This window comes from Schistocerca americana, chromosome 8 (assembly GCF_021461395.2).
Source record: "Schistocerca americana isolate TAMUIC-IGC-003095 chromosome 8, iqSchAmer2.1, whole genome shotgun sequence".
Lineage (NCBI taxonomy): Eukaryota > Metazoa > Arthropoda > Insecta > Orthoptera > Acrididae > Schistocerca > Schistocerca americana.
Window position 1 is genome coordinate 43,096,793 of NC_060126.1, and position 262,674 is coordinate 43,359,466.

The 262,674-nt window shown below is 40.4% G+C and overlaps 2 protein-coding genes across 4 annotated transcripts; both read right to left on the reverse strand.

Annotated features, from left to right (window-relative positions):
• Positions 1 to 38,351: 38,351 nt before the first annotated feature.
• Positions 38,352 to 102,550, reverse strand: LOC124545306 (TRAF-type zinc finger domain-containing protein 1-like). 3 transcript variants are annotated; one of them, XM_047124203.1, is made up of 10 exons: positions 102,186 to 102,550; positions 101,908 to 102,100; positions 89,685 to 89,877; positions 67,987 to 68,214; positions 57,528 to 57,712; positions 45,601 to 45,747; positions 45,274 to 45,514; positions 45,071 to 45,143; positions 44,516 to 44,573; positions 38,352 to 38,931 (listed from the first exon to the last, which is right to left on the reverse strand). In XM_047124203.1, the coding sequence occupies exons 1-10, from the start codon at positions 102,218 to 102,220 to the stop codon at positions 38,887 to 38,889; spliced, it is 1,398 nt and encodes a 465-aa protein (XP_046980159.1). In that variant the 5' UTR covers positions 102,221 to 102,550; the 3' UTR covers positions 38,352 to 38,886. The 3 variants fall into 3 exon arrangements, with proteins under 3 accessions (XP_046980159.1, XP_046980160.1, XP_046980162.1); XM_047124204.1 differs by having other exon boundaries at positions 44,496 to 44,573; positions 102,186 to 102,549; XM_047124206.1 differs by lacking the exons at positions 101,908 to 102,100; positions 102,186 to 102,550 and adding an exon at positions 101,698 to 101,717 and having other exon boundaries at positions 44,494 to 44,573.
• Positions 102,551 to 120,187: 17,637 nt separating this feature from the next.
• LOC124545108 (ribosomal protein 63, mitochondrial) lies at positions 120,188 to 151,705 on the reverse strand. Its single transcript, XM_047123923.1, has 3 exons — positions 151,570 to 151,705; positions 136,871 to 136,982; positions 120,188 to 120,456 (listed from the first exon to the last, which is right to left on the reverse strand). The coding sequence occupies exons 1-3, from the start codon at positions 151,626 to 151,628 to the stop codon at positions 120,310 to 120,312; spliced, it is 318 nt and encodes a 105-aa protein (XP_046979879.1). The 5' UTR covers positions 151,629 to 151,705; the 3' UTR covers positions 120,188 to 120,309.
• Positions 151,706 to 262,674: the final 110,969 nt, after the last annotated feature.

Sequence of the window (262,674 nt, forward strand, 5' to 3'; positions counted from 1 at the left end):
CCGAGTATTAACTGTTTGAAAGCTTCTTATTCTTGGGAAGAAGCTAATACTGTTAACAAGAAATGACAGTAAGGAATATATATATTGAGAGGCCAATGTCAAAATACCCAGAGTCCTGAACAGGGGTCGACAAGCGCTTCGTGAACTTACATCACTTATTGCCCAAAATGGCCATTTCTGAGCCAAAAATATCCTTTTAGAGTGGGAAGAGTTACCCCAAAATATAATACCATGGGACATAAGCAAATGAAAATAAGCAAAGTAGACCAATTTTCATGTTGAACGATCACTCACTTCAGATACCATTTGAATAGTAAAAAGGCAGCATTAAGTCTTTGAACAAGATCCTGAATGTGGGATTTCCACAACGGTTTACTATCTATCTGAACACCTAGAAATTTGAACTGTTCAGTTTCGCTAATCATATGCCCATTCTGTGAAATTAAAACGTCATGTTTTGTTGAATGGTGTGTTAGAAGCTATAAAAACTGAGTCTTACTGTGATTTAGCATTAGTTTATTTTCTACAAGCCGTGAACTTAGGTCATGCACTGCACTACTCGAAACCGAGCCAATGTTGCACACAACATCCCGTACCATCAAGCTAGTGCCATCAGCAAACAGAAATATTTTAGAGTTACCCCTAATACAAGAGGGCATATCATTTATATAAATAAGGAACAGGAGTGGCCCCAACACTGATCCCTGGGGCAGCCCCCACTTGACTGTACCCCACTCAGACCCCACATCACAGCCATTCTCAACATTGTGAATAATGATCTTTTGCTGTTTGTTGCTAAAGTAAAACGTGAACCAATTGTGAGCTACTCCCCATATTCCGTAATGGTCTAACTTCTGGAGCAATATTTTGTGATCAACACAACCAAATGCCTTAGTTAATTAAAAAAATGTGCCTAGCATTCGAAACCTTTTGTTTAACTCCTTCCACTACCCATTAGAGGAAAGAGAATATAGCATTTTCAGTTGTTAAATGACTTCTAAAGCCGAACTGTACATTTGATGGTAAATCTTGTGATATAAAATGATCAATTATCCTTACATACACTCCCCTTTCAATAACTTCAGCAAACATTGATGGCATAGAAATAGGTCTAAAATTGTCTACATTATCTCTTCCTCCCTTTTTATAAAGCGGCTTTAATACTGAGTACTTTAACTGTTCAGGAAACTTACCATTCCTAAAAGGAAAAATTACAAATATGGCTAAATACAGGGCTAACATATGCAGCACAGTACTTTAATATTCTGCTAGGCACTCCATCATAACCATGAGAGTCTTTAGTCCTTATGACCTTGTGCTGCTGTCCAGACACTTCCTTCACAACTGACCATATGGTTTTAATTTTATTCTGTGAATTAGCTATTCTATTTGCATATCATGTACTCTTTGCCTTCCTTATAATATTTTTAAGCGCCTTACAATACTGCTTGTAATGGGCTGCTGTAGCTTGATTGTGACTACTTCTAACATTTTGATATAATTCCCACTTTGTTCTACATGATATCCTTATCCCACTATTCAGCCACCTGGGCTGCCTATTACTGCTAGTACCCCATTTAGAACATTCTAATGGAAAGCAACTCTCAAAGAGCATGAGAAATGTGTTGAGGAAACCATTATATTTATCATATATGTTATCAGCACTATATACATCCTGCCACTCTTGTTCCTTGACAAGATTTAAAAAAAACTGTTGCTGTTGTATTAACTTTCCTACAAAGTTTGTGTTGTGACAGTGCCACGGCATTTAACAGTGCCGCCATGTCAGTACGCGCAAACGGCGATAGAGGCGCTCCGCAACTCGGCTGAGCGCGGGAGCGCCACCTAGCGACGAACGGCGCCAGCCGCATGTCACGGCACGGCAGTCGAATGACCGATACGGAATTGGTAGCATGTAACCAGCTATTGTTTCTACGTTTGTATATCCACACAATTTATTAATGATTAAAGGTTATAACACTTTTTGGCGACGAGGATGGGATATTTTTGTTCCTGCATTGTGGATTTGTGTGTTCGTGTTGGGGCAGACATGGAACAGCTTATGCAAGCGCTCATGGAACAGCAAACACAGCTGACAGCTGCTATTCAGGCGTTGTTGACGTCGCTTACTCATCGTCTGTCTTCCTCTTCTCCGCCTCCGTTCCCCCCTTACGACGAGGTCGCTGAAGACTGGGAGGATTATAAGAAGCGTTTGCGGCAACACTTCTTGGCTTTCGGCGTTGTCGACACTCCTATGTGTAAGTCGTTATTTCTATCTTGGATTTCCCCACGGATCTATCAGCTGCTATCTCAGTTAGCCCCGCTGCGGGAACCTGCCTCTCTGTCCTTCCAAGAAATGTGTAACTTATTGTCTATTACTGAAAAAACACCCACGTCGTTGCCGCCCGCGTGGCGTTCTACCGGTGTCGTAAACAGCCCCATCAATCTTACCGGGCTTGGGCGGCGGAACTACACGGTCTGAGTAGGAAATGTCAGTTTGTCACGGACACTCATCATGAGTCTTATGCTGATTCAATGGTTAGGGATGCTATTCTACGGCTTGCTCCTGATAAAGAAGTTCGGCAACATGCCTTACAACTGCCAAACCCGTCGTCGGAAGTTCTAAGCATCGCTCAATCTTTTGAAGTGTCTCACGCTGCTGGTGCGCAAATAGACGCGTGGTGTGATGTAGGCGCTATACAGAGCACTTTCGACATGGACAATTTGCTTGTTTCCCAGGGGACCGACGATGTGGCGGCGGTTCACTCGCGTCAACAACGTCGCGTTGGGCTGCCACGCTCGCAGCGAAAACAGCAACCACAGAAGCAGGTTCGTTCCGCACTTCCTTCTTGTCCACGTTGTTTCATACAGCATGACAGGGCCGCGTGTCCAAAACGTTGGGCCACGTGTAATTCATATAGGAAAAAAGGCCATATTGCTTCTGTGTGTCAGCCCCCTAAATTTCCTGTCGACGAGGACGAGGCATCGGACATGGATGTTAATTGTGTGCTTTCTCAAACGAATAAGTTGTTTGTTACTGTTCGTGTTCTGGATAAAGACATTCGAATGCAAGTGGACACTGGCTCTGTAGTAACTCTCATTAATTCTCACATGTATTTGGAGTTGGGCTCCCCTCCCTTGTCTCCAGTTACGCGAAATCTGAGAACTTATAATAAACAGAAAATTCCTATCGTTGGCCAGTTTGATGCTTCCACTGCCTACAAGTCTGTTGTTAGGCCCCTCACGTTTTATGTGGTGGATCATGCGGGCACTGAAAACCTGTTTGGTTATGATGCTTACCAGTTGTTCGGCTTCTCCATTGATGATGATGTGCACCTCATATCTGAGGATATTCCATATCATCAGCTGGATGGATTGTGTTCTGAATTCTCGTCCGTGTTCTCTGCTGGTCTGGGTCGTGCCAAGGATTTTGAAGCCCACATTACCCTTAAACCTACAGCTCGCCCTAAGTTTTTTTCGGGCACGCCCTATTCCGGTGGCGTTGCGTGCACCTGTCAAGGCTGAGATAGACAGGTTAACAGCTTCAGGGATTCTCCTTCCTGTTACCTCCAGTGAATGGGCGTCGCCAATCGTGGTGGTTTCTAAACCAAATGGGAGTCTGCGATTGTGTGGTGATTTTAAAGCCACTGTCAATGCTCAGAGCCTCATTGACACTTATCCTCTTCCCCATCCTGAGGAGTTATTTACCAAGCTCGCTGGGGGCCAGTTCTTTTCCAAACTTGACTTATCAGAGGCGTACCATCAGTTGCCGTTGGAAGACGCCTTCCAAGGAATTTCTCGTCATCAACACTCCTTGTGGGTTGTATCAGTACCAGCGGTTACCGTTTGGCGTTGCTAGCGCGCCAGCCATTTTTCGCCGGTTTTTGGAACAACTCACGGCTTCCGTTCCTGGCTGCATAAACTATCTGGATGACATTGTTGTCACAGGGGCCTCCACTGAGGAGCACCTTCGCAATTTGCGTTCACTGTTTCGGGTTCTGCATTCGGCTGGGTTGAAGTGCAATCTGGACAAGTCACAGTTCTTCCAACCCTCCATCGTGTACCTTGGTTTCCACTTGTCCCGTGAGGGTATACGTCCTCTATGTCAGCATGTTGCGGCCATTACTGCTCTACCCCGGCCATCTATGGTAAAACAACTTCAGGCGTTTCTAGGCAAGATTGCTTATTATCACAAATTCATTCCATCCGCGGCGGCGGTAGCTCATCCTCTGCATCAGCTGTTACGCAAAAACGTTCCTTTCTGTTGGTCCGACGAGTGTGAGCAGGCTTTTGTCCACCTGAAGGGTCATTTGCAGTGGGCGCCTTGTCTTGCCACATTGCGTCCGGGTCAGCACTTGGTTCTGGCGACTGACGCGTCACAGTATGCCCTAGGGGCTGTTCTCGCCCATCGGTATAAGGATGGGTCGGAACGACCCATCACCTATGCTTCCAAGACCCTCAACGATGCGCAACGGCGTTACTCTCAAATCGAAAAGGAGGCGCTCGCTCTCATTTATGCTCTAAAAACGTTCAGTGTTTTTTTGTATGGTTCTAAGTTTCACCTCATCACCGACCACAAGCCGCTGGTCTCTCTGTTCAGCCCATCGGCGTTGCTTCCGGATAAGGCAGCTCACTGCCTGCAACGTTGGGCCTTATACTTGTCTCGTTTTCACTATGAGGTTCACTATCGCCCCATGGCCCAGCATGCCAACGCTGACGCGTTGTCGCGTTTGCGGATGGGCCCCGACCCGGTTTTCGATCGAGATGAACTACTCTGTTTCCACATTGATGAGGCAGAATGTCGTGCGGTCGAGGGTTTTCCGCTTACAGGTTTGCAGGTCGCATCGGCTACTGCGCGGGACCCGGTCCTGCCAACGGGGTTGGCCGGACAGGACCAAGGGCCGGGCATCGGATCCCCTTCGCAACTACCATGCCTTGCACCTTTGTCTGTCTGTTCGTGATGGTGTTGTTCTTCTGGCCACGGATGGCGCATCTCCACGGGTCATGGTGCCAGCCTCTCTTCGCAAAGATGTTCTCAAACTGTTGCACGAGGGCCATTGGGGGATTTCTCGGACTAAGTCCCTGGCCCGCAGGCATGTTTATTGGCCCGGTATTGATTCGGACATCGCCCACGTGGTCGCTGCGTGTTGTCAGTGTGCTCAACAACTGGCTGCACACCGTATAATGCCCTCTCCGTGGCCTGACCCGGCGCAGCCATGGGAATGGGTGCACGCTGACTTTGCTGGCCCCTTCCTCGGCACTTATTGGCTGCTGTTGATTGATGCCTTCACGAAGTTTCTGTTTGTTGTTCGATGTCTGTCGCCCACCACTGCGGCGACGACGCTGGCTTTGTCCAAAATCTTTGCGCTAGAAGGTCTTCCATCCACGATCGTCACGGACAATGGCCCTCAGTTCTCTTCGCAGGCCTTCCGTGATTTTTGTACTGGACACGGGATTCATCATGTTACAGCACCGCCCTTCCATCTGCAATCGAATGGGGAGGTCGAGCACCTTGTCTGCACTTTCAAAAGCCAGATGAAAAAATTCCTTAGTGATTTTTCCACAGATGACGCTCTGTTGCATTTCCTGAGTTCTTATCACTTCACGCCTCTGGGTGATCACAGCCCTGCAGAACTCTTGCATGGCCGCCAACCGCGCACTTTACTGCACCTGCTTCACCCTGTCAGGCCTTGTACTGTGTCCCCTCGTGCGGGAAAATACTCGGTGGGCGCCGACGTGTGGGCACGAGGGTATGGATCTCGCCCTAAATGGATTCCAGGGGTGGTGAAGGCTCTTTGCGGTCGTTGGCTTTGTGAAATACGTACGGACGACGGCACGGTTGTTCGCCATTACGACCAGATGCGCCCACGAGTGGTGGCCACGCCGGTGCCACTGCCCCTTCCTTTGCCTCCACCAGAGATTACTGCATAATAGGCTTAAAACAAAGTGTAGGGCTACAGGTAGAGAGATGCTGAATGAAACATGTTTGTCTGTCAAAAAAACAATGCATTATATGAAGGCTACCCACAAAGTACATTATGTTTTGAAATTAAAAATAAATAAAGTATTGGAATTTTTTTTATTATATACAGATGAAATCCACACTTAAATACTACTTTTCTACATAGTTGCCATTGAAATTAAGGCACTTATCATAGCGATGGACGAGCTTGGAAATTCCTTCGTCGTAAAATTCGGCCGCCTGCGCCTTCAACCACGTGGTTAATCGGTAACCCGGTAGAAATACGATTTTTGTGGATTTCCTGGAAGTAGGCACTACAATAAACTCTCAAAGGTATTGCCAAACTCTGCACAACCTCAGAAGAGCAATACAAAACAAGCGCAGGGGAAAGTCTGGCTCAAAGATCTTGCTGATTCACGACAACGCCCGGGCCCACACGGCAAATGCCACTCGTGAAGTTCTTGAATCTTTTAAGTGGGAGTTGTTTCCTCATCTGACCTGGCACCAAGCGACTTCCACTTATTCCCAGCAATGAAGAAGTGGTTGGCTATGCAGTGTTTTGATGATGACGCACAGCTTCAAGAAGAGGTAACCACGTGGTTGAAGGCGCAGGCGGCCGAATTTTACGATGAAGGAATTTCCAAGCTCGTCCATCGCTACGATAAGTGCCTTAATTTAAATGGCAACTATGTAGGAAAGTAGCATTGAAGTGTGGCTTCCATCTGTATATAATAAAAAAAATTCCAATACTTTATTTATTTTTAATTCCAAAATGTAATGTACTTTGTGGATAGCCCTCATACGTTCAGTGAGTACCATAGCAGAATATTGTCAAATAACATTTCACAAAATCCAAAGAAATTCTGGTCATAAGTGAAGGTTCTATACTGAACTGTGTCTTAGTTAGCCCATTTCTAAATGTAATCTATCATAGATCCCTTGAACAAAAAACTGTGTCCAGTTCTTGGAAACAGCTCTAATGTTAGAATTGTAATGCATTACAAAGAATACAGTAAAATATTGAAGCAAGTAATCCAGAAATCTAAGCAGCTTCATTATGATAAAAAGATAATTACATCAGGCAACAAAATAAAAACTGTGTAGGATATAGTGAAGACAGAGACAGGTGGGGCCAAAAAGGAAGAGGAACAGACAGATCTAAACATAAATGTGACTTTCATAACAAGTACGTGTAGTGTTGCAAACCTCTTAAACAAGCACTTCATTTCTGTTACTGACAGCTTGGTGTTATCAGGATCGGTGAACAGTGCACTGGAGTATCTGAGACCAGTCCTTAAAAATAACTTCAGTAAAATGGAAATGACACTCATGTCTCCCAAAGAAGTAGCATCCATCATAAAACGTATGTATTCCAGTAGGTATGATAACATATCAACGAAGTTAATCAAAGAGTGCTCATGCGAGTTGTGTTCTATCTTAAGTTATTTGTGTAATCAATCTCTTATCAGTAGAACATTTACAGACTGGTTAAAATATGCTGAAGTTAAGCCTCTTTACAAGAAAAGGGAAAAAACAGATACCATCAAACTATTGATGAATTTCACTTTTGTCAGCTTTCTCAAAAATATTTGAAAAGGTTGAGTTCAAAGCATCTCCTTGGGCATCTGACTGCAAACAATATATTGTCCAAGTCACAGTTTGATTTCTTAAGGGTTCTGATACAGAGAAAGCTATTTACACTTACATTAAGAATGTCCTTAATTCATTAGGTAATAAATTAGAGGATACTGGCATTTCCTGTGACCTGTCAAAAGCCTTTGACTGTGTGAACCACAGCATTTTCTTAAGTAAATTAGAATATTATGGTGTCACTGGCAAAGCTGCGAAATTGTTTGAGTCATATCTGTCTAACAGGAAACAAAGGGTGTCATTGCGAAATACCTGTCCAGTAAGCAGTCAGTCTTCATCTGACTGGGAATTAATCACATGTGGTGTTCCTCAAGGTTCCATCTTGCTTTTTGCTTTTTCTTGTGTACATTCTGTTACATTGCCAGACGCTAAGTTTATTTTGTTTGCAGATGTTACAAACATTGCATAAGTAGCAAGTCAAGTACAGATTTAGAAATAGCTGCTAATCAAATTTTCACTGGCATTAATAAGTAGTTTAAAGCTAATTCACTGTCATTAAACTTTGAGAAGGCACAGTATATGCAGTTCACAACCTGTAAGAAATTTCCTTCCAGCATGTCTATAACATATGAAGACATGCAGATCGAAGAGGTTGACACTGTTAAATTTTGGGGATTACAACTCGATAATAAATTCAGTTGAGAAGGGCATACCACAGAATTGCTTAAGCGCCTAAACGAGTCTGTATCTGCAGTGAGAATGATGTCAGATGTAGGAGACACAAATATAAAAAAACTTGCATACTTAGCTTGCTTTCATTCTATTATGTCATATGGGATCCTATTCTGGGGCAACTCATCAAACCGGGCAAAAGTTTTTATCATGCAAAAGCATGTAACATGAATCATTTGTGGTACAAATTCAAGATTATCATGTAGAAACCTGTTCAAGGGACTTTGTATTCTAACTAATACTTCTCAGTATATTTATTCCTTAATGAAATTTGTTGCAAGTAATACATCTCTATTTCCAACCAATAGCTCAATACATAGTATCAATACTAGTAATAAGAACAATCTACATAAAAACCTAAAATCACTTACCTTGGTCCAGAAAGGGGTCCAATATTCAGGAACACACATTTTCAACAAATTGCCAGTAACCATTAAAAACTTGGTTTCAGATGAAGCACAGTTTAAACAGAGTTTGAAAGCCTTTTTTGATAAGCAACTCCTTCTGCTCCATAGATGAATATCTCAACAGAGATTGTTAAGCCAGCTTCAGTAAAAATGTCTGTTAGTTTTAAGTTTTGACAGCACTTGGTCACAACAATCAAGATTAGGTATTTTGTGTATGATAAATCTATTAATAGTGCATAGCAATGTTACACTCTGACAGCGTGTTAATTCTGCAAATATTCGCTGTTCCAGTTTATCGCATTTTATTCACCTATTTTGACAATCTCCTGACAAATGATCAGGGTAGTAAGTATTATATTCAAATGTTTTATGTTTTTATGGAACACTTTCTGACATGTTCCACACCGACAAGAATCATCTCAGTTTTTGGGTCTATGGAACGAAAACTGAATCTAATCTAATCTAACAGGCACAGGTCACACTGTTCTACAAGAACAGTAGTAGAAGTGATCCACAAAGCTAACGTCCAATATCCTTAACACTGATTTGTTGTAGAATCTTAGAACATATTCTGAGCCTGAACATAATGAGGTATCTTGAACAGAATAGCCTTGTCAATACCAAGCAGCATGGATTTTGAAAACATCAGTCATGTGAAACCCAACTCACACTTTTCTCACATGACATAGTGAAAGCTTTGAATCAAGGTAACCAGGTAGATGTAGTGTTTCCTGATTTCTGAAAAGCATTTGACTCAGTACCACACACATGCTTATAGTCAAATGTACAATCATATGGGGTAGCAAGTGAAATTTGAGACTGGATTGAGGACTTTTTGATAGGGAGGACACAGCATGCTATCTTGGATGGAGAGTCATTGTCAGATGTAGAAGTAACTTCAGGTGTGCCTGAGGGAAGTGTGTTTGGACCTTTGTTGTTCATGTTGTCTATTAATGACCTTGCAGACAATATTAATAATAAAATCAGGCTTTTTGCAGATGATGCAGTTATCTATAATGAAGTACTCTCCGAGAGAAGCTGCATAAGTATTCAGTCAGATCTTGATAACATTTCAACATGGTACAGAGATTGGTAACTTGCTCTAAATGTTCAGAAATGAAAAATTTTGCATTTTGAAAAACGAAAAAATGTAATATCCTATGACTATAAAGTCAATGAGTCACTGTTGGAATCAGCCAGCTCATACAGATACCTGGTGTAACACTTTGTAGGGATATGAAACAGAATGACCACATTGGTTAAGTCGTGGGTAAAGCAGGTGTTATACTTCAGCAAAAGAGATTGCTTACAAATCACTTGTGCAACCAATCCTAGAATGTTGCTTGAGTGTGTGGAACCCATACCAGGTAGGACTAACAGGGATATTGAACTTACACACAGAAGGGCAGCACGAATGGTCACAGGTGTGCTTAATCCATGGGAGATTGTCACAGAGAAACTGAAGGAATTGGACTGGCAGACTCTTGAAGACAGACGTAAACTATACCAAGAAAGTCTACTAACAAAGTTTCAAGAACAGGTGTTAAATGATTACTCTAGGCATACACTATAAACACCTACATATCGCTCACACGGGGGTTGTGAGGAGAAGATTAGAATCATTACTGCAGGCACAAAGGCATTCAAATGATCATTCTTCCCATGCTCCATACGTGAATGGAACAGGACGAAACCCTAAAAGCTGGTATAATGGGACATAGCCACTGCCATGCATCTCATGGTGGTTTGCAGAGTGTAGATGTAGAGGTCCAGGCAGGTTGGAAATCTCTGTCTTAAATAATGTAAAATTTATTCTTGTTAAAGGTACTTATTATCAGATACTTTTGGGATTAAAAATATGCAACAAAATGGACTAATTTTAAGACAATAATTATTTTTGTAAAAACTGGATATCAAAATAAGTAACTGTCTACATTTTTCTATGTCAGAAGGCTCTAACTTAAAAATTCGGGCCACAAATCAAAAAGTGTTGAAGAACTTTTACACAGGGAAAAATGGTCACAGGCACAACATGGTTGAAGAACTAGAAATTTTCAAGCATGGAACAATGGTACTAATCCACTACTCACAGATTTTTGATTCCTTTATTCTTTACTATATTTCCCTGCCTCGTTTGCGCAAAACATCTTTTTCATCAACTCTCTTATAGATGTGTACTACTAAATTTTCCTTCATGCAAATGCTTTTGGACTATGCAGGTATATGTGTAAATATTATATAATACTCTGTATTTTATATAATGGGCATTTCAGTAATGCCTAATAGATGGCTCTTAGTTGTACTTCATCTACATGAATAGTTTCTATTTTCAAAAATGCGTTAAGCTCTCATTCTTTAATTTTTTTTATAATTTATGTTGTTTAAATCAATTATTTCCATTACAACATCTCGTATACGCATATGTCACTGTCTGCACCTGGTAGGTGGTGCAACTTGTGTTTTGTTTCCCTTGCAGCTTTGCACACCACTGAGCCACTCAGTCCGATGTTATTCCTTGTAGGATGTAGGTATGAAAGGCTGGAACATTTTTAATTTTTGGCTTGAGCATATTTGCTTTTCACTTTGAATACATCCTTAGAGGTATTGAAACCTAGGTAAAAGTACTAAATAATTATCTGTAACTGGTTGGCAATGCTATTTTTACAATGAAACTTTTGTAAAGAGCTGAAACAGAACTTTCTGTATAATTTTTCTCACGTCTTCTACACTACTAACATTTTGCCTGATGGCCATGCCATAATCATTTTGGATTTTATCTATGACAGATTCTGTGAATCTGTTCTTACCATCTAATCCTCTGCCATCATCAAATTTCTGTCTGTTGTATGCAGTTTCCAGTTGCCACAGTCTCATACTCATTTCCATTTGTACATGACCTTGAGTGAGTCAAGTTTAGTGATAGTTACATTTTTACCATAAGGCTTCTCTTCCTCAACTGCTTTTAAAAATTTTGAATTCCTGTTTCTTAAATAATTGGTGAATCTTACCTTCTTCAGCTGTTCATATTCTTGGAAAATGGTGATGCCCACACAGTGTTTTGCTTAAATGAACCAGAACTAATGTAATAATATAATGTGTATCACTGGTACGGGGATATTCTGCATATTAAGATTAGTGAAACAAACATATATTGAAATTTTCAAGATTTGAACTAGTACAGATCCCTTTAAAGATTGAACTGGACTGTTGATCATGAGGCTGCACAATTTCGATTTGCAGTTATGAGAAGCAGGGATGCATGTATATGTAATTGATAATCAAGAAGTTTGTCTAGACATGGGGTCATGTAAAGCATAGTAAGCATTTTTCCCCAATATAGTGACAACAAAGTTCACTAGGAACTATGTACATTTGAAATCAGAATGGGAAAAATATATCTAAAAAGAAAGATGATGAAACTTACCAAACAAAAGCGCTGGCAGGTCGATAGACACACAAACAAACACAAACATACACACAAAATTCTAGCTTTCGCAACCTATGGTTGCCTCGTCAGGAAAGAGGGAAGGAGAAGGAAAGACAAAAGGATATGGGTTTTAAGGGAGAGGGTAAGGAGTCATTCCAATCCCGGGAGCGGAAAGACTTACCTTAGGGGGAAAAAAGGACAGGTATACACTCGCACACACACACATATCCATCCACACATACACAGACACAAGCAGTGCTTGTGTCTGTGTATGTGTGGATGGATATGTGTGTGTGTGCGAATGTATACCTGTCCTTTTTTCCCCCTAAGGTAAGTCTTTCCGCTCCCGGGATTGGAATGACTCCTTACCCTCTCCCTTAAAACCCATATCCTTTTGTCTTTCCTTCTCCTTCCCTCTTTCCTGACGAGGCAACCATAGGTTGCGAAAGCTAGAATTTTGTGTGTATGTTTGTGTTTGTTTGTGTGTCTATCGACCTGCCAGCGCTTTTGTTTGGTAAGTTTCATCATCTTTCTTTTTAGATATATTTTTCCCACGTGGAATGTTTCCCTCTATTATATTGAAATCAGAATGGGTATGATTAGCCTGTGTACTGTGTGTTGTTTGAAAATACTGTTCACAGGGTATGTGACATGTGTATGATGAAAATTAATGCTACAGTGATTAAAATATTTTCACAACAATAATACTGCCCATAGTGTGAAAGGAATTAACATAGTTACAAACAGAGATAATGTGGAGTCCACTACAGGTATGGCAAGGAAGTATTTGTATTAAACTTTTGAATTTTAATGAGTGCAATTAGAAAATTTTACACCTTTTGAAGTAATTAAATGTATATTAAGTTCATGATCATTGTATGTTCCAGGACAGTCCCATGAAAACAAATTTAATTAAAAAGGAGGACTATTCTAAACTTGAAAAGAAAGGGAAAAGACAGAGACAGTGAGTGAATAACCAACGTGTAAATCACGGAGTATAATCGCTTATGCTACTGTCACCATAGTTGATCATAGGCTATGCCAATAATTGTAGAAGTATTTTAATGATCAAACTGCATGCTATTCACCACTATTTTCATGTCTTCTAAAGGTGACCATCACTATTAATGAGTTCCTCAGTCAACAAATTTCATCATATGCGTAATAAAATTTTCTGGGTATGTATCCCAAGGCATGTTTGTACATAATTTAAAAAAAGGCCTAAGAGCCTCAGTTCTTAATATACTGTAAACTTGTGTTGAGGCCCCAGAGATGTAAATTGGACTTAATTTCATAAATATGTTTAGAATTAAAAGATTTTGCAAGGTAATAGTACCCATAAAATATTTTGTAAATGTGGTAGACTGTTATTATGCCAATTAGGCAAAGTAACTTTAATGTTTTGATGTTAAAATAACTATTCTTTACTCCATTTTAAAGTTTTTGAGGCAACTAAACCATAATTGCTATTATTGTATCACACTGAAAAATACAGATGAGAGGAGAACAGAAATAAGCTCAGGGGACTGGACCCTCCCGGATTGGTAAACTTTAATATGTAGGTATAGTGGAGGGTGCATTTTGGACTGGATTGTAAACATGTGAGTATAGTGGAAAAACAAGTTTGACCCCCTCTCCCACCCCAGAATTTTTGAGTTGCTGATGTATGCTGGAGACAGTCACAGTGGGAAGCAAGGACAAAAGGAGACAGTGTAAATGAGAGAGGAGACAGTGTCAGTGGAATAGACTGTAAATAAGTGAGAGATAAAGGTACAGTGGGAGAGATGTGTTTGTAAACAGTGAGAGTGAGAAGGAGATGCTGAGTATGAAAGCTTAACTATAAAACAAGACTGGTAAAAAAATTAAGAATATAAAAAGCCTAGACTGCTACTCACTAGAAAGCGGAGATGTTGAGTCATAGACAGGCACAACAAAAAGACCAGTAAACACGTAAGCTTTCAGCCAGAAGGCCTTCTTCTGAAATAGACAACATACATACACACATTCATGCAAACACAGCTCACACGTGACCATCTCTGGGTGCTGAGGCCAGACTGCGAGAAACTGCGCTTGATGGGAGAAGCCGTCTGGATGATGGGGTTAATGAGGAGGCTGGGGTGATGAGGGGGTGGGAGAGCAGGGTAATGATGGGGATGGTAAAGTGCTGTTTGTGGCAGAGGAGCGTACAGGCAGGAGGTAGAGAGGGTGTGCAACTATGTGCAGTTGGGTGGCTAGACAGAGTGGGGAACCAAAAAGGAGAGAAGTAAAACGATTGTAGGTGCTCTTGTGGATAAGAGGCTGTGGAATGGGAACAGGGGAGGGGATAGGTGGGTAAAGGACAGTAAAGAGAGGCTGAAGAAAGGACAGTTACAGGAACATAGGGTATACTGAAGTGAGAGTTCCCACCTGTGAAATTCAGAAAAGATGGTGTTGGTAGGAAGGATCCAGATGGCACAAGCTGTGAAGCAGTCATTCAAATGAAGAATGCTGTGTTGAGCAGCATGCTCAGCAACTGGGAGGTCCAGCTATGTCTTGGCCACAGTTTCTCGGTGACTTTTCATGCAGACAGACAGCTTGTTGGTTGTCGTACCCGCATAGAATGTAGCACAGTGGTTGCAGCATAGCTTGTATATCACATGACTAGTTTCACAGGTAGCCCTGCCTTTGATGGAATAGGTAATGCTTGTGGCCAGACTGGAGTAGGTGGTAGTGGGAGGATGTATAGGACAGGCCTTGCATCTAGGTCTATTACAGGGATATGACTCACGAGGCAAGTGGTTGGTAGCAAGTGTTGTGTAGGGATGGACAAGGATATTGTGTAGGTTTGATGGGCAGTGGAATACCACTGCGGGATGGGTGGGAGATTAGTGGATAGGAGATTCCTCATTTCAGGGCACAGTGAGAGGTAGTAGAAATCCTGATGGTGAATGTAATTTAGTTGCACCAATCCTGGGTGGTACTGGGCCACAAGGAGAATGCTCCTCTGTGGCCAGATGGTGGGACTTTGGGATGTGGTGTGTGACTGGTGAGATAACGCAAAAGGGATCTGTTTCTATACTAGGTTGGGAGGGTAATTATGGTCTGTGGACATCTCAGTGAGAGATCCTTGGTGTATTTTGAGAGGGACTGCTCATTACTACAGAGGCAATGACCATGAGCTGCTAGGCTGTATGGGAGGGACTTCTTGATATGGAATGGGTGGCAGCTATCGAAGTAGAGATATTGCTGGTTGTTAGCAGGTTTTATATGTATCGTGGAAATGATGTAGCCATCTTTGAGGTGGAAGTCAACATTGAGGACGGCGGCTTGTTCGTTTTAGGAGGACCAGGTGAAGCAAAGGGGGAGAAGGTGATGAGGTTCTGGAGGTATGTGGATAGGGTGTCTGTGCCATTTCACTGGCGCGTAGCGTGTCCGGCAGTATCAATAGTGACTTGTATTTCTGTGTCCGTCTGGTTCAGCTTGCACAGGTGCTGAGGCGGCTGCTACCCTCTGGAGTGTTTTTCACGGGGGGCCACGCGTGCTTGGCTCGGCAGTTGGATTCGCACCGAGCTGGTGGTATTTTGCCTTCCGCCCCGGCACGGAGGTGTGGTCTCGTTGTTGGCGGGCCTCGTTGATGTGGGCGTTGGGCAGTGTGGCATGTTGATGATGTGGTGTAGTGGACAACTGATGGATCCCTGCACACGATCGTTCGAGGTTCTACGCCTCTGAAAAGGGTGCCACAATATCGCTTGGGTTTCCGCACCCAGGAGTTGAAGGACTGCAGGGCAGGCTTTCTGTGTGTTCGCTCAGTCCGGTCTAAGTGGCGGGGTTCATTTCACCTTACTTCAGCTGTTGTTTATATTTTCTGTGTGATTCCATTTTAGCCAGAGTCTGGGTGTCAAGTTTTGTGCTGGTGTGTACCCGGTCGTCGCCCCTGTTTTCCCACGCGGGGGGCCGCCGTATCTGTTGGTGGGAATTATTTGGCAGTGTGTGTTTTGCGTGGACCTGGTGTGCTCACGCGCCCTGATTCTGAGTTGAAATTACCGTGGTCAGGCTGGCTTGGTTGCTGAAGTGTGTGTTATTGGTTTTATGGCTTGCTGGGAACTGCGCGTGCGCCTGTTCCGTTTGTGATGTGGCAGCAGTCTGATATTTTTATGTGTGCTTGTTAAGTTACTAGCAATTGCTTTTAGCCTTGTGCTTACTTATTTTTATTTAAATTTCTGGGATTGTCATTTGTATGTTACTTTACCTTTATTTATTTGTAGTGTCAATTAAGCCTAAGACAATGTCCAAGGTGCTAGCAATTGCTTTTAGCCTCTTGTATACTTAATCCTATTTAAATTCTTGGGAATTGGCATTTGCCTGTTCTGTTACTCTTGTCATTTGTCTTTTATTTTACCTTTATTTATTTGTAGTGTCAATTAAGCTTAAGACTATGTCCAAGGTGCTAGCAATTGATTTTAGCCTCATGTGTATTTAGTCATATTTAAATTCTTGGGCATTGACATTTGCTTGTTCTTTTACTCTTATTTATTTGTTGTGTCAGTTAGCCCTAAGATGATGTCGGATCTTGGTATCTGTCAACCTTATTTTGGCTACTAGCGCTCAGGTGCAATATTGCTGGGCCTATCCTGGATTTGTCATTACCTGAGAGCCTTTTATACTGTATTTTCAGTAGTAGGTTTGGCAAGTGCACTTGTGTATGGTATTTATTGTGTCCCCCCCCCCCCTTCCCCCTCTTCCTCTTTCATGTAAACTGATTTTGGCAAGATTGCTAGGTGGCCTGTGTTATTACCTATGTAAGTTTGCCCGCTGGTGTAGTCGTAACATGTTTTGACCGGCAAGCGGCCCATGTTGGCGAGACTTTGAATGTGTTTTGTGCTGTTGATGTTGGGCTTTGCCGTACATATATTTAGTCATGTACGTGTTGTTGTGTTAAGGATTTTAGGACATTTTTAATTGAGATACCTGTTGGAAATTTTATCACTCTTTTAAAGAAGGTATAGGAAGGAGTAACTTCAACTGAAAATTTAATTGTAAATTATACATTTGTGCTTCATATTTAAATATTTAACTGTATTAGGTGAAAGTATGTAGTTTAATGCACAATGAGTATTTGTTAATGTATCAAATTGTAAACAGTTTTGAAGTTTCTCTGTTTACCTGGGGTATATAACATTTTTATTAGCTCATGTTGTAAGCAGCTTTATTTGTTTGTGTCACTATAATTTGGTAAGCCACAGTGTAATTTATTACAATTAATTAATTGTTTTGGGGAAATAAACCTTGAATTGTATGTCCCCTTTTCATTAACCGAATCTCATCCAAATGGTCCGCTCAATGGTAGCAGAGCTACCATCCTTCCTCGGGAGGGTTTTTGCACGCAAGTAGTTTTAATCATAAGTATTTTGGCCTTGTTTGGTATTGTACTCATTTGTTCTTGTACTGTGTTTTCAGTTCAGACTGCTGTCATGGGTGCGGGACCAGTTCCTGGACTAGGTTATCTGTGACGTGATCAGCTCCGTAGTGAGCTGCACATTTGCGGCCAAGCTTTATATGGCACTGTTCCCGAGTTGGTGTCACGATTGCGCGCAGCGCTCGGATTACCGGTCAACATTGTCGTGGACAATTTTCCGGCATTGGGTGAGTCCTTGGCAAGTGTAGCACATAATCTTCAGCAATTAGAGCCGGTTCTGGATTTTTTTACAGGAGAGACACCCACTCAGAAACAGGTAGCTCATATTCAGGCACACCTTTTGCATTATAGGCAGTTTCTTATAGATCTTCTCTTGTTGGGTCTATCTGGTGAGGGTAAGAAGCAAATTGAAGACCTATTGACGTCGTTGCAGTCATTGCTGATGCACTTGTTATCAGTATCTTTGATCGAGAATCAGTCTGGGGAAAGTAGTCAAGAAGCAGTGGATGTGTCGAGTTGTGCTTCCTTGGTCAGAGATCAGACAGCTTCCTTCGATAGTAGTTTTGCCCATTTACCACATCCGCTAGCCTTGTTAGTTCAGAGGATTCAATGTTTAGATGTTGATTCATTGCAGCAGCTTAAATATCTGCTTTGGCTGCTGGTTGAGTTGCAAGATCATGCTGATGCTTTACAGATTTCACATTCCTTGATCCTAGCGGTGCTTTACCCGTTAACTAAGGGTTGTTTAACTTCTGTCTTGGATGAGTATCTGCAAAATGGGGGATCATTAGTGGCATTGAGGAGACGTATTTGCACTGAGTTTCTCTCGGCATGCATGCACAACCAGTTATTGTCTGATTATTTCTGGAAGGTGCGGGCCGCGGAAGAAACCTTAGCTCAATATTTTGAAAGAGTTAACGTAACTAGGCTAGCCTTGGATGTTGATATTCTGGAACAGGAGGGAGTTGCTATGAAGGTATGAGGCACAAGGATAGGGTATCCTTTGTGTGGGCTGTGCGTCCAACTTCATACAAGCAGTTTAAAGCCCTGATTTCTACGGCACAAGAGTTAGCTTTTGCAGAATCACAACGGGATCAGAATAACCTTATCTCCCATATTACTTCCTTGCGCACTCCACAGAGCTTGTCTGAGCGTCATGTTGAGAAGCCCAGGGAGTGGCATTGTTATTGTTGTGCTTCTTCTGAACATTTGGTAGCTCAGTGCCCGGTACAATGGAAACCTCGTGTTTCTAAATGATGCCAGGTTATAGGGAGGAAAAGGAAGCATATTAGGAACTGGCCCTTTAATTATAGAGCGATTTCCTACCCTAAAAGGTGCTCAGTACCGTATTTATGCCTTGCTATTGGGCAAGAGCCTCAGTGTGCTCTCTTGGATTCCGGGTGTGCTCTGTTGGTCATTGATAGACGTTGGTATCATGAATTTAGACGTTTGTGTGGTTTTACTTTGCCCAAAATTAATGAAGGTAGATGCCGGCTTGCGGATGGGCAATGGTTACCTATCTTTGGTTCGGTGAAGGCAAAGATCTCTATACAAGGTTTTTCATGGCCGACCCCTTTCTTGATTGCTGAAAAATTAAGCACCCCGGTTATTTTGGGTTGTGATTTCATTCAACGTATGCGTTTGGTCTTGGATTTCTCTGGGAACACCTTTTATTTTAAATTCAGTCCTAGCACTTCTATCGTCCTGTGTTCCTGTAATCGTGAGAATCCAACCAAAACCCTTTGTGTTATACAAGACGAGGCGGGTGTTGATCTGGATCATCTTGAGCAGGTGTCTGCTAGCCAACTTAAGCACTTAATTGAGAAGTTTCCTGAGGTAATTACTCAACGCTTGGGTATGACTGCCCTAATTCAGTATGAAATACAGTTAACTGATGATGTCCCCGTCCGTCGGGCACCTTACCGCCTTTCTCCACCAAAAATGGGCATTCTTCGGCAAAAGATTGAAAAGATGTTACAACAGGGAGTCATTCGCCCTTCTACTTCACCTTATGCTGCCCCGATGTTTTCAGTACTGAAAGATGGCCAAAAGGACTTTAGGCCGGTGGTAGATTATGGCGAACTTAATAAAAAGGTAATTTTGGAGTCCGTTCCTTTACCCGATTTACATAAGTGTTTTTGGTTCAAGGGGGCTACCGTTTTCTCGGTACTGGATCTTAACCAAGCATATTACCAAATTCCTCTCGCTGAATCATCGAAGCGAGTAACAGCATTTTGTACGGACTGGAACCTATTTCAATTCAACCGGGTGCCTTTTGGTCTCACGACCAGTGCAGCTGTGCTTTCACGCTTGCTCGATAATGTACTACACGACTTAAAGTTTAAATGTGTGTACAATTATTTAGAAGATGTTGTTGTCTTTAGTAAATCCTTTCCTGAACACCTTCACCATCTTGAACAAGTCTTTCAAAGGCTTAAATACGCTGGGTTAATGGTCAGCCCTGTCAAGATGACCCTATGTAGAGATAGGATTTTGTTTTTAGGGCATATTGTTTCAGCCAAAGGTGTCGGCATTGATCAGGAGTGAACCAGAGCCATTAGGGAATTTCCTCCACCCCGCGATCAACGCAGAATAGCTCGCTTTGTTGGCATGGTTAATTTTTTTCGTAAGCATGTCCCTAACTTTGCTCAGTTGGCTGCTCCTCTTAATTATTTAAGAAAAAAGAACGTGCCATTCGTTTGGGGGGAACAGCAGCAACAAGCCTTTTTGGCTCTTAAGAGTGCTATTAGCAATCCCCCTGTGTTAGCGATCACAGATTTCAATCTCCCCTTTGTGGTTCAGACTGTTGCATCTCATGCGGGCATAGCGGCTGTCTTGTTGCAGGAGAAAAACAGTGAGAGGTGTCCTGTAGCCTATGCCTCTCATTGTCTTACTGATACTGAAAGTAAATACTCTGTGTATGAATGTGAAGCTCTGGCTGTTTTGTTTACCATTGAGAAATTTGCCTTTTTCCTTGAACATCGAGAATTCATTTTGGAAACTGATAACCAGGCTTTGAGCTGGATCTTGGCTCGTCCCCGTAAAACAGGTCATATTGCTAGATGGGCAATTAGGTTGTCAGCATTTCGATGTAGGGTTCATCACATCAAAGGTGTCAATAACAAGGTGGCTGGCGCAGTGAGTCGTATGTTTACTGAAGAGCCCAAGGTTGAAGTACATGAGTTGGCCGTTAACACCATACTGAGCGAAGTGCCAGATCTATTTTGTGATTTACCTCAAGAACAGAAACAGGATTCTAAGTGGAGTGATAATTATACTCGTCTCCAGAGTGGAGAAGGGGTGTCTGGCTTTTCCTTGCGTCAGCGAGTCCTCTGTAAACAATGTGCTCCCGGAGCGGATTGGAAAATGTGTCTTCCTAATAGACTCATTTTGAGTGTCTTGCACTATTTTCATAACTCTGCCCTGGGTGGTCAACTTGGTTTTTTAAAAACCTTAGCGAAGGTCCACGAGAAATTTTTCTGGGAGGGCATGTATCGCGATGTTCGTTCTTACGTCAACAGTTGTTATGATTGTAAAAAGGCTAAACCCGACTCCAGGGCTCGGAAAGGCCTCCTGAAGTCTACACGCGAGCAGTATCCTTTGGATTGTGTATACATTGATTATGTTGGACCTTTGCCGCGTACTAAGAGAGGAAACAAGTACATCTTTGTGGTCGTTGATGCCTTCTCTCGCTTTCTCTGGTTGAGGCCTACCACTGGAGTTATTGCCTCTGTCACCGTTTAGGAGCTAACCCAGATTTTCGCCTGGTTTGGACCCCCGAAGAGTTTGGTTTCTGATAATGTGCCGGCCTTTTTGTCTCGCCACTTTAAGGGATTTTGATCTAATCAAGTTATTAGGCATATTACCGCTACCCCTTATTATCCACGTCCTTCATTTGCAGAAAGAGTTAACTGCAATTTAAAGGCGGCTCTTTGTATTTATCACGCTCGGCGCCCCTTCTAAGTGGGATACCACCATAGGTTGGCTCAATCAGGTGTTCAATTCCACCAGGCACGAATCCACTGACTCTTGTCCCAATAATTTGATGTTTGCATATCAGGTCAATTCGCCACTCTCTAATCTCTGGACCATCAATGATATTCTTCCGGAGCAATTTACTCCTGCAATTACCTGGGAAAATTGGGAGAGAGTGAGGAGAAACGTCTTCGCAGCCTACCAGAAAGAGGCCGACAGGTATAATAAGGGAAGACGGCCATTTAATGCTAAGATTCGTGATTTAGTTTTTGTCTGTACGATTTCTGAGACTGGTGGACACTGTTTGGGATGGAAATTTACACCGCAGTTTCGGGGGCCCTGTCGCATTGTTAAAATCTTGGGACCTGTTACCTTTGAGGTAAGAGATCTCTCTTCCGGACATATTTCCAGGGTGCACCTCAGCCAGCTTAAATGCCCGTCTTATACTCAGTAGTGTACACCCCCCTCCCCCCCCCCCCCCCCCCCCCACCCCGCCCCGACTTTGGCATTTGGGGGAGGGAGATGGTGCCATTTCTCTCGCGCATTGCGTATCCGGCACTGTCAATAGCGACTTGTGTTTCTGTTTCCATCTGGTTCGGCCTACGCAGGTGCTGAGGTGTCTGCTGCCCTCTGGAGCATTAATCGCAGGGGGCAGCGCGCGCTTGGCTCGGCAGTTGGATTCGCACCGAGCTGGTGGTATTTTGCCTTCCACCCTGGCACGGAGGTGTGGTCTCATTGTTGGCGGGCCTCGTTGATGTGGGCGTTGGGCAGTGTGGCATGTTGATGATGTGGTGTAGTGGACAACTGATGGATCCCTGCACAAGATCGTTCGAGGTTCTCCGCCTTTGAAAAGGGTGCCACAATATCGCTTGGGTTTCCGCACCCAGGAGTTGAAGGACTGCAGGGCAGGCTTTCTGTGTGTTTGCTCTGTCCGGTCTAAGTGGCGGGGTTCATTTCACCTTACTTCAGCTGTTGTTTATATTTTCTGTGTGATTCCATTTTAGCCAGAGTCTGGGTGTCAAGTTTTGTCCTGGTGTGTACCCGGTCGTCGCCACTGTTTTCCCACGCGGGGGGCCGCCGTATCTGTTGGTGGGAATTATTTGGCAGTGTGTGTTTTGCGTGGACCCGGTGTGCTCATGCGCCCTGATTCTGAGTTGAAATTACCGTGGTCAGGCTGGCTCGGTTGCTGAAGTGTGTGTTATTGGTTTTATGGCTTGCTGGGAACTGCGCGTGCGCCTGTTCCGTTTGTGATGTGGCAGCAGTCTGATATTTTTATGTGTGCTTGTTAAGTTACTAGCAATTGCTTTTAGCCTTGTGCTTACTTATTTTTATTTAAATTTCTGGGATTGTCATTTGTCTGTTCCTTTACCTTTATTTATTTGTAGTGCCAGTTAAGCCTAAGACGATGTCCAAGGTGCTAGCAATTGCTTTTAGCCTCTTGTATACTTAATCCTATTTAAATTCTTGGGAATTGGCATTTGCCTGTTCTGTTACTCTTGTCATTTGTCTTTTATTTTACCTTTATTTATTTGTAGTGTCAATTAAGCTTAAGACTATGTCCAAGGTGCTAGCAATTGATTTTAGCCTCATGTGTATTTAATAATATTTAAATTCTTGGGCATTGACATTTGCTTGTTCTTTTACTCTCATTTATTTGTTGTGTCAGTTAGCCCTAAGATGATGTCGGATCTTGGTATCTGTCAACCTTATTTTGGCTACTAGCGCTCAGGTGCAATATTGCTGGGCCTATCCTGGATTTGTCATTACCTGAGAGCCTTTTATACTGTATTTTCAGTAGTAGGTTTGGCAAGTGCACTTGTGTATGGTATTTATTGTGTTCCCCCCCCCCCCCCCTGTCCCCCCTCTCCCTCTTTCGTGTAAACTGATTTTGGCAAGATTGCTAGGTGGCCTGTGTTATTACCTATGTAAGTTTGCCCGCTGGTGTAGTCGTAACATGTTTTGTCCGGCAAGCGGCCCATGTTGGCGAGACTTTGAATGTGTTTTGTGCTGTTGATGTTGGGCTTTGCCGTACATATATTTAGTCATGTACGTGTTGTTGTGTTAAGGATTTTAGGACATTTTTAATTGAGATACCTGTTGGAAATTTTATCACTCTTTTAAAGAAGGTATAGGAAGGAGTAACTTCAACTGAAAATTTAATTGTAAATTATACATTTGTGCTTCACATTTAAATATTTAACTGTATTAGGTGAAAGTATGTAGTTTAATGCACAATGAGTATTTGTTAATGTATCAAATTGTAAACAGTTTTGAAGTTTCTCTGTTTACCTGGGGTATATAACATTTTTATTAGCTCATGTCGTAAGAAGCTTGATTTGTTTGTGTCACTGTAATTTGTAAGCCACAGTGTAATTTATTACAATTAATTAATTGTTTTGGGGAAATAAACCTTGAATTGTACGTCCCCTTTTCATTACTCGAATCCCATCCAAATCGTCTGCTCAGTATCCTCACCCTCAATCCAGATCACAAAGGTGTCATCAATGAATCTGAACCAGATTCTGGGTATTTAGGAAGGATTCCTCTAGATGGCCGATGAATAGTTTGGCATAGGATGGTGCTATGAGGGTGCCTATTCCTGTACCTTGGATTTGTTTCTAGGTGATGCCTTCAAGGAAGAAGTAATTGTGGATGAGGTGACCAGGAAGGAGCTTGTAGGTTTGAAATCCATCAGGCGTTAGCAAAGGTAGCGTTCAATAGCGGCTTGGCCATGGGCATTAGGAATGTTTGTGTAAAGGGAGATGGCATCAATAGTGACAAGCAGGGCACAATGTGTTAAGGTAACAGGAACTGTAGATTGTCGTGGAGGAAATGGATGGTATCTTTTACATAGGAGCATAGGTTGCGGGTAACAGGCTGAAAGTGTTGGTGTTCGAGAGTAGAGATTCTCTCAGTGGGAGGACAGTAACTGACACAGTAACTGGGCCTTAATACTGTGTTCCAACTGCAAGAATCCCATTCAGGGACATGCATATTGGTACTCCAAAATGGAGGAGTAGCACACAATATGATTTAAATTAACAATTGGAAAAAAATACAGGTCATTATGATAAACTCTGTAATGTTGTTCCAAGTTATTTTTATTGGTGTGAAAGCTATGTTTAATGCACCTAACAATAGCATTCTACAATTACATTGTGTAGTAATTGCAAGTGATTCTTTCAAGTGAAATCAGTGTTCAAGCTTGTCTCAGTGGCTAAAAAACACAAGATATAGGAAACATCACCCACACGAAATTTTTATTGAGAGAATATGGCTTATGATGGGACCAACAGAAAATAACATGAATGGCACAAAAACAGAAAATCTGCAAGGTTAGGATAAGGTTTTACTGTAATTATGCTGTTAGCCTGTTTATGATTGTGTCATTGACCAGGTAGTAAAAGTACGATGTAGAAACTAATAGGAGAAAATGATAAGCCATTAACAGTGTCCTTAAAATTTCTAAATCAATTATACGAGGAAAATATTTTGCCCTACTGACATAAGAATCTGCACCTCACTGCTACAGATAAATGGTGCCATCAGATGTCACACCCGTCGGTTCAGCAGACTACAAGATAACACTACAGAGGTCACCAAACCCATGGCAAAATATGACTGTCAGGCAGGCTTTTTGATGACCTGAATCTAAGCAATCCTGAGGGGAATGCTATTCAGAGAATTATCTATGATCGTTGAAGCACAATGTCATGCTACATATGTAGATGTTAATCACCTGACAACAAACATGAACTCCTATGGTATGCTATGACCCTAAGTCATGTCAATCAGAGACATGTAGAACATTGTTGTTGTTCTTAACATCTTCCGTATTGTGTATTTGTGGTAGAATGAACATTTTATATCACACTTACCACACCACTTGTGAGTCATGAATACTGTTGTGATTGCTCACATAAACTACTGAAGTCTTGATAAGTTTTAAAATAGTAACTCTGTACTCTATGTCGCTGCTTGCTGTGAGTGGTGTGGAGATAGACTAATTACCATGAAGAGTAGACTATAAACATAAATGATATACTAGTCAGCCCATTAACTCTTGTCAAGGTTTGTTATTTGCACAAGGAACAGACTTTGGAATTGTGATTTGTGTCGCACATCCACAAGAAGTTTTGGCTTGAACTGTCAACACTCAATAATTTGTATGCTCATCTCTTGTGTGTCGAATGTTGTACTGTTACTTTCTGTGTGATGAACAGTGTTGTAATGATGAACAGTGATGTAAATTGTGCATTGCACTTTGTATTTTGTGTGACTCTCATGAACTTTTCAGATATAATTGGTAAAAGACTGGCCCTGCCTTGCGACCATTGTAGAAAATGTTCTGGTTGCCAACATTCATTATTATCTGAAGTTTTTAAGCATGCATCAATGTTGCATTATATTGGTTGCAACAAATGCCTATCTTTTGTTTAATCATGCACTCAAGTAACATTTTTTATCACTTGCCCTCAGACATGCCACAATTATTTTTAAAAATTATCGTCAGTATATACTGATAATTTTCTCGATACTGTAATTTTCTCATACTGCCTTTGACTCTTTTTGTAATTACTTATTGTCACAACTGTTTGCTGAGGAGCGGGTATTGTAAGCATTTGCAAGATTAATATCCATTAACAGAATTTTAATTTATTCTGTGTTGATTCTTGTGTATTTATAGGCTTGTACTTCTATACGAACACATAACAATATCAGAGAAGGAAAGCTGCTACTCACCATATAGCGGAGACGCTGAGTCACGATAGGCACAATAAAAAGATTCACACAATCAAAGCTTTCGGCCATTAAGCCCTTTGTCAGCAGTAGACACACATACACACATGCACACACACACACACACTCACAGAAATGCAACTTGCACACAAATCTGCAGTCTCAGAGTGGTGAGACCAGACTGCGAGCAGCAGCACCAGTGCATGATGGGACTGGCGACTAGGTGGGGGTAAGGAGGAGGCTGGGGCAGGGAGGGGGAGGGATAGTATGGTGGGAGTGGCGGACACTCAAGTGTTGCAGTTTAAATGGAGGGCAGGAGAGAAGGGGCAGAGGGGGTAAGTAGCAGAAAGGAGAGAAATAAAAGAAATTAAAAGACTGGGTGTGGTGGTGAAATGACGGCTGTGTAGTGCTGGAATGGGAACAGGGAGGGGACTGGATGGGTGAGGACAGTGACTAATGAAGGTTGAGGCCAGGAGGGTTACGAGAACGTAGGATGTATTGCAGGGATAGTTCCCACCTGTGCAATTCAGAAAAGCTGGTGTTGGTGGGAAGGATCCATATGGCACAGGCTGTGAAGCAGTCATTAAAATGAGGGATATCATGTTTGTGTCATATGGATCCTTCCCACCAACACCAGCTTTTCTGAATTGCGCAGGTGGGAACTTTCCCTGCAATACATCCTACGTTCCTGTAACCCTCCTGGCCTCAACCTCCGTTAGTCACTGTCCTCACCCATCCAGTCCCCTCTCTGTTACCATTACAGCACTACACAGCTACCATTTCACTGCCACACCCAGTCTTTTAATTTCTTTTATTTCTCTCCTTTCCGCTACTTACCCCCTCCCCCCTCTGCACCTTCTCTCCTGCCTTCCATTTAAACTGCAACACTTGACTGTTCGCCACTCCCGCCATACTATCCATCCCCATCCTCGCCCCAGCCTCCTCCTACCCCCACCTAGTCGCCACTTTCATCATGCACTGGTGCTGCTGTTCGCAGTCTGGTCTCAGCTCTCTGAGACTGCAGATTTGTGTGCAAGTTGCGTTTATCTATGTGTGTGTGTGTGTGTGTGTGTGTGTGTGTGTGGGTGTGTGCGCGCGTGTGCGTGTATGTGTGTCTACTGCTGACAAAGGCTTTAATGGCCGAAAGCTTTGATTGTGTGAATCTTTCTATTGTACCTATTGTGACTCAGCATCTTCGCTATATGGTGAGTAGCAACTTTCCTTCTCTGGTATTGTTACATTCCATCCTGGATTTTCCATTGTTTGATATATGAACACACAGTAATGCAAGTTTGTTAAGAATAATTTTTACGTACATTTTGTTTTGTTTTGGAAATGTGTTTTTCTAACTGTCATTTTATTGCCTTTCTATACAATGTATATTCCTGTATGATTTTTATTTTTCATAATTTTGCTCATATTTCCTGTAAAATTAGAACTTTTTGTGACATTATGTATTATGTAGTAGGCTATGGTTCAGACTGAATGATAGGATGAACCTATAAAGTAAGAGGTATAAACTGAGGTCATTTATTGTAAACAACACTGAGTATTTGTAAAAATTAACAACAAACTATCTCCATGAATGTCTGGTATTGTAATTACTGTTGTTCCTTTCTTATTATGAGTTGAAATAAAGTCTCCATTACACCAGTATATTTCATTGAGTGTGAGATGGTCTCCAATGGAGAGAGCTTGAGGAATATTAGGATGTACTGCTTGGCACTATGTTGAATTCTTGACTACAGCACTTCTCTAGTTAGCCAACAGAAACAAAAATAAGCCAAACCAGTTGAAAATGTCTTTCATGAGCTTCTGCTACCAATGAATCTTAGCACAATTTTGTATGGATTCATTTCAATTTACAACAGAGGTGTGATGTAACATGGCCATTTTTCTTTGAAAAGGGCCTCTAACGTATTTGTCCAAAGTTTGAATGTTTTCGTGTTTGTACCCCCTGTGCCAATTTCTCTACCTGAACTTAGATCAAGAATTTATTCCACCACTGAACAGATTACACCTGCAATGCAACAGCAAGTTTGGGAAGAAACTGACTTCTGATGGGGTGTGTGCAGGATAACCAATGGAAGCCACAAACAACATCTTTAGTATAAGATAAAAAAAACTTGATGTGTTTGCCTACAAAATAACACTAAGCCTAGCTCTATATTTTTTTTAAACTTCAGACTTTTTGCAGATGATGCAGTTATCTACAACGAAATACAGTCTGAACAAAGCTATACAAATATTCAATCAGATCTTGATAAGATTTCAAAGTGGTGCACTCATTGCCAGCTTGCTTTAAATGTTCGAAAATGTTAAATTATGCACTTTGCAGAATGAAAACAACATAGGATCCTATGAATATAAAATCAATGAGTCATTGTTGGAATTGGCCAACTCATACAAATACCTGGGTGTAGCACTCTGTAGGGATATCATATAAAATGATCACGTATGTTCAGTCATTGATAAGGCAGGTGGTAGACTGTGGTTTATTGGCAGAATACTGGGGAAGAGCAACAGTCTACAAAGCAGATTGCTTACAAATCATTTGTGTGACTCGTTCCAGAATATTGCTCAAGTGTGTTGTGGGACCCATACCAAATAGAATTTGAGGGGATATTGAATGTATATGGAGGAGGACAGTGTGAATGGTCACAGGTTTGTTTGATCCATGGGAGAGCATCACTGAGAGGTTGAATGAACTGAACTGGCAGACTCTTGAAGATAGACAGAAACTATAAAATTTCAAGATCTGGCCTTAAATGATGAATCAGGGGATATGTTAAAACACCCTACATATCACTCCCATAGGGATCATCACAGAGCCATTTAAACAACCTTTTTCTCACACTCCAAATGTGAATAGAGTGGGAAGTGCCAATAATCAGATCAATGGGACGTGCCCTCTGCCATGCACTGCACAGTGGTTCACAGAGTATAGATACAGATGTAGAATCTATGTACTTTATCTAATAACGTAACCACATCTCTTACTTTTGTGTTAAGATCTTTTTAATTCCCAATGTTAGTAATTATATCATTTCCTTCTATTGTAAATTCTAATTATGGAATCCTTTGATTTTACTCACTAACCTAGGTTCTACTATAAGCGTTGCACCTAACTTTTGCGTAGTTACTGATGTTCCACTTTCATCCTTGTACACTGACAAAAGACTTTTGTAGAAACTGAGAATGTAATTAAGGCAGTTGCAAAGAGTGAAAATCACATTGTGCATGTGCTCTTTTTATGTATGTGCAGATTAGGTGCTGCAACACATCAAGGAAGGCCTGATGACAAATGCATGTCTCCTCCTGCTGTGGAGGCCTGCTTGTGACAATGTGACAGATTTCCCCACGCTGTACATCTTTCTGTGGTTTTGAATAATTATTTGTTACCATCTGACGACATTAGTGTTATAACAGATCTATCAGCTTAAATCACAGCAAAAACATTTGTGAGTACAAGGATTGCACACTTTGGTGTCCTCTTCATTTTACGACTGATCAAGGACACCAGTTTCAGTTCGTGGCTCAACTGTGCCATTTCTCAAGATATCACACAGCCAGCTTCCATCCTGCTAATACTGGTACGGGTAGACCATTGGCACAGAACATTGAAAGTATCCCTAATATGTCACCAAGAAAAATGGACATACACACTTCCCTTAGGCTTTTGAGTGGCACATCAAACCCAAAATTAGAGCATCCATGGCAAAAATGGTTTATGAGATTCTATTTAGTACCAGCATCACTGCCAGATACAGAGGAGCTTCCACAGTTGGTACAACAGTTAAGGCAACACTGCAACAATGTACACTGCCTGCCGCCTTCTTGCCATGGTGACCATCAGATGTTTGTACATAAAGATTTTAAGAGCTGCTTACATGTGATGCAGGGAATGAAGTCAATCAGATTGTCTCAACAGCCATGGTACACTAGCCCTTTTGCAGCGTTCAGCAAATGTATCCATGTCATACACATATTGTGCAATGGCACACTGTAGAAAGTATCAACTGAACGTGTCAAACTGGCGTCGATTTTACCCGCAATGCAATCTTAGTTCCAACACTACGTATTTATTTGCGATTTGGACCTTGCTCTTTGTATTCTTCACTGAGCAGATACAAAGTGCAAGAGTTCACTGATCTTAAACACTTCTGCGCTCAGTAAAGTTGACAGACTCTCACAAATGCTCTTTAGTTATCCATTAGTTAGCAACTCTACTAAAGGAGTACGTCAACAACTTGAAGATAAACACATTATTTAATCTTCTCTGACATACAGTGACTGACTTGTGCTGATTGTAAAATTTAAATGATCAAACAAATGCTGATACGAAAAGCATCGACGTAGTCAACATTATTGTCTGTAGGACATTTGGAGTTGTCGATACTCTTTGAAGCAATATACGGTGCAGAGGTGTCTCTGCTACACTTCAAGACGCACGCAAAAGACAAGCCGCAGAATGTACATCAAGAATGTGACACTGCAGATCTTACCATTGCCAGTAGCCATTTCTAGCAGGGAGTGAGCAGATGTTTCAGACCAGTTCAAAAATTCTTAACTGCTTATTTAAATGCATGAAAGCTCTCGACAGCATGTGACAAAGTTAAGACCTATAGTGGGTAGCTTTTCATTGATATATTGATTTTCTGTGGGTCACACATGGAACTGAGTGTTCGCAAAGTACGTTGGGCAAGCCAACCAGTGTCACAAGTTTGTTGAAGAGCCCGTATTTCTCATGGGCCTTCTGTACTTGTGATGACATGAGGCTCACCTTGGCACTGCGTGAAGCCTAAGAGGAATACCTCAGGCAGACAGACTGAACAGCAACAGAGAGTAATCTAAATTAACACTGATTTCAAATACAGGAATAACTTTAATCATTGAGAAAATGATATCCAATTTCCCATTAATGTGAAATTCTTCAAGCTTGTTCGTATATTACAAAATGGGTGTTTCCAAGCAGTCCACTAACTTTAACCAAAATTATTACTTATAAAAGCACGGAAAACCTCATATGCTCTGATACGGCCATCACACAAAATTTCCAGTTCAACAGACTTCTTGGACTGAATAAAGTGCCGATAATGTCTGACTCATTAATTGTACTATCGGCTCTCGGTACCCTATCACTTCAGAGGAACAATAATTACTTTATTCATAGTGTTCACTGAAAAAGAGAACCTTTAGTGATCTGGAACGAGTCGAGGTACACATTAACATAAGACAAGCACATTAGAAAAACTTTTTCTGTGTACTGTAAGAACAATAAACTATCACCACACTGCTTAATGCTATTCACACATATCCCAGCTAAATCCCAACAGTTAATAAAAATGTATGTATGAATATGTGTATGTTCCACACCACCTCCTAAACCAAAGGGCCGATTTTATCCAAACTTGGTACACATATCCCTTATTCTCAGGCACAATCACTGCGGGGGCAACAGCCACCCAACTACCATAGTTCAAGAGATATGACGTCATAAACAATTAAATGTGTGAAAAACTGCTGCATTGTGCTTGATGTTTAAATTTATTACTTCTTTGCTCCTAATTCTATTCGAAACATATTTCACACACATTATTTACATATACTGCTGAATGTACCTAAACAAATATATCATTGTACAACACATAGTTAAAGAGAAATCAGTACATAAACACCGAGATGCACAAAAAATGTCGCATCATGCATCAACTTTAATATATTTACTCTTTACTGCAAAGTCACTCCTACAGTCGAGTCAAGTTAATGAAATCCGACACCTTTCAACTGTGAATCACAAACCACTGTAGGTGAAAGCAATTGCTGTCTATAGAGCTATGAAATGGTAGCTGTCTATAGAGCTATGAAGTGGCGTTACCACAGATACTTTTACAAAGTCGTGCGGTAGCTACTGAACGTGTAACTAGAAATATTGTTTATAACCAAATTAGAGTTCAATAAACATTACTGAGAACATGTATTCTACATATTATGTTTCTCAATTTAGATACTGTACTTAAAGACAACTGCACATTACCCTAAGCATATTTTCTTGCAGAAGTACGTCATAATTTCAAAGGTGTTTTTTGAATACATGGAAATGAATTATTATTATTATTTCCTTTTACGGCCTCATTGGACCACTTTAGTCAATCATTTCCTGGTCCTCTTCTTCGTTCTTTCTTAACTGCCCGTATTTTTTATATTAGACTACAAACACAGTTCACTTTTTGTTTTAGTTTCTAATAGAAAATTGGTAAAATGAATATCTGGGCAATGCCGAGTTTTGTCAGCTAGCAATAAAATAAAATGGCATGAAGACAATTGCAAGCAAGAGCAAACAATTTTGTCCAGCTAGACCTCTACACAGAAGTATCTTTTGGCATCCTGTCAGAATTGCTTGCATAATTGTTAGATTTATCCCCTCTGTACCTTGCACGATAATTTTATGAGCAAATGGAGCACGGTTACACAAAGACATGAACATTAGTATTCCATCACTTCTGATATTTCAACATTTAACTGTACAGCTACCGTCAATGCTAGCTGGTGACCAAACTGAAATTACTTGACACAGTAGATCATTGTGTCAGTGGTATTAATTAAGCTATCAGGCATCATCCAACTGGAAACTAATTTCATGCAGAGTCCCACAAGTTACCATTTTAGGGCTCTTACTTTTTCTTGTGTATATAAATGACCTTTCATCTGTAACATTACCAGATGCCAAGTTTGTTTTGTTTACATATGATACAAATATTCCAATAAATAGCAAATCAACTAGTCTTAAAAAGATCGGTTAACAAAATTTTAAAAGACATTAATAAATAGTTCCTAGCCAATTCCTTGTCACTAAACTTTTAGAACTAGTAAGGAGTTTCACAGCAGGAAATGCGTACAATGTGACAAGCAGACAGAAGTTTATAGTGTTACATTCTTGGCATTTCAGTTTGATGATAAATTCAATTGGCAGGAGCAAACCAGAGTACTACTGAGACAACTAATCAAATAGCTATTAACAACGTGAATGTTGTCAGACGTAGGTGACATAAGAAAGCTAGCACATGGTGCTTACTTCATTCCATAACATCATATGGGATAACTTTCCAAGTCAAGCAAAGATTTCCAAGTCAAGCAAAGATTTCCAAGTCCAAAAACGGGTAATAGGAATTATTTGTGGTGTGAACTCAAGAACCTCCTACAGAGGGCTGTTTAGTGAATTATGGATACCAATTACTGCTTCTTAATATATTTATTCCCTAATGAAATTATTCATTACAACATTGACATCTGCACACTTAATGACTGACTGTTCACTGCCAGGCCAGGCACACAGCTCTGCTGTGGCCAGCATTGGCCAGACTGCAGTCAATGTGTAAGCAAAATAAATTTAACTAAAATTTTACCAATAGACGGAGCTGTAAGTGACTTAATGTAAATGAGATAGGCTACAAATGACTGATGAATTGAAATACGACAGCTATGGTTTGAGTTGAACATTATGCCATCCGTACTGTTCGATGTGAATGACTGCACGTTTGGCAGTCAACAATGACACTGCTAGTTAGCTAAGCCCACTAACTGCAGCAATGTCGTATCACACAGGATGGGAAAAATCTGTCTTTAATTCTCCAGAGACCAAAAACCACAAATGACAATGGTTTTTAATTGGGGCCAAAAACTGCATAAAATGCAAAATGCAATCAATTTCTAATTGTCTCACGGTTGGCGCAAGCCATGTTCAATATGCCGTTCCCAGTTTTCTGCCACAAATTGAAACTGAGAAACAGCAAGTTCCACAGCTTATTGTTATCTCTCGGAGGTTATGTTCAAAATGCGTTGTGCAATGTGTGCTTCAATTCAGCTATGTTTGTTAACTTGAGCACTGAACACACCATCTTTTTGATAACCACACATCCAGAAGACACAAGGATTAAGATCAGGTGATCTGGACGGGTAGGCCATTGGAAAACAATGGCTGATAATTATAGCATTCCAAAATGCCTCTGCACTGGCTGTGCAATATGTGGAGGAGTGCCATGTTGCATAAAAAGGATTATACTCACACACCCACACTGTTGAAGGATCAAAATGACATGGTCCACAAAACGTTCTCATAGCATTTACCAGTGACGGTACAAGGAACATCTCCTCAAAAAAGTACAGCCCTACAATGAAAGATGCCATCATTCCGCACCACACAATCACCTTTGTAGAATGCAGCAGCACCAGTGGATGTGCGTTACCCATATAGTCTGCAATCCTATGTACTGACATGTCCTTGAAGTTGAAATGGGCTTTGTCTGTCCACAGAATGCTGCATGGTCATTCACAATCCACTTCCATGCAAGCAAGAAATTTCAGAGAGAACATTTGTCCTGCTGGCAGGCCATCAGGAAGCAACTCCTGAACATGGGTGACTTTGTATGGATAGCAGAGCAGGATGTTTAATATGATTTTACGCATTATGCTTGCAGGCGTGTCCAACATTCGGAAATTCCCTGTGCACTGCATGTTCGCACACCACCACTCAACCTCTCCTGCAATTCTATGGCCACATCATTGATAGATGTCAGACCAACTGATTTCCTACCTATAATGATGCAGGAACCAAATTTCTGTGATAAGGAGGTACTTTCTGCCAAGTGCCTCCTTGAAGTGTGGATGAGCAGGTAAAAGGCAGGTCATACTCTTGCTGTTAGAGTGGGAAACAGCTCCTAAAGGTGGATGAACAAAAGACCAACAGCAAAGAATATTGAGGGCAAGGGGAAACCACCAAATTAAAGATCCAAATGGTATCACTAGTCCCACTGGACTGTGTTCTCAAATATGGTTGTTCTTAAGAAATTCCAGAATAGGCCCACAATTGCAACTTTGAATGGACTTTTGCCCAGGATAACTGTGCACTGAATTAAACTAAAATAAAAGTGGAAAAGGGTAACATCTCTATTGAGGACTGCTTCATGGAATTTGAAAACAATGAAAAAGAAAGGATAATTAGACAAAGGAAGAGAGAAATGGAAAGAGATAATACCAGTCAAGGATAATTTTGATCTGGAGGATAATTTACAAAGGAACAGAAAGGAAGGAAAGCATAGTTGGAATTCTATACAAGAAACATATAGGCAATAACGAAACGTTGCTTATTCCAGTTAGCGACAGGGACAGGTTAGGGAAATTAAACAGTAACCCTGCAGATACAGTGATTATTCAAATTTACATGCCAACATCAAATGCAAACAAATAGGAAGTGGACAAACGATATGAGCAGATTAAGACAGTCTGTGAAGAAAATGGGAAAGGACATATAAAAAAAAACAGTCATTATTGGCAACTGGAATAATACATTGGGAAAGGAAAGAAGAAACAACATGGCAGGGGACAATGAACTGGGAAAGACTAATGAAAGGCGAAAAAAACTGATAACCGTCTGTGAATGATTTAATCTCTAGATTGCAAATACTTAGTTTAAGCATCACAAACAGATTACCTATGTGGACAGCTTCAGATGGTATTGCTAGCTGTCAAATACATTTTGTTATAATCAACGAGAAATTCAAAAACAGTATTAAGATGGAGAAAATGTTCCAAGAGCAGATGCCGATACAGTCCATAATTTACTCATAGCACATATAAGGACAAGATTAAAGCAAAAGACAAAAGATAAATAGTGAGATGCTGGGAAATTAAAGTATTACAACTTTCAAGAAGCGTACAGTCACTACATCAAAAATATTTTGGACAACATACGGCAAAGGTCAGAAATCACTGAAAAGTGGAATACCATTATAAATACAATATTTAAAGGATTTGAGATAGAAATTGTAGAAGTGAAAAGAAAAAGGAATAAGAAAGAGTGGATCACATGAAGTATATTGGATAAAATGCACGAGTGCAGGAAGTGGAAAAATGACAATTCAGAAGAAGGCAGAAGACAGTACTGAAAACTTAATGAACTATGAAGATTAGCCGATTAACTTGAGATAAGTTAGAATAATTGGAAAAGAAAAAAAAATTGGAAGAAATGTGTAGAACAAAGAAATCTTTAACAAAAAAGGAAGCAAGAAACATAACCAAACAAGGAATGTTAAATAAACATGGGAAGAAGACGGTATTTGTAAAAGAGGAGAAGGAAGTTTGGATGAATCATATGTAACAATTATATGGTGCACAGGTGAATAACACCAGACTGGTTTTGGAAGATGAAGGGCAGCAGAATGAAGATATTGAAATGGGAATTGGAGAAATTAATTCTGGCACTCTTGGGAAAGAAGGCATTTGGCTGTAACACAATACCATTTGAGGCACTGAAACCTGAGGTCCAAATTTAACAGTCAGATTGACAGGAGTAGTGAACAGAATTTTACCCCAAGATCTGTTTAACACCATTCTAGTACCTTAACCTAAAAAGTGAAATGCAAAAGAATGTAAAGACTATAGTATAACAATAGTTTTATCATTCATGTTACAAAGGTTCTGATGAGAGTAGTACTAAGGAGAACTGCAAAAGATAACTGAAAAAGAGCAGTTCAGATACAGAAAGTGTAAATGAAGAAAAGATGCAACATGTTCTCTGAGGAAAAGTGGAGACTGGAATGATACAAATCAACAAGGAACTGCATCATCAGCTGGAAGCAGGCATCTAAGAGTCAAATGGAGTACTCTGCTGAGAAATTTAAAAGATGTTGGTATAGACTTGAAGGTGGGTTAATTAAGGTGATTTACACAAAACAGGAACTGACAGAGAATGACATAAAGAAACAGGAGAAACGAGGATTGAAAGGGGTATCAGACACGACGCTGTCACCGAGGCTGTTCTGTATATAAGGAGAAGAACAGATAGGTAAAGCCATATATGATGGAAGAGGATAAAGAATACAAAATACACTTATGAAGAGCTGTGGTGGTGGAATCAGAAGGCGAGCTACAGCAGATGAAGAGTATTGCAAGGAGTGAGGAGTATGGAACCAAGAGAAATACAGGAAACACAGAAGTGATGATGATAAGCAAGGACGTGCTAGTTAACATACTCTTAAGAAGGTAGGACAATCCGTTTTGAATCCACAAAATTTAATGACATGGAATTGAAGCTGTACAGAAGAAATGAGGAGGAGGATATCCATGGAAATATAGCATTTGAAAATATAAAGCAGTTACTGACAGAGGAATTCCAATGGAGTTGATGAAAACAATTTGCTAAATGTTGTGTGTTATTTAGCAGTGAATCATGGCCTGCTGAAAAGATAGAATAAAAATTATTATAAAATTTTGAAATGTGGCTATGGAGAAGAATGCTTAAGATGAAGTGGACTGAAACTGAAGAATAGAGGGAGAAAATAGGAGAAGACATAAGATTATTGGAAGCTATCACAAAGAGGAGGAAATCTTAGCTGGGATATAACCTGCATAGGAATTATTTGTAACAAGGAATTATAGAGGGAAACATGGAAGGAATGAGAGGAATAGGTAAGAAGAGAACGGGCATGATTGACAAGATCTGAGATGGACAAACAAACAAACAGATGAAGGAAGATGCTCAGCAGAGGACACAGTGGAGAGCAATTGAAACCTTTCGTAAGGCATACACTATAGAAGAAAAATTAACTATTCCAAACATGTTAAGTGTATGAAAACTGTTACTGATGATGAATAAGGAACAACATACCATTTATTCCTTTACAACAAATACAAAAATATACTCACAAGATGTTTATGTTCAAGGCCATGAGACAACCTAAATTCATATTAAAACTGGAGATTCTGTACTTGGTAGTTCTTTACATTTTGTAACTTAAAATTGTTTTCTGCATATTTTCTTTTTCCAAATAACAAACTAATTAACATTTTCACATCCATTGTTACAAGCACTACAAAGTGCACAGGCCAGTAAGTTATATTCAAATCATGTACATGGAAATAGCTCTGTTTGAAATTAATCTTCAACTGTCCTATGTTCCACAATTGTTGTTAACTCACTTTCACTATTATTTCAAGAAATGTTGTTGTTGTTGTATATATCTTTATTTTCCCACATTTTGAAAGACAAGGATCAGGAACAACAATGTCATGTACAATTTTTGATGGGATACAATAACTTCCACTTTATTGGCATTTGAACAGCAGTTATTCTAAACTGGTAGTAATGTCTGTCACACAACTACCACACAGTTCTTTATTATAATGAAAACCACTTTCTGTAAGATAAAACACACACAATGTCCAGAGGCAGTCAAGTTTACAAATTGACAGAGGGACTTGAATATGAAAACGTTTCACAATTCACATTAATCAACAACTTTGGCAGAATTATTAAAAATACAGGCAAGTACAAAATGGAATAATCAAATATGAACTGCTTTACACTTCAAACTACAAACTGTTCTCTGTCCCAAGAAGACAAATATCAATGACTCACTACACAGGTTCTTAAATGCAGCCAAATACGCTTGTGTATATGATGCAACGAAAGGCTTGTATATAATGTCCCCTTTCTCTGTCATGGTTAACAACACTTTACCATCACATATCATAATATTATTTCCAATTCACACCCACAACACCCTGATTTCTCTATATAATGGAAGAGAATCTTTCCATGTGTGTATGCTCTTGTTTATAACCACTCACTTTCTTGACACACTGTTCCGAGGAACACATGTTACCGTGGTGGAAGAGGTGCACGGTATTTCTTTGTTGACTTCACCTGTGAAAATTAAACATTTCACATTTTAAAAATGAAGCAAAATCCTGAAGAGTCTCTTACATCATTGTAATTACATAAACTAAATGATCCTGGAATATGTACAACAACGGTAGTTTATATTTACACAGGATGTTCTTTAGCTATCTTTAAATGTGTTAATACCAGCACATTTATGAAGAATTATGCAGCATCGTTAGCAAAGATGAAAATTCAATTTAAAGTTAAATTTATGTTCTCAACAAGTATCATGCCAACTAAAGTGATAACATTTTAATGTCATCTTCGAGCACGTAACAGGCCTCATAACACTGTTACAAGCAGAGAGAGGAGAGGGGGAGGAAAAAAGAACAACTTTTAATGAGGAGATAACAGGGAAGGTAAGTGTAAAGGAATAAATGATACAGAGAAGGAATGGATGTATGAGAAAGAGAGATGTCTCAGCAGACATTACAGTATGTTAAACTCAAATGTCCAGAAAGAGTAATCTGCCCAGCACTGAAACATTGCAACAATGGGTAATTAGTAAGAAGATGAAATAAACTACCAGACATAAAAAAAACTATTTTAGCTCTTAATATGTCTTCTCCCTGGGATATAATTGTCACTACACCATTTATTATTTTTCTATGTTTTGAAGGTATAATACCGATGCAAAAAGCCTGACCCTTCAGTACCAGGTGATCCAAAGTGTACCAAAATTCAAGCACACATTCTGTATACTTTATTGTATTTCATTAAGTTATGGGCCTACAAATAACACCACCAGTCCAAATTTACTAGTGTGGAAGGTGCTTTATCTTACCTTGCTAAATGTCTTTAACAGCTGTCAATTAGTAACTAACCCAATGTTTCTTTTTTAAATCCCACAATGCTCTTACTATGCAATCCAAAAGCAAGTGAAATCTTCAACATGTGAAACCACTTTTGCAGGTTGTCACTGGAAACAGGGTCTAACAATTAGTCTAACCCCAAGGTATGGCTTCTGGTATTTCACACAAAGGAAACTTTTTATACATTAGAATTAAATCCTTGTCCTAAACAGTCATTAACCTCTGCGTATTGACTATCTGGCCTCGACTGGGGCATGTGCACATTACTGTATACTCAAACACAGTAACACTCTTACACTCAAGTTGCCAGCTGCTGCACTACAATGGCCATAAAAGTGAAGTTATGGCTCTTCAGGCACTTTCTATTGAGCCTCAGTTTTGACGTCATACATGTGTACCCATGTTTTGTCACCTGTTATAATCTTCTTTATAAGTTCTGGATCATTGTAGAATTAATTGAGTAGTTCCTGAGCGATGTCTACGTGACGTCATTTTTGGTTGAAAGTCAATAATTTTGGAACAAATTTTGCAGCTAAACATGTCATGCCCAAAACACCCAAAAAAATTGCTTGGGACAAGCCAAAGGATACGCCGACATCATCAGCAACCTCTCTAAATGGTGAGTCAGCAATGTCCTCGAACCATTTTCTTTATTTCTTCCACATTGTCATCAGTAATTGATGTTCTAGGGCATCCAGGGCAGTCACTGCCTTCAACATTGTCTTGACCGTCTATGAAACGTTTGTACCACTTGTATACTCTTGTCTCACTCCCAGTAGATTTGCCAAAAAGCTACAGTCAATATTTTAAATGTGATGATGCACTTACTCCATTCTTCAAGCAACTTTGATGCAAATTGTTTGATCCATCTTTTTTGAAAGTAAAAATTCGCTGAGGACTTGAAAACATGTATAACCTTTTTGATTGTTAACTAAGTATTCAACACAGCTGAAAACACAAACATATATCATATACATGCATGCCAAGATAAACAAATTTTGAAAATAGGATTTATAAAGCCTCCAAAATTAAAACAATTGCATTTTTTTTATCACACCTCGTATAGTATATTTAATTGTATCCATGTTATTAATACTTAATGTTTCATTACTGTGATGTATGTTTGGTAATTTTCCCAATAATGTAATGAAAATTATGAATGCAAAAGTATCTACATGCAGTTCATAAAATAAGGAAAAGGCAACCACTCACCTACAGCAGAGCGATGTATGGTGCACAGAAACACACATCAGAAAACATCATTCACACTAACTTTCGAGCACTAGCTCTTTTTCTACGCAAAGTACTTAGACACACACACACACACACACACACACACACACACACACACACACACACACACACACACACACACACTCCTGAGTCCACAAGTGTGTGCACTTGTTCCATTATTGTTCTACATGCAGCTCACATGAATTTACTAAGGCACTAAATCCATGCAAAAGGAGACAATGATAAATAAAGCAAGATCATGCTATTAAGGAACGATGATCAGAGTTCAATGTTCTGTTAAGACTGAGGTCATTAGCGATGGGATTTTGCTATATTCAGAAAACTATACATGCACTAACAACAGTGAGTGAGTGAGTGAGTGAGTGTGTCCCACATGTGAAGTCTGTTCCCATGATTCTGCAAGTGCTATCCACACTAAACTGCAAATACTTATACAACTTTCCCAGCAAGTGAACTGGTTCAAATGGCTCTGAGCACTACGGGACTTAACTTCTGAGGTCATCAGTCCCCTAGAACTTAGAACTACTTAAACCTAACTAACCTAAGGACATCACACACATCCATGCCTGAGGCAGGATTCGAACCTGTGACCACAGCAGTCACGTGGTTCCAGACTGTAGCGCCTAGAACCGCTCGGCCACCTGGCCGGCCAGCAAGTGAATTTCCAAACTTGTTAACTTTTACATATCACCAGAACATAACAGTGTTAACTTTTAACGCTCCACAAAAATAAAAATCCCTGACCAACTGAAATAAGCACCTAACCATATCTAAGAAAGAACCCCTTCATATCCATGTACACACTACTGCAAAGCACTGTCATCTATGGTCTGTCTTTAACATTCTTATCCCACGTCCCCTCCCTCTATCAAATTTGTTATTCCTAGATGACCAATGTTGTGTCCTATCAACCTACCAAGTGTTAAGGTCAAGTTGTGTCATAAATTTCTTTTCTTCATTCGATTCAGTATCTCTTCATTAGAGATCATCGTAGTTTCACAAATTTTCTGTACCCTCCCTCTTAAGAAACCTTCTATTCTCCTCTTGTCTGTACCAATTCACTTCCATATACGGCTGCACTCCGGACAAATAATTTCAGAAAAAAACTTACATGTAAGTAAGTTTAAATTCAGTGCTAACGTATTTCTCATTTTCTTGCTATTGCAAGCCTACATTTTATATCCTCTTTACTTCATAAATATTAGATATTTCTCTGACCAAATAGCAAGATTCATGTAACACTTTTGTGTCTCCTTTCCAATTTCGTCAGCATCACTTGATTTTTATTCCATTCCACTCCATTAATCCCCCCCCCCCCCTGCTCTCTTGCACACCCTGTGGTTGTAAACAGCATCACTGTACAATCCAAACTCTTGCACCACCTCTAATATCATCCGTCAGCAACAGGGTGTCAAATTCTTATCTCCCTTTATGTGGTTCAGAAAAGTATGCCCTTGCCTTCTTGTTACCTGTAACCTGAATGACCCAGACAATTGCTGGAGCTTAAGATGTGATCTAAATGATAAACATGCAGCAACTTTACACTTTTTCATACATAGTTCATTACTAGAAATAAAAATAGACAAAGGTGGTGGACAAAATCCTAAAGCTGCATAGCAATACAATGTGGATCATAAGTGATTTTAGTCTGATGCTCCCCACTCACCCATCCAACAAGTCACATTTGTAGATTTACAGTAGTAATATGCAGATTTCTTCTATGTACACACTTATGACAGAGTCCCAATGGAAAACATGAAAAGAAGTGTTATGACTCTTGGAAAATAATGTGCACCCTTGTCATAATACAGTTGTAAATCAAATATACAAAGGATTTTATTTAAAAATATTATTTATTGAAAAATAAAAGGCAAATAAATTATTATTTTTCTACATAGTTCCCTCCATTATAAATATGTTTTCCCCCAGTGAGGAGGAAGTTTCTTTTCTTTTTTCATCCCAGCATTGAAGAATGCAGCTGGTTGCACCAGGAACCAATTGAGCATGAATCTGCCCACACCCTCAACTTCAAATTGTTGTCCTCCCTACAACAACTTAAAGTGACCCAAATAAACGTACACTGGAAAGTGATGGGTACGGGCTGTAGGGAAGATGGTCCAGTGTATTACTTCTTATTTCGAGATTATTAGAGATGCAGCATAGGACCTGGCATTGTCGTGGGGGAGGTTGACCCCTTGAACAAATTGTCCTTGTATTTTAGTGTAACATGCGGCCCACACCTGGCCCAAAACCTTGCAGTTGTAAGTGGCACTGATTGTGCATCACTCATGCAAAAAATCAATGAGAAAAATGCCTTATCGGTCGAAGAAAACAGTTGAAAGAACCATGCCAGCTGACAGACGAGTCTCCACTTTTGTTACGGCTATCTTCCTTTCCTTCGCCATTCCGTACTGGCTCGTCTGGACTCAGGATTGTAGTGATGGACTGACGTTTCATTGCAGGTGACGATGCTGTAAGCCTCTGACATTTTGAGAAATGTCTCAACTTTTGATCTGTGCTCAAAAGGCAAGGGATGCACCTGTTACAAACTTTAGGTCATTTGTGATGATCACTTGACAGCTCCTGTAACTTATTCCAATCTGTTCTACAACTTCGGGTACACTCAACTATAAATCTTCTTTGAGAATGTCTCAAACTGCGCGAATATTTTCATCCATAATGCTGGTCCGAGGACAGTGACTGTGTTCCTGATTCACTTGTTCTTATTCTCGTCCTTCCTTGAATTCTTTATGCCACAAACACAGAAGTCCTCGACAATATTTTGTCCCCCAACTGTGCGGCCAATCTACAAAAAAATTACCATTGCTCGAAGTCCTTCACAAGCAAGAAATTGTATAATTAAGCGTTGTGCAACAGAGGAGTGCACATGTTGCTCTGACATCTATTCCTTATCACCCCCTCCAAGCATACTAGCAGCATGGGAGCAGTTATACCAACCGAAGACGCTCAGGAACAAAAACCCAACTTACATCCGATTTAACCTTGACAAGGTATGTGAAATGTTTTCCTCAGAGCTCTTTTTACCATATTGTCGAAATCATTTTTGAAGATTTATGCCCTTTATAATGTAGAATGTTTCTGCAAAGTTTTGACTACCTTGTATTATATGACTCTTACAACGTGCTTCAATTTGCCTTTGATATCATGAATTTTCTCATTAAATCGTATTTTTACAAAATGTGGCACGAAAAGGCCTCTCTGACTAAATGGCCTTGTGTTTGATGAAATGTAATCTATCAACTTTATTTACATAAATATTCAGTTCTTAATAAAACTGTGCATAAGGAACAAAATACTATTGGTCTGATAACAAATGCTGTGTCCATTAAGAACATAATCAAGAAAAAACAAGCCATAAAATGAAGAGAGTGATTTTCCAGGAATTCATCTGTATGCCTGAAATTCACAGAACCATGCAATTCAGATCTTTAACTACGTTAGTATGTTATATACACACACATGCCAGAACGTTTCCCTGCCTTCTGCTTAGGAACTGCTCCCGTTGAGCCATTTCGACGTGTGTATCCATTTGTATAACTGTAAACAAACATAACCATATTAATGACTGCCAATGTTACTGCAGAAATTTAAAAATCAAATTGGAAAATACAGGATGGAATAATGACAACGATATGGAAAGGATAGATTGCTGCTCACCATATAGCGGAGAAGTTGAGTTGCACATAGGCACAACAAAAAGACTGTTAAACAAGTAAACTTTTGGCCAAAAAAGCCTTCTTCCAAATTAGAAAATGTATGCGCACACAGGTGTGCTTGCACGCACACGTACACGTGCACACAAGGCTACTGTCTCTGGCTGTTGAGGCCAGAGGCCTCAGCATCCACAGATAGTGCTGCTGTACGCGTGTGTGTGTGTGTGTGTGTGTGTGTGTGTGTGTGTGTGTGTGTGTCAGTACTTTTGTTGTACCTAGCTGGGACTCAACATCTCCTCTATATAGTGAGTATCAATCTATCCTGTCCATAATATTGTCAGAAATTTAAAAATTACAAATAAGGGTTAGGAAGAGCCTTACTTTGTGCGAGTATTCAAAAGGCTTGATGACAAGTCATTTCCTGACCTCTCACTTACAGAAGCCATAGAGTACGCTGAAATTATAAGAAGAAACGAGAGAAAATAAGTCACCTTGTCAAATAACTTGTCATATGGCAGTACATTAAGTTAAGAAACAGGTGGAGATGCACTCTCCAGCAATCTTGAAAGAAAAAACATACTTACGTTCTGAAGATATATTATTCATTGGTCTTCGAAGAGCTGCTCGCACTTCCATGAGGTACGGGTTTCTATCATCCAATTCTCCACTTGAAGTTGGTGAAGTTTGTCGTCTTGGTGGGAAAAGTCTGTGCTCACTGGACTGATTCAAGAACTTTTTCGTACCTATATTTGAAGATGATGTTCCTGGTCTGAGATGATTTACAAACATAGTGTCACCGGACAAGAAGGATGATTCACAGATGTCCTACAGAAAAAAATACCTTGTTACAGGCATGAAGTTTGCAGGAGAAAAAGACTTTCCATTATGTAACTAAAGTGAAACACACAAACCTGATGCTGAAGAAGTGCATGCGGTGGGAAAAGAGCTCCACAAAACTCACAAGGAAGCCCATCATCCTGAGGTTCTGGCATCTTTCTATTTTTAGGTACTGATGTCGCCTGAGACAAATACGTTGTCAGCTGTGGCTCGCAACCAGTCTGTAAAATAGGTGATATCATACAAATTTATGTAAGTAATTCTGCTTAGAAGGGCAACAATTTTAGTAACTCAATGTGAGATCCTATGTTTGTCTACAACAACTCATCACAGTAAGTTAGCTATTTATCATTCTAAGTACAATCATTAAGGATGATATATACCTTTTGTATATCAATTTTCAACACCAACAATTTTTGAATCAAAGTCAGATGTTCCTTCCAGTTATACTAGGCTTCAATGCCTATACAATGGCCGTCTCATTTTCTATCTGCGTGATCCCTATAATATATTATCATTATAAAAGCTTTTCAAAGCAATGTGTTCACTGGTAATTTTGTATACTCCATCAACAACTCTATGCTGTTGAAGTAACATTCGGTAGTTTCTGTTGATAGTAAAAATGTCTGTTGCTCTGCATATAACTGGAGTTAGAGGTTTCCTTAGGCATTGTATTTCCTGGACTGTTTCAAGGTCTTTTAGTCTACAGCATCGTCACATACTTATGCAACTGTGACACATATACGTATTTCAGATAATCTGTAGATGAATCTAAATGACATTATCAACATCATCGGGAATTTCTTATTCTGTCCCTCCTCATTGCTCTACTGTGCTTCTGTGAAATTTCATTTCATGCACTTATATCATATTTAAACAATTTTTTCCCCTTCAGTGTCCACATTTCTGAAGCACAGGGCTAATAGGATCAACATATTATTCCTTTGGTCTTCTGTGTTACATCTTTATTCCACAACAAGTTCCTGACACTTCTAAGGAATTCTTGCTGCTGCCACTTGGCTCCCTCTCACACTGACTTATCATTTCTTCCATTTGTTCCCACTACACTTTGACATATCTGAAGCTGTCAACTGTATGAGCATGAGACCTGGAGTCACCCTCTTCCTAATCACTACCATGAGGTGCTTTACCCTCACTTAATGTTTGTACCATATAATTCAACCACTCTGCCCATGAACCTAACTGCTGTTGCAACTTCACCTTCCTTATTATTCAGATCATTAGGCCATCAGCAAAGGCCATTAACACTCATTATCCTCGGTAACTCACTCTGACACCTTGTGGATAACATTACCAATAACAACCACAAAAGGTAAGGATGACAGTACACTTACCTTCAAGTCTAGCTGACATTATAAAATAAAAAGAAATCGAAGGTAACTGTGGTTAGGACACACAACAGCTGGTGATCAGTACCCACACTGTCTAGCTGTAAAAAACATCTCCTCACAAACAGACAACAGAAAGTATCTTCTTTGGTTCAGAGTAACTTTGTACATCCAGCCTCTCTTCAGATAATTTATTGCAATAAGAAAATGTCTGAAATCCTAAAGCACTTGCTCAACAATGCTAGACTTTTCTTAAGTAGAGTTCCTAACTGTACATCAACAATCTTACTGCCTCATTTCATGGTTGCAGTTGTCAAAAATGCAGTTGTGTTTTGTTATGGAAGACAAACTTGTATCCATAGTGACATAAATTGAAGCTGCAAGAGATTGTCTGGGCTAGATTCAGTATCATGGGTGGGCATAAACTTACAATTAGGTCCTTCTATTGACTACCAGACTGATTCCCAGATGTAACAAAAAAGAAGAGCTAACAAGTACATGCATTTGAATCCATATTCTCATAACTGGAAAACATTTTAATCGCCCAAATATTAACACGAACAATTACAGTTTTGTGAATTGTGTGGGTAACACGACACCCTGTGAGACACTATTAAATGCCTTCTCTGAAAATTACCTCAGACAGTTCGGAAGCACTCTCACATTGGAAAATGTTAAAACTTACACTAACAAAAAGGCTCTTAGAGGATTCCAGTATGAAGGTTGTGTCAGTGAACATGAGGCAGTTGTAGCAACAGTGATTGCCACAAGTACACAGTTAAAATAAGTAGGAAGATTTACATATCTTTAGTAACCAAGATGGAGAGGCAGTTGTGTTATATCTCAAATAGGAACTCCTAACATTTATCCCTGGGCAGGAAGATACAGAGGAACCGTGGCTCAAGTTCAGAATAATAATTGACCATGCACTGGATAGATCTGTACCTAGTAGAACAGTTCATGACTAGAGGGATACTCCATGGTACACAGTAATTGCTACAAAACTTCTAAAGATATAGTTACTACTGCATAATAGGTGTAAAACGAAGCAAAGGGCTAAAGATGTCGAATGAAACGTGTTTGGTTATCAGATGAGCAATGTGCGAAGCCTTCAGTAACTATAATAGCAGGAAACGATGAATGCTGTAACAAATGATCCCTTTCAATGGATGGTACAGAAGCTGTGCCCCAGTTAAATTCTCATTCCTCTGTAAAGATGAATGACATAGATGTTCGTGTATGTGGAGTTCAGAAACAACTGAAGTCAACAGAATTAAAAAGCACTCAAAGGTCCGACAGTATCACTGTCAGATTCCATATGGCATTGACAGCTGAGTCACCTGCCATTTTAACCACAACATACTGTAGATTCTGCACACAAAGAACTCTGAAGTGGTTTGAAGAATGCACAGGTCACAATTGTCTGTATAAAGGGAAGCAGGAGCCATCCACAAAATACTGTCCAATCTTGTCGACATCCATCCATTGTAGACTCCAGGACATAAAGCCATGTAACAAGACAATCAGGTGGCCTGTAGTACTTCTTGACTTTCAAAAAGCATAGGCACAGTAATGCACAACATTTACTCATAAAAGTATTATTGTATGAGGTATGACACAAAATTAGTAAATGGACTGAGAATTTCCTGTTAGGGAGGATACAGCCTGTATCTTGGATGGAGAGGGAGAGGGGGAGGGGGAGGGGGAGGGGGAGGGAGGGAGGGAGGGAGGGAGGGAGAGGGAGAGGGAGAGAGAGGGAGAGAGAGAGAAGCAGAAGCAACTTCACACATGTTCCAGAGAAGTCTGTTGGGACACTTGGCTGTTCTTACTGTGTACTAACTACCTGGCAGAAAACGTCAATAGTAACCTAAGAGTTTCTGCAGATGATGCAGTTCTCTACAATGATGTACTGACCATAACAAAATCTGCACAAGTATTGTCAGGTCATGACGATATTATGACGCTGTGCAAAGCCTGGCAAGCTGCTTTAAATAAAGGGATATGTAAAAGTTTGCAATTCAGAAAAATAGTATCCTATAACTGCAGTTATCAATGAGTCCTAACTGGAATCGGTAAATTCATACATATTCCTGGACGTAACAATTTCTAGTGATATAGAATGAAATGACCACTTCGACAAATCAGGGGCAGTCTTCAGCTCATGAGCAGGATATGGGCAAAATATAATCAGTCCACATAGGAGACAGGCAAAATGTAATCACCCCACATAGGAGACAACTTAGAAAACACTTGTGTCTCCCATCTTAAAATATTGTTCAAGAGTGCGAGACCCACACCAACTGGTACTAGTGGGGGATTTTGAGGAATTCAAAGAAAGCTACCAAGAATAGCTAAAATTTTGTTTGATGGTTGTCAGAGAGTCACATAAATATTGAAAAACCTGAATGGCAGACACTCAGAGACAGGCAGAAATTATCCTGTGAAAATCTATTTAAAAAGCTTTGTGAACAGTATTAAATGAACAATCTACAAGTATTCTCCACCCACAACGTACTACTCCCATAGCGGCCACAGAGAAGAGATCATACTAATTACAGCACACACAGAGGCAATTAAGAAATCGTTCTTCCTGTGCTCCACAAACTATTGGTACGAGAAGACACCCTAATATTGGTATGACACTAAGTACCCTCTGGTATGCACTTCACAGTGGTTTGCTGAGTATGTATTAAAATGTAGATATGACCTGTGAAGTCAAATCTCAATTATCAGAGTTTTCTGTCTGCCCAGATACAGACATTTTCTCATTTACAGAGAACTGTGATACGAGTGATACACTTATGTACTAATTATTAATGTGGAACAGACATCTGATAATAATTTACACAGACAATGTGGCAAATATCAACACAATGTCAGCATAAGTAAATCCCTGATTCTGTCTGTGTACAAAACATGTAATGACATATTATTCTGGGATATTTTACATCGTCGTTCAATTGTATTGTACAAGAAGCCACCTTGCTCACACAAATTATGACGATGTATACCGCCTTTTGGCAGCTTACACTAATCAACGTATATTCTTTTGATCTGAAGATGGCTTGTATGTGTGTCTAAACTAGTTATCAAATAAAATAAATTGCATCTTGACTTATCAAAGATTTCTCTGAATACCCATCTTCAATTACGTCAATTTCAGAGTTTGTTTTACATTTATTATGGACTGAATATTCCAAAATAATTGCAATGTAGGAAAGTAGCCATAAAATTAGTCAAATCAAAGCATAGTCTACTGCAAGATTGCTTGAATCACACAAAAGAGGAATAGCCCAACTTGCTGTAATATCACTCCTAATATGGACATCATTTTTTTTCTATACTCTTTTCTACGCATAATGTACATATGAAATATACAAATTCTTATCCAATTTTTCACAAAGACTGTTATTCAGTGTATAATTTATAGACTACTAATAACAGTATAAATACATTGTAAACAAACATTAAATTTAAAGAAATATTCAAAATTTACATTTTCTTACATCCATGTGCATATCAAAATTTGGCTCTGCAAACAGTTCTTTTACAAATGACCTATCTTATCTTAAAGCTCTCATCCTTTCCCCACTAAAGAACATCTTATCTTTTCTGAAAACGAGTAATTAAAAAGTTAGATTGTTGGTTTCCAGAATGTTTGAATGTAATTTTTCAAAAATTCATCATCACTGTCTTATAACCTTAATTTCTCTGTTGCCAAGATGTCTAAAGTTACTACAGTACTGTATTAGTCAACATAAGATATTAATTAGAAAATCTGAATTTCAAGAACCCAGGGACAAAAGTGCATACTGAATATTCTGATACATAAAAATAGTACCTATTATTTATGACATTTGAAAAATATTTTCAATCTACACCACATGGATGGTTCAGTCAGTAGCTCCCTCCATATCACACCTACCAACACCATCCACTTCAACAGCTACCACTCATTACACACTGAGGAGTCGTTTCCAGATAGCTTAGCCAGCCATTGATATCGTATGTGCAGGGACGAGCTGCCTCTCTACTAATTTGTCGAGAGTCACGTCGAAGTCTTCACAGATGAAAATTACCCTACCATCTTGCACAAAAACAGATCTCCCATACCTTGTTTCCCTAGTCATTTACCCCACCACTCCCCATTTACCCACTGGCTAGCAACAAGGATGTGTCTTATGACTCAATAGCACCCAGGACTTGAGCAACTGAATCATGTTCTCTGCCTGGGTTTTGACTACTCCACTTCCCACCAAATCTACATAATATCTGTACCTGTCCCTAGTCCACCCCTGCTCCCTGCCTCTGCACCACAGTTCAAATCTCTATAGAAGACCTAGTTTCAAGAGCTGTCCCATAAATCCTTCCACTACCATCTACTCCATTTCTGTCACAGCCATTTCCTATTCCATCAAAGGCAGGGTCACGATGTCCAACTCTGATCAATCACAGTGGTATTCTACATGAACATGCTATCTGTCTGCAAGAATGGGTACAGATGAACTGTGGATGAGAGACAGCAAGACCTCTCACTTGCTGAGTACCGTATTTACTCGAATCTAAGCCGCACTCGAATCTAAGCTGCACCTGAAAAATGAGACTCGAAATCAAGGAAAAAATTTTTTCCCGAATCTAAGCCGCACCTGAAATTTGAGACTCGAAATTCAAGGGGAGAGAAAAGTTTTAGGCTGCACCTTCAAATCGAAACAAAGTTGGTCCATTGTAATATGAAACACAATTTAGGTCGAATGAAAGACGATACAGCTACAATAGTTCGGTTCGAGTAGTAAGCTTAGCAGTTAAGCTTTACCAGGTAGCCATTGCTATGCGTCAGGTGCTCCGTCCGTATTTATATGGGTACCCTTCCTTTTTCACGTGCTTCGTCTGGTTTGAATCGATTGCTTATTTTGCTTTGATCTGATAAGTGCCGTTTTCTTTGTTATAGGTGTTTACGTCACTATAAGCTGAAAATGCATTACTGTACTGCGACATGCATTGTTTGTCGCATTCTGATAGTGCGTGTTTACGGCCTGTCGCCGCCTGCGGCATGGCTTGCTTTTGTGCGCGCTACCGCCGCTTACGATTAAAAAAAAGAGAGGAATTGTCTCATTAGCGAAACAATGGCAAGCGACTGCTACTTGTTGTTACTTACACTGCTGCTTTCTTTGATAATGATCAACAAGAACCAAATAATAGACTGCGTATGATAGAACGTGTTCTGAACGAGAGTTAGGCGAAAATTTTTCTCCGTTTGAAAATCTTTGCGGCCGCTTCTTTAGTACATCAAATTCTGCACAGAAATTAGTCATTTTAGATATAAAAATCTAGTCAGTTGCCGTGCTTCATTTCTGACTGTATCACTATTAGGCATAAAAATAATACGAATATAAACAGGAAACGATACGTATTTTCTTCCGCGTTTGCTGTTGTCTCACTCTAGTTTTGTAGTTTATTAGGCAGACAGGATTTAAATGTGATAGCAACAAACACGAAAGAATACATGGCAAAATGTTTATATTCGTATTATTCTTATGGTGAAGAGAATACTGCATGTGATTCGCATTTCATCAGGTTCCTATTAGCAACAGTCTTGCCAGTCGAATTTTCGTAGTACATTGAAATTCTGCTACTTTTGAAGATGAACAATACGGAATTTGTATTTACTTCGTTGGATAATGTATGAAAATGCAGTGGTCGAAACTCGGGGCGGGGAAAAAAAAGCTCGCCTTCCACCTTTTTTTTTTATTTATTTACTGACGCAGAGGTTTTGGCGCCAGTATTTATCTCGTTGCCTACAAAGCATGCCTGTGTAGCGCTACATATATTCGGCGGCAGAAGTTAGTTGTGGCGGCACCTACCAACATTTTTCAGAACTTCCGCTTGCTTTGCACTCGATTCTAAGCCGCAGGCGGTTTTTTGGATTACAAAAACCGGAAAAAAAGTGCGGCTTAGATTCGAGTAAATACGGTATGCTGTGGACAAACAGTGCGTTCAACTTCAATGGGTGCTTCACAGTGCATGCCATCTGGATCCTCCCACCAATAACATGTTTTCTGAACTGTGAACATGGGAACTCTCTCTGCTACATATCGTCCCTTCCCGTGATAATCCCACCCCCCACCCGCCCATCTCCCCTCCATCCTCCAACTGCCTGTATCACCTTTCCCACTTCCACTCAAGTCCCACACATGCCTTCTATTTCTCCAAGACACCCGCACAGTGCTTTCCCTTCTCAGCCAGACAGATTTACTGCACACATTTTGTGCTGGCGTGGGCTGCTCAACCAATCCCACTAGCATGTATCTGGTCAGTGCAGGACAATAACGTATGCTACGGATTGCTTGCAAGACTGCCTGCGTGTCTGCTGTTCTAGCCCACTCTGCTAACCCCAGGTGGGCATATATGCTGGAAAAATTTACATCAAAGATTAGCGGAATGTACTTAGTGAGTCTGTGTCCAGCATTCTGAAACTAAATTTAAGTTTCCTTTCAGTGATCTATGAAGAGCCAGGATGGCATATAGCTACATGTGTATAGTCACCACTGAGCTAAAGTCATCTACAGTCACTTGTATAAGTTCATGACATAAAAGCTCATAATTGAGGATAAGATAATAGATGTGTATAAAAGTGAAAATCTGTTTTGGTGGTATTGTGTAAAGATATTTAACTTCAGTCAAAGCACCAAGTCATGATCGAATGCATACCATGAGAACAAGGAGACTGCTTTACAAAGAAACTCGTGCAGTAATGTGAGGAAACAAAATGTAAGTCACATGCAAAACCCTAATTAGAAACTTTTAATTGATATGCACTGGTCGTCTAACACTCTTAGTAACAGGCTTGCCAGCCACAAGCACATAATACACCTTATGCACAGCAGCAAGGAGCCAGATATCAAATCTGCAACACAACGAGTGCTGTGAGGCTCAACTATGATGATACACATGTAGTTAAACATATTATAAGTAGACCAAGTATATTTAATGGGTGTAGCTTTGACTTCACAATCATTGTACCACAGGTTCTAATGGAATTCACTCATTAACACTTACTGCCTGGAAATATTACAAAACTATAGTCTCAGTAAACATTTGTTGGTTAAATGCAGGTAACATCGATACATGTGTAACCAACGTAACAAAAACCTGAAGGAGTCCTTTTATACATGAAATGTGTCATGGAGTAGTACAACAGAGCTCAAAATGTACAATACATTCATTGCCTAAATTTAACAAGTGATCACTATAGTTTCCATATCTGAGAAAAAATTCTTGCTATAACATTATGAACTAGTCTTTTGCTTTCAATTCCGCCATTCTTTCACTTCTCACCATTTGGCTCAGGTATTTCTAGTTTTTCGATCAAGAGATGCATCCCTGACTGGTAAAGTACTGTCTAAGAAATAGAAAGAAACAGAATTCCCAATAGATCCCCATATCCTGTACTGCACACAACTGTATACGGTAGCTTTCTCATCCAGTCATCTACTTCCCAGGTATTTTTTGGGTGATGTCTACATCTATGTACATCTTTCTCTTCAAAGTACTATGTGGGCACAAAGTTTTACGTGGGTTGGCTGGTACATACATCACCATTAATGGCAGTGTAACGTGTCACAGGTAAATTTATCACTGATGTTGTTGTTGTGGTCTTAACTTCAGAGACTGGTTTGATGCAGCTCTCCATGCTACTCTATCCCGTGCAAGCGTCTGCATCTCCAAGGAACTACGGCAACCTACATCCTTCTGAATGTGCTTAGTGTATTCATCTCTTGGTCTCCCTCTACGATTTTTACCCTCCATGACGCCCTCCAATACTAAACTGGTGATCCTTTGATGCCTCAGAACATGTCCTACCAACTGATCGCTTCTTCTAGTCAAGTTGTGCCACAAATTCCTCTTCTCCCCAATTCTGTTCAGTACTTCCTCATTAGTTATGTGATCTACCCATCTAATCCTCAGCATTCTTCTGCAACACTAAATTTCGAAACCTTCTATTCTCTTCTTGTCTAAACTATTTATTGCCCATGTTTCACTTCCATACATAGCTACACTGCTACACTCCATACAAATACTTTCAGAAAAGGCTTCCGGACATTTCAATCTATGCTCGATGTTAAGAAATTTCTCTTCTTCAGAAACGCTACCCTTGTCATTGCAGTCTACATTTCATATCCTCTCTACTTCGACCATCAGTTATTTTGCTCCCCAAATAGCAAAACTCCTTTACTACTTTAAGTGTCTCATTTCCTAATCTAATTCCCTTAGCATCACTCGACTTAACTTGACTACATTCCATTATCTTCGTTTTGCTTTTGTTGATGTTCATCTTATATCCTCCTTTCAAGACACTGTCCATCCCGTTCAACTGCTCTTCCAAGTCCTTTGCTGTCTCTGACAGAATTACAATGTCATCAGTGAACCTCAAAGTTTTCATTTCTTCTCCATGGATTTTAATTCCAACTCCAAATTTTTATTTTGTTTCCTTTATAGCTTGCTCAATATACATATTGAATAACATCGGGGATAGGCTACAACCCTGTCTCATTCCCTTCCCAACCATTGCTTCTCTTTCATGCCCCCTCTACTCTTATAATTGCCATCTGGTTTCTGTACAAATTGTAAATAGCCTTTTGCTCCCTGTATTTTACCCCTGCCACCTTTAGAATTTGAAAGAGAGTATTCCAGTCAACATTGTCAAAAGCTTTCTCTAAGTCTACAAATACTAGAAACATAGGTTTGCCTTTCCTTCATCTATCTTCTAAGGTAAGTCATATGGTCAGTATTGCCTCACGTGTTCCAACATTTCTACAGAATCCAAACTGATGTTCCCCCGAGGTCGGCTTCTACCAGTTTTTCCATTCGTCTGTACAAAATTTGTGTTAGTATTTTGCAGCCGTGACTTATTAATCTCATAGTTCGCTAATTTTCACACCTGTCAACACCTGCTTTCTTTGGGATTGGAATTATTATATTCTTCTTGAAGTCTGAGGGTACTTCACATGTCTCGTACATCTTGCTCACCACATGGTAGAGTTTTGTCAGAGCTGGCTCTCCCAAGACTACCAGTAGTTCTAATGGAGTATTGTCTACTCCCGGGGCCTTGTTTCAACTTAGGTCTTTCAGTGCTCTGTCAAATTCTTCATGCAGCACCGTGTCTCTCATTTCATCTTCATCGACATCCTCTTCCATTTCCATAATATTGCCCTCAGTATAGACACTCTATATACTCCTTCCACCTTTCTGTTTCACTTCTTTGCTTAGAACTGGTTTTCCATCTGAGCTCTTGATATTCATACATGTCATTCTCTCTTCTCCAAACACCTCTTTAATTTTCATGTAGGCAGTATCTATCTTAGCCCTAGTGATATATGCCTCTTCATCCTTACATTTGTCCTGTAGCCATCCCTGCTTAGCTTTTTTGCACTTCCTGCCTATCTGATTTTTGAGACATTTGTATTCCATTTTGCCTGCTTCATTTATTGAATTTTTATATTTTCTCCTTTCATCAATTAAATTCAGTGTCTCTTCTGTTACCCCAAGGATTTCTACTAGCCCTCATCTTTTTACCTACTTGATCCTCTACTGCCTTCACTATTTCATCTCTCAACACTACCCATTCTTCTTCTTCTGTATTTCTTTCCCCCGTTCTTGTCAGTTGTTCCCTAATGCTCTCTCTGAAACACTCTACAACCTCTGGTTCTTTCAGTTTATCCAGATCCCATCTTAAATTCCCACCTTTTTGCAGTTTCTTCAGTTTTAATCTACAGTTCATAACCAACAGGTTGTGGTCAGAGTCCACATCTGACCCTGGAAATGTCTTACAAAATCTGGCTCCGGATTATCATTACTGACACATTATCACTGAACTGATTAGCCAAAAATCCCAAATGGCTGATATAGTGCTTTATCAGAAAGGATGCTTCTAAAACCTGAAAAGTAGCAATGCATGGCAGTTCCATTTCTTCTGCAACTATCAGAATACAGCACATTATATACTGCGGGCACAATGTTGTGGCAGTCGGTTACGAGTGTAAACAAACTAGAACTTGAGCCACCTGAGAGGAGAGGATCAGTGCAGGGAAACAAACCCACCTACTCATTGCAGGACTGACAGCCTACACATGTAGTTTACACTTCTACAAAAGCTGAACTGATGAGGGGTCATGGGTATCATCAGCCCCTTCTGTTGTGAAAACTGTACTGAAACCCCATGAAGGACCAGGATTAGTCTCTTCATTCATTTCAAAATAAGAAAGAAAACAATGAGTTATGCATAAGCCTATTCAAGGTGTTCATTCGTACATCTACCACACAACTGCTTCCTTACGTGGACAGTGTCATATAAGTGGTACTTTAGGTCTGACCTCTAGCAGTATCTTATACCGCCCTAGCTCAGAACTTGCCCCCCCCCCCCGCCCCTCCCCTCCCCCCCCCCCCCCAAACTCCCACTGGAAAGTGTTACCTTAAAGTGTCTGTACAATACAGAGATATTTGCAAACAAATCAATCATGGCTAATTTCACATCTCTGAGTAAATGTTTTATCGTGTCTATTACTGGCGATATTTTAATCTTTTTGGGCAGAAAAGATCAAGACAATTTCACAAACATTCTAAGCACAGGACTCAAAAATACAAAAATTACAAACCTCATGGAGAACTAACTGATTGGCAGGGACCATGGCATGGCAAAATTCACATGGCAGTGCCACTAATTCAGTCTCATCTCTTTCATATGGTGGTGTGTGCTGACGTTGTAATGAAGACGTCGTCTCCTGTTCCTGTTCAGACAGCCGCAGTGCCAGAAGACGATCAATATCAACTTCTTCCTGCCCTAGAAAGGAAAGCATGTGGTTACTACTTTACATGCATTATATAAAAAAAATCTTAGTTCCAATATACAATAATTGGGGCAATTAGTGCAAACAGTCTCCACGTTAATATCAGTAGTCAAGAAAACCTCTCCACCCCCCCCCCCCCCCCAATCTTTCCCCATTTTTGATGAAGTAGCTTTATCTACATCAAAGTAATATCAGTTTACATTGAAACATTGAAGATGCATTTTTACTTCTTGATGCAGTTGAAACGGCACAATCATATATGTTATTAAGACCTCCTTCTGCCTGAGCAGTTAATCCTGAGACTGCTGTGGATGTATTAACACTGCAGAGTACCTTGCCCCATGTGTTAAGGGTGTGTTTAAAACTTCTAGTGTCACAGATGTATTTGCTTGCACCATCGCACCCAATGCCATGAGCTTCAGATGTATTTAGATGCTCTACATCTCAGTTGCATGTTGACTGCAGATGTGTTGACACGCAGCTGAACTTCTACCTGTTCTTTCTTTGGACGCTGAAAGTTGTTGGAGAATTTGCACATGTTTTCCAGTGCAGATGTTGCTGGTTCAAAGTCCAGTGTATGTTCCTGTTGTTATGCCACAGAATTTCTGTGTACATGCCTAATTTTTTTTAAGGTTCTACCCACCAAGCTCAGAGTTGAGGTGGCTAGTCTCGGCCAATATGCCAATCAGAATATCAACACGGCACACCGCCAATATAGTGGATGCACCAGGCAAGCATCGCCACACAACCTCCAAATGAGGTTGCAAACAGTGCTCCACTGCAATGGTCAAATGCTGCAGAAAAACCTGAGCTCAGCGACACAGAGTAATTACTGAACCATTGTGGTGAGCTTGAACCTCCAATGCAGGCTTGGCTCTTCAAATAATGAGGCTTTTAGAGCTCAAATACACGTGCAGTCGTGCCGTTGTTCTGTCCTCGCCACTAGAACCAGAGAGAATGACGGTATATCGAGTTTCAGCGAAACTACAAAAAGCTAATGGTGGTCCACCTGCTACACACTTGCCAACTTAAACATCGAGACACAGCTAATCTGACAAACCACAGCCATGCATTAGCCTTCCTCCACTAAGGGTCAATCATGGATATCTACAAGCTGTCATCTCTACACCGTCCAGGTGTGGCACTTCTGAGCAGCTCCCTAGCCAATTCGTGAACATCTGCAGCAGTCTCAGTTGATTTGTGGTGAATGACCAGGGCCTAGTCTTCATGACAATCAACATCCTGCACCACAGTCAGTCATCTCGACCTAGACGCAAGATGGGCAGTCTACGACAGGACGTGTCAACACTTCCTTGTGGCTCACGCATGTACCAGCCCACCTTCCGACATACTGATATACTTTAGAAAATACTGCTGTGTCACTAATGCCTCTGTGTGTACTCTGGCCCACTCTCCCACACTCCGTGCTCAGCCTCCTGCACACAAAGGGACCCCATCTCCCCAGGTCGCAACACATTATACGAAAGTGGTATCCTATAGTTAGTCCTATTATTCCCCAGTTCTTTTTATAGGTGGAGTACTTTTCATTTTAACAAAGAGGATGACTCATTACCATGGCTGTTCAAAGGCAGAAAAACTGGGAATTTCAATTGATTATAGACCCTGTGGGAGTACCTTGGACATCCATTTGTCAGTTACATTATGTCTAGAGACTATTTTTGGTTAACTTTCAGACTAGTTCAGTAAAGTGGCACTTTCATCAATGCTGACACCGACAATTTCAAAATTAGGAACACTATTAGTGAAGCTGGACAATGTTCTACAGCCATCCCCAGATCTACGATATTTCCAAACCGGGGCAAAAACTTGAAAGTGATGCCCCATCCACCCACCAACGCAGCCTCATGTGGGAAGGGGGTGTTTGGTTTGTGGGATTGAAGGAACCAGACTACTAGGGCCATCAGTCCCATTTTCCATGAACTTGAAACCCCCACAAGGAATAAAAACAAACAATGGAGATGACAAGAGACAACACAGGACAAGCAAGGCACTGATAGAGACCAGAGAAAAGGAATTAAAATCACACAGAGTGTGACTGACTGGCTGGCTGGCCATAGAAAAAAGGGAAAAGCCAACCACCAAGAAACGCACTAAAAACCCCAGTCTAAAATTGTAGACCAAAGGCCAGAAAAAAAAAAAAAGGACAAACACGTAGATCAAGCGATAAAAACCCCCTGCATGAATAAAATTCAAAACTAAATCTGCCATCGCAGCGTCATCTGATAAAAGTGCAGGAAGAGTATCAGGCAGCGCAAACGTCTGCCTGAGCAGAGTTAAGAGCGGGCAGTCCAACAAAATGTGGACCACAGTCAAAAAGCTGACCCGCAGCGACATAAAGGTGGGTCGTCACGGCGCAATAAATAGCAGTGCGTTATCCAGGTATGGCCAATGTGCAGCCGGCAGAGGACAACAGAGTCCTTGCGAGAGACCAGCAAGTAGGAGCACCACTTACCGGTAGCCTCCTTGATGGTCCGAAGCTTGTTGGATGAAGGAAAGGTGCACCATTCTTCACCCCAGCTGCGAAGTACCGTACCTTCTGCCGCAAAACTGACCTGAGGTCACTCTCAGAAAGGCCAATCTCCAAGGCTGGTGCACCGACAGTCTGTTTGGCCAGCGTGGCAACACGTTCATTTCCCAGGATGCCTACATGACCCAGGGTCCACAGAAAGACCACAGAGCGGCCGCAATGGGCCCAAGTATGGAAGGACTCCTGAATAGCCATCACCAGACGAGAGCGAGAGAAACCCTGATCGATAACTCGTAAACTGCTCAGGGAGTCACTACAGCTAACGAAGGACTCACCTGAGCAGGAGCAGATATACTCTAGAGCGCGAGAAATGGCTACCAGCTTGGCAGTGAAAACACTGCAGCCAGCCAGCAATTAATGTTGTTCATAATGATCCCCTAGAGTAAGAGCAAAACCGACACGACCAGCAACCATTGAACCGTCAGTATAGATGACGTCAGAGCCTTGAAATTCAGCAAGGATTGAAAGAAAGCGACGGCGTAGGGCCCCAGGAGGGACTGAGGCCTTTGGGCCCTGTGCTAAATCGAGCCAAGGCATGGGCGGGGCACACAACACGGGGGTATATGCATAGGGGCCCGGAAAAGAGTTGAAGATGGAAAACCTCAAGCCTAGAGAGAAGAGGTCTGATGTGCACCGTGATCATACACCCTGACCGGAGCCGCCATTCCGGAAGGTGGATGACCGACTGAGGGAACAGGAGACGATAATTGGGATGCCTGGGCCAGCTACAAATGTGTGTATCATAAGCGGCCAGTAATCATTGGTGCTACATCTGCAATGGAGGGCCACCTGCCTCCACAAGTATGCTGTTGACAGGACTTGTCCGGAAAACTCCAGTGGCGAGTCAGATCCCGCTGTGAAGGATGGGGTCCAGCAAAGGCAATGCGGAAGGGGATGCTGAACCATAAGCCAGGCTCCCATAATCTAGACGGGACGGTATTAATGCCTGGTACAACCGTAGAAGGGTAGACCGATCGCCATCCCAGCTGGTGTGACTCAAGCAACAAAGAGCGTTAAGATGCCTCCAGCACGTTTGCTTAAGCTGCTTAACGTGATGCAGCCCAGTCAACCGGGTATCGAAAACCAACACCAAAAACTGATGCGTCTCCACCACAGCAAGAGGTTCACCGTCAAGATAAAGACGTGGCTCAGGGTGAACAGTGCGTCGCCAGCAGAAATGCATAACGCAGGTCTTGGCAGCTGAAAATTGGAAGCCCTGCACTATTGCCCAAGACTGTGCCTTTCGGATAGCGCCCTGCAGCTGCTGTCAGCAGCTGCAACGCCGGTGGCACTATAGTATAGGCAGAAGTCTTCAGCATACAAGGAAGATGAGACAGATGTTCCCACCACCGCTGCTAGCCCATTAGTTGTAATCAAAAAGAGGCAGACACTTAAGGCAGATCCTTGCGGTACCCCATTCTCCTGAAATCGTGGGAACTATGGGAGGCCGCAACTCGCACACGGAAGGAACGAAGTGACAGAAAATTTTGTATGAAAATCGGGGGCAGACCCCGAAGACCCCAAACATGAAGCGTAGAGAGGATGTGATGTCACCATGTCGTATTGTATGCCTTCCGCATGTCGAAAAAGATGGTGACCAGATGCAGTTGGATGGCAGTCTCCAGGCACACCAGATTATTGGCGGCAGAGCAGCCCTTACGGAACCCACCCTGAGACAGAGCCAGAAGGCCCCGAGACTCAAGTAGCCAACTCAACCTACGGCTCACGATGCGTTCGAGCAACTTGCACAGAATGTTGATGAGGCTAATGGGGCAGTGGCTGTCCACCTGCAGTGGGATCTTGTCAGGTTTCAACACAGGGATTACGATGCTTTCCCGCCATTGCAACGGGAACTCACCCTCAACCCTGATATGGTTGAAAAGGTCTAGGAGGTGTCGCTGGCTGTCCACCGAGAGTTGTTTGAGCATCTGACAGTAGATGCTATCTGGCCCGGGAACCGTACCAGGGCAAGCGGTTAGGGCACTTTGGAATTCCCAGTCACTGAACAGAGCATTGTACGATTCAGGATGGCGCGTGTGAAAGGAAAGGCTCTGACGTTCCAGCCGCTCTTTCAGGGAGCAGAAGGCCAGTCGGTAATTCGCAGAAGCGGAACTCTGAGCAAAACGCTCCACTAAGCGGTTTGCAATTGTGTTGAAGTCAGTACAGACTGCTCCATTCAGTGAAAGTGCAGGTACACTGACAGGGGTCTGATAGCCAAAGAGTCGCCTAATCTTGGCCCAAACCTGCGATGGAGAGGTATGGAGGCCAATGGTGGAGACATACCTCTCCCAGCAGTCCTGCTTGCATTGGCGAATGAGTTGGTGAGCTCGCGCACAGAGCTGTTCAAAGATGATGAGGTGTTACAATGAGGGATGCCGCTTGTGACGCTGGAGTGCCTGCCTACGATCTTTAATCGCCTCAGCAATCTCGGGCGACCACCAAGGCACAATCCTCCGCCAAGGGGACCCGAAAGAACAGGGAATGGCAGATTGTGTGGCAGTAACGATGCTGGCGGTGGTCGAGTGAACAACCACTTCAATGGAGTCATTGGGAAGAGGTTCAATAGTGGTAATGGTGGTGAACAAGTCCCCGTCAGCCTTATTCATGGCCCATCTGCAGGGGCACCCAGAAGAGTGACACAGTGGCAGTGACAGAAAGATCAGAAAGCAGTCACCACCGCACAAATCGTTATGCACACTCCAGTGGACAGATGGTAATAGGCTAGGGCTGCAGATAGAAAGGTCGATGGCGGAGTACGTGCCATACGCCACAGTGAAATGTGAGAATGCACCATTATTTAAAAGAGAAAGGTCGAGCTGTTACAATACTTCAATACTAGCTCAATGATGCTGCCTCGGCCTGCTGCCACTGATCCACCCTACACAGGGTTATGGGCACTGAAGTCGCCCAGTAACAGAAAAGGTGGCTGCAATTGGGCTATCAGTGCAGCCAGGACATGCTGCGGGGCATCACCATCCGGTGGAAGATAGACAGTGCAGACGGTAACAGCCCAAGGCGTCCACACCTTAACAGCGACAGCCTCTAAAAGTGTTTGTAGAGGGACAGACTCGCTCTAAAGGGAGTAAAGGACGTAGATGCAGACGCCACCAGATACCCTCTCATAAGCTGCCCAGTTCCTATAATAACCCCGATAGCCATAGAGGGCGGGGGTTTGCATCACCGGAAACCTTCATTGCGTGTCATATACCCTGATGCCACCCATTCTGACCAAGGGCCCTCTCCACGGGCGCCACCCTGCCTCAGCAAGGGCCACCTGACAGGATGGCCACTGCCGCGAGTCCCGATGCCCCAAGGAGATAGGCATCTACTCCTTGGCATACATGGGGAGTTAACGGCACAGGCATCAGCAGAGCGATCCCTGTGCTGTCACGGGGCTACAACCAACAGGGTACATGGCGGGCCCCACCACAATGGACTGGTTACCGTGCTGGATATCAGGTGCAAGGAAGCCCATGGTTGTCGTCTCTGCAAAAAGCAACACTGCAAGGTGGAAATCGCACCCAGGAATGAATCTTGGCCAAGAGATGGAGAACGACGGGACGGCAATGTGACAACGAGAAAGATGGCTAAAGCTCTCAATGCACGATGGTCACAATGCACCATGTAAGGTGCCCTTCCCCAATTGGCTCGCTCTTCAGAAGAATTTGGAAATATGGAGGTCAAACCCAAGAAGGGACCATCACATATAGGCCGAAACATTTGAGACTCCATTCAGTTGCCTCTTACGACAGGCAGGAGTACCGCGGACCTATTCTAACCCCCAAACCCGCAGGGGAGGGGAGGGGGGGGGGGGGGGTAGACTGATATTTCGAAACTGTGTTCATTACATAGCAAACATATTTCTGAAGAGTTTAATGTATGCAACATATATGTTCAAGGAAATGTAAGACACATTATTCGATCTTAAGTGTGCCGAAGTGCAGTGCCATGCCACGCCATGCCATGCCTCTTCACACAGCATTCTTCTGTTGCATGTCACTGTATTTCCCTCTGTGGAATTCAAACTTGTGTCTTTTGTAGTGGAAGCCATCAAAACTATATTCACGACATCCTTGTCATCCTACCCCCTTTAAAAAATAACTCACAATTAATACTGGGTGGTATTATTTATGACTGGGAGATTATCTCTTGTGACCAGGAGAATCAGCATTCCTCAGAAAATTTGCACTCTTTATTGTCTATTAGCTAATAATTTTCTCTTTTGTGTGACATAAAATTAAATACAGGAAACATAAAAACAGTAAAGAGAAGAGGCAAGCAAGACAGTACACATTTCTTCAGTCCTTGTGTCCCAGCATTTTTTTCTCTTTAATCTTGCTACAGCTTTACATGGCGTGCTTTCCTTTCTGCAAAAGAATCTATTATCTCATTAAACTTCATCAAACGTTTTGCTACTTGAAAACCCAAAATGTTGTTGTCTAATACTGAAAAAGCTTTTAATACGAATAGTACCAAAAACTGGTGTGGTTCCTTGATTTGACTGCATCTATTTCATCACTGTCTACTAGTTAACTGAAACAGACCTTCTTAATATTGCAGCAGTTTTAACACGTGCCAAATAAGCGAGACTGTTTTGGCACAAATTGTCATTTTTATGCACCTTATTTACATAAATAACACAACAGAACATAATTCATGATTTACCAATATCAAATGCCTATTAGGCCTAACACAAGCAAAAAGTTTTACATTAGGAAATAGTTCCAAATTTCATTCATACGCTCCAGTTGCTCAAGCATGAGATCTGAAAGTAATACTACCAATTTTTTATATAAAATTGAGATCATCATGTTCATCTGTATAATTTGAGTGATGTCCCAGTTTCTTCTCCTGCCCCATTCTAACAAACAATCTTGTCACCACTCATTCTGTAATGGTTCCTGCCACTGTCAAAACTTATCGGTTGGTTAACTTCAGTAACTCCAACATATTCTCTGGTTAGGTGTCACTGTACGCATTCGTACAACACATTTTCTATGTTACTCCGAAGTAGAACTTAATGCACCTGCTAACCAGGGACTGCATAACTAGTAGTGCAGTGATCTGGCAAAAATTTTCTGTCAAGAGTTCATTGTCTTGGATACACTGAGAAGAAATATGTAATCTTTCTTACCTATTATTCCTGTTTGTCTTTTATTTCCACTATCATAGTCTAAATCTATGAATTTCGCTAATTATAGTAACAACACTGATCATTTGCACACCCAATCAACCACATAAACAAACACCGATTGGCATTCATCCATTCGAGTTTATTTTCTCAGCTCAACCCTTTTGTCCGGGGGAACGTTTTTTTTTAATTTCTAGATGCGACGAGGACTCCCATGGCAGAGACATCACATACACAATGCACACATTCAAAAATCAACTTATGATTCTTAGACTGTGTTAAAAAATGTTCAAAAACCAACTGGGATGCATTTCAAAATCATATGAATAATTGATAGACCAACGCATGCTGGATGCTACGTGCTTTGTGAAACGAGGTTTTTTCCTTCAAGAATATGAATTTGGAGCCCCCTGAAACTACCACCCGGGGCAGGTATCCCACCCCCACCCCCCTCTTCTCCCCCGTGATCTGGGCCTGTTTACAGCATATTTCAAATATACAAAAAAAACTCTGCACTAACAAATTATTATTGTACTGCAGAGTGCAAGTATCCTTCAGACATTTTATTCAAACCAAACAAAGGTGCAGCAACAGAAATGTGTTCCACCATCTAAAGAAAGCGGTGATAGTAACAAAATTGTTTAACCTCAAACCCAATACGAAACACAGTTGTTTCATTAATTATTTTAATTTAATGACTATTGGAATTTTGGTGAAATATTTTATCTATTACACAAGAAATTACATTTCTGCCTTGCAACTTTACTAATCCCAATCCAAAGCCTAGATAAAAAAATTAAGATGGAAAATAACTACAATGAATCTACACATATTCAATGTGTGTGTGTGTGTGTGTGTGTGTGTGTGTGTGTGTGTGAGTGAGAGAGAGAGAGAGAGAGAGAGAGAGAGAGAGTACTCTATGATCATGTGCACTAAATTCTTGATATCTCACGTTCCTTCAGATAATAGTTACCATATCGTAAATATTTTAATGGAAGTAATGTGCAACACACTAGACAGTGAAATCCCTTTATAGGTTTTACAATCCCTTCATTACTGCCTAATCAGTATAATTATTCTGTATTTGTGATACATAGCTAGACATGAGGTTCTTTTGACGTCCACATAGAATTGCTTCAGCCGAATCACATTTCTGTTACTGACACAAAGCCAGTTTAATCTAAACTACCTAATATTTGTAATTTTCAGCTCACTATCAACAAAATATTATGGATATGTTCTCTAATATAGAGAAGTTTATGATGATCCAGTCATGAGACTAAATTACTTTCCAAAAGGTCTATTACCACTATTCCATCATCAGATTCATTGTTTATATATGTAACCAATAATTACCTATAATTATTGAATTGTAACATTATCACGTGAAATGAAGCAGAGGAAACTATGGATAAGAAATTGGTGTCCACTTAGAGATGAACATAAAATTTTTATCAACGTTGGTCAATTTCTTGCCATTCGTTGGTTTGCCAGCATCACTGTTTCACCAGTCAGACGTTCACTCATTAACAAAGACAATGAACACATTACCAAAATTGCTGTGTGTGCAATGGAAGTTACTGCAGTACCAGACAAATGTACGTGGAGACAACCCTAAGATCTAATAGCAGAATTATACTGCCCACCGTCTCAACTGCGAGAATATTTGACAGTATCACAAGAAGTATTCAGTAATCCTATTCCTTAACCCTCAGTAGAGAAAAGACTGCAGAAAAGTGAACATTCCCTTCCCTGCATAAAAAAAGAAGCAACATAAAGGCATTGTCTCTTAATATACAAGATTTCAAACTTAGGAAAATGCTAAATTTTGATATTAATTTTGCTTTCCATGAAGATTACTTGTTATTATCCCTCATTATGTTGTGTATACTATCTAGGAAAACACTGACGAAATTGCAGTAATCAGTGTAGAGAATTAAATTAAAAGCCAACAATAGCCTGAATTAAAATTTTTTTGTGTACATTGTGTTCCACAGCTCTGACTTTAGAAATGACGTTATATAACACTGTAGGCTGTTGTTTAAACTGCAGTTTATAATGTTATATAATGCCATTCCCCAAATAAAATAAGTATATGTATAAAGCAACAACCACAGAGGCATAAAACAGAAATGTACCAGAAACACCCTTCATAGTAATTATAAAGCAAATTACATGTATACTACGAACAATGGATAATCGAGGATGGAATGTAACCATATTACGAAAAGGAAAGTCGCCACTCACCATACAGTGGAGATGCTGAGTTGCAGATAGGCACACCAAAAAGACTGTTCCAAATAAAGCTTTTGGCCTGTAAGGCCTTTGTCAAAAATAGACCACACACACACACACACACACACACACACACACACACACACACACAAACGCATCTCACGTAGGTGTGTGTGTGTGTGTGTGTGTGTGTGTGTGGGCGCGCGCGCATTTTTTGACGAAGGCCTTACAAGACGAAAGCTTAATTTGGAACAGTCTTTTTGTTGTGCCTATCTGCAACTCAGCATCTCCGCTATATGGTGAGTGGTAACTTTCCTTTTCATTACATGTATACCATCAGACAAAAATTTTACCTTTCTGAATGCTTTGTTTGTGCACTGCTTTGGGGGCACTCAAAGCTGTTGATGAATTAAGTTGTGGCATGTCATTGGTGCGTTTACTTGGTGACAGCCTATTGGAAGTGGCTGTTGGCCTCACAACATCCTGACTGGCATTTGAAACTTTACGCTGTCGCCCCAAGTCGTTGAGAACACTAGTAGGAACACTGCGAGAATGTAACCAAGATGGTGCTGGACCAGGTTCTGAAGCAAAGAGATTTTGTTCAAATTGTTACTGAATAATACTAAAGTATTGTTTAAAAATAAAGTTCACTTGAGAAAATTATAATTACACGCAGATTGGCTGGGCAGTACTTTCCTTCAGAAGACAAAATTCCATAAATGTACATGTAAACAGTATTGGAATCTCACTTCCTGTTCCAACATTCATTCTCTCTGTAGTTGTGCAATGCTGAAGTATAAGAGTTAAATACAGTGGCATAAAAATTAAAGCAACAGACCACTATTTCTCAGTCCTGTATCTAGTTGATATAATCATACAAACTGTCAACATTTGTCCATACGATCGTGTTCTGCACGTAAGGCAGCATTCCAGTCAACGGACAATCATGCCAACAATAAAGTCAGGGTAGCTATCAAATGGGGTAGCATTTGCTGGGTACTCCCACATCCACAATCGCTGTGTACACAGTCACAGATGATTCAGTACAGCACAGAGAAGATGCCTACAAGACTCTTTGTGCTGGAGGGCCATAGGAAGAATGGAAACAGGACTGACTCAGACTGATGTGGCCCAATGGATTAATTTGAATCATTCCGTTGTTTCTCAGATGTGACGACAGTTCATAGAGACCAAAACTGTATCCAGAAGACAAGGGCATGGTCAATCACTTGTGACATCAGAAATAGACCAGGGAATGGCCAATCACTTGTGACATCAGAAACAGAGTACCATTTTCAGCTGTAAGTGCACGATGGTACTGCATTAGTACTGCACGGCAACTGGCATCTGACCTTGCAGCACCCACTGGGTGTGTTGTATTGAGGCAAATAGGATACAGAAGGCTTCAGCAGAGTGGTCTTTATTGTTGGAGACCCGCATTATGCGTAACTCTGATACATCTTCACAAAAGGGAGCATCTACAATGGAGTCGTCAACAAGCCACCTGGATGTTCACACAATGAGTCAATGTTCTTTCCACAGATGAGACCCAATTTGGTCTGAAGAGTAATTCTTGGATTCCCATCTGTAGGGAGCACAGAGCATGATTTCAAAACCCAAAAATTGTGGAAAGAGACTGATATCTACGAGGATCCATTATGGTGAGGGCAGGGATTATGAAGATCACTTGAACATCTCTTCCAAAAATTGTATGGGTGGATCGGCATGTATTGTGTTGAGATCTTGTGACATTACGTGTTGTTGTTGCGAGGTGCCGTGTGACCTGACTTCGTATTGATGGACGAAAATGCTCGACATCACAGAGCACACGTGGTTGAGGTTTTCTTGGAAATGGAAGATACTGCACACAGAGTGTGGTCTGCTCGCTCTCTCGATTTGAATCCCACAGATCATGTCTGAGATGCATTATGGAGACAATCTGTCACATCAGCATCCACCAACCACTCTCTAAGCCTGTTGGAAGAATGGCCATTATTGCCTCAAAATGAGATTGATGACATCATTTACAGCATGTCCTACTGCTGTCAGGCCTGTACTGCTGCCAGAGGTGGTCACACCCCATACTGAGCACAATAACCAGTTATCGAAACGTGTGTGCAAATCCATTATATTGGAAAAAATGAACATTTTTATCACTGTTATGCATGTTGCAGTTGTTTACATTCTGTATTCTTTCCATTGTTTGTACTTAACTATTACCCTTTTATACTGTTTTGTGGCAAAATAAGACACAATTTTGCAAAATTTCCATCTGTTGCTTTAATTTGGACACCAGTGTATAAGTTTCAGTCATTTTTACAATGCCACGATTGATTTTATTTTATTAATATAAAATATACTACATTATACCATATTTATGGGAATCTAATGCGCCGTCAAATGTAATGTGCATGTTTTGGAAAGGTTTTTGATGTGCAGGAACGTGTACATTGCATATTTTCGTATTACGAGAGTATAAATTCGAATTTCACTAAACACCGCATATTACTTTCTGAAGCATTAAAATTGAGATAGTGATGTACATGATCTCACCAGCCGATGACAGTGCATATGCAGGGCATAGGACACATGATGTAGTCAGCCAATAGCACATCAATATGAAGTAGCACAAACACACAAACAAGAAAAGTTAAACCATTAACTTAATGTACACAGTGTTACTGCAAGAAAAAAAGAAGCTTTCACACAAAATATTGTGTCTCTAAGATTAATAAGCCACAAGAAAAGTTAATATTTCACATACAATGTTGAACTTTTTTGCACATGTTACAGTTTAAGATACATCACACAAACGTGCCAGTAAAATTTTTAACAACGACATTAATCTTTAATCTTCTTGGCTCAAAATTCTTCTAAATGGTCTCTCAAAGAATTTATTTTTAAATGAGAGTCAAACGCTCTGTTAAGAAATTCATCGTACATTCTCGCACAGAGTTCATCTTGCGTAAAAGGAAATTCACTTTGTAAGCGTAGGCTTCCGCGGCCGTTGTCTTCTTCAATAAAATTCTTCAGGGTATCAGACCGCATCGTCGTAATTTGAAATGCGCAAATGTTTCGGCCAGCTTTGCAGCTAGCCTTCATCAGGGCCTTACGTTAACTGCTAAATGAACACACTTGGTTCCTTAAATAGCTGCACGAGAAAACCGTGTCATTACTTGATTGGCTGTAAAAGGAGGAGGAGGAGGGGTGAAAGGTATGCTTTATTGGTGTTTCCTTTATTATCTGTCATTGGCTGAAATAGCTGTTTTCTATTGGTCTTTATATTAATCCACCCCATTGGAGGAGACGGACGAATAGCGAACAGGTGATGGCGAGCACACAAAGCAATGGCACGCCGCAGCCGGCTTCTGGACAGCATGGAAACAGTGTGACGTCACAGCCATCACCTGTTCGCTATTCGTCCGTCTCCTCCAATGGGGTGGATTAATATAAAGACCAATAGAAAACAGCTATTTCAGCCAATGACAGATAATAAAGGAAACACCAATAAAGCATACCTTTCACCCCTCCTCCTCCTCCTTTTACAGCCAATCAAGTAACGACACGGTTTTCTCGTGCAGCTATTTAAGGAACCAAGTGTGTTCATTTAGCAGTTAACGTAAGGCCCTGATGAAGGCTAGCTGCAACGCTGGCCGAAACGTTGGCGCATTTCAAATTATGACGATGCGGTCTGATACCCTGAAGAATTTTATTGAAGGAAATTCACTTTGTAAGTAAAGCTTTTCGAACAACCACTCGCAATATTTTCCGGCTACATATCAGAAATAGGTTCATTTCAGCCGTTGACAGAGAGCACCAGATAATGGCGTCGCCGCGCTTGCGCAGCTACAATCACGCTGCAAGCCCGTATGTTCATATGTGTAAAACATTAAAAGATCTAACATTATGCCATAAAAAGAACAAGACTTTACATGATACTCCAAGAACAATGGAATTTCGTGAACCATACTAAAATGCATAATTCGACTTAAGTGCACATTCGTACACTATGTGATCAAAAGCATCCTGACACCTGGCTGAAAATAACTTACAAGTTCATGGTGCCCTCCATCGGTAATGATGGAATTCTATATGGTGTTGATCCAACCTTAGCCTTGATAACAGCTTCCACTCTCGCAGGCATATGTTCAATCATGTGCTGGAAGGTTTCTTGGGGAATGGCAGCCCATTTTTCTCTGAGTGCTGCATTGAGGAAAGGTATCGACGTTGGTCAGTGAGGCCTGGCACGATGTCGGCGTACCAAAACATCCCAATGGTGTTCTATAGGATTGAAGTCAGGAGTCTGTGCAGGCCAGTCCACTACAGGGATGTTATTGTCGTGTAACCACTCCGCCACAGGCCGTGCATTATGAACAGCTGCTTGATCATGTTGAAAGATGCAATCACCATCCCCGAATTGCTCAAAAGTGGGAAGCAAGAAGGTGCCACCCAAAACAAGAAGGGGTGCAACCCCCCACCATGAAAAACACGACCACACAATAACACCACCGCCTCCAAATTTTACTGTTGGCACTACATACGCTGGCAGATCACCACATTTTGTACTGTGATTTGTCACTGCACACAACGTTTTTCCACTGTTCAATTGTCCAATGTTTACGCTCCTTACACGAAGCAAGGCATCGTTTGTCATTTGCCGGCATGGTATGTGGCTTATGAGCAGCCGCTCAAGCATGAAATCCAGCTTTCTCACCTCCCGCATAAGTGTCATAGTACCTGCAGTGGATCCTGATGCAGTTTGGATTTCCTGTGTGACGGTCTGGATAGATGTCTGCCTATTACACATTATGACTGTCTTCAACTGACAGCAGTCTCTGTCAGTCAACAGACGAGGTCGCCCGGTACGCTTTTGTGCTACGTGTCCCCCTTCATGTTTCCACTTCACTATCACATCGGAAACAGTGGACCTAGAGATGTTTAGGAGTGTGGAAATCTCGCGTATAGACATATGACACAAGTGACACCCAATCACCTGACCACGTTCGAAGTCCGTGAGTTCCGCGGAGCGCCCCATTTTGCTCTCTCATGTTGTCTAACGACTACTGATGTAGCTGATATGCAGTAGCTGGCAACACAATGCACCTAATATGAAAAACGTATGTTTTTGGGGGTGTCAGGATACTTCTGATCACGTAGTTTATGCCCAGATTCGAATGTAAACTTTCGTGGAGTACCAGTTTATCTAATGTTTGGTTCTTTATTATGGCATAATGCTGTATGTGCTAGAGCATGAAAACATGCACTTGAAATGCAGCGACCAGTTGAAACTAGCCAGTAGTGTGGAATAAACACTTTGTTTCAAATAAATTTACTACCTCTGCGGAAAAGATTAATAAAAGCCACATATCTTTAGCAAACTGACAAAAATAACTTAATTGTTCTGCAAGACGATTAATGCTCGACTGTTAGAAAGGTCGAAATAAAATAAAATCTGAAACTAGCAACGTATTTTAGCCTTCCGTAATTATGTGAATGTATTTTATTTCACTTGATAGTACCCGGTCACAAAAACACGATTTGTTTCCATTTGGCACAAGAGCAAGAAATGAAGAGGAAACAGCAAAATAACTAACTGTAAACACGGGTCACCTCCCCACTACAACTCAGACTGCTCTGTGCATCAGCTCCAGATCTACGATATTTCCGAACTGGGGCAGTACTAGACGGTGGCGTGATGGTGGAATCGAACTGGTATTGACCGTATAGGCATGGTTGAACTATAAACAACATGAGCTGTGTACTTCCTTCTTGGTGGAATGATGAACTGATCAACTGTCAAACCCCCTCCATCTAATAGGTGCTGCTCATACATGGTTGTTTAAATCTTTGGGCGGGTTTAGTGACTTCTCTGAACACTCAAAGGGACTGTGTCTGTCATATAATATCCACAGTCAACATCTATCTTCTGGTGTCTGGGAAGCGGGATGATGCAAAACGTTTTTTTATGTGTGTGTATACCAGCTCTGAACTCGATAATCTCCTGCTCAATTTATGTCTTCCTTACTTTAATTCACAGATACCATTCCTGTATTTTCCTGCTAGAGTTTAATAAACGTTTTGCTACCAGTAAGAAATACCAGTGAATGATTCAAGTTTGTACTCAAATCTAATGCGCCATCAAATCTTATGCACACCCCAATTTTGAGTACTTCGTATGGTAAAAAAAAAAAGTGTTCACTAGATTTGCGTAAATACGGTAATACAACATACAATAACAAGAGTGATACAATACTTGGTGATGCAATCAGCATCATCTTTGTCAATGACTGTCTGCCAATGTTCAAACAGAAATTGTAACGTCTCCTTCGAATTGAAGAAATCTATTAAGACAGTTGGTAAGAGAAGCTTCATCATGAAACACTTTTTCCTGGAAGTTTTGTGTGTGTGTGTGTGTGTGTGTGTGTGTGTGTGTGTGTGTGTGTGTGTCTGAGACATTCAGCCATTACACCCATGGCAATCCTGACCATACTCGGGAGTGGTTTTTTGTGGAGAGAGAACACGAGTTTAATGAGAGTTTCCTTTTCAATAGCAACAGCGAGTCATCTCAGCTGTTAAATAGAGGTGGCAGCTCTTATTGTTTCATTATTCGGTAGTTGGTTGGTTGGTTTTGGGGAAGGAGACCAGACAGCGTGGTCATCGGTCTCATCGGATTAGGGAAGGATTGGGAAGGAAGTCGGCCGTGCCCTTTCAGAGGAACCATCCCGGCATTTGCCTGGAGTGATTTAGGGAAATCACGGAAAACCTAAATCAGGATGGCCGGACTTATTCGGTAGCATTTTGTAATTAAGGATTTTTGTCTGGTTCCACTGAAAGCGTGGCAAATTATTTTTTGAATGTGTGCACCATCCTCTACAAGTGTTGTTTGATTTTCAAGCCATTCCTTCATCTTCTTCAGTTTTACATACAGATAATCTCTCTTGTCGCCTCTAACAATGTTACTGAGGAATGGTTTGTGCCTTTCACAAGCCACGTAGTAATGGCCCGGCAAAGGACAAACATAGTTATTTGTACATTTTTTCAATGGTCCTTCTGCAAATGGTGCATAATGGCTGTGTGATTGCATTCCATAATTTGTGTCAATTCCTGTGTCATTTGGCAATGACTATTATGGATCAACTTATTCAGGCAATTTTCATCATAAAGAGAAGGCTTCCACTATGTTCCCTTCCATGCACATAGTAAATACTTCTTGTGGTTTCTGCACCAGTAGATTCTCAATTAAATTCACAGAGCAAATTGTGTCTTAAGTGTTCATTTTTGTCTACTTGACGTTCCATACCGATTAGCCTTGAAAATGATCAAAACGAGCTGTTATCAACATAAAAGTGGCTGTTCACAACAACAAAACACTAAACCGAAGAAACACAGCCGAATAACGATAAATGGAAGCTTCACAATGCAGTGGTGCTAACCTGATGATAAATGACACGGACTTATGCACTGACACAATACTTTTTTTTTAATTTCTTTTAAAAGACAACATAGCAGTCAACTTTCTTCAACTGAGAGTTCCAGCCTGATACGGTTATTTAATTGAGATATATACAACTGCACAGAAAAAGACGTATATTAGAGAGTAGAACAGGAAGAGATCTTACTGGTACTGATTCATGTGTGTACTCTCAGCCACAAATCACAAGATATGACAAACATAAAAGATGGTGGTGATGATGATGATGGATGTTGATGTTGACAGTGTGTGTCATTATTTCAGAGAAAAAACTGTCCTTAAAGGTGACCATGAATCAAATAGATGATGGTTTTTGTTTCGGTTTGAATGACAGATTGGCCATCAATAGCCACAGTATGTGTATATTAATGACTGGGATGAAAATACTAAGAGAAAAACAAGTTTTGCAAAAATGTTTTCATCAGTTCCTTATCACAGGCTAATGTAACACACCAAAGTCTTGATCCTGCAGAACTATTGGAATACCCAGTTTCTGAACACAGTTTTATCTGCCATTACCTACCTTACTTTAACTTTGCTGCTGGTATCACCAAATTTCATTCCTGCAGAAGAGAATGAGTTGATCACAGGTAGCCTGTTTGAAGATGGCCTCATATCCCTGTAACACATCTAGATGCAATAGCTGTCCCATACATCCTCCCACCACCACCTAATCCAGTCTTGTCACAAATATTACCTATCCCTCCCACCACCACCACCTACAAGAGTCCTGTCACAATCAACCAACAAGCTGTCTGCTTGCATGAATGGCCAACTGTGGCCAAGAAACATGTGGATCACCCTGTTGCTGAGCTCGCCGCCAACATGATGTCCTTCATTTCAATGACTGCTTCACACCCTGTGTCATCTGGATCCCTCTTGCTACCACCAGCTCTTCTGAATTGCGCAGGAGTGAACTCTTCCAGCAATAAATTCTACATTCGAGTAACCATCCTGGTCTCAATCCTCATTAATCATTGTCTTTACCCTATCTCATCCCTTCCCTATTTGCACTCCAGCACCACACAGCCCTCTATATCACCAATGCCGCCAGTCATCCACCCTGACTGCACCTAGCTGCCCTATTCTCCACCTCGTCCCTGCACTCTCCTTGCAGCACTTGCTGCTCGCAGTCTGGCTCCAGCTGATAGAGACTGTGGTCATGTTTCTGTGAGTGTGTGTATACTGTCTAATTCTGACAAAGGCCTTATCCGCTGAAAGCTACTTATGTGACAGTCGTTTTGTTGTGCCTTTCTGCAACTCAGTGTGTCCGCTGTATGGTGAACAGCAACTATCGTTTTAATTACATTGTTACAAGTATCCAAATAAGATGATATCACCTATGCGATACTATCAGCAGAAGAACAGTGGTCGTCAACAGATGGATATGTCCAGTTTTTGCACAATTAAGAAGGGCTTAATGAAATCAGTCCCTTTGTCTAAAGAGGAAGAGAGAAACAAAAACATTGGGAAATTGGGATGGTGGGGCATACCTTCCTGCTTGTCACTATTCACTGCAAAACTAATGGCAAGTTTTCGTAAGTGCCAAAGCTTTACATCAGGAAAGGGAAGCAAAACTTTAAATTGTAAAAGGAAAGGGTAGGTTACATCAAGCTATGCAAGGATACATCAAGAATGCTAAAGTCACGCAGTCACTTTGGAGCATCACCTTGTTGGTGAGGGTTCCCAGCTCACCTGATGGCCCTGTTCTCACTAATATTTTAAAGCATTATTAGAATACCCCTGACCCCTGTCAAGGCACAATGCGTCACCAAAAAGGCAGGGTAAAAACAACACAACTGTTGAAAATAAAATCCCATAAGGATCAGTGAGAGTATACAGAGCACTGGATATGAACAAAAACACACTGTAGAGCTGGTTTACAAAACTCAGACCGTGAGGGCCTACACAAATATGGGGCAATGAGAGACGACGACCTTACTCAAAAATTGCCCCAAAGTGTCAGTCCTCAGTTCAAATACCAACTTTAGAGTGGTGCTTTTCCTTTCCTTGAACTACAATATTGTAGCACCTGTATTGTCGTAGCACCTGTATTATTCAAAATGGAAGTTTGCGTCTAGCCATGAGTCTTACTTGGATAGCCAATGGTAAAGTGACCACTCATAAGTGAGAAATATGGGTTCGATCCCCAATCCAGCACAAATTTTCATTGTCGTCATTCCATTATACAACCGACAGTTGACCATATTCACAACTGTGAATACATTTAATGTATTTCCTTTAACTTTGTTCACTATCACTCACCGTAGGTGTTGCGTTACACAGGCAACCTCTAAGAATCTACATGTCACTTAAAGATTGTAGCACTTCACTTCACCTGCTGAGGACTGATGAAAAAGATGAATTTCCACTGTCTTCTTGACTGCTGCGACTGCCTCCGAGTGCTTTGTTCTTTCCATATGGCTGATGAGGACCATTTTCCATATGCTGCTTAAGAGTGAAATACTTGCTGAACAGTGCGCAGTACACCTAGAACTTTAACGTAATGTCGGCCTCTATATGCTCAAAATTTCAGTCATTTAGCCATTTAGCACTGAATTTCACTTGCCTGGTTTCACCATGATCTACAACCTGAACAGTGCAAGAGCTGTCACAATACTGAGGATGGAAAGTTGTTTGTTGACAACATTCCCACAGCAAGCAAAAGCTGCTGTGCCTTTGAAGGTGAGTCCAAACATGGGCAAATGGACAGATAGTGATCATGTCAAACACTCCAAGTGTTGCAGAAAGCCTTGCGAGGTACAAGGGCTGTGGTTCAAGTTACAACCCCCTTCCACATTAGCTAGCCACACACGAGTGGATTTTCCCAATGGGCTGCGCATATTTCTGGCTGATTCTTGGGAATCTGCAGTCCCAGCCTGAGCTTTGTGGTAGCCCAACCTTGAGACTGTCCACGCAGTTTTTGCGACTGGTTATCTGGCCTGACAGCCAACTAAACACATGTGCAGACCTTGCAACAGGCCACAGCCAGTCAGGAAGTATGCTGAGCTGCTCTCTATGAACACATTGGTTTCTGTCATTCTCACTGCACTGCACTCGTGCCAAGTACCCCGCAAACTTTTTCACACAATTTTAAAGATACTATTTGGTGAAAAACATTTTTTTTCCCATTAATTATAGCTTTATATGTTAACTTCATGATGAAGTGCCTATCATTCCATTAATGGTGCAGCGTGAAGTTCAAATTTGTTGTAAAAAAATGTAGGGGTTGCTATGAATTTGCATTTGGTGCATATTAGACCATGTACTGCTGCTCATGAAATTTGGGGGAGGGGACCAAACAGCAAGGTCATTGGTCCCATGGGATTAGGGAAGGAAGTTTGCCGTAGCCTTTCAAAGGAACCATCCCGACATTTGCCTGAAGCGATTTAGGAAAATCGCAGAAAACCTAAATCAGGATGGCAAGATTGGGTTTAAACCGTCATCCTCCCAGATGCGAGTTCAGTGTCCTAACAACTGAGTCACTTTGCTCAGTAAAATGGGTTGCAATATAGTGCGTTCATTTCTGCAAGTGTGTGAACTAGAGTGGAGTATCCGCAACATCCCTTAGGATCATAAATAGTTTGAGGTATCGAAACAAGATTTTGGCACATGATAGCATGGAAAGAGGAGAATATTTGTTATATGACCAACATGCAGAACTTTCTTATGTACTCTGATATTTGAGTAACTGTAGACTTTTGCAATGGAATAGATGTAATTTCTTAAGTCTTTGGATAGCTGATGAAACAAGAATTAGTGTGGCTTTGCTACAAGATAAGAGAAGAATATACACATTTGTTCCAATATCAAAAATGTGAAACTTCCTGCAGATTAAAACTGTGTGTCGAACCGACACTCCTGCAGGAGAGCTTCTGTAAAATTTGGAAAGTAGGAGACGAGGTACTCAGTTTCTCATATAATAAGGCACTGTTTCAGGATTCTGTCACAATTGGAACAGCATTAGAATGTAAGTGATGTGAAATTATGCAAACTCAATTTTGTTTTGCCAGAAGAAGCAAATTTTAACATGGCAATGAGAGAAATGTAGGTGATACTCTAAATTTGCCACTGATGAACGAGTGCTTGTCAGGTGACAGCAAGTTTTAGTTGCTACAAGTATAATGATGGTGCTGGACCAATGACCACTTTGACAGACCACTTTGACAAACTTATACTATCATATCATGAAATTGACACAAACATTACACAAGTGAGTAAAGGTCGGACATAACAGATTGTTCGTTTGCTTTGTTTTAGGGTGCAAAAATAACTAGAGTCATACATGCCCATGTCAAAACTGTACACGAGGATAAAGAGGAGTTAAAGATGACTACACGTTAATCCCAACTGACGAAGACAAGATAGCTAAAAAAGGGGGACATGGAGAAAGGTCAATAAAATACGCCACAGAGAAACTGAGGTCCAGAACTAAAAATTAAATGGCCTTCGCCATATTACTACAATGGATAAAAAGTACAATGAGGTCGACAGCCCACGCATCATTCACTAAAACGGCCCATAACTCAGATGGCAAACACAAATGAAAATGTAAGTGGTTAAAAAAAGGATATTCAGTCAGGAAATAGCAGACCGTCAAAGGTTGAGCACAATGAGTACAAGGTGATAGGGGAGCACCACTTAACAAATGGTGATGGGTAAAAAGACAGTGCCCAATGCGCAACCTAGCTAAAATAATCCTCTCACAGCGAGAGGGCCAAGAGAAGGTCATCTAAACTGCTGGGAGGGACTTCATTTCCCGGAGCTTGTTCCCATGAAGGGAGGACCAGTGGTGATGCCAAAGTGACACTACCGGTTGACAGATGGCAACACAAATATCATCAGAGGCATTGGAAGAACTAGGGGACCGAGGTATGAGGACTGCAGCCTTGGCAGGAGTGTTAGCAGCCTCGTTTCCAGTCAGACCGACATGACCAGGAACCCACATAAACATGACAGTGGCTCCATAAAGAGTGAGCAAGTGACAGCTTCCCTGGACCCACTGCACTAAGGGATGGGCGGTGCACAGCACACAGAGGCTCTGAAGGGCACAGAGAGTCAGAGCAGATGACACAACTGAAAAGCCTGTGTCGCTGGATATACTGTGTGGCCTGATACAGGACGAAGAGCTCTGCTGTAAATACTGAGCAGTGTTCCGGAAGCCAAAACCAAAAAACATCGGTGCCAATAACGAAGGCACACCCGACACCACGGTCAGCGCGAGAGCCACCACTGTACACAAAGATATTATCGCGAAGTTCCGTTCTAAGCTCGCAAAACTTAAGGCGATAGAGTGAGGCTGGAGTAGTGTCCTAAGGAAGCGAATAAAGGCTAAGATGAACGTGGGCCGCTGCACGAAGCCATGGTGGTGAAGGGTTTACACCCACCGGAAACATTGCAGGTAGTGTGAAGTTAAACTGAAAGAGCAAGAGCCAAAAGCGAACTCCAGGAGGTAACAGAAGAGGGACATGCCACATACTGGCAATCAAAGGAGGCAGCATAGGATGGGTGGCCATGCATGGCAGACAAACAGCATGCATACCTGCTGAGGAGAAAGTCATGGTGGTAGGACAGTGGGAGTTTGGCAGCGTCTTCATACAGACTCTCAACCGGGCTAGTGTAAAAGGTGCCAGTGGCAAAATAGATGCCACGATGGTGAATAGTACTGAGACGGTGTAAGAGTGATGGATGTACAAATGTATTAATGACACATTGTCCTTACAACCACAGAATGTTCCATTCCTTGCACTTCCTCTTTACCACGCCACGTCCAGGTCCCTTGGTGGACTGAGGCATGCCGCAATGCAATTTGCGCACAGACATGCTCTCAGCATTTTTAACCATCATCCTACCAAGGCAAACTGCATTCATTATAAACAGTTGTGTGCACAGTGTCATCACATTCTTCTGGATAGCAAAAAAGCTAGCTGGATTTGATTCACTAGTTCTTTTAATAGTTCCACTCCCTCTTCCATCCTGGGGGCCAACCTCCGATGGTTCTCTGGGACCAAAATCCATTCCCCAATTTCCGGCCGATAGTAGCAGACGATGTCATCATGGACACTATTGCTATCTCCAACACTGGGCCACCATTTTGTGGAGATTTTGAGCTCCTCCCACCATCACCTTGCCTTCCACCAGTGGAAACGAGCTGAGGCAGCTTGGGCGATACCCTTTTCTTCTAAGAATCGTGAGTGCTACAATGCCACCTTTACTATGAGGGAGCTAGATCGTGCTGTCACTTCATCCCGATCCTCTGCCTCAGGACTAGACAATTTCCTGACCCTCTGCCCCAGGACTAGACAATTTTCACATTCAGATGTTGCAGCACCTTTCTCTTGTGGGCAAGCACTTTCTGCTTCATACGTACAACCGCATCTGGGCAGAGGGCACATTTCGCAGACGCCGGCATGCCGCTGTTGTACCCATAACTAAGCCTGGTAAGGACAAACATCTTCCTTCTAGATACAGCCCCATTTCTCTCGCCAGCTGTGTTTGCAACGTGATGGAACATATGATTCATGCCCACCTGGTATGGTGGCTAGAGTCTCGCAATTTACTAACCACTGAACAGTGTGGATTTTGAGTGAGCCATTCTGTAGTTTACCATCTCGTCACTTTGTCCACCCACGTCATTAATGGTTTTCTGCAGAACTCCGAGGCAGTGGCCATGTTTTTTTTTTATTTGGAGAAAGCCTACAACACCTGCTGGAGGACTGATATCCTCCGTACTCTCTACATGTGCAACGGCTTGAAGGTGGGTAGTCAAGGAGATGGGTTGACTATGAATGTCATCCCGTGTGAGCAGCATGACTCCTCCATGAGACGGAATGACGTCCTTAGGGGGAAGGTCAAAATGGTTAGGGAAGAAATGCAAGAGCTCAAAGCAGTCGAGAAGATGCAATTTTGTTTCCTGGAAGCGGAGAACAAGAAATCCAAGGACAAGCAGATGCTGCAATTCTAAGAGAAGCTCTAAATAGGAGAGTCAGGACAAGGAAAAAATGAAGGGACATCACCTCGGCAGCTGCCGAGGGCCAACCTTCAAAGACTCACTGCTACAGGGCACAGAGGCAGGAGAATCCTGCTCCATGAGGTCTACAGAAGTGTTGGCATTGTCCTTCTGTTGGCCTGCGGAGTCTAGGGCAGAAAACTGGTTGGTGGTGCACACCAGCAACACGGAGGTCAGCCAGGCGAGGGTATCACGTGGCAACACCATTTGCCCTCGTTTGACACCTTGGAGCTTTTGCAGTTGGCACAGGAAGACTCAGATGCTGGTTGGCTTGAGGTACGTAGGAAATCTTCACAGGAGTATTCCTTCTGTCCTTACTGGCCTGCTGGTTGTGTACCTGGTGACTTCACCCCCCTGAGGCGAAAGTTTGATGGCATGTTGCACAGGTGAAGGAGGAGACGGGGACGCTACCATGACGGTGGGCAACTTCACAACAGCAGTGCTAAATTTGAGGTCACATGTCTGCATGGCCATGTCCTTGACGGAGCGAGATGTAGCTAAAACAGTACTGTAGGTACCAGATCGTAGAACGCAGGGTTTCTGACTAGTCAACAACTTGCGAACGACCGGGTAAAGCACTTTCTCCTTAACCCGGATCTCCTGGACATCCTGCTCATTGAGATAAACAGGACAACTGCGGCAGGAGGCATCATGGTCGCCATTGCAGTTGATGCAGCGGGGAGAAGGAGGCGGAGAATCACCCTTGTGAGCATCCCTACCACAGGTTACACACTTGGCTGGGTGTCAACAGGACTATCGAGTGTGGTTGTAATGACGACACTGGTAGCAGCGCTTTTCAGGTTCAAAATATACAGTCTGACTATGATAACTTTATAACTTGCTTTGATCTTTGACAGAGGAACCTCTCTATCAAAACTGAAAAAAGAGTGTGTGTGGACACTAAGGAGGCATCTACGTTTCTCATCACCAGATGGACTGCTATGACAACCTGATCAGAGGTACGATTCGATTTCTGCCTCGGTCAGACAATCGAGCAGCCTTGTGTAAATAACACCAGCAGAAGAATTCAGTGTTCAATGGGCCTCGACATGAACAGGATAGCCATGGAGGAGCAAAGCTGCAAGCAGTTGTGCCTGATAATCTGCAGTAATCTTTAAAAGGAAGTGCCATTCCATAAACAAGAGCAGAAGTTGACAAGGCCAGCAACTGCATCAACACCTTTCTGAGTAATAAATGTATTTACCATAGCGAAGGACTGACCGCATTCAGTACATGAAACCATAAGGAACCTTGGTGTAGCTGGAAGGGTCTTTGAATTGTTAGCCTCACTCCATTTAAGTTTCATAGCCGGTGACTGTGAAGATGATTGGCTCATTGCTAGAAAATCCCCCGCGTCTCCGATGGTGCGCTCCTTCCAACTGGGAGCCTCCTCCACAAGGGGGCGCACCCACCTTAGGTGATTATTCACATCTCAGGTCACACCTCTCAAACACCTGACAGAGGGACCGGTCAGTAATTTCGGAAGGTAGCAGCTGAGGCAATCACCTCTCCCTGAGCCTGGCCTATACCAGGGGATACATGCGAACCCTACCTATTGACCCGGGGCTGGGAATTACGTGTTACCCAGTCACGCGTTACATGTCAGATACGTGGGCCAGCCTTCAGGAGCGCACAGGGAAGAAGAGGAGGAGGAGGAGGAGGAGGAGGAGGAAGAAGAAGAAGAAGAAGAAGAAGAAGAGGAGGAGGAGGAGGAATGAGAGGAGAAGGTGGGGGAAAAAAAAGGGGAACGAAAAACATTTGAGAGTATTCTGATATTGACTACCAAAAATGCATAATACATTTCCAAAAACAGCCCAGACATATTCCTCAAGGGAGGCGAAAAAGATCAGCAAGAGGACAGACATGCAGTACGGAAAGGAAAAGAAGCTGCAAAGGCTGGAGCCCCGTGGTAGCCAAGTACGAATACTCCGAAGAGCAGCAAGCCTCCTGGGGGGACATAACAGATTGTAAGTAACATCAACAGCTTTAGCAACAAACTGTTACAAGATGCAGAAAGCAAGCCATATTGTATGTGTGTTTCATTACAAACCAATGATGATATTTTATTCCAATAAAACAAAATGCATTTGGTGTGACTATGGGCTCCCGTCGGGTATGACAAAAATACACGTTGCAAAAAGAAATGTGATTTTGGTGACAAAAAATACGTATTACCTTGCAGCTGCAAAGAGGGATTTAAAACACCTTTGACGATTTCAGAAATGAGCTTAGGAAGGTGTAGGCCTCATGAAATAAGTGTAAAAAGGGGGTATGAGTTGTATAAAGGTCAAATTCTTCTACAATAAGTTCCTTTTGCAGTGCACATCTTTCTGAAGAGTTTGGTATATAAAACATATATGTTTGAGGAAATGTAAGATATGTTATTTGATCTTAAGTGTGACAAAGTGCAGTGCCGTGCATCTTCACACAGCATTCTTCTATCGCACATCACTGTAATCTGCTCTGTCGAATTCAAAAGTGTATATTTTGTAATGGAAGCCATCAATCCTATATTCAGGACAGTGGAAATTAAAATGTTCCTTGAGGCCTCTCCTACTCCCAGTTGGCTGGTTTGACATCCTAATCCTAACAACCTCAAAATAAAGGAGAAGAAGAAACTGGGTGGGATTATTTGTGGCCAGGAGAACAAGAACTCTTCAAAAAATTTGCACTCTTTAATGTCTATTAGCTAATAGTTTTCTATTTTATGTGACATAAAATCAAATACAGGAAACATAAAACTAGTAACAACAAGAGACAAGCAATACAGTACACATTTCTTCAGTCCTTAGGTCCCAGCATTTTTTCCTTTCTAATCTTGCTAAAACTTTACATGGCATGCTTTCCTTTCTGTGAAAGGATCTATTACCACTCGAAAAGTTCGTCAAATATTTTGCTACATGAAAAATCAAAATGTTGTCATATGATACTGAGAAAGATATTAATACAGATAGTACCCAAAACTGGTGTGGTTTATTAATAGTACCCAAAACTGGTGTGGTTTATTAATTTGATTATGTCTGTTTTGTCACTGTCTGCTAGATAAAACAAAAAATAGGCCTTTCCAATACTGCAGCAATCATAACACATGCCAAATAAGTGAGACTGTTTAGGCACAGATGGTCATTTTTATCTGCCACATTTACACAAATAACACGACAGCATCTAATTCACGAAGTACCAATATCAAAAGCCTATTACACCTATTACAAGTAAAAAGTTTTATTTTAGGACATAGTTTCATATTTCAGATACATGCTCCACTTTTGCAAGCATGAGATCGAAAAGTAGTAGTAGTAGTAGTAGTAGTAGTAGTAGTATGAAATATTTGTATAAATCTGGAATCGTCATATTCTTCCATATAATTTGTGTGATGTCCCTGTTTCTTCTCCTTTCTCATTCTAACAACCAATCTTGTCATAACTAATTCTCTAACTATTCCTGCCATTGTCAAAACTTATTTTCCAGTTAATTTCACTAACCCTGCCAGAATCAATGGTTCAGTTATCCTGCATTTATTCTCCATTTAGGCATTACTATGAGTTCGTACAACTCGTTTTCCACGCTGTTCCGAGAATAGAACTTAAGTGGCTGCTAACCTGGGACTGTAGAACTGGGCCTTAGTAGTGTAGCATTCTGGCAAAAATTTTCTGTTATTCCTGGTAGTCTGAATTTATGGATTTCATTTGCACACCCAATCAACCACATAAACTAACAGTGATTGGCATTCACCGTTTGAGTTTATTCGGCTCAGCTCATAAAGCCCTGTACCGATTCGTCTGCAGGAAGCTTTTTATTTCTTGATGCGACGATGGGGATTCCCCAGGCAGAGACATCATGTACACCTTGCAGACGTGCAAAAATTAACCTATGGTTAGTTCAGAATGCATTCAAAAATTTTCAAAAATCAACAGGGATGTGTTTCAAGATCATATGAATAATTGATAGATGTAAGTGTGCTGGATGCTGGGCACTTTGTGAAACAAGATTTTTTTCTTCAAGAATAGGAACTGGGTGCCCACTGAAATTGCCGCCTGAGGCAGACAACTGAGTTTGTTGCCCCCGCCTCCCCAGTTCCAGGCTTAGTGAACATCACTGATGAGCAATTGGCTGAGAGTCGTAACTTCCTGATACTTCTGCACATCTGTCGACCTGCCTTTGCAGCTGCTCTGGACTCTAGTAAATACTTTTCCTATGCATAAGAGAAGTCAAAGAGTCACATGTCAGAGCCAACTAAAATGATTGGGTTAACAGAAAAAGGTGCTGCCACCTTGGCACCTTTGCCACTTTGGCAAATTAACCACCTATAATTGTAAGTAAGGGATGTATTTTACTTGTGTAGCACATAGACTACTGTCAAAAAACTATTGCATCAAAAGAAAATCTTTTCGATATTGGTGGTGGTGGTGGTGGTGGTGGTGGTGGTGGTGGTGGTGGGGTGGGTGGAGGAAGGGGGGTGGGTGGGGGGGGATCTGGCTTGACAAAGGCAACTAGGTCATCAACTCTCAAGACACCTATGTAGATAGTTTCCAAGTGTAACTGTACACCTATGTAGATAGTTTCCAAGTGTAACTGTTTGTGGCCTGCAAAAAGGCAGCTGTGGAACATTGTAGCTGAGGGCAGATGAAAACTTTAAATAAGGGTCATTCCATGCCTAGTGGTCTTGATGTTCCCACATGACCATATGGATTTTGATAAAATTTTCTATGAATATTCACACATGCTCCAAATACACATTGATAAAGTTTCACTGCCACAAATACAATACTCCCAGAGATATAGTCATTTGTTTGACTCCATAATGCAGCTATCAATGGTGCACCCATGATTTTCAGCAACTTGCAACTTTGCGATATTTTCGTGTGTGTGTGTGTGTGTGTGTGTGTGTGTGTGTGTGTGTGTGTGTGCGCGCGCGCGCGTGTGGAGGGGAGGGGGGAAACTGATGCTTGAAAATGTGAAGTTTAGCTTTTATACCTATGGAAGTGATTGTGAGACAAATCTGAAACTTCACACATAACTTATCACCACAAAGTCCTAGAATGTGAAATTTCATTATCTTTCTCCTCTTAGGAAACAAAATTTCATTCTCCTACTGCTTTCCAATAGTTTACAAACTGAGGGCAAAGATGGCGATTTATTTTAAATGCTTAAAATGGTTATTTCTGGTCTACTTTTACAAAAAAACTGTGTTTGGTTTCAAAATGCAAGCATATAAGGCCCTCAGAAATGATGACACTATGGAGGAGCATCAAAAATGGGTCTATATTCTGCTGGTGCTTGAATCCGACATATTTTTATTATGTATTATGCATTTGGTACTCTCTGGGAAGACAATATCAGAAGTCTTGATAACTTGGAAGTGAGATATAGTCCAACTAACTTAAAAAGGGTGGGGGAGGTGGGGGGGGGGGGGCAGGGGGGAGGGGAGGAAGGGTGTATTTTTGCCACGACTCACTGTGAAATATTTCAGTCTGTGTTTCTGCTACAACTAAGGAATCAAACTGATTATAAACTTCACAATTTAAATGTCCATAATCAAGATATTTGAGATCATGGCAGTGAAATTGTTGCATAACAGCTGCAGCATACATCGTATAAACAGCCTTCAGGTTTTACACAACCATCGCAGTATGAAAATTTTGGACAAGTTCAAACCAGTCTTCATGACATATTTTGGAATGGATTCATGTTTTGGACAATTATTAGTAGGTCTTTTTATTGTGTAATGCCATTGATGTGCTAGATTAATTCCCATTTAAGATACAGCATATGACCTATAGCTGTGTAACAGCAGCCACAGGTAGATTTCTGTACCAAAGGTTCCCAAATCTGATCAGTGCTTCTTTACTCACGATCCCAAGCCTGATGATACATTTCTATATGTGTCAGAGGCCGAAGCTAGAAACACTCTCTTTTAGGACTCTTAAACTTATATTTATCTCACGCTACTTGAACATTTTTACAGGTTTAATTAATTTGCTGTAGCATGTCACAAGGAAAACCATACTGCTGGCCAGACACAAAAAAAGAGAGACCTATTCTTTTCCTTATTCTATTTCATATTTTTATAAATGCATTTTGAAGAGCTGAATGCTGTACAGATGTCTAAAAAAATAAAAAGACTAATTATTTGCAGTTTTTATGACTACAATTCATTTCCTGGCCATCAGGACTTCTGACATTACTTTCCACAGAGGAAACTAAAAAATATTGTGGAACATAATAAAAGCTGTCGGATTTAATTTGAGTACCAGCAGAATATGGACCCCATTTTCAATGCACTCCCACAGTGGCATCATTTTTTAGGGCCTTATATGCTTGCATTTCAAAACCACATACAGTTTCTTTTAGGTAGTTTAGAAGATAGTCTTTTCAATGAAAAGAGTTTATATGAGTTTACAGAAGACTCTTGTTTGTAAAAGTAATCCAAAAATAACAATGTTTGGTGTTCTTAGAAAAATTGCCATCTTTGCCCTCAATCTGTAAACTACTGAACAGTGGTAGGAGAATGAAATTTTATTTGTATTGGTAACCTGTTGCGTATAAAGTTTCATGTTTAGTTTGCACTTATTTTTGGAGATACAGAAAGCTAAACTTCACATTTCTTTTGAGTGTCTATTTTTTTGGTCAATACTGCTTGAAATTATCCACTGAAAATCGCTCATGAAATTATTATTTTTTGATCAAGAGAGTTTGAGAGTCGTATGAGATGACCTAGTTCTGTTTCTTTCACAAAAATACTACTGGAGATATTACGTCTCAAAGTCATCGAAAATTCACAGATGCACTGCTGATAGCTGTGCTATGGAGTCAGAACAATGGATATATCTCTGAAGTACTGAACTGGTGATCGTGAAACTTAACAGAACATTTTGAAACCAATATTTGGATGTTGGTGTTCTATTTATACAAAGCATCAAATCTTAACTTTCTGAGAGCCCCACCTACCTTTGTGACCCACAGTGCTGCCTGCAGCCCCCTGTGGATCCCTCCTATAGGGGCCGATTACAGTAAACAAAGAGGCATTTAATAATAACAATTTGTAGAAGATAGGTTTGGATGTAGAACCACAGTTCTGCTGTTGACTATGACCACGTTGGGGGCAGCTCATGTGCAAATCAATTGCAACTTTGCCAACAACTGCGCTGTCATAAGCATTATTTTGTTCTTTTATTATGGCGCTCATTACAACACAGCCTGAGTAAAAAGGACTCGAAGTCATGCAAAGAAAGGCTTCTCACTGGCAGTAACAAAACACTTAAGGTGAAAAACTGATGTAGCCCTCTGACAGTCATGCTCTTTCATTGTTTCATACACGAATTCAAATTCCAAATCAAAGTTTCCGATGCTAATTTTAGCAGCCTCTTCATGTTCCAGCCATAGCTGTTTCTGTACAGCTTTTTAATTTTCAACTACAGTTTTTATTGTGATAAAAACAGTACAGAAACCATCTTCAGATATCACTCAAACAATGGCAAAAATACACATACGGTGGTGGTGATAGTAACTTATGTACTACAGAACAGCCCCCCAACCCAAACATTTAAGAAGAAATACAACAGAATTCTTACCATCTTCCAGTTTCAAGAATCCATGATTTGTGTCTCTGTGCAGTTGCTGATACTTTAGCATTACATACTCTCCACAGTCTTCGCATTTTTCTGTTCGGCTACCACAGTAATTCTCATGTTCCGCAAGGTCTCCAGCTTTTGTCTCTATATGACAATAGCTGCAGCAAATCTCACGCCTTGAGCATGAAGAATTCTGAAACGACATAATGATTTGAAATTAGATAACTACAACACGAGAAAACAAACAAGACATTATAAATAGGTAGCAGGAAGAATTTGAAGAACGAGCAACAAAATAGTAGTTCAACAGAACTGAATTCTTTCTAATAAAGCTTCTAGGCTGTTCTGGTAAATCCTCTCTCTGGCCCAATACTATCAATGACATAAATGTATTAATCACTGATCCAAGACTAAAATCTTCATGTCTTCAATTATGCTTAAACTATAAGGTCGATTCATAAACACTGCACACTTTTTCCTTTACATATATAATGAATGATTATACAATATCTATTTTGATCACTCAATATATAGCCTTTCTGCCTTTCGGCTGACAGTTAAGGTACCAGAGACCCAACTAGAATACATTTCAAGCACACATACTGCCAAGCGGCACATTATTTATGAAATAAATGATTGTCAAATTTCCTGATAGTTTATCTTAAGCATCAGTAGGATTGATTGATTTTCTCAACCTACTTGACAAGTTTAAACCATGGTATCCAAATAAAACAGATAATAATTTACTTATAGCACTAGTTTTTACTGTTCCACATACAAATTAAGCAATATGTTTTCCATACACCACACTAACTATGATTGAAAACGGCACCTTCATGTAATTTCTCTATTGCTAATAATTATTATCTACAACAATCAAATGTGGTTTCAATTTTTAAAAAGATTTTATTTGGAAACTGCTTATACTAACTGCAGAATCTGAAAATTAGGTTTGGTATGGTAGTGTACCATGGGTAGGCTTGTCCGAGACCCAACTACCCCACCTGAGAGCTTATGACGTGGGAATTCTTGCCCTGGTAAAGCGTGTTGATAGTGAGGGGACTCGGGCAATTCCTGTACACTAGGGTGCTCATCAGCTACTTGCATACCCACATCGTCTTATATGTAGTTGGGATATGTAAACAATAATGTCAACCTGGGAGACCCAGCAGCTTATTAATGCAAAATTAGGGAAAAAGTTTAGAATTATTCTTCAGTGAGAATTCTTGTGTAGACGTCGAAAATTATTAGTATTTGCTGAGAGCAATACCATGTTAGCCCTTATAAATTCATCTACATATACAATATAATGGAAGGAAACATTCCACGTGGGAAAAATTATATATAAAAACAAAGATGAGGTGACTTACCGAACAAAAGCGCTGGCAGGTCGATAGACACACAAACAAACACAAACATACACACAAAATTCAAGCTTTCGCAACAAACTGTTGCCTCATCAGGAAAGAGGGAAGGAGAGGGAAAGACGAAAGGAAGTGGGTTTTAAGGGAGAGGGTAAGGAGTCATTCCAATCCCGGGAGCGGAAAGACTTACCTTAGGGGGAAAAAAGGACAGGTATACACTCGCACACACGCACATATCCATCCACACATACAGACACAAGCAGCTGCTTGTGTCTGTATGTGTGGATGGATATGTGCGTGTGTGCGAGTGTATACCTGTCCTTTTTTCCCCCTAAGGTAAGTCTTTCCGCTCCCGGGATTGGAATGACTCCTTACCCTCTCCCTTAAAACCCACTTCCTTTCGTCTTCCCCTCTCCTTCCCTCTTTCCTGATGAGGCAACAGTTTGTTGCAAAAGCTTGAATTTTGTGTGTATGTTTGTGTTTGTTTGTGTGTCTATCGACCTGCCAGCGCTTTTGTTCGGTAAGTCACCTCATCTTTGTTTTCATCTACATATACATTTACACTGAAGCACCAAAGAAACAGGTATAGACATGCGTATTCAAATACACACATACGCAAACAGGCAGAATAAGGCACAGCAGTTGGCAACACCTATATAAGACACCAAAAGTCTGATACAGCTGTTAAGATTGGTTACTGCTGCTACAATGGTAGGTTATCAAGATTTAAGTGAGTTTGAATGTGGTACTACAGTCGGCACACAAGCTATGGGACACAGCATCTCCGAGGTAGCGACAAAGTAGATATATTTCCGGTACGACCATTTCACGAGTGTACCGTGAATATCTAGAATCCGGTAAAACATCAAATCTTTGACATCGCTGCAACCGGAAAAAGATCCTGCAAGAACGGGACCAACAATGACTGAAGAGAATTGTTCAATGTGACAGAAGTGCAACCCTTCTGCTAGCTGCTGCAGATTTCAATGCTGGACCATCAGCAAGTGTCAGTGCGCAAACCATTCAATGAAACAACATCAATATGGGCTTTCAGAGCCAAAAGCCCACTTGTGTACCTTTGACGACTGCACGGCACAAAGCTTTATGCCTTGCCTGGGCCCGGCAACACCAACAAAGGACTGTTGATGACTTGAAACATGTTGCCTGGTTGTTTTAAATTGTATTGAGCAGGTGGAGGGGTACGGTTATGCAGAGAACCTCATGAATCCATGATCCCTGCTTGTCAGCATGGGACTGTTCAAGTTGGTGGAGGTTTTATAATGGCGTGGGATGTGTGCAGTTGGAGTGATATGGGACCCCTAATACATCTAGATACGACTCTTACAGGTGACACGTACATAAGTATCATGTCTGATGATCTGCGTTCATTCATGTCCACTGTGCATTCCGACGAATTTGGGTAATTTCAGCAGGGCAATGCCTCACCTCACACATCCAGAACTGCTAGAGAGTGGCTCCAGAAACACTTCTCTGAGTTTAAGCACTTCTGCTGGCCACCAAACTCCCCAGACATGAACATTATTCAGAATGTCTGGGATGCCTTGCCATGTGCTGTGCTCCACCAGCTCGTACTCTTAAGGATTTATGGACAGCACTGCATGATTCATGGCGTCAGTTCCCTCTAGCACTACTTCAGACATTAGTTGAGTCCATGCCACGTTGTACTGTGGTACTTCTGCATGCTCGCAGGGGTCCTACACGATATTAGGCAGGTGTACCAGTTTCTTTGGCTCTTCAGTGTATATTATACTTCCACTTCCCTCTTCTGTTCATGAATGATGTGCAGCATAAATGACTGTCTTAAGTCTCATACGAGGTCTAATTTTGGAGAAATTAGATCTCTCCAATTTCCTCATTACAGCCATTTGCAAAATGTATACTGAAGGAGGTGAAGTGTTGCCTGGCTCTTCTTATAACATCTCCATGACATGTAACATCACGTACCATCTGGCCGTCTGATGAGTATTTCCACAACATTCCCACATTTAATAAATGAACTCTTGAAGAAACATGCCATTCTCCACATCTTCTCTCTTTCTCCTATTAATCATACCTGATAAGACTCCAACTGACAAGTTACGTCCAGCAGTATGTCAAAGGAGAGTAATACATTCTCTTTTATAAATGAATCACATTTTCTTATGATTGTTCCAATGACTTTCAATTTGGGATCTGCAGTCCTACTTTTCGTTTTATATGGCTGCTTTACTTTAGGTCACTCCAGATGCATACATCTATAAATTTAATAGTTGTTACAGTGATCTGTTATCAATATTATATCAGAGGGGTAATTAGTACTTACAACTACTTATGCACGGTACTTTACTTTTATGCATACTGAGAGTCTATTTCCAATCCCTCTGCCAAGTGTTGATTCTCTGCAGGTTGTCCTGCATTTTGCTGCTGGTTTTTAACTTCAATTCTTCCCAGTATACATTAGCATCATCTGCAAACACCTCACAGAGCTTCTACCACTATCCATCAGATAATTTGTATGTATTTCTAATGTTAACAGCCCTGTATCACTCCCTCGAGGTACTCAAGAAGTTAATTTTGCAACTGAAGATCTCACCCCATTAACAATGACATTTTGAGTACTATCTGGCAGAAAGTCCTGAATCTAGCCACAAAGCTCGATCAATATTCCATAAGCTCGTATTTATCACAAAGAAATAGTGTAGAACTGTACTACATGCCTCCTGAAAGGGGAGCCATTATCAGTAGCCCTCTGGGTCTCTCTGAGAACAGAGATGTAGATGTAGTAAGTTGAGTTTTACAAGATCTGTGTGTCTGGAATCCACACTGTCTTCTTTAGATAAGATTTTTCTTCTGCATTAAAGAAACTGTACAGGCCATAACAGACCTAAACTGGAACCAAACTTATGTAGGTAAAATGTTGCCAGTTCAATTAAGCAGCATAATTTCAGCACCTTAGAAAATGATTGTCATACTAACTGGGATGAGGGGTTACATTGTGAGGGATGGTTGGGTAAAGAAGGTTGATAACTCAGAGGGATGCAGCAGGTGTCCAGGATTTTAATTAAGGAGAGCAGGGCAGCAAGTATATGGGCTAAGAATGTGACACATGTACCATGACAACAGTGAGTTTGTGTACTGCACGATGACAACGACGTGGACACTGGACTGAGGGGGGGTGACAGAACAGAGGAAGAGGAGACTGTGGGGAGGAGGGTGTGGGTGCAAGATGAGTGAAGTTAAGGGTCCTGGGGTAGTAGTGTAGGAATGAAAAATGTGTTGCAAGGATACTGTATTTACTCGAATCCAAGCCGCACTTTTTTTCTGGTTTATGTAATCCAAAAAACCGCCTGCGGCTTAGAATCGAGTGCAAAGTAAGCGGAAGTTCTGAAAAATGTTGGTAGGTGCCGCCACAACTAACTTCTGCTGTCGAATATATGTAGTGCTACACAGGCATGCTTTGCAGGCACAAAGATAAATACTGGCGCCAAAACCTCTACGTCAAAAAATAAAAAAATAAAAAATAAAATAAAATACATAAAAATAAAAAAGTGGAAGATGAGCATTTTTTCTCTGCCCCGAGTTTCGATCACTGCATTTTCATACATTATCCAACAAAGTAAATACAAATTAAGTATAGTTCATCTTCGAATTTAGCAGCATTTCAATGTACTATGAAAATCCGACTGGCGAGACTGTTTGGGATGTTTGTCAATATGAACAACTCTATGTTCTGAATTTTTTCTTACCTGTGAGAAGAGATGGTTGCTAATAGGAACTTTCATGAATTGTGAATCACATGCAATATTCTCTTCACCATAGGAATAAAGCGAATATAAACATTTTGCCATGTATTCTTTTGTGTTTGCTGCTATCTCATTTAACCTGTCTGCCCTCTAACTACGAAACTAGAGTGATACAACAGCAAACGCGGAAGAATATACATATCATGTCATGTTTATATTCGTATTATTCTTGTGCCTAATAGTGATACAGTCAGAAATGTAACACGGCAATTGACTAGATTTTTGAATCTAAGATGACTAATTTCTGTGCAGAATGTAATGTGCTAAAGAGGCGTCTGCAAAGATTTTCAAACGAAGAAAATTTTTCGCTAAACTCTCGTTCAGAACATCTTCTATCATACGCATTCTATTATTTGGTTCTTGTTGATCATTATCAAAGAAAGCAGCAGTGTAAGTAACAACAAATAGCAGTCTCTTGCCATTGTTTCGCTAATGAGACAATTCCACTCTCTTTTTTTCCTTTAATTGTAAGCGGCGGTAGCGTGCACAAAAGCAAGCCATGCTGCGAGCGGCGATAGGCCGTAAACACAGAATGCAACAAATAATGCATGACACAGTATAGTAATACATTTTTAGCTTAGAGTGACGTAAACACCTATAACAAAGAGAACGGCACTTATCATATCAAAGAAAAATAAGCAATCAATTCAAACCAGACGAAGCACGTGAAAAAGGAAGGGTACCTGTATAAATACAGACGGAGTGCCTGACGCATAGCAATGACTACCTGGTATAGCTTAACCTCTAAGCTTACGACTCGAACTGAACTACTGTAGCTGTATCGTCATTCATTCGACCTAAATTGTGCCTCATATTACAATGGACCAACATTGTTTCGATTTGGAGGTGTGGCCTAAAACTTTTTTCTCCCCTTGAATTTCGAGTCTCAAATTTCAGGTGCGACTTAGATTCGGGAAAATTTTTTTTCCTTTATTTCGAGTCTCATTTTTCAGGTGCGGCTTAGATTCGAGTGAATACGGTAACTCACATCTATATACTTCAGGAAATCAGCTACTAGGGGCAAACACGTACGGTAGATGGCATGGGTTGTGCAGCAGCCATTGAAATAGAGCATGACATGCTCAGCAGCACATTGTGACACTGCGAGATCAACTCTGATCAAGGCTACAGTTTGGCGGTGCCCATGAACTGGATGGACCATTGGCTGGTAGTCATGCCCACATAAAATGTCCTGCAGAAATTGCAGCAGAGTGAGTACATGACATTGCTTTCACAGGTGGCCCTGCCTCTTGTGGGACAGGGTAAGCCTGTGACAGGACCAGTAGGATATGCTGGGAGGGTAAATTAAGCAGGTGTCGCACAAGGAGTATTTCACAGGGATATGTCCCGTGTGAAAAGGGGTTGAAAGTGGGCATGGCATAGGGGTGGGACTAGGATAGTGCTCAGACTAGGTGGGCAGCAGAACACAACTTAGACCAGTGGGAAGAATTGTGGGTTTATGGTTCCTCATTTCCAGTCACGTGTATCAATAGTTATTGGCCTGGTGAAGGATATGGTTCAGCTGTTTCAGTCTGGGATGATACTGAGGGATGACAGGGTGCTCCTTTGAGATGGCCCATAAACACATTGGCATAGGAGGTTGCCATGGGGTGCCCATAGCTGTGCTGCATATTAGTTTGTACAGGGTGTCAATTATTAAGGTTCCAGTTTCATAACACTATAGAGAGAGGACCACTGCTCAGAATGACATCAAATTTGAAAAACATATTGTTGATGCAGGGGAGGTGCCATTCAATGTACAAGATGGCACAAGTGCAGCAGTCAACAATTGTGGCAATGTTAGTTAGGTAAGCCCATCCTCCATGCAACAAGGCTGTATTACGCTGTATGGGAAAAATCGGTTTTTAATTGTCCGAGGCCAAAAACCACATACGAAGCAAAATGGCATCAGTTTTTAACTGTCATGAGATTGGCACAATACAAGTTCAATATGCTGCCCCGTTTTCTGCCACAAGTTGAAATCACGACACAGCATGTTCCACAACAGAAAGGAGTATCTCGGGATCACATTCAGAATGCATTGTGCAATGTGTGCCTTCAATTCAGCTATGTTCGTAACTAGTGCACCGAACACATCTTTCACATAACCACACAGCCAGAAGTCACACAGATTAAGAACAGGTGATCTGGATGGCCAGGCTGTAGGGAAATGGCAGTTGATAATTATAGCATTTCAGAAATGCCTCTGCAGAATCTGCTTCACTGGCTGTGCAGTGTGTGGAGGAGTGTCACCATGCATAAAAATGATCCTACCTGCACATCCACACTGTTGAAGGGTTGAAATAACATTTGTGCACAAAAGAGTGATCACATTTACCAGTGACGGTACAGGTAACAGGACCCAGAAGATTCATCTCGTCGAAAAACTGCTGTCCAATGATAAATGATGCCGTCATCTTGCACCGCATAGTCACCTTAGCAGAGTGAAGTGGCACTAGCTGATGTGTGTGTGAATTATCAGTTGCCCATATTCTGCAATTCTGCATACTGACATGTCTTTGGAGATGGCTTCGTATGTCTTCAAAATGTTCCATGGTTATTACTGCCTACGTCCATGTGAGCAAGGAATTCCAGAGTTAATGCTTGTCTTCCTGGCAGGTCAGCATGAAGTAACTATCAAAAATGGATGATTTTGTATGCACGGCAGTGCCGGATGTTTCATAAGATTTTATGTACAGCGCTCACACACATGTTCAAACGTTCAGGAAATTCATCATGCACTGCATGTTGCACACCACCGCTTGATCCCTCCTGCAATGCTGTGGCAACATTTTCGACAAACGTCGTATTAACTGCTTTCCTCCCTGTCACATTTGAAAATACATGTTCTTTAAATGTGCAATCATTTTCTTCAGATTCTATGCACACATCAGTCCAAATCTGTCTTCATACCCTTGAGTGTTCGGAACATTTGCAGGGCTACTAGCATTCTTGTACAAGAGCTTCACCAGCAGTGAGAGATTCTTCACAGAGACAGTCACATTGGGTGTATCCGACACAAACTGAGGGTAAGCCGTGTGCCATGTGCCTATCAGTGTGCATATTTTGATGCTTACAGCACTACCAATTACTCAAATTTGTATTAATTTCTTTTTGTTCACTATCTTTCCCATCTGTGTCAATAATATGTTGTTCAAATTTGACATCATTCTGAGTAGTGCTTTTCTTTCTACAGCATTTTGAAACTGGAACTTTAACTATGGGCACCCTGTATACCTCCCCCTCAAAGTAAAAGCAGTTATATGTGAGCATGTAACAAGTTGGTGGGTTTGGAGCAGTGAAGACAGCGGAACACGGGCATGGGATATATAGATGTTATAGGCAAGTAGCATCAACAGTGGTGAGCAGGGATCCAAGGGGTGATGAGATGAGAGTCACTGAAGGTAATGGTTCATATCTTCGTTTCAGATACTAGGATGCAGCTTTGAAGGTGTTAGCTGACAGAAGTTTATAACAACAAATTTCAAAAGTAAAACATTTACAGTTGAATTCACCTGGCAGGAAAAATATATGCAAAAAGCTAATTTAGCAATGTCCTTTTGATTTAAATATAGAACCAAGACCAATAGTTGTCCACAGAATGCAGCAAAACAATGCCACACCTACTGATTAACTCAAAATAGTTTTTGACAATGAAATAATGGATCACATTTGTAAGGAAATTTTCAAGTGTTCTACAATCAAAGCCTATACAAATTTTGAACTGTTACTAGGCAAATTACATAGCATACTTATTTGGGATTGTACTGTTTTATGGATACATTAAACTGCCACTTCAAACACTTTATTGGAAACTGAAAAAGGTACTAACAACTGTGCTGTCTCTACAGCTGTAATAAGGAAATTGATTTGAAACTATACACAGATTTCTACATCTCAATGATGATTCAGAAATTGATTCACCAGGTAAGTGTGTGAAATAGGCTACTAACATTAAGATCAAGGAATATTTTGAACCCGTGGGTTCCACTTTCTTTTCGGCCAGGACCATTGGACTAAACTGGGAGTGGTGGGGGTATTTGATGACAGTTCATTAGACAAAAACCTATAGATCTGGTTTTAAATTTTGGTTTATTGCAAAGCCTTACAGTTATCTAGTAGAGTTCTCACTCTATACAGGAAACAATGATACGTATATCAGCAAAATGTTGGGCACTTCAGTTACTGAAAAGCTTTCCACAAGTTTTATTTAAGCTGGAAGCTGCACTTATCCAGACGAATATTTCATTTCTCTGTCTCTGTCGCCTTTGCACAAGAAATGGTTCACTTGGAAACCTTGCCAAAAGTCCACGTGGTTCCCTTCATGCAGTACACACTTTGGGCAAAGAAATTACTCTTCTGGGATGGAATGATGATAGTCTGGTGACGAGTGGTATAAACATATCAGAAGATGCTAACCCACACCCTATAGTGGCAAACATAGAATGCGGATCAGAATTTATGCATTCCTCAACCAACTACCGTTCATCTCTACAACCATGGTATGTGAGCAGCAGATCTCTTCATCAGCATCAAATCCTATACAGAATTTGAGTCAGATCAAATAAGTGGTGGTGGCCCTACTGCAGATTCTGCCAAAGTGATGCGATGGTCAACATGTGATTATTATACTGGAACTTTTCACCTGGTATTTCCTACTTAGGTTTGATATGAGGAACAACACTGAGATTATCAACAGCTCTGAAGATAGGAACACCAAGTGCTATAACCCTGAGAAGACTGAACTCGGTACCTCTGAATATCCGTTATACTGGAGTATTCCACCTTGTTAAAATACAATGCACTAAGTGTCATCATGCATCTTTTGAAATGCTGCAAAGTGTAATGTAGGGTTACATCTTGATAAATGTTTTGTGAATCATCTCACTACAAATTTGACATAAACTAAGAAAATATCATTTTAAAACAAAGAACTATTTATAAATCATACATGGTTTCCCAATTTCTACAGTGTTTGTATTGTATAAGAAATAGTCGTATATGGACTACATACAGGTTCTTCCATGTTCACTACTGTAGCCTATTATACACTGATGTGACAAGAGGCATGAGATAGTGATGTGCACATATACAAACGGCAATAGAATTCTGAACACAGAATGGTAGATGGAGGTAGATGCATGGGACATTCCATTTTGGAAATCATTTACGGAAGTCAATATTCCGAGATCCACAGTGACAAAGGTGTGCCAAAAATGGCAAATTTCAGGCATTACTATGTATAATACAGTGGCTGACAGCCTTCACTTAATGACCGAGAGCAGCGGCAGTTACATTGTGTTGTCAGTGCTAATAAACAAGCAACACTGGGTGAAATAAATACAGAAATCAATGTGGGACATACGACAAACACATCTGTTAGGACAGTGCAGTGAAATTTTGCATTAATGAGCCATGACAGCAGATGACAGTCACGAATGCCTCTACTTGTATGCAGCACCTCTCCTCAGCCTGTGACCATTTCGGGTTGGACCCTAGATGACCTGCTCAGCTGAGTTCCGATTTCAGTTGGTAAGAGTGGAGGGTAGGGTTTGGGCATGGCACATGCCAAATAAAGCCATGGACCCAACTTGTCAATAAGGCACTGTGCAAGGTGGTGGTGGCTCCATAATCGTGTGGATTGTATTTTCATTGAATGGAGTGGGTCCTCTGGTTCAACTGAACCAATCATTGGCTGCAAATAGGTATGTTCGGCTTCTTGGAGACCTTGCGCAGTCATTCAAAACTTCATGTTTCCGAACAACAATGGAAGTTTTATGGATGACAATGAGCACGTCACCGGGCCACAACTTTCACAATTAGATTGAAGAATATTCTGGACAATTTAAGCAAATGATTTAGCCGCCCAAATCGCTCAACACAAATTCTATCATAAATTTATCGGAAATAACTGAGAGATCAGTTTGTGCACAAAACCCTGTACCAGCAACAGTTTTGGATGGTTGTATACGCAGCATGGCTCAATATTTCTGCAGGGGACTTAGAATGACTTACTGAGTCCACATCGTGTTGAGTTGCTGCACTATGCCGGGCAAAAGGAAGTCCAACGCAATATTAGGAGGTACCCCATGACTACTGTCATCTCAATTTACATTAGAATTCATTAGACACAACGGTAAAGGGGCCAAACAAAATACAATTTTCAAAAAAAGGCCTGACGGTGCACTGATGCACCAAAACTGGTAACCATATAATAAATAACATCGTAAGGACGGCAGTATTTACTCCATTTTATTACATAAAGAATTTGTCAGGAACCTGCATTCCACCAGGCAGGGAGAAATATTAACTCCATAAAACAAATTTGAAGAGCACACCACAACACAACTTGTCATTATTAGTCATGAAGGGAAAACGCAATAATTCAGACAATGGTTTATCAATTCACCAGAATCAGCCTACAAACATGCAAAAATTTACACTAGATATGGAACTTTTGACACTCAATGGAAGCAAAAAGGTTCAGCCACCTCATTTCAGGAGTATAATTTCCACAGGCATAAAGGTGAAAATCAGTAGTTACCATTATCTTTTCATAATTTTTGATTAGTCACACGAATCTCTCACCAACACAAAAAAATAAGAGAATCATTTGCTGAAATAACAAATCTGTGGAAGCATGAATACGTGTCTACCAAAACTTGAGGATGACAAAGCAATTTGATGTTCGATGGTTACTAGTCTACGTTAGCAGAATTTAACAAAAATATCATCAGTGACGTGAACTAGACAACACAAGGTAGGCCTACTACTAAATATAACTTAACATTCAACAAGCCACCATCAACTACCGCAAAAATAAGTTACGTACACACATATACGAACCGCTACTATAATGTAACAACTGTTTTCAGAAACTGGTGGAATTCATTCATGCACAAATGCGACAGAAGACTTAGTAAATTACGTATAAAGCGCAGAGTCCACTGATGAACAGTCAACACTTCCGCAAACCTATCCCATTTCTAACCCGGAAATAAAACGGTTTAAAAATAGGACACAAAATTCCAGAAATACTTGTAATAAACAACACACCTTATGTTCTTGCAAATATCTTTGTTCCAACTGAAGACCACAGTCCGGACATTCGACTATGGAATGAAAATTCGCATTGTGAGCCGCATATTCACTATGTGGAACTGGCTCATCACACTTCTGGCAAAGAGCAAGCTTTCGCTGACAGTGAATTATATGCATCATGAAATTTCCCCCTGGGATTTCTCTTTTGCTAAAACAAAAACATGGTTATTACTTCAACATTCAATTCGTCTGTTAGCGCGCCGTATGACAGCTATGCTAATAACCTAACTTACCAATTAGAACAATACTTCACTTCATTTTCATTCATCGTCGCTCAATAATTTAAGCAATTAAGCTATTTATATTTGCTAAAAACCCTCTATTACACGATACCTTACATTCACACTTCTCTGCACCGATACAAACTACGCTCGTTAGTGCGGGGGAGCCCTGTCACAGTCTTTACAATTTTCAAAGCACTCCGCTTGCCGTTCTTAAATATATTCGCTCAGGATGCAGTACTAATAGGAGTTGACCGATTCAAACAATGGTAGATCTTGTAGTATCGGCACAAATTAAAATAAACCGTACTGCTGAAAATAGCTATGCCTGTATAAGACCTTTAATTGTTTACTGAAATTCTATTTAACGTTCTCGACAAAAACGGGAACGACAGTGGCATATTCGTCAGTTGTTCTACACGCGGTCTAATTACTTAGACGACAAAGTACACTGCTCTCATTTAGATATTTTTAGACCATGTCGCTCGCACGGAATTTGCTGTCCTCGACACCGTCCCGAATCTACTTAGCTTGTAAAAATAGACAAATCATTCATGTCGAAGATTTTAACCCGTTTTGCTTAGTAAAAAGGTTTATCCCCTGCACAATAGTCAGGTTTTGTTGTTGCTTCCACTTTACATGATTTTGATTGATGGCCTTCTCGCCAGTGGGCTATATTTACATGGTACACTCATTTTATTCTAAAAAAAAATGTAGATGGAAAAAATCAGCATTCCTGCATTTATGCGCTGTCGTAGCCATACTATATTCGGACGAAATCAATACGGGCATTTTCAAGAGAGCTCGTTATATTAACATTGCGTATCGACAACACCACAGAATCATAATCTGTTGAACGTGTTTTCAATTACACATCAAATAGATGGCTAAAAAGTTTGCTCGCACGGAATTTGCTGTCCTCGACACCGTCCCGAATCTACTTAGCTTGTAAAAATAGACAAATCATTCATGTCGAAGATTTTAACCCGTTTTGCTTGGTAAAAAGGTTTATCCCCTGCACAATAGTCAGGTTTTGTTGTTGCTTCCACTTTACATGATTTTGATTGATGGCCTTCTCGCCAGTGGGCTATATTTACATGGTACACTCATTTTATTCTAAAAAAAAATGTAGATGGAAAAAATCAGCATTCCTGCATTTATACGCTGTCGTAGCCATACTATATTCGGACGAAATCAATACGGGCATTTTCAAGAGAGCTCGTTATATTAACATTGCGTATCGACAACACCACAGAATCATAATCTGTTGAACGTGGTTTCAATTACACATCAAATAGATGGCTAAAAAGTTTGTATGCTAGAAGCCAATAGAAAGGGGGAAAAAAATATTTCAAATAATGCCTTTTACTCCTAGGCGCGGACTACATTGTAGGAAATCGCTTGCTCCAGATTTTAACAACCTGGGCCTTATGAAAAATGCTAGTGAAGCACTCTTTCTGATTTTAAAAATATGTTAGAGTGAACTTCAGTCTGCCGAATATTCTGTTACCTGTATTTTAATAAAAGCGAAACTGGTGCATATTTCTTCTATAGACTTATAGCACTCTCCAGACATTTACTTGCATAATAATTCAATGCCGATAAAAAAAGTGATCGACTTCCTGTAGTTAGTCTGTGCTACCTATAGATCCAAAGTCCACGTTGGATTTGTTATTGGCAGCAGGTGTGGTAATAGCCTGCGAATGGGAGCCTGGAGAGTATTCCCTACAATTAGCCAGGAGCAAGCCTATGTGCGTGGGCAAGAAACAAAGTATCATGTGTTAAACAGCTAGTAATTTTATACAACTGCCATTTTTGAGGTTCTTAGTTTTCATTATACTTTATGCTCTGAACATTATCTGATAAATTTGGAAATGTATCTGTCTCTCATCATTTAGTCAATTAGGACCCTCTGCGACTCCATCAACTAAAGTACGTCTGTTTCTTCTGCCCTGCACTATCTCCCAAAGACTTTCTAGACTGGAATCAATTACTTTTGTGGCATCTTCAATCTATCAATTAATATAGACTACATAAAAATACAAATCCTATTGGATCTACAGTTAAAAAACTCCTAGTTTGTTACAGTTGTGAGCTCTCCCAAAGACAATTCTTATTAGATCAGAGTGGTGGGACTAAAACTGTTTTAATCTAAACATTCTTATACATGGTAATTATTTAAAAAATGCAATGTGAGAAAGTAACCATAACAGAAATGAAAGTGAAAACAAAGGTTAGAAACATGCTCTGTAAAACATGTCAGACTAGCTGCTTACTGCTTAAAACACATGAATTCTTGTGAGCACTGAATGTCTTGCACACCTGTATTTTGAGTGTGAGGTGTAGACAGATGTGGTGCAAATCAGTAAACGTGTTTACAATTTTAACATATATAATTTTCCAAACTTGTCAGTTTTTGAAAAATGCAGTTATCTTAAAACTAAGAGTATTAAAAATTAGAAAGAATTAAAGAAAATTAGTAGTTTTGTGTAACACTGTTGCTTGTCAGAGGGCCTGTACTTGTAGGGAGGCCTGTAGGAAACATTCCAGCTGGGAAAGGCACATATTTTCTGGCTGACCATGTCTCCTGTCAACAACAAGGTTTGTGAGTTCACAGGTAGCATCAAGAACCACATGTTCCTATCATGTCTTTCTTGTATATTAAAACATAATTTGACTCATTCCATGTCACTGAAGGTTGGCCTTTCTCGATAGGATCCATAGAACATGACGAATGAATGTATTAATGAACAGAAAGTTGCATAAGGCAAGACATAAAGAGAGAGAGAGAGAAAAAAGACTTGACTTTCCAAAAGTCAGCAGAAAGAAACACCATTCCCCTCTCTCTCTCTCACTTGCAGTGTGTGAGTATGCATTCACAGTTATAGTGTTATGTGAAATATTTGTAATGGTAAGTGGACACAATGAGTTTGTTTTGTGTAAGTTACAACAATGTCAAAATTACTGGTGTTTGTTGAAATTATAGATCATAAATAAATTTCATGATGCATTTTTTTTGTCAAATTCTTTTCAGATGAGATATTTTTGTGCACTGCTATTTTTGGGCAGCAACACTAAAGCAATGTGCTAAACATGGATATAAACAAATAATAGTAATTATTATTATATATTAAAACATTTCATTGTTATTATTATTATTATTATTATTATTGAAGTGTTAGGTGTTAAAGTTTTAGGCATTAAAGTGTTAGCACATTAAATGGGGGTAGACATCAGGTTGTATGAGGAGGAAGAGGCAGTAACCTGTAACTCTCTGAACCAAACCATGGATCCTTATGTTGCCAACACACACCCAACACCTCATAACAGCCATTATCACTTACTTGTTGATGCAAACTGCGACTGTGGTTTAAAGTGAAGCTTTGTTTGAGCATGATACATAACAAGCCACCTTTTTAAATTCTAGATACAATTTATTTTTCGTACCATCAACTAGTTTTTCAGTCAATGTAGGCTCACCATCAGATGCACATTAACAGAAACATTATCAGGACAATGGGCAGGTACATGCTGTGTGACGTGCTGGCAAAAATAACAGAAATTTTGTGTTTTATAAACTTTCAGTTGTTGGCAACTAAATTTTAAGTATTTCAGCCAGCTTCACGACCACATCTAGCAGCACATGGTCCATTCCTGTAACATCTCCATCTAAAGATGAATCCATTGTGGCTCAAAAACTTGTTAATGGTAGAGAAAGTAAATTGTATATATATATTAAAAAAAAAAAAAAAAAAAAAAAAAAAAAAAAAAAAAAAAAAAAGGACTGGTTGCACATTACACCCAAATCAATCACCAACTCGCCATCATATTTATCCCAATGGCACACAAAATATAATCAAGTCCACAGGCAAACTGTAATTGTAAATTAAAAAAAAAAGTTGGTATTTTGCATAACCAAATTACAATACTTACCAAAGAAGAAATTCCTGTGTTGGTCCATTTCTGAACCGAGTCAGATTTCCTCAGAGAAAAAACCACAAATATTAGTCCTGTAATAGACCAAGTACCACTAACATCCTTTTATGCTGGATATTAAGCAGAGTGTAATGTCTTCATCTTCTTTGTGGAAGTGCAAGGTGTACTGCATACAAATGCATTATTCTTGTACAAAAAACTACATTGAATCAAAATGAATGACAAAACATATTACACTCTACGTTCTCTCTACCTTCCCCTGGATTGTGCACTGTATGCCACCAGCCACTGCATGCCACCATGATAAGTAGACCTTCAAAAACTTTGTACTGAAACAGTTGAGCAGCTGTGAACTGTATGAGTTTGGATCATCAATATTAGTGATAGCAAAATTTTGGTTCCCATCAGAAATAGCAGCAACTGCACAATTTCTCTTTACCAGTCACTTAGTTTATTTACATATATCCAGTTTTAATACAGTCAAGACTTCAAAATCTTCCTTTGCTCAAGTTCCAGAGAACCTCAATTTTCTATTTCCTTTCAGGTATGGGTAATAATATCTGCATAGTATTAGTATCAGAAATTTGGCTGAAACTGGAAGTGAATAGCAGTGGAATCCCTAATTCAGAATGTAATCTGCATTGCAAGGATGGGCTACACACAGTGGTAGCAACACATTTATTGCTGTACTCTACTGTATCTAGGAAGGTTAGACCACTGGTCATACAGCATTACTATTATTTATTTATTTATTATTATAGTCAGACTATTACAGATACTGAATGCAAAATAATTTTGGTGAAATTAAGCATCAAAATTAAGTCAAACATTGAACTGGATGCTTTCATAATCCACCTGTGTCAGGAGCTGTAGACACACAGTGCTTCACAGACAGTGTGGACAATGTGCTAAGTCTTCTTATCATACGATTGTAATAGTGGGATGTTTCAACTTGCTACAGAATGGTAGAGTCATACAATTAAAACTGTTGGCAGAGACAGGGATTCACATGAGATTCATCTACCCAAATGCTCTGCAAATGGCCGTGAAGTGCACGGCACACTGAACTTAGCATGGTACCACATGTTAGGGTTTTTTCTTGCTCCAGTTATTTATGGGGCATGGTAAAAACGATTGCTTAAATGCCTTGGTGTATGCCGTAATTATTATAATCTTGTCTTCACAGTCCCAATTGGAGCAATATATATATGCGGGAATGAAAAGTATCTCTAGAATCTTCATTTAATATTAGTTCTTGAAATTTTCCAAGTGTAACTGATATCTGTCTTCCATGATGTTTTCCTGTGAGTCAAGCAAGGTGATCATTCAGGCTGCCATTCCTTTTATATATTCAATATCCTTCCATTGCTCATATTTGGTGTAGGTTCTACACACTTGAGCAACATCCTAGTATGGGTCCTAGGACCTTTTTGTGTGCAGTCTCCTCTACAGGTTTGTTGCATTCTCCCTGCATCGTGCCAATGAACCTGTCGCCAGCCTTACCTATGACTGAACCTATGCATTTCATATCCCTATAAATTGTCACACCTAGGTATTTTTATCAACTGACTGATTCCAGTTGTCATTGACACTGTAATCATTGGATATTACCTTCCTTTGTTTTGTGGAGTACACACATTACATTTCTGATGACTGAAAAAAAGTTGCCAGTGTTAGCACCCCTTTGAAATGTTATCGATATCTGACTAGATATTTGTGCAGTTTTTTTTACAGCCAGTACTTCATTATAGACAACTGCATCCTCTTAGAAAGTTTGAGTTTGCTGTTAATGTTGTCTGCCAGGTCATTGATATACGCTATGAACACTAACGGTCACAACCCACTTACCTGGGACATACTTGAAGTTCCTTCTACTTCTGTGTTTGACTCTCCACCAAAGACAACATGCTGTGCCCTCCGCACCAAGAAATTCTTGATCACATCAGAATTTGTTTGATACCCCAAATAACTATACTTTTGTTACTATTCATTTGTATGGTACTGAGTTAAATACTTTTCAGAAGTCAAGAAAAACTGTGCCTACAACAGATGGATATCAAGTTGCGACGGTAGTTTTGTGAATTACTTCTGTTACTGTTTTTGTAGACAAGTGTGACCTGTGCTTTCTTCCAAACACTGGGTGCAGTTTTTTTATTCAAGGTACTAATTGCATTTTATGGTTAAAATAGGAGCTAACTCAACAGCAAATTCTTTATAGGAAATGACAGGGATTCCATCTGGCCCTGAAGTTGTCTTTAATTTTAACTGTTTCTCAATGCAGTAGTATTTTTATCGCTTATGCAATGGCACGAGAAACTGGAATTCAGTATTACTCCATTTGCTTTGTTACCCTTAATTTCAGATATTTTTATAAGATTCTGCTACGGTGTTCATTGAACAGTTCACACATTGCCCTGTTGATAGTCAAAAATGTTTCATTCAGCATTTCCATCGTGGTGAATAAAAGAGCGCAGTCTTATTTAACTGAACATAACATGTTAACTGGTTCTCATCATGGCTTTTGAAAGAAGTTTCTCAATACAGAAAGCAGTATAAGACCTCTCATATGTAGTACTATCTGAGCTAAACAAGTATAATTATCCTGCTGGCATATTATGTGACCTTGCCAAAGTCTTTGATTGTGTGGATCACAAAATTCTTAACACACTTAAGTGTTGTGACATTAATGGCATCCCTCTTGCATGGATGGAATCTCACTTTCGTAACAGGAAGCAGGCAATCTCATTAACAGACAGTATCTCAGGCATGAAACTGACATGTGACTATCACAGAGGTCGGTACTTGGCTCATTCCTGTTCTAACCTACACAAATGCTCTTCCAATGACTTTAAATGGTGGTTCAAAAAAAGTAATGTTGCTAATGACACAATAGTACTAATCAAAGGTACAAGCTCATCCCTAGCACAGTTCAAATGGCAGCCGAACAGGACTCCAGGTGAGTCAAAGTCAACACTTTCAAGTCTTAATCTAAGAAAGGTACATATTATGTGATTACTGACCAGCGATAATGGCTTGTTAACATCAGAAGTAGACATTAATGGTCACATACTAGACTCCCTGCAAATGTTTTCACACTCTAGTGAAGTGGTAACGGATTTGCTGTGTAATTTCTCTCAAGATATCGTTTAAGTTCAGGCAATGCTTTCTGTTGAGAAATTCTGCAGTATATAGTTGTAAAGTAATTTTTTATTAAACTAATAAGATTTAAAGGGGTTTAACATAAATGATTTTTTTATTAATGCGAAAAATGTGACCTCAACAAATCAAACAATGGAAACTCCAGATAGGAATAACAACAATGTATGAAAACACAGATTGCTACTTACCATAAAGGAGACACATCAAGTTGCAGACAGGCACAATTAAAAACACTAACAAAGCTTTCAGCCATAGCCTTCATCAATAACAGAGACACACAGACCATTCACACACAAAAGCAAGCACAACTCTCGCAGACACGACCGTTGACTCTGGCAATCCGGCCAGAGATGCTGGAGTTGCCGGTCATGTATGCGTGAGGTGCGTGTGCGTGCATGTGTTTCTTTTACTGATGAAGGCTGTGGCTGAAAGCTTTATGTAAGTGTCTTTTAATCGTGCCTGTCTGCAACTTGGAATGTTCTTCTTTACAGTGAGTAGCAATCTGTCTTTTCCTACATTGTTGTTGTCAAAAAATATAACTGATGGGTATATTTTCATTTGCTACATAACACTGACAACTAAGGAAATAAGACAAAAAACAGGGACTATACAGTACTGCAAAAATAAGCTGTCAGTAATTGATGTAAAAGCTAGCAAAAAAATAATGCCAAAATTGGCAAAAAAATAACAATGAGATGGGACATTAAAAAGGTTTTTTTCCCTATCCCCACTTGCAGTTGTCGCTGACAGTATTTTTTAAAAATTGTTACGAATGATAAGAAACTGCTGACTAAAGCAAAAGAAGTAAGTAATAATGATTTTGTTAGAGAGTAATGTTACAATGGAAAGATAGAAGTTAATGTACAGTGTTTATTGTTTTGAGCCGGTCGGTTCTAGGCGCTACAGTCTGGAACTGCGTGACCGCAACAGTCGCAGGTTCAAATCCTGTCTCGGGCATGGATATGTGTGATGCCCTTAGGTTTAAGTAGTTCTAAGTCCTAGGGGACTGATGACCTCAGAAGTTACGTCCCATAGTGCTCAGAGCCATATGAACCATATTGTTTTGAATGTTTTGTAAAACAAGCTTTGTAGTATTTGCATTCAAAGCTATTACTGCAGTATTTTACACTAAACTAACTAATGTAAGTTTTCTGGTTATCCCATTGTGACTGTCCTTACCTTAATAAAATGACAGTTAATCTGGGTACAAATTTGAAGATATCATTGGTATCGTATCCCTTATAGTGGTGTTGGCAAAAATAACCACGAACGAATGGTAGTAGTATTGCCAATTCATGACAGTCCTGCAAATGTTTAGTCCCTAGGGGTGAGAGTAGCAATAAGCATCTAAAGCATAACTAAGCTATGTGTACAATATTTGATTGAAGTAGGTCCAACTGGACCTACTTCAATCAAACTTTGTACAGACGGCTTACTACATAGAAAATATACTTTGGTGGTAAGAGGTCCCTAGCATCGTTGTTTGGGAGAAGGTAAGGAGTGGTGGCATATTGCTCGGCTGTAGAATGCGTGGGAAAATTTTGATCAAACTTGATACAAATAGACTTAGGAATAATAATAATAATAATAATAAGAAGAAGAAGAAGAAGAAGAAGAAACTTGGACATCCCTAGCATACCTGAATGATGAAGCTAGTGAGTAAAGGGGGTGTAAGAGGGTAAAATAACTGGAAACAACCAGTAATAGCATCAAATTATAATTTTTTGTTTTGCTAGGCTGACCGGTGGCAGTTCAAATGACATTTCATCCCTACACAATTGGTGGGAACGGGTGTGAAAAGTGAGCAACATAAAAGAATCCAAAATGATATATATTAGAATTGTATCCATAGAATTTAGGGTTGCTAGGCTACATGGTAGCAGTCCTAATGACAACTGACACTGACTGTGTGTACATGTGTTTGTTGGAAGAGAGTGAGAAATAAAGAATAAATGTGGGATGTGCAGAACAATTTCACCCAAACTTGGAGCACATACCACTTTGGTAAAACATGGGTTGTAAGAGCTGCCTAGCACTCATGCATGTGGATGGAGGTGGGAAAATGGTGTTATATGGGAAGCAATTGAAAATGACTACCTTTAAGTCATATCCAAAGGCCTTCAGAGTCATTTGCTGAATAATGATACCCCCAATGATATGTCGCCATAATGGTGGGGTGGAGGTAAGAAAGGGGGTTTACACGGAAATAAGCTATTGGCCTGACAAGTAACAGCAAGTACAGCTATAAAACGAGATGCTTCAAATGTGTGAATCTCAGAACTGATCTAATATACTGTATGAGGTTGTTCATTTTATGATTACTGACTGTTAACACCATCCAGGCCATCCAGTTTCACCTTTAGCACACAAAAGAGCTACAGTTGCTTCTAATATGGAGTGTATAAGCCCTGGGCCTCTGATCAGAAAAAAGGAAACTTACATGCCAACACTTAGGGTGAGGGTTGGTGAAGGGCAGGTACACGGTTGTTGAAGAGACTGAAAAACTGAATGATGCGATAAAATAAATTATTCAAATTGTTAAAGAAAACATTTCATTTTAATGGGACTGGAATTTTACACGGGGAAAGAAACAGAAGGAGAGATAGTAGAACATTGACTGGGGGAAAGAAATGAAAGGAGAAGCCACCTCGTAGAATTTTGCACAGTCCACAATTTGGTAATTGCTAACTTGATAAAAGAAACGTGAAAGAAGATTGAAATCAAGTAATGGAAAATCCAAGATGGAACGTAACAATATTATGAGAAGGAAAGTTGCTGCCCATATAGCGTAGATGCTGATTCACAGATAGGCACAACAAAGACTCTCACAAATAAAGCTTTCGGCCAATAAGGCCTCCATTTCCAGGGGAAGGTCTGGAATCTGAGTAAGTCTAGAAATGAATAAGATGGTACCTGAATAAATTGGCAGAACCAGTGATTAGTGACAGTTTAAAAGAGAGCATTAGCCAACTACTGACTGAAATAAGGGAAAGCAATATAACAGAAGATGTATGGGTAGCTTTTAGAAATGACACAGTGAAGGCAATAGAGGGTGAAACAGTCCAGTAGAATTCCTGGGCTGTGAAGAAGAGAGAAAATACAGATATGCAGCACATGAAGGGATCCACAATGCATTACATATGTCTACAAAAAGAGACAGAGAGGAAGTGCAAAAAGGCAAAGAAGAGAAGTAGAGAAAGCTGTAGATGTCTGCATGACTATGAGAAAGGTAGACGCCATCTATATGAAAGTTAAAGAAATCTTTGGAAAAAAGATCAGCAACTGTATGAATATCAAGAACTCAGGTGGCAAACCAGTACAAAGCAAAGACAGAAAGGCTGAAAAGTGGAAGGAATATGAAGGAGGGCTGCACAAGAGGGAGAAATTTGAAGACAATATTATGGAAAGGGAAGAGAAAGTAGATGAAAATGATGACAGGATTGAGGAATTAAACAGACCAAACTACAAGGTCACCAATTCCTTAATCCTTTGTGTGTAAAGCTGGGAACAGTCCCAAGAGAGGAAGTACATGGAAGACAAATTCCAATGGACTCGACTGTATCTGAGGTGATAATGAGCTGGAGACATGATTCTCCAAGGAAATTTGATAGAGGACTGAAAGATGTAAGTCAAAAGAAGACACCTGGAGTAAACAACTTGCCTTAACAATTACCAAATTCTGTGGGAAAACCTAGCACGACAAAACATTCAACCTGGTAGCCAAGATATATGAGACAACTGAAATACACTCACACTTCAAGAAGAACATAATAGCCTCAGCACATGAGGCAATACTGACCCTGTAACTTATCTAGAAAGTTAGTTTGAAGAGAAGCAAACCAATGTTTATTGAATTTGAAGATTGAGAGAAAGCTTTTGACAGTGTTGACATGAATACTTTTTTACCTGAATGTAGCTGAACAAAATACAGACGGCGAGAAACTTAGAAAGGGAATTTTAGTTAATGGTGGAAAGAATAAAAAACTTTGAGGCTTGCCAGTGACATTTTATTCCTGTCAGAGACGCCAAAATATAAGAACGATCAGTTGAACAGAATGGATAATGTGTTGAAAAATGTTATAAAATGGACACTAACACAAGTGAATCAGGGATCATGGAGTGCAGCTGAATTAAATCAGGTGGTGCTGAGGGAATTATACTAAGATATGAGATGTTAAAAATTGAAGAGGTTTTTTTTATTTGGACAGAAAATAACTGATAATGGCAGAAGTACAGAGATTATAAAATGCAGACTGGCAGCAGCAAGAAAGCATTTCTGTAAGACAGAAATATTTTAACATCTAATATAAATTTAAGAATTATGAAGTCTTATTTCAAAGTACCAGTCTGGAGTGTGTCCTTGTATGGAAGCAAAATGTGAACAATAAACAGCACATAGATGTACAAGAAGAGAATACAAGATTTTCTAAATGTGGTGCTACAGAAGAATGCTGAAGATCTGATGTGGAGATCATATAACTAATGAAAAGATACTGAATCAAATTAAAGGAAAAAGAAATTTACTGCACAATTTGACCAAAAGAAGATATCAGTTGATAGGATACATTATGAGGCACCAGGGAACATTTGAAGTGGATGTACGTTGCAGTATTTATTTAGAGATGAAGAGACTTTCACAGGATAAAGTAACTTGGAGAGCTGCATCAGGCTAGAAACTGAAGATAACACCATATCGAATGAAAAGTGGCTCAAAATTCCAAGTCAGTATATGAAATGGTGGAAATAATGAGATTCAACAATGTGAGCAAAATATGAGTTGGGAAAAAAAACCCTAGTGACAGAGCCAGTAATAAACCCTGCATGGAACAGTTCCAACCACTTTCCCCGAAGGATTCTCCTCTTCTCTGCCTAAACCAAACCTTACAGGCATTAAAGGAACTCCTCACGTCCAATATTGCCTTCAAGTCTTTTGTGAAGGGCGTCCTAATAACCTCCAAGATCAGTCCATTTGGGAGCTGGGAACAAACTGGCCTGTTATCATATGCCCAGTGGATAAAGGCTCCACACTTGACTGAAGAGTATGTGGGGGTTTCATCTCTCTCTCACACACACACACACACACACACACACACACACACACACACACACACACACACACACACACACACCCCCTCTCTCTCAATACTGTACAGCATGAAACTCATTCCCTCCATCCAGGTTGAGCTGCAGAAACCCCGGGCTCCTAACAGCATCTCACAATTGTCTCTATAGAACTGCTCACTCCACCTGAGCCACATTCCCCTATCTTCTACCTATCACCCTAAATCCAAGAAGAGAACCTTCCTGGTCATCCCACTGTAGCAGACTTCAAATCCCCAATAGAATGCTTCTCAGCTCTGATAGACCAGCACCTCCAACCGATCATCCACAACCTCCCCTCCTACATCAAAAACACGAACCACTTCCTGGGACAACTCAAATCCATCCCCATGGCCCCATCTGAAACCTCCCTTGTCACCACATCTCTCTACAAAACCATTGTCTCTGCCATCGAGCACTACCTCGCCCAATGCCCACCTGAAAGCCTCCCAAAAATTTCTTTCCATATCACATGTGCTAACTTATTCCTCACTCATAATTACTTCACTTTTGAGGGACAGATACCGTTTTTACTCGAATCCAAGCCGCACTTTTTTTCCGGTTTTTGTAATCCAAAAAACCGCCTGCGGTGCAAAGTAAGCGGAAGTTCTGAAAAATGTTGGTAGGTGCTGCCACAACTAACTTCTGCCATCGAATATACGTAGCGCTACACAGGCTTGCTTTGCAGGCACAAAGATAAATACTGGCGCCAAAACTTCTGCGTCAGTAAATAAATTTAAAAAAAGGTGGAAGACGATCTTTTTTCTACCTCATTTAAATCCTGTCTGCCTAATAAACTACGAAACTAGAGTGAGACAACAGCAAACGCGGAAAAATATACATATCGTGTCATGTTTATATTCGTATTATTCTTATGCCTAATAGTGATACAGTCAGAAATGAAGCACGGCAATTGACTAGATTTTTGAATCTAAGACGACTAATTTCTGTGCAGAATGTAATGTGCTAAAGAGGCGTCTGCAAAGATTTTCAAATGGAGAAAAATTTTCGCTAAACTCTCGTTCAGAACATCATCTATCATACGCAGTCTGTTATTTGGTTCTTGTTGATCATTATCAAAGAAAGCAGTCGTGTAAGTAACAATAAATTGCAGTCTATTGCCATTGTTTCGCTCATGAGACAATTCCTCTCTTTTTTTATTGTAAGCGGCGGTAGCGCGCACAAAAGCAAGCTATGCCGCTTATTATCAGAATGCGACAAACAATGCGTGACACAGTACAGTAATGCATTTTCAGCTTAGAGTGACGTTAATACCTATAACAAAGAGAACGGCACTTATGAGATCAAAGAAAAATAAGCAATCGATTCAAACCCGACGCAGCACGTGAAAAAGGAAGGGTACCCGTATAAATACGGACGGAGCGCGTGACGCGTAGCAATGGCTACCTGGTAAAGCTTAACTGCTAAGCTTACGACTCGAACCAAACTACTGTAGCTGTATCGTCATTCATTCGACCTAAATTGAGTCTCATATTAAAATGGATCAACTTTGTTTCGATTTGGAGGTGCGGCCTAAAACTTCTCTCTCCCCTTGAATTTCGAGTCTCAAATTTCAGGTGCGGCTTAGATTAGGGAAATTTTTTTTTTCCTTGATTTCGAGTCTCATTTTTCAGGTGCGGCTTAGATTCGAGTAAATATGGTATACAAACAAATTAGGGGGTTAGCTTTAGCGACCAGGATGGCCCTGTCCTGTGCCAACCACTTCGTGGGACGCTTGGAAGAGGCATTCCTTAAGACCGAACAGCTGCATCCCCGAGCTTGCTATAGGTCTACTAAATAAATAAATGTCGTGTGGCTAGGTCTACTGATGACATCTTTGTGGGCTGGACTCCTGGCGAAGAAAAACTCCTTAAGTGCCTTCAAGATCTCAACTTCTTTTCTAATCTAAATTTCACCTGGTTCTCTAGAACTCACACCATATTCCTGGATGTTTTTACCATTTTGTTGATACTCACATCCCAACCTCTATCCATATCAAACCCACAAATGAACAGCAGTACCTTCACTCTGATAGCTGCCATCCCTTCCACATCAAATACTTCCTTCCCTACAACCTAGATATCTGTGATAAACATATCTGCTCTAACAACAAATCCCTCAACAGCTCCATCTATTACCGGTCTAATAATTTCATCTCCTGCAACTAACCTGCGAACTTTGTCCATAAGCAGATCACCTGAGCAGATCCATTCCCCCACTTTAGCCACAATGTTTCTATCCTCTTTGTTGCCCAATACCATCCTGGCCTTGAATGTCTCAATTAGTCTCCTCAGCTACAACTTTTCAAATCAAGCCCTGAACTAAAGATCATCCCTTCACAACATCCTCCCCACACCACCCAGAGTCGACTTCTACCATCCACATAACCTCTGTAACATCATTGTCAAACCCTTCCCTACGTAAAGGTCCCTGTAACTGACCCCACTGCAAAACCTCTGCTCCTGACTCCTCTCTTCTTAGTGGTATTCATCTCATCTATGTCTCTCTACTTCTCAGTCTATATTTTTTTGACCTTTGAAGGTGGCACAGTACTTATGATGTACTATCTTTGACTTTCCTTTGACACCCTTTACTCCATCTTTGCTTACCTTCCCCATGTTACTCCATAATGTAGACTGTGGAGTGGTCTGTGTCTAATTTTCCTTCTTTCCCCTTTATTTCTCCCTGTCCTCTCCAACCTGATGAAGGAAAAAGTTTCCAAAAGCTTGGTTTTATTTATTTTCATCAATTTGTGTGACTGTCTTGCTGTACTGAGCTAAAGTAAGCACTGACCAGCCCCTCTGTTTCTGTGAATTTTTCACAAAACTGCCACTAGGAACATGAGAAACCAGAACACATGTTGAACAGCAAGTCTCTGGTTGTAAAATAATTCAGTGAATTACCCATCTGATACATACAATAAAAGGAAGCTCAGCATTAGCAGCATCATCATTTAATATGGAGACTTATCTCAATTGGAGAGTAATAGGAAAGGGAATGGTTGTGACCTGTTTCTGGAATCTCAAAGCATTCTTCAGTAGTGATGTAGGAAATATCCAAGCATTCTTCAGAAGTGAGAAAGATTAACCTACCGTATTTACTCGAATCTAAGCCGCACCTGAAAAATGAGACTCGAAATCAAGGAAAAAATTTTTTCCCGAATCTAAGCCGCACCTGAAATTTGAGACTCGAAATTCAAGGGGAGAGAGAAGTTTTAGGTCGCACCTCTAAATCGAAACAAAGTTCGTCTAGTTGTAATATGAGACACAATTTAGGTCGAATGAATGACGATACAGCTGCAGTAGTTTGGTTCGAGTCGTAAGCTTAGCAGTTACGCTTTACCAGGTAGCCATTGCTACGCGTCACGCGCTCCGTCCGTATTTATACGTGTATCCTTCCTTTTTCACGTGCTTCGTCTGGTTTGAATTGATTGCTTATTTTTCTTTGATCTGATAAGTGCCGTTCTCTTTGTTATAGGTGTTTACGTCACTCTAAGCTGAAAATGCATTACTGTATTGTTCCATGCATTGTTTGTCGCATTCTGATAGTGCGTGTTTACGGCCTGTCGCCGCTCGCGGCGTGGCTTGCTTTTGTGCGCGCTACCGCTGCTTACAAATCAAAAATAGAGAGGAGTCGTCTTATTAGCGAAACATTTGTTGTTACTTACACTACTGCTTTCTTTGATAATGATCAACAAGAACCAAATAACAGACTGCGTATGATAGATGATGTTCTGAACGAAATTTTAGCGAAAATTTTTCTCCGTTCCAAAATCTTTGCAGGCGCCTCTTTAGTTCATTACATTCTGCACAGAAATTAGAGTCATCTTAGATTTAAAAATCTAGTCAGTTGCCGTGCTTCAGTTCTGACTGTATCACTATCAGGCATAAGAATAATACGAATATAAACATGACATGATATGTATATTCTTCCCCGTTTGCTGTTGTCTCACTCTAGTTTCGTAGTTTATTAGGCAGACAGGATTTAAATGAGATAGTAGCAAACACGAAACAATACATGGCAAAATGTTTATATTCATATTAATCTTATGGCGAAGAGAATACTACATGTGATTCACAATTCATAAAAGCTCCTATTAGCAACCATCTCTTCTCACAGGTAGGAAAAAATTCAGAACGTAGAGATGGCCATATTGACATACATCCCAAACAGTCTTGCCAGTCGGATTTTCGTAGTACATTGAAATGCTGCTACATTCGAAGATCAACAATACAGAATTTGTATTTACTTCGTTGGATAATGTACCAAAATGCAGTGGTCGAAACTCTGGGCGGACGAAAAAGGCTCGTCTTCCACTTTTTTTTAAAAATTTATTTACTGACGCAGAGATTTTGGTGCCAGTATGTATCTTTGCGCCTACAAGGCATGCCTGTGTGGCGCTACATATATTCGACGGCAGAAGTTAGTTGTGGCGGCACCCACCAACATTTTTCAGACTCCCGCTTGCTTTGCACTCGATTCTAAGCCGCAGGCGGTTTTTTGGATTACAAAAACCGGAAAAAAAGTGCGGCTTAGATTCGAGTAAATACGGTAGTTCAATTTTTGAGAAATTCGAACATTGCTCATACTGAACGTTAATATAGCTATCAAACTGCTGGATATTTCATTGGTCGAAAAGTATTCAAATCACATTTGTTGCTACTGTTCTGTTATAGAGCAGTGTTTCTTGCAACCATTGAGTATTGGGGAGATCACTCAAGAGTTCTGCAAAACTAGGTACCTTTAAAAATAAAATAAAAATTAATGCGCCCAAAAAATAAAAAAAGATGTAGAACAATAATTAATCCTCACTTCCCCTTGACATGTTGGATAGTCAGTATTACTACCTGTATCCGTGTGTTTGTAGAAATCTCCATTTTTATTCTTAGCCTAATAAACCAGTACCACTTATCTAATTACCATTTAAATGTCCTGTTTGATTATGCATTTTAAATTTAAGTTACTTAATTTTTAGGGTAGTTTTGGAATTACTCTTTATAACAAATAAATAATATTTGAATTAATTAATGATGCATTAAAACATACCAGGAGTTCCATGAGGACTGTGGACATTTTTGGGTTCCACTTATGGAAAAGATTAAGAAACACCGTTCTTGAGCGTACTGTGTGTGTGTGTGTGTGTGTGTGTGTGTGTGTGTGTGTGTGTCATTTAATTCATTCTTACTGACTAAATGATTGTCATCTTGATAAAGTCACAACCTGACAGCAATTACTGGTGTATATAACCTATGTATGTCCCCTTTCATAGCTTGTGTCCCACCTGGGATCCAATAAAAAATGCTGCAATCTTTAAGTTTATATAACTCCACAACGACGACAGTCAATCTTATGGATGGATTTTGCACCAGTACGTAACTGCTTCAGAGAAGAACCTAGTCCTGTTACTTAAAAGCTTCCATTACATCTTGTGCAGCAGGATAGCATAGGAATTCTCTGGAGGACCTGGGTTTGAAGTACAGATTGAAGATAGCACAGTGGTTCATTTGGTTTCAAAATTCAGTTAGAAGTTGACATAATTTCTTTGTGTGTCTAAAAAGTCTCATATAAATCATCTCCACTTAAAGTTAATAGATATAATATTCCAAGAATATGTTGTATCACACCGAAGTATGCTGCAATATCAGAAGTGCACGTTGTAGCTGTTTTCAAATCCGCACTGGAGGAGGAGTATGTAAAATGGTATTTCTACATGCCTCTATGCCATATTCAACACCTCCTCTTATAATATGAGAACTGGCCTGTTCTCTGAATCATAATTTAATTACAAATACAAGTTTCTAACAAAACTGACAGTTCAGTAATTTCAAACAGTTCATTTATTATAACATACAGAATCTATTACTTGACAGTACAATAACACAAATACACATACTACTCATTTGTTTTATTCCATCTTGCAAACAGTGTGTGACATCACTTATCACTCCCAACTTTCTTGAAATCTTAGATGGCAGAGCCTTTTCTCTAAAGTAACATTTTCCGGAAACCTCCTTGGCTTTTCTTTAATTTTCTCAGCCAACCACTGTTCATGTTTCTTCAGTTCCTTTGCATGCCCACTTGACTGTTCCTAAAAGCAAAAATTTGAACTGATGGAATAGATCAATATCTCTAACAAAGCAAATCTACTAGCAACAATAAAGAGAGTTGTCAAATTCGTTTAGAATATGTAGTCAAGGACCCATTAACATTATGACCTCTTAAGAAGTAAGTGTAAGAAGAATTACTACAACTATCCACAGGAAAACACGGTGAGCAAAATAAAGTTAAAGACTTAATTATTATACTATACGAATTAAAAAAGTTTAAGAACTCTCATTAATTTTTATGTCCAACTGAATTTATTTATACACAAAAATCACTTTCACTGTCTGAATACACTAGGAGCTGGCAAACAAATTAGTTAACTGAGCCAATACGAACAGTACAATAACTGAATTTTTTTTTGAGAGCCATTTTTAAACTTAACCTGTATTAGTAAGTACATTGTTGTTATTTTAATTACAGTATTCCAAAGCTGGCTTCTGTGAAAAATGTCCTCAATCTGATTATGGCAAGTTCAGTGAGGTCGACCCCTTCCAACTCCACCATCTACACTCGCCCTGTATCAGGGTTGCCACAAGTTCTGGAAATCAAGGAATTTCAAATGTGTCAGGGAAATTTGGAAAATTGCTGGAAAAATCTTATTTTTGTCTCAGTAGATGATATGGTTTGTTTATTGCAGTGTCATGCATCACCACTGGCTGGGCGCAACTGAGTATGAGAGCTGCTTCCCTACTCCCTCATTCTTACTGCTTCTCCTGTTTCTACCACTTCCCTCAGCTTGCAGTCTGTACTGCCACCACTCCTTGCCTCTAGCCAGCAGGTGCCGACGAGAGGCAGGGAGGTGTGAGTAGTAGTTTGTTTGGATTTGATTCTCAGAGACTGTTGACACAGTGACCGGAGACAGTGGTAACACATTCAGGAGTTGTGTACGAGTGATTGTGTGGATGTGTGTGTGGTCTCATTTTCTGACAAAGGCAATGGCCAAAACTTTAGTTGTGAGAGTACGATTGCCTCTTTTTTAGGGCGCAAAGCTGCTACGGCCATTAGCGCCCAGTCTGTGACTTAGGAAAAGGCAGAAATGGGAACGAAACTCAAAAAATTGGAGAAACTAAAAATAGAAGCAAAAAGAGCTTCAAATGACTGACGTCATCTCACTCGCACTAATAAACTCGAGAACGCAATCAGCTGAGCGCGTGTCATCTGCTAAAATGAAAGATATATCAGGCGACAGCTGTAGACGGACGCGTAACAAAGTAAAATAGGGGCACTCAAGTAAAAAGTGTCTTACCGTCCACAGCTGAGAGCAGTGGGGACAGAGTGGGGGAGGATCACCACTTAAAAGATGTCGATGGCTAAAAATACAGTGCCCTATCTGGAGTCTAGTTAAAATTACCTCCTCCAGACGACGCGTTCGGGAGGAAAAGGTCCAAGCACAGGGAAGAGCTTTCACGTCCCGCAATTTATTATTGGGAAGTGTCGACCAATGTGCATGCCATAAAAGAGTAACACAACGACATAAAACACTCTGTAGATCGGCGAAGGGAATTGTGCGAAGAGCTGGCTGAAGAAGAGAGACTGCAGCCTTGGCCGCTATATCGGCTGCCTCATTTCCACAGATACCAACGTGTCCTGGGATCCAGAGGAACGCCACAGAGACGCCCCCCCAAGTGGAGCAAGTGGAGGCAGTCCTGAATCTGGTGGACCAGAGGGTGGACAGGGTACAGAGTTTGGAGACTGAGGAGAGAGCTGAGAGAATCTGAACAGATAACATACTGTAGCGGCTGATGGCGATGGATGTATTGGACAGCCTGGAGAACAGCGTAAAGCTCCGCAATATAAACCGAACACTGGTCAGGAAGCCGAAATTGATTTGGGGTGTCGCCAACAATATAGGCACTCTCTACACCTAACGATGTTTTCGAGCCATCAGTGTAAATAAATGTGGCTTCCTTCATTTGTGCACATAGAGCACCAAATGCCCGATGATAAACAAGTGAAGGGGTACCATCCTTGGAAAACTGACAAACGTCACGGAGCAGGCAGGTCCAGGGACGGAGCCAAGGCGGTGCTGTGACCCAAGTTGTCAAGCAGGTTTTAGGAAAGCGGAAGGAAAGAGAATGGAGCAGTTGACGGAAGCAGACTCCCGGTGGTACTAGGGAGGAAGGGCGGCCTGCATACCCTCATGGGCCGGATTAGCAGGCATGGAAGACAGATGGCTAGCATAACGACTCAGAAGGACTGCTCGCCGATTGGACAGCGGAGGTTCAGCAGTCTCAGTATAAAGGCTTTCAACAGGGCTGGTGTAAGAAGCTCCAGACACTAAACGTAATCCACGGTGGTGGATAGTCAAGACGCCGAAGAATAGACAGCCAAGCAGAGGAGTAAACTATGCTTCCATAGTCCAATTTCGAGCGCACTAAGGCGCGATAGAGGCGGAGAAGGACCACTCGGTCCGCTCCCCAGGAGGTACCATTCAGGACACGGAGGGTGTTGAGGGATCGCAGACAGCAAGCCGAAAGATAGGCAACTTGGGAGGACCAGCACAGTTTTCTGTCAAACATAAGACCCAAGAATTTAGCGACGTCCGAAAATTGAAGGTTGACAGGTCCTACATGTAAGGAAGGTGGAAGAAACTCCGTATGATGCCAAAAATTAACACAAACGGTCTTATTGGGAGAAAAGCGGAAGCCTGTTGCGATGCTCCAAGAGTGGAGGCGATCGAGACATCCTTGAAGACGTCGTTCAAGAAGGCTGGTCCGTTGAGAGCTGTAGTAGATCGCAAAATCATCCACAAAGATGGAGCCCGAGACATCGGGAAGGAGACAGTCCATAATTTGATTTATGGCAATGGCAAACAGTACTACACTTAGCACGGAGCCCTGGGGTACCCCGTTTTCTTCGGAGAAAGTACGGGAGAGAGTGCGCTCTGCCATAAATTTGCGAAGGAAAAGGGGCAGCCGACCTCGAAAGCCCCAAGAGAACAGTGTGCGGAGGATGCCTGTCCTCCAACAGGTATCGTATGCTCTCTCCAGATCAAAAAATATTGCTACTGTTTGGCGTTTCCAGAGAAAATTGTTCATGATATAAGTGGAGAGAGCAACAAGATGGTCAATTGCAGAACGATGCTTTCGGAAACCGCATTGGGCAGGTGTTAAAAGACTGCGGGACTCCAGCCACCAAGTTAAACGGCAATTCACCATACGCTCCAAAACCTTACATACAGTACTCGTGAGAGAAATGGGGTGATAGCTAGAGGGGAGATGTTTGTCCTTTCCAGGTTTCGGAACAGGAACGACAATAGCTTCCCGCCATCGTCTGGGAAAAGTACTGTTGGTCCAAATTCGATTATAAAAGCGAAGGAGGTAACGCAGACTATGGGTTGATAAATGCAGCAACATTTGGATGTGGATACCATCCGGTCCTGGGGTGGAGGAGCGAGAAGAAGAGAGTGCATGTTGGAGTTCCTGCATGGAGAAAACAGTATTATAGCTTTCGCGATTTTGAGAGGAAAAAGCAAGAGTTTGCACTTCCGCTGCATGTTTCTTCGGGAGAAACGCTGGCGGGTAATTTGAAGAGCTTGATCTCGGCAAAGTGTTGACCCAATGAGTTAGAAATTGCGACGGGGTCCACTAACGTATCATGCGCGACAGTGAGCCCAGAGACCGGGGAGAAACTAGGCATGCCAGATAACCGTTGAATCCGACTCCAAACTTCCGAGGAGGGAGTGAAGGTGTTAAATGAGCTAGTAAAGAAGTCCCAGCTTGCCTTCTTGCTATTGCGGATGACGTGACGGCACCGCGCACGGAACTCCTTATAGCGGATACAGTTGGCCAAAGTAGGATGGTGGCAGAAAACGCGAAGAGCACGTCGCCGCTCACGTATTGCATCACGGCATGCCTCGTTCCACCAAGGAACTGGGGGGCGCCGGGGCAATTCGGAGGTGCGTGGTATTGAACGTTCCGCAGCTGTAAGAATAACGTCGGTAATATGTGTGACGTCATCGTCGACGCTAGGAAAGTGACGGTCATCGAATGTCGCTAGAGACGAAAAAAGTGTCCAATCGGCTTGGGCAAACTTCCAGTGTCGCGGGCGCATATATGGCAGTTGAGACTGCAGTCTAAGGACACATGGAAAGTGATCACTCGAGTGTGTATCAGCAAGGGCGAACCATTCGAAGCGCTGAGCTAGCGGAACAGTACTGACCGAAAGGTCCAAATGAGAGAAATTTGTCATGGAAGCAGACAAAAATGTAGGGTCCCCAGTGTTGAGGCAAACAAGATCCGCTTGGAGGAAGACGTCTATCAATAGTGAGCCACGCGGACAAGGATGTGGAGATCCCCAAAGCATTGAAGTCCCCAACCAGCAAATAGGGTGGTGGAAGCTGACCAAGAAGATGAAGGAGGTCAGCTCGTGCCATTGGTGTGGATGATGGAATGTATACAGTACAAAGAGAGAAGGTGTATCCAGAAAGGGAAAGACGGACAGTGACAGCTTGGAAGGAAGTGTTTAAGGGGATTGGGTGATAATGGAGAGTATCATGGAGAATAATCATAAGTCCTCCATGTGCTGGAGTCCCTTCAACAGAGGGGAGATCAAATCGGATGGACTGAAAATTGGAGAGAACAAAGCAGTCGTGGGGACACAGTTTTGTTTCCTGAAGACAGAAGATGACCGGCAAGTAGGATCGTAAGAGGATCGACAATTCATCCCGATTGGTTCGAATGCCGCGGATATTCCAGTGGATAATGGACATAGGATGAACAGAAAATGGAGGAATGTGACCAAGATTGCCGTCAACTCAACGACTGCTCAGAGCTTGCGACCGACAGTGTGGAACGGCATTCAGCCGAAGATCCTGATCCATAGGTTGTTCAGGAGCAGCTCCTGCCATCAGCAATCGGCCGGTTGATCGGCCGCCAGCAGTGCGCCTCGGCGACACAGAAGACGACCGAAGGCCGTTACCGCCAGGTAGTGCTGTAGATGAGACACACCTTGGCGGAGAAGGAGAGGAACTGGGTTTCTTATTAGCTTTCTTGGAAACATGATGTTTAGATGAAGGAGGAACCGATGGTTGTGAAGTTGGGGTACGTAAAAAATCTTCACGAGTATGCTCTTTTTTGGAAGTCTTGGTGTCTGACTTTTGGGCTCGAGATTTAGCAGAACCCGATGAAGAGTGAGCCATAGAGTGAGCAGGCGAAAGCAGGGAGGTTGAACGGGCGATCTTTGTGCTGGCCGATCTGATGACCGTAACACTAAAGGTGAGATCACAAGTCTGTGTGGCCGCCTCCTTTGTTGGCCGAGGAGAGGCAAGGACAGTGCTGTATTTTCCTGTCTGAGGCACAGTGGGCTTTCGACTGGCGAATAATTGCTGAGCAGCAAAGGTCGACACCTTTTCCTTCACTCTGATTTCCTGAATGAGCTTTTCGCCTTTAAAAATGGGGCAATCTCGAGAGGAACGAGAGGAAGCAGCGTGGTCACCCATACAGTTAATGCAACGAGGGGATGGAGGTGGACAAGCACCCTCATGGGCATCCTTGCCACATGTAACACATTTGGCCGGATTGGAACAGGACTGGCTGGTGTGACTGAACCGCTGACACCGATAGCAACACGTAGGGTTTGGGATGTAAGGGCGAATGGAAATTATCTCATAGCCCGCTTTGACTTTCGATGGGAGTTGAACTTTGTCAAATGTCAAGAAGACAGTACGGGTTGGAATGATGTTCGTGTCAACCCTTTTCATGACTCTATGAACAGCCATTACGCCCTGGTCAGACAGGCAGTGTTGAATGTCCTCGTCGGACAATCCGTTGAGGGAGCGTGTATAAACGACCCCACGTGAGGAATTTAAAGTGCGGTGCACTTCCACCCGGACAGGGAAGGTGTGTAGCAGGGAAGTACGCAGCGATTTTTGTGCTGGAGGGCACTGACTGTTTCTAACAACAAGGTGCCATTTCGTAATCTGGAACAAGACTTTACAGGACCTGCAATTGCGTCGACACCTTTCTGAATAATGAAAGAGTTGACCGTGGAGAAGTCGTGACCTTCATCAGACCGAGAAACAACAAGGAACTGTGGTAACGATGGAAGGACTGTCTGTGGCTGAGACTCATTGAACTTACGCTTATGAGCAGACATAGTAGAAGATGAGGAAACCATTGCGAAAGTATCCCCCATGATTACCGGCGTCTCCGATGGCGCGCTCCTTCCTTGTGGGGGCCCTCTCTGAGGGCACTCCCGCCTTAGGTGATTGTTCACACCTCAGGTCACACCTCCTGACAAACGGACAGAGGGACCAATTGGCACTTTCGGAAGGTATCAGCTCGGGTAATCACCCCTCCCTGTATCAGGGGGTACGTACGTGTCCTACCTGTCTACCCGGGGTGGGGAATTACGCGTTACCCCGTCACTGGCTACGCATGGAAATGCGTGGATCGGTCTTCAGACACGCACAGGGAGGAAAAAAGAAAGGGAAAAACAAAGGGAGAGGAAAGAATAGAGGTCTCAAACGCCGCAGCGGAGAAAAGGGCAAAGAGAAGAGGTAAGGAAAAGAGAAGGACAGAGGAAGGACAAAGACTTTCAAGCAGAGAAAGCAAAGAATGTGTTACATTTTTGAGCATCCGTCTCCGGACGTAGGCACCAAACATACTCCCAGAGGGGGAGAAAGGGAAGGAAAGAGGCGGAGGTGAGGGGGGGGGGGGCGAAGATGGGGGATGGGGAAGGATGCAGAAAGGGAAGGTATGCAGCCTAGAAAGGAAGGAAGGCCATATTAGCTCGGGGTCCCGTGCTCACTACACACGTATCCACAGAAGAGTTGTGGACCCCTGGGGGGGAGTATGATTGTCTTTTCTGTGTGCCAGTCTGCAGCTCAGCAATTATTACTGATTCTCAGAGTATTTGAACAAGTTATCTGTTGCACAGATTTATCAGCGTGGTCTCATTTCATCAACATGCTGTCTGTGGCTCGTGAATAAACTGGCCACATGAGTGGATTTCTGCAACAGGCCAAAACTGCAGGTCCTTTCTGAGGGTACCTGTAATGGATCAGGCCCGCTGATCTGAAGCCATTCGGTTCACAGTAATGTGCAGGCCCTGCCTATCAGATCTAGTCTCACCGATCTGCTAGCAGGCCGCGTCTGTTTGTGTCTGGCATAATGCAGTGGATTTTCATGGTTTATCCATGGACCCAGGACTGGGGTGCTCCTTGGCACGCCAGAGGCCACGGGCGATGGATTTCAGGAATTGTGACTGTCTCACCACAAGTGCATTGTACAGTGTGGCATTTTATAGACATTTTATTTATTCTAGTAAATTTTGGCACTTCAAAAACTTTTTACATTAGAAAGTGTGGATGGTTGTTGTTGTTGTTGTTGTTGTGGTCTTCAGTCCTGAGACTGGTTTGATGCAGCTCTCCATGCTACTCTATCCTGTGCAAGCTTCTTCATCTCCCAGTACTTACTGCAACCTACATCCTTCTGAATCTGCTTAGTGTATTCATCTCTTGGTCTCCCTCTACGATTTTTACCCTCCACGCTGCCCTCCAATGCTAAATTTGTGATCCCTTGATGCCTCAGAACATGTCCTACCAACCGGTCCCTTCTTCTTGTCAAGTTGTGCCACAAACTCCTCTTCTCCCCAATTCCATTCAATATCTCCTCATTAGTTACATGATCTACCCATCTAATCTTCAGCATTCTTCTGTAGCACCACATTTCAAAAGCTTCTATTCTCTTCTTGTCCAAACTATTTATCGTCCACGTTTCAGTTCCATACATGGCTACGCTCCATACAAATACTTCCAGAAACGACTTCCTGACACTTAAATCTATACTTGATGTGGATGGCAAGAAGAAGAAAATTGTGGCAATCGCTGGCAGTTTGTACACTATGTACTCATGTATTTCTTGAAAGAAAAATCACGGGTAATAGCCAACAATAATGAATATAGCAGAACCAACATTTTATTGGCAGTCACCTATAGTGTTGGTTTACACAACTCTTCCCTGAATTATACACCCCTTTCAAGAGGCCTACTTTTTTCCTGAGGCTATTTCTGAAATCAATGAAGGTATTTTAAATCCATCTTGCAACTCCAACAAAATGTGTTTCGTTTTATAGAAATAAAATAAGATCAGTGGTCTTAATGAAACGTATGTACCATTTGCCCTGCTTTCTCCATCTAAAAACAGTTCACTACAAAAGATGTTGATGTTAGTACTTAAGATTTTCACTCACACATTTAAAAATACAGAACTCCTTACTTTTTTTTCAATTTATGTCTTTACTTACCCTTGAGCTCTCAAAATTTGTTTGGGAAAAATGCTAAAACTTGTCTGGAAATCAGGGAAATATCAGGGAATTTCACTTGGTGAAACTTGTGGCAACCCTGTGTATACTTGCTAAATCTCTCTTGCTTGTCTTCTCTATATATATCCAAATCATGTCAATATACCTTTCTCAGCAATCGACAGTACATTGTATTACACTCCACAACACTCCCTAGAATAAAACTATGGTTGACTTTTTAAGACTTGGTTAAAATATAGGCGTGTTAAATAAAATCTGATAATATAGCAACAAATACAATCAATTTTTGGCGGAATAATTTAATCGCATAGATAAAAAAATCTACTAATCAAGCGGCAGCAGGATACACACATAAAAGAAGGTTGTAATTAGGCAAGCTTTCAAATCCAGTGGCTCCTCCTTCAGGCAGAAGGGTTGAAAGGGAGGGAAGAGGGGTGACAGAAAAGGACTGGAGAGGTCTAGGAAAAGCAGTAGATTTTGGGAAAGTCACCCAGAACTGCAGGTCAGGGGAGACTTACAGCTTGGAATGAGGAGGAAAGACTGATTGTTGGGGACTGCATCGGATGAGATTTGAAAACCTGAGAGCTTAAAGGTGGAAGACAGGGTAATATGCAGGACGAGATCACCGCATAAATATCAAGCATGAGTTATTAAGAGTGAAAAGCTAAGTGCATTGTATCTAACAGAGATGGGGGGAGGGGGGGGGGGGCAGTGAAAAATAGATGGGTAAGACAATGCAAAATGTAGGAAACTAAAACGGAGTGAAGAAAAAGAGAAGTTACTTGAAAAAATGTTGAGGCAGAAAAAATTAACACAAATTAAGGTCAGGTGGGTGGTGAGAACCAAGGACGTGTTGTAATGCTAGTTCCTACCTGTGGAGTTCTGAGAAACTGGTGTCTGGAGGAGAATCCAGATGGTGCATGTGGTGAAACAGGTGCTAAGGTCACAACTGTCATGTTGTAGAGCATGCTCTGCAACAGGATACTAAGTGTTGTCAGTATACTCCCTCTGCCAATGCCCATTCATCCTAATTCATAATTTAGTCATAGTCATGCCAATATAAAAAGCCGAGCAGTGTTATATGACAATTGGCATTTGACATATGTCATTTCACAGGTGGCTCTCCCTTTGATAGTATATCTTTTTTCAGTTACAGGGCTGCTATAGGTGGTGGTAGGAGGGTGCATAGGTCAAGTCTTGCAGTGGGGATGGTCACAGGAGTAGGAGCCATAGGATAGGCAGATGGGTGCAGAAGGAGCACAGGGTCTAACAAGAATATTGTGGAGACTTGGAGGGTGACAAAAAGCTATTCCAGGTGTGGTGGGCAAAATTTCAGACAGAACGGATCTCATTTCAGCACATGATTTTAGGAGGTATGGGCCTCTCGAAGTAACTAGTTAATACTTTCCAGACCAGGATAATACTGAGTCAGCTATGGTGTGCTCTGAAGTTGTTTTTTTTGGAGGATTCAGTAGTGCCAGGATTGGATGTGAGGGTTTAGGATATTTGCTTTGAACCAGGCTTGTGGGGTAATTACAGGCAGTGAAAGCTGAGGTGAGAATGGTGGTGCCTTGCTGTAAAGAGTATGCATCTGAACAAACACGTTTGCCTCGGATGTCAAGGCTGGATGGGAGGGAACATTTGACAGGGAAAGGATGGCAACTGCTACTGTTGTTTGTTGGTATGTTTAATGTGCATGGAAGTGTGTAGCTGGCCTTCGGTGAGGACGAGATCAATATCAAGGAAAGTGGCATGGGATTCGGAATAGGACCACGTGAAATTTAATTGGGAGAAGGTATTCAGAGATTTCAGGAATTTTAACAGGTCAGCTTCACCACGAGTTGATATGCTAAAAATGTCATCAATGTATCTAAACCAAACTAGGCGCTGAAGACTTATGGATCCCAGGAAAGCCCCCTCCAAGCAACCCATGAAAAGGTTGGCATAGGAAGGAAGTATCCTGGTTCCCATGGCCATATCCCTGATCTGTTTATATGTCTGCCCCTCAAAGGTGAAGTAGTAGTTGGTAAATATAAAGCTGAATAAGGTGAATAGGAAGGATGTCATACTTAGAGCCATCTGTGAAATGACACATTTCGTACACCAGCTGTTGTGTAAACACTGTTTGGCCTTTTACATCAGAATGACTACCATCTAATTATCAATTGTGATGTATGGGCATAAGCAGAGGGTGTATACTGACAACATGCAATATCCTGTTGCAGAACATGCTCTACAACATGACAATCAAGATCTTGGCACTTGTTTCACCATACATGCCATCTCTATTCTTCGCCACGACACCAGTTTCTCAGAACTCCCCAGGTAGTAACCAGTGCTACAGCATGTCCTTGGTTCTCACCATCCACCTGGCATTTATTTGCATTAATTACTTCTGTCTCAGCATTTCTTTAAGTAACTACTTTTTTCTTCACCCTGTTTTAGTTTTCTACATTTTTCATTGCCTTACCTGTCTATTTTTTTCCAAATCTCGTCCAATGCAGTCACCAGCAATCAGTCTTTCCTTCTCATCCCATGTGGTAAGAGTCCCCTGACCCGCCATTCTGGGTGATTTTCCCGATCTACCCTTTTCCCTAGACCTCTCCAGTCCCTTTCCTTCACCCCTCTTTGTTCCCCTTCAACCCCTCTGCCCGAAAAAGGAGCCACTGGCTCCGAAAGCTTGCAGAGTTACAACCTTCTTTTATAGTTACAACCTTCATTTATGTATGTGTTCTGCCGCCGTTTGGTAAGCAGATTTTTTATCTATCCAATCAAATAAAACTTGATACCATACTTCATAATGATACTACCTTCTGATACAATCAAGTTGTAAGGTGTCCATAAAATTAAACCATGACAATGACTGACAAACACTAACATCAACAATGGTCTAGCATCTCCTTGGAACGTTTTGGCAAGTCAAGTTTGTCTGTTGTTGTTTTTAATTTTAGGCATGATTCCATGTTCATTTCAAAAGGCGTTTCTCAATTCAAGCTCGAAAATGATTGTTCACAGGAAAATGTACACCTGAATACGGAAAGAACAACAAATTCTATATATTTCAGCTGACTGACACAGGAATACTATTTCAAGTTTTAAAAATCAACATATCTTCCTTTCCAGGTCTTTCAAAGCAAACTACTTGTGCTCTGAACTAATATTACATGTATTTTTAATTTAGTATGAAGCCATCCAAATCTTGAGCTTCAGAATTATTTGTCTTTTAAATCCAGCATTGGAATTTCACAGTTGCCAATATCAATATTTACAGGGGAAAAACACAGTTCTGTTACAGTACCATTAAGATGTTTTTTTTTTTTTTTTTTTTTACAAAAGGCTAACATCACTTTGTGGTTCCTAAAGCCTGTTGAGAAAAGCTTCCATCCTATTTAAAAGTGTTATTTTCAAATAGCAAATGTCAATGTCTAAATCATTTTCTTGGTGATGTTTCAACAGGCTTGTAAAGTGAATCAAAATTTTTTTCTTTCAAAATCTTGCGCTAAAAGAGAGAATTTGTTTTTGAATAAAATCTTCTACCACCAAAACAATTGTTTCCTTTACCTCTCAATTTACGATTAAGCTGGTTCTAATGAGACGTAATGTTTATCTCAAAATAAAGTGTTTTATCAACTAATCATCAGCTCAGGATAATGAACACTCTTTTCAAGAAGAAATGTTTTAATTTCTGTTCATAAGAAAGTGAAACTTTTCAAAATGTTTCCCCTTGATAACCAACATACATCATAATGCAGCAGATCTGCACATTCACTCCCATTTAAACTAAAAATTCTTTAAACTGGTGATGATTAAGAGCTTCAGCTGTAATAGAGCTGATAATTCTAAACACCAGTTTCATAACTTTGCAAAATTCTTCTGGAAAGGTTTGCACACAAAGTGCTTCTGCAACTTGTGTACAGTTCGAATGCTGAGGTGACTGGCTCACTAAAGCTGTGCTAGAATCGTGGTTATCTCCCCAGTGCATACAGGCCAACTGAAGCCTCATACCCCCTAAAAGTGCAAAACGGCAGCGAGTCGAGGGGAAAGTGCCGCTGCTGGAGGAACTTCAGAGGGGAGACAAAGCACATCAGACAGGCAAAAGTGGAATTGCTGACCGCACGGATGCGAATTTTAACTACCGTTCTAGTCTCTTGCACATGAGTCAAATGGATCTTCAACCGCACTGTATATGGTATTTTGTGGTCAAGCCACATTCAAGGTGCCAAAGAGCTGCATGTGTCTTGTGAGCTGCTGTTTGCCTACCACTGGCATACACCCGATGCTGAATAAAAGCACTTGTATCAGATGAACGTCATTTGCTTACTCGAATATAAAAAATGGTTAGCCATTCACCACGAAAATCATGAAGTTCCTTTCTTACAATGAGTACCTAAGTTTTAATGTATTCATGCAAATGCAGTACAGAAAAAATACAATACTTCTAGTTTATGGGTACGTACTACTTTTTTACCTGACGAACATCTGCTATCCACCAATAAATCACACACACTGATAAAAAAAGTAGTATGCAAGACTGTAGTTCAATGTTTTTCAGATACTGATGCAATCTTTCACTTTACTCTAGACCTTCAAAGTATTACAACCAGCAATTCTGTAATAAAATCCACATTTTTCTGCTACTGTTTTTCATATACTTTCCTTCCAATTGTGACAAGGGGAAAGGGGGGGGGGGGCATATGCCCTGGTGCACAATAATTACAATTTACTGATTTTTAGCATTGCAACATCAGAAAAACAACTTCTCCTTTTCTTCAAAGGTGACCTACATGATCAATTTGAATACAACAGGAAGAATAACCATACTACTTTTTTAATGTAGAGAACAATGATTACGAAACTTCCTGGCAGATTAAAACTGTGTGCCCGACCGAGACTCGAACTCGGGACCTTTGCCTTTCGCGGGCAAAGGTCCCGAGTTCGAGTCTCGGTCGGGCACACAGTTTTAATCTGCCAGGAAGTTTCATATCAGCGCACACTCCGCTGCAGAGTGAAAATCTCATTCTGGAAACATCCCCCAGGCTGTGGCTAAGCCATGTCTCCGCAATATCCTTTCTTTCAGGAGTGCTAGTTCTGCAAGGTTCGCAGGAGAGCTTCTGTAAAGTTTGGAAGGTAGGAGACGAGGTACTGGCAGAAGTAAAGCTGTGAGTACCGGGCGTGAGTCGTGCTTCGGTAGCTCAGTTGGTAGAGCACTTGCCCGCGAAAGGCAAAGGTCCCGAGTTCGAGTCTCGGTCGGACACACAGTTTTAATCTGCCAGGAAGTTTCATATCAGCGCACACTCCGCTGCAGAGTGAAAATCTCATTCTGGGAACAATGATTACGTTGACTGCTTCTTGTGTCTTCCATGGTAACAATCAGGTACTTCATTCTGTGAGCAGTTTCCAATTCTAATAACACTGCCAAACATGCAAATTAATGATCAATAAGTGTAACATCGCACATGTTCAGTGAAGGTGCCTCAGCAGGAATGAGGCCATTATTGAAGGCCAGTCGCACAAACATCCATAGTGAGGCATACAAAAGGCTGCCCCCCTCTGCCTTATTTTGTTGATACTCAACCATCCCTAGAAGTGGACTCTGCAACACAGATATCCTGTGTGTGTTTACTGCACCAGACTCTGAACTTCTGGGTTCAATCAAGTCACTCCTATAAAACTGCACTTATGGGATGCTTGTAACTGGCTATTGATGCTGAACTTTAATGCTTCCACTTTGGAAAGATCTCAGAGTAATTTCTATGGTGACTGTGATGAAAATTCCATCAAGAATTGTTTCTGCTTGATTTGTGGACTAATTTGTTATTTGCATGTTACAAAAGTTGTGTTAATAAACGCTGGAGGCCTTATTTGCCTCTCGGAAGAATGCAGCGTACTTGGTCATACATCAGTGGTTAAATGCAGTTATAGCCAATGGCCCTGTCTTGCTGGTAACACTGGTTCCCACTCGGCAGGAGGGGCCGCGGGAGCTCCCAGTCTTGGCCTTGACGCACGTTTTCAAAGAATAAAGTGTACTTATCCAGTATTCCACTTTTATTTTGAGAACATATTGGTAGACCTATATTCTGAGTTGCCAATGTAGATCACCTTTTCCTCACAGAACATTAATTTTGAGAACTGGTTTCCACTTGGCTTCATGAATAAGAATATTAGAACAGGATTGGCGTTTTGTTGAAGTGTATTTGTTTCATAATGCAGTCACAAGCCTATTAATGCACTGAGGATACCTAGGTGAGGCAGCTCATCAAAGTATACAGGGTGTTACAAAAAGGTACAGCCAAACTTTCAGGAAACATTCCTCACACACAAATAAAGAAAAGATGTTATGTGGACATGTGTCCGGAAACGCTTAATTTCCATGTTAGAACTCATTTTAGTTTCATCCACCTACGCTCAATGGAGCACGTTATCATGATTTCATACGGGATACTCTACCTGTGCTGCTAGAACATGTGCCTTTACAAGTACGACACAACATGTGGTTCATGCACGATGGAGCTCCTGCACATTTCAGTCGCAGTGTTCGTACGCTTCTCAACAACAGATTCGGTGACTGATGGATTGATAGAGGCGGACCAATTCCATGGCCTCCACGTTCTCCTGACCTCAACCCTCTTGACTTTCATTTATGGGCACTTTTGAAAGGTCTTGTCTACGCAACCCTGGTACCATATGTAGAGACTCTTTGTGCTCGTATTGTGGACGGCTATGATACAATATGCCATTCTCCAGGGCTGCATCAGCGCATCAGGGATTCCATGCGACGGAGGGTGGATGCCTGTATCCTCGCTAACGGCGGACATTTTGAACATTTCCTGTAACAAAGTGTTTGAAGTCATGCTGGTACGTTCTGTTGCTGTGTGTTTCCATTCCATGATTAATGTGATTTGGAGAGAAGTAACATGGAAAGTAAGCATTTCCGGATACATGTCCACATAACATATTTTCTTTCTTTGTGTGTGGGGAATGTTTCCTGAAAGTTTGGCCGTACCTTTTTGTAACACCCTGTATACCAATACAAAAAGGCATTTAAGGAGATAACACTGATTATCATCAATGGATTTATAGTTATTCAGGATTTCCTGGTGATATGTTGACATATTAAATAACTGGGTCTTTTGCCAGTTGTTAGCATCATCATTCTCACACAATATTTCATATATAAAAACAAAGATGAGGTGACTTACCGAACAAAAGCGCTGGCAGGTCGATAGACACACAAACAAACACAAACAAACACACAAAATTCAAGCTTTCGCAACAAACTGTTGCCTCATCAGGAAAGAGGGAAGGAGAGAGGAAGACGAAAGGAAGTGGGTTTTAAGGGAGAAGGTAAGGAGTCATTCCAATCCCGGGAGCGGAAAGACTTACCTTAGGGGGAAAAAAGGACAGGTATACACTCGCACACACGCACATATCCATCCACACATACAGACACAAGCAGACATATTTAAAGACAAATATGTCTGCTTGTGTCTGTATGTGTGGATGGATATGTGCGTGTGTGCGAGTGTATACCTGTCCTTTTTTCCCCCTAAGGTAAGTCTTTCCGCTCCCGGGATTGGAATGACTCCTTACCCTCTCCCTTAAAACCCACTTCCTATCGTCTTCCTCTCTCCTTCCCTCTTTCCTGATGAGGCAACAGTTTGTTGCGAAAGCTTGAATTTTGTGTGTTTGTTTGTGTTTGTTTGTGTGTCTATCGACCTGCCAGCGCTTTTGTTCGGTAAGTCACCTCATCTTTGTTTTTATATATAATTTTTCCCACGTGGAATGTTTCCTTCCATTATATTGAGCACACAATATTTCTATTTTCTTAGGTGGTCCTAATCCACGCAAGGACAAATCTCAGGAAGTACTTGGAAAAAAAAAACCTGCGAGTCACACTTGTCAAAATACTGTGTGAGAACAATGTGAACAACTGGCAAAAGACCTGATAATTCAGTATGTCATCAATGAATTTCATTTAATAATAGTAAAAACATCATGAAAGAGGCTGTTACAATTATACTTAAAGCAAATAGTAGGCGACTTCAATTTGTCTCAAAAGATTGGCTGTTTTCATTGAGAGAGTATGTGCAGAGAGAGAAAAAAAAAACCACAGTTTAACTAAAATAGCTTACTAATGTGAGGTACGGATGCCGTAGGTAAAACATGTTCTGCTCTTCACGGCGGTAGTCACTAACAAGATCCTTCTTTGCTTTGTCATCTGGAATCCATACAAGTCGATATTTTCTGTAACAAAAGAAGTGATAATTTTCATGGAAAGTTTGTAATGCCTTCATTATGATAACAGATGTAGACTTTATCATTTCCACTTTCATCAATACATTATGTTGCATAAATATGATGGTTAACAAGACCCTTCACATATGAAAAACTGATCAAAATGAAAGAAAAGAAAGAGAGTTATAAACTGCTTTGAAATCAAGTGTGCTATGTTTGATGCATGTTGCACCACTGGGTGGTCATTCACCTTGATGGACAACTGGTTGGTACGCACACCAACATAAAAGGCTGTGCAGTGGCTGCAGCAGAGTTAGTATATGACATGGCTGCTATCACAGGTGGCCCAGCCTATGATGGAGCAGGACGAATAGGAGGTGCTGGGTGGGTGGATTCGGCAGGTTGTGGAGTTGCATATGGATGGATTAGGATGTTGTATCAGATGGGCAGGTGATGGAATACCAGTTTAAGAAAGGGAGGGGGGAGGGGGGGGGGAGCATCTTGGGTAGGATGTCCCTAATTTCAGGAAAGGATGAGAGATAATTGAAGCCCTGGCAAAGGACGTTAAGTTGTTCCAGTCTACGATGACATCAGATAATGAAGGGGAGCACCCTTTGTAGCTTTCTTGGCAGTGGTAGGATGATTCGGGGTGTGTGAGAATATGGCATGGGAGGCCACAGCGTCTCTGTGAAGGCCTTTGTGAAGCCTTCAGTGTACTGGGCAAGGGAGTTCTTGACACTGCAGATATATCATCCACTGGCTACCAATGCTGTACAGGAGGAATTTTTTGCTGTGGAAGGAAAGGCAGCTTTTGAAACGCAGGTACTGTTGGTGGCCAAGGAGTTGAATGTGGACAGAGGTGCAGATGGAGCCATGAGAGAGGTAAAAGTCAATGTACATGAAGATGGCACACTGGATAGAGAAGGACCAGGTGAAAGGGTTTGGGGAAAAGGAGATGAGGTTATGATGGTATGTGGATAGATGTCTTGGGCCTGAGTCCAGATCATGAAGATATCATTGATGAACCTGAATCAGACTAGGGGTTCGGAGTATTGGGAGGACAGGAAAGTTTCCTAAAGATGGCCAAAACAGGTTGGCATAGGAGGGTGCCATTCATGTGCCCATCGCTGTGCCACGGATTTGTTTGTAAACCTTCCCCTCAAAGGAAAAGTATTTGTGGGTCAGGGTATAGCTGGCATAAGGAATGAGGTAGTGGGTTTGGAGTTTGAGAGTAGTAGTGTTCAATAGCAGTAAGGCCTTGGCATGAGGGATTGCTGATGTTTAGGAAGGTGGCATCAACAGTGACGAGTAGGGGTTCAGGAGGTAATGGGGTGGCGGCGGTTGAAAGTTGGTGAAGGAAGTGGTTTGTATGTTTCATATGGGAGGCTGGGTTTTAGGTTGGGGGTGTAGGTCAACAAGAGCGGAAATTCTTTCAGTGGGAGCACAATAGCCATCTACAAAGGGGTGTCCAGGATTGTTGGGTTTGTAGATTTGGGGAACAGGTAGAAAGCATGTGTGCAGGGTGCTGCTGGGATGAGGTACGAGATGGACTCAGGTGAAAGGTTCCGGTAAGGGCCAATGGATTTCAGTAAGGATTGTAGATTACGTTGGACTTACAGGATGGAATCACTCTGGCAGAGCTTGTATGTGGCAGAGTCAGAAAGGTGGCAGAGACATCCCACCATGTACTCGCTGGGATTCATTAAAATAGTAGTGGAGGCTTCACCTGCAGGAAAGACAATTAGGTCTGGATCTGTTTTCAGGTTGTGTATGGCTGTCTTTTCTTCTGCCAAAAGGTTAGTGTTCATAGCAAGGGCTCCAGGGGAAGGATGGTGAGGCCAAGTTTGAGGTAAGGAATTCTTGGAAACTAACTAGGGGATGGTTAGGTGAGAAGAGAGAGGGTTACAGATGGATGGTGGTATGAACTAGGAGAGGCAAGGTTCAGTGTTGGGATTATGTTGGCTTTGGTTGGGGGGGAGGGGGTTGGTTGCAAATTAGTGCTTCCTTCCGCTATAGAGACTGGGAGAAAGAGGACAGGTCTTTGACAAGACCAACATCGTTAAATTTTAGGGTAGGGCTGAAGTTTAAGCCTTTGATAGGACTGAAACGTCTCTGGGACTGAGGTTTTTGATGGAGAGGTTAACAACAGTGTTTTGGATTTGCTTGGATTCTTGGTTTTGTGAAGTGTTGGGAGGGAGTTTTGGAGGATGCGGTAAATTGAAGAGGTCAGTTAGATAACGTCTGGGTGTTATGAGGGGTTGATGAGGGGATTCACTGCGAGCTATCCACATCTTCCCCTTCACCACCAGCGTCTCTGAACTGTCCTGTTGTCAATCTCAGGTAACCCACTGCCCATACACCCTCCACACAACAGTTTCCCCTTCCTACATCCTGCTACTCTCTCCCAATTCGTGCTCCCACATCGTCTTCAGCGTATGCTACTTCCCACTGGCTGCTTCAATGCTGTCAGTCCATATATCTGCCACCCTCTCTTCCGCATTACTAGCCAGCAAACTGGCCATTCCCTCTGAGTCACTAGTGGGTCTCACCCGTCCCTCTCCCTGCCTCCATCTACTCACCCTATCCAACACTATTCCCAACAGAACCAGTCCACCTACTGCACAATAGCATTTCCTCTGTCGGTCTAGCTGACACCATGTAGGAGCATAGAAGCTTTCAAAGGATAATCTGAGGGCGGCAAGTTTTCTTTCTTTTGTGCGTGCCTATCAACAAACCCAATGCTTTGTTTTACGGTGAGTGGTTTCCTTATTGAAATAAACTTATATTTATTCTAAACAAAAATTTCAAATTAAAACTATCAGCACCTGCTTCACATGCATCCCTAATGGTCTTATTGCTGCCAGTCTATTCACGAAGATTTGTTACATTGTCAGGCAAGCAACAGTGGTAAATACTAGTGACAAGAGGTCAACAGTGTCCTGCATTCATGGTGCATCATGGGAAGCTGCAGCCAAATGGCAGTTTACTAGCTTCAAAATATGGTTTGTGAATTGCACTGTTTAGTTTTGCTGCTGTTCCATCGCTAATTGCCTCATGGTGTACAGGATATACGATTTTCAAGTATTAGTCTACATGAGCCAAAATGCTTGCATCCGAAGTTAAGGTGGGACTGCAGACAGTCTTAAAGAAAAAGAGCATAGGTGTTTGGTCTGCTCACCCATGACCCGTGGCTGATGTTATTTAACGTATCCCGTGTTTTTATATCTTTGACCTTTTAATCATTCAAGTGTAGCAAGCTTGCACATACGTCCCTCATCAAAAGTAGAACCCAGAAACGTTACAATTTTTCAAATAAAGGTCAACCTCATTTTGTGCACAAGTAGAGCAATGGAAAAAATTACAGCTGACGAACATGTCTACAAGGTAAATATAAAACCCGTGCTAACTGTCCATTCCAATCATATTATTGCCATAATACCGCTAGATGTGCTGACAGATGTGAAAATTACCGAACAATCAGTTTAATAAGTCACGGATGCAAAATACTAACGCGAATTCTTTACAGACGAATGGAAAAACTGGTAGAAGCCGACCTCGGGGAAGATCAGTTTGGATTCCGTAGTAATACTGGAACACGTGAGGCGATACTGACCCTACGACTTATCTTAGAAGCTAGATTAAGGAAAGGCAAACCTACGTTTCTAGCATTTGTAGACTTAGAGAAAGCTTTTGACAATGTTGACTGGAATACTCTCTTTCAAATTCTGAAGGTGGCAGGGGTAAAATACAGGGAGCGAAAGGCTATTTACAATTTGTACAGAAGCCAGATGGCAGTTATAAGAGTCAAGGGGCATGAAAGGGAAGCATGGGTTGGGAAGGGAGTGAGACAGGGTTGTAGCCTCTCCCCAATGTTATTCAATCTGTATATTGAGCAAGCAGTGAAGGAAACAAAAGAACAATTTGGAGTAGGTATTAAAATCCATGGAGAAGAAATAAAAATTTTGAGGTTCTCCGATGACATTGTAATTCTGTCAGAGACAGCAAAGGACCTGGAAGTGCAGCTGAACGGAATGGACAGTGTCTTGAAAGGAGGATATAAGATGAACATCAACAAAAGCAAAACGAGGATAATGGAATGTAGTCGCATTAAGTCAGGTGATGCTGAGGGAATTAGATTAGGAAATGAGACACTTAAAGTAGTAAATGAGTTTTGTTATTTGGGGAGCAAAATAACTGACGATGGTCGAAGTAGAGGGGATATAAAATGTAGACTGGCAATGGCAAGGAAAGTGTTTCTGAAGAAGAGAAATTTGTTAACATCGAGTATAGACGTAAGTGTCAGGAAGTATTTGTATGGAGCATGGCCATGTATGGAAGTGAAACATGGAAGATAACTAGTTTGGACAAGAAGCGAATAGAAGCTTTCGAAATGTGGTGCTACAGAAGAATGCTGAAGATTAGATGGGTAGATCACATAACTAATGAGGAGGTATTGAATAGAATTGGGGAGAAGAGAAATTTGCGGCACAACTTGACTAGAGGAAGGGATCGCTTGGTAGGACATATTCTGAGGCATCAAGGGATCACCAATTTAGTATTGGAGAGAAACGTAGAGGGTAAAAATCGTAGGGGGAGACCAAGAGATGAATACACTAAACAGATTCAGAAGGATGTAGGCAGCAGTAGGTACTGGGAGATGAAGAAGCTTGCAGAGGATAGAGTAGCATGGAGAGCTGCATCAAACCAGTCTCAAGACTGAAGACGACGATGACGACAACAACAACAACAACAACAACAAGATCTTCCAAAAGCTATGAACATTGAGACTGAACCATGGCTGATAGCATTAACTGCTGCAGTGACCAATTCATACGTGAAATAGATCTGTATTGAGCTGTGATCTCTTGTTTGAATCTGAAGGTATCACAAATTTGGTATTTAAAAAACTGCATGTCAAAGGACCATACAAAGTTGTATGAAGCTGTCCAAAGACACAGAAAAGTCATAGGCCTTAAAAAAACTTTTATGCAGTATTATGTGCAAAGGAAAGATTGTTGTATTGCCATCTCCAGCAGGGTGAGGTAACCGAGCACTGAACCATAATGACCCATAGGTTCACACTGGAAGCAGTTACATTATTTCTTGGATTCTAGTTGACCTAGTTATGATTTTTGCTGATCATGTGTTCTAATGAGTTCTCTGTTCAGCTACTGAGCAAATTACGGTCATTCCCTAGTAGCAGAAGAGGGACCATAATCTCCAGTAAGCCAAATTTTATTAAAAATAATTAAGAGGATTTAGTCTGCCTGTTTCTTATTATTGCGTACCACATCGTAGTGGATTAGTTCATTATGGGATGTAGTCTCCCTGGCCTAATAGAATGCAGAATCCAACTTTCTTAATGAAACTGAGCAACCACACTTGTTAAGAGTTTTTGGAATGGATGTACCAACTACCCCTCTCCATTACCTGCCAAAGGTAATGGAAAACTTGAATCTGTCTTTGAGTGGTGGTAATGTCAGTTTCTGGTTATATCTCCAGGTGCACTTTGGAGACACTCCTGCTTCAGTACCCAATATTATTGGTGACCTAAAATTTGATAGAAATACTCCCTATGCCTTCCCACATCTTTTAACAACTAATGAAATAAGTTATTACATCAAGAAACAATTGCTGAGACACTTGTCCGGCCCTCTTATTGTTCTTTGTGTCTGTACCACTGTATAACTAAAGCCTACAAGTTTCTTAACAGATGTCTGCCATTACAACTGCCACAGAGAAGGATGTCTAATCTTAACTTGTTTCATGCTACCTCTGAAGTCAGTCTGAGGAGTTTGGGTTAGACACATCAGCCTGGTGTATCACTAATGTTACTCCTCACAAAATCCTGCTGTGGGCTGCACAGTATGCAATTTTCCCTACTGAATATCTGCTTTGACAGCATTCTTTTGTAGACTGAACCAATCAGGGAAGTGGTCACATACAACAAGCAATCAATCACATCTCTATGTTACGAGCTGAAATGCATAAAATAAGGTGTGTGTGTGTGTGTGTGTGTGTGTGTGTGTGTGTGTGTGTGTGTGTGTGTGAGGAGGTGCACAAAGTCCTAAAGCTAGTGAAGTTTCCAAATTCATTTACGTGCCTGTCGATGACACAAACACCTCTATTGTTTGATGAGTTGTTATTTCACTCTTAAATATTTAAATGCTACCAGAGATTTGTACACCATATTTACACAAACATGTGAAGATTTCTGTAATATCAGTAGCACATGAAGATTAATTATAGCAATACCGACCGTCGTATTTGGCCAATGACATTATCAAAATGGTGGATATAAATGACTCATTGAAATCCAATATGCATAAAATTAGCATCATAACAAAAATTATAGCAATTCTTATGACACCACTTTTGTTGATCCATCAACTTACATTCTGGTCTCACCTACCAAACTCCCCAGTGCGGGCGTAGAGCGCAAGTTTGAAAATTATCCATCTAAAAATGCAAGCAATCTTAGTTGCTCGCAGAAGACTTGTTAACCCTCAGTTCAGAGAATCTTTTTCTCCATTAATCCTAAGTGACACAGAAATATCCTTTTCTTCTGCAAAGAACTTTGGGGTAATTCTGGACCATCATTTAGACTGGACTGAACACCACACAGTCTGTGAGATGGTTTCAGCATCACTTCACTCACTACAGAAATATAAAAAAAGTATTTCCTTCCGGGCTTAAAAAGAGAAGCTAATAGACACTAATACTCCCCAGAGTTGACTTGGTGATGCCATTTTCCAAGAACTTTCATACACACAAGCCCACACAGGCTGGAACCAGCAATAAATGCTTGTGTATGATACATTTGTGATGTACACTTTTTCGACCTTATCACAGCAGCCTATGAACAGCCTATGTCAGTACACTTAAAACATATAGGCCTACTCCGTGTTTGATCTAAAATACTCATTCTTAACATTTAAGGAAAATTCTCTCCATACCATCACACAGCACTCCAATGTTTTCTAAATCATTTTCTGTATCAGGAACAATCTTCCTCAAAATATCAGAAAAATTAAATTTCTTCAAGTTCAAAGAACAGGTAATGGTCCACCTACCAAATAGCCACCTCTCCTACGTTCTGTGCACCTCATTCTCACCAGTCCCCCTCCCCCAGAACTTTTTGTTACGCCCTGTCAGCAGAGATATCTATTTATATTCTGTTCTTTCCCCACTTTCACTGTCATTTGAAACTGCTCCTCTTCCTTTATCCATTCTGCTTCTGACAATACTAAATATGCTTTCAAATGTGCTAAGCTAATCTATATCATTCTAAATGCCTATTACTATTATTATTATTAGTGGCTTTTCAGGCTTTCCTGATGAATCTGTTGCAAATACACTTATCACGTTTGCCGCTGGATCACATTATGTGAATCACACAATATTTCATCGATGCAACTGCTCGACATCTTCAGGCGATGGTAGTAGCTACTGTCATTGCCGCAAGAGGTGACTGATGATAATCGCACTGTAGAGTCTAAATTTATCAGGCCAGGAGCACGCTGTAAGTGTGTGCGTGAAGACGCTCGCAGTTGGAGGAAAGTAGCACTGCTAGTGTCCCCTGTTGGAAGCCGCAGAAAATTCTTCCGCCCGTGGGCAATGACTGTGCTGCTGGACACTCCTGTGGTTAAAAGCTGAATTAAATCTCAGCAAAGTGTTGCACTGAATCATGTTCTTGTTTTCCTCTTGATGTAATGGCACCCAGTGGTGGACTCCAGGTAGTCTTCATTGAAAACATGCATGCCCGTTGAAAAGATTGTCTGCTGTACAGATACATATGGTCTCCTTAACAACAGTGTCCCAGAAAAATTATGCTGGGGATAAAATTTCCGTCTTATAGTAAAACAATACAAGATATTCCAAAGTGGAATGGGATCTTATACACACCACCTTTCCTAAGGCAAAATTTTGCTGATGGCCAAAAAACACACCTGATGTCATGCCTTTTAAGTTGTATAAATTTCCTGTCGTGTGAGAGAGGACACGTTACACACGACGGGAAATGCGCATGGTGTCCATGAAATTACTATCAATGTATTTGAAGGTCTCTTCGAAACACTCAGCTGTATCCTGGGACTGGGTAGATAGCACCACCTGAACACTTGTTGAGTGGTCAAAAGAACAAGCCAAGGTTCACCAAATGTCAAAGTATACTCGGTCTTGAGGCCCAGTCACAAAAAAGGAGTGCACCACATCACTGCACTGTGTTTAGTATCACAGACAGAATCCTGGACAACGCAGAAGTTGCAGTGCTCGAGAAAGGTTTGAACTATGCACTAACATCATGGACAGGTCTAATCCGTGATATCATGGCTGGCATAGAACAAGCTACTTTGAAGCTTCCCATTGATATTGCAGAAGAGATTAAGAGAGAGACCTGCTAAATTTTAACAAGAGCTCCACCATGATAGTTTAACATCAGCTCAGCAAAAAATGAAGCATCTGCAACACAGAAGAGGGGACAAACCCCTTGTTATTTTACCTACTGAATAGGGGAATGCCACAGTTCTCCTCTCATGAGCTGAATACGACAGCAAGATGGAGGTGCTGCTCAACGATCCTGCTTATTGCAAGGTAAGAGAGGATCCTACTGGCAAGATCCAGAGAAAAATACTAGCCTTCACAAGAAGAGTTCTATTCCTTCTACAGTAATTAAGAGCCTGCGCCAACAGGTTGCAGTCCCCCAGGACTATACGGCCTACCGAAGATACATAAGGGTGTGAGTCCTCTTCGCCCAACAGTGAGCAATATTGCAGCTCTTACCTATTTTCTGGTCAAATATCTTACTGTGGTATTGGGACTTCTCATAAGCAAGTGCGATCAGAGGACTTCATAGGATGCCTGAACACACCTAGTCTACACCATTGGATCTTTTGATTAGCTTTGATGATGCATCTTTATTTACAAAAATATCTCTGCAGGACTCGTTAGCACTTATCAGGAGCCAGTTTGAGAAAGACATTGTGGCACTGTTTATACATGTGCTTACCTCAACTTACTTCTTATTCAATTACCAGTATTTTGAACAAGTGGATGGTGTTGCTGTGGGAAATCCTCTGTCCCCCATGGTGGCCAACTATTTTCTGGAATACTCTGAGGAAAGAGCAATGCAGTTGGCAAGTCTCACACCTTCCTGCTTCTGGCAGTACATAGACGATACATTTGTGGTGTGACCCCACGGAACAGAGACATTACCAGTGTTTCTCTGGCATCTGAACTATCTCCATCCGAGTATTCACTTCACAATGGAAGTGGAAAAAGATGGCATTTTGCCATTCCTGGATGTAATGGTCAGATGAATAGCCGATGGTACACTGAGACATAGTGTATATTGCAAACAACTCACACAGAGCTATATTTGCAGGCCAGAAGTTGTCAACATTCTGCACAACACATTAGTGTCTTACTCTCTTTGGTGCTTAGAGCACATGTGGTCTCAGATGCCGGCAGTCTACATAGTGAGCTACAACACGTAAGAACTGTATTCCAACAGAATAGCTATTCAGATATAGATACACCATGCATTCCATTCTAAGCAAATTCAAAGCAGGAACATAAAAGAAGATGTGGAGGTACCCACTGCAACAGCATTCTTGCCTTATTTGGCAGCACATCTTCAGGAGTAGAAACAATCCTCAAAAAGTATGACACCAGGTGTGTTTTTCGGCCTCCAGCAAAACTGAGGAATTTTTGTACTCAGTGAAAGACAACCTTAGCCTTAGGATCGTGGCATGTATAAGAGGGTCAACCAAAGCGTCCGATTTCAACTGTCGGCTTTGACCCGTGACGTAAGGCTGTTGTGGTGTGCGATGTCACGACAGCGCAGAGTTTAGTTTGTGGGAGTGGCGTGTGTGTAGGTGTCATTTTGATGTGATCAGTGGAGCTCTCTGGTGGTGTGTTTATGTGTTGTGTGTTAGGTGATGATTTTGGTTTAGTTTGCATGTGTGGCATGTTTATAGGTGGCGTATTGTTGCGGTCGGTGGTTCTCTCTGGTGGTGTGTTTATGGTTAGCGTGTTATGTGGCATATGGGGTTAATTTGCGTGGTAGCATTGCACATGTGTGGTATTGGTGGTGACTGTGCTTTCAGCGGAATATGTTTTTCGTGAGTTAACGATTTTGGTTTTGTTATGTCGATGTTATTGTAGTTTTTGTTTCTGTTTGTCGTGTGTGAATTTAGGTAAATCACTTTGTTTATGTCTTTGGTAGGTATGGATATGGCTAACAAGGTCAGTAGTTTTCGGTTGTCGGCAATGATGGGGGAATGCGTTGTCTCTAATAAAATTTCTTCAGCTATTTGGTCTGTTGGCTGAAGTCGTTCAGTGTGTTGTGAAGAAATGAGGCTCACTAAAGTTCCGGCGTCTCAGATCTGGAATGGCTATATGTGGATATGTTGTAAGGACAACAGGTCAAGGGTAAGTGTGGTGGTGGTGAAAGTTTTGAGACTTATAGTGTGATACCAGTAGTTGCTGTAGTTTCATTATATTTTTGGAGGAATGTGTGTGTGATGGTGTTTTGATCTATTTTTGTGTTTGTTGTCACGTTTACGTAATGACGTCATAGTCGTGATATGGGAGTAGTTGTGAATGGTCATTTCCACCATATTGGTGACATCACTGGTCAAAGCAGACGGGTGGAATCGGATGTTTCCGTTAATCCGTATAAGATTCCGTGTTACTGTGGAAAATGTTATACTGGGCAGATCTGCCAAACTATACAAGAACGTTGCGTCGGACACCATTGCCTGGACATGGGGCATCGGATGTTTTATGAAAAGACAGAACTTTTATCTTCAGTGTCATCTTTCTGGGACTGTGTTGTTATGGCCCTACATATCCATACAGCAGACAATCTTATCAACAGGAATGCAGGTTTCCAATTACCCACTGCCTGGAGTCCAGCACTGGCTGCCATTAAATCAGAACAGGGAAAGTAAGAACTTCCGATTCACGATTCAACACAATGCACTGCCAAAATTTAATTCAGATTTTAACTACGGGAGTGCCCAGCAGCACAGTCATTGTCCACGTCACATGCGGAACATCTTTCTGTGGTTCCCAGCTGGGAGCACTAGGAGTGACTGAATGCCGCTTTCCTCCAACTGCGAGTGTCTTCCTGCACATGCATATTGCCTGCTCCTGTCCTCATTAATTTCGACGCCACTGTGTGATTATCATCAGTTGCATCTTGCAGCAGTGACAGCAGCAACTACCACCACCTGAAGTAGTCTAGCAGTTGCATCGATGAAATATTGTGGGATTTACACAATATGATCCAGAGGCAAACCTGAGCAGTGTATTTATTATTATTATTATTATTATTATTATATATAAGAGATGGTCTTAGGGGCCTCATCTGGGTCAGAATAAAAAAGTAAGCAATAAAAAAAATCACTAGATAATCTAGACCTCTGGCTGTACTACTGTGTGACACCATTTCACAATTTAATGTATACACAAAACAAGTATTTCCAGTATTTTGTTATCCTATTTCCACACTATGACCTCACATACCATGTCATTACATTCCCCTAAGTTCAGTCAATTAATACATTACATACATATCAACATCTCCTACAAGTAAAAGTGGTTTGAGAAAGTAGCGAAATGATTGTAATATAACGTCATATACACAAAAGCAAGACTTCATTAGACGGCAGAGATAACACTGCATAAGATTACAGGAAACATGCATTTTTGTAGCAACTACTTCAATGGTGCTTGTATTGCACACACATCGAGTGGTATATGCCACAGATGGCCACTTGTCTTAGCCCTGTACCCAGTGACGCCCTTTGGGGAATTTGTAACCTTTATGGATAGTATCACTGACTTCAAAATATCTCCTTTTTTCATAGGTGAGATGTCTGAACTAACACATTTCATCCACACGTGTTCTGAATCCATACATGTTCCACTGTATTATACAGCAGAGTTTTCTCAATGAGGTTTTCGTCTTCCCTGTTCCCTTCAACATCCGTATAATAGGGTGGCAACTGATGGAATCTAATTGGTTGCTCGAGCAGACCTCAATATATTTAAGGAGTTGTCCCCCAAGGTCACTGGTGTCTTAAACGATTTTTCAGGTACGCCCTACTCTGTTTGTAACTAATTCATTCAGCATATGTAATAGGCTCACTAACAATTTATCTTTTGTTTTGTCAATTACCGCAATCTGAACTGATGAACACCCACACTATCCCCATCCTAACTGGGAAAGATATTGCAAACAAAGGGATTCAACAGTTTTGCATTATCTATGTTGTTGTGGTCTTCAGTCCTGAGACTGGTTTGATGCAGCTCTCCCCATGCTACTCTATCCTGTGCAAGCTTCATCATCTCCCAGTACCTACTGCAACCTACATCCTTCTGAATCTGCTTAGTGTATTCATCTCTTGGTCTCCCTCTCAATTTTTACCCTCCACGCTGCCCTCCAATACTAAACTGGTGATCCCTTGATGCCTCAGAACATGTCCTACCAACCAATCCCTTCTTCAAAAGCTGTGCCACAAACTTCCCTTCTCCCCAATCCTATTCAATACCTCATTAGTTATGTGATCTACCCATCTAATCTTCAGCATTCTTCTGTAGCACCACATTTCGAAAGCTCTTATTCTCTTCTTGTCCAAATTATTTACCGTCCATGTTTCACTTCCATACAAATGCTTTCAGAAACGACTTCCTGACACTTAAACCTATACTCGATGTTAACAAATTTCTCTTCTTCAGAAACACTTTCCTTGCCATTGCCAGTCTATATTTTATATTCTCTCTACTTCGACCATCATCAGTTATTTTGCTCCCCAAATAGCAAAACTCATCTACTACTTTAAGTGTCTCATTTCCTAATCTAATTCCCTTAGCATCACTCGACTTAACTTGACTACATTCCATTATCCTCGTTTTGCTTTTGTTGATGTTCATCTTATATCCTCCTTTCAAGACACTATCCATTCCGTTCAACTGCTCTTCCAGGTCCTGTCTCTGACAGAATTACAATGTCATCCGCGAACCTCATAGTTTTTATTTCTTCTCCATGGATTTTAATACCTACACCAAATTATTCTTTTGTTTCCTTCACTGCTTGCTTAATATGGAGATTGGATAACATCTGGGAGAGGCTACAACCCTGTCTCACTCTCTTTCCAACCACTGCTTCCATTTCATGTCCCTCGACTCTTATAACTGCCATCTGGTTTCTGTACAAATTGTAAATAGCTTTTTGCTCCCTGTATTTTACCCCTGCCACCTTGAGAATTTGAAAGAGAGTATTTCAGTCAACATTGTCAAAAGCTTTTTCTAAGTCTATAAATGCTAGAAATGTAGGTTTACCTTTCCTTAACCTAGCTTCTAAGATATGTCGTTGGGTCAGTATTGCCGCACGTGTTCCAACATTTCTACGGAATACAAACTGATCTTCCCCGAGGTCGACTTCTACTAGTTTTTCCATTTGTCTGTAAAGAATTCGCGTTAGTATTTTGCAGCCGTGACTTATTAAACTGATAGTTCGGTAATTTTTACATCTGTCTACACCTGCTTTCTTTGGGATTGGAATTATTATATTCTTCTTGAAGTTTGAGGGTATTTCGCCTGTCTCATACATCTTGCTCACCAGATGGTAGAGTTTTGTCAGGACTGGCTCTCCCAAGGCTGTCAGTAGTTCTAATGGAATGTTGTCTACTCCTGGAGCTTTGTTTTGATTGAGGTCTTTCAGTGCTCTGTCAAACTCTTCACACAGTATCATATCTCCCATTTCATCTTCATCTACATCCTCTTCCATTTCCATAATATTGTCCTCCAGTACATCGCCCTTGTATAGACCCTCTATATACTCCTTATCTACGTAACCACCTCAAATTAGATGGACTTAAGTCACCCTCGTTTTTTTTATTTTCTGCAACTGTGGGAAGATAAAAAAGTATTTCCTTTTATACACTGGCTATCAACCCAAGCAGTCAACACACAACTCAGGAGCAGAGCATGCTGTTCTTTTGGCATAAGAAAACAATGTTGCATATTCTGTCTTTTGAAACACATTCACATCATATAAAGCTGTTCACACATTTCTGGCATTTGAAACATCTCAATAAGTCTTAATTGGTATTTTTTTAAAAAAAATATGATACCAGTTTCTACATAATCTGTAAATATGGTTTTCTTCCATTGATGTTTGGATTTTGTCGAGGAGGGTGGTTTCTGTGCAACCTGCATCAACATTTGTACCTGCAATCCACCTTCCGCCGTGTGGGTACTACACACCTACCTTTTAAGAGATTTCACAAAGCTGCCAAAATCTCTGAAGCACTATGAATATATTTTCTGACAATCTATGTGGCCTGTTACGAAATGTTGATATCTACGTAGGAGGGCTACTTCCCCTTGGATCATTGTCGAATATGCATTTTTATTGCCTACCGAATACTCATGCCACAGCGCCAATGGCATATGATACTCATAACCTACAATCACAACTCATTTTTAAAGTCACAGAACGTACTAAACAATACCAGCTCACAAACAACCGTAAATTAATTATTGACAGGGGCACGCAATTGCATTACATGTTGCGATTAACACAAACCCTCTCCATATGTGTCCTCTTGGAAGTTTCTTCCGCAGAAGTTGCAAAGTTAGCCGCATCTTCTTTCAAATAGTATTTAACATAAACAACATGCTGTAGAACGCACAAACATTTGACACTCAACATTGTTTTGGTGGTATCGATAGGTCTCGAATGAGATTTGCTTTGCATCACGATAATTTGTTGCCCATTCAAAAATAATTACCTTGCATAGAATTCCTCTTTCTCATATTAAGACAGAAATTCATCGCTATAACTTCATAGCAACAAATAATTTTGTTATGAGGCTGGTTGTAGAATCGTGAGAATGAGGAAGGAGAAAAAAGAGAGATGGCGCCGATTCCGAATTTTTATTCACATTTCGCTTATCGAAGGAAACCGTACTTCGTCTTCCTCCATGCAATTTCCCTGGTCCTAGTAATTCACGATTTCAGGAATCTGCAAGGCGTTTAGTTCCAAGAACTATCCTGCGCTCAAAGTCTGTCAATCTTGTATGCGAGAAGCTGGAGGATATGACGGATAAGTGAGACTATTTGTCTGTTTTCTTAAATAATACTGTGTATCCGTAGTAATATGCATTTGATTTCAGTACTTCGTGAATTCCTTCGTGTTATTTATATATAAATCAGGCACATTAAAATGACGATTCGTGCAACAATAGTCTTGTTTATTTGGCTTGTGTTACACTGGCTGCGGTAGTGAAAAGGACTGTTTAGTTTCATTTCACAGTCAGCACCATATTGAAAAACCATTGCAGTTATTTGTACTATTTCTATTCACAGCTTTTTCTGTTTTAGACCAAACATCAAAGTTTCGTGTTGCAAAACGTTTTGATAAAACAGTAGTATCCCTGTTTCACTCGGACACAATACGTCAATACCAGAAAATAGTGTTCCACTCTGTTTTCTATTGTGAATGCCCCCTTCTTGGAAACACCACAGCAGTGTCAGAACAACGCTCCGCCTTCTAGTGAAAATATTAGGACCGCAGGCTCCTTTATGCTTGGGAGCAACAACGTTGTCTCCTGCGTATTATTATTCAGCGAAGCCTGTGAAATGTTTGTGATTACTCAGGGTAAGTTTAATATGATAAGATTAAGCACACATGGCTCGCCATATTTATTCTAAAATAATAACTATATATGTATGTTATAAGAGCAGAACAGTGATCTAGTTACTGAGTCTGTACAGTGGTAGCATCTGGAGGAGTGCCTGGAATACTATGTTTTTAACTTTCTTTGAATATCAATTTATTTTCATTGTCCTGCTTTATGTCAAACTGAAGATAAATTAAATTGAAATACCTTATACTGTACTTGTGTGAAGTCTCATTTTTTCTGAAATTGATGGCTTATTATAAATGTTTGATGGAACAAAAAGTTTGATAGTACATAATGTCGAGAGTTCACTCAGCCATATCTGTAACAGAAAATACTGTTCACTCTTGTCTCCCATTAGGACAGTTCATTCTTGTCTCCCATTAGGACAGCAACTTTCCATCTTACAGTGAACGATTCAGAGCAACCAAATTATCCACCACATAGCATTGTTCCCATAAACATATAATTTATTTGTCTTGCTCAAGCTCAGTTTAACACAGTAAAATTAACAGGAAAGTCAGTTTTGAATCTGTAGCAGATAGCTGTTGTATTTCTCATTTATTAGTATTATCCACATGACCACATCCATCATAAAGTAATTGTTATCTTTGTGTTATAAGAGCATAGGTACTTCTCATTCATCTAACAGGAATCTTTAGTTATTGAATCTACATAATCATAACAGTAAACGGAGTAGCTGACAAGTTCAGTTTTTAAATTTCTCTTGAATTACCTCATCTCATTCTTTTATTTTTTTCAGATGTTCCATCAATGAACTGTCTATTACGGTCACTCAAATATTTAGCCTCTGGTGATTTTCTTATGTCCATTGGAGACTTCATTGCTATTGGCAGGGGGAAAGCCTGCAGGATCACCACTATATGACCCTGGACAACATGCAGAAGAGGCAATTTTCTTAAATTCTGTTCTCTGATGTAATTACATGAAAATAAAATGAACAGCTGTATGTGGATTAATACATTTTTATTCTGAAATCATTTGTTTTAATTCTTATTTTCTGATCCTAATTTTGAGTTTACTTATTTTTTTTATTTTTTTACCGTTACAATTCATCCTTCTGTGGTTCTGGTCAAAGCTACTATTGAAACAACACTGTCTGGAACTCTGCTAATTATTTAACATTTAAAAACAGGTATTTTTATTCTGAAAACACAAGTTACAGTCCAAAGCTGAGACGACTGAAGGAACAACACAATGAAGGTGTCACGCCTCCAGTTATTTCCCCTTCCCTCCCACATTGCATATAGCTCGTAGAGATGATTGGACAAGTAAAAATTATGTATGAAATAGTTCCTGGTCCTTGGACATTTAGGGTGAGATACTATAACCACCTTCAGTTTGATATGTACAATTCTACATTTATACAACAAGATTATAAAAAAATAATGGTTGCTTGTTGTGAATGTTGGCATCTTATTCTTCATATACACCCACAATATAATTAATAATCATCACATAATAGAAATAGGATTTATATAATCCCAATTACTAAGTGCAAAAGTGGATGCATAATGGTGTTCAGTAATTCTGCAAGGGTGTTTTCTGTAGAACATCCATTGCTGCTGTAATGAATTAATTATTCTAAAATGTAAATACAACAGCAAGTAACACCTCAAAGAATTTTCAGCCAAATCAATCGCCATGACGTCTGCATTGTCACAGTTTGTTGGAGAGACTGAAAAGATAATTTATTTCATGAAGCAGACCGCATTCCACAGTTGCTTCTGAACCATAAAAGAGGGTAAAGCCGACCAAATTTTATGACTTTTGACTGATTTTGAGGTTATCTTAAGAAATCAAATGACCAGAAATTTAATAGTTTATTACAGAATTCTTTCTTTATTTGATGCCTTTAAGGAAAACAGAATTGCTGTTTGAAAGCACTTGGTTACAACAGTCAAGAGTAGGTATTCTGGGTATGATAAATTTATCTAAAGTCCATAACAGTGTTTCATTCTGACAGAGTATAAATTCTGTAAATATTAGCAGTTCCAGTTTACTATAATGTATTCACCTATTTTGACAATCTCCTGACAAATGATCAGGAACTTATTCAAATGTTTTATGTTTTTTACATTAGACTTTCTGACATGTTCCACACCCAAGAATTATCTCATTTTGAGTCTATCGTCACATTAAGACACCATCAAGGTTTCTCAGGAAGGAAGTTTTGATGGTTGATGTCATCTGTCCATCATCAATCACATGAACCCAAGCTCATTTTCTTTCAAAACATGACCATATGCAGATCTCCATATTTCATTTTGTTGTGGTTTTAATGGTTAATATCAGTTGTTTTTGTTTGTTATTTGTTATAAAATTGTTTTGTTACATTATTCCTTTTGTTAAAATTTATAGTAAATGACGAAAGATTAACTGAAGTAGTGAGGCAGTAATCTGAAGGTAGGATAGTAAGTATTAAACCAAATGTTTTATGGTTTCTACATTAGACTTTTTGACATGCTCCACTTGCGCAAGAATTATCTCATTTTGGGTCTATGGAAAGAAAACTGAATCTAGTCTAATCTCAATGAATTGAGCGGAATTTTTTCAATCATAAAGTTGCGCTTACTATTTTAACTGTGAATTACCATTGCAATCTACTGAAATACTAAAAATTTATCAAAGATAAGAACTCAATATGGAGAAAGTCGCAAGTGATCGATTTTACCCAGATGATTCATTTTATCCTCTTTTATGGTATTACGTGCCTACTTACAATTCACCATCTACCACTCAGATACGTTTGATGGACTAGTATCGCTTGCACCTGAATTGAACTGATTGTGGCATCCTTCAGTTGACAACTTTATGAAATACTTTGCATAATATTTACGTGTTTCTTTCTCAGAAAAGAAATAAGATACACAAGTATGTCTGTTGTAGTTGTTCTGTAGATCTATGTGAAGTTGTTTACGAATGGAACATGTTGCATATTTTTTTCCATACTTTATTTTGATATCTAGAAAGATCTCTTAGTGGCCAAACAACCAATATCTGATAATTAAACTAAATTCAAGTTACATCGTTATGTTGTTACACATATAAGAACCCTTCCAATTTAGTTAAATGTTTTGCACTAATATCTTCATTGAATGAGAGTGCAGCAGTTTTTTTGTTTTCTGCTACACTCTTGATCTCATTCACAGTGTCTACCAACGTCATGATACCCTCAAGCATATAGTATTGCGATCTGTAACTTATCACTCATGTTTGACACATTATTTATGCAAAAAACTACCAAGTAAATATGAAAAAACGTACGTGAAAATACCCAAAGGACTCTTCAGTGGACATGAACACTATTCTGGGAATAACTAACCAGGAAATAAAATGGCGTCGTAGAATGTGCACTCCAAGTTAATCCCTGATCAGCCTGTGCAACTTGCTATATATCGCATACCTATCAATTCGATCACAACGATACCTTGTGCTAACAATTACTACCACAATACTACTACAGTATTGTTTGGATGCAAAGGCGAGCAAAACCATGAAAAACAAACACTGCCCAGCTGGTGTGTTCAAACTTTTGCCCTTCAACAAAGGAGCATACGGGCAACAAAGCATGTGCCATGAAGTGGGCAGTTCGTGACTGTTACCAGGTGACACCATAATTTGTGCAAAGTAGTGGAGTGCCATACTCGTTTGGATATGAGTTTGAAGTCGAATTCTGAACCTGTGGTGACAGCACCCAAAAAGGTAGAATGTGTTACATAATATAATCCCCAGTGGGAAAAAGAAACAGTGTTTAGCGATTGGCAAAGATGTGATTGTGATCTAAAAATTAAGTTTGGAAAAAGTGAGCATGTGAGTGATAAGCATATGATTAATTGTGGTGCCCAGCAAAGACAACCTAAACCTACTGAAATGCCATCAGTTAGTGGCAAATGAAGATTACATGACATTGTTAAGGCCAGTGAAACTCGTCTTCGTAGTTTTGTTGCAGAATATGGTTTACCACCTTGGGCTATTGAATATTTACTGAAAGTCATTTAGGTAGTGTGTCCTGATTTACAAGTAGCAAAAGATATTCATTGTGTCATAACACATGTGGGTGGAATCATATCTAATGTTACGGAAGTTTTATGAAACTAACTGGCATGTTTTAAGACAAATAAATTTAGCCTCACTATTGGTGACTCAACAGATGCATGGTTCATAAAACATTTGTGTTTGCCAGTATATGTTCTGACTGAAGGAAATGAAACGACTGATGCCTTTCTTGGACTGATTCCACTTACTGATGCCACTACTCATACATTATATGAGGAGACTGTGAAGTTCTTCTGTGATATTAACATTCCTTACAAAGAGAATATTATTGATTTTGCAGCAGATGGAGCAAATGCTATGTTAGGGGTCCATCATTCCTTATCCACTTTGTTTGAGCAAGATATTTCAGAGCTGTTCGTGATGAAATGCATTTGCCATTATTTGCGCTATGTACTTCCTATACTTGCTTAAACCCTTCCTAAATGCATAGAAGACTTAGTGAGGGATATGTATAATTATTTCCAGCGTAGACCTAAATATATTGGTTAGCTCAAAGAGTTTCAGAACTTAGTAAAAGTGAAACAGCACAAATTACTTCATCCCAGTCAGATATACAGTCTCTCTTTACATAAGGTTCCATCTAGGCTTCTTTAGCAGGACTATTCTCTGAAACTGTTTTTCATTGATGTTGTGGCTGATGACAGATTTCTGACAGGCGACACAAGTCTGCAGAAATGAAATGATGATACTACAATACACTTTCTTAATTTTTGGTTTTGTGTTCAGTACAGTTAATCTTAAGATGCAATCAGAGTCTCTTCAAATCCACACCATGTATCAGGATGTTGAGGCAACATTGAAAATGATGTTAGAATGTTACAGGAAGGAAAATTATCTAGAATCAACCCCACGAAAAAAGTCCAGTTTCAAAATCCTACTCATTTTAAAACTCTTGATGAACTGTATTTAGGACAAAGGTTTTGGTGAACATTGATGAAAATACAGATCTGGCTTGTGACCAACTGGAAAACTTTGAAGTTTGATGCTTAGAGTTTTTGACTGAGAGTGCTCAACATATGTACAAATGGTTTCCTTTCACTGATAATTTTCTAAAAGATTTGGGTCCACTTTACCCAAGTTTAGTTAAAAATGCCATTCAAGAAATTGGCATTGCATGGAGGGTTCTGAGAAATACAGGTAGGACAGAAGAGTACAGATCCAGCTGAATTCTGAAATGCCATCCATAAGCTTGATGAACTGTATTTAGGACAAAGATTTCGGTGAAAATTGATAAAAATACTGATCTGACTGAAGAACTTTGAAGTTTGATGCTTAGACTTTTTGAGTGAGAGCGCTCAACGTATATTCAAATGGTTTCCTTTCAGTGGTAATGTTCTAAAAGATTTGGGTCCACTTTACCCAATTTGCATTAGGGGCAATAGAATTGCGACTCTTCCTAGTCTTTCATCAAAGTTTCCAAGTTTAGTTAAAAATGACATTCAGGAAATTGGCACTGAATTCTGAAATGCTGTCCATAAGCTGAAATGGGGAGATGGGATACCTATGTTCCCCAAGTTATCTGCCATGGTGATGTCACTGTTGTGCTTATCCTATTCATAAGCTGGTATTGAAAGGATATTTTTGGCAATAAACAGACTGAAGACCAAATTAAGAAAAATACTGAGCACTAGACCGAGAACAGGAATCTTACATTCCAGATTTGTGTCCTGTAATGACTTTCCATTTGGCATGGAATTTCTTTGTATGATGAATCATATGATTAACAAGGATGGTGGGGAGGAAGAAGGAGAAGTCTAGAATGGTGGATGAAAATAATAGAACTCTCCCAACATTACTGTCTGTTATATTGACCCATAACTGGCATGGTGGGGTCATGTGGACTGGATATTTGTATTTTGTTCAGTTTTAATGTTTATATCATTGTAGCGCTGCGGGTCTCACAAGGAAACGATCCAATCTGACATGTCGAAACCCATCCTGAAATTTTTTATGCAGGAAGAATACAACAAAAGGAATGCACTGTAAAATTTTTAGCTGCTAAGATGCACTACAAGTTTTTTTATAAAGTTGTTTAATTTACTCATTTTTGCATCACAAGGAACTGCTCGTAACAGTGTCTAGTACACACAGCCCTTTTTGTCTACTACACGAATCAGCCATGACAAGAGAGTGAGACCCAAGTGTCTAGGAAGACATGTGAATTTTTGGCACCCAAACCATTCAAAAACGACATGTATCATTAAAGTTTTGAATGACAGGAAGTTCATATCAACAGCAACACTGTTGCAGATGTAATTCTTACAAAGGTGACTAACAGAGGAAAATAAAGGCAGTGTTTGATGTTACATTACAGATGATTTCCATGAATTGGGACTATAATTTGTTGAAATGAAATACTTCTCACATGTACATTATTTCACAAGAATTCTTGCGGCACAGTTATTATCCTAGTTACTATATATTTTATGATTGTATACCAAGTTTTATTTCAGTTGGAGCAAACTGACCCTACGATAGTGATATTTTTCTAACAAAGTATTTTCTTCTATCCTAGATTGAATTGCGTTACCTGATCATAATGAAACAAAAGTATCTGACCCTAAACTCGATGAATGTGTATAGTCAATGGTTGATGAAATAGAGAGTGAGTTCAGCTTCAACCTCTACCCAGACCCTGATCTAAATTATAGAAGCAAACATTGTCAGTGATTCAGAGTTAAGTAAGGAAGAGAAAAATGAAAATGAGGTGGAAAATGACGAGGTGTTAGAAGCAGCTAGGTCAAAAGACAGGAATACAAAAGTTTGATGTTTTAATTGTAGCATACCAGTACACAGCGACTGTTGAAAAAAAAGTTTGTAGGAACTATGTATAAAACTCTACTTGGTTATGTTTACTTTGTGGTTGAAGACGTTTACAATTTATATTATTTCATTGCTAAGGATACTATCGTTATAGTTCATTTCGGACATAACAATTTTGTGATAGTAAAAAATGTACCAATTTCTTGTACATATTTAGAATTTTTGTTACTTTAGAGTGTTTATTTAAGAAGAAAATGTTACAGTTCAGTCTAAGTCACGTTTTTAAAGTATTTCCACCATAAAATATTAATAACTAGGGCCTACTAAGATTAAATTAATTAGGTGATTGTTATTGTTTGTATTAACGACATAATTCGGTGAACAGTCAGTTGTAATCAAGTGTTGAAGCAGTCCTGTCGGTTCTATTACCGATAGTACAGAGAATATGGCCACAATCATCTCAGGATGCCTCCATGTTACCAATGGAGACAAATTCCAGTTGGAAACATTGTTTCGTGCAGTGTTTGACATCTGTTTCTGCCTTGTTTCTTGTCTCATGTCTCTGTTTCTGTCCACACTGACAGTAAGCTTTTCTCAGCGTTTTCACGGTGTCTGCAACGCTATTTGTTGTATTGTTGTATTGTTTGCTACATCATGTGTAGAGATGAGGAATCTGTCATACATATTATGACTGTAATATGTCCTGCTGCATTATTAAAATACTCGAAGGGTCATGCAAGCAAAATGAAAGGTGCAGTTTTTTTATTTATTTATCGTGATTAATGCCAAAAAGGTTGCATTTATCAAATAATTTCATAATTTCTTTTAAAACTACGATAATATTTTGAAGAAGAAGAGTTTATATACCTGGTAATGGTTGATAACATTGGATTAGTTGTGTGAAATGAATTTGCTACTTTGCATACAGTCAGCACCATTGGTATCACCCAAAACTCAAATAACAACCAAAACATCTTGGTGACTAGTAAATAGAGAAATAAGTAACTCTGGGAAACATACAACATAATATCTTTTGCTGATAAATGGAACAATAGAAATTGATCAGAATAAGATAGCGTACCTATTTAACAATTGTTTTGCTTCTGTTGGCTCCAGCATAAATAATCAGCTTCAAAATCACTAATATAAATCCAGAGAAACACCAGTGTCAGTAAGTTAAGAAGAAATAATTAAAATAGTGAGTAGCTTGAAGGGATCTCATGCAGCAGTATATGAGGGTATTAGTCTGAACACTCTTCAGAAATGTTTCTATAAAGTTGCCTCGCCTTTATCAGCAATTATCAGTTTTCATATGGAAGATGGTCTACTTCCAGATGACTTGAAAATTGCTCGAGTTGTGCCCATTTTTAAAAAAAAGAACAGAAATCTAGTAGAAAACTTTCGACCTATATCTATTCTTCCAATAATATACAAATTCTTTGAGAAAGTAATATAAATAAGAATCTGGAACTTCCTGGTAAGGAAAAAAGTGATTTCTAAGGAGCAGTATGGGTTTGTCAAGAGGTTATCTAGCATTGCATTAGCATCCAACTTAATCGACGACATCATTCAAGCAATAGACAAAAAAGAACATGTATGTAGCATCTCTCTATACTTACAAAAACCATTTGTCTACGTTGATATGATCATACTGCTGGACAATCTGCGGAACTATGGCATTTGAGGCACAGCCAATTATCTGGTTAGATTCTACTTGACAAATAGGAAGCAGTTTGTGTGTATTATCACTACTGAGGGAGCATATAAATCAAACACCACTGACATAAATTTTAGTATTCCGCAGGGGTCAATGTTATTGTTTTTTGTGTTAGTGATATTCAGTCTATAACAAACCCCACTACAGCTATATTATATGCAGATGATACAACACTAATTTGGCATAAACCCAGCTATTCACAAAATGAAGTGGAATCCAGTAATACTGAAGGCATAATTCAGGAGTATTTTAATGAAAACAAACTAAAATTAATTACAAATAAAGCAGTCTATATTGAATTTTATCTTGGGAGGGATAAAAGTCATGAAAATCAAATTTTAATGGGTTATGAATACCTTAAAAAATACTCTACCATGTTTCTTTGCCTGACACTTAATGTAGAGTTAAATTGGTCTGATCATGTAAATGATATTTGCAAAAAGCCATCTACTGCCATATGTGGTGTAAGAAAACTGACACCTTTTGTAGCAATGTCACTCTGAGACAAATATACGAGTATTTTGGACTATTTGATCCCATCTATGCTACTGGATAGAGGTATGGGGACCCAGCAGTAAAGGTAATATGAAAAGTGTACTTATCCCACAGAAGAAGGCAGAATTTTGTTTAAAGACTTTAAAGTACTAACTGCTCCTAACCTGTATGTACTTAAGATATCATTATGGCAGTAAACGGTAACAAAGCACTTACTAAAGACCTACATGACCACAATTCTAGAGGTGGAGAGAGACCCCATAATATCTCTCATGGTTACACTTTATGATGTCTTCACTATCTAGGCATGGAACTACTGTATTGCGTCCCACTAATATCTCCAAATTTTCCATTGCAGAACCAAAAAAGAAACTAAAATTATGGATCCTAAACAGTCCTGTGTATTCAATAGATGAGTTTCTAGACACAGGACACTTGTATGATGGAAGACGATTACTCTAAAATCTCAAATCTTAGACTGTATCACAAACTGATGATTTCTTAATCTATGTATTGCAATAGCAAATTGTTTTTATATGTAGCCCATATATGTAACATTGTTCTCTCAACTAAATTTAGAAAAAATTGTGTAGATAATAATTCTAGGCAATAATACGTAACTCTAGTAATTAAGGCTCTGACTTATCCACAAGACTGGAACAAAATGAAATTTTTTGTAATCAGTTGATGTTGGTTAAAAAATAATAAATAAAGAAGTAAATAAGAAAAATGCAGCACTGAACTGCTTATTGGCCAATTACATAATTTTACAATGAAATGGAATTGCTTCAAAAGAAGACTGGAAACTTTAATTTGACTACACAGCAGTATCTGATGTATTTTTAAAATATGTATATCACGTATAAATTACCAAAATCTATGTAATATTACAGGTGAATGCACACCAAATATATGATTTTCCACAAGTTGAAACAAAAACATTGTAAGCCAAAAACTTAATAAAAGGTCTGTAAATATGAAATAATGATAATGCTGTTGGAGAGATTGGCATTGCATACATATGACAAGTTCAAGCAGAGTAACAGGCATTGCGAAAGTAAAGTAAATAGGAAACAGACATTAGATATTTATTCTGTCAGTAACTTACGTTTTAAAGACAGCACTTGTAAAAAATACACGGAAACAATCCAAAAATGGTTACATGTGTAGTATGCGAAACGACATTTTACTTTCTATGTCGAAAGGTGTACCCTCTCTGATAGAATAGAAATGCTACGCCTCTAGAAATGGATTAGGCAGAAATATTACATTAATAAATAGGTATTAAGTGATCAGTAACATTACACTAATTGTATGGAATGTATCAAATGCAGAGTGATATAGATTGTAATGACACATTCCGACGCAGAGACATACAATACCTTAAAGGCTGTGTCAAAGATTAAATTGAGAGGCATGTAGATTATAATCTTTGTAATGTTCACATTGGATTCTCTTTTGTTTCATACTCCAAGGAGCTAAGGGACACTTTTCGATTGTTGCCTCATGGAGGATGGACGTAATTTTTAGTGTCTGCGGAAAGGCAGCCATATTGTTAGTAATTATGGTTTGTGCGATGAGCTGAGCAAGTTTTATTGTCTTGTGAATAAAAAAATAGTGAGAAGTATCGAAGTGTTACGAAAATTATTTAAAGCAACGTAGCATTGTATTCCTTGGTTTCCACCGTCTTCGTGAAGTGAACCGATGCTGACTTAGGAAGATACACACGGTCAACAAAGAGAAGAGCTTCGATGGCGACTGATGAATTAATATTGTGGCAGAAGGACTAATTCTACGTCTAAGGTGAGAACTCTGATTAAATCAACAATGACGTAGAATTCAAAATGTAACTAATCGGAATGGTAAATTATATTACAGGCATATTTCACGCAGCACTGTATTTGTCCGCATTCAAGCTGGTCAATACAATCCGTAAAAAAGCCTTTCAAAAATTCTAAAGTTAAAAAACACAATAAAAACGAAATGTTTTTTTTATTTATTTCGCCACACTGGCGACCGCTGACAGGGACAGTGCTGGTGGAACAAAGAGTAAGTACTTCATTGTTGTGATACAAATGTACTTGTACTAATTACTGTTTCTCTGTTACATGACGCACATGGAAAATGACGAATAAGGTGAAACAATATTAACTGTATAAACGGATGGCACAATAACCAGAAGGAACAAGGACAAGGATTTACAAAACTAATGTAATCGTGAGTGACGCAGCTGAGCTGGAATTAAGGTAGGAAAGCGCAAACGGATGCAGCGGCTGCACCTTGGCTTAGCTCCACTTAAAGCAGAACCTTTTCCTTTCCATATTAAAATCCTGGTAGTGTCTGTGGCAACACACAATTACACTTTGATAATTACTTTTTTATGTTCAACAATCGCAGAATTAGAAGACGTTGTGCGCCATCTTGTAAATTTCCGACGCGCAACAAATAACAATTGCGAGATATTTTTATTAATTCAACTGCGAGAGAATTTAAAGATTTAGATTAACAGTAAAGTACAGATAAAAATAATATCTTCACAATGGAATCGGAGAAGTTTAATTTGACAAATGCTCATGGACACGTCACCGATTCTGACAATAGTGACGTAAATGATGGCGCAATTAGTTTTTCAGCACAACATAATGTAGAAGTAAATACAATTCAATTGCACTCCACAGGGATTAACAATAACGAACCACTTGCAAATGAAACCTTGTGCACAGTCGATGAAGCATCGATTACCAGATCAGATGAAAATATTTCACTTGAAATCAGTGAACCTAGCCCGGTTTCGATTCAATCAGACCGTGGCAGAGAAACAATGGCAACAAATAATGCCATAAATACAAACACACAAGCTTCGTCAGTTACGCTTGAGGCATTATATAGTCTGATGTCAAACGTGAGCGAGAAACTGGCGAATCTAGAAATCAGCCACAACGCAACGAACACAAAACTGGCGAATCTAGAAGTCAGCCACAACATGACAAACACAAAATTGTCAAACATGGAAATTGGGTTCCAACAGCAGTTTTCAAGTGTAAACACGCAATTTGAAAACATACACAGACATTTCGATCAACGCTTAAATAAACTCACCAATGAAATCGATCAAAAGATCGAAGACAAAGCCATCAAAACCGTCAATAGTGTATACAATGTATTGGCAAATGACTTAGAAAAGAAATTGTCAGATCTTACAAACAAACAGGAACAGGACCTGTCAGAAATAGTAGAAACACACAATCAAACACAAACTGTACAAAAAGAAATACATGAAAACATACAGGCTATTCAATTAAATTTAACAAGAGTACAGTCCGCATGTGAAGAAATACCTGACCAAGTTAATAAAGTTAACAAAGAAATCGGTTTTCTGAAACAGGAGACTCGACGTATCAATGCGGACATTATCAAAATAAATGAAACTTTAGAAAACGGTAATGTAAATGAATCAATAACTGACCGGGAAACAAAACTTTTTGAAAAATTAGGTAATGAAATCAAAGTAGCCGAGGACAGAATACGCAAGGAAATTGCTGGTAGACTGAATGTTTCAAATGACTTGCCTACGTCAAGCAACAGGCAGCGCGACACTTATTCGCCCGTGCCAGATTACGATGTCAATAACGCAGAACATCACGCGCCCAGTCCGGCGTATGTGCACGCACCGGCACAGGCAAACAATGGCTATTCGCCAAACGCGGTGCTGCAACAGGCAGTAGGCGTGTCGCCTTGCATCTCGACGATTCTAGTCGATGAGAGCCTGTTGAAACATAGACAGTTTACAGTTTTCTCCACAGAATCCAGAAAAACTCATCCAGTCGTATTTGTATGAGCATTTAAAAATGTCTTACCGAGAAACTGGACTGAGGCACAGAAGATTAGATATGTAGTAGGCTTCACACAAGGCGATGGACTTTTGTGGGCCACAGACATGGCTGAACAGTGCGTCGCCTACGAACAATTTGAACGGGCTTTCTTGGAGAAATATTGGTCTGCTGGGGTCCAAGAAAGACTGCGACGTGAGGTATTCAACCCACAACCGTTCAACCTCAAAAACGGTGGGTTGAGAAAGTATTTCGAAAAGTACTTGAATAAGACGCGCTATTGGAACAATCCAATACCGCACATAGATGTTCTCAAAGTTCTGAAAAACAGACTACCCGCTAACTTACGCGAAAAATTGGTAACCATACCGGAGAACGACCTTGAATACTTTCTTTCCGTGCTTGACTCAATTGATCTAATATACGAAGAAGAGCCGAGCACAAGTAATCGGAATGAATATTCCGGAACCAATCAAAACAACGGTAACGGATATCATTTTAATGGCAGTGGACAAAACCCACACAGTTGACATCCGTATGCGACAAGGCCAAATAATGGAACCTGGAATTACGGAAATCGGAGGAATTCGGCGCCACAGAGACGTGAAGACCGAAGGTATAGTACAGATTACGGTCCACGCCGGTATAGAAATGATAGAAATCACGTGAATGATTGGTCAGGCCCGCGTGATGAAAGGCGGCACACAAATGAAAATTACAATAGTTACAGTAATAGGAATGACAGACCAAGGAGGAATAGCGACGGCCGGTCGCAAGAAAATGTTGCACGCAGCGGTCCAGAAACTAATTGGCGACAGAATAACCACTCAGTACACTTTGTAGAGGTAACGGACAGTACTGAAGCAACGCCGTTGTCTCCCCCGGTAAACAACAATCGGTCGTAATGAGCCCCCACCGGCCGACCGATTTGACAACAGGGGGCACAAACAAGCACACATTACATCTTAGACAATTATTTTTAAGATATGATCAGGATGCGGCCGTAGAAGATGATCTATGTGAAGAAGAGATGAAAGCACCGGACAAGGTAAGTGACCTCGTGCAGGCTGTAATTACAGCAAAGATAGGAACTATAATTACCAACGTAATTTTAGATACAGGAGCATCTACGAATATTATTTCTAACAGTTTATTTAAAGAAGTTTCGAAAGTGTTATAAGTACCAGTGTTGCCAACGGAAAATTGTAACATCTGGACAGCTATAGGTAACAAGTCAAAAAGTTTTAAGTGGCAGACGCAAATACCTGTTACCATTAGCGATGTCACGACAAACTGTACATCCTTAATCGTTGACAAGTTAATCGTCAATTGTATTTTAGGCATGGAAGTTTTCCGGCAGTATAAAGTGAACATCGGCATAGGCAGTGGACTTTGCTATTTCCGAGTGGGCAGTCGCAGTGTGAAGGTCAATCTTGTAAAGTCAGCAATAGATCTAAATGGCCAATTACAGAAACAAGCTGAAGTAAAATTAGTTTACCCACAAGTTTTATTGATAGATATTCCTTTCCCCGAACAATTAGACACGGAAATAATTAACGAACAGGCCGCCCACGAGAAGATAGGAAAATCCACTTGTCTTTCAGAAACTCAACAAAATGAACTAGCAGATCTTATTTATGAATACTGAGACATTGTTAGAAAACAGCCGACAATAATCAGAAAGTATGAATACAAAATGGAAGTCTATCCACATAAAACATACTGCCATAAATCATATGCGATACCATGGGCAAAGAAGGAAGCGGTTCGCAAAGAAATAGATAGAATGGTTCTGTGGAAGGTGATAGAACCTTCGCATTCACCGTACTGCAGTCCCATCCTAGCTCTCAGCAAACCTGACGGGTCAGTCAGATTAGTACTTGATGCGCGGGAAATTAATAAGATCATCGTACCAATACGTACTAGGCCGGAGAACTTAGATGAGCAATTGCTTAAATTTCATGGAGTGAACTATTTAACATCCGTTGACATGAAGGCTTCATATTGGCAAATAGCCCTACATAGTGATAGCAGAAAATATACTGCGTTCATTCATGCTGGCAGAAGCTATCAATTCCAAGTACTGCCATTTGGACTCAACGTGAGTGCTGGGGTGTTTATAGAGGTTTTAGACAGAGTATTGGGTCCAGAACTGATTAGCAAAGTGACGTTGTATGTAGACGATCTCTTGATAGCCACGGAGACCTGGCAAAAGCATGTAGAATTGGTACACAAAGTGTTCCAAAAGTTCCGAGAATATGACGTCACAGCAAATTTTAAGAAGTCCGAATTCGGAAGGGATCGAATAAAATTTTTAGGCCACATTGTTTCACCAGGCGGAATTTTACCAGATCCAAAAAAGCTTGATGCCATAAAATATTTCCCCTCACCACAAATACGTAAACAATTGAAAGCTTTTCTGGGGCTCACGTCATTTTTTCGAAAATTCGTGCCCAACCAGTTACTGAATAGTGATTCCCTACTCAACCTTTTAAGGAAAAACCACACATGGTTGTGGACAGAAAAATGTGAGGAAGATTTCTTAAAAATCAAACAGGTACTCATAAACGCACCCATTCTGAAGCATCCTAACATGAACTACAACTTTTGTTTGAGCACGGACGCCTCATGTCAGGGATTAGGCTCTTGTCTGTTCCAATTAGTAGACGATAATGGAAAACAGAAAGTAAACATAATTAGTTTTGCCAGTAGAACGTTAACGGAATGTGAAAGAGCCTATTCGGCAACTGAACTTGAAGCGTTAGTTGTAGTGTGGGCTTTCTGCAAGTTCCAGTACTATCTCTGGGGAAGGCATACACGAGTGTTTTGTGACCATCAAGCACTATCGTTTTTACTCACATGCAAATTGTTGCACAAACGGATTGCACGTTGGTGTTTATTCCTCCAAGAATTTGATTTCGAGATAGTTTATATCAAGGGTGAACAGAATGTAATTGCCGACGCATATCGCGCTTGCCACAAGGTTTGAGCGAGTTCAATGAATTGATCGAACAGACTTCCGATTTTAGAGTTTTTCTGATGCATGATGGCACATTTCAACCATATTACAGAAAGATGTGTAAAGACATGAGCAAACTACAAAAGGAAGACAATAGATGGAGACAAGTTATGCAAAAACTGCAGGCAGATGACAATAGTACATTGAAACAATATTACACAATGTCAAACGATGTTATTTTCTACAGGCGCAATCCACAATCCAACACCTGGTGTGTCTGCATCCCGGAAGAATACATAGACAATTTGATAAGACACACACATAGAGTATGGGGACACTATGGGGTATCAAAATGTACAGCGAAAATATCAACGTATTGTTACTTCCCGAACCTCAGACGCAGGATTGAACAAATAATAAAAAAGTGTACAGTATGTCAGAAGGTTAAACATCTTAATAGATCTTGTTTGGACGTATTACACTCAATCATTCCAACTAGACCAAGAGAACTAGTTTCCGTGGACGCAGCAGGACCATATCCACGAGCTAGGGGAGGAGTTAGATATGTGATCGCATTTTATGATGTCTTCACAAAGTACTTAAAAATGTATGCTATAAAAGCAGTACTGTCGGGATCAATAATCAAATGCATGATGGAAGACTACATACCACTAGTGGGAAAACCGAAAATTATATTAACTGATAATGCAACAGACTTCACTAGTAATAAATGGAAAACATTTCTCGAATCTCAAAACATAAAACATATATTGGTATCCAAATTTCACCCAGAATCGAGCCTGGTTGAGAGAAATTTTAAAGAATTTAATCACTTTATAAGAACTTATATACCAAATAAAGAGACAAAGTGGGTGGAATACATAGCCCCCTTTCAGCATATTGTAAATAATTTAATTCATACTTCAACAATCTTTACACCTACAGAGTTAATGTTTCAAGGCACAGAACTTGACGAATGGGCTAAACCTTTACCTAAATTAGCCACAAAGGAAATAACACTAGACGAAACGGTACATCAAGCATTACTACAGATGGAAGAACAAGCAGAAATAAGGAAAAACAATTCAACAAAAAGATAAGAAAGGTTACAGAATTTAACATTGGACGGGAAGTACTATTATGTACCCACCCAAAATCCTCTAAAATTGAGGCATTAAACAAAAAGTGGCAGTTGTTGTATGATGGCCCTTTCATTATAATAGACAAACCCCACCCAGGATGTTATCTGTTAGGTAACACACGAACGGGCAAGATGAAAGGGTTATACCCCCACAAGGATATCAAGGAATTTTTTCATTAAAGGTTATATATTATTTTAGCAAAATTGAAATTATACAACCTTGGATCACATAGTAAAATTGCTGTCATTAACCTAAGAAACTTGCGAAAAAAAACCTTTAAGTCCGGTGTTCGTAGTTTAAGAAGTACATTGAAAAAGACAGTCAGTTAGTGAAAAACATGCATTAAACTAGAAAACATAACTGAAATTTCAGTTAAACATCGAAACTAGTAATCAACTGGGGGCATATGCCAGCTGAACAACGCATAGTTAACCACACCTAATGAAACATGTGTTACTGTGAGTCTTTAACACTATAAAATAAACCATACGGTACTTTTGTAGTCTAACTCAGTTATTTAAGAGAGAGGAACAAAGACAAATTAGCGCGATGGTCAGAGTTTGTTCGCTTGAGACGAGCAAGAAACCACGCGTCGAAGTTGCAATCCAACGCTCAGCTCATGAGCACGCGATAGCTGCATGTAAAGACGAGGTCATTGGCCGCGCTGTAGGCAGCGAGCCGGGGAGAAATCTTCCCCCTTCCCTGTCCGATCAGCTGAGTGTATACAAAGCAAGAAGGCGCATGCGCGGTCGAGTCCAGGCGTCACGTGACTTTATTACACGATGGTGGCTATAACGAATAGTGTTCACCAACAATGCAGAGTTTTCCCTGCGCCTACAGTCCAGTCGTGGTACATAAGCGCGCTTGCGCGGAACGTTTAAAAGCTTTGAGACCATGCTTACTATGAGACACAGAGATGAAAGCCATTCAAAAACAAGAAAGAAAATGGTACACAAGACTTGTAAATAGTAGTTTAGAAAATTTAATTACAAGCTGGTACTACGTAATAAAAGTGAACATGCAAGTACATACTGGTCATCGACGGTATTGTAATATTATATTATACTGAGTAAAAATCTTAGCTTGTACGGAAGGAGAGAAAAAAAAATAATGCAGATATATAACCGGAAGAAAGGCTATGTAAACGAGAACAACACACAATTACATATAGGGAAAAAGCAGCAAAGAGGAAAGAAAAGAGATAACGCATACATTTACATTACACAGTAGCATGTGATTTTCAGAATGAACAACAAGGCAAACGCGTTAATTTTTGTGACTTAGCACAAGCTTTAAAATAGGAAAATAATAAACAGATCTATGCAACGTGAGTAACGAACTGAATCGCCCTCAAAACAAATACCTAGGGTTTATAGAGGGAGAAACACATTAACGTTAGAAAACACCTAAAGCACTCAGCAAACAACTTTGTAGAATATATAACTATACACGAGGGTACATGTACGAAAGCTGAAGTGTAAAGGAGGAAAATAGGGAATGTTGCGCATTAATGGACTGTAAGGCAGTTATGTATGTAAGAAGAAATATTTAGTTGTAAGTATTATTAGTATAAGGGACGATGCTCAGCACACCCTGAATTATTTTGGAATATTGAAGGAATGGTGCAGGGTACCGAAAAAGGGCCCCACCAGCAAAGTGTATATTATAGTGGTAGATATTTTTTTGTGTATAAACGTATGTATGAATGTGTGAAAGGCGAAAGAAGCTCTGTACATGTACGGAACTTAAACAACGTAGAAGTGTATAAGGAAAATTAAACTGTAAGACAACCTCGTATAAACAGGTATACCTAACGTCAAGAAACAACTTTATTAAAACCGTAAGACTCTACGAGCTTACGAGAAAATGCGAAAAACCTGATACAAAGTGCAACATTAGCGATGCTTCACTCATGTATGCAAAAGGAAGGTATGAATTACTTTACCCACTTGAAACATGAAAGGAAAAATCATGTCAAAATTATATCTTTCACACATATAACAATTTACAGTCACAAAGAATGAAAATGATATCGCCGCTATACGACAAACAGGTAAGTAGTGTGATCGACGACCTGTAAGCAAAGGAATCGTCTATAAAATGAATTATGAACAAAAACGTCATAAAGAATTTCATGCTGCACTGAAACTATGAAAGTCTGATTGTTCGTGTACATAGATTTTCATGACAACCGATGCATTAAAATGTCTGTATTTTTTCTCCCATGATAACACAAGACACCTATAAGCGCACTTTAATTGAAGATGATACACGCAAACAAGGGTGTGCCGCTAGTATGAAACTCTGTACATAGTAATAGTAGTTACACCCTGAACTTCAAAATTTTATGTTTATATGTCCATGTTAAGGTAGGAAGTTTTATTAGGGTTAATGATTTACAAGCACACCAGAATGTGCTTACGCCCAAAACACTGTACATATTAGGGTTATGCTGCATATAAATGATTATTTCGTGCATTTTCAGATTTTATACGCAAAAAACCGTAGCATACACGTAGTCGTTGCCACTACCCTAAGTATAAGGTAGAAAATTCCCTTCCCAAGCTTCAGTGGAGCGGCTACAGGTGTATTCTCTGCATGCTGATGCATGTCGTTGCGTATGAAGAATACGTAACGGAGGTAAACCTTAACTTATACTCGAGTTCAAGAAGGAAAACAAAGGACTTGTTCCTTCTAACAGATTAATGGAAAAAGGCGAGTGTGTGTGTCAGTAAAATCCAAGACGAAGAAGCCACTATGAGTGGTCAAAAATTTTTTCAATTTTAGTCGATAGTTTTTTCCTGTAGTTAATGAAAACAATGTATTGTATGTATTATATGTTATTCCATTGTATGTGATGTATTTTGTATTTCATGCCAAGTCCCGTGACTTACAAATTATGTACGTTGACCAGAAGTATTGAGGGGAATGAATCTCAGTACAATAGGTAAAACGGGTTAATGGGAAGAAAAAAAAGTGTAGTGAAAAGGAAGTTTCGATCGCAATACTCGCGGTTAAAGTGGCGTGTGTAGAAATTAAAATTGTGCAAAGTAGTGCTACGTTGCAAGTGTCAGCGAGCCTAAACAAGTGACATCGAAAATTGAAGCTTGTATCGTCAAACGACCCATGGCGTTACAATAGGAAAGGACAATGCCAAACAAGTTTGACATGGTACGCTTCTTACCTGGAGTTGCATCGACGGGATCGTCCTCCGCCTCGCACATAGTGTGGTGTGTTCTGCGGGGCACATATTCCAGTGTACCTCGTCGTATCCAGTCTAAGTACTGGAAGGAACTACAAAAAGCTCACGCATGCTGAGGTTCGGAAGTCTCGACGGTACCCGCACGTCGGTGTATATTCAGTGCACGGGCGCGTGCGTTCAACCGACGTCGCCCGCTAACGGACGACCAATCAATCAGGCGCACGTATCACCCGCCCATATTCAACACTGGGGTTAGCGAACAAAGCTCGTTGCCCCAGAATAAATACAGAAAGCAATACAAGGACTTAATTTTCACCTCTGATGAGGAAGGAAACATTTGTAAATAACGTTGTATTCATTGTATATTTTATTGTACAAACTTTACCACATGATGTCGCTTTCTCAGTATTGACCAAAACTTTGTATATTAGGATTAAGGTTTGTAAATATTAGCATAAGTATACCAAAAACTGGCACACACTCAGTAATACCAAATAATTCACAGTGCCATGAAAATGAGACAATAAAGATGAAGTTTGTAAATAAAAGACCCCCAAACCCATCAATTGCAAGGTCGACTACTGTATCCTGTCAACCAAATAAAATTTTCTAGTGACAGTATAAAGTAGGGAGGCAGTTGTAATGACACATTTCGACGCAGAGACGTACAATACCTTAAAGGCTGCGTCAAAGATTAAATTGAGAGGCATGTAGATTATAATCTTTGTAATGTTCACATTGGATTCTCTTTTGTTTCATACTCCAAGGAGCTAAGGGACACTTTTCGATTGTTGCCTCGTGGAAGATGGACGTAATTTTTGGTGTCTGTGGAAAGGCAGCCATATTGTTAGTAATTATGGTTTGTGCGACGAGCTGAGCAAGTTTTATTGTCTTGTGAATAAAAAAATAGTGAGAAGTATCGAAGTGTTACGAAAATTATTTAAAGCAACGTAGCATTGTATTCCTTGGTTTCCACTGTCTTCGTGAAGTGAACCGATGCCGACTTAGGAAGATACACACGGTCAACACAGAGAAGAGCTTCGATGGCGACTGATGAATTAATATTGTGGCAGAAGGACTAATTCTACGTCTAAGGTGAGAACTCTGATTAAATCAACAATGATGTAAAATTCAAAATGTAATTAATCAGAATTGTAAATTATATTACAGGCATATTTCACGCAGCACTGTATTTGTCCGCATTCAAGCCCGTCAAAACAATCCGTAAAAAAGCCTTTCAAAAATTCTAAAGTTAAAAAACACAATAAAAACGAAATGTTTTTTTTATTTATTTCGCCACAAGACGTAGATGTGATCTCAGGGGCTGCAGAGAGTAGTCAAAGCCATACACTTTATTTAAGTGAAAACCAGTGAAATGACTGAACATTTGTTGTTGTTGTGGTCTTCAGTCCATAGACTGTTGTATATACAAGGTTACTGGAGCATTTAAGTTAACATAATTTGCTGTCAAATGTACAGTTTGGTTTTAGAAATGGCTTAACAACTGAAAATGCTATATTCTCTTTTCTCTGTGAGGTTTTGGATGGATTAAATAAAAGGTTGCGAACGCTAGGTGTTTTCTTTGATTAAACGAAGGCTTTTGACTGTGTTGACCACAAAATATTACTACAGAAGTTGGACCATTATGGAGTAAGGGGAGTAGCTTACAATTGGTTCGCCTCTTACTTTAAGAACAGAAAGCAGAAGGTAATTTTCCGCAATATTGAGAGTCGTAGTGATGTTCAGTCCCAATGGGGCACTGTTAAGTGGGGTGTTCCCCAAGGGTCGGTGCTGGGGCCACTGCTGTTTCTTATTTATATAAATGATATGCCTTCTAGTATTACAGGTGATTCAAAAATATTTCTGTTTGCTGATGACACCAGCTTGGTAGTGAAGCATCTTGTGTTTAATATTGAAACAGTATCAAATAATGTAGTTCATGAAATAAGTTCGTGGCTTGTGGAAAATAATTTGATGCTAAATCACAGTAAGACTCAGTTTTTACAGTTTCTACTCACAATTCAACAAGAACCGATATTTTGATCAGACAGAATGGGCATATTATAAGCGAGACAGAACAGTTCAAGTTCGTAGGCGTTCGGATAGATTGTAAGCTGTTGTGGAAAGCCCATGTTCAGGATCTTGTTCAGAAAGTAAATGCTGCTTTATTCACCATTAGAACAGTATCTGAAATTAGTGACAGTTCAACACGAAAAGTTGTCTACTTCGCATATTTTCATACGCTTATGTCATATGGTATTATTTTTTGGGGTAATTCTTCTGATTCAAAAAGGATATTTTTGGCTCAAAAACGGGCTGTTCGAGCTATGTGTGGTGTAAGTTCGAGAACCTCTTGTCGACCCCTATTCCATAGTCGGAATTCTGACATTGCCCTCACAGTATATATTTTCTTTAATGTCGTTTGTTGTTAGCAATATTAGATTATTCCCAAGAGTTAGCAGCTTTCACTCAGTGAATACTAGGCAGAAATCAAATCTGCATGTGGAATGCACTTCCTTGGCTCTTGTGCAGAATGGAGTGCAGTATTCTGCTGCATCCATATTCAATAAGCTGCCACAAGAACTCAAAAATCTTAGCAGTAGCTAGAACACTTTTACGTCTAAACTGAAGAGTTCCCTCATGGCTCACTCTTTCTATTCTGTCGCGGAGCTCCTGGAAGAGCTGAAATTTAAGCAAATTCCAGTGTTACATTGTTGATTTTCTTTATTGAAACTTACGAATTGTCGCCTGAATAGTTTCTTATATTTCATTTTATCTGTCTCCACTATCATGTTATAATTTCATGTATTGACTCGTTCCATGACCATGGACACTTCTCCTTAATGTGGTCCCATGGAACAATAAATAAATACATAAATAAATACTGGTTTGATGCAGCTGTCCATGCTACTCTATCCTGTGCAAGCTTCTTCATCTCCCACTACCTACTGCAACCTACATCCTTCTGAATCTGTTTAGTGCATTCATCTTTTGGTCTCCCTCTATGATTTTTACCCCCATGCTGCCCTCTAGTACTAGTGATCCTTTGATGCCTCAGAATACACCCTACCAACCGATACCTTCTTCTAGTCAAGTTGTGCCACCAATTTCCCTTCCCTCCAATTCTATTCAGTACCTCCTCACTAGTTATGTGATCTCCCAATCTAATCTTCAGCATTCTTCTGTAGCACCACATTTCGAAAGCTTCTATTCTCTTGTTGTCCTAACTATTTATCGTTCACGTTTCACTTCCATACATGGCTACACTCCATACAAATACTTTCAGAAACGACTTCCTGACACTTAAATCTATACTCGAAGTTAATAAATTTCTCTTCTTCAGAAACGCTTTCCTTGTCATTGCCAGTCTATATTTTATATTCTCTCTACTTCGACCATCATCAGTTATTTTGCTCCCCAAAGAGCGAAACTCCTTTACTACTTTAAGCATCTCATTTCCTAATATAATTCCCGCAGCATCACCCAATTTAATTCGACTACATTCCACTATCCTCGTTTTGCTTTTGTTGATGTTCATCTTATATCCTCCTTTCAAGACACTGTCCATTCCGTTCAGCTGCACTTCTAGGTCCTTTGCTGTCTCTGACAGAGTTACAATGTCATCGGCGAACCTTAAAGTTTTTATTTCTTCTCCATGGATTTGAATACCCACTCCAAATTTTTCTTTTGTTTCCTTTACTGCTTGCTCAATATACAAATTGAATAACATCGGGGAGAGGCTACAACCCTGTCTCACTCCATTCCCAACCACTGATTCCCTTTCATGCCCTCGACTCTTATAACTGCCATCTGGTTTCTGTACAAATTGTGAATAGCCATTCACTCACTGTATTTTACCCCTGCCAACTTCAGAATTTGAAAGAGAGTATTCAGGTCAACATCGTCAAAAGCTTTCTCTAAGACTAAAAATGCTAGAAACGTATGTTTCCCTTTCTTTAATCTATTTTCTAAGATAAGTCATAGGGTCAGTATTGCCTCGTGTGTTCCAACATTTCTACGGAATACAAACTGATCTCCCCCAAGGTCCGTTTGTACCAGTTTTTCCATTCACCTGTAAAGAATTCGTGTCAGTATTTTGTAGCCATGGCTTATTAAACTGATACTTCGGTAATTTCACATCTGTCAACACCTGCTTTCTTTGGGATTGAAAATTACTATATTCTTCTTGAAGTCTGAGGGTATTTCGCCTGTCTCATACATCTTGCTCACTAGATGGTAGAGTTTTGTTAGGCATGGCTCTCCCAAGGCTGTCAGTAGCTCTAATGAAATGTTGTCTACGCCCAGGGCCTTGTTTTGACTGAGGTCTTTCAGTGCTCTGTCAAACTCTTCACACAGTATCACATCTCCTATTTCATCTACATCTACATTCTCTTCCATTCCTATAATATTGTCCTCAAGAACAATAGATGCTCTATATACTCCTTCCACCTTTCTGCTTTCCCTGCTTTGCTTAGAGCTGGGTTTCCATCTGAGCTCTTGATATTCATGCAAGTGGTTCTCTTTTCTCCAAAACTGTCTTTAATTTTCCTGTAGGCAGTATCTATCTTAGCCCTAATGGTATACCCCTCTACATACTTACATTTGTTCTCTAGCCATCCCTGCTTAACCATTTTGCACTTCCTGTCGACGTTTGTATTCCTTTTTGCCTGCTTCATTTACTGCATTTTTATATTTTCTCCGTTCATCAGTTAAATTCAATATCTCTTCTGTTACTCAAGGATTTCTATCAGCCATCGTCTTTTTACCTACTTGACCCTCTGCTACTTTCACTATTTCATCTCTCAAAGTTACCCATTCTTTTTCTACTGTATTTCTTTCCCCCATACTTGTCAATCGTTCCCTAAAGCTCTCCCTGAAGCTCTCTACAACCTCTAGTTCTTTTAGTTTATCCAGGTCCCACATCCTCAATTTCCCACCTTTTTGCAGTTTCTTCAGTTTTAATCTACAGTTCATAACCAATAGATTGTGGTCAGAGTCCACATCTGCCCCTGGAAATGTCTTACAAATACAATCTTGTTCCTGAATCTGTGGCGTACCAATATATAATCTATCTGAGACCTTCCAGTATCTCCAGGCTTCGTCCATGTATCAACCTTCCTTTATGATTCTTGAAACAATTGTTATCTATGATTAAGTTATGCTCTGTGCAAAATTCTACCAGGCAGTTTCCTCTTTCAATCCTTACTCCCATTCCATATTCACCTACTACGTTTCCTTCTCTTCCTTTTCCTGCTATCGAGTTCCAGACACCCATGACTATTAAATTTTCGTCTTCCTTCACTATCTGAATAATTTCTTTTATCTCATCATACATTTCATCAATCTCTTCGTCATCTGCGGAGCTATTTGGCATATAAACTTGTACTACTGTGGTAGGTGTGGACTTCGTATCTATCTTGGTCACAATAATGCATTCACTATGCTGTTTGTAGTAGGTTACCCACAGTCCTATTACCCCTATTTGATTTTGTATTTATAACCTTGTATTCACCTGACCAAAAGTCTTGTTCCTCCTGCCACTGAATTTCACTAATTCCCACTATACCTAACTTTAACGTATCCATTTCCCTTTTTAAATTTTCTAACCTACCTGCTCAATTAAGGGACCTGACATTCCACGCTCTGATCTGTAGAACGCCTGTTTTATTTCTCCTGATAACAACGTCCTCCTGAGTAGTCCCTGCCCAGAGATCTGAATGGGGGACTATTTTACCTCTGGAATATTTTACCCAAGAGCAAGCCATCATCATTTTACCATACAGTAAAGCTGCATGCCCTTGGGAAGAAATTATGGATGTAGTTTCCCCTTGCTTTCTGCCATTCGCACTACCAGCACAGCAAGGCCGTTTTGGTTAGTGTTATAAGGCCAGATCAGTCAATCATCCAGACTGTTGCCCCTGCAACTATTGAAAAGCTGCTGCCCCTCTTCAGGAAGCACACGTTTGTCTGGCCTCTCAACAGATACCCCTCCATTGTGGTTCCACCTACGGCATGGCTGACTAAAAATTATGGAAGACAAAGCGTTTACACTTCTATTTATCTCAAGTTACTGCACTAGAAGGAGTTGCCAAACAGAATGTTCTTTCATTAAGTCTTAAACTCCATTGTCTGCATGTTGTTGAACACATGTGTGCTCACTCGTGTATCAGCAGCATTTTTGGATCTATCTAGAAAAATGTCTGTGGCAGTGATCCACTATTTATATCACGGTGGACAGTACTTGTTTAGTTAGAACAACTCTTTAGAATTCCACTTGAAATTCCATCAGCATCATAGGAGCTTTTACTTCTGAGAAGTTTCATTATTCTATTAATTTTACTGAAGGATTTTCGTGCTATTTCAAGTTGGTTTTGTGGAAGAACATATTAATATATTCTCCTGCTTCTTCTACTGAAACTTTTAACCTGATCTTTGCTCTAACATTTAGAAAGTGATTGTTAAAAATACAGCCTGTATGATCAGTCTGAACATTGTTATTTGGTGTAACTATGATAGCATCTTGGACAAAATCTGTTTTACAATATCCCATATAGTTTTATTCTTATTATCTGAATTATTAATTTCTCCTGTTATATGCATATTTTTGGACATTTTAGTGGCTTTTCTTAAAATATTACAGCATTTCTTGTACAATGCATATAGCTTTGGATCTTGATTTGCTCTGACCTCTATATAAATGTACCTTTTCCTCTGAAATGATATTTTAACCCCTTTAGTAATTCAAGGGTTGCTTGTCATTTTTTTTAAACTAGACTTCTTGGATAACTTCTTAGGAAAGTAGTTTCAAATTTTGATACAAATTTACTATTGAATGTAATTAATTTCTCATTAGCATTTCTTTTCATCTATATCTCATACAGACCACCTCTTTTAATTTATTCTTAAAACATTGTATTCTAAAATTTCTACTCTTTGTATTTACTGTTTGAGAACTTATTTTTATAGCTTATGGAGTGAATGAGAAGTACTGAACTGTATGTACTGTGTCTTGTCAAAATTGAAGGATAATCCATTTACCTTAAAAATCAGGTGGTTTTTAAGTTAATGGATTATCCTTAAATTTTAACAAGACTGGGTATATACAGTTCAGTACTTCTCATTCATTTCACAAGCTTTAAAAATTGGTCTCAAACAGTTTCAAGAATACTACCTAATAAAAAAAATTAAGCACCCAGATGGGGAGGTGGGAATGAAACAAAATAGTGTGTGTTGTGTTATTTCAGTGATTACAGATTTGATTCAGATTTACTATGAATTTGTCAGTATGAGTCTATTTATCAGCATAACATTGCACCACATCAAGCCTGAATACAAATATTGAGTTGGTTGGAAATGGTGTCATAAAGCCACTGTATTCTCTCTTGAGAGGTGCCACACAGCTGTTGTACCTGATCCTTGATATCCCAGACACTGACATCAGGAAAGAATTGAAGTCTAAGTGGGTTCCACATACTTTATCAGGGACAGATCTGGGCTCTTGCTGGCCATCACAGTACCTCAATATTATGCAGACAGTTCATAGCGACACATGCCATGTGTGTACCAGCATTGTCCTATTGGAAAATGGGATCACAGTACTGTGGCATGAGAGGTAACAAATGAGACTGCAGGATATTTGTGGCATACTGTCTATAAAAATTGACACATAAAAACTGGTTCTGAGCAGTGTAAAAATAATTGAAACTAAGGCATAAATTCAAAGAGATTTAGGTTTTCTCTCAGAACGTGTGTGAAGTACAAGAAAAAATGCAATAAGAAGTATCTTTTGAGAACCATATAGAAGCTAGTTCATTAGGTAGAGTATTGTCTCAAAGTTCAGGAAATGGTTAATTTTTGGCATTTAAGTTATAGTATCAAAAAGTTAATAAATGCTGAAAAACTACTAGAAATGGAGCACATAACGCAATCCCATAATTATAAACCATCACTTGAATCACAAAATGCATTTTGAATCTAATGGTATCATATCAGTATTTACTTCAAAACTAGTTGCTGTATTAAAATCCTGCAGTGCAATATTTTGCTATACAGATTTCTTAGAACTCTGTAGCTTATCATAAACTGATGAATATATTAAAATGTTATAACATTAAAAGTATAAACAACATGTCTATAAAAATACCAGCTACTAACTCCTCTTCAAACAGTGGCCTAATTGTTAATATGGACGTGTTACATGGCACCTAAAATAATATCTTTAAGGCAACATCAGATCAAAGTGCTTTGTATCGAAAGTGACCACATCAAATACATCACAGTTTCTGTATAAAATATCAGTTGAGGGAAAGATCAATGTAGGTTCTTTCAGATGTCTACATCATAAAGCCTATGTAAGGGCTGTTTGTTGTGTAATTGATGTTAGGAGTAAAGTACAAGATTTTACTTGATTGAACAGTCCATGAGTGTACTACCAGTCCGTAGTATCCAACAGGAACAATATTTCAGTGAAATTACCAAATAAGCAGCAACCAGTCGCAAAATCATGTTTTCTTTATTTACTTTTGCAAATCGATTTCAACTGATTAACAGCCATCATCGGTGCTACAAATACAAGAATAAAAATAAAAATAATTAATAACAGTGACCAAATGAATAAATGTACATAAAGCAATGTAAAACCAATTAAATGTATATAGACACATTAAACCATATAAAATGTACATACAAATTTACCTTTCAACGTATATGGTCCCTGAGTAGTAGCACTGTATAAATCACTGGTCAAACATAAAGTGATACATTGAGAATAGACATTGACAACGAGAAACCATAAGGGGGCGCTGCAAAGCAAACCCGCCCTCTATGCGAAAAGATACAGCTATAATAAAAACGAGAAGAAGAAATGACATACAAAGAGCAGTAAAATATAATGATAAAATACTGGAAAATGTAAGAAAATGGATACATTGACAAAGATTTTGTCCACCACTTAGTACAGTTATATACGCCAAAAAGCGTTTGTACAAATTAGTAAAAAAGGAACAAACATAGGTGACAAACACCACAGAAAATATTTTAAAAAACTTTTTTAAAAAATTTTAAAAATATTTGTCATATTATCGAAGAGCAAAAGTTAATCATAATGCCAAAACGTAAAATCGGTGTTGGAATCCATAAGGCGTAAGGTTAATGAAATTCAGGAAGATCGGATTTTTTCGGCAGATGGCGCCACATTGCTGGAAGCACATGTAAAGTTAAGTTAAGTTGAGATAAGAAAACTACAAACACGAACGAAACAAACGTATTAAAGATACAAGACCAAATGCAGAAATAAAGTGGTAGCACACTTCATACATGGGAAAATTAACACAGGCTCGATAGGATGAATTCAGAGCTTGTAGGGTCTCTTACAGTGTGCTCGTATATCATGAGATGTAAATCCACACCATATGTCTGTTGGTGCAGCCGACAAACACGGCAGAAGCCCAATTATTAATCTGTGATACCCCGGCCTTCTGCAAAACGAGGTCATCATCGATACTCCCCAATAATGCTAATGTTTTACTAGGCAGGTAAACGACAGTTCTTAGGCAGTGCTTTTTCAATTTGAGTCCAACTCTCCCCCACAGCCCGTCAGTGCAGGGTATGAAGGCTGTGGCTACAGCTTCCTCCATGATTTTATCTGTCTACACAGGTTGCACTGTAGTGGTGGGGCAAAGAGCGTGCTTTGTCTGCCATTCTGAGTATAGATCTTTTTTGGAAAAGTTGCCACATGCTGGAAAAGCACCATGTAAGAACTACCTTTTGCCAGCACTGTAAAACATAAGTATTATTGGGAAGTGGAAAAGGTGACCTCAGTTATATCAGATTCCATGCAAATGTAATAAGAAAAATATGGATAAACAATCGAAGATCGATCTCGAGAATACTAGCAGCAACTCGACTAAAGTACACCAACAAGTCAGGGCCCACAGAGCCCTGTTTATTGTCGAATTGTGTTATGGAATACAAATGTTCCAGGATTTTAATGCAGACTGTCAAATATTGGAACAGAGTCATTAGAGCAGCCATCTAAATGTGTATGAGGGATAATCTTATCAATTGAGACTGTGGCTATAATCTGAGCATGATTTGGGAACCAGCACTGGGTGTAATTAAGAAGACCATGAGCAAACAAAACGAACTGGCGACTAGGCAGGACAGTGCAAATATACTACCACAGACATCAACGCAAGCACCTCCACGACTGCTGACATGCATCTTCGGATGAGGACTACTGGGGGAATGGCGTCCTGTGGCAGGGGATATAAGTCGGCTGTGCACAGTTCTTCAGCACACCTGGCGATGGCAAATGTCTGATAATGTGCCCATTGGACACTACAGACCAGCAGTACACCTCTGGACTACTCGCTCAACAAATATGGCAGAAGAAACTGAAGATTCACAGGAGTTTATTTAATTTTATCCTTTGCTGTCAGTGTTTCTTCCATAACTATATCAATTTCATAAAATAAAGGACAACTACCGTCAGTCACAATCATGATATGACTTCAGTGCACGATGCATTTCGAGCCCTGGGGGTTAGTTCACAGATACTTCAATAGTCTACATAATTTTTTTTCCAAATTTAGGTTAATTCTGGCCATGGTAAGATTACACTGGTAAATTATAAAGTGGCACCTTGTAAATATAACTTTATAAAACTAAGACACTTCGAAAAATATCTTATTGTTTCCACTAGTGGGTACAAATTTTGAAATACGGTCTTTACGTACATATCTACACTTTCCATTACACAGCACATTTGCGCACAGAAGTCAAAACAAGCTGAACAATTTCCAATGCAAAGAAGCTGCATCTCAACAGTTACATGGGTTTTATCATTTAAAGCTGTTATATCATTAATTAGACATAGACATCATTTATGAAACAAATATTTGTGAATGTGTCAAATGTGGCTGTATGTTATCAATGACTGCACTATGAATTATTTGTTTATTTAGGGAAAAATAAACCTTTAAAACTAGTGAAAAAACTCCAGCTGCTAAATTCTGTTTGTTCATTCAACATGTTTTCAGAAGGCTTTTCTTTGTGTAAGATTATTTCTGATTGTTTTAGTACATCAAGTCTTTAACTATGGTCTCCTGTGTGGAGCACAGTTAAGACTGTTGTAGAAGTCACTCAGTCTGTGCCCACTACGGTCTGATACCTGTGGTTACCTGTTAGAGTAGTAGTTAAGTCTATAAGCATTAGTCTGTTCTTTGCAATCTGTATAGACACTTCTTCCTGTTTTACCTGTATAAAATGCAAGGCAACTGTTACCCTGCAATTGATATATTCCACTTCGGTCTGTTATTGGGGTGGGATCTTATATGTTAAGATCTAGGGTCTCTTGCTTCTATAAGAAATTGAAACTTGTAAGTCAACGCAATCAAAAAATATGGCCATTCATATCACATATTTTGATACACAAAAACTGACTCATCAAACCTATAGGCACTTACGGTTGTCCTAGAACCGTGAAATTTGGGAAGAAGCATGGTTCAAAAGTAGAAAGAAGTGAAGGGAAAATTTCTGTAAAGCTTAAATTTACAATTAGATAACACGAAAAATATCTTTTCCTGTCATTTGTTATCTGACTCTAAACTTAAAATTAAAGCATTCTCGAAAGTCTTTGAATTCCTGGGACCAATATCTCGCCAGTAAAGTGTCGATAACAGGCAAATATAATCGAGATTATTCATTGCCAAGGTGAATAAATTGACTATATACATACTTAAGTTTATACGAAACCCTTAGATCATAAGCCCTACCCTCCTCTAGCCAATTTTTTGTAATGATATGCCTAAATAGGGAATGCTTGTGAAGCTACGTGCTATGTCATTTGTTACTCCCATAGTGCCTGTGTTACAGATGTTGGCCTGTATTTTCTTAGATAGTTAGTAAATTGTTTTTTATGAATACCCATTATTTATTGCAGTTGCTTTGATCACATCAATTTCATTTGCCATTGCTTTGGGTTTTAAAGGTAATGTGTGTGCCCACTTCAACATGGATCTAAGTGCAACATACTTGTGTGCACTGGGGCAGTGTAATGATTCATATATTGTGACTTCAATGTAGGTTGGATTCCTGTAATTGTAAGAATTATGTTCTTGCTGTTCATTAACAGTCATGAGGTATTAGCAATTTGTCAACTGATCTGTTTCAAGCTTATTTGTGAACTTTCCTTAATTGTGGAGTGAATTGAAAAATTTAAGAACCTCAACAAGGAACAGAGCGACATTCACGTATTTTCTGTATTAAGTATTTTTTCCAACAATTTTATTTTTCCCTTAAAATAATTTATTTTCTAAGTGGTTGATGAATATGTCAGCCAGGAGCCTTGACATGTTGTTATCCATCGCTAAGCTTTGTTTCTTATGGTAGATTTTATCATTAATGAGAATTATTTGTGGAATAGTACTAGTTCAAGCAGAGAAGTCAAGTATGACTCTCTTATATGGTTAGTTTTGTGTTTAGTAAGAATTTTTCTGATAATTTCAAGTATCTCTTTGAGAGGTACATTTGTGAATAGATTAAGAATGTCAAATGAAGTGGATCTAGCTTCTCTGGGGATTTTTCACCCTTTTATGAGCATTGTTAACTCATGTTTTTTAACCGAGTGTGTGCTTTCATAAGTGTAAAATTCTCTATAGATATTATTTAACAGTTGGAGTATTCTTGGAGTTAACTGTCGTCCTAACTGGTGAGTCCTATTTGGGGATCTTTGGTTGTGCTCTGATTTTGGGGGCAGTTGGGCTCATATAACAGTTTTGTATTTTCTATGAAATAATAAAACCTATGTATTTGTAGTAGTGCAGCATCTTTACATCTGAAGTTATTTGATGCCTCTTGTCTTGTCTTTTCATATGTGCTGTATAATAAAAGCATGAATATGTACATGTCAAGTCACAATGTAATTCAAAACCATGTACCCACTACCAGAAACACTAGTGTATATTTCGATTTGTGTTACTTTTGTAAACTTTTATTAACAATGTGCCACTTTTTAATATATCAATGTAAAGGCCAAATCACAGTGGCCATTGCATCAAATCATGTCATGTTCGTCCTATCAAATATTCTGCATTGCTTTTCAAATGGTGGCATCCACACTGTCTGCCCCATCACGCCACCTCACGTTGTAGCACTGTCAGGGTTCCTGGGAAGAAAGTTTTGACAGATGATATCACCCATTTGTTGTTTATCAGCTGACTCCCAAGTTCATTTCCTCCTGATTCATGGCCATGCACAGATCTCCTTATTTCATTTCGTCTTGGTTTTTGTGGTTGATATCAGTTGTTTGTGATTTGTTATTTTTGTTACTTATTATAAATTTTTTGTTTAGTCATTTTTTCTGTTAAAAATTATAATTTTATAATACGTGATGAAAGATTATCTGAAGCAATGAACAGCAGTTTGAATTGCACGATATGAGTATACTAAAATACTTGCCATCTAGTGCATTTATAATGTGGATTTTTACACATACCAGTACTGTATTTATATTTTACAATGAAATGGATTGGACTATGGCTGCAACTTGAAGTGAAAAAATGCTGTGGGTATACAACATTGCTGAATTGAACCATTATCCAACAGCTGAATTCCAGAAAAAATTAAAGAACTTCCTTAATTAATGAAACTTTCTCATGTCTGAAAAATAAGTGCAAAGTTGCACATTACATTACAAATAATAACAAGTAAACATAATTTTTTTAATCATTCCTGATTTGAATGTTGCAGTACTGTTTGTCTTAAATTAGTTAACTAAATCTACAACTGTATTCAATTTTGCTAGGATGAGGACATAAATGTGCCATTTTTTAGTAGAAGCCAAAGTGAGGAGGGGGAATGGTAGTAATTACCATATATATATGTGTAGAAACTTTTGATGGGCATAACAGTTGGTCCAATGTTATAACAGAAGTTGAAGGCAATTTGGAGACGTTGATGTGTGGAAAGGTTCAGAGTATAGGGTAACTGTGTGATTGTGAGAAAGAAGAACTACTAGAAATCTTGAAACGCTAGCAAAGTATTTTTTCTGACCAACCTTCGGTTATTAAAGATTACAAGTGTAAGATGAAGTTAAAAGAAACAAAATAATTTTTTGTCAGACCCTGTCCCATACCGTTGGCACTGCTATCATAGGTGTACAATAACCCTTTGTCAGTTGTTAGGAAACAATGAAGAAACATATGATTAGTTCTTGATATGCATACATTGAAACAATATATAGAAATGGAAATAGACTGACCTGAAACAGTCAAGAAAATTTTATCCAGGGCAGAGAAGATAAAATATATCAATTGCATGAGTTTAATGGCATGGTAGTAGCAAATTCTCCTCCACATGGATTCCAGGCCAGTGACAGCTTTTCTTTTTGAAGTCACTCTTACGATCTTACCGTATTGTCTGGCAGCTTAAATGTATCAGTAAACATATTTATAATGGCTTTAGACCAAGCCTTGGGTCCTAAGTTATTGCAAAAGATCTTGGTATATGAAGATGAAGTTATGACTGTTGTAAAAACATGGACTTAACACAAAGCGATTGTAATAGAGGAAAGGAATAAGAATCAAATTAAATAGTTCTCCTTTGGGGTACAACTGGTCAGATATCTAGCACATATGGTGAATCGTGAGAGAATAAGACCTGATCTTAAACAGATTGAAGCCATAATAAATGCCCTTATCCAAGTTTCAAGAAACAATTGAAATCATTTTTAGGGATGGTGGATTTTTACAGGTGCTCTTTGCCTTGACTTACTACCATGTATCCATACATTATGAGACTGTTAAAACAAGAAAGCAAGCGAACTTTGTGTGACTTAGAAAGGGAAGTGCTTGCTAACATAAAGAGAACATTGATAAGTACAAATGTTTTGTACACCAAAAAGTTAATCGGGTCTTTAAAATGTTTTCTGTAGTATCTTATTAGGGCATCTCATGTGAAATATTCCAAAGGAAATTCAGAAATCCTGAGCACCACAAAAGCACTGTTTTTGCTTCTAGAGTTATGCACCAACACGGATGTAATTACACCTGTACAGAAAAAGGAACTCTTGCAATAATGTGGTGGTTCAAACAGTTTCGATAGCAATTAGCTGGAAACAAAACAATAGCATACACTGACATAAATCACTTTCTTTATTAATGAATACCAAAGATTGATAGTATAGATTGAAGTGTTGGAGAATTTGATTCTGAAGTAGTATATGTGGAAGGAAAGGTAACTGTTATTGCCAATACATTATCTCATTTGCTTATAGGGATAGAAAAAGATCAACAGTGCCACCAGGAAGAGAAAATGTTCCATATTTACTTTCTGAAGTACAAATCAAAATGTTAATAATTTAACCACAGCACTTACACATGGACAAGGTACAGACATTTACCCACCTAAGATAAAACAACGAATGGGCAGGTTAGTAAAGTATTATTAATAAAGAATTAATAAGGCATTGATTAACATGGAACGAAAGTTTGTGTTGTAAGAGCGATGTGAAAATTAATTAATGGAGAATCTGTGAGTAGTAGGCCAGTGTATATTCAGGGCCAAAGGGTGCTCATATCAGGACCAGCACTTTCTTATTTGTGGTGTCATGTTACATCTAAGACAATTATGCCTAACATCAGCAGCATCGCATGTGGCCACTTGCTGAGATCATAGAGGGGGAAGGGGGGTACGCCCCATGCCCCATGCCCTCCTCTAGTCCCCTCACCCCCACACCCATACCCACACCTGCACCCCCCACCCCCACTCTTACTCAGCAGCCAAATATGATAAAGTATCTACACTCCTGGAAATGGAAAAAAGAACACATTGACACCGGTGTGTCAGACCCACCATACTTGCTCCGGACACTGCGAGAGGGCTGTACAAGCAATGATCACACGCACGGCACAGCGGACACACCAGGAACCGCGGTGTTGGCCGTCGAATGGCGCTAGCTGAGCAGCATTTGTGCACCGCCGCCGTCAGTGTCAGCCAGTTTGCCGTGGCATACGGAGCTCCATCGCAGTCTTTAACACTGGTAGCATGCCGTGACAGCGTGGACGTGAACCGTATGTGCAGTTGACGGACTTTGAGCGAGGGCGTATAGTGGGCATGCGGGAGGCCGGGTGGACGTACCGCCGAATTGCTCAACACGTGGGGCGTGAGGTCTCCACAGTACATCGATGTTGTCGCCAGTGGTCGGCGGAAGGTGCACGTGCCCGTCGACCTGGGACCGGACCGCAGCGACGCACGGATGCACGCCAAGACCGTAGGATCCTACGCAGTGCCGTAGGGGACCGCACCGCCACTTCCCAGCAAATTAGGGACACTGTTGCTCCTGGGGTATCGGCGAGGACCATTCGCAACCGTCTCCATGAAGCTGGGCTACGGTCCCACACACCGTTAGGCCGTCTTCCGCTCACGCCCCAACATCGTGCAGCCCGCCTCCAGTGGTGTCGCGACAGGCGTGAATGGAGGGACGAATGGAGACGTGTCGTCTTCAGCGATGAGAGTCGCTTCTGCCTTGCTGCCAATGATGGTCGTATGCGTGTTTGGCGCCGTGCAGGTGAGCGCCACAATCAGGACTGCATACGACCGAGGCACACAGGGCCAACACCCGGCATCATGGTGTGGGGAGCGATCTCCTACACTGGCCGTACACCACTGGTGATCGTCGAGGGGACACTGAATAGTGCACGGTACATCCAAACCGTCATCGAACCCATCGTTCTACCATTCCTAGACCGGCAAGGGAACTTGCTGTTCCAACAGGACAATACACGTCCGCATGTATCCCGTGCCACCCAACGTGCTCTAGAAGGTGTAAGTCAACTACCCTGTCCAGCAAGATCTCCGGATCTGTCCCCCATTGAGCATGTTTGGGACTGGATGAAGCGTCGTCTCACGCGGTCTGCACGTCCAGCACGAACGCTGGTCCAACTGAGGCGCCAGGTGGAAATGGCATGGCAAGCCGTTCCACAGAACTACATCCAGCATCTCTACGATCGTCTCCATGGGAGAATAGCAGCCTGCATTGCTGCGAAAGGTGGATATACACTGTACTAGTGCCGACATTGTGCATGCTCTGTTGCCTGTGTCTATGTGCCTGTGGTTCTGTCAGTGTGATCATGTGATGTATCTGACCCCAGGAATGTGTCAATAAAGTTTCCCCTTCCTGGGACGATGAATTCACGGTGTTCTTATTTCAATTTCCAGGAGTGTATATTGCCAAAAATTTTATCTACTATGTTTACATCAGTGACTTCCAAAAATTCATTTAAAGACTAGCTTACCAGTAAATCTCATTTCATGCTACAAAACGTTTTCCTTGGGATATTGTAACGAGTAAACAGCATATTTCTCTACAAATATTTAAAAAACAACATTTTCTTATAAAATATAAATAGCGAATTAGGAATTCGTGTTTCTTGAAATGAGTTTTACCTTAGCACTGTGCCACAAAACAGGAAATAATAGCAATTTCTGCTTCATGTCCTGACTGCTCCCGTCACCAGTACATAGTGCACTAATGAAGATGAATGCTCACTGCCACTAGCAGATGACTGAACTGAAAATGATCGAAATGAACGATTTCGTACTGCCACCAGCAGAAGTCTGCATGGTTAGAAACACAACGGGATCGTGAATTAATTTTTCCACATGTAAGATATTGAAAAAATTCAAAAAAGTTTGCAAAATACATTGGCAGCATGAAAAGTGCGATGTGTACGTTGGTTGTTGAAGTTAATATATGAAAAAAACATTGTAGGACTGAAAACAGTTACTGTGATGTAAAAGAAAGTGCGAGTTCATTTGCATATATATATTCACCACTTTAATGTCCAAACTTCTAAATCTTATTGTTGTTGTTGTGGTCTTCAGTCCTGAGACTGGTTTGATGCAGCTCTCCATTCTACTCTATCCTGTGCGAGCTTCTTCCCCAGTACTTACTGCAACCTACATCCATCTGAATCTGCTTAGTGTATTAATCTTTTGGTCTCCCTCTACGATTTTTACCCTCCACGCTGCCCTCCAAGGCTAAATTTTTGATCCCTTGATGCCTCAGAACATGTCCTACCAACCGGTCCCTTCTTCTTGTCAAGTTGTGCCACAAACTCTTCTTCTACCTAATTCTATTCAATACCTCCTCATTAGCTATGTGATCTACCCATCTAATCTTCAGCATTCTTCTGTAACACCACATTTCGAAAGCTTCTATTCTCTTCTTGTCTAAATTATTTATTGTCCATGTTTCACTTCCATACATGGCTACACTCCATACAAATACTTTCAGAAAAGACTTCCTGACAGTTACATCTATACTCGATCTTAACAAATTTCTCTTCTTCAGAAACGTTTTCCTTGCCATTGCCAGTCTGCATTTTATATTCTCTCTACTTCGACCATCATGAGTTATTTTGCTCCACAAATAGCAAAACTCCTTTACTACTTTAAGTGTCTCATTTCCTAATCTAAATCCCTCAGCGTCACCCGACTTAATTCGACTACATTCCATTATCCTCGTTTTGTTTTTGTTGATGTTCATCTTATATCCTCCTTTCAAGGCCCTTGTCCATTCCATTCAACTGCTCTTCCAAGTCATTTAGCAGAAATATATGCATTAGCTATAAATACTGTCCTAAGTATGCAATGGAGAACTGAATGGAACTATTTAGGTCAACTCTTGATGTAAGTCACAACACATTCTAAAATTGAATATTTCCGCATTTATACTGTTCTGAAGCACCATTTTAGGAGATGAAAAGATAATTCAACAAAGCGTTATTCATTAGACAAAATATAAATGGTGCTGCTGATTGCCAGTTTTTGAAATTAATGCAAATGATGCATATCTAGTGACGGCTATTTAAAATAACACCAGTTAACAATCAGACCCATGGTAGTAAAATACAACAGAGTCATAAATTCATTATTTCCTTCATCTAAGATGTTGATAAATTCTAAAAATGTTTGCAAAATACATGGACAGCACAAAAAGTATGATATTTTACACCAAGTGTTCATGGCCTAGTTGAGATCAATAATTGAAAAAACTCTACAAGTCTCAAACCAATTAATGTGATGTCGCAAATGCCTGCAATGTAAAAGGAAATTTGAGTTAATTTCACATATATACATATTCGCCAAATTAGTGCCTAAAACAGTAAACTATGTATCCCAAAACTATATTTCCATATCTAATAATAGTTGATATTTTAGAAGTTAGACCTAATAATTCGATGTTATAAAATTAACCCGAACAGGCTTATAACTGAAGGAAAACATGTGAGCTAAGCAGGCAAATGTAAGTCACAACACACCCTCAATGTAAATATTCCCACACTGATATTGTTGTCAAGCTCCATTTTAAGAAAGAAAAATATGATGGATTGTGTTATTCATCAGTAAAATATGAATGATGCTATTGATTTTAAATTATTGCTATTATTACAAATGACACAAGCCTTCAGGCTATGTATGATAACACCACTCTGCAGTCAGAAGGCATCTTAAAAACTTTATGTACCATGTTTTTTTCTATATGATTGCTATCAGTATTCTAAAAATACGTCAGTAATGTGCAAAGTACTATGTTCATGTTGCTGCAATATCTAAATACGAGGGTTGGAACTTTGATAGTGGCAACTTTTTATTTACAGCTCGTACAAAATAGATACATGTTTCAAAGTCTTACTGACCTTAAATTTAGTCACGAGCATTATGTATAACCCGTTGCCAGCGATGTGGAAGGCGTAGGATAGTCTTAGCAGTGCCAGTTGTGTTGACAGTTCGAGCAACAAGATACATTGCCCCACGAATTTGTAGCAGTTCTGAAGCGAATGCCGTGAAGTGTTTCCTTTGGTGTACAAATCGAGTTGATCTGACAAGGACTTAAGGCAGGTGAGTGCAGTAGGTGGTATAGCACTTACCAGCCACGTCGATCAAACAAATCAGTACCAGCTGGCACTGTACATGCTTAAGCATTCTACTGCAAAATAATGGTCAGGTCCTGCAGAAAGTGTCATCACTTCTGTCTCTAAGCTGGTCATAGGTTGTATTCGAAAATGAACAGCATACAGACAGAAATGATGACACTCTCTGCAAGCAGGATGTTTTTGTAGGTTCTGGACCACTAGGCCAATCTTATAAAATATAAAAAATTGCTTGTTAACAGCCGCATTTTTTATTTACCATAAGATTGACCTAATGATCCAGAACCTACAAAAACATGCTACTATCCCTTTTACCTAATAATAATGTAATATAATAAAATAAGATAATAATAGCTATAATAAAAAATCATTTATTTTACATACATTTCCCATAGGTGAATTAATTTTGTTTAAAAAAATTTAAAAAGCATTTTTTAAAATCATTATCTTAGTTCCAAATATTGCCCTATTTTTGACTATTGTGAAAAATGTGTTTTTTAAAATTATTTACTTCTGCTTTAGCAGCCATAGAGTATTATGAATTGTTGTTTGTAAATGTTTTTGAGATGGTTTATTTATAGTTTTACCACATTCACAAGTAATTTTAATTTTTCTCGTTCTTTGGTGCATTCTTTACATACATAACTATGTCCACCAGTTCGATATTTATCTCTGAAATTCTTCAGTACTTTTTTAAATCATACATTCACTACATTGCCTTAACTGTGGCTTAGTGTTGTCCATTTAAACAAAATAAAATAATTAGAAAAAGAATTTATTAAAAATTTCACATAATGAGCTCTATATCATGAAATTCATTATTTCTATTTTTAAGTTTCGTCATTCCTTTATATTTTAGTTTCATTTGCCCATTTCTAATTATTTCAAGTTTCCAAGGATCAACTAATTTGTAATATCAATTGGTAAAATAACTTTAAAATAATTATTATGCTCCATTTAAATTTTTTCCCCATATCTAGTATTTAAATATTCACAGTCAGTAACATTATATAAAACATTTAGCGCTAGTTGTTATTTTTTTAATCTCTTTCGAGACACTAACATCATTGAGTTTATTGATTATAGTCTCCATTTATAAAGAAAAAATTATTGGATTTATATGTAATAATTTTTTTATTAGATTTTCAATAATGGGGAATGAACATATGGTAATGTATCTATTTTATTTTCCAATACATATCTTTTATTATCATGCTGACTTAGTGCTTTTTTGTTACTTGAATTGTATATATTTCATGATTTTCACTTTTAATTAAATTAAATTAGTTGTATTGTTCTATAATGTTAAACAAACAATCTTTATGATCTAAAATTTTTGTTGTTGTTAACAAGACATGTTTTAATTCCCTGGGATTTCTTTTCTGTTTTGTCACCAACTTTATAAGCCTATGTCTTTGCTCTTAAACCACAAAATTCTTCCATTATTTTTCCATTACATTCATCTTTCAGTTCACCAACAACTTTCTTGTTTACTTGTGGAATATTACATATATTATCTGTTGGATAATCACTTGTATCCAAATAATCAATTATCGATTTCATATCTTCGTAGATATCTTCGGTTTTAATATTGTAAATATAACTTTCTGTATCTCGATAACATAATTCAACATTTTCTCCATATTTAGATTTCATAACTCTATAGGGAAAATCTTACAATAATTCTTTAGATATACCAGGTATGCTTAATCCAATATAAATAGGTTTATTAAATATTATTTTAGTTTTATTCATATGGATAGCAGGAAGATTTTCATTAAATATAATTATATGTTTAAAGTTTGATTTAGCTAAAAGTTTATCTCATATTTTACTATGTGAAACTAATTTTATATCTTGTCTATTTCTTATATTCTCCATTGTTTTACCAAACACAGAATTATTGATTAATTTATAGAAATCTTTTTCAAAATGATTTTAGCTGTAGTTCTTAACCGTGTGTATAGATCTATATACTTCTTTAACCAATTACAATGTTTAAATTTTAAAACTTTATGAATTTTTGTAAGTTGCATTCCTAAAGGTAAGTATTCTTTAAGGTTTCTATAATGTACTACATAATTACACATCTTATCTAAAGTAGTTATTAATTTACTTTCATTTGTACCTGGAACAAGTTTTGCTTCAGGAGCTAGTGATAAATCCTTATGTAAATCATGTAATTCTTTTGGATATTCTAGATCTACTTCAAATATATATCCATCTTGATTATTGTTCGAAATTTCATTTATTTTTGTACAATTACAATTATTTGGTTCTTCCCATTTAAATCCAGCATATGGTAAATATGCTGGATTTAACCATATAAATTATTTGCATCTAGATAATTATATAATTTGATATTTCTCTATTGTTAAAATCTTTTACATATTTATTTGCTTTTACATATGTTTTACAACATTGTGAAATTCCACCTCTTATTCCTTTTTCAACCTTTAGAAGCATATCATAACATATAATAATTCAAGTTTTTGATCAGTAATTTTTAACATTGAATCCCAAGAAAAACCTTGAGCTGTAAAATACCAAGAAGGATCTAGCTTATATGTTTGTATACAAGTTATTCTAAAATTTTCAAAAATATCACTATAAAATAATACATCAATTTTAAGATATAAATCATGATATTCACCAACATTTTTAATATTGAACTTTTCCCAAACTAATTTTGCATGTTCATAATCTTCATCACGTATGTGACAATCATTTAATTCACTATAAAATTTATCTTTAGTTGGTAATTGTATTTCTTTATATTTTTTCCAAGAATCCATGTAATCATATGGATAAACACCTTTTCTAATCACTACATTAAATAATTCTGGAGAAACATACTTTTTAATATTTTTAATTGATTTTTATTTGAATTTGATGAAAGTTTATCAAGTGAAGAAGCCATAAATCTAAATATATCAACAAATCTCGTTTTTAATTTCTTCATATATTTACTAAAACTTAGGTATTGATTTTCATTAATTGGTATATTTTATTTCTTTATTATTATAACCTAGTTCTTTTACAAAAAGATGTTAATCATAAATTATGTAGATAAATGGTACAAAATCAGGTTGTTGAAGTTTTAAATTACAAGTATTGCATAATGGAGCAATATATTTTCCAGTTAAATGATCATGATGAAGAAACTTTTTTATTCTTTTTTGTACAATGACATTTACATAGTGTAGAAATTGTAGATTTATGATACATTTTGAATTCATCAAGTGAAAGTGGGTTCATTTCTTCAATTTCAGAATATATTTTTCCAATTTCTGCAACTTCTTGTTTTATACATTCTATAAATTTTTATGACTATTTTGTCCTCTATAAACAACACGATCCTTATAATTTCCATATATATATTTAAATTAATAACAAAATCCACTTGGTTCATGTTTTTGATATTTCATTGTAAATGGTGTTTCTGGATTTGGTTCACAATTCTCCATCTTTAAAAGTAAACTTTCAAATTCAACTTAAATTACAAATGGAACTTTTTGTGTATATTGATAATTTTTAAAATATACAGATTCTCCTTCACCTGGCATTTCAACTTTTAATGGTTTATTAATTAAACAACTTTTGTTTGTTCATATAATAATAGAGAGCTGCGTGAAACCAGTCTCAGGACTGAAGACCACGACAACAACAATGTCTCTTTGCCTTGTCGACTGTTAGTGGTTCCTGGTTGAGCAGGCTACGCAATGTCCTCCTACTGTGCCACATACGCTGGTTTCAGTTTCCCTGTAGATACTGCCATGGCCTTGCCTTCTTGCTCTTAGACAAAAGCATGTGCCTTGATGCTTCGAGACTCAGCATGGTAAAACATATGTCGGGCACAATGGTGGTTTGACTGCAATTACTATTCGTAACCACACAGCTGAACATTGATGAAGATCTCTATGAATAAATACAGGTACTATACCACGACGCAGAGGAGCCTATGGGGAAAGTTTTTGGATTGAACTTTGTAGTTTTTGTGAGTAGTTTTGTAACACGCTAGCTGAACGTACCATTGCATTTCGATGCTCTATTAAATCCGCGGGAATACGAATCTGTTTACCGAGAACCAGTAGACTTTGTGCTAGGTCGATAGCTGTTCTTAACCCAGGCAGCACTACCGGCAAAGCTTAGATCCACGTCTCCAGGTGAAATATGAATATGGCTTTAAGAGTTCTATGAGGTCTTTCTACCATGCCATTGCTGGCAAGATGAAATTCCACATAATATCTTAAGCTCTGAAAAAAGTTCACACCCAAACTGACGCCCTCCGTCGGTTATAACCTTGCAAGGAATCCAAATCTGGCGATACATCAGTGATAAGCCGGCCGGAGTGGCCGAGCGTTTCTAGGCGCTACAGTCTAAAGTTGCGCGACCGCAATGGTCGCAGGTTAGAATCCTGCCTCGGGCATGGATGTGTGTGATGTTCTTAGGTTAATTAGGTTTAAGTAGTTCTAAGTTCTAGAGGACTGGTGACCTCAGAAGTTAAGTCTCATAGTGCTCAGAGCCATTTGAACCATTTGAACATCACTGATAAAATTCCCAGTCGCAGTCTCTGCCGAGATGTACGTAATCGGTACAGATTCTGGGCATCGTGTAGAGCGGTCAGTTATTATACATAGGTAACTATATCTTTACGACAAGGGTAATGGTCCCACGAACTCTACATATGTGTGGATGAATCTTGTAACTTAAGTACTGGCGTTGCCAATGGGTGCAAAAACATGCCGTTATTGACACTGTAAACATTCCCTTGCCAGTCGTCGTCAGTCCTTGTCTGCATTCGGTCAAGTAGAACATTGAGTGACTGCACACGCCTACGCATTAGTTGCTGGATGTGAAATGTCGTGAGCCATGTGAAATACGGCCTTACGGTATTGTTCAGGAATGTAGGGACGAATTTGACCGTGAGCTGTCTCGCACCACAATGTCGTATGCTCGGCGGGTGCATAAATTTCTTTCAATTCGTAACTCGAATTTTTGTCTTCCTTTAATGTTCAAATGTTCAAATGTGTGTGAAGTCTTATGGGACTTAACTGCTAAGGTCATCAGTCCCTAAGCTTACACACTACTTAAGCTAAATTATCCTAAGGACAAACACACACACCCATGCCTGAGGGAGGATTCGAACCTCCGCCGGGACCAGCCGCACGATCCGTGACTGCAGCGCCCTAGACCGCTCGACTAAGCCCGCGCAGCTCTTCCTTTAATCTCTGCAGTTCATCATCCACTTTTTGTGCCGGGCCATGAAACTCCGTGAATCACTGTACACGCATCTGATAGACAGCCCGCCACAATGTTCTCATAATGACTGATGTGACGTTTGTCTGTTCTAAATTGTCCTATGAATACCAGATGCCTGATGAAATGTGGGGTACTCACTCTCCTGGTGAATCCTCTCAAAGGCGTTGACTAGTGGGCAGTAGAGAAGGGTGTCGCCTCTAAATCTGTACTGAAATGTTTTACTTCTTTGTATATTGCTAATAACTCCCTATCGATAGCTGACCACAGAGTTTGAGCTGGCGTGAACGTTTTGAAACGACTGCCATTGGCTGCCATATTGATACCACCCGCTGCTGTATTGCTGCACCAATGGGGCTCCGGCTTGCTTCAACCATTAGAGCCAATATGCAGTATGAGTTGGGTGACATAACAGTAGCCAACACCAAAAAATCCTTGAGTTTTGAGAAGCCTCCTATCATCCGCTGTAACCACGGTATCTGATATTTGCCATTGGTAATTTCCCCTGTTGGGATTGCATTAAGGGGCTCTTGAATCTCAGTGACATATGGTAAATGCCACCTGTAAAAATTTATCAGTCCCAATAAATGAATCAACTCTTCGTATGTTTCTGGTTGGCGCACATTTACTATTGCTTGTGCGCGCTCTGGAAGAGGCTTATACCTTCTGCTATTACCTCGTACCCCAAAAATTTGATCATCGTATTTTCTAATCTACGTTTATCACGGTTTAAAAGGGCGTCAACTTTATTTCAAACAATCGAACCATTGCCGTAAATATCTCTTGTGTTCTTATTCATTTCGTGAATTATTCTCATTTTGAAGTGCATTGTGGCATTTGTTTACATGAATATGTTTGGTTTGCCTCGCTTGCGCGTTTTTGAAGATAGACAACAGTCGGAAAGTCCGACAAAAAGAAGGTGTGGACTACAACAGAAACTAGATCATACCTTAAACAATGAAAAATCAGGAGTATACAAAATAGCATGTAAAACTTGCTCATGCTACTACATTAGACAAACTGGCAAGAATTTTCAAATTAGATACTGTTGTGTACATAGTTCTGCGTAGTAAGCGCGTACACCACTTTCCCACTAGAGCGCGCCCCACTAAGCACAACAGCGCAGGCACAGTGCTCGCCCATCTCCGCACTACGAGATGGCGCTGCCTTAGAGACGGACCAAATTCTGCTTCCGCCGATCCGCGTATTAATATGTGACGCAGCCAATGAGATTGCTGCTAACGTAGTACCTTTCCCATCGCGGATCACACTCACGCAGTGATACGTGAACGCATGAGGTATTATAACGAGTATACAGACCTCCGATTAGTCAGTCTGCATTAGTCTGTACCAGTCTGCATTTGTCTGCACCAGTCTGTAGTCAAGTTTCAGTCTGCGCCTAATAAGAGTATCATATTCCTGTACATAGCCATGAAGAGAAATGTATAGACACTTTGTCAAGTTTCAGATATATGTGAGAACAAGATTAACGTACCAAGACCAAAGGAACTTCAGATTGTCAATTGTAAATAGCATCCAGAATCAAGTTACGTAAGGTTTATGCTTATTACTATTTTAATAAATGTGTGTGAAAATTAATCAAGTTCTGTTTGAAGTTGGTCACCGTCAATCCGCTACTCTAAGCGTGCAAGTGGCATTTCTATCGTCTGACCTAACGGCAGAAGATAAACACGCCACGATAAGACCACAAGACATATTGCGACACTCGCCTACTTCGTTAGAGCGACAAGTCAAATAATCTGAAGGTGTGTGTACTGAAGGTCTTACAGTACGCACACCACAGATACAATGAACATATCAACTGCTACACATATATTCAATTTACAAAATCAGCAATAGCACCACACATAGAAGAAACACTGAAAAACACTGGACACTCATTCGAAAACAATGAAAAGATTTTAAAATACTTCACCACTACCGAAAACCTCGTGCTATGGATTTAATAGAGGAGCTTGAAATTTTTGTACACTACAAAAAGCAAGGAGATAACATTCTCAATGACAAACTAGATGGTGAATCACTTAATTTCTACAAATGTTTCTCCTCGATATGATAAGTCTAACAATTTTCATAAATATGTACTTTTCGTCATTAGGAAAAAATCGATAATTTAAGTCAACAGTGGTAAAAGTAAGTTTTGTAATGTACAACCCAATAACCCTAACAACTCTGACTGAGCACAAACTGTTTGTGAAGTCATATTGTCGTAATATCTGTGGCATATTTTGTAGACAAACCGTGTAAGTGATGATTTGCATGTGTGTGATATTCTGTATAATGGAGTAGACACTCAAAGATTCATTTTGTCCGATTTTCCGATTGCACTCTAACTTTAAAAACACGTAAGAGAGGCAGAATATAACACATGCAAACATCTCCAAATATATTCATGTAAGCTAATGCACTTTAACACGAGGATAAATTCTCGCAACGTGTGTGCTAGGTAAAAAAAAACTGGTGAAGTTATCATTATTTAAATCATGAATGACACAATTACAGACTTACTTGAATCATATAATATGATGAACGAAATTAAATAGATTTGTTGTTTCGCAGCGAGATCTTCCACGCATGACACATAACCAATATGGATTTAGAAAGCGTCGTTATTGTGAAACATGGCGCTTTATGTATTCGAAGCACTGAGTATTACCGACAGGGGATCTCCAGTTCAATTACTAGACTTCCAGAAGGCTTCTGATTTTCCTACAATCGGCTTCAAATCAAACTGCGTACCTGGAGTACAGTCTCATTTGTGTGACTGGATTCTTATTTTCCTTACAGAAAAATCACAGTTCGTTTCTGGGGTTCCACAAGGAAGTGTTACAGGCCCTCAGCTATTCTTAGTCGATGCAAACGATTTAGGTGTTAATCTGAGCAGCCATCTTACAGTGTTTCCAAATGATGCTGTCGTCTGCAGTCTAGTAAAGTCATCGAAAGCGAAAGCAATTGCAAAATAATTTATACAAAGCGTCGATATGGTGCGAAAAGTGGCAATTGGCCCCCCGCAGTAAAAAGTGTGAGGTTCTCCACAATTTAAAGACTGCCGATTCAACTATAAGGGGCGATCAACAGGTTTCCGTGTGAGGTCGATGTTGCAAATTATACACAACAGAGCGCGACTCCAATGCAGGTATATAAGCACCGATATTTAGGCAAGGGATTAGTGTGGCATTAGTGTCTTTCCGCCGTGTGTGCACTGAAACCGGTATTACCTCGGCGTATCATAAAGCTCCCAAAGGACTAAGTGGAAGGACTGGACCTTAGGGCAGGGGAGCATTCACCTTTTATTGTTCACAATATTTATTAAAGTCAGTGAACAGAAATAGCAATTGACATAAAGTGCATCAGTTGGCTTTCAATACCCAAGCAAACAACTCTTCAAATGAGAAAGACAATACCTTAAAAAAGGGTAACTTTACACATTGTCAGACGTTGTGGTCTCTTGACCTTCACTGCATACATATTCCGCCCTCACAATCATATTCCGCACATCAAAACGCTCCATTCGAGCCCAAAATCGATAAGATAAAGTCAATGTTGTATGAATTCAGGTAAACGATATACAGTTAACAAGTAAGCACACCGCGGCTGAAATACTCGAGGCTGGCGTACACACATACATTCCAGACACGACGGTCACAAAAGCTCTTAGTTTGGGAGAGAAACTGCACAACGGGACGCCGGTCCCTTCAGAGGACGACCCGGCTTATGTCGGCCGGTGACCACCCGTGTAGCGGACAGCGTGGGCCTGAGTGAAGGGGAGGAACAACCTAGTGTTCGGCTTAAAAGCAAATTCCGTTACATTGTGTGGGAGTGGCCAGCCTACGCATTCTTTACACCTAGCATGCAGTTTCAGAGATTTTCACAGGGAGACAGCAAAAGCCAAACGCCAATGCTACAGGTTTCTGGATTGGTTGCCTTAAACGAAACGTCATTCTCCCGTTTTAGAAGAGCAATGGTGATTGGGATACGATATTTCTGACGCCTTGAGCTGAAGGAATAATGGAAGAGACCAAAAGATATACCCCTTCACATCTGGCGTGGAGAGGCACCGTTCCGTTGTCGCTCTTGGAGCAAGGAACAAGTCTCTCCTCAGTACTTCACTGGGAGAGCACCTCTGTCGAGAGCAAATCGAAGTGCTACTGTATATTGAGTCCTTGCGATTAAGCGTTATTCACTGTGTTGGCCGACACACTTATTGTGCGGTGTGAATGGATAGAGTTATAGTTAAACGCCTGCGAGCGAATTTTGAGTGGCATCATGGTGGACTGGTTATCTCACCGGTGTACCACGCCAATTGTTATACTAGGGGCGAATAGGAGTCCTTGACTTCATCAAGGTGTAGGAGAGTTTGATTGGCAAAGGTCAATCCAGATAGAACGAGAGTTATCTTATTTGTCAGCAGTGAGCGGCGCACACAGCAGTCATCGTAGCTTACGGTATTGTGCGCTACAGCTATTGCGAGCCCCATATTTCCTCCACAACAGTACACTTCACTGCACTTCACACGCGACAGCCTCGACCATACCTAGCAACATTCTAAAGGATAATTATTCAAGTTGAGTAGGCGCGCCTCTCACCCATTCTTCCAAGTCAACAACCATCTTAAGCTTTGTATAGAAATTTCATTAGCGAATCCTATCCTTGAGAGGTAACTTCATATTCCGAAAAGAACCAGGATATAACTTGTTCAATTCATAACTAAAAGTGCCATTGTGATTTCTCAGAATTTTTGCAAAATAAATAATAACATTCGTTAGTTTCATGTTTTTCTTACACTAACTAGCATTACTCCAGTACCCAAGTATCCCACTAGTTACGTAAGAAATTTTGTGAATTTTTGTGTCATTTCCTTACAGCGGACGACTCCAGAAGTTTTTCAGGCATTTCTCTTTAGAACGTTAGGAGCGTCTGTCTGACTTCTGTAGTAGTGTGGGGGTGGAAATTGCATCTTGCAGGAGCCACAGGGTAAAAGGTACATCTCAGATTAATCCGTTGCGCAGAATAACAGAATAGCAGATCAACCCCACACCACAGAACATGAAGTGTGAATAACTGTATTTTGTATTAACAAATAGTGAAGAAATAATATTTATAATAAACTCCCAGCCAGAGAACATTTATAAGCAAAGCCCATTAGTTTGCTTTATTTACTGACTATTGTATAAATCTTGTCAAAAAGGGCTATCGTAAGTACACTTACAGAGAGTTGTAAGACCCTGTCCAGATGTGCTCATTTAAAAGAAAGATTATGTGGTGTCACCGCCAGACACCACACTTGCTAGGTGGTAGCTTAAATCGACCGCGGTCCATTTAGTACATGTCGGACCCGCGTGTCGCCACTGTGTGATCACAGACCTAATGCCACCACAAGGCAGGTCTCGAGATACGATAGAGCACTCGCCCATTTGTACGACGACATTGCTAGCGACAATATGGACGAGGCCTTCCTCTCATTTGCCGAGAGACAGTTAGAATAGCCTTCTGCTAAGTCCATGGCTACGACCTAGCAAGGCGCCAATTGTAACAGTGCATGTATCTTACGAGTCGCATTTGTATAGTCAAGAGAGATGTATCACAAGTCCCAGACATTAAAGTTAAGTATAAAGCAGCTACGTACTTTTCTTGCTACCATTCAATAGTTATCCTGTTCCAGACTTGACGCCCGTCGGCGTGTGTGTACGCGTGCCTTTCTTTCGGCTACTACCGTGTGGCGTAACAGTCTTGTTACGTCACTACAGATTAACCTCACATACAGACTCTTAACTAGACAGGCAACAATCTATATCATACACTTCTCTTACAAATAGTTCCCAGCTCACGGCATCCATGAAGTGCGGACATGGATGTCCTGTGGAGTGGCCAACACGGGCCATACCTGGTTGTGCCGTCCGGACCCGATTTATCGGTCCGACTCCACTTGTCGGGTGCTGCTCTTCCTCAGCTGGTTAATTCAGAGACCTGTTATTGGATGCATCTGGGTCTTAACGCAACGTTCAATTCCGTCCCATCCAAGAATAAGCGAGAACCCGAAGGGCCGAGACACACCGCCTAGGCACAGATGCAGAACGACACAATCATAGTCCCACAAACCGCGTGTGCTGGCGCAGCAACAACACGATACAATCAAATGTCTCAAACAGTGCTATGTTAATAAAACCAAAATCAGTCACTTAAAACAACTTTAAATAAAAAGTCATAGCAGCAGTACAGCACGAGTTAAAACAAATTGGGACTGCTAAATTTAGCTTACAAGTAACAATTAAAGTCGAGGTTGAGATATTTTAAGTAACCGATTGAGCTCAATTCCACACGTGATGCCCCAGAGAAAAAAAAACAGCAAATGATATTTTATTATTACGATAATCGACCGCTTGATGGATGCCGACATTCGAACCTCCGCACAAGTGTCTCACGGAGTTAGTGCACCTTGGTACATCATACAGTTCAAGATCCACCAGATTGTCTGGAACAAACTAAACACTTAGTTTTAAAACACACAGTATGTCCCACGGCTGGGATGGTAAGGCAGAATGCCGACGCTATTAGACACCGACCAACAAGATTTCCATCAAAATGGCGCAACAAATTGCGTAGAGTCATACAAGAACATGGTTTACTAACAGATGTTCATAACTGAGCACTCTATAATAGTTTGTCTCAGATGATGTACACCTGCAGTACGGGAGGCAGAAGGGGCATGGCCAGTGAAAAACATGAACAGAACGACGTCACCTTATCAGTCCAGCGAAATAATCGTCCAACAGCATCAGAGAATCAGGTCGCCACTACAATCTCCAAATGAAATCGGTTGACAGCCACCAACTGCTTGGCTGCGCAGACCATCTCAAGGCACAGCCGTTACAACTGGCGCCTGTACAATGACTTTTCAAAAGCACCTCTTCGCCAACCGGGTTACCTCCCCTCCTTAGGCAATCGCAGCATCTTCTCTCTCCCCCCAACTCAAACTCACTCGCTGACTCGTCGATGCGCTCACCACCACGCCACATGGCGACAGACTCACCAACGCCGAAAGGTTGGCATCTCTGAACAAATATCGATAGCCGCAAAGTCAGAAGGGCTCATGCACTAAATGCGTAAAGGTGAACTACGGCGACATTATTGCCAAATGTGTTCAAACAGGAAGAACGTGCTGTTATTCTTTTCTTAGCTGCCGAAGGACGAACTACGATACCATTCGTCGGAGAATGAAGAATGTGTATGAGGCAGCATGATTGTAGAAAACCACCATTGTGGATATTGCAAATGTCATAGCGCAAAAGTTACGCCAACTCAAAGAGGGAGGCACCCGAGCACCCGCCCTATTGTCCTGATCCCTGCCCATGCGTTTAGCCTGTCGGACAAAGATGTGCAGCAGGCACTTACAACCTTCTTCATGTACTAAAGTGCGTGTCATTTACGACGGTGGCCGAGTTTAGGTTCGTTATGCGCATCTGACGTCACAAAACACAGTCAGCCAATGAACAGAGAACAACGTCGCCAAAGCTCGACTGCAGTGCAGAACACGGCCGAGTGCCTTCAGTTTTAGAAACGTCCAGTCATAAATAAAGTAATTGAACAAAAGCAATGTTTTGATAGCAGACTTTCTTTTATAGAAAGTTTGGAAAAAGCATTCTTTGTACCAATTGCTTCATATTCTATTAATTAATTAAACCAAACAAGCAATAAGCCTCCTAATTCAGGCGATAGCAAGGAAAGGTGTTTGTATCATTCTCACTAACCGCTTTTTCGCAATAAAGAACAGCGGTAATTGTTTATTTCCTATTGTTCTTCGACGAAACGTGAGTAATTCATAGTCATACCAACAGTGTTTGTCGGTATTTCGCGTGATATTTTAGTCTTCCGGGAGGTCTGTTAAAGGATGAGCTGCATTAGTGTAATGGTTAAAGTGTTTGACTGCTAAGCGAAAAGTTCTAAGTTGAAATCTTGTTTGGTGCTTAATATTTTCTTTATTTAAAAACAATATCGAAGTGTCTTACTTCATGAATTTTATTCGTTTGAATGTAATTTTTTGAAATTTCTAGTGGCAACTAAAATCGACCATACGGAAAGTATACGTTATGGACTTTTACCTCTGCAAACTCTTCAGAATTTCGTGCAATGGTTTACTGCATGTAATGTTGCACAATAACGGCGTTGAACATCGAAACAAAATTAAGTCATTTATGGGGGGAAGTTATCACTCAAGAAGATGTGTAAAAATCAAATTTTTGGGCCAAATAGTTTTTGTGAAATCGAATGATAAAGTGTGTCAAAGCAGTCGGAACACCATGTGTCTGCACAGGCGAGCAGTGCAGTGACAAAATCGCGCACAGCGCGGAATGCGGGGAGCACGTCTCTGTAGCAGCGAAAGGGTTAATGCGGCCGTGGTGGTTTTACTTCATAAACTGCGCGCTCCCCCCTAATCGTAAGTTTGCTAACTATACTATACTAAGGCACTGCTTCTCTTGGTACGTGCAACTGGCAACGCAGCAATCTCCCGCGTCTGGGCGAGCATGCGCGAACCGCGAAGATAAAGAAATTAAACTGTAGGATATTCAAGCTGGTGCGTCGGTGGGACGATGTCCTCAACGCTCATGGCAATTCTGCCTGATTGGCATACCGATTCTATACTGTGCGGCCTATGAACGAAAATTTTTTGATAGCCGTTAGAAATATCTAGGAACTACTGTCACCGTCAACTTAATTTGGAGCCGTCACATACAAAATGTTTGGGGAAGACGACACAAAGGTTAAGTTTCTTTGCGGAACATTTACAAGATGCAACAAATCTACAGAAAAGACTGACCGCACTGTACTTGTCCCTCCTCTTTGGAATAATGCTGCGCAATATGAGATCCTTACCAGATAGGACTGACGGAGGACACCGGAAAAGTTCAAAGAAGGGCAGCTCGTTCTGTACATCACGAAACAGGCGACTGAGTAACACGGATGAGATAGTCGAATGCTGTATGCCACTCATTAAGAGAAAGGTGCTTTTTCGTTCTGGCTAGAGCGTTTTCACGAATTTCAGTCACAGATTTTCACTTCCGATAGCATCTATACAGGAAGAAATGACTATCGTAAGGAAACAAAAGAAAAATCAGAGCTTGCACGGGAGGATTGAGGAGTGCTTTCTCCCCATGTGCTATTCGAGAGCGGTACTCTTCGGAAATAGTGTAAAGGTGGTGCTATGAACCGTCTGCCAAACATGTAAGTACGAAATCTAGAGTAATCATGCAGATGTAGGTGTAAAACGAATTATGTCTCTGTAGGGGTCGTTCAAAAGTTTTCAGGCTGGCACCCATTGTTCCCTCAAGTCGCTTTAAAACATCACTCACTTCAGGTCGCCCCTAGTTATTTTACATTTCTTGCTGCTTCCAGGGATTTCTCGCTAATAGTCCAATCGAATTACGTTCTTTTATATTGACCGTCAGCTGCTCATCACTGCATCAAACATGGATAATCGATCCTCTACAGTTCTCACTGCAATTGGCTACAGACTTCCGACGTTGCAACTTCCGTACGGTTCACAGTACCATCTGCAGACATCCTCATCATGCTTCCTATGTTTGCCACCTTATTATCTATATGAATTATGACCTGTGATCGTCACGATCTATCAGGTTTTCTCTGAATAATAAGTTTATGGTGCAGTTCTAGTACAGTCAGCCACTGACTCGGTAGATGAATTTGAACCGTTAACTAACTTCAGGTAGACCACTGCATTGTTAGACTTTTCGATGGGGCCATCAGTAAAGTTTTGCTTTCAAAATTGAAGACTTTTAGAGATAACACTACTGTAATGGCCTAAAAATGGGTTTTATTGCAGCTTCTTTCAGAAGGAAAGATAAGAGAGAAATAATACTTGTGGTAGATACTGAGCATATATTTAAGTGCATGATGATTATAATTAAAGTTAAACTTTCAAACTTCTGTAGAAATAACACCACTTGTCAGAATGACGTCAAGTTGCAACGGAATATTATCGGAGAAGGGGGGAAACGGTATGGGAGAAGAAAAATAAATAGTTACAGAATGTAGCAATAGATGGCGCTGTAAGCGTCATAATTTAATAGTGGTCGAGTACAAATGACACATGAATCGTACAAAAATGCCTAAGATGTACGATTGCCTTTAAACGAACTCTACTACTCAGTGTGCATGGGTCTACAAGTGTGGTAGTGTTAGTTACGTAAGCCCATCCACCACTGGAAGGTCATATCACATCGGATGGGAAAAATCGGTTTTTAATTGTCCTGAGACGGCCGCGGTGGTCTAGCGGTTCAGGCGCTCAGTCCGGAACCGCGCGACTACTACGGTCGCAGGTTCGAATCCTGCCTCGGGCATGGATGTGTGTGATGTCCTTAGGTTAGTTAGGTTTAAGTAGTTCTAAGTTCTAGGGGACTGATGACCACAGATGTTAAGTCCCATAGTGCTCAGAGCCATTTGAACCATTTTTTTTAATTGTCCTGAGGCCAAAACCCGCAAAAAAGCATCAATCACATAGGTTTTCAATTGTCCTGAGCCCAATCAAGATTAGATCTGATTATTAATTTCCATGTGACTGGCGCAAAACATGTTAAGTATCCTGTCCGCCGTTTTCTGCAACAAGTTGAAATCGACAAACAGCATGTATCACAACTGATGGAAGTGTTTCCGGGGTCACGTTCAGAATGTGTTGCGCAATGCGTGCCTTCATTGTAGCTAAGTTTGCAATCGGAACACTGAACACATCTTTCAGATAGCCCCACAGCCAGAAATTTTTTCTTTGGAAATTTATGATAAGGTCTTATGGGACCGAACTGCTGTGGTCATCGGTCCCTAAGCTACTCACTACTTAATCTACCTTAAAATAACTTACTCTGAGGACAACACACATACTCGTGCTCGAGGGACGACTCGAACCTCCGACGGGGGAAGCGGCGCCGACTGTGACAAGGGGCCTCTAGACCACTCAGCTACCCCGTGCGGCACAGCCAGCAACACCGACTCAAAGGAAGGCCTCGGCGCTTGTTCGTGACGTCACGTCAGCTAGGCTCGGCGAACGCCAGGTCTGTTGCAGGCATACTCATAATCGTGGTGTTTCCCTCTCTGACACAGGAAAATGTGAAACTATTGGCGGTAGTTGACCAGCACACATTGTTCTGAGAGATTTCTGCAATCAATTAATTGTGCAATTCATTACACTTCTTAACAAATAGTGTACTCCTGAACTTAAATTGCCACCTGTTTTAAGGACTGACATATAAAAACAACTTCATGGTCCAACAGCAACAGAGGAGGAGGAGGAAATTAGTGTTTAACATCCCGTCGACAACGAGGTCATTAGAGACGGAGCGCAAGCTCGGGTGAGGGAAGGATGGGGAAGGAAATCGGCCGTGCCCTTTCAAAGGAACCATCCCGGCATTTGCCTGAAGTGATTGAGGGAAATCACGGAAAACCTAAATCAGGATGGCCGGAGACGGGATTGAACCAACAGCAACAGAATTCGTGCTTCTATACCTTATTTGTAAATCTGAGGAAGTTACGTTTGTACTGGGTTGTTTTTACAATAAACTGTGAACACATTGGTGCTCTTCTTTTGGTATCTTGGTTGACTATGGGGTGAGGAGCACTGAATATTCATAAATATCTTGCGATTGTACACGTTGGGGGAGGGGGTGGGGGACAGAAGAAGAGGCAAAAGTGAGATACTTGTTTTGTCAAATAAAATTTTTTTATCTTATAAAGTTTCTCCTTTCAGTTGGAAGAGGGGAATATTTATCTTTTCTAATGGGCATGTTCAAAAAAGTTTAAGCTCAGCAGTATTTTCGATGTATGAAGCTATTTTGTTTCCCGTTTAGAATTCCTTTCGTTGAAAACGACTGTAATCTAATGACTGTTAACAGTTGGACATTTACACATGTAAATTAGTTCACATTTCCAGTGACGATGTCAAACGAAAATAAATAAATAAAAGAAACGAGTTAATTGTAAGGGGGTTGGGGTAAATTTCGATAGCAAAATGGATCAAGTAAATATAGTAAAATTTCCGAAGCTCATATTGATCTACGTTTGTTTCGACAGGATTCAGTAATACAGAACTATGATGTTCATTTGTAGCTTTACGATAGTAAGAAAATCTTTCATCTAAATAAAATTGCAGAATCCAAAACAATACCAAACATTTTGTCCAAAAAATAAGAGATTTATAGTGATAAGCACGCCCAGGCGTTTCTGCCTGCAACAGACCTGACGTTCACCGTGCCCAGCTGACGTGACGTCACCAACAAGCGCCGAGGCCTTCGTTTCAGTGTTAGCCATTCCCATAACCTTAGATATTTGCGATTTCATCTTTCCTTTAGCCTTACATTACGGTGATCATGAAGTGCTATGGTGCTGTAGTCACACTTGGTAGATCATGGCCCTTATGACTTCGTGGAGGAGTCAGTGTGGCCCGCGGACTAAAAAGTTTGGAGACCCCTGCTTTAGACTACGCTCCAAACATAGTAGCACAAGGGGATCAAATCCGGACTGCTTTGACCAGAACATGTGAACGTTATCCGAGACACAGTTTTGACCTAAATGGCTCGTATGAGGTCCTCCTCTGCCATCCGAGGCATTGTTCCCTCGCTGACATACACTACTGACGCCAATTTCCTAATCGATTGCCGGGGTACTTCCGAAATCAGCGCCTGAGCCTTTTCGATGACTGCCGCAGTTCGTGACACGCGTTTCCTCGAATGAGGTTTCCTCGCCAAGTTAGCGGAACCTTTCACCACACTTCCCCGAAGCATTTTACCTGACCACAATATCGTAAACAGTTGATATCGTGTACCTGAAGAATCGAACTATTTCAGTGGTGGAACGCCCAGCGCCAAGACTTTCGATAATCGCGGCTCTTCAGTTGTACTCCCCACTTCTCCGTAACATGTCGGCCATTTTGAGGTTCTGGCTGTATACTAGATGCCTATGGCTTTCTAGAACGCCAATCGCGACCTCCGGGAGAACTGTGACTGGGGGGAAATTCAAACTGAAATTTGTCTGGATTTAAGCAACGCACCCTGTACATTGGACGACTGTATCCTCCTGGGCCTCTAAGAGGGAAGGGTATGCATCTGTGGTGTGTGTAGCGAGCCTGAGCTTCGCTTGCTCTTCGTGTTCAAAGGTACTGTCATATTTTCTGAGTTCCATCTTACATGGCAGTGAGTTTATTTGAGTCCACCGGCAGATTGTGTTCCTGTATTAAAGCACGTTGTTAAATCCCCTTCTGTGTAACTTGCATTTACTGACCAGCATAGAAGGAGTTGTAAACATTGTTGACTGCTTAGTGAGAGAAACATAATTTAATTATTTAGAAAATCAGATACGCACGCAATTTGAGGATGATTCTCTATGAAATCGTTAGTCACAACACACAAAAGGAAATTACATTAACGAGAGAGGTACGAACGGGTTATTTCCTAGTGCAATATTTCATGGTTATGGGTCACCGGACTGTAATAAAAATTATGTACACCGATTTCTTCACTAGAATGGTTCTTATTTAATAATGACCAGACTTACTCCCAACTCCACAAAATCTGTTCAACGTTCAGAAATTAAAGACACCAGAATGTGACAAAACAAGATCAACCTTAACATATTTACTGTTTTTCTACAGAGATCATAATATTCAATCTGGCACCAAAATTATTTATTGTAAAGTTTCACTACAGAGTGTTTCTTTGGGCGCCGACACTTCTGCTTGTTAAGAACAGAGATTAGTGGGTACTGATTATAGTCTGTTGCTGGTTAGATTCCCTTTACAGCTGTTAACTGAAAGAAATGATGCGCCAAACTGTCTGTCACATGTGGGAAGGAGACTGACGCTGCTGCAACACGCAGTGGACAAGGGAAGCTAATGTTGTTCGTGCCTTATATTACAATGAATGTCCTGTATCTATTATAATAGCATTAGTAAAAGGTATTGAAAGATTGCTTTAACACTTTAGAAGCAGCTCCATTCTCTATGTTTGTGTAATGACGTGCCGAAGAGAACCATAACTTCCTTCGGGAGTTGTGGTTGTATGTGTGTATTGCCTGCTTTAATCTTTTACTACAATTAATCCCTACTTGCTTGCCAGTCTTAACTGAAGTACATTCTCCTGAAGGGTATTAAGAATTTTCGACAGTTGCATTACATGCCGGCCTTTCTTTTTTCTATTATTGTAACAGTTTTCGGAATTCACTGTCACTGGCAAACATCTTTAAATATTTGAAAGGCTATTTGACTAAAGCTGTCTTGATGAGTGGATTAATGTCAAATTTAATAAAAGTTTCAATAACTGTTTTACGTAAAATATGTGGCTTAAGCTCAATCAATCGCTCAATCCTTTCGATCCTGATGGCTGAGCCCTCTGCACAACAGTTTCTTTTTGTTCATAATTTTGTATGTTGATGCCTATTGAATTTTGTCAGTGCAAGTGTTTCATATGGTCAGAGCGATTCTTCACAGTTCTTCAGAAACTATTTTTGTACTTTCAACATTGCAGCACAGTCAGCAATCGTGATAATCTAATATATAGGAAACTATCAGCCTCTATTGCGGTAATGAAACCAAGCTTTACCTAGGTTTCAGCCCAAATAATTGAGCCTTCTTCAGAAGATATACCTGAATCTATAATTTGTCTAAGAGGGCATAGTCTAGAAATAAAACTAAAACAGCCTGAAAATATGACTACGCCTATTCAGGCTGTTTTAGTTTTATTTCTAGACCATGCCCTCTTAGACAAATTATACATTCAGGTATATCTTCTGAAGAAGGCTCAATTATTTCGGCTGAAACATAGGTAAAGGTTGGTTTCATTACCGCAATCGAGGCTGGTAGTTTTTTGTATATTATTAAGAAACTGGCTTAGCGCCCACTGCTTGGCTCGTGTCGATTTTACACTCTGCACAGTGTTTTTTAAACTTTTTTCTTTAACTGAATTTTTATGTTCACAAATTTCAGAATCTTCTAAACTTTGCGCGCTAATTAAGGCCATAGAAGCATTGTATTTTCGGAGTGTACTTCTGACCAAAAAGCGATGCTGGCAGCTAGAGTCTGAGGTCTTAGTTAATGCTGTCTTTTGAGTTCTTGTAGTGATATATCCGTAACAACTTTCATCCCTTAATATATATTTCTTTAGCTGTCAAATACAAATTTTCGTAGATTAACTTCAGAAATGTTTCAATATAACGAATTATTCCCATAAAAATCCTCATACTGTTTCAACCCCATTAGGGGGCTGCGTTTTCAAAAACAATGGAAACAAGTATTTTTTTTTAAAAAAAGCTAACCGGGAAGTCAACTACCAATTCTCATAGATGTAGCTTTAAAAATGCTTTATTGCTACTTTAATAACGTTATAAAATGTTGTGCATGGTTGGTGCAGCAACCATAAAATGAAATCTTCATTGGAGAAATAGTAAACAGCCAGTCAGTTCCAAATTGGGAAGTTTATTATAATGGCTTTACCATGGTTTCAACGTGTGCACCAGCTGTACTTTGGCGATGAAATACGATATAACAACCAACATGTTGTGCATGTTTTAATTTATTATGGAGGTGAAATTTTATATTCAACTGATACCTTTTGGCTGTGTTTAAAATACCTTGGCCACAACATGTGATCCAGTTGTCAGTATCTCCTTGTGAAGAAGTAAAACAATGGTAAAGCGGTTTTAATAAACTTTCCAAATTGCACCCGATTAGCTGTTTACTATTTCTACAACAAAACGTTAATAATGATTTATTTTCAAAAAATCTTTCACATAATATTTTATGCCCTTATTCGTGGAATATCCAAAAATCCTGAAGTATACATTTTTTTAAATTTTGACCGATAAAATGAACCCCCTTAGAGGAGGAATTTCGAAAAATTCCTTGTTAAGCGGAGTCCATAGTATAAGATCTTCGCCCTCTCCAAATTTCAAGTTTCTGTCCTTTAATTACATAATTTTGATTGGTGGACGTACCTGACGTACCTGACCAAAATTCTGGCGTATTTTATTCTGGCGAATTTCACTGACAAAAAAGGAAGGCCTTCTTCACGAAAGCGTCCTGCAAAGTTAACGAATTCTCAAAATCACTGTTAGCAACACTACTACTGCAAGACAAAGAGGTAGAGAATATCAACGCATTGTTATTTCAAGTGGCGGAACAATAAGTTTAGTTATGTAGTCTTGTAGCGAGTAGCAGAGCCAGAGCATATAAAATGGCTCAAATGGCTCTGAGCACTATGGGATTTATCCTAATGTTGCATCTCTGCGCACCACTATTGAAGCAGCATACGCGAATATGGAGCGTGCTGTTTTTAGAGTGTTGGTGCGATCGCTTCAGGACAAGAATAGAGGCGGTCTTCGCGGCTGAAGGAGGTTATATCGAGTAATGTCACTCTTGAAAGATACAACTATATATATGTACCGATTGAGTTCCCTAAATACTCTTACTGCTGGGTTACCTTGTGGTGCAAATTTACTAATGAATATGGATTGTATGTTGTTGTCGGATAAAAATTTCCTCCAACGAAATACTGTATAGTATGTGGCATGATAGGATTTTAACAGGTTTTCCTACATGTGGTATGTAATCGTTCTTAAATCTCCTGATAATGGCATTTACTGTTGCAGATTTCAGCGCAAATAATTTTACATGTTTGCTAAAAACATCATAAAATAAAAGTATATATTTTGCTCCTCCAGAGCTTGTAGGGTGAGGTCCAGGTATGTCAGTACTAATTATTTCCAATGGTTTGGTAGGCAGTATTGAATGTAGTTCTGTTCTGTGTGACTGGTTACTTGCTTTTGCTTTCTCACATATGGTACAAGTTTTGAGTGTGTTATGTACTTTTCTCCTCATCTTCGTGAAGTAACAGTATGAGCTTAATTTAGAAAAACATTTCTTACATCCATAATGCCCAAAGAGAAAATGTGTATGCCAAATAAGATATCCTTCATATTCCTGGGGAATACAAACGCACCAGTTTTTACTCAAAATGTGTCTTCTGTAAAGTAATACTCCTCTACCTAGTTTATATCTACTACACAGTGTGTGCTGAGGCAGATCTGTGATAACTTTCCTAATTTTTGACCAGTGATGGTCTGCCATCTGTAGTGTTTCCATGCTTGTACACAAGTCTTTGTGATACTGAGTATAATTGCTGTTCTGCATTAGCAAAATTCTGTTATCATGGAGGTTCTCTGGCGCTGTTGTAACCTTACTTAATCCTTGTGGCAGTCGTGATAGTGTGTCTGCTATGACATTATCTGTACCTTTAATGTGAATTATTTCAAATGAGTATCCTTGAAGGGAAATCGCCCACCTGGCTAATCTGGGGTGTAATAATTTACATGATAGAAGAAATGTCATCGCATGATGATCTGTTTATACCATTGTGTGCTTGCCAAAAATGTAATAGTTAAATTTCTTGAATCCCCTGACTATGGCTAATGTTTCTAGTTCTGTAGTTGTTTAAGATCTTTCACATTCGGTCAAAGTTCTGTTAGCAAATCCTATAATTCTAACTTCTTCCTTACCATCTTTATTTACAACTTGGAAAAGACATGCTCCTAAACCATAGTTGGAATCATCTCAAGCTAAACAGAATTCTGAGCTAAAATCTGGGTGGCATAATATGTCTGCATTCATTAGTGCATGTTTAATTTTCTCAAAGCCTTCCTGACACTCCTTACTCCAATGCCAATTCTCGTTTTTCTTAAGTAGTTTGAGTAGATGTGGGTTGTTTAGACGTGGGTGAGGTAAAAATTTTCTAAACAATGAGAAAAACCCAATTAGTGACCTTAGTTGTTTCTTTGCTCTAGTCGCTGGGAGATTCTTCGTGCGTCCAGCTTCATGGGATCTGGCCTTATGCCTTGTGCATTTATTATATGTCCTAGAAATTTTTTTTGTTCACAAGCAAACTTCGATAGATTCGCTGTAACACCACATTCCGTAAATCTGTTTAATGGCTTGTTAAGAATGTATGAATGTTCTTCCCATGTGTGGGTGGCTATCAAAAGATCATCCATGAAGTGTGTGACAGAATGTTTTAAGTCTTCATTCAGTACCGTCTCTAAGGCTGAGATGAAAACACCAGAGCTGATATTCAAGCCAAAAGGCAGTACACAAAATTGATAACTCTTTCCATTAAACGAAAAAGCTGTGTATTTTGTACACTGAGGTTCCAGTCTTGTTTGACAGAAGGAATTGACCAGATCTAAGGAACTGAAATATCTTGCATCTAGAAGTTTCTGCAGTTGCTCTTCAAGGTTCTCAGGCTTAGTTCTAACAGGTAGTATAATCTTCTTTATTGCCCTAGTATCTAACACAAGTCTAATGCTACCATTAGCTTTCTTTACAACTAATAGTGGGCTGCAATATGCAGATCCACTCCAGCATCTGTTTTAACTCTTTCCAAACTGCTGCTTTCTGTGAGTGTGGTACACTATATGATTTGTGGTAGAATACTGAATGAGGCTTCACTTCAATGTTATAAGAATATGTGTTAATTACTCCTGGTCTATTTGAGAAACCACTGGCATATCTATGCAGTAGTTCTGCTACTTCACTTCGATCATCCTCAGATAAGGCCGATGATTGCTGTACCTTACTCTGTATAGTTGTATCTGTCTCAAACATGTCTTGCTTAGGTACTGGTGTGCATGTCTCTGTATCATTATGTTCATGTATTATCTGTTACTTGTATCCTGAACAGTGTTTATCATGGATTACTTCTCTAGTTTCTAAGTGCATGGTGTACTGATTGCCAAAATCCTTAAAACTACATGTTTGTGCAGAGAAGTCAATTATAGCGTCCTTTTCTCACAAGAAATCCAGTCCCAGTATAGCATCACATACTAAATTAGGTACAACTAAGAATGCCCAATTGATCGATCCATTCTCTACTTGAACTGATATATAAACTTGCTTCTTAATACTAATAGGCTTGTTACCTACAACAGTCAGTATGTTGCATCCTTGCACTGGAAACACATCCACTTGTCCATGTTCTTGCATTAAATTGTAAAAATTCTCAGATAATACGCTTACAGCTGCACCAGTATCTAATGTGAGACTTGTAGTTATACCTCCTACTTTTGCTTTAGTGGAAGCAAGTACTACTATTTTGTGTGATGAATGGCAAATATTGTCATCATTTTCAGTGAGTTCAACTGTTAAATTTTGACCATAATTATAATGTAAGAATAACACAGATTTATATTTGTAAATACTTCTTACTTTTTCTTGTTCAGTACTTACTGTGTCAGTCTGAAATAATTCTTGTAAATCAAAGTCACCCCCATAGTATTCCTCAGCGACAACTTGGTGTCTAGTAATGGCTGTCATTAGTTTAAATGTCTGTCTTGTGTTCCGTCAGTCTGTATTGGTGTAGATGGGTTATTGTCTACCTCTATTATGTTTACATTCAGGTACTGTCTATTCCAGTCACCCGCATTCCTTCCTTGTTGCTGTGTAAAAGTTGCATTAGGTGTCTGTTGTGTTGTGTTCTGTACTGCACTGCTGTAATTCCTTTGCGGCGGTGGCTGTGATTGAGTTTGATGTTGCCATGCGCCGTTGTTTACATTCTGAGGCTGCGGATATGCTGGATATTGCATTCTGTAGTTTGGGTTATTATTGTACCAAACCTGCCCCTGTTGGTTTTGGTTACCGTTGTAATTAAAATTTTGTCGGTTACTTTGCCAGTTTTGGCCATTTTCACAATTGCGGTTTTGTTTATTGTTCCGCCTGCGCTTGTAGCCATTGTCGCTAGGCGGGGTTAGTATTCAAGATGGGTCGTTGCATATTAGGTACACTGTTGCTAGCATAATTTGCATTCGCTGGAGGGCCAAATTTCGGCGCAACATATGCTACGGTAGGTGGTGTGTATTGATGAGGTTGGCTATACTGCTTGTTTTGGTTGGAATTACGACTGTCATATTGTTTGTTGTCATGTCGGCTGCTACGCTGATCTTCAAATAACAGATCAACAGTATCTAGAGCCTGGAGAAAATATTCTATGTCGTAATCCGGAATATGTAACAATTTCTCTATGATATAGAACGGTAAACGTGCTTTCAACGCATGGAGCAGATCTCTAGACGCGACAGGTTCTGACAAGAAATGCGTCACATTTATATACTTCTCAAAGTAACGTCTAAGATTTCCGTACTGTGGATTAAATGGTTTGGGTTCTACGATCTGTCTCCTTATTCTTTCCTGCACGGTATGTGACCAGAATTTTGACGGGAAAGCATTTTCCAATTGCTGAAAAGTTTGGCATTGTCTACCTCATTATCGGCCCAAATAGCTGCGTTTCCTAGTATATAAGATACAGCAAAATTAATTTTCCTCCTCTCACTCCACGTGCGAGGAAATGCGTCTTTGAAAGCTTTCATGAAAATTACAGGGTGAATGGTTTTCTTGTCTGAAGTAAAAGGTTGAAAGGTTCGGTGGTTTATAAAACTTTCTTGCTGTCTGTCAGATTGATCTATGTTTCCTCTTCTCATCCTTCGTCTCTGATACATTTCAGGACAAGAAGACTGTGTGTCAGAATCGTTTCCGAAATTTCGGTTTTGTTCTACTTTTCTGTATTTACATCTGTCTGAGTTGTCTGAATAAGATTCTCTTTTATGTCTGTTACGTCTCGACAATTTATGTCGGTTGTGTGTTTGAATGTAACTATCACTGTGATATGAATTGTCTGTACTGTCAACATCGTGTACACGTTTGTTTACACATATTCTCGTGTGTTCGGCATCAGGTACTTTGCTCGCTTTCGTTACAACATATTCATCTACAGTCTGTTTGACTATTGCCGGTAGGTTTGTCCTAATGCATTCGTCAAGATGTTTGTCTTTTCTGTTAGTCCACTCATGAAATTCTTCATTAATTTTAGAAAAAACGTCTGTCTGTCTCTAATTTGATTGTCTGGTCAATGGTCTTTGTCATGGTTTCTAAATCTGTCTCTACTTGTGTGACGCGCTTCGTGATGTCATCATGAGCGGTGACGCACTTTTCTACTTTTGTCATCACGGTGTCACACGTGCTACTTTACTGTTTGACATTGGTTTCAAGAATATTGATTTTGGTTTCATTATGTTTTGCTAAAACTGTTAGTTTTGATAACTTCGTGTCCATTTCACCGATCCTTTTGTTTAAGTCAGTACCAATTTTGGTTAATTTAGCGTCATTACCGTCAAGTTTTTTGTTTATTTCCTGAAATTTTTCCGCAAACTGTTTGTCATTGTTCTGTAAACTTGTATTCATCTGCTGAAATTGTTGCGTAACTGCATTGATAAATTGTGAGGAATTTACTGTTTGAACATTATCTGCCCCCGGTAAATCGTGAGAATTTACTGCTTCTGATTCAGTTTCCATATCTTGCGACTCTATGTTACTGCCTGTTGCTACGGCTAGATTGTTTAGGTTCTGTATTTCATTTACTGTTTCGCTTGTTTGAGCATTAGTGTTCTGAGCAAGCGTAATTTGATTCTGTGCTTCGTCATTGGATACGGAACTTGCAGCAGGCGAACTGTTTATGTTATCCATTCTATTTGCCATACTACGAGTCGTGACCATATCAATAGCAAAAATGCAATAAATTATTTTGAAAATTCAGTAAAGTAAATGCGTGAAATATTATTAAACTCGTCTCTACAGCAAATATCTACAATGTTTAGCTTGTATGTAACTGTTATTCAAACAATGCATAGAGTTGATATATTATTAACGATGTATCTACACGCCATGTTGTCTCTACTAAGCTGTGTATCGGCCATATTACAATAATTATTGTCGTACTTTGAAAATATGAATAAAATTTTGAAAAAAAATCACACTCAGTAGTAAAAATCACTTCTTTTTTTTTTAAAAAAAAAACACTTTTGCAAAACTTCACTATATATCGCGAGTTAATGAAAGATTGCGCCAGAATCAAATGCGACAGATATGATAAGTCTGTCCTACATTCTCTGTTGTGGTGATTGTTGTCGTAGTCTGACCAGATTTTCCATTATGCTTTCTGGATTTAATATTCTTACCATTCCTTCTTGGTGATTTCTCCGAGTAATGTTTGTGATGAAACATGAAACAAAAAAAAAACAAAAAAATTATTAGCTCACAAATAAAGTCCCGGCCAACGTGTCGCCAATATATATATATGATTATTTATATTATTTTAATTATTGTTGAACTGAATTTAGATGGATGGAAATATTTAAAAACCGGTGAATATATTTATACCCTGATAAAGTGGCATCGGACATATACTTTGAGAATTTCGTCGCTGTAAGGAGGAGGTTAGGGGGCCACGTTATTTCTGAGCTAAAATGAGATAAATACTGAAAATAGATTTTACATACAATGTTAAAATTTTAGGATCATGGATTAAAGAAATAATGAAATCACAGCTAACTATAATTACTGAATGCACTATGCTACTTACATTGGGAATACAATATTAATCACTAGTGATATGTTGATTATCCGCACGTCGGTATAATTACTAGTATGCGCGAGTATGCGCCCTGCAGTATGCAGTGACCTTTTATACAATTAAAGAGTTTAAATTAGAGCGGCCAGTCTAACGCGCGAGGCTCTTCCTCGACTCCATTCCAGAACAGATAACAGAAGAAGTAATTAACAAAAGACTAGACATCCTTTCTGTGTCTCACCAGCGATCACATGCGACCGCGCACAAGATAACTTGCATTGGCATTCATGCTTTATTAAACAGGGTTCTCTGATTAATAGACTTACATACTATGGCTAAAAATGTGCATTTAGTTTCCGAAGTGAAATACGAAAGAACCACTTCGCAACTTTGTTGATGTAGTTCTGGTACTCTGTTGCATAAGATATACACAGAATACAAGAGCAATAGCCTTTAATTCTTGATTGTATTTTGAAAGGCTGGCTTGCACTCTAGCATAATGCATCCACATATTTTACAAATGTGACGTGTGCTGCCATCTGTTGACTTCACATGGAATCATTGTCTGTGTGAAAGAGCGCGTTTTATAACGCCCCCAAAGAGTGCTTGCGTTCTCTTTAGGGCACAACTGCAGATTTGTACCTCTTGAGTGTGTTGTAGATTCCGAAGGATGGGCTTTGTTCCTGATGACTTCAAATTAGATTGCTGCTGCTCTTGGTACGAAGTAGTTTGCTTTAATGAGTAGACAGAAAGCTGTGAGTAGAGGACATAGATTTTGGCGTTTCCAGCTGACTGGATCCAGTGCATTAAGTGTGGGAGATGTTGGCATGAACAGTGCTCTTCATTTGATTGATCTTGCGGTTATTTGTGCCATTTGGCCATGTTATACGTACTGTTAAGTGCAGGAGAACGAAAGAGCGCGCATTTCCTGGTTTTTGTATTTTGGAAAATTTCGATAAAAGTATTACCTCTCGGCTGCTGTTTTCTAGACAAGTAAATTTTGTGTTAATAAATACAAACCAGAAATAATTTTGTTCACCTATTGGTAATAACCAAGATAATTAAGGCTTTTGCTTAACTGCGCTCTCTTAGTATGGTTCCCGTAATGTTGATGAACTGGAGAGCCCCTCACTGCGGAATTTCGTAGCTGCAAATATACACTCCTGGAAATTGAAATAAGAACACCGTGAATTCATTGTCCCAGGAAGGGGAAACTTTATTGACACATTCCTGGGGTCAGATACATCACATGATCACACTGACAGAACCACAGGCACATAGACACAGGCAACAGAGCACGCACAATGTCGGCACTAGTACAGTGTATATCCACCTTTCGCCTTTCGCAGCAATGCAGGCTGCTATTCTCCCATGGAGACGATCGTAGAGATGCTGGATGTAGTCCGGTGGAACGGCTTGCCATGCCATTTCCACCTGGCGCCTCGGTTGGACCAGCGTTCGTGCTGGACGTGCAGACCGCGTGAGACGACGCTTCATCCAGTCCCAAACATGCTCAATGGGGGACAGATCCGGAGATCTTGCTGGCCAGGGTAGTTGACTTACACCTTCTAGAGCACGTTGGGTGGCACGGGATACATGCGGACGTGCATTGTCCTGTTGGAACAGCAAGTTCCCTTGCCGGTCTAGGAATGGTAGAACGATGGGTTCGATGACGGTTTGGATGTACCGTGCACTATTCAGTGTCCCCTCGACGATCACCAGTAGAGTACGGCCAGTGTAGGAGATCGCTCCCCACACCATGATGCCGGGTGTTGGCCCCGTATGCCTCGGTCGTATGCAGTCCTGATTGTGGCGCTCACCTGCACGGCGCCAAACACGCATACGACCATCATTGGCACCAAGGCAGAAGCGACTCTCATCGCTGAAGACGACACGTCTCCATTCGTCCCTCCATTCACGCCTGTCGCGACACCACTGGAGGCGGGCTGCACGATGTTGGGGCGTGAGCGGAAGACGGCCTAACGGTGTGCGGGACCGTAGCCCAGCTTCATGGAGACGGTTGCGAATGGTCCTCGCCGATACCCCAGGAGCAACAGTGTCCCTAATTTGCTGGGAAGTGGCGGTGCGGTCCCCTACGGCACTGCGTAGGATCCTACGGTCTTGGCGTGCATCCGTGCGTCGCTGCGGTCCGGTCCCAGGTCGACGGGCACGTGCACCTTCCGCCGACCACTGGCGACAACATCGATGTAATATGGAGACGTCACGCCCCACGTGTTGAGCAATTCGGCGGTACGTCCACCCGGCCTCCCGCATGCCCACTATACGCCCTCGCTCAAAGTCCGTCAACTGCACATACGGTTCACGTCCACGCTGTCGCGGCATGCTACCAGTGTTAAAGACTACGGTGGAGCTCCGTATGCCACGGCAAACTGGCTGACACTGACGGCGGCGGTGCACAAATGCTGCGCAGCTAGCGCCATTCGACGGCCAACACCGCGGTTCCTGGTGTGTCCGCTGTGCCGTGCGTGTGATCATTGCTTGTACAGCCCTCTCGCAGTGTCCGGAGCAAGTATGGTCGGTCTGACACACCGGTGTCAATGTGTTCTTTTTTCCATTTCCAGGAGTGTATATCAGGTGATCAAAAAGTCAGTATAAATTTGAAAACTTAATAAACCACGGAATAATGTAGATAGAGAGGTAAAAATTGACACACATGCTTGGAATGAGATGAGGTTTTATTAGAACCAAAAACAAAAAAAAGTTCACATAATGTCCGACAGATGGCGCTGGACACAAAACGTCATTGACTGCACATGACAATCGTGTATAAAAGGAGCTGTAATGAGAGAGAGAGAGAGAATCAGATGCACCAGCAGTCGCAGCATGTTGACGTTACCTGAAAAGGCGCTTTTAGTGAAGCTGTATTAAGAGAATGGGGAATGTGCTAGTTCAGCGTTACGATCCTATCACCACAGGAAGGGGTTTCCAATGGATAAAGGTCCGTTGAGAAATGCAGCTGTGGTGAGAATGATTTCAAAGTTCGAAGCCACGGGTTGTTTAGACGATAGACCCCATAGTGGCCGACCGAGCACAAGGCGCAATACTGCTGAGACAGTTCGGGAAGAAATAGAGACTAGCGGGTTCGTCTTTGGACGGGGAAGTCAGCGCTCATGCAGTCGCATGTCACACCGGCATTCCATACACTACAGTTTGGTAGGCACTTAGGCGTACCCTCCGATGCTATCCGTACAAAATCCATCGCCATCATGAACCGTTACCTGGCGATTTAGTGAAGCGGAGGGCATTTTCGATGTGGGCATTTCAAAAGATGGCGGAAGATGACGATTGGTTGAGTAACGTGTTGTGGACCAACGAAGCTCATTTCACGCTCCGAGGGTCTGGCAACGCCCACAACTGCAGAATTTGGGCTACCGAAAATCCTAGAACTGTCTTGGAAAGTCTATTTCACGACGAGAACGTCACGGTATGGGTTGTATTTACCACATCTACCGTTATCGGGCCTTTTTCCTTCGAGAAAATGCGTGATTCTGGTTTTGTAACTGCTACTGTGACGCGTGAGAGGTACGCCGATATGTTACAGAATCGCACCATCCCCAGCCTGGCTGATAAACACCTGCTGGAACTACGATGTTTATGCAGGATGGTGCTCCACCCCATATTGCTAGACGCGTGAAAGATCTCTTGCACGCGTCGTTTGGTGATGATCGTGTGCTCAGCCGCAACTTTCGTCATGCTTGGCCGCCCAGGTCCCCAGTCCGTGTGATTGTTGGCTTTGGGGTTACCTGAAGTCACAAGTGTATCGTGATCGACCGACATCTTTAGGGATGCTGAAAGAAAACATCAGACGCGAATGCCTCACCATATCTCCGGACATGCTTTACAGTGCGGTTCACAACATTATTCCTCGACTACACCTATTGTTGAGGAATGATGGTGGACATATTGAGCATTTCCTGTAAAGAACATCATTTTTGCTTTGTCTTACTTTGTTATGCTAATTATTGCTATTCTGATCAGATGAAGTGCCATCTGTCGGACATTTTTTGACTTTTGTATTTTTTGGTTCTAATAAAACCCGATGTCATTCCTAGGATGTGTGTCAATTTGTACCTATCTACATTATTCCGTGATTTATTTAGTTTTCAAATTTATATTGACTTTTTGATCACTCGGTATATTCATTTTTTTTAAAGTTAGTGTAAAAATGCCGGGAATAAGCAAGAAGCTGGAACGCTGTAAACCATATTTGGCTTGTGCACAGAAACAGTGTTGTAATTCTCGATGACAAAGCGTTTTACTGCAATACACAGCAGAAAGCTAAGCTCCACTCTCTGCTGCTGAAAGATGATAACGAGAGATAAAGCTGAATCACTGCCAGAACTCAGAACTGTTATCGCTCCCTTTCATTACGTAACACAAACATTTACACGCCTGCGTAGACGAGGACGCTAACGCACGCCTGCGCAGTGACGCTCAACTCGGAGGCGAGGCGGTTGGAATCCTGACGGATGAAATTTTCACTGCTAGTTTCAGCCGGGCGAGGAAAGGTCAGGGCGTGGCGTAAAGTTCCTGATCGTTAGTCTTTGCTCCATTAACCCTGATTAAATTCCCAGCCTCTCTGCGGTGGCTCGTGATATGAGGGCACGTGATACTGACGGCGATCTGTCCGTCGAATGGGAACTATAAGCCGACTTCCTATTCGAGAGGAGTGGGCCGTGTGTCGACACGGTGTTTCTGCCTTATTCCATGTCATTGGCGTCGCTGTTCTGCTACACAAACGTAACACTACACTATACAGCAATCAATTACACTTAAGTACACTGCACAAATACGTACGCCCACCGCAACTCTCGCTTATCTGCAAGGAAACGGGCCGGTGTGTGCACAGCAAGGACACCGTTCCCGAAAGGCGGCTGAACCCACCCCGTGAGATATCCCAGCCAACAATGCCATACGACGTTCACATTTTATACAAACACGTCTCGTGGCTGATACAGCTGTATAACGTAAAGTCAGTTGCTGCTGACGACAGCATATTGAAAGAAAGAAAGAAAAAGAAAATTGCGTAGGCTTCCGCGCCAGAGTGAATCGACATACAAGTTTTCTGGGTATGGTACCGCCTCATAATGTATAAAACTGCTGCTGCTGGAGAAAAAAACCAACGTTTCGGCTGCAACCGTGGCCAAAACGCTGTTTTTTTTCTCGAGCAGCAGTAGTTTTATACATTATGACGCAGTACCATGTTTGTTGTTATGGTCTACATCTACATTTATACTCCGCAAGCTACCCAACGGTGTGTGGCGGAGGGCACTTTACATGCCACAGTCATTACCTCCCTTTTCTGTTCCAGTCGCGTATGGTTCGCGGGAAGAACGACTGTCTGAAAGCCTCCGTACGCGCTCGAATCTCTCTAATTTTACATTTGTGATCTCCTCTGGAGATATAAGTAGGGGGAAGCAATATATTCGATATCTCATCCAGAAACGCACCCTCTCGAAACCTGGCGAGCAAGCTACACCGCGATGCAGAGCGCCTCTCTTGCAGAGTTTGCCACTTGAGTTTGCTAAACATCTCCGTAGCGCTATCACGGCTACCAAATAACCCTGTGACGAAACGCGCCGCTCTTCTTTGGATCTTCTCTATCTCCTCCGTCAACCCGATCTGGTACGGATCACACACTGATGAGCAATACTCAAGTATAGGTCGAACGAGTGTTTTGTAAGCCACCTCCTTTGTTGATGGACTAAATTTTCTAAGGACTCTCCCAATGAACCTCAAGCTGGTACCCGCCTTACCAACAAGTAATTTTATATGATCATTCCACTTCAAATCGATCCGCACGCATACTCCCAGATATTTTACAGAAGTAACTGCTACCAGTGATTGTTCCGCTATCATATAATCATACAATAAAGGATCCTTCTTTCTATGTATTCGCAATAAATTACATTTGTCTATGTTAAGGGTCAGTTGCCACTCTTCAGTCCTGAGACTGGTTTGATGCAGCTCTCCGTGCTACTCTATCCTGTGCAAGCTTCTTCATCTCCCAGTACTTACTGCAGCCTACATCCTTCTGAATCTGCTTAGTGTATTCATCTCTTGGTCTCCCTCTACGATTTTTACCCTCCACGCTGCCCTCCAATACTGAATTGGTGATCCCTCGATGTCTCAGAACATGTCCTACCAACCGATCCCTTCTTCTAGTCAAGTTGTGCCACAAGCTCCTCTTCTCCCCATTTCTACTCAATACCTCCTCATTAGTTATATGATCTACCCATCTAATCTTCAACATTCTTCTGTAGCACCACATTTCGAAAGCTTCTATTCTCTTCTTGTCTAAACTATTTATCGTCCACGTTCCACTTCCATACATGGCTACACTCCATACAAATACTTTCAGAAACGACTTCCTGACATTTAAATCTATACTCGATGGTAACAAATTTTTCTTCTTCAGAAACGATTTCCTTGCCATTGCCAGTCTACATTTTATATCCTCTCTACTTCGACCATCATCAGTTATTTTGCTCCCCAAATAGCAAAACTCCTTTACTACTTTAAGTGTCTCATTTCCTAATGCAATTCCCTCAGCGTCACCCGAGTTAATTCGACTACATTCCATTATCCTCGTTTGGCTTTTGTTGATGTTCATCTTATACCCTCCTTTCAAGACACTGTCCATTCCGTTCAACTGTTCTTCCAAGTCCTTAGCTGTCTCTGACAGAATTACAATACCATCGACGAACCTCAAAGTTTTTATTTCTTCTCCATGGATTTTAATGCCTACTCCGAACTTTTCTTTTGTATCCATTATTGCTTCCTCAATATACCGACTGAATAACATCGGGGAGAGGCTACAAGCCAGTACCATACCCAGAAAAAAAAGGCTTTGCGACAATATGGTTCAAATGGGTCTGAGCACTATGGAACTGTCCGCCCCAGTAGCTGAGTGGTCAGCGTGACGGATTGCCGTCCTCTGGGCCCGGGTTCGATTCCCGGCTGGGTCGGAGATTTTCTCCGCTCAGGGACTGGGTGTTGTGTTGTGTTCATCATCATTTCATCCCCATCCGGCGTGCAGGTCGCCCAATGTGGCGCCGAATGTAATAAGACCTGCGATATGGCGGCCGGACCTGTCCCGCGAGGGGCCTCCCGGCCAATGACGCCAAACGCTCATTTCCACTATGGAACTTAACATCTGAGGTCATCAGTCCCCTAGAACTTAGAACTACTTAAACCCAACTATCGTAAGGACATCACACACATCCATGCCCGAGGCAGGTTTCGAACCTGCGACCGTAGCAGTCTCGCGATTCCGGACTGAATCGCCTAGAGCCGCTCGGCCATCGCGGCCGGCACTTTACGACAAATATATCTATTAGCTAGACTAATAGAGCTCGATCACTGATAAAATTATTCGTGTTCTCACAGCAATATAATGAACTGTTATAGAAAGGAAAATTTTTGACGGTGTTTTCGAATGACATGATTACTTTCGTATACGCCGACAGTTCTCAAAGTCTAGCGCGGTAACGGCACGATAGTTCACAACCATTTGATCCCAATAGGAGGCTCTTTAATGACAGCAAAGGACTTGGAAGAGCAGTTGAACGGAATGGACAGTGTCTTGAAAGGAGGGTATAAGATGAACATCAACAAAAGCCAAATGAGGATAATGGAATGTAGTCGAACTAACTCGGGTAACGCTGAGGGAATTGCATTAGGAAATGAGACACTTAAAGTAGTAAAGGAGTTTTGCTATTTGGGGAACAAAATAACTGATGATGGTCGAAGTAGCGAGGATATAATATGTAGACTGGCAGTGGCAAGGAAAGCCTTTCTGAAGAAGAGAAATTTCTTAACATTAAGTATTGATTTAAGTGTCAGAAAGTCGTTTGTGAAAGTATTTGTATGGAGTGTAGCCACGTATGGAAGTGAAACATGGACGATAAATAGTTTGGACAAGAATAGAACGGAAGCTTTGGAAATGTGGTGCTACAGAAGAATACTGAAGATTAGGTGGGTAGATCACGTAACTAATGAGGAGGTATTGAATAGAATTGGGGAGAAGAGGAGTTTGTGGCACAACTTGGCTAGAAGAAGGGATCGGTTGGTAGGACATGTTCTAAGGCATCGAGGGATCACCAATTTATTACTGGAGGGCAGCGTGGAGGGTCAAAATTGTAGAGGGAGACCAAGAGATGTATACACTAAGCAGATTCAGAAGGGTGTAGGCTACTGTAGGTACTGGGAGATGAAGAAGGTTGCACAGGATAGAGTAGCATGGAGAGCTGCATCAAACCAGTCTCAGGACTGAAGACCACAACAACAACAACAATAACAATGGAATCGTAATTACTTGTGTCACCCAGAAACTGCTGTAAAATTTTTTACATGGCGGTCGAGTCATAAATATGCTGATGAGCCAAAACATTATGGCCACTGCCCAGTGCGACGTTGTATGAGGTCTGGTGGCGATGACGGCATGTTAACACGATAAGAGAAGTATGTGAGCGGAGCAGAGGCGGATGGGGAATCATTGTAGCCACCAAATGCGACTTTGACGATAGTCAGATTGCTCCCTGGGAGGGAGCATCTCGGAAACTGTGAAGCTGGTCAGCGGTTCGAGTGCTACTGTCGTGAGCATTGAAAGGTGGCTACACTGTGCCACTGCGCCAGAGATTGCGCCAAAGAATACTATTAAGCCGCCTCCACAGTGATTGTCGAGAGTTCATAGCAGTCAGTGCTAGTAGAGAGCTCGTGGAGGTCAGTGCTTGTTATGAGATCGTAGAGGACAGTATGTGTTAAGAGTTCGTACCGAGACGTGCTAGTGGGCACTGCTTGTCGTAAGTCGGAGTGAGATGTGGTAGTAAAGAGTGTTGTTCCATGTTTTATGCAGTTATTTTATGGGAGAGATAGCAGATGTTATTGTAATGAGTGCATTTCGTCAATATATATGAAGGTAAAAACTACAATGTTTTTTTATTAATTGTGTGTCTGAAATAATGCGTCACTACAGGTTCAGTCAACAAAGCATCTGGCTTGTGTTCTTGTATTAGAGTGAATTTTGGTTTTCTTGCGTAATTATAGTTTTTCTCAATTTCTTTTGTCACGTCAGTATAGTTGGTATTTAAAAATTCTTGTCTTGTTGGAAAAGAACCGTGCCAGATGTGGACGTTGAGTCACACTCCCACATACAGAACAGTTACTCTTGTGCTTATTGGTTTTGTAGGTTTTATAGTTGCTGGGGACTTAATTAATTAACTGTGTTTACGAAAATTTTCTTACATTGTTTGTTGCAGTCAGATAGCGTAATAATTCTAGTCAGGGCCAACCGTTAACGAGACACTGCGTAATCGGACATACAGTTACTAAAACTAAAAACATTTTCAATTGATAATTAATAAAGCCCCCATGCACGTGGCGACCGCTGCTTCGGATCGTCCCTTGGATTCTTCTGATTGTGAAAATAGTAGACGGTAGTATTGTTGTAGTAATTTGTAGTATAGTAATTGTAGTCTATTTTGCATGTGTAGATTTGGTAATTGGCATTCTTCTAATGGTATTTTTCAAAATTTAATTTTTATTGCCTTGTATACGCGTTTGACAAATTAGTGCAATTATTTCAATTGTTCGATTGATCGTGTTTGAGGGAGTCATTGCATTTGAATGGTATTGTTGAGATAAGGAGTCATTGTGTGTGATTTTCGAACAGTGACGAATTTTTTGTGTATTTTGTAAATGATTACGCGATCTATGAAAAAGGCAAAAATGATGGATAGTGAGAATGACGAAATTGTTGACATGGCGAACTCGCCAACAGAGGAAAACAGTATGGTGGATAATGAAGTGGAAAACAATGTAATAAGTCGGGAAAATAGTCCAGAACCATTTCGAAATTTTTCTCAATCAGAAAATTCACAGAATACGAGAGTAACGATAGAAGATTTTGGAATAGTATCGAACACAGATAGCTTTACAGCCATGCAGAAGGAAGCTGGTTTTGTGGGAAATGTGAGGGGTGAAAAGAATTTTGAAACAGTTACTATGGAGCAGTTGATGAGTGCTATATTAAATGTGGGATCACAGTTACGATCTGAATTAAAAACAGATATGGAAAAACAAATAGGAACTATTAAAACTGATATGGGAACAAAGTTAGACTCACTGGGATCACAAATGGGAACAATGGAAACACGGATGGGAACAATGGAAACTCGGTTAGGATCTGAATTAAAAACAGAGATAGGAACAATTAAAAAAGAGATGGGAACTTTGGAAACACGGTTAGATTCACGAATAGGGACATGTTTCAAAAATATGAAAGATGAATTAAAGAAAGAAATCAGAGAAGAAGTGCAACCAATTTTGAATGCTCACAATAATAGATTAATTGCAGTAGAAATCAGACAAAGGGAACAGGATAGAGAACAGGAAGAAAGAGATCGCGTGATAGTACAGAATTTTTCAGAGTTAAATTTACAACGTGCAAAGGATAAGGAAGAAATATTTGAAAGAATCGAGGAATCCGTACCAAATGACAGAATAAATAATCTAACACGACAATATGAACAGTTAACTACCAAATGTGTCAATACTGAAACCCGAGTCGCGACACTTACGGAAGATGTAAACAAACAGAAAGAAAAAATAGGTGACTTATCGGAAAGAGTTGAGGAAATTTCAGATAAATTGACAAATCTTAGTTTACATGGGGACAGAGATTCGGATGATACAGACCCATTGCCATTTGCAGAAACCGAAGAATACCAGAACATAAATAAGCATATTGAGAATCAGGGAAAATTTAATGAACGCGTGAAAAGGGAATTTGAGGCATTACGGAAGCAAGTCAAGCAGATCGAAGGCGAAATTGTAGGAAAAGATAGCAGAAGAAATTTAGAATCACAGGTAGCAGAGGGGTTTGAAGAAAATAATTTGTTTCATTTACGGGATGCAACAAGAGAGCGCCAGGCGCGCGAACTTTACAATAATCGACATTCGGACCGGGACAGACGCGGTAGGTCTTTGTCGCCACGGGGCGAAAACTTTGATTATAAACACTTTTTGACTGTCCGGAAATTTAAGATCTTCCGCAATTCTAAGAATGACATACATCCATGTGCATGGCTAGATCAATTTATGTACGCACTTCCACCAAATTGGCCACTAAGTCACAAACTGGAATTTATGTGTGGATATTTAGAAAACGAACCGGCGACGCGGATGCGCGCACTCATTAGAGATTGCAATAATTTAAATGATTTTTATCATGCATTTCTATCGGCATATTGGTCCGAAAACACACAAGACAGAGTCAAGCATAGTCTGATTATGCAGCGTAATTTTAAGCAGTCTGAGTTCCGCACGCCGGCAGAGTACTTTGAAGACATGATTCGAAAGAATCAGTTCCTGTCCAACCCTTATAGCCCGACTGAATTAATTCGCATTTGTTTAACTAAGTTGCCACAATCCATAAGACAAATTGCTTTGGCCGGAAGATGTAAAGATGACATTGAGACTTTTAAGACTTTGTTGCAAGAACTGGAGTATGACAACGACGACGGGACTTCTTGTAACTTTTTCAGTAACAGTATTTATAATAGACTTTCAGAGAAAAGAAATAGTGATCGGAACGGGCGTTATATGGGTAATTTTGAGAATGACAGACGTAACAGACACGACAATAGATACCAGCCCTATGACAATAACAGACGTTCTAACAGAAATTACACAGACAACTATAACAACGGTAATTCGTATCGGAATGATCAATCATACGGAAACAGTAATCGGTATTATCAAGACAGAAATTATTCAAACAGTAATAGAAATTCTTACTACAGAAACAATCAGGGTAGTAGATACAACAATAATTTCAGAAGTGACAGTCGAAATTACACAAGGAGTAGTTATGCAGACAGACAGGAAAACAGAAATTTTAATAACAGACACAGCCAAGAATTTGCATCCAACAGACAGGAGGGACCTAATTGGCATCCTCCACGTGACAGAACTTCAGAGAGACAAGTGCAAATCGTAGAAATTGATCCGCGAAATGACGCGAATACTCAAAGACGTGACGCAAACAATCGACAATGACTTGCAGCTTCGGCTTCTGGCAGCAATATAGACGGTTCAGAAAGTAATGACACTACGACTTTACACTACGTACGCCTGGAAGACATGAGAGACATTTTGTTAGATGAAAAGGAAAATAATGTAGACGCATTTTTACATCCTGTTATTGAAGTATGTGTGGGTAAGAATAAGTTCACTGCAGTTTTAGATTCTGGGAGCCCATTGAATGTCATTAGTGAATCAGTTTTTCGTATATGTGAAAGAACTATTGCCTGTCCTGTGTTACCTATTTCTAAAACTACAATTCGAGGTGCTATTTCTGGAAAAAGTGTGGAAGTCAAACAACAGACCAATTTAAATTTCATTTGTCAAGGATACGAATTTTCTGCTAATTTTATTATTGTTCCATTACTCAGTACACAAATTATATTAGGTATGGAGTTTCTTAACGCACATAAGGCAATTTTGAACTTTAAAGAAGGAAGTGTAAATTTGACTGTTGCTGGAATGCCGAAATGTTTAAAATTTTTCGAGTGTTTAACAAGATCTGAGTCAGATACAAAATGTTTAAGGTTTCTTACTTCTGATGTTTTCGTTGAGCATTATGACGACAATGTGTTTATTCATGATAATGACAACAGATACAGAGACGCGGTGGATGATATAATTAATGGCGAAGAATTAATTAATGAAAAGGTTAAGAAAGCTGAAGTGCCAGATGACGTTGCAAGAGAAGAGCTGCACCACATTTTGACTTCACATGCTACAGTGTTTAGTCATCACACAGGAACTATACAAGGCTTACAATATTTATTTAAAGTAAAAGAACACACACCATTTCGCGGGAAAACGTACGCTATTCCTTTGGCTTACAGAGACAAGGTTAAGAATGAACTTCAGTACATGTTAGATCAGGACATTATTGAGCCTGCAGTCAGTCCTTATACTAGCCCATTACACGTTGTTCTTAAAAAGGATGGATCAATTCGTCTGGTTCTGGATTCCAGACAGATAAATAATATCATTATTCCTGAAACTGACCGCCCACAAAATTTAGATGAACTTCTTCAACATTTCCATGGAATTAAAGTTTTGTCCACGATTGACATGCGCGCAAGTTTTTGGCAAATAGAACTCCACCCTGACTGTAGAAAATATACTGCCTTTTTAGCCTTTGGTAACTGTTACCAATTTCGGAATTTACTGTTTGGACTTACTGTACCTTCAGCAGCATTCATACTAATTTAAACGAAATTTTACCTGTTTATCTTGGTGACAATATTACTTCGTATGTTGACGACATTCTTATTGCTAAAAATTCTTGGAGTGAACACAACAAAATTTTGGATTCATTATTACGTATTTTTGCAAGAGTTGGCATTACAGAGAACTTGGAAAAATCTGAATTTGGTCGTTCTCAGGCGAAATTTCTCGGTCACATTATTTCTACAGAAGGTATTCTTCCTGATCCAGAAAAACTTGACGCTATTCGTAATTATGCTGTTCCTACCACAAAACGTGAGGTTCGTAGTTTCCAAAATTTTTGTGGAGCGATATACTTTTGAAAATTTTTTGTAGAATGACATACTTGTGAGAAACTAACAGCTAGATGTAAACATGCGGAGAGTACAAGGATACCGCGCTGTGTTTTGGCGGCGGCACATACTCAAAGCAACAGTCAAGTCTGCGCGCCGCACAAGGCAGTCGTTGACCGCAAACAATTGCTTCCTACGTCACGCGCCTACAGCTGATCGAGCGCTCAGTGCGAATGCACTGACAGCCGTAAACAAATACACAGTCTAATTTCTCCGACTAAATTCAGTATAAAGCTATAGTGACTTGATGAATTCTGTTATTAACATTCAGTATTTTGCAGGATACGGTTCTATAAAATATTTAAGAACTTCAGGTAAATTCTGTGCGTGTCCGACGTTAAGACGACTTGCTATCGAGAAAATTTTCAGGAAGAATGTAATTTCGAAGAAGAAACTAATAAACTAAAAAAGGTAACTATTAATTGAGTTCATTTTCAGGTAACATATTTCCACTTAGGTACGTACTTTAGACGTAATTTGCTGCTCGCGATTATGTGATTCATACTTTGTGCTAATTTCAGGTTCTATGAATTTACTTGTGAAGCGACGTGCTTGCGTACGTTAACTGATTTTGACAATGATTATTAATGAACTGGGTTGTAACTTGTGTATATTATGCATCGCTTGGCTGCACTGCTATTTCACTGATGTCATATTTTTTTATTATGTGCCTGCTGTGCTTATTTATTTAAATTATAATTGTCACCTGATTTATTGTGCTGATGTGTTTAGGTATGTAAGTTATACTTTGTGATTTATCTGCTTGCGCCTTCATGTTTACTTATTAAGATGACATATGAACATTTATTTGCTTATGCTGATATGTTGCTAATGACCTGTTTATTACGTAAGATATATGTTTGCTGCTTTTTGTATGGATTACATATTTACACATTTCTGTTTTGTTGCCATAACTGCTCTTTAATTTGGTGTATAGAAATGCTGATATACTGTGTATAAACATAGAGTTTAGGTCACACTACTGGATTAATTATAGATTGTTCGCTTGGCAGAGCCTCGTTGTAAGAATTGTGCTGCATACACTTGTTGACATTCTGTTCTCCACTGGTATATTTACTCGCTATTGCTTGTTTTGCTTACGCTAAGTGCCTTACATTTTTAAGATAAGAAAATTAACTGCTATAATTCGACGAACGACATTGGTACAAAGAACTTCGTTGAAGTCACATGAGCTGAGGCTTTATGGAAGCTGTATAAATTTATGCTAATAGGAAGGTAGCTAACGACATGACATACCAATGCTAGGTTTAGACCATTAACAGTTATTACACTGCATTTTTCGTGAGCAATTGAAATAGGAAGTGACACTTGACACAAAAAATACTCCACATGTTTGCTTCTGCTATGATTCTTGAAGTGGTGTACACACTGTGAAATATTATGATCATTCACACTCCGTAATCGTACTTAATTACTGAGAGTTATTCGAACTAAGTCTGTTAGAGGTCATGTATGCATTTTTTTGTTTATAATTCATAATGAGTAGAAGATTGGGCTCAGATGGATTACACAGAGGTTGTGTGTTGACAGTGTGTCTTCGGATTGTATGGGATGATGAATTGAAGTTGCATTAGGATTTTATCTGTACTTGTTCGAGGAGACTGACTAGAGAAAAGAGTTGTTATGGAAGTGAAATGATATTGGTGCTGAGGTTTATATGTAGCGACGTATTATTGAGGTATTGAGAGTATATGAAGTTGATGATTATTGGAGTTTTTGTGGATAAGAGGTAAGATAAATGATATTGATGATAAGAGTTATATGTATCGACGTATTGAAGAAGTATTAGTGACGTATTGAGATTATGTGATGCTGATGATTATTGGAGTTTTGGTGTATAAGAGGTAAAGTAAGTGAGGAGCATATTTTTTTTGTTGGTCTTATGGAACAAGGAGGATGAAGATAGCAGACTAGAACACTAAAATAGAAGGAAGATAGTCTATACACACACTTTGTTAAATCACTAAGCAGTATATACTTTTTTTTGGAGAAAGGAAGTAATTGCATATCGTGGCTCACTGACAGTTGTTCAACAACAGTACATTTTGATCTGGCTTGGCAAACATTGGTCTTGACATGATGACTATGACGTTGACTTAACTATTATTGACTGTTATACATTGCTGCCAGTACTACTTGATACACATGATGAACATCAGATTTTGACAGAATTACATTTACACAATTAACACTATTCAGTTACACAGTAGTATTTAATGTGGATGAGAGATGAGTGAGTGTGTTTTGTGTGTTTTCCTTTCCTAATCCTACCCACCTATCTCCTAAATATTATTTTATTTGTTGGTAGTGGCTTGCACTGACACCCATAAATATTATAGGTTTACTGGTATTTGTGTATTGTAATAGTTAATAGGACAATTATCTGATATCATTTGTGTGTTTGTTATGATTTATATGTTACTGTAAAAGCATTTGTATGTGCATTCAAACTATTGTTCATGCCTGAACTGTCTGATTAGTGAAGATAAATATTCTGAACTGTTACCTGCACTTTTCAACATGATGTGTGACATTTGGTCGTGTTTAATTTCTGCTGATGAACTGTGTGATCAGTGATTGTAAAAAAAAAATTCATGGACTGTTACTGGTACCTTTTCTACATGATTGGTGCCACTAGGACATGTTTAATTTGTGCTCATAAACTCTGATGAACAGTGTGATCAGTGCTAGTGAATTTTATCGAACTGCTTCGGCTGAGAGATGTGACTTTTTGCTGTCTGCACCTGCTCAACATTGCTGGGTGCAACTGATGGATTGCTTCTACTGAAATGGTGTCACTTGTTGGTGTCTGCACCTACTCAACATTGCTGGGTGCAACTGATGAACTGCTTCTACTGAAATGGTGTCACTTGTTGGTGTCTGCACCTACTCAACATTGCTGGGTGCAACTGATGAACTGCTTCTACTGAAATGGTGTCACTTGTTGGTGTCTGCACCTGCTCTCAATATTGCTGGGTGCCACTGATGGTCTGCTTCTACTGAAATGATGTCACTTGTTGGTGTCTGCACCTGCTCAACATTGCTGGGTGCCACTGATTGACTGCTTCTACTGAAATGATGTCACTTGTTGGTGTCGGCACCTGCTCTCAACATTGCTGGGTGCAACTGATGAACTGTTTTTACTGAAATGATGGTCACTTGTTGGTGTCTGCACCTACTCAATATTGCTGGGTGCCACTGATGGACTGCTTCTACTGAAAAGATGTCCCCTGTTGCTGTGTGCACCTGATCAACATTGCTGATGCCACTGATGGACTGCTTCTACTGAAAAGATGTCCCCTGTTGCTGTGTGCACCTGATCAACATTGCTGATGCCACTAATGGACTGCTTCTACTGAAATGGTGTCACTTGTTGGTGTCTGCACCTGCTCAACATTGCTGGGTGCAACTGATGGACTGCTTCTACTGAAATGATATCACTTGTTGGTGTCTGCACCTGCTCAACATTGCTGGGTGCAACTGATGAACTGCTTCTACTGAATTAATGTGACTTGTTGCTGGGTGTACCTGCTAAACTTTACTGGGTGCAACTGATGAACTGCTTCTACTGAAAAGATGTCACCTGTTAGTGTTTTTTTTTTTTTGTATAAACTAATCATTGAAAGCATTTTATGTGAACATTGGTATAAACTGATTTTTTGTATATTGTGTAAACTATTATGTAAAGTCACATGTATGAAAAGAAGTTGTATTGCTTACTGTATTTCATATATTAGGTTAGTGAAAGGTCAGTGCAAAGCCAAAATTTTAACTAATTATGTGATATTTAGGTATTAATATTATCTTTTATTTTTGTCTGTATTTTTCTGGACGAATTTGGTGGTATTTTCACCACCAATGCTGGCAAAAATACCATCAAATTCTGGCCTGTGGAGGAGGGGCATATGAAAGGTGGCTACACTGTGCCACTGCGCCAGAGATTGCGCCAAAGAGTACTATTAAGCCGCCTCCACAGTGATTGTCGAGAGTTCATAGCAGTCAGTGCTAGTAGAGAGCTCGTGGAGGTCAGTGCTTGTTATGAGATCGTAGAGGACAGTATGTGTTAAGAGTTCGTACCGAGATGTGCTAGTGGGCACTGCTTGTCGTAAGTCGGAGTGAGATGTGGTAGTAAAGAGTGTTGTTCCATGTTTTATGCAGTTATTTGATGGGAGAGATAGCAGATGTTATTGTAATGAGTGCATTTCGTCAATATATATGAAGGTAAAAACTACAATGTTCTTTTATTAATTGTGTGTCTGAAATAATGCGTCACTACAGGTTCAGTCAACAAAGCATCTGGCTTGTGTTCTTGTATTAGAGTGAATTTTGGTTTTCTTGCGTAATTATAGTTTTTCTCAATTTCTTTTGTCACGTCAGTATAGTTGGTATTTAAAAATTCTTGTCTTGTTGGAAAAGAACCGTGCCAGATGTGGACGTTGAGTCACACTCCCACATACAGAACAGTTACTCTTGTGCTTATTGGTTTTGTAGGTTTTATAGTTGCTGGGGACTTAATTAATTAACTGTGTTTACGAAAATTTTCTTACATTGTTTGTTGCAGTCAGATAGCGTAATAATTCTAGTCAGGGCCAACCGTTAACGAGACACTGCGTAATCGGACATACAGTTACTAAAACTAAAAACATTTTCAATTGATAATTAATAAAGCCCCCATGCAGCATCTATCATAAGTGGCTGAAGAAAGCTGAAACCACGAGTAGGCGACCAGAAGTTGGACGTTCGTACTTCATCGCAGAACATAGGGATCGTGGGCCTTCCCTCTCTTTAAAGCAGGACAGGCGGTGATCTGCGGCAGATCTGACGATAGGGTGCAGTGGTGGCACAGTCGCAGGTGTTTTGGAGCACACCGTTCAGCACACAGCGTTGAACACGGTGCTCTGAAAAAGAGGCCCCTACATGTTCCCACGTTGACCCAACATAATCGCCAATTATGATTACAGTGCGCACGGGATCATCCAGATTGGACCGCGGATTAATGGGATTGTGTCGCCCGGTCGGTTGGATCCCGTTTATTGCCAAACCAGACGGTATCTTCCAGATATGCCGTCATTCGGGCGAACGGCTACTCGAAAGATGCAGCGTACCGCGGACTCAGGCCGATAGGAGCAGTATAATGTTACGGGGGACATCATTCATCTGGGCGTCCATGACAGCTGTGGACTACGTGAACATTATTAGGGACCACCTGTAACTCCCTGTCCTTGATGTCTTCCTCGACAGCGGTGGCATCTTTCAGCAGGATAACTGTCCGTGTCACATGGCCACAATCGTGCTGCAGTGATCTGAGTAGTATGATACTGAACTCACGTTGATGTCTCGGCCGTAAAATCCGGCCTGTCTGAATCCGATGAAACCCAACTGGGAAGCTATCGGGCGCCAGCTCGGCGCCCACAAACCAACCGCCCATAAATTACGGGAAGTGTGACCAAAATGGTACTGAAACAGAGGATGATAGACTAAAGGCCGAAATACTAAATTTTTCCGAAGGTGTTTCACACAGGAAGACTTCACTGTAGTTCCTTCTCTATATTGTCGAACAGATGACAAATGGTAGATATCGAAATAGATGACAGAGGGATGGAAAAACAATTAAAATCGCTCAAAAGAGGAAAGGCCGCTGTATCTGACGGAATAACAGTTAGATTTTACACAGAGTATGCGAAGGAAGTTGCCCCCCCCCCCCCCCCCCCCTCTTCTCGCAGCGGTGTACCGTAGGTCTCTAGAAGAGCGTAGCGTTCCAAAAGATTGAAAAATGGCACAGGTCATTCCCGTTTTCAAGAAGGGACGTCGAACAGATGTGCAGAACTATAGACCTATATCTCTAACGTCGATCAGTTGTAGAATTTTGGAACACGTATTATGTTCGAGTAGAATGACTTTCCTGGAGCCTAGAAATCTACTCTGTTGGATCAGCATGGGTTTCGAAAACGACGATCGTGTGAAACCCAGCTCGCGCTATTCGCCCACGAGAATCAGAGGGCCGTAGACACGGGTTCCCAGGTAGATGCCGTCTTTCTTGACTTCCGCGAGGCGTTTGATACAGTTCCCCATAGTCGCTTAATGAACAAAGTAAGAGCATATGGACTATCAGACCAACTGTGTGATTGGATTGAAGAGTTCCTAGATAACAGAACGCAGCATGCCATTCTCAATGAAGAGAAGTCTTCCGAAGTAACAGTAATTTCAGGTGTGCCGCAGGGGAGTGTCGGAGGACCGCTGCTATTCACAATATATATAAATGACCTTGTGGATAACACCGGAAGTTCACTGAGGCTTTTTGCGGATGATGCTGTAGTATATCGAGAGGCTGTAACAATGGAAAATTGTACTGAAATGCAGGGGGATCTGCAACGAATTGACGCATGGTGTAGGGAATGGCAATTGAACCTCAATGTACGCAAGTGTTATGTGCTGCGAATACATAGAAAGAAAGATCCTTTATCATTTAGCTACAGTATAGCAGGTGAGATAGTGGAAGCAGTTAATTATATAAATTAACTGGGAGTAGGCATTAGGAGTGATTTAAAATGGAATGACCATATAAAATTAATCGTCGGTAAAGCAGGTGCCAGACTGAGATTCATTGGAAGAATCCTATAGAAATGCAGTCCGAAAACAAAGGAAGAACGTTACAGTACACTTGTTCGCCCACTACTTGAATACTGCTCACCGGTGTGGGATCCGTACCAGATAGGGTTGATAGAAGAGATAGAGAAGATACAACGGAGAGCAGCGCGGTTCCTTACAGGATTATTTAGTAATCGCCAAAGCGTTACGGAGATGACGGATAAACTCCAGTGGAAGACTGCAAGAGAGACGCTAAGTAGCTCGGTACGGGCTTTTGTTGAAGTTTCTAGAACATACCTTCACCAAGGAATCAAGCAGCATGTTGCTCCCTGCTACGTATATCTCGCGAAGAGACCATGAGGATAAAATCAGAGAGATTAGAGCCCACACAGAGTCATACCGACAATCTTTCTTTCCATCGGACAATACGAGACTGGAATAGAAGGGCGAACCGATAGAGGTACTCAAGATACCCACCGCCACACACCGTCAGGTGGCTTATGGAATATGGATGTACATGTAGAACTGTGTGATCCGTGCTTACGCATCTGGTGCCACAAACCTCTGTCGAATCCGTGACATGCAGGATCATTGCGTAGGTGGTCATAATTTTTTGGCTCCTCAGTGTACATGTTTGTATTACTGTTGCGGTCAGGACGTGAGCCCAGGGCGGCGGAGGACTCGACCGTTCGACTTTTTCCCGATTACAGAGGTTGCAATGAATGAAACCATTCGGCGAGCCGTTGGTGGAACAGCCCTGTTTGCAATGGTCCTTTATTCGTTTCGGTAAGGTGATGGGATCGCAGCAGGCTGAAGACTAATCCCTGTCGGGGACGTAGGTGGCTGCCATTTCGCCAGCACTGAGGGCGGCAGTCACTGGCTCGAAGGACGGCTAACGTCAGCAGCGACGGCACCGGCGTAGGCGAAGCTGCCGCTGGAGAGCACGCGACGCAGCTTCTGGCAGCCTGACTACCTCGTCTCGCCGCCATCACACCGGCACAGACAGTGTTTTTAATCCTGACGTCCAACATCGCCAAAGTTGGAGGCGTATAACCACACCGAGCAGGCGTCAGCGACGATGAAGGCTCTCAGAAACCGGTGTACAGCAAGAGAGAGATAAAGTTCGAAGACGTGAACTTCCGTGAAGGCCTTCACCAGCAGAAAATAGTCGTCCGGCAGGTGACTCATTGGTGTGAAGGCGCGAAGTCGTCTCTGCGGGCAGAGACCTCGGATAGTGACTGCGGACTTCATCTAGTGCTGCGGGGATCTTCGTCCTGAAATTAACAGCTGATGAAAACAGTGGCGTTCGGTATCATGTTCACACCCTGATACGGTCGTCTAAAGAAAACGTCGGTGATCATCTGAGAACACCTGAGAGTGAGTTTCTGACTTGGGGGGGGGGGGGGGGGGAGGAGAGGGGTATTTATGAGAGTCTGCTGTCCAGTATTTCTCCAGCAGCAGAACAAGCTGTTGTAGCTAGGTGTTGCCATTGGGTGGCCACGACTTCTTTTGTTTTGTCAGCAGGAGCCGAGCTGGAGCTGTGGTATTGACCAACTTCACACTTCGTCTACTTCCTGAATAAGCGTTCTTTCGTTCTGAATGTACATTCCTGCGAATCTGTGAGTGGGGTTCAGGCTGATGCTCCCTTCCTTCTGTGTGGTGACGTTTTGCTCAGCATTCCAGGAATAGTTCATCAAACCTAACAGGGTCGTGGTGGAACATTATTACGTCCGTTTGTCGTTTGTCACACACTCAACTGGTGGACGAGCTCAGTGTTGTGTTGTCAGGTCTCCATGCCTCGATATGTGCCACACATAAGACGCCTTTTGAAGTGTCCATGGCAAGTGATCCACCGAGAGATCAGTACGATCGAGGAGATCCCAAAGACGTAGAACTGTCATCAAAAGAATCAACAGAGTTTAGCGTTCTAACGTCTAAGTTTACGTATACACTCTGGAACCCATCTCCTGTTCTATTTACAAATGATACGTGTGAAGAATGACCGTCATCAAGTCTCCGCACGAGAGCGAATTTCTCTGAACCGCTCATTCCGTAAGGTGCATATCATGGGAACTAATATACTGCCCGACTCTTTTTGAAACTTAAACGCTCGTAATATAGACAGTAATCCTAAAAGACTTCCTGAGCCACAGTAAAATTTGCTGTTTTGAAGAGCACGCCGCAGCGTGTAGTGTGAAGCAGTCGCCTCTCTGTTTCTGGCGGTGGCGCTGCTGTGGCTGTCGCGGCTGTGGTGTCTCCCTCTGGTGGGAAAGGGGAAAGGTAGCCACGTGCATTTAAGGGGCGCTATGAGCTCGGCGGGGCTCTCCCTCCTTTCCTCTGTCCTTTTCCTGGGCTCCCTATACCCCCCCTTCCATCCTCTTTTTTCTCCACCTCCCCTCTCTCTGCCCCCTTCTCTCCCCCGAGTCCTTTTGCATTTCCCTCCTCTGCCTTTTCTCATTCCCTCTCGGGTCTGCCCTACCCCTCTCCCCCCTTATGAGTCCTCTCCCTCCTTGGTTCCCCCCCCCCCCCCTTATGAGTCCTCTCCCTCCTTGGTTTCCCCCCTTTTTCGTTTTTTCCTCTTCTCACTCCTTGTTTTTTCCCCCCTCCTCCAGGTCCCCCTCCCCCCATCTGCCCTTGGCTCGGGAGTGTCATCTTTGTGGCTCCATTTTCGTGCAGTGTTTTACAGTGAGTGTTCCGTGTTGTGTGTCTTTTGGGAAGTGTTGCGAACGGCCATCATACTGTCGCTGGGTGTGATTTTTTATCTCTTGCGAACAGAAACCAGACTGTCGCCATGTTTTTTTTTAATTGTGTGTCTACTATATTACTTGTCTGATTCCTGTGTATTTTATTAACATTGCCAACGCCTTTGCTTTCTGTTTTAACTTTCCGCATTTTTCCGCCATTTTACACTTTAAGTCACCGTTTTACCGCCTGTTTTCTTGTTTCTTTTCTTCTTCCGTTTTTTAAAAAGTCTGTAGGCTGTAGAGCAGCGTACTAAGCTGCTGCCAGCCCGCGAAAGAGTGACTTAACTCCGATTCGAGAGCTATCGCACAGGCGGGAGTTAGCTGCCTCGCGGCTTTGGAGGTGGGCGCCGTTTTTCATGAAGAAACTTCGTGAAGATTCTTCGTCAGGATACGCGGAAGGTACCTGCAGAAAGCTACTGCGCAAGCTGTTACAAGAGGGGAAGCAAATGCAGGATTTAATATAACGTGAACGACGATATCATTAGCGGCGAGACCCAACTTTGTGCCGAAGAAAAACAGACGTGTCTTTTATAACAGGAACCATCCCCGCATTCGCTTTTAACGAGTGAGGGGAACTTCGGAAAACCAGAATCGGGATGGATAGACGTGGATTTGTATTTATCTGCTCGCTATTGTGAACACAGTACTATCAACCGCACCTCCCCTCGCTCGGTGCGCTGTAAGACTGGTGACGCAGAGCCAGATGTTAGTTGGGCAGCTTCCTGCCTAGCAGAGAAATCGCTCCGTGACACACAGATTTGCTCCAGCCGTCGTGAAAACAACCCCGGCGCAATTCCTCTGCTACGCCTGTCACGACCGACAGGTCTGTGAATTTTTCTTCCAGTTACTCACCGGGCAGTCAGAGACGATCTTGATTGGGGGATTGAAAATCAATAAAAATCAGTCGTCAGTCTCGGCGAGTCTGGTGAGTTGCTCAGCCGGCTCAGTGTGGGGCAGTCAGTGTTTGTCTGTCGTCCGGAGTGCTAGTATGTGTTAGGCCGTCAGTCTGCTCGAGTTTGCTCGGGCAACGGTCATTGGCGGTTGGATCGATCGGTTGGTCGTTCGCGCACTGAGACACAAGATTTCTCCGTCTTGAGCGTCGGTGCGTGTGAGGTCGCCACGTCAGTCCAGTGGCCGCGCCGTATAGCGAGGAGTAGTGGTTTCGCGGCCGACACGAGAGCAACAGGAGTCAAACCACGACATCGGCCTGGCCGGCGCGAGCTGCGACGCCGAGAGACGGGAGATCGGCGCGCCTTCCTGCGTCCGTTGAAGCGGCTGGCAGCGGACGGTTCGGGAGAGCGTTTTGGGGGCGCTGCGCCAGGTCTTCGCCAGACATCGCAGTCTATTAGAAGTTAAGTGATTCATGATATGTTGTTTCATTTACTTGTTAAATTCTACTTGTTTCCTTGGTCAGTCTATCGTCCCCAGCTTGCTCGTCTGTCTCCCGTCCGCATTTGTTAGGCATTTGTCTGTCGGTCTGCCTTGCGTTAACAGATGCTTGTGTCTTGTTTGTCGGATTCGGTGTTAATGAATTTATTGCTTAAGGTGTAAAGGCCGAATTCCTAGAATATGTTTTTTTCTTGCCTATCATCTTTCGAGGAGGTATATGTGTAATGTAGAGCATGTTGGTACATTTCCTGTAAGACTGCATTTCATGGGTTTTTATTTAAATGGTCATTTTAGTATATAAAGTTGGCACCCTTCCACCATAAGAGTTCTTTTAAAAACAAGTTGCACTTTCGGTGGCAAATAATTTTTAATGTGAGTGTTTTGTACCATTTTCATCCCTCTTACGGGGTGTATAGTTTATGTGTTTGTGTGAGTTGTTTAAATTTTTAGTTTAAAGTAATCTGGTGTGTTGCAGATTTGCACCAGTGTAGTCTTTCAGAGGTTGTTGTGAGCGGTCGTAACTGCCGTCGTGTTAAAAGGGAGCGACAAGGTTCTCAGCCCGAGAGCTCATTCTATTAAATTTTTTTTTTAACTGTTTCATCGATTACCAGTTGGCAACTATTTCCACGCTCACATAGTGTGATTAAATGTGTTAATGTTCTTGATGAAACGGTAGTAAATAAAGCAAATTCTTAAGAAAAGATTTTTGAAAGTAAATTCACGGTTCACTTCCGTTGTGTAATATTTACTGTCGGAATTGGTGCTATCTGCTATCTGATTACTGGCCCATTCTGAATTTTGATTTTATTAAAATGTGGGATACATCTTTCGCTATATACCGTGAACTTTATATGAAGCCATTGTGCTTCTTATCATGAGCAGGCGATGCCCCTATATTTGCAAATTACACTGTGTGTAATGTTGTCTGAAGTAATTAAAAGAATGTTATGGAATTTGACCCAACGATTTGTCTGTAATGCGCAACGGAATCTAAGTAAATGACTTCACCAAGACTTGTCAAGGAATGTGTTCCATTAAGCATTCAAAAAGACATATCTCAAGTCGAACAGCTATTATCAATAACCAGTAGAGGCGGAAGGGAGACTAATGATCTATATTCCGTGAAAGAGGACATTTATTATTAGCAACATGTTCTCGCCTCGGTTTTAGGAATCTTTTAACAAGGCAAAGCCATCTTAATATCGTATTTCCTCACAGGAGAGCGTTCTCCTAACAAACTCTCTTGGCAGAATTCTCTCAGAAAAGGATATATCACCAAAAGGGTGGGTCAGGGGTGCTCTTGTCAACGTACTATAACTCAGACACTCATTACAAGTGGATTGGAAAGTTACTAGAAGATAAGTTCATCATACCAAATAATTCCTACGTATTGCGAGCTGTTGCTATCAAATCTGGATTGAGACGAATACTTCTGTTCAAGTAGTTCTGTAGAGCATAATGGAAAAAATTTAACGTGGTTGGATAATGAAAGCAAGCCGTCCTTCCAAAAACTAAGTTGACACTCGCAAAGTTTAGCTACGTAAGTCCCTTGATAACGGAATGTAATTTCTGCAGGGATTACCTACCTCGTGAAATGAAACGGCTATTCATAGTCCCAACCAAATTTCTTTTTACCCTGACTGCGCTAGTAAGCAGCATGAATTACTCGCCACACAGTTAGACGCAATCTAACTAACTCACCAAATTTATAAGGCTCCCCAGACGCTACGGTCTGGCGCAACATCCCAGAGTGGGAGCAGAGAATAGCCGATCATCGAGAAACGATGGGCCCTTTGTGCAGTCGGGTCGTTGCTAAACTATGTCCGTGTCTGTTGCTCAAGTCTCCCTCCAGTATACCGTAGAAAATCTGAGCAAGAGTTCGGTGGAAATTTCCACAGCTTCCGCGTCGGTCTGCCTTATCAATCGCAAAACGTACTTTTTAAAAAGAGCGGGGCAAACTGCTGTCTCTGGTCTGGCCATGAAGCTTTGAAAACTAAATTCGCAGGATGTTTCCACGCTCCTGCGACGCTAACCAAGAAGCTACTCTGATCCTCCGACAGCACGTGCACTTCCAGTCATTCACACATTCATACGTCACGGAGCTATCCATGTTTAGGATTAAGGTTAAAGTGTAACATATGAAGCTGATGTGAAGAAAATAAACTTGGTTCCCTATGCAGTCCTTCTTCCACGCATGACTACATCTTTGAGCAAGTACTAGAAAAGCGACCTACAGAACTAAATGAAACGATCATTACATGTAATAATTTTATTAAAGATGGTTGAAACAGACACCTTTCAATTCTCTTCGTGAAGTAAAACACCTCTTTTGCATCATCTCCCTCTGGTGTTTGAAGATAATTTTGTTCATCGTTGCATCACATTTACAGGACAAACTATTAGCAAGCTGTTTAGTATTTTGAGTGTTATAGCTGCCTATGTGAAAAACAACTTCAATTTATGAAATATTCGATTTGGAAACTGAAGTCAACAATAAACGCAAGCTACAAGAATAAGAAGTAATGTACGGCCCACGTGCTTTAGGTAACAGCGTCGTTGTTATTTCCGAAACGTGCGAAATATGGTGTTAGTACAGTTGCAACTGTACTGCGTGATGTTTCCTGCACGTGTCCGAATTTAACTACGGAATGAGTCGGCATTTGCAGCTTGACAATGCATATCTCAGATTATCAGTATTGTTTTAAGATTCACTGTCAGAGTAGGCAGGAACGCTACCGAACAAACATATACAATGACTACTGCAGGTGGCCGATACAGTTTCAAAGAGATAACAGTGTTATCGACATGTTGTCGATATCAGCAAATACTTAACGCAAAGAACAGTAGAGACCAATTAAACGTCTGTGAGAGATGTTAGTATGATACTACCAGTTTATTTTGACATGAACAACTACAAATACTGGAAACCCAGTTTTTGTGTGTCAGACGAGTGACTGTAACAAGTATTGTATTCGTGTGAAAATTGTGAACTGTTTCGAATCTAAAAGTACCACGAGTCAATGATGATTCCTGTAACACAAAAAGCGAAACACCTATGGAGTGCCAGCCGGGTGGCCGTGCGGTTCTAGGCGCTACAGTCTGGAACCGCGAGACCGCTACGGCCGCAGGTTCGAATCCTGCCTCGGACATGGATGTGTGTGATGCCCTTAGGTTAGTTAGGTTTAAGTAGTTCTAAGTTCTAGGGGACTGATGACCTTAGAAGTTAAGTCCCATAGTGCTCAGAGCCATTTGAACCTATAGAATGTAACTATAATGCAGCAAGAATAATGAATTTATAAAACGAAAATAGCACTTCATCTACTTGTCCCTCTAACCAGAGCGTCATCGATATTAACACTGTGGTAGTATGGTATTCTGTCTTAAGGCAGGTCAAGTCATGGGTTAAGCCTCGTCCACTTTTGTCTGTCCATAGCCAGTCTTTTCATTTCTGAATATTTGCCTCCTTTGATATTGTCCAGCATTTTTCCTCTTCCCCTTTTTCCCTCCACCATTCCTTCTATTCCTTCCTTCAATAAACAGTCCCTCCTGAAACAATGTCCTATCCAGTTCCGTTTTCTCTTTCTGATGACTTTTAGCATGTTTCTTCCTTCTCCAACTCTTCTGCAACTCTTACTCGGTCTTCCCATTTCACTTTTTCCATTCTTCTCCATATCCACATCTCTAGTGCCTCCAGGCTTCTCCATCTTCCTTTCTCAATGTCCAGGTCTTCGCACCAGATAGTGCAACGCTCCAGATGTTTTACACTGTAAAATACCTTAAAAGTGTGGAGTCTGCATTCTTCTTGTTTTGATAAGATATTAGTTATTATATATTATATTATAGCTGACGTATTCGTTGCGAGAGAGCAGCAGCTGTGATATTTAAAACAATGCAAATTTATTCATCAGTCTTAGTTCATTTTTTATGTACCACATGTTTCGAATACTCTCGATCATCTTCATATCTAAAACAAAGCAAAACTGAACATGTAGTGTGTATTATGTAACAGCAAGGAGAAAAGAATTATACATAAATGTAGAATTTACTTGTGTAGTTGCGTCAGCGACCCGCCTTGTCTTCTCAGCAGCTCACATCAGAGTGCCGTGTTTTGCAACTGCGGCCAGTGTTTTAAAAGGGTATCTGGAGGTTGAATAATAGAAAGTACATATTTAGTTTTAGATCTGAAGATGATCCAGAGTGATCGAACACATCACGTATTAAAACAGAGGAGCTGAATCTGAAGAATAAAATACGTTGTAAACATTAGTGAATATAGAAAATAAGACATATGGAGTACAAATTCGTTGAAAATAGTGTATCTTAGACTTAATTTATATGGGATACAGATTTTGTATACAAGCAAGTGGCATTTTAATATTTGTGATAGAAGGCCGTGGTACTAATTTTTGCGCAATATGAGGTAGAACGTTTTGTAAAGTTTTGAAAATCATTTTTGGTCAGCTCCGTTTAGACACTGAGCATGTGGTGTGGAGATATGTTTTTATTTCTAATTTTTTTTACTTATCTGTATACAATAAAACATCTAAAATGTGACTCGAATTCAGCCTTCGGTAGTTGTTTCACGAAGTATCTTACGTCGCAGCAGTTTGATTTCTCGACTGTCACTGACATAGGATTTGAGAGAAAGGAAGGAAGGACGGTAGGTCAGCGGCAAGAGAAGCGAGGCAGGCGTTGGACACAATGTACTAGTTTCAAGTTCCGGTTCGGCACATTAAGAGGAGGTACCGGTGAAATTTCAACCCGATCGTAAAAAATTAAAGGAGACTGGAAACTTGTTTTATAACATATATTGGCATGCTGAAGTAAGTGGACACACCCAGTTTGATAAACGAAAATTTTTTCTTAATTTTGGATTACTGAATTTTGAAAAAAAATCATTAGTTTTTCAAACACATACGTGAAGTTGTTGGTTGTCACGGAATGTACGCGCAAAAAACGTTCCAGCCAATTATGTTTAAAATTAGAATTTTTTATTGCTGCCAATTCGATTTTTTTAGAAAAACTTAGGTATAGTTATTTTTCTAACACTAGATGGATAGTGCAGAAATTTAATTTAAACATTAATTTTGTATGAATATGTCTATATGTGTGCATAATCTATACGTACACCTGCAAACATGTATGTAAATGTGCCTAATTTATATGTAAATCCGAAATCAACGTAAATATATTAGTGTAACATAATTTACGTTTTTTTCCCATTTACAGAAACGCGGATTTAAGTGCGCAGCGGTCTCAATTGTGAACTAGATAGCATTATGTTTTAAAGCTTTCTGGTCCAGGATAGGAGGCGGCGAGGTGTGAGATCCTTAGGGCGAGCAGGTGATCAACATTCGAACACAGCCCAGCTATTTTACATAACTTTATTCATAGCACGATACACACAGATTAAAATTATTGAACTATGCGAAAAAAAGTAAATTTCTTACAAACTACGGCGTCCACACGCTTTATTCAACATGTAAACGTTTCTACAGATATTCGGATTTAGGTTATGACATGTTCGATATGCCTGCCATCATTGGCGACGACGTGGCACAGAAGAGTAGTGAAATTCTGTATGACTCGCTGAGGTGTCGGAACATCGATGCTGTCGACGACCTCCTGAATGGCTGTTTTCAGCTCAGCAATGGTTTTGGGGTTATTGCTGTACACCTTGTCCTTAATATAGCTCCACAAAAAGGAGTCGCATGTGTTGAGATCCGGAGAATATGACAGCCAATCGAGGCCTATGCCAGTCGCCTATGGCTACACAAGAACCAGAATGCAGTACCCAGAGTGCTCCTCCAGGACATCAAACGCTCTCTTGCCTCGATGGGTTGAGCTCCATCTTGCATGAACCACATCTTGTCGAAATGAGGGTTACTTTTGATAATGGGGAGGAAAATTTCTTCCAAAACCTCCACCTACCATTCGGCAGCCATCGAGCCATCAAGGAATGTCGCAGCGATTATTCCGTGACTGGACATTGCACACAACACAGTCACCCCTTGACGGTGAAGAGACTTCTCGATCGCGAAATACAGATTCTCAGTTCCCCAAACGGGCCAATTTTCCTTATTGACCAACCCATCCAAATTAAAGTGGGCTTCTTCGCTAAACCGAACCATTCAGTGCATACTAATTCCCATAATGCCCCGCGATCAACCGTGCAGTTTGAACGTCCTAACGCAAACCGTTCAGAAGTTGTGACTATTTTATTTCATACAGTTCAATAATTGTTTCCCTGTACGTACGTTCTAGTTGTCAACGCCCCTACAGTCTACCAACTGTAACGCCCGGCGATTGATGGCAGCACGACTTCTGGCGGCCAGAAAAGAACCACTTTTACTCCTCGTGGCCAGCTGTACCCGCGGCCAACTACCCTCCCGTGCGGACGCAGCGGAGACGGGAATGTGCTTTCTGCATTGGAGGGTGAGTTTCGGTTCCACAACTTCATCGTCTCTTACATATGATGAAATACCAGTAACTAATACTGTCAAACATGCCTCGGAAGAGACACTCGGTGAATTGCAACGAGATAGTGAAGAAGAGAGGGAAAAATGTGGAAAGACAAGAAAACGAAAGTGCTAATGGCAGTAGTGGAAGTGTCAACTACACTGAAGCGCCAAAGAAACTGGTAGAGGCGTGCGATTCAAATACAGAGATACGTAAACAGGTAGAATACGGCGCAGAGGTCGGTATCGCCTATGCAAGACAACGTCTGGCGTAGTTGTTAGATCGCTTACTGCTGCATGCTATCAAGATTTAAGTGAGTTTGAACGTGGTGTTATAGTCGGCGCACGACAGCTGGGACACAGCAACTCCGAGGAGCAATGAAGTGGGGATTTTTCCAGTACGACAAATCACGAGTGTACCGTGAGTATCAGGAGTCCGGTATGACATCAAATCCCCGACATCGCTGCGACCGGAAAAAGATCCTGCAAGAAGGGGACCAACGAAGACTGAAGAGGAACGTTCAGCGTGACAGAAATGCAACCCTTCCGCAAAATTGCTGCAGATTTCAATTATGGGCCATCAACAAGTGTCAGCGTTTATACCATTCAACGAATCGTCATCGATATGGGCTTTCGAAGCCGCACTCGTGTATCCTTGATGTCTGCACGACACAAATCTTTACGCCTCCCCTGGGCCCGTCAACACCGACATTGGACTGTTGATGACTGGGAACGTGTTGCCTCGTCGGACGAGTTTCGTTTCAAATTGTATCGAGCAGATGGACGAGTACGGTTATGGAGACAGCCTCATGTATCCATGGACCCTGCATGTCAGCAGGAGACTGTTCAAGCTGCTGGAGGCTCTGTAAATGTGTGGGCGTGTGCAGTTGGAGTGAAATATCAGGGGTCCCATATTTCTAGAAACAACTGTGAGGGGTGACACGTACGTAAGCATCCTGTCTGATTACTTGCATCCATTCATGTCCATTGTGCATTCCGACGGACTTCGGAAATTCCAGCAGGACAGTGCGACACCCTACCCGTCCACAATTCCTACAGAGTGGCTGTGGCTCCAGGAATACTCTTCTGCTGGCCACCAAACTCCCCAGAGATGAACATTATTCAGCATATCTGGGATGCCTGGCGACGTGCTGTTCATAAGCGATCTCCACCCCTCGTACTCTTATGGATTCATGGACAGCCCTGCAGGATTCATGATGTCAGTTCTCTCCACTCTACTCGCGGAGCTCTGCACGATATTAGGCAGGTGAACCACTTTCTTTGAATTTTCAGTGCATATCGTAGGAGAAAAACATACGTAACAAATGAAATTTGGCAGTTCTGCTGAGAATAGCGTTGTGAAGCACAATGTTGTTAGTAATATCGACGAAAAAAACACGGAAGGTAAGTCAGATGAAATTGTATGTTCTACTCGATTTTTCATTGTTAACATCATCGTTATCAAAAACGAAGTGCTCTGATTGCGACCAAAATACCTTGAATTTTGAATTAAGTCAAACGTGCTGGTGGTATCAGCGTAGAATCACGCTAAAATGTTCTTACTGCGAACTGAGTGGCAATGAATCTTCCAAATCACATATTCCAACGTCGAGATCATGTCTCAAACAAAATACAAGCAGGGCTCCTTTTGATGTAAATACATGTCTGTACCTGGAATTTATATACGCAGAAAGAGGATATTCGAGTATTCAATGTTTCACGATGATTATGAATATGCAATATTTCCCCTGAGATACTTTTCAAGAAAATTTGCGACGTATAGAGACTGCTGTTGATGAATCTACGAAAGTCGTTTTTGATGAACGTCGTTTAATAGTAAAAAATACTTATAAAAGGTCAAAGCTTATTGAAAGTAATTCTGGTGAAGATTCAAAATTGGATTTTGAGAATGAGCTTATTCATAATGATCCAGGGGAAATGCAAAATTCGATTCCAGTAATGAGCTTATTGATAAAGAATGTGAAGACAATTCGCACGTGGCTTCTGATTGTAAGATTACTAATTATAATGCTGGCAAAAATGATATAATAGTGCAAAGCTCAGATGATAAAATAACTTTATGGTTCATAGCCAGCTAGAGGTTTCCGATCAAAAGTTGATCTTGGCAGCGTTATGTATTTGTTCACAGAATACACCGTCGATTTTCATATTGTAACAAAGTTTTGTCAAACTTGCATGGAAACAGCAACTGAATTAGGCGAAGATTCATCGGAAATTGTCCGCAGCTCGTGGTCGTGCGGTAGCGTTCTCGCTTCCCGCGCCCGAGTTCCCGGGTTCGATTCCCGGCGGGGTCAGGGATTTTCTCTGCCTCGAGATGACTCGGTGTTGTGTGATGTCCATAGGTTAGTTAGGTTTAAGTAGTGCTAAGTTCTAGGGGACTGATGACCATAGATGTTAAGTCCCATAGTGCTCAGAGCCATTTGAACCATTTTAAAAATAAAAAGAACCATCGGAAATTAATTTTTGGTTGGAAGGGCACGTCAATCAGTGTTCCGTGAATCATTCGGAATCCTCTGATGCGATGTAACTTACGACTGCTGAAAGCACGTGGAGACCAATCAAAAGCTATGGATTTAGATATACCGAAATGCTTCGAGATGGTGATTCAAAAGCTTTCAATCATGTCGTCTCACTGAATATTTATGAAGATTATCATAAAATGCAAATGGAAGAATGTGTAAATCATGTTGCAAAAGCGTATTGTATGTCAGTATGTTTATACCAAATCTCTTGTATATACATACAGGGTGACAATTATTGAACTATATGAAATAAAATCTTCATAACTTCTGAATGGTTTGCATTAGGACGTTTAAAGTGCACGGTTGGCCGGGGGACATGATGGGAATTAGTATGTGCTGTGTGGTTCGGTTCAGCGAAGAAGCCCACTTTCATGTGGATGGGTTGGTCAATAAGGAAAATTGGCGCATTTGGGTGACTGAGAATCCGCATTTCGCTATCGAGAAGTCTGTTCACCCTCAACGGGTGACTGTGTGGTGTGCAATAATCGGCGCGATATTCCTTGATGGCACGGTGACTGCCGAACGGTACGTGAAGATTTTGGAAGATGATTTCATCCCCATTATCACAAGGTGACCCTAAGTTAGACAAGATGTGGTTCATGCAAGGCGGCGCTCGAACCTATAGAAGCAGGAGAGCGTTTGATGTCCTGGAGGAGCACTTTGGGGACCGCATTCTGTCTCTGGGGTGCCCAGGGGCCACTGGCGTGGGCCTCGGATGGCCGCCATGTTATCCAGATTTGAACACATGCGACTCCTTTTTGTGGAGCTGTGTTAAAGACAAGATGTACAGCAATAACCCCAAAACCATTGCTGAGCTGAAAACAGCCATTCAGGAGGTCACCGACTGCATCGATGTTCCAACACTTCAGCTGGTCATGCAGAATTTCGCAATTCGTTTACGCCACGTCATCGCCAATGATGGCAGGTATGTCGGACATAACATAAATCCGAATATCTGTAGTGGCGTTCACATGTTGAATAAAGTGTGTGCACGCCGTAGTTTGTAGCTCTTTTACGTTTTTCTCGTATAGTTCAATAATTGTCTCCCTGTATGTGTACACATACCCACTTCACAACTATTATATTTTCAATATTTATACCGCAAAATTCGCATAGGCAAGATTTACAACACATACTTTTTGTAAGGCCTGTGTAGGTATGATACAAATTGTGAAAGAAGAAAGAAGCAGGAAAGTTATGTTGGGTGGCAAGTGTCATGCACAATGAAGGACACTATGATAAAAAAACTTGTAAGATATTACAGAAAAACCAATATATAGAAAAAAAGGTGATATGAACGTATTTATGAACATGCTTTTCGATATGGTTTGCCATTTTACAGCTGGAACAGTGTCAACTAATTTATTTTCATGAGAATATTAAAGCTGCAATATATGGATCAATATATCATTGCGCTTCTGATAAAAATCCTAAGCATGCTCACTGCCCGAAAGGAGAGACATAATGGTGCTTTTATCAGCCAGCATTGTCAAAAGAAATTGAGCCTGGATAAAATACAGCCTCTTTATAGTCGCTTGACTGATTAATCACTACTAATACGATGTGCGCGATATATAACACAAAACGTCAATGACAGTATTATATGGAGTAGGTATCACAAACAGACTATGTTTCTGAAATAATGGTAAAGTGAGGACCCAAACATGCTTATCGAACAGCACAAGCATCAGAAAATTAGGACAAAGCAGCATTGCAGCAATCCGAAGTGAAATATTCGAAAAAATACAAAGAAGTTCCTCGAAAAATAGATTTTGCCAAGCATCAAAAAGAAGAAGCTATATTCGAAGGTGATGCTGGAAACTACGATGATGGGTTGTTTTAATGTAACTGCGTATTATCCACACACGTAAGGTGCGCATGCGGTCTAATATACAAACTGAAACTGAAGAATACAGTTTTCAAACGTGTTAAGTTGTGTTTTATTTATTTTTCCTTCGTACTGGCCAAACATTGTAAATGTCGTAGTAATTCCATTTTATGGTAAATCTTGTCACGTATTATAATAACAGGATTTTTATAATTTATCAACAAGTTTGGTGTGTACGTAGTATTAAAAGCATCACAATACTTCAATTTCGGGGAAAAAAATCACAGTGGTCGAAACGAAACGAAAAGATGCTACTTCTCCCTCAATTTTAAACATTTTTGGCTCAAATGTTTTTGTGAATACAATCCGTGATAACCAACGACCTCATGTATGGGTTTGAAAAACTAACGATTTCGATTCAAAATTCAAAAATCCAAAATTGCGAAAATTTTTTTGTATGACGGATTAGATTTAGGCACTTAATTCAACGTGCCAAGATATGTTATGAAACAAGTTTTCAGCCATCTGTGATATTTTTTTTACGATCAGATTGAAATTTCATCCTTACCCCCCCTTAACTGTTATGTATTGACCACACAGTTAGAGCACTAACAATAGGAGAAGATGAACATTTAAAGTGCAAGCAGTTTCAAAAAATTCGTCTTGTATATGAATGAAGTGAATGAAGATAGAAACTTGAGAACGATTTTAGTTCACGCATAGAAACTAAATGTTTAGCTTAGCGGCAGCTGCAAGTTGCCCGTAGGCATCCGACTGCTACAGCTTATACGGTATAATGTACAATATCAGCTGAGGAGGGGCGGTGACAGCACAAGAACAAAAGACATTTCAACCACTGCAGTTCAGTTAACTACATCTATGCCCTTCAAAACATTGTGAGGTGCATGGAAGATGGTATGTCCCATTATACCAGTTATTAGAGTTTCTTCCCATTCCATCCGTGTAAGGAGCGCGGGAAACATGATTGTCTGAAAGCCTCTGTGCGCGCAGTAATTATTCTAATCTTATTCTCACGATCCCTATGTGAGCGATACGTAGGGGATCGTAGTATATTGCTAGGGTCATAATTTAAAGTCGGTTCTTGAAACTTTGTTAACAGACTTTCTTGGGACAGTTTACGTCTAAGAGTGTGCCAGTTCAGTTCCTTCAGTATCCCTGTGCAACGGTCACATAAACAAACGTGTGACCATTTATGCTGCCCTTTCCTGTATACGTTCGATATTCCCTGTTGGTCCTATCTGGTACGGGACCCAAATATTTGAGCAATATTCTAGAGCCGGCCACACAAGCGATACGTAAGCAATCTCCTTTGTAGACTGATTGAACTTCCCCAGTATTCTAAAAATAAACCAAAGTCTACCGCCTTCTTTACCCACCATTGGCCCTATATGATCATTACATTTCGTATACCCACAAAGTGTTATACCCAGGCATTTTGTTGTATTGACTGAATCCAACAGTAACTCATTGATATTGTAGTCTTAGGATACTACGTTTCTTCGTTTTGTGAGGCGTACAATTTTACTTTTCTAAATGTTTAAAGCATGTTACGAATCTTTGCACCACTTTGAAATCTTATCAAGATCTGACTGAATATTTATGCAGCTTCTTTCAGTCAGAACTTCAATATATATAAATGCATCATCTGCAAAAGGCCTGACGATACTATGAATATTGTATGCGAGGTCATTAACTGCAGGGTACGGCTCTGCACCCTCAAAGCTTTCGAGCATAACAGCACCGATTTTAAACTACTGGTTGTTTATGGAAGACGATATACACAGTTCTACATCTACCAGCCCTGACAAAACTCTACCATGTGGTGAGCAAAATGTATAAGATTGGATTCCGTAGAAATGTTGGAACATGTGAGGCAATACTGACCCTACGACTTATCTTAGAAAATAGATTAATAAAAGGCAAACCTACCTTTCTAGCATTTGTAGACTTAGAGAAAACTTTTGACAATGTTGACTGGAATACTCTCTTTCAAATTCTGAAGCCGGCAGGGGTAAAATACAGGGAGCGAAAGACTATTTACAATTAGTACAGAAGCGAGATGGCAGTTATATGAGTCGAGGGGCATGAAAGGGTAGCAGTGGTAGGGAAGGGAGTGAGACAGGGCTGTAGCCTATCTCCGATGTTATTCGATCTGTATATTGAGCAAGCAGTAAAGGAAACAAAAAGAAAAGTTCGGAGTAGATATTAAAATCCACGGAGAAGAAATAAAAACTTTGAGGTTCGTTGATGACATTGTAATTCTGTCAGAGACAGCAAAGGACTTGGAAAAGCAGTTGAACGGAATGGACAGTGTCTTAAAAGGAGGATATAAGATGAACATCAACAAAAGCAAAACGAGGATAATGGAATGTAGTCGAATTAAGCCTGGTGATGCTGAAGGAATTAGATTAGGAAATGAGACACTAAAAGTAGTAAAGGAGTTTTGCTATTTGGGGAGCAAAATAACTGATGATGGTCGAAATAGAGAGGATATAAAATGTCGACCGGCAATGGCAAGGAAAGCGTTTCTGAAGAAGAGAAATTTGTTAACATCGAGCATAGATTTAAATGTCAGGAAGTCGTTCCTGAAAGTATTTGTATGGAGCGTACCCATGTATGGAAGTGAAACATGGACGATAACTAGTTTGGACAAGAAGAGAATAGAAGCTTTCGAAATGTGGTGCTACAGTAGAATGCTAAAGATTAGATGGGTAGATCACATAACCAGTGAGGAGGTATTGAACAGAATTGGGGAGGGGAGTTTGTGGCACAACTTGACTAGAAGAAGGGATCGGTTGGTAGGCCATGTTCTGAGGCATCAAGGGATCACCAGTTTAGTATTGGGGGGCAGCGTGCAGGGTAAAAATCGTAGACCCAGACCAAGAGATGAATGCACTAAGCAGATTCAGAACGATGTAGGTTGCAGTAGTTATTCGGAGATGAAGAACCTTGCACAGGATAGAGTAGCATGGAGAGCTCCATCAAACCAGTCTCTGGACTGAAGACCATAACAACAACAACAGAATCTACATCTGCAGTCCGCAGGTCACCCTGCGGTGTGTGGCGGAGGGTGTCTTGTCTACCACTTTCACTACCCACCTGTCCTGATGATGATGATGTTTGGCTTGTGGGGCGCTCAACTGCGCTCCCGTCTTAAGTTACAACCTTTACGTAGTCCAACCTAGCCACTGTCACGAATGATGATGATGATGATGATGAAATGATGAGAACAATACAAACACCCATCCCCCGGGCAGAGAAAATTTTCATCCCCAACCCGGCCGGGAATCGAGCACGGGACCCCGTGATTCAGAGGCGGCAACGCTAACCACTAGCTTCGTACTCCCCCTCCCCTGTTCCAGTCGCGAATAGTTCTCGTTAAGAACAATAGCCGGTAAGCCTCAGCTGAAATCACAATAATTTTATCTTCCTGGCCTTTCCGCGAGATATACGTCGGACAAAGAAATATATTTTTTGACTCTGCTAAGAATGTACGCACTCGGAACTGTAACAATAAGCCATAACGTGAGGCAGAAGTCCACTCTTCCAGCCTCTGTCGCTGGAGTTGGTTGATCACAACGGCGACGCTTTCGCGTTTGCTAAATGGACCTGTAACGAAACATGCTGCTCTTCTTTGGATCTTCTATTAGTCCTATCTGGTGCGCAACTCGTACTGTCTAGCAGTATTCAAGTATTGGTCGAAAGAGTGTTTTGTAAGCGACTTCCTTTGTTGATAGACTACATGTCCTGAGGATTCTGATGATGAATCTGTCTGCCATCTACTCTACCAGCGGTTTGTTTTATATGGTCGTTCCAGGTCAGATCGCTCCGTACGCATACTCTTAGGTATTTTATGGAACTAACTGCTTCCAGTGCTTGTCCTGCAATTGCCTGATCGTAGAATAAGGAGTATTTCTGTCTATGTATTTCCGATACTATGCATTTGTTTATATTGAGGATTAATCGCGACTCCCTGTAATAAGCGTCGGCCCTCTACAGGTCTCCCTGCAGCGACTGCTCTGTCTATGCCAGCACCGTCAGCGAAAACTCTCGTAGAATGTCCGACATTATCTGCTAGCTCATTTATATTGTGAAAAGTAACGGTCGTATAACACTCCCCTAAGGCGCGCCCGAAGTTACTTTTACGTCAGGAAACTTGCCTTCTTTCAGAATAACACGCTGTGTTCTGTTTGCCAGAAACTCTTCAGTCCAGTCACACAACGGGTCCGGTATTCCGCACCCTCGAATTCTGTTCATTGGGTAGCAGTGCGGAACTATACCGAAAGTCTCCCGGAAGTGAAAGAACACGGCATCTACCTGGCCCCTGTATCTACTGCTTTCTGTGTCTCGTAGACGAATAGAGCTAGCTGATTTTCACGCGACCGTTGGTTTCGAAACCAATGTTGGTTCCTACAGGGAAGATTTTCGGCCTGCGGAAATGTCATTATATGCGAGTATATAACAACAAATCCTATAACTGGCCGACGTCTGAGACATGGCGCTATGGTTTCGTGCGTCTGTTCGGTGGCCGTTCTTGAAAACGGGAACGACTTGTAGCCGTTTCCAATCATCAGGAATAATTCGTTGCTCGCTGTACTGTAAGAGGAGCATGTCGAATCGTACTGGTATTCCATCAGGCCCAGTGGTCTGCTGAGAAATTTCGGTTGATTTTCTAATCCATGGTCACTTATTTCGATGTCAGCCACTCTGTCGTTCGTGCCACCATTTAAAGGAGGTACAAGTGTACCAGTTCAAAACGTAGTGGGTATTCAGCAGTGTTTTACACATAGTTCACGGAAATCAAATCTTCGTGCCATAAGCGAGTTAGTCATTTTTCATACGAGGGTAATCCCAAAAGTAAGGTCTCCTATTTTTTCTAAGTACATAGACCTGTTTATTTCTACAATGGTTTACATCAGTTTACAGCGTGAACATTTAGCTATTTTTCCACATAATCACCATTTATGTCGATGCATTTTTGTAGACGCTGTGGCACTTTTCGTATGCCACTGTCATACCAGCTCGCTGTTCAGAAAGTTATGAACCTCTTCTTTCACCTCGTCGTCGGAGCCGAATCACTGGGACCACAATTAACGCTGACAGGTACTGTGAGACTCTGAAAAAACTCAAACGAGCAATTCAGAACCGGAGGAATGTTGAGCAAGGGCATACACATTCTCCATGACAACGCTCCCCACACATCGCTCGGCATGCCGTTGCTCTCCTGCAACAGTTTCAGTGGAACATAATCACCCACCCACCCCATAGCCCTGACTTGGCGCCCAGTGACTGTCACCTGTTCCCTAGGTTAAAAGAACATGGGGCCGGAAAGCGATTCAGCTCCGACGACTAGGTGAAGAAGAGGTTCATAAATTTCTGAACAGCATGGCGGCGAGCTGGTATGACATGGGCATACAAAAACTGCCTCAACGTCTACAAAAATGCATCGACATAAATGGTGATTATGTCGAAAAATAGCTAAATGTTCAAGCTGTAAACTGATATAAACCATTGTAGAAATAAACAGGCCTGTGTACTTACAAAAAATAGGAGGTCGTGCTTTTGGAATTATTATCGTATCTCTGTCTGACGTGATTGAACTGCACCCGTTCAAACGGAGAACGTAAAACGCCTTTAGTTACTATGTTGTCGCCATCCATAGCTCCATGCGCTAATAGAAAGCACTGATGCTCAAATGGTTGTAGGCACTGAAAGCTGGCTAAATCAGGAGACAAGTTAAGCCGAAGTTTTTGCGAAGACCCTAACAGTGTTCCGAAAGCATAGGCGAGACACATTTGGAGGTAGCGTGCTTTTTGCTGTTAGAAGTAGTTTATCTTGTAGCGAAGTTGAAGCAGATAATTCCTGTGAGTTGGTATGAGCACTGGTCATTCTTGGCAACCGAAATAAAATAATAACTGGATCCTTTTACAAAAACGGTTCAAATGGCTCTAATCACTACGGGACTTAAAATCTGAGGTCATCAGTCTCTACTTAAACCTAACTAACCTAAGGACATCACACACATCCATGCCCGAGGCAGGATTCGAACCTGCGACCGTAGCAGCAGCGCGGTTCCGGACTGAAGCGCCTAGAACCACTCGGCCACAACGGCCGGTGATCCTTTTACCGATTTCCCAACTCAGATGATACAGTTGCTGAAAGGTTCAAAGAAAACGCGTTTAATTTCAAAAACTTATCCGACTCATACAATTATAGTTGGTGCTGACTTTAATTTATCCTCGATATGTTGGCGAAAATACATTACAAATCCGGAAAAACGCATAAAACATCATCCGGAATTATGCTAAACGTATTCTCTGAAGATTATTTCGACTAGTTAATGAACCCACGTGAATAGTAAACGGTTGTGAAAACACACTTGAGTTCTCAGCAACAACTAATCCTGACCCAGTAACGAGCGTCAAAACGAATACAGGAATTAGTGAACACAGAGTTGTCGTTGGGAGATTGAATGTTGTAACCCCCAAATTCTCCAAAAATGAACGAAAATATTCAAAAAAGCAGATAAAACTCACTTGATGCATAGGAACGGAGATTGTCTCTCAGGAAGACTCCTGAGAGACAATCTCCGTTCCTTCCAAATTAATAATGTAAGTGTAGACCACATGTGGCTTGAATTCAAAGAAATGGTATCGACAACAATTGAGAGAGTTATACCAAATAAATTCACAAACAACGGGGCTGATCCCCCTTGGTATACAAAACGGGCCAGAACGCTGTTGTAAAAACAACGAAAAAACATGCGAAACTTAAACGAACTCAAAATCTCCAAGATGAGTGATCTTTTACAGAAACTCGAAATTTAGAGCAGAATTTAATGCGAGATGCTTAATAGTTGCCGCAACGAAATTTTGTCTCAAAACCAGGAAGGAAATCCAAAGAGATTATAGTTGCATG

Excerpts from the sequence above, each read along its gene's own strand:
- LOC124545306 (XM_047124203.1), bottom strand. The coding sequence starts at position 102,220 with ATGAATGAAAATGAAGTGAAGTATTGTTCTAATTG. Across the intron at positions 102,101-102,185 it reads GTGAAGTATTGTTCTAATTG|CAAAAGAGAAATCCCAGGGG; the intron begins GTAAGTTAGGTT and ends TTTTTGTTTTAG. Across the intron at positions 68,215-89,684 it reads ATTCTTGAAACTGGAAGATG|AACCTGGTCCAGCACCATCT; the intron begins GTAAGAATTCTG and ends TCTTTGCTTCAG.
- LOC124545108 (XM_047123923.1), bottom strand. The coding sequence starts at position 151,628 with ATGCGGCTAACTTTGCAACTTCTGCGGAAGAAACTTCCAAGAGGACAC. Across the intron at positions 136,983-151,569 it reads AGAGGACACATATGGAGAGG|AAAATATCGACTTGTATGGA; the intron begins GTTTGTGTTAAT and ends CTTTTGTTACAG. Across the intron at positions 120,457-136,870 it reads GGCATCCGTACCTCACATTA|GAACAGTCAAGTGGGCATGC; the intron begins GTAAGCTATTTT and ends TTTTGCTTTTAG.